This window comes from Cyanistes caeruleus, chromosome 23 (assembly GCF_971803275.1).
Source record: "Cyanistes caeruleus chromosome 23, bCyaCae1.hap1.1, whole genome shotgun sequence".
In the NCBI taxonomy this organism is placed as follows: Eukaryota; Metazoa; Chordata; class Aves; order Passeriformes; family Paridae; genus Cyanistes; species Cyanistes caeruleus.
Genome location: NC_141723.1, coordinates 5858635 through 6102189, shown reverse-complemented (window position 1 = coordinate 6102189; position 243555 = coordinate 5858635). Strand labels below are relative to the sequence as shown.

The 243555-nt window shown below is 56.9% G+C and overlaps 18 protein-coding genes and 2 long non-coding RNA genes across 38 annotated transcripts in view; 7 read left to right on the top strand and 13 right to left on the bottom strand.

Annotated features, from left to right (window-relative positions):
- Positions 1–10371, top strand: part of CEP164 (centrosomal protein 164) — a 30065-nt gene extending 19694 nt beyond the window's left edge. For 6 of the 9 annotated variants that reach the window (XM_086861107.1, XM_086861106.1, XM_086861102.1 and 3 more), the window contains 19 exons: positions 275–409; positions 587–803; positions 1375–1452; positions 1693–1824; positions 2083–2205; positions 2321–2464; positions 2654–2737; positions 3064–3132; positions 3343–3521; positions 4014–4140; positions 4533–4597; positions 4744–4951; positions 5261–5368; positions 6009–6123; positions 6583–6927; positions 7255–7321; positions 7559–7675; positions 8491–8593; positions 9689–10371. In XM_086861107.1, the coding sequence (XP_086717233.1) occupies positions 275–409; positions 587–803; positions 1375–1452; positions 1693–1824; positions 2083–2205; positions 2321–2464; positions 2654–2737; positions 3064–3132; positions 3343–3521; positions 4014–4140; positions 4533–4597; positions 4744–4951; positions 5261–5368; positions 6009–6123; positions 6583–6927; positions 7255–7321; positions 7559–7675; positions 8491–8590 (2413 nt within the window). In that variant the 3' untranslated portion in view covers positions 8591–8593; positions 9689–10371. Of the gene's footprint in view, positions 1–274; positions 410–586; positions 804–1374; positions 1453–1692; positions 1825–2082; positions 2206–2320; positions 2465–2653; positions 2738–3063; positions 3133–3342; positions 3522–4013; positions 4141–4532; positions 4598–4743; positions 4952–5260; positions 5369–6008; positions 6124–6582; positions 6928–7254; positions 7322–7558; positions 7676–8490; positions 8594–8736 lie in introns of all 9 variants that reach the window. The other 3 variants (XM_086861101.1, XM_086861109.1, XM_086861108.1) reach the window with 2 other exon arrangements.
- Positions 10372–10456: 85 nt separating this feature from the next.
- On the top strand, positions 10457–15057 carry LOC147649498 (uncharacterized). 2 transcript variants are annotated; one of them, XM_086861118.1, is made up of 4 exons: positions 10457–11439; positions 11662–11772; positions 12587–12638; positions 13973–15057. In XM_086861118.1, the coding sequence occupies exons 1-4, from the start codon at positions 11386–11388 to the stop codon at positions 14089–14091; spliced, it is 336 nt and encodes a 111-aa protein (XP_086717244.1). In that variant the 5' UTR covers positions 10457–11385; the 3' UTR covers positions 14092–15057. The 2 variants fall into 2 exon arrangements, with proteins under 2 accessions (XP_086717244.1, XP_086717243.1); XM_086861117.1 differs by lacking the exon at positions 10457–11439 and having other exon boundaries at positions 11495–11772.
- Positions 15058–16972: 1915 nt separating this feature from the next.
- On the bottom strand, positions 16973–109458 carry DSCAML1 (DS cell adhesion molecule like 1). Its single transcript, XM_086861499.1, has 33 exons — positions 109330–109458; positions 101079–101396; positions 98649–98795; positions 45452–45598; positions 43948–44226; positions 43023–43298; positions 42234–42530; positions 40086–40358; positions 36773–37051; positions 36444–36563; positions 36141–36317; positions 31624–31823; positions 31239–31335; positions 31014–31142; positions 30455–30622; positions 30221–30291; positions 29113–29353; positions 28055–28201; positions 27820–27975; positions 27156–27295; positions 25879–26032; positions 25596–25713; positions 25343–25506; positions 25075–25173; positions 23274–23462; positions 22903–23190; positions 22661–22816; positions 22513–22543; positions 22053–22171; positions 21777–21929; positions 21390–21584; positions 20684–20995; positions 16973–17852 (listed from the first exon to the last, which is right to left on the bottom strand). Exons 1-33 carry the CDS (start codon positions 109370–109372, stop codon positions 17398–17400), a joined length of 6138 nt encoding a protein of 2045 aa, XP_086717625.1. The 5' UTR covers positions 109373–109458; the 3' UTR covers positions 16973–17397.
- LOC147649497 (uncharacterized) lies at positions 91657–93562 on the top strand. Its single transcript, XR_015278861.1, has 3 exons — positions 91657–91819; positions 92002–92087; positions 92549–93562. It is a non-coding gene; the product is annotated as an uncharacterized LOC147649497 (long non-coding RNA).
- Positions 109459–117175: 7717 nt separating the features above from the next.
- Positions 117176–119421, bottom strand: FXYD2 (FXYD domain containing ion transport regulator 2). Of its 2 annotated transcripts, none has more exons than XM_086861498.1 (6): positions 119315–119421; positions 118457–118495; positions 118265–118339; positions 117667–117703; positions 117508–117538; positions 117176–117366 (listed from the first exon to the last, which is right to left on the bottom strand). In XM_086861498.1, exons 1-5 carry the CDS (start codon positions 119385–119387, stop codon positions 117514–117516), a joined length of 249 nt encoding a protein of 82 aa, XP_086717624.1. In that variant the 5' UTR covers positions 119388–119421; the 3' UTR covers positions 117176–117366; positions 117508–117513. The 2 variants fall into 2 exon arrangements, with proteins under 2 accessions (XP_086717624.1, XP_023797169.1); XM_023941401.2 differs by lacking the exon at positions 119315–119421 and adding an exon at positions 119114–119227.
- Positions 119422–120216: 795 nt separating this feature from the next.
- FXYD6 (FXYD domain containing ion transport regulator 6) lies at positions 120217–130290 on the bottom strand. 2 transcript variants are annotated; one of them, XM_086861496.1, is made up of 8 exons: positions 130175–130290; positions 123348–123410; positions 123118–123159; positions 122942–123016; positions 122777–122813; positions 122526–122575; positions 122370–122413; positions 120217–121930 (listed from the first exon to the last, which is right to left on the bottom strand). In XM_086861496.1, exons 2-7 carry the CDS (start codon positions 123403–123405, stop codon positions 122385–122387), a joined length of 291 nt encoding a protein of 96 aa, XP_086717622.1. In that variant the 5' UTR covers positions 123406–123410; positions 130175–130290; the 3' UTR covers positions 120217–121930; positions 122370–122384. The 2 variants fall into 2 exon arrangements, with proteins under 2 accessions (XP_086717622.1, XP_023797168.2); XM_023941400.2 differs by lacking the exon at positions 130175–130290 and adding an exon at positions 123658–123879.
- A 3991-nt stretch (positions 130291–134281) lies between these two features.
- Positions 134282–146420, bottom strand: TMPRSS13 (transmembrane serine protease 13). Its single transcript, XM_086861072.1, has 13 exons — positions 143555–146420; positions 138951–139125; positions 138607–138708; positions 137873–137995; positions 137665–137794; positions 137357–137449; positions 137229–137272; positions 136817–136976; positions 136561–136733; positions 136125–136223; positions 135763–135905; positions 135527–135679; positions 134282–135422 (listed from the first exon to the last, which is right to left on the bottom strand). Exons 1-13 carry the CDS (start codon positions 143978–143980, stop codon positions 135408–135410), a joined length of 1836 nt encoding a protein of 611 aa, XP_086717198.1. The 5' UTR covers positions 143981–146420; the 3' UTR covers positions 134282–135407.
- Positions 146394–150660, top strand: IL10RA (interleukin 10 receptor subunit alpha). Its single transcript, XM_023946472.2, has 7 exons — positions 146394–146734; positions 147441–147561; positions 147651–147829; positions 148088–148254; positions 148565–148715; positions 148874–148998; positions 149088–150660. The coding sequence occupies exons 1-7, from the start codon at positions 146671–146673 to the stop codon at positions 150027–150029; spliced, it is 1749 nt and encodes a 582-aa protein (XP_023802240.2). The 5' UTR covers positions 146394–146670; the 3' UTR covers positions 150030–150660.
- Positions 150600–154778, bottom strand: SMIM35 (small integral membrane protein 35). The gene is made up of 5 exons (XM_086861073.1): positions 154591–154778; positions 153202–153318; positions 152850–152883; positions 152580–152680; positions 150600–152377 (listed from the first exon to the last, which is right to left on the bottom strand). The coding sequence occupies exons 1-4, from the start codon at positions 154604–154606 to the stop codon at positions 152581–152583; spliced, it is 267 nt and encodes an 88-aa protein (XP_086717199.1). The 5' UTR covers positions 154607–154778; the 3' UTR covers positions 150600–152377; position 152580.
- A 1711-nt stretch (positions 154779–156489) lies between these two features.
- Positions 156490–159575, bottom strand: LOC147649495 (uncharacterized). The gene is made up of 3 exons (XR_015278853.1): positions 159477–159575; positions 159263–159393; positions 156490–156848 (listed from the first exon to the last, which is right to left on the bottom strand). It is a non-coding gene; the product is annotated as an uncharacterized LOC147649495 (long non-coding RNA).
- TMPRSS4 (transmembrane serine protease 4) lies at positions 156928–164037 on the top strand. The gene is made up of 13 exons (XM_086861068.1): positions 156928–157099; positions 160176–160206; positions 160287–160400; positions 160544–160696; positions 160783–160912; positions 161605–161706; positions 161789–161829; positions 162244–162403; positions 162525–162691; positions 162853–162948; positions 163072–163211; positions 163353–163502; positions 163633–164037. The coding sequence occupies exons 1-13, from the start codon at positions 157091–157093 to the stop codon at positions 163642–163644; spliced, it is 1305 nt and encodes a 434-aa protein (XP_086717194.1). The 5' UTR covers positions 156928–157090; the 3' UTR covers positions 163645–164037.
- Positions 164038–164139: 102 nt separating this feature from the next.
- On the bottom strand, positions 164140–171092 carry SCN4B (sodium voltage-gated channel beta subunit 4). 3 transcript variants are annotated; one of them, XM_086861070.1, is made up of 5 exons: positions 170963–171092; positions 167729–167892; positions 166880–167105; positions 166534–166663; positions 164140–166453 (listed from the first exon to the last, which is right to left on the bottom strand). In XM_086861070.1, the coding sequence occupies exons 1-5, from the start codon at positions 171024–171026 to the stop codon at positions 166360–166362; spliced, it is 678 nt and encodes a 225-aa protein (XP_086717196.1). In that variant the 5' UTR covers positions 171027–171092; the 3' UTR covers positions 164140–166359. The 3 variants fall into 3 exon arrangements, with proteins under 3 accessions (XP_086717196.1, XP_086717197.1, XP_086717195.1); XM_086861071.1 differs by lacking the exon at positions 170963–171092 and adding an exon at positions 170485–170597; XM_086861069.1 differs by lacking the exon at positions 170963–171092 and adding an exon at positions 170105–170449.
- Positions 171093–176128: 5036 nt separating this feature from the next.
- On the bottom strand, positions 176129–181531 carry SCN2B (sodium voltage-gated channel beta subunit 2). Of its 2 annotated transcripts, XM_086861492.1 has the most exons (5): positions 181287–181513; positions 179790–179885; positions 178665–178831; positions 178291–178501; positions 176129–178208 (listed from the first exon to the last, which is right to left on the bottom strand). In XM_086861492.1, exons 3-5 carry the CDS (start codon positions 178812–178814, stop codon positions 178009–178011), a joined length of 561 nt encoding a protein of 186 aa, XP_086717618.1. In that variant the 5' UTR covers positions 178815–178831; positions 179790–179885; positions 181287–181513; the 3' UTR covers positions 176129–178008. The 2 variants fall into 2 exon arrangements, with proteins under 2 accessions (XP_086717618.1, XP_086717617.1); XM_086861491.1 differs by lacking the exon at positions 179790–179885 and having other exon boundaries at positions 181287–181531.
- A 1568-nt stretch (positions 181532–183099) lies between these two features.
- JAML (junction adhesion molecule like) lies at positions 183100–189434 on the bottom strand. Of its 3 annotated transcripts, none has more exons than XM_086861489.1 (8): positions 189297–189434; positions 187517–187565; positions 186101–186258; positions 185570–185792; positions 184436–184565; positions 184043–184103; positions 183746–183841; positions 183100–183581 (listed from the first exon to the last, which is right to left on the bottom strand). In XM_086861489.1, exons 2-8 carry the CDS (start codon positions 187557–187559, stop codon positions 183420–183422), a joined length of 873 nt encoding a protein of 290 aa, XP_086717615.1. In that variant the 5' UTR covers positions 187560–187565; positions 189297–189434; the 3' UTR covers positions 183100–183419. The 3 variants fall into 3 exon arrangements, with proteins under 3 accessions (XP_086717615.1, XP_086717616.1, XP_086717614.1); XM_086861490.1 differs by having other exon boundaries at positions 187517–187732; positions 189297–189359; XM_086861488.1 differs by lacking the exons at positions 187517–187565; positions 189297–189434 and having other exon boundaries at positions 186101–186691.
- A 1724-nt stretch (positions 189435–191158) lies between these two features.
- MPZL3 (myelin protein zero like 3) lies at positions 191159–197200 on the bottom strand. The gene is made up of 6 exons (XM_086861495.1): positions 197097–197200; positions 196368–196534; positions 195760–195970; positions 194688–194853; positions 193937–194000; positions 191159–192144 (listed from the first exon to the last, which is right to left on the bottom strand). Exons 1-6 carry the CDS (start codon positions 197167–197169, stop codon positions 192118–192120), a joined length of 708 nt encoding a protein of 235 aa, XP_086717621.1. The 5' UTR covers positions 197170–197200; the 3' UTR covers positions 191159–192117.
- Positions 197201–198099: 899 nt separating this feature from the next.
- Positions 198100–202661, bottom strand: LOC111939295 (myelin protein zero-like protein 2). Its single transcript, XM_023941437.2, has 6 exons — positions 202317–202661; positions 200773–200939; positions 200235–200445; positions 199877–200021; positions 199402–199489; positions 198100–198928 (listed from the first exon to the last, which is right to left on the bottom strand). Exons 1-5 carry the CDS (start codon positions 202369–202371, stop codon positions 199429–199431), a joined length of 639 nt encoding a protein of 212 aa, XP_023797205.1. The 5' UTR covers positions 202372–202661; the 3' UTR covers positions 198100–198928; positions 199402–199428.
- Positions 202662–203001: 340 nt separating this feature from the next.
- On the top strand, positions 203002–207877 carry CD3E (CD3 epsilon subunit of T-cell receptor complex). 3 transcript variants are annotated; one of them, XM_023941414.2, is made up of 8 exons: positions 204606–204666; positions 204763–204859; positions 205862–205882; positions 206152–206166; positions 206292–206492; positions 206776–206928; positions 207275–207321; positions 207608–207877. In XM_023941414.2, exons 1-8 carry the CDS (start codon positions 204634–204636, stop codon positions 207662–207664), a joined length of 624 nt encoding a protein of 207 aa, XP_023797182.1. In that variant the 5' UTR covers positions 204606–204633; the 3' UTR covers positions 207665–207877. The 3 variants fall into 3 exon arrangements, with proteins under 3 accessions (XP_023797181.2, XP_023797182.1, XP_086717620.1); XM_086861494.1 differs by having other exon boundaries at positions 204644–204666; positions 204734–204859; XM_023941413.2 differs by having other exon boundaries at positions 203002–204859.
- Positions 207878–208871: 994 nt separating this feature from the next.
- On the bottom strand, positions 208872–210510 carry LOC111939276 (T-cell surface glycoprotein CD3 gamma chain-like). The gene is made up of 5 exons (XM_023941415.2): positions 210416–210510; positions 209919–210125; positions 209455–209586; positions 209256–209296; positions 208872–209078 (listed from the first exon to the last, which is right to left on the bottom strand). The coding sequence occupies exons 1-5, from the start codon at positions 210486–210488 to the stop codon at positions 209016–209018; spliced, it is 516 nt and encodes a 171-aa protein (XP_023797183.1). The 5' UTR covers positions 210489–210510; the 3' UTR covers positions 208872–209015.
- Positions 210511–210575: 65 nt separating this feature from the next.
- ZW10 (zw10 kinetochore protein) lies at positions 210576–219596 on the top strand. Its single transcript, XM_086861487.1, has 16 exons — positions 210576–211268; positions 211599–211733; positions 212083–212184; positions 212317–212394; positions 212497–212656; positions 212839–212988; positions 213404–213595; positions 213783–213946; positions 214117–214299; positions 214483–214721; positions 215502–215573; positions 216569–216738; positions 217289–217419; positions 217671–217802; positions 217954–218156; positions 218333–219596. Exons 1-16 carry the CDS (start codon positions 211152–211154, stop codon positions 218451–218453), a joined length of 2349 nt encoding a protein of 782 aa, XP_086717613.1. The 5' UTR covers positions 210576–211151; the 3' UTR covers positions 218454–219596.
- A 2078-nt stretch (positions 219597–221674) lies between these two features.
- TMPRSS5 (transmembrane serine protease 5) lies at positions 221675–226302 on the bottom strand. Its single transcript, XM_086860979.1, has 8 exons — positions 226299–226302; positions 224060–224167; positions 223699–223821; positions 223238–223373; positions 222997–223110; positions 222781–222824; positions 222481–222643; positions 221675–221684 (listed from the first exon to the last, which is right to left on the bottom strand). Exons 1-8 carry the CDS (start codon positions 226300–226302, stop codon positions 221675–221677), a joined length of 702 nt encoding a protein of 233 aa, XP_086717105.1.
- Positions 226303–243555: the final 17253 nt, after the last annotated feature.

The following is a 243555-nucleotide window of genomic DNA, read 5'->3' as shown; positions in this document are numbered from 1 at the left end:
CATCCATTTAATGAGAGTTGATCTCACTTACCTGCAAAACAAAAACAAAAACAACCAAAAAGAAGTGTAAGCTATGATGATACAGCAAGTTTTAAACCCACACTGCTCAGGTTTGGTGCTGGGGCTGGCAGCAGCAGGTCCTGCAGCTGTGGGGAGGAAATGCATGTCACCACAGCCAGTGAGATCCCCAGCTGAGCTGAAGCCCTTGGAGAGGGGACTGGGAGATATTTGAGCCTCCTGAACCTATTTTCTTCCTTTTTATTTTCTGTCTCAGCACCCCAGAAGAAGATTTGGCGAAATCTGAGCAGGAAGAGGAAGAGCTGCTTGTCAGAGAGGAAAAAGCCAAGAGACTGGAAAAGCTGCGAGCCCAGATTGCCTCAGAGATGGAGGCAGAGGAGGAGAGGATGAGGTGAGAGGTTCTGCTGCTGTTCCTGGGGATATGAAGTGCTGCTCTGGGGGGAAGGGTCAGGCACATCCCCAGCAGCTGCTCAGAGGGAGCCCCTGAGCCTCCCTGGCCCCAGCAGCTCCGAGCCCCGAGTGTCCAGTGCTGGATCTGATTGCTGTGCTCTTGTTCCAAACCTGCCAGGGCAGAGCAGGAGGCCACGCTGCAGAAGCTGAGGGAAGAGTGGGAATCCCAGCAGCTGGTGGAGAAGGAGAGCCTGGAGAGGAAGCAGCAGCTTGCCTTGGAGGAAATGAAGCTGGCAGTGGAGGAAGCCAGGCAGAAGGAGATGAGCGAGCTGGAACAAGAGAAGGAGCAGTTCCTGAGCGAGCTCAGGGAGAGGTTAGACAGGGAGAAGAGGAAGGTGAGATCTTCATTGCCAGGCAGGGCCAGCCTGGAGCTGTTCCTGCTGGCCTGGCTGGCAGTGCCAAGTGTCGGGGCTGGCTCACACCTGCAGGGCTTCAGTGACAGCTCACTCACAGCACCAAGGGCAGGTGCCAGCTGGGCTGGGCAGGAGAACTCCCCCAGTTGTTGTTACAGTGGTGATTAACCAATGATTATTTCAATGGCCACTCTGCATCTGAAGACAAGATAAGGATCTCTGGGTGTCTGGCCTAAACCAGCCCTGTTATCAGATCAGAACTAAACTGAGCCACTTTATCAGCTCCCAACACCTCTTGGGCTGCTGCCTTAGTCCTGCAGGGACCTGGGGAGCCATGGAATGGGCTCCAGTTTCCAGTCCCTCCATGACAGATCCATCCAGATCCCCTGGGAGGGACAGCACAGAGAGAGCAAAGGCACAAATCACCTTGTAGTGATCCCGTTTGGAAGGGGGGGGTTACTGCTGTGCTTTCTGATGATTTAGAATTTAATTGCACATGCACCTTGTCCCCACAGGCAGAGGTTTCCCAGCAGACTGTTTTGTGTTTCCATAGGCAGCAGAGGAGCTGGAAGAACAGTTTGCCAATGAGCTCCAGCAGCTGAAGTCTGCAGCAGAAGAGAAGCACCACCAGGTGAGGATGGTGTCCTTACAACGTAAATCGTTGGGTTTTATTTTTCCTCATGCTGTCACCAAAGGTGGCCAGGGATGGTGGCATTAATTCTTTTCCCCTCCCTGGCTGTGGTTCTGGTCTGGCTCAGTGTTTGGCCGTGCTCCAGGCGGGGGGTGGTGAGGCTGTGCCGTGCTCTGTCGAGGGCATGGAACGGATCCTGTGGAAAGGCTGACAAGTCTCTGTGGGTGGCTCTCCTGGCAGGTCATTTCCAGCCTGCAAGCCCAGCTGGCAGAGGCACAGAGCAGCCAGGAGGCCCAGCTGCGTGAGGAGCTGCAGAGGGCAGATCAGAAAGTGCAGCAAAAAGCCCTTAAAGTGAAGGAATACGAGCGTGAGGTGAGCGTTGGTTTTGTGCTGAGGGCTCCTCGCTCCCCTCAGGCGTGGGGTGAGCTCTGAGAGCCCACATCCCCTGCCCATGACAGCCCTGCCTTCAGGGCAGGACATCCCTCAGTGTCACCTCCAGGACACAATCCCTGACCCCTGGGTGGGTATCCCTGACCCCACTCTGGGCCCGGGTGGGAGGCTGATTTTAGGGAGGCCACTCCGGTGCAGTGCTGCAGCTCAGGGAAACCTCTTTCCCTGCCACCCCTGCAGCTCAGCGAGCTGATGAGCGACAAACGCCGGGAAGTGGAAAAAGAGCACGAGAGGAGGATGGAGAGGATGAGGGAGGAGCACCGGGAGGCCCTGGCCAGGGTCCAGGAGCAGTACCAGGAGGAGGTACCGGCGGTGGGGCTGGGATGGGCCGGGTTTCCAGTGAGTGCTGAGCGTGTGTGCATTGCTGGGGAGCCCTGTGCCTCTCAGAGGTGTTTCCCTGTGTCCCTGGGCCGGGCAGGAGCGGAAGCAGAGGTCGGAGCTGCTGGAGGGGCTGCGGAGCGAGGCGGCGCGGCTGCGGCAGCTCCACGACGCCGACCTGAAGGGGCTGCAGGCAGAGCTGGAGGGGAGGCTGACTGCCCTGCAGCACAGGCACAGGGAGAAGGTGAGCAGCAGGCTCTGCCTCTGGCCCCTGGGACTCCTGAGGGATGGCCTGGAGGCTCCACAGCTTGTCCCCTGCCACCCTGCACAGCCCAGGGGGACAGACTCGAGTGGCAGATCACGCTTCCCAGTTTGTGTTCCCCTGGTGAGGGAGGAGCTCGTGCCTTTCTCTTTAACTCAGCTCCCTGTGCAGGAAAGGAAGCTTCAGGATTCAGAGAGAGAGCTTGAAATCCGCATGAAAAACATCCAAGCCAGATCGGAGCAGCTCCTCAGCCAGGTGAGCCGGGCCCACGGAGCTCCCCTGATCTGTGCCAGTCCTTTGGCTGCTTCCTCAGGGGGAAGTGTTCAGGAAAGCTCAGCCAGGGCTTCTGCTGCCATCCCACTTACAGCTAAAACTGTGTCACCAGTCAGAGCAGGGCTGAGCATTCCTGGTGCCGGTGAAAGTTCGAGCTCTAGGTTTGGGGGGCAGAGAGTGGCTGTGAGGAGTCATAAAGCAAATCCAAACAACAGTCCTCGTGTATTTTGGTCTTGAGACTCAGGCCTGAGGTGCTGCTCAGCATCAGCAGTGTCCTGGCTCTGACACTGCCCTCTCCCCTGCCACAGGAGGAGTCCCTGCAGAGGAGGAGGCAGCTGCTGCTGGATGAGGACGGACGGATGCAGCTGGAAAGAGAGGTACGGACACCTGGGCTCTGGAGAGGGGCTGAGGGCAGCACCTCGGGACTGGGGCTTTAGGAAAACAAAGAGCTGGGAGGTGGGTTAGTTCTGAGCTCTCAGCCCTGTCCTCCCAGCATTGGTGTGTGGTTGTGTAGCTCTGGGACCCTGTGAGCCCCTTGTTTCACTCCTGGGGAGATGACTGTGAGGGATTTGGTGGTTTTCCTCCAGGAAGCTGCTCTAGCCTCTCAGCTGCGGCTGGAGGAGAGCAGGAAGGAGCATTCCAGCCTCCTGGAGTCCGTCCGGCAGCTGCGCAGGTCCCTGGAGGAGCTGCAGGACCAGAAGGCTGAGCTGGAGGCCCAGGTGGACTTGCTGCAGAGCCGGAGCCAGAGGCTGCAGAAACGCATTGGGTGAGTGTGAGGAGCTCCCTCTGACACCAAAACATCTGCCCTGTGGCCCTGACAAACCTCTGTAACCCAGCCTGGGCCTCTCCCTGACCTCTGAGCTCCGTGGTGGGCCGTGTTCCTTCCCTGAGGTGAACCATGGAGGACACAGAGCTGCTGGGGCTGGTTCCAGATTTATTAACTCAGGGTGTGAATCTGGATTTGCTCCTTCAGCTCTGCATGACAGGTTTGTGTGTGTCCTCCACTCCTGCCTTGGATGAGGTGCTGTGAGAGGGGCACTGAAATGCAGAGAGCTTCTCCTGAGGTGGCTGAGCTGCTGAGGAAGGGTGGGAAGCAGTTTCCCTGCCCAGCCAGGGCTTACACTCGGTGTAACACCACAGCCCCAGCCCTGGTGCTGTTCTGCACACCTGTGGCACTCTCCCTGCTGGAATCTGGAGCCACTCTGGACACCACTGCAGGTTAATCAAGTGCCTCTGCTGTTGCATTTTCCTGTGGCAGAGAGCTGGAGGAAGCAATCAGGAGCAAACAGGAGGCTCTGAAAGAACTGGAGGCAGAAGAAAGTGTGGAATCTCCAAGAAAGAAAGCTGAGCTCCGTGTTGAAGACCTGAGAGAAGCTCCTCAAGCTGTGAGTAAAGCAGCCTGTGAAGGTGTTTGCCTTGTGAGATCTGAGAATGAAACTCCCTTGAAAATCCTGGCATTTGTGTGAAGTCATTTGAGATGCAGAGATGGATTTCTCTTTGCTGGTGTGTTCAGTAGTATTTGCAGATGTCTGTCTATTATTAGTGGGTGGAGAGAGTGTGGGATACTCAAATCAAAAGCAGGGCTCGTTTCAGGATAGAAACATCATTGTTACCTTCAGAAGTCACATCAAGAGCACCCTGGTGCTGTCTTTGGATCTGGGCAGTGCCATGGCGATGTCATTCCAAGCTTTTGCTCCTCACTGGATCTTTAGGGGGCCCTGGGCTTCTGTTTCCCCCATACCTATTTCTCAGTGTTTGCACTGTGTCACCCTCTCAGCACTCGTCCAGAGAGCCCTCCCCAGCCTCTCAGAGCCCCGAGGAGAGCGTCCTGCAGTTCGATCGGTGAGCGTCCACGTGCCAGGAGAGCTTTCCGCTCTGCCTCCCCTGCCTTGGGCTCGCACAGCGGGCAGCGAGCAGCCTTTTTTGGGGTGCTGTGTGGGGTGTGCAGCAGCACAGGGAGCCAGGCCAGCCCTGCCTGTTCCCCGCAGGGTCCGGAGTTACCTCTCTGCCGAGGGGCAGTCCCTGCGCAGCGCCAAGGAGTTCCTGCTGCGCCAGAGCCGCTCCCTGCGCCAGCGGCACTCGGCGCTCCGGGCTGCCAGCCTGCAGTGGCACCAGCAGCTGCACAGGGCCCAGGAGGATGTGCAGGGTCCTGACAGCTCCCAGCTCCTGCAGGGAATGCAGCACAACCTGGAGGAGGTAAGCCTGTGCTCGGCTGTTTCCCCCAGCCCTGCTTTCAGCTCCTGGCTCGTGGTCCTCTTGGTGAGCCCCTGGTTGTGGGGTTGGAAGTGGAACCTCCTTTTCCTTGGGTTGAATCTGCTTTGAGCCACGTGCTCTGCTCACTGTCCCCCTTCCCACACTCCTGAGGGCTTGGGAGCGATTTCACTGCAGCAGCACTCCCCGTGCTGGGCAGGAGGAGGTGATGAAAGTCACGCCAGCTGCTGTGGGGATCATTTCCTGTCATTCCTGTTGAATGTCCCTCCTCAGCATGGCTGTTGGTCTGTGCAGGAGGCTAAGGAGCTGGACAGGATGAAGTCAGCCATGCAGAAAGGACAGGTGCTGCTGAAGAAGAAGGAGGAGAAGCTCAGCCAGCTGGAGTCCTCGCTGCTGGAGGAGGTAAACTCCAGCTGCATGCCCCCTGCCCACAGCTCTTGGCCTCCTCCCCCAGGCAGGGGGCTGTGAGGGGCTCGTGGTGTTCAGCTGGTGTTTGTGGGTTTTGGAGCCACTTTCTGTGAGAGCACCACACTGCTGAGTGTGTGGCTGTAGAGAGCAGCTTGGATTGAACCTGGAGAAAACTGCATGGATTGAACCTGGAGAAAACAAGGGCATTTCACCTTGTGTGAGCTGGGATGGAGCCTGCTCTTCTGGCCAGGGCAAACCCTGGAATCTCTGGCTGTGCCTGGGAGCAGCTGATGCAAGAGAACCAGAGCTTTGATGGTCAAACTCGTGGTCCTGGGCAGAGAACCCAGCCCTGCAAGAGCTGTGAGGATATTCACAGCACAAGCCACGGTGACTCCTGCAGGAAGGGCTGGTTCATGTGGCTGCTGGCTTTGGCCTCTTGCACTTCCAGAGCCAGAGCAGTCTCTGGACATTGAGATTTCGCTGTCAGGGGCTGAGGACAAGTTTGCCTTCACTTGACCTGTGCCTGACTGCAGTCCAGCTCTCTAGACAAGCTGTAGGCAGATTTCCAGTAGCTCTTATGTTGCTGGGATGATACAGCAGGATTTACTGGCATTGTTTTCCTCCTCCTGACCAGCTCTCAGATGAAGATACACTGAAGAGTTCTGCCTGCAAGAAGGTGGTGACTTTTGATCTGAGCACCTCTGAGGACACAAACAGCATGTCCAGTGTGAATCTGGGCCAGTCTAGAGGTAAGTGCCCAACATGTGAGGCTCTGAGCTTGTTCTGCCTTTCCCTCTCATCTCTCTGATTTCCCTGTTCTCATTTGTGCTCAGCTGTGTCCAAGGCAGGTCTGGGACCGCTCTGTGTACCACACCTGATTGTGAAAACTTGCTTCCTGCCTGTAGTGGCAGATAAGAGGGATGGGATCTGTGAGTGAACCTGCCTTTTAAATCTCTGTGGATTATAAAATCTCTGATTTCCCTCAGATCCTGCAGATCTGTACTGCTCTTCTGCAGGAGTCTGGGCTTCCTCTTCCTCACATCCATGGCAGGAAGAGCTGCTGCAATTCCCTCTCTGCTGCTCGTGCTTTTTCTTGGGCTTTGGTTGGCTGTGACTGGAGTTGTGCTGGGGGAAGAAGGGCAGGCAGACAGGAGGCTGCTCGTGTTAGGCCTTGTCTGTGATCCCTTTCTTCCCCTTTCTTCCTTCAGCTGACTTGAGAACGGATTTCTGGCCCGTGCTGCAGCAGGACAAGATCCAGCACCTGAGGGACTCGGTGCAGAGCATCACCAGTGAGCTGAACGGGGTCCTGGGGCTCCTGGACTCCCTGAGCCATCACCAGTCTCCTCTCCTCACCTCCACAGCCCGTGAGGGCGTCCTCCTTCCCACATATCCCTCCTTGGGAGGCCTGAGGGGGGGCAGCTCCCTGGGGAACCCCCCCAGGGTGTCCCCCCTGGACCAGTGGGCCCGGAGCAGCGGGCTCAGCTCCACTTACTCCAGCTCAGGGCAGTCAGTGGACAACATGCTGGCAGAGAAATGGCACAGGTATTTCCCAGGTGAGTCTCCTGGCCTTGTTCCACCCGCTTTGCTGCCTGCAACTTCTGCTTTTGTCTCAGGCTTCCAGGGCTGGCAAGGGTGGGTGCTGCTGCTGGGACGGGTGCCAAGGGGGTGAGGGATGAGAAGCTCACTCCAGAAGTGCAGCATGTGGCTGCTCCTGTCATCCTGCTCTCTAAAACACACCCAGGGAAGCAGCAAAAGAGGAGCAGCCCCCTGCCAGTGGCACGTAGGGATCTCCATCTGCTTCCCCGGAGTCCTGGCAGGGGCAGCCAGCACAGCCAGATCCCTGGGCTCTGTGGGCTCTGTGTTTAATGTCTGTTTTCCAGGTGGGTTCTCGTCACTCAGTGGGAGTCCTGAGCCTCTGGACAGCAAGCTGGGATATGTCCCTGCAGAGTAAGGGCCTTCTTCCTTGAGATGTTTCACTTGGGTCATTTACCACGTAACAAGTAGATAACAATTTGATAATTACTATGAACTACTAATTAAGGAGAAAAGGTAAACTATCAGTGTATATATATTAGAGGAAGTGTTTTTTTCTCCAGCAGCCCATCACTTTCTCATCTCTGGGATAATTTCTTCCCAGACCTCTTTTTTCCCCACTTACCCTCTCTCTCTCTCTCGCTGCTGCAGTGAACAAATCCGGCTCTTCCAGCATTCCAAACTCAGTGAGCCAGAGAAGAGGAATATTGAGGGGATGATTGAGAGCAGCAAGAAATGGCTGAAAGGCTTCAAGAAGGAGTCCAAAGTGTATCTTTTACCTGGGTCTGGTCTTTAATTGCATTCCAGCTTCCTGCAGAAGGAGGAGGGTGGCAGGAGGGGTGTGAAATGAAGAACTGAGCAGCAATTTCGAGGCCTTGGCCTCTATTCCAGTGATTCTGCAGAGGAATGTGGTGTTTAGCAGATGGAGCAGGAGTGATCTGTGTGCTGCTCTCTGAGCTGTACTTGACTGAGGAAGTTCCCCTGGTTGAGTTGTGATGCTCTTTAGCGATGCTGCTCAGCTGTAAAGGAGCAGCTTGAGCTGGGAATGTGAGGATTTAAAAATATGGGCCAAACAGTGCAGAATGGAGGATGGAGTGGGCAAGAAGGGGGATCTGGCATTGCAGGGCTGCTTCTGGTGCCGTGGGTGGAGCCCTTGGCCAGGGGCAGGCTCTGCTGAGCAGCCTGGGAGGAGGTGAGGGCACCTGGAGATGGGTGGGGATGTGGTGGGGCAGGGAGGGCTGGGCTCCCCCAGAGCTCTCTCCAGCTCTGCTTTGAGGAATCTTGTAGCATGGGGCTGGATCCAGAGAGCAAGACCTGTCTGTGCTGTGAGCAGGGGTGCTCCCAGGCTGTGTGGTACCAGCCTTGTGCTGGGGCTCGGTGTAATCAGCAGCAAATCCCCGTGGCCTCTGTGCTGTCCTGAGCATGGTGTGCCTCTGAATTCCCTAATCCCCCTCTGATTCCATGTGACTGGGAGGCAGCAGGCTAATGCAGCCTGTGTGTGCAGGGCTGGCTCAGTACTGGTCCCTGTCCTGCCTGTGCTGGTTCCTGCTGTGGGCCAGGCTTTTCCTTCACCCCCCTGTCAGACCCCTCTCCCCGCGGGCACAGAAGCCCCCAGGCAGCAGCCCCAGCCTGCTCCAACTGAGACTGGATGAAAACAGAGAGATCAAGGTGTACCACTACTGAGAGGTGGGGTTTCTCTCTGCAGGGATGCTGGGGGGGCCTGTGCAGTCTCCCCATGATGGGCTGGGTTTTGGTGATGCCCACCCAGGCACCTCCATCGTGTGTGTGTGTGTGTGCCACGTCCTTGAGACTGGGTGTTTTTGCAACAGAGTGGAGGAAGGAGGAAGAGAGCTTCCCAGGCGGATTCTTCTAATCCTGTAATGTGTCCAAATATACTTTATAGACTGTTTAATCCAGCGGTGACATATCAGGGCTTCAATAAATCAACATTTCCCTCATCAGTATTCCAGCGATGGCGAGGCAGAGCTGTGAATCACGGAGGACTTTGAGTAACTGGTCAAGGGGGAGGATGTGAATCCAGCTGAGGCTCTGCTGGAGGAAATGTGTCAGGAAATGAGCCTGCCCTGATGCCCAGCAAATGCTTGGTGGCAGGTGGGCCACGTCAGGTGGCCTCTGGCACGTGGGAGCAGCGGAACGGCTGCGGAGTCTGGGGATAAAATCAGGGAATGGCACGTTCTGGCTCTTGGGCAGTGTTCTGCTTATTTGGGGTGGGAGCAGTAGGAACTGAGGGAGATCTGGACGAGCCCTCCCCGCTCCTCTTATGCCAGGCTGTGCCTCAGAGCAGCTCTGTGCCCGTCAGGGACAGTGGCAGCGGGAGCAGGGGTGGCAGGGACACGGGCAGGGCCCGGTGCAGGCACGGCTGAGGAGCTCCTGTGGGTGCTGAGTCCTTCTGTGCCCTGGGGAGAGGGACCCAGAGCAGCTGGGAGCTCTTTCCATGCTCCTGCTGCAGCTCCACAGGGATCCTGTGGGAGCAGGGCCGTGGGAGCACCGGGGAGCGGCCGAGGAGCTGGGATGAGCAGCTCCTGGATGAGCAGCTCAGCTGTGACACAGAGGCTCATGGCTTTGCTCACCAGCTGCTGTGGTGTTCCTCTGGAAAAGCCACATCCAGAGGGTGTCCCAGCCTGCTGGGATGCGTGGAACTGGCGGGGGTTTCACTCCACCCAGCGGGGAGGGGGTCAGCCTTTCATGGGAACGCGGTGTTTGGTTGTCTTTGTCAGTATTTCCTCCGAGCTGACTCTAAATATTTTATGCTTTAAAAAGCTGTGGAGCCGCTCGCCCGTTCTGGCTGCCGAGGACACTCTGCACTTCAAGGGAGCCCATCTGTGAGAAACCTTCTTCAAAGCCATTCTCCTGAGACAGCTGCTGGGGGAGCTGGGAAGCTGCTGCCCCGCACCCCCCGTGCTGTGTGAGCCCCTCGGGTGGGCAGTGGCGGGAGGCAGAGCCCCCTGCTCTGCTCCCACGCTGCCATGAGCCTGGCACGTGCAAATAGAAATATATTTTTGATGAGCATAATTTTAAAACTCTTAAGAATGTATGTATTTTATTTTTTTTCTTGATGTTTTCCTAGAACTTTTTTGTAATTACTCAACCAGCCTTATTCCTTCCTAGGGAAGGAGGGATCAACACACGGGTATCCCATCTGCTGTTGGATTGCACAAAACCCTTCCTGTAGGGCTCTTGATTTTGGTGTACTGGGTACTCAGAGGACACATGGCAGTCCTTGCAGTGAGGGGATTTAGAAGGGACCCCACAGTTGAGGTTGCTGTGGCCAAAGCCATATCACTGAGCCCATTCTGTATTTGGGGAGAAGTGTGCATTAGTGGTGCAGGGAAATTCCAGTTTTTTTAACAATAACTTGGTTTGAAACACGCTCCTTTTTCCTGTTAAAACCTGGGATGGCAGCTGTATCTGGTTTTGTATAAATTAAATCAACATGAGCCTGTTTTGTGTGATGGTGATGGTTGTCACTCTGTTTTGTTGTAGCTGGATATCCAGCTGTACTTTCCTCTCACATCTCCCCTTGTCTCAGGGCTCCCTCATGTTTTGTCTTGTCAAGGTCGTTTCTGGCAGTTCCCAAGACCACTTAAGCTCGCTGTGACTTTGTTACCATTATTCTTTTAAGTGTCTGGGCAGGGTAGCAAATGCAGAGGCAGAGAGAAGAAAGCTAAAAACCAAAACGACAAAATGAGAGCAAGGCTTGGCTCTGGCAGCCTGGGATCTGTGAAGAATGCCTCGCTCTGCATTGGCTGCTGATTTCCCATGGCTTTGGGAGCAGCCAGGAGCTGCCCCAGCAGCGTGCTGGGTGCTGTGGGATGGCTGAGTAACGCTCTCACCAGGAATTGGGGAGGGTTGGTGACGTGCTCCTCTCTTCCCATGACTTGTTCCCATCTCCTGGCAGCAGCCTGTGGGAGCTGGGGGGCTGCTGAGGCACGGGGGAGCAGGGTGTGCATCAGCTGCTTGTGCACAAGGAGGCTGGTAGTTTTGTCCTTAAAAAGAAAACAAAGCTCCACCAGGCTTTTTTGCCCCAGTTGCTGCTGTGCCTGAGCTGCACCCGTGTGTCTTTTCCCTCTGGAGCAGGATAAGAGCTGCTGGAGGAGCTGTGGTGGCAGTCAGTGTGTTCAGGGCGGTTCTGAGACACCCCAAATCCCAGCTGGAGTGTGGGACCCTCCTGTGTGCACTGTGCCCCTGCTCCCCACGGAGCAGGTGTGTCAGGCTGGGCTGGGCTGTGCTCCCTGTGCTTGGAGCAGAGGATTTGCCTTTCCTGGAATGCCAGAGCTGCCTCCCCTGGAGAAACTCCGCGATTAGAAGAGCAAAAGGGCAGTGCCAGATTACTTCAGCAAGCTGAGCAGGGGCTGTAAGCTCATTAAGGGGCTTGGCCTCTGCCTGCCCGAGGAGGGACATCTCAGTGCTGGCTGTTGGATCCAGCAGTGCTGCTGCAGAGCCTGCGCACCCCGGCCATGCTGGGCACCCTGATGACAGCGCTGTTCTTCGTGGTGAGGGCGGTCAGACAGGTGAGCCCTGACTGCTGCAGTGCTATCCCACCTGCCTGGGGCTGGGAATGGCTCCTGTGCCCCCTAAAGCACCCTGGGCAGGAGGGCTGGGAGCTCCGCGGGCTCAGGGTTGCCACGAGTGGCAGGGGAGGGTTGTGATTTCTGGTGATGACTGTGGCTGAGCAGCTCTTCCTGTTCCTCTCCTGTTCCTCTTCCCTGCTGAAAAACCTTCCCTGTGTGCAGCTGGGGACCAACCTGTTCCGTGAGGAGCCCCTGCCTTACCTGGTGTACCAGCCCCTGCCCTGGCAGATCCAGTGCGTGTCCCAGAGCCGCCGCACCAGCCGGGACAGCGAGGTGAGGGCTGCTGGCACTGCCATGACAGCCAGGTGAGGGCTGCTGGCACTGCCAGGACAGCCAGGTGAGGGCTGCTGGCACTGCCAGGACAGCTGGCACTGCCAGGACAGCCAGGTGAGGGCTGCTGGCACTGCCAGGACAGCCAGGTGAGGGCTGCTGGCACTGCCAGGACAGCTGGCACTGCCAGGACAGCCAGGTGAGGGCTGCTGGCACTGCCAGGACAGCTGGCACTGCCAGGACAGCCAGGTGAGGGCTGCTGGCACTGCCAGGACAGCTGGCACTGCCAGGACAGCCAGGTGAGGGCTGCTGGCACTGCCAGGACAGCTGACTCCAGGGATGCCAGGGCAGCTGTGAGCCAGGCAGCCTGCAGGTGTAGGCAGTGGGGAAATGTAATGCCAGGAGGGCAGGATATGCTGGAAAGTGTTGGCAAGCTGGAAAACGTTGAATTTGTAGAGAAGCTTATTTTTAGAAATGGAAGAATCCCCTGGATGACCTGGCAGCCCAGGAGCTGCAGGCTCATGGTGTAGGGGCTGTCTCCTTACTGGTCTGAAATGCAGATCCAGTGAGGATAGCCTGTGCCAACATCCATCCATGGACTGGAGCTTCTCACAGCTCTGAGTTTGGATGCAAACCTATTTCCTGCCTCTCCTTGGAGGTTTTTTCATAAATGCAGATTAATTAATCAGTACTCTTTAGGGGAGCAACAGTAAGCATGTTCCAGTTTCTTAAAGGGAATGGAGAATGGAAGGGGACTGTCCCCACTGCCTCTGCCTGGGATAGAACTGACTTTTATTTTATTTCTCTGCCTTTCTAGAGAGGCAGGAACTCCCGGCACAACAGCATCTACTCGCTTTCTGGAGAGAAAGGTGAGTGTGGAACAGGCAGGGAGGCAATAAAAACCCTCAATCAACACAAGTAATGAGTGGAACTCATGGCTGCCACTGTGGATGCAGCAGAAGAGCAGGCATTGCAGTACCTACATCCTTCTCCCTCCACAAATCAGTGACATTATTAAGGGGTATTTGATGATGAGATATTTGTTACTGTGTGTAGCATCAGCCAGTGAAGGTCCCAGTGCTGCAGGGCTGAATAAATAACCCCACACGTGTGTCTGTGCACACCCCTGCTCATCCCAGGAAACCTGCCCCACTGACTCAGGTGGGGTCATGCTGTCCCACAGAACAGCCCCCTTCTCCTTGTTCTGGGAAAACCACCTGGCATTCACCCCCTCTTCTCTTTGCTCTTGTCTCCAAGGCTCTGCAGCGCTCAGCAAAGAGGATTTGAGCCGTTCTATTCTCGTTATCCAAGCGGATAACGGGCAGTGGGGGCTGGGGGTGCCATCCCTCCCCATGGCCCAGCTGCTCTGCCCTGTCTGGGGGCTGGGCTGGGGCTTCCACTGCAAATGGGTGCAGATCTGGGGGTGCCAGGGGCTGAGCCCCTCGGGCATGTGGGGTTGTGCAGAGCTGCTCACCCTGCCAGTGCCTGTCCTCAGCCTCTGCCCTTGGGCAGGATTCACAGCTGGCAGGGCAGAGCAGGGCAGGGCAGGGGGAGCCTTTTATCCTTTTATCTTTTTACCCTGCAGTTTCTTTTCGGCAGTGAAGGGAGATGGGTTCAGGTGGCAGCGGTGAGTTTGTACAGCAGCATCTGGCCCCAGGATTGCTGATGGCTGCTCGGGGGGTGCTTAGCAGTGACACACTGGCTTAGAGGAGCACTGCTGAGTGGCTTTGATGCAGTTCCTGTTGAATTTCACAATACTTCCCTAATGCCACATTAAGCAGGAGTGGGGAGGGCTCCCATTTGTCAGCGTGAGAGCTTTATTGCTGCGCGGGGCCGGGCTTTCTTTCTAATCTTATTTGTGTGTGCGAAAGTAAGTGAGCATCATACGTGGTGATTAAACGTGGGGAAGCTGCGGCCTTCGGGGAGTGGAGCTGTGTAAATAGAGGGCTTAGCACTGCCAGGGAGGCTGGGCTTTGCTTTGCCTCCCGTTCCCTGCTCCTTCTGCCCTGGAGGTGTCCCTGTGAGCCGCTGGAGTTGTGGTTTCATGCTGTGAGCTCTGCAGCAAGGACAGCTGTCCTGTCTGAGGAATGGGGAGGCCACTGACCCCATGGGGGTGATGCCAGAGCCCTGCCCTGCTCCTTGGAGCCTGTTCAGGGCTGCTGGCACTCTCTGTGCTCACTGTGATGCTGTCTTGCCCCTCCAGGTGATGTGACCCCTGATGCCAGCAAGGAGAGCAAGGTCACTGACCCCTCTGAGAGGGCAGCCATCACCATCCAGACCCACTTCAGGAGGTACCAGCAGCAGAAGCAGGAGAAGAAGTAGCCACAGCAGCCCCCTGTGGCCTGCACTGTTCCTCCTGTTGGTCTGTTCTGTCCCCCAGAGACATTTGGGGCTGTGGTGGCTGTGACTGTGCCCCTGATCCGTAGCTCCTGGTGCAGGTGTAGCTTCTCTGCCCTTGTGTTGGTGCTCACAGGGAGTTCTCTGTCCTGCTCAGTCCTTCCCCAGACAGCATCACTTTGTGGGCCAGGTTACAGCTGCTGAGGGGCTGCTGGGGACAGGGCCCAGGCGTGACAGCACTTTTGGGAGCCTTGGCCAGCCCTTGGGTGAGGCTGTGAGCCCCAGCAGCTGTGGGAGGGGGTCCTGTGCAGCAGAGGCTGGCTGTGCAGGCTGGTCACTGCCCAGCCGGGGCTTGTTTCACCCCAGGAACTCTCCCCTGTGCCTCCACCTCCTCCACTCTGCCTCTGGAGCCGGGTGGAAAAGCTGCCTTTGTCCCCTGCTGTGTCCAGAGCAGAGTGACCAGCGCGGTGTCCAGGAGCGGGACATTGCCAAGGGAACGTGCTGCAGGCTGAGGGGAGCAGGAGCTGAGCTGGGAGCTGCTCTTACCTTTTCCTGGGGAGGACTGGCTGGGGTGTCCTGGTTCCAGAGCAGGCACTGGGGCTCTGTGTCCTGAGGCTGAGCCCTGGTGCTGCTGGTGTTGGGCTTGGAGCCCACCCAGCCCCCTGGCCTCTCTTCTGGTGCATTTCTGGGCTTGATGGCCTCTTCTCTGCTCTTGGCATGGCCTGAAGGGGCTGTTCTCCTTCACATCCTGCTGTGGTGAGGGGCAGGGGGCTCCCTGAGGGCAGGGGGGTGTGGGGGCTCACGGGGGAGTGCTGGAAACTTGGGCTGTGTTAAATTCTGCAAGGCCAGGGCTTGTTCCTGCTGGGGAAGGGAAGGGGGGCAATCCTTGCTGGGATGTAGAAGGAAATCTGTACTAGCCAATTCCAATAAAGTTGTGTTAATCTCTGTTAATCTGTTCCTCTTTTTATCTTGCTAATCTTCTTACTCTCATGGCTGAACATGCTTGCCTTTTCTTGCCTCTTCTATTTTTAATTCTATTTCCCCCCTCTATTTCTGTTCTAAGCCTGGGGTTGGTATTTCAGAGGTGCTGCCTGGCTGTGACCCTGGTTTAGTGGCTGGGCACTTGGTTTCCTTTAAAACCTGTATTATGTAATGGTTTATAAATGCTGTATTCTCTGATGCCTCCCACCAGCCTGGCTGGGAAGGGTGCCCCTCTCCATATGGAATGTTCCTTGACAGAGGTTGGCTCTGAGTGGTACCTGAATAATGGCCAAAAATCATAAAACATTGGGACAAGAAATTGTCTTAGCAGCTTGTTTCTCAAGCCCCAGAGGTGAACAGCTGCCAGGCTCTGGCCAAGGCGCTTCCAGCTCTGCAGGATTCCAGGAGTTACCTCAGTTAGGAAGAACCAGATGGCAAAGGAGGATCTGCTGACCAGTGTGCCAGCAGGCTGGGAAGGGCACTGCAGAGCTGCACGGGGAAGCTGCAGTAATATCACTGTATTTGCATGTCATTTTAATTTGGGTACTTCAATTAAAAAGAAAAAAAAAAAAATCAAGGAGAGAGAGAGGTTGAAAAAATGACCTCTGCAGTGCTTGATTGTAGCTGATGAATTAATCCCTGTCAAGAGTGAAAAAAAAAGAAAAGAGAACTGTACAAATCTGTGTGTAGATACTCCAACTGCTTTGAGCTAAAATAGGCAATGTATCTGTTTGTAAGGAAAGGGCTGGAACCAGTTGGTAGCAGGCGTGAATGGGAAAGTAATGAAAACTTGACCTTATAAATTAGAGGGAAAAAAAGGAAAGTGCAGTTAGTTAATTAGACCTCAGATAGCACCAGGAGCTCCTCAGAAATGTGAAGTTCTACTTTGGGTAACTAAACCAAGAGTTAATAATGGCCTGAGCTATATTTTTGCCTTTGGAGCAGGTAAGGAGGGCTGGCAGCCCCAGGGCTCTAAGTGCTCTTGCTTTCACAACCTTGTATGAGAGGGGAAAAGCAGAATCTGCCTTTCTTTTGGTCTGACATTGGTGTGGCTGGTGGTGAAAACTAAGGGGAAAATAAGAACAAAATACGGGGTGAGGCGGTGCTGGGTCTCCCTGTGGTTCTCTGTGCTGTCCCTTGTCCCGGGACACCTGTGCAGTGCTGTGAGCCACGATCACCATGACTCAGGGAGGCAGAGAAGAAGAAGAAGAAGAAGAAGAGGAAGAAGAAGAGGAAGAAGAAGAAGGAGAAGAAGAAGAGGAAGAAGGAGAAGAAGGAGAAGAAGGAGAAGAAGGAGAAGAAGGAGAAGAAGGAGAAGAAGGAGAAGAAGGAGAAGAAGGAGAGCTCTGTGCTGGATTCACCCGGACATGTTCCAGCTGTGGCTGAGGACAGTGGTGCTCCTTCTCCTGCTGCCAGGAGCAGTGACACATCCCAGGGAACAAGACCTTGTCTGGGGGAGTTGCTGTGCCTCGCTGGACGCTGGATCTGATGCTGCAGCCACCCTGTGCTTACCTGAGCTGCCCGAGCTGTGCCGTGCCTCGCGAGGCTTTGGGAAGCCGTTCACCCCTCTGGACGAGCTGGACCAGCTGTTTGGCACCATGGTTTGTCCTTGGAGCTGGACTCGGTACTGCTGTGGCACAGTCTGCTCATGACTGCTCTGTCCTGCTCCGTGGAACCATTCCCAGGACCCTGCTCATGTTCCTGACCCTCCTCCTGCCCCACAGCTCTGCAGGTGGGTACCTGCCTTATTATTCTTTAATATTTAAGCCCTTTTTTCAGTATTTCTGTACCTTGGCTTCCCTGGGCTGTCCCTCTCCATCCTCCTGCCCTTCCTGCCCCAGCCCTGCTCTGCCTAATTCCCTGCTCACTTCACAAACGCCCCGCGTATAAACATAACCTTTATTGCACACAGCGCTGGGTTTTTTTTCATAGAAAAAGGTATTAACACATAAGCATTTGCAAATTGAAGCAACTCCTGCTGTTTTCAGAACAGTAAAATAGCATGCAATGTCTCGGAGACGTTCCTTTTTTTAAAACCACCGACAAGATCAGGGAGAGAAAAAAAAAAAAAAAAAGAAAAAGTCGCTGAGTCTTTCCTTGTGCCCCTTTCAAAATGATGTGAAATATATATATATGTTTACATATATATTATATTTTTAAATCTGTAACATCAAATTCTTTGTGCCCTGGTTTCTTTTTCTGTTCGGAGAAGAAGAAAATAGCTTCATTTATACAAAAGAGTCCGTTATGTACAAGTTTGTTAATTTAATATAAACGGCGTGGGGAAACGAGCAGCATCCGGCGGCGGCCCTACACCAGCGTGTAGGACTTGGAGTAGGCTCCGGCACCCTGTTTTTGAGACCTGCCTACCCCTGACGTGCTCATCTCCAGCAGCGAGTCCCTGGAGCCCCCCACTTTGGAGTGCGTGGGCACCCGCGCCTCGGCGGTGGCAGCGGCCACGGGGGGCTCGGTGGCCACGGGGGGAGCCGGGGCGGCGCTGGCGGCGGGCGCAGCCGTGGGGCCGGCCGGGCCGGGCATGGGGAGAGTCCTCTGAGGTAAGGTGGTTGCGGCGGAGGCTGGGGGAGGCAGCCCCAGTGGCTTGGCGCCGGGTTCCAGCGTCATGTGGCGGGCCTGCGCGTGGTACGCCCGGGCCAGGTTGCGGATGGAGGCTTCCCGCGGTGGCACCACCGGGCACGGCTCGTGCGCGTCGGGCTTGCGGAAAAACGCCTCCGACTTGACGTACAGCGGGAGGTTGCAGTAGTCACCTGCCGAAGGAAGAGCAGGCAGGTAAGGCTCTGCAGGGACCCTCTTGTCCCCCACCCTCTGGACACGTTGGAATTGGGTGATGGAGAACGCGTTGGGCTATGGAGAACCTGTGATGGAGAACCTGTGATGGAGAACTTGTGATGGAGAACTTGTGATGGAGAACCTGTGATGGAGAACCTGTGATGGAGAACCTGTGATTGAGAACCTGTGATGGAGAACTTGTGCTGTGGAGAACCTGTGATGGAGAACTTGTGATGGAGAACCTGTGATTGAGAACCTGTGATGGAGAACTTGTGATGGAGAACTTGTGATGGAGAACCTGTGATGGAGAACCTGTGCTATGGAGAACCTGTGCTAAGGAGGATGCGTTGGGCTACAGAGAACGTGTTGTTCTACTGGGAGAGAATGTGTTGTGCTATAAATAATGTGTCACATCATCATCCCAAAATTGTCCCGCTCCGCACGAGGCACCGCCTGGGATGCGCCAAGCTCCAGCGTTCAAGGCTGAACACGGTGTCCTGTAACGGATCATGATGTAATAGTCTTAATTCTATAAATGTACAGTGATAAATACTGTAACGTGCTGTAACTCTGAATGGAGAGGGTAATACGGAATTGTAACAGTAACAATGTGATGCTGAAGTTGTGATAGATGACAGGCACAGATCCTGTCCCATAAAGGGAAATGTTCCTGGTACTCTGTGTGCCGCCAGCACCCAGGGATGTGGTGTGTCCTACACCCAGCTTTACTCTGCCCAGGTGAGTGGCTGTGCTGCCATAAACAACAGCCTCTGCTGTGTGCTGTTATGGCATCATCCATAGTTAGTGCCCTAATTTAAGGGTTTTATGTCTGTGGATGGGTAAGACCCCGTGTTGTTATATGGGCTGTTATCGGTGTTATAGGGTTTTATTTCTGTACCATTACACTGGTCCCTTTGTGTTCAACAGCATCACCTCCAGCTGCAGGGCCTTAATTTAAGGATTTATATGTCCATAGATGTAAAAGCCTGTTATTAGTTTGCCTTTTATATTTGCAATATATAATACCCCTAGACCTAGAGCGTTACTGCTTTAATTGTAGATATTGTGCACTCTCCTCTCTTCCCAGGATGTGCAGGGAATGTATTGCAGGATCTGTGGTGTTAATATAGGATACAGTACATATATATATATATATATATATGGGATTATATGTATTAATACCTGAATTTAAGGAGTTATGGTTATGTGTATATATGTAAAAAAAAATTATACATTAAAAATATAACTTTGTATTTGAAAATGTATATAAATCTATATAAATACATATAATTTTTATATTAAAATATTAAAAAATCTATATAGATATATACATAAATCTCTATAAATATATAAAAAATTACATATAAGTATACATAAACTTATATATAAATGTAGAAATTTTTATATGGAAATATAGAAATTGCTGTATAAAATATAGACATTTATATATCAATGTATAAGAATCGATATCAAGAATATAAAATTTTATGTATAAATATGTTTATATAAATGTATATATTCTCATAAAATATATAAATTATATAGTTAAATATATAAAAGTTTGTGTATTTTATATATAAATAGAAATATATTTATTTAAACATATTTTATATATAAATGTAAATATATTTATATATATTTAAGGCCCCACATTCTTATATTGTGTCTAACAGGTGTTATATTTGTGTTATTATAGCACTAATGCCTTAAATCCTGTATGCTTTATAATAAGTTCTGTAAATTCTATTTTTTTTAAGATTACAGTGGTGTTATACTGAACACACTCTATGCTACTTAATTATGCCCTAAAAATGTGGTCTAATTTGCAGAGAAAGATGATCCCTTTATATTGTGTGTTTTATAATCAGTAAATAAATTAACCATCAATTCCCACCTATGTATTTTTTAATATCTTCCAGGTATTGTTCTATTTGGAGGTAACAAAACTCATGGGGGGTGGGAGATTTTAGGGGTTCTAGCACTAAGGATGGGGAAGAAAGGAATATCAAGGGAAACTGATGAACACTAAAGCAGGGGGATAAATACTGATAAACACTGAGGAATACTAAAAACAAGGCAGGAAAATACTGAGAACCCCAAAGAACTAAGGGTCCAGGCCAGTGCTGAAAAATGGGTGGGGGGGATAACAAGGAATACTGATGGATATAAAAAAATGATAACAAATACTAAGGAAGGGGAAGGAAGAGTAAAGAATAGTCAGGGATATTAGAAAATGGGAAGGAACAGAAAAGAATATCTGGAGATACTGAAAAAATGGGATGGAACACTAAAGAATGGAAAAGAATACTAAAAATAACAAAAAGAATAATGAAAAATATCAAGGAATGAGGAAAGAACAGTGAGGAATGCTAAGAAGAGTAAAGAGTAGGCAGGGATACTGAAAAATGGTAAAGAATAATTTAAAAAAACATGGGGAAATATCAAGAGATGTGGAAAAAACAGTAAAGAATAATAACCAATAGGAAGGAATACTGAAAAATGGGCAGGAACAGTAAAATACAGATAAATAAATAAAAAACCACTGAGGTGTGGGAAGGAGTACTGAAGAATGGGGAGAAATACCAAGGAAGTGGGGAAAAAAATCCCGAAGATTGGGTGGAATACCAAGGAAAGGATGAAATACCAAGAAATGGAGAACAACATAAAGCAACGGAGAAGAGCATTACAGCACGAGGAGAAATACCGAGAATGCCAAGGAATACAGGACTGGGAAGGCCTCCTAAGGGTTTTGGGAAGCTCTGGGGTGCTGAGGCGGGGCAGGACCCCCACGGAGCCCGTGTGAACCTACTCTTGCTGGCGCGGTGTGGGATGGGCACGGCCACGCCCTTGCCCCGCTCGCTGTCCTGGGGCTTGGGCGGGGAGGCGGTGAAGCGGCAGATGCCGGGCTCGGACGGGGTGCTCATGGAGGTCATGCTGTCGGCGTTGTCCGTGGTGCCCGTGGTCATCTGGTCCGAGGAGCTGTCGGAGATGAAGCACTCGGTGATCTCGAACTTGGCGTGCTGCAGCTGCTCCTCCAGCTTGGCGTGCTCGTAGGCGCGCGCCAGCTCCTCGTAGGTGGACGAGGCGCTCTCCGTGGACACCATGCTGTTCCGCCCCTTGTCTGTGGGGAGAGGATGTGTCACCTATCTGCGAGTTCTCCCTGCCACGGGAATGCCTTTTTCCACCTCATGGGAATTCCCAGGCTGTCCCTGATGGGCTACACCTGGCCACCCTCAAGGCCGGGTTGGATGGGACATGGAGAAACCCGGTCTAGTGGAAGGGTGGAACAAGACGAGCAATGAGGTCCCTTCCAACCCAAACCACTTTGTTTTTAATGATTCTATCTGCCCCCATGGCTGGGCACGGCCCTGGCTGCTCAGAGCCACCAAGTCACAGTTCCACATTCCCACTGATAAATTCTGCAGTCACCTTGAACTCACAGCTTGGGGTCTGTGTGCCCCAAAGCAGCAGACTCCTGCCAGCAGCAGCGCCAGGGCGGCTGGGGCCCTGCATACCTGTGTCCTGTGAGAGGCTGGCGCTGTAGCTGTCACTCTCTGTGACCGTGATGCCGTGCTGGGAGCCCACTGTCCTCCAGTCCGAGGTGAGGGTCCGTGCAGGGGTGGACGCCTGGCACTTGGTGAGTGTCCACTGGCTGGAGTATCGGTTGCGGGTGCTGTGCGCAGACTTCACGCTCTTCCTCGACACGGGGTCTACGGCACCAAGGTGACAAGGTCACGGTGGGTCCCTTCCACTCCCAGCCAGGATGCTGTCCCCTCTCCCTGGAGCACTGCCTACCCCTTCTGCCTTCCCAGCAGCTGCTTTAGGGCACGGCCAGTGCTGGAGGACAGTTTCCCCACACCTGCCCCGTGTACAACCCCCAGCACAGCCAGCCCACCACTCACTGGTGCCGGGGCGGATGTCGGACATGTCGATGAGGGGCCCCGTGTTCTGGATCAGGGCTGGGTGGTGCAGAGAGACACCCGTGCAGAAGCTCTGGGGGTTCACTGCCTGGCTGAACTCCGTGTCAGTCACCGGGATCGTGGCTTTGTCATCCCCTGTGGGAGGGAGCTGGAGCTCAGACCTGTCTCTGGCCAGGCAACTGCTGGCCCACACTCAGCCCATCCATGGGACCCCAGCGCTCTGGGGCAGCAGGGGATGGGAGCTTTGCCTGTGCTTACCCAGCTGCTTGATGCCCTCCTTGTCCTCGATGAGGAGCTGCACCCGTGGGATGTCGATGTGCAGGCGGGGGCCCTGTGGGGGCCCCTTCACCGGCGTGTCAAAGCTGCGGTTATTCTTGCTGTGAGGTGAGAGGGGACGCAGACCCGCCCATTACCGGACAGAGCCCCGGCGGCTCCGGCCTGGCACGGGCTGGGGATTGCCACCAGCCAGCCCACCCAGGGCTCAGCTCTGCCCAGGCAAGCTCCAGTGTGAGTGCTGGGACCCTCGGGCAGGCAGGAGCAGCCAGGAGCTCTGGGCTGCTGTGCTACAGTCACTGCCACAACCTTCACAGGTGTGTGAGAAGGTCTGAAACTGACTGAGGGCTGTACCTGGGCTTAAAAGCAGCCATGACCACCCCCAGGACCACCTATTCCCCTGCCTGCCCACCCAGTCCCAGCCACAGGCAGATGTGAGACTCACCTGATCAGCATTTCTGCCAAACTCTTCGCATCTGTGCAGGAGACACAAAAACCAGGAAGTTTATTTGTAAGGGACCAGTTTGGGGCACAATGGGGCAGTCCAGGAACACAACCTGTGCTGTGTGCTGTGCCTCTGAGCCCCATCTCACCTCGAAGCCTCTTCAGCCGCTTCTCCTTCCTCTTCTTGCGGATGATGAAGAGCAGGGCCACTCCCAGTGTGGCCAGGATCACAGGGCAGGCGATGGTGAAGAGCTTCTTCACGTCATCACCTTCCCCTTGGGCAGACTTGATCGGGGGGATGGTGCCTAGGGCAGAGCACGGGCAGGTGGGCACCTGGAGCACCGGGACCAAACCAGTCTGGTAGCATTTCCCAGCCCTCATCCCCACTCACTGCCATCGTAGTCCAGCGTGGCGAACTGCGTGGTCTCGTTGCCGCAGCCGGCGCTGTTGCAGGCCTTCATGCGCAGCTCGTACCAGGTGGCCTCGCGCAGCTCGGTCAAGAACACCTCGCTGGAGCTGTTGGTGCGCAGGCTCTGCCACACCCAGTTGCCCTTGGGCCGGTACTCCAGCACGATGGCGGTGATGGGGCAGCCCCCGCTGCTCCAGCCCTGCAGGTTCAGCCTGGCGTGCGTGGAGTTGATGTGGGTGAAGAGGTGCTGGTCCTTGCTGAAGGAGGGCTCTGCGGGAGAGGAGCTGTCAGGAGGCTGGGGAGGGGACCCCCGTGTCCCCCGGCGGGGTGGGGACACCACAGGCCAGGCTCACCTCTGCCGTGGGTCTTGGCCTCGATGATCTCGCTGATGCGGCCGGCGCCCACGCTGTTCTTGGCCGCCAGCTTCACCTTGTACCAGGTGCCACACTTGAGGCTCTCCAGCTTGAAGGAGCGCTCGGAGGAGCTGATAAACACGTCCTTCCACTCCTCGCTGTTGTCCACCGAGTACTGGAGCACGAAGCCTGTGGGAGCAAGGAGGGGGTCACCTCTGGGCACATGGGTGAGGGGAAGGGGCTATGGCTGGCACAGAGCCCATGCCCAAGCCCAGCACAGCCTTGCAGTGCCATCACACACCAGTTCCTGCCTCTCATGAGCAGCGGTGGAAACTGCCTGCTCTGCCCACGCCACGGGAGCCACGGACAAGAGGAGCGTGGGCACACCCAGAACCTCCTGAGAGCTCTGCCAGCACCCCTGGTCACACCTCGCCTGCCCCCAGCACCCCCAGGATGGCCCCGCTGCTCATTTCCACCTGGGAGTGCACGCTGTGATTGACTGGTGCGAGGCTATAAAGGGAAAGCCGGAATTAAGCAGCTCCCTTGGGAGGCTGCAGGGAAGTTGCTTCTGTCATTGCACACCGCCTCCTCTCCCGTGATGAAGAGTATTAGGAAGCACACTGTGTCCTAGATGAGCAAACCTGTTACGCTGCTGTCAGCGAGGCGCCTGGAGACGGCTGCTCTGGGCTTCCCGGGAGAGCACAGGGACACAGGGACAGCCCCAAGGGCATCAGGGCATCTGGGGACAGCACATCCCTGCTGCCCTGGCCCTGCCGACCAAACTTTCCTGGTGCACCGATAGTTTGGCTATTTTTGCAGGATGTTTAGCCAATTCTCAAATAAAAATAGTAGGGAAGAGTAGGCTTCCTGCCTTGCTGTGTGCATAATGAGCTGCACAAGGCAGAGCTGGCAGGATGGCCCCGCTGCCAACACCACCCAGGTACCACCAGTACCAGAGGGTTCACGTGAAGGAGCTCTGTGAACACCCAGCTCCAGCCCAGGCAGAGCACTGGGGACACTTCTCACACCTTCCCACCGCCAAGGATTCCCTCTGGGATGTGACACCAGCACCTTCGCAAGGCCATGGTTCCCAGCAGTGCCAACACCAGCCCTGACACACCCACACACCCACCCCGGTGCCTGCCACTGCTTATTTATTTATTTTGTACATACGGTGTGTTTTTAATATTTCTAATCCAATTATAACCAAATTTATCAACAGAGTCCGCTGGAGTGAAAGGCTGCTGGCTGGGGAGATTTGCTTGTAATTACTTTCATGCTTTTAATTAATTGTAAGCGAGGTCTCCTTCCTCGCTCCCTGCTCCCCCCTCCGCACGCAGCTGTTTCAACCTATAATTCATGAGATGAATCAGAGCAGAAAGGAGACTTGGGAAAGCTGGAATGCTCCTGGAGCCCTCCCAAAGCCCCCAGCCTGTCAGGGATGTGGGACAAGTCCTGCTCTGGTGGGCTCAGAGTGGCACCAATGCCAGGATACACAGAGCAGCACTGGGGCTGGCCACCAGCACCTCAGCACCCAGTGATGTGCCCTTCATTAGCTACCCCAGTAACTTGTCCAAAACACCTCACAAATCCCTCATGAGGGCTGGCAGCCCCTGGCAGGAGCTCAGAGGCATCAACCTTACTCTGCAGCATTTCTGAGGCATTTTGGAGAGGGGCAAATTGAGGTGCAGACACAAAGACACGGCACAGTGTGCCTGAAAACGTGTTGCATGAGAATGGAACCAGTCATGGCTCTGGGATGAGCTGCTGGCACCAGCCCCATCGCTCACAGCAGCCCTACCTCGGATGGAGCTGCCCCCATTGTCCCCAGGGATCCAGGCCAGCGTGATGGACGATGCCGAGGTCTTGGAGACGGTCAGGCGGGGCTGGTCTGGGGGCACTGGGGAGGAGGGAAAGCCCATGAGCACCTCACACATGCAGAGTGCCCCTAACTGTGCCCACAAGACGTGGCACCCATCCTGGGCCAGCACCAGCCCCCGGTGCAGGGGGCTGGTCAGTGGGGATGGAGCGTGTCCGTGCAGGGCAGACACGGAGGTGGGACCCCTCACCTTGCACCAGCAGGTTGATGATGATGGTGTCGAAGCCCCAGGTGTTGGTGGCAGTGCAGGTGTAGTAGCCGGAGTCCTCGGCTTTCACCGAGCGCAGCACCAGCGTCCCGTTGGCCTGGATCAGGCGGTGGCCGTCCACTGTCACCGGGATGGCAGAGTCCTCGCTGCCAGGATGAGAGGGGACGCATCAGCCGTGTGTGACACAGCCAGGGCTGGCACCAGCCCCCAGTGCAGCCAGCAGTCACCTCCATACCTGTCCTTGGTCCACTTGATGGCAGGGACCGGCTCCCCGACCGAGTTACACGGCAGCCTCACGTCCTTCATCCACGGCGTGGTGACGGTGCCTCCGAAGGAGATGATCTTGGCGGGGGCTTGGGGGCAAGGAAGAGGTCAGCCTGGGGGCAGGGCCCGTGTGCAGACCCCCGAGGTGGAAGGAGATCCAGGACCCCAGTGCTGCCCCTCCTCTGCCCTGGGGTCACGCAGCCATGGGGCAGGGCACAGCACGGAGGTGTCCCCCGGGCTGGCAGCCCCCCTACCTTTGCCCGCAGGCTCGATGGTCACCTTCTCGCTGATGTTGCCGCGGCCGGCGGAGGTGACGGCGGCCACCCAGAGCAGGTACTGCTGCCCCCGGTTCAGGTGGGCGATGCGGTAGAAGAGCTGGTCCGGGCTGGTCTCGTACTCGCTGGGAGCCTGCGGAGGGGTCCACGGGAGAAGGTGAGGTTTCTGTGAGACCCCCCCAGCCCTCGTGGTGCTCCGTGTTTGTCCCGAGCAGCAGCGGCTCAGCCCCGCTCACATCCCTCAATGCCGGGGAGAGCCGGCTGGTGTCGTGATTCCTCCAGGGAGCCGGGCTGCAGCCCCAGGAACACGCACATCCCTGGGAAAGGATGCTGCCCTGGCACTCTCCGAGCTGCAGCCGGGCCAGCCTGGAGGCAACCCCAGCCGGGCTGGCCCAAACCCTCTGCGGTCACAGCGAGAGGCCAGGGGGTCCCCAAAGCCCTCGTGGGGTCACCGTGTCACCGGCCCCGCGGTGGCCCTGCGGACAGGGCTGGCTGTGTGCAAGCACCGGGGCCAGTCCCCACGGCAGCAGGGACAGTCACCCTGCCCCGAGCAGCAGGGCAAGGCTGCCCCGCACAGCAGAGGGCAGGGATGGGGCTCCAGGCCCCCGAGGCACAGGAGGGGTGTGACCTGTGTATCTGAGTGTGACCAGGCAGGTACCCACGTGCTCACTGCTGGCACACGCGTGCCCTTGCAGGGACATGGATGTCAGTGTACCCCAAAGCAGACACACCTATATGAATATCATATAGTATACATAAATTATTTTTTTTTTTACCCAAATGACAGTTTTGACAAGATGCCAAGAAAACAATATCGGATCCCAGCGGTTTTACCAGTTGCTTTGATGAAAAGATTATGTTGCCCTGGAAACCAGAGGCTCAGATAGTGAAATGAGTTTGAGAAGGAGCTTTTGATAAGCACTAGTCTGCAGACCTCCCATCAACCTCTCCCTCACCAAGGAAGGGGATGGGGCCAGGTTGGATTTCTATTTCATTTTCAGTCAGCTGCTGGCATGTTTCCCCCTCTGGAGCAAGCGCTGAGCAGGGCAGATGCCAGATGATGGGAACAGAGAGATGATGGGACCGTTCCCTGGAGCACAGTGCCCATGGATGCCCTTGGACAATTCCGCAGTGCACCCCAAGAGGTCTTTGCTGCGGCTGCTGCCTGGCATCAGCTCTCCCTCCCGTTCCTGCTTGGCCAGCTCAGCATTCCCTGGCACACTGCGGTGATTCCCAGCCCCATTCCCGTCACGTACCGGCTGTCCCGAGCCGGGGCTGGAGCAGAAGATGGTGTACTTCCGAATGATGCCGTTGGGCTTGGCCGGCGGCAGCCAGGACACCACCACGCTGCTGGCAGAGGATGGCACAGCCTTGATCCCAGCTGGGGGACCTGGAACTGAGGAGGGAGAGCGTGGCAGAGCTGGTGCCAGGAGGTCTCCAAGGTCTCTGCCCAACTGGGAGGTGTGATAGCATCCTGGGGCTGGCATCCCAACCCCATCCTGGGGAGCAGCTGCAGTGGTGGTGTCACACACAGGCAGGGACAGGTCTGCCTGCAGGACACCTCTCCACGGGTGGCTCTGGGCCCCACGCGAGCCAGAGGCAGGAGGGTTAATTGCAACCCAAGCTCTGCTTTAGAAATCATGATTGGCTTTTAATGGCCATCTCCTTAATCTGTCAGCCGTGCCCTGCCCAGCTGGGCCTCCCTCCCAGCATCTGGCACTTCCTAGGACACAGGCCCAGGGATGCTGTGCTAGAGAGCTAATGGCATTAAAGTAGGGCAGGCGGGGTGTAAATATTTAAATATCCGCACTTAAGGAAAAAAAGGGAAAGGGGAATGCCCTGCCCATGGCTGTACACCGGGGGTTTCCCCTGTGCCCCAGCAGCCTCTCCATCCCTTTGGCAGGGGCAGGTGACACTTACTGTCCTCCTTGGTCTGGATGTAGAGCACGCTGCTGCGGACACCGTCACCCGCCTGGGTGTAGGCCAGCACCTGCACGCTGTAGTTGGTGAATTTCTCCATTCCCCGCAGCTCCACCCGCTCCCTCGTGGTCGTGATGTTCTGCATCTCGCCCCACTCTGCAGGAGACAGGGCCTGTCAGCCCCTCCCTGTGCCCCCACATCCCCCCCGTGTCCCCTGCTCCCCACGTGTGCTCACCTCCGTCCATGTAGAGGGACCAGAAGATGACCCGGTAGCCCTTGAGCACCCCGTTGAGGGTGCTGCGCGGGGGCTCCGACCACGAGATCACCGCCACATCCGACGTGATGGAGATGGCCCGCACGTTCTCGGGGGGCTGGCTGGGAACTGGGGAGGGATGAGGAGGGCAATCAGTGGGAGGACAGCGATGCCAGGCTGAAGGAGCCGTGTCCCACACAGCCGCACCCTGACTGCACCCACATGGACCCCGCTGTGCTGCTGGAAGCCCTCAGCCAGTCCTGCCCAGCAGAGCTGTGCCTCCAACATGCAGTTCTCCTTCTCCTGGGCCAGCGAGGTGGCTGAGAACCCTGTGCTGGTGGTGACAGGGAGGATGCTTCCCAGCGAGGGGAGAGTGGGAGAGCTGGCTGGATGCGAGGTAATTAGATCCCATTGCCCCGCAAGAGGTAACTCTAATTTTTATGAGCATTTAAATGATAATACATCACCATAACGATCCTCTTTGAAAATGATTATTGTTTCATATTACTTAGGTGCAAAAATATAAGCACCATGTAATTAGGGACAGAGTATAATAAACTAATACAGATAGTCCGTTTGAACAAAATGAAGGTAATATAATTATGGAAAAGACACTATTGCTAAAACAGGGGCCCTTGAATACCCCGGGAGGAGTGCTAATGCAGCCAGGAAACGATTGCGGTTTGACAGGCTAACGAGAGCCTTAATTAAGTATGAAAAACTGCTGAGCAAACGCGCTGCAAAACTTTTTCCTCATTGTTTTTAAAATGACCGAGACCATCAGCGACCGTGTCCCAGAGGGAATCCTGCCTGGCACTTCAGCAGTGCCAAAATCCACCCTGCACCCTTCAGCTGTGCCACAAACCCAGTGCCACAGGTGTCCTGGCACCCCCGTGCTCCCAGTTCCTTCCCAGGGAGCTGTGAGGGCACACACAGCCACACCCCATGTGTGGGACAAACAGGGATCAGCTGAGGGTCCCCCAGCTGGGACCTGGCCCTGGGGACCAGGGGGCCCGTGTTGGTCACTGGGCCATCCTCACCGTCCTCCAGCGTGGTGGCGTTGATCTCGCTGGACGAGGGCCCCGTGCCCGCGCGGTTGAAGGCCTGCACCACCACCCCGTACTGCGCGAACTTCTTGAGGTTGTCCAGCGTGTAGACCTCGCTGTCCCCCGTGGCCTTCATCTCCACGATGCTGTACTGCCCGTTGCTGCCCGGGCTGTTCTCCCGGTAGCCAATCTGGTAGCCACGGATCACCCCGTTCTGCAGCTCCTTCTTCGGGGCCTGAGGGACAACGAGGGCAGGACAGAGAGGTGTCACAGGGATGGGAGGCTCACAGGGCTCTGTGCCCCAACCACCTCTCCCCAGTGGCTTTTCTCCAGGCTTTCAAGTTGTTTTCCCTCCCCTCTTTTCACTGAATGGAAAAATAGGGATAAAAAAGGTCCAGCGTGTCCTCAGAGCCACCAGAGAGGAAAGTGCTGCTTGGCCACAAGCAGTCCCCAACTGGAGCAGGAGAAATCCAAAGTCTGGCAGCCTGAGTGGCCAGATTGAGATCAATCTTAACAATATTTCTCTGAAGCATTAAGAAATCAATAGGGTTGATTGCAAATTTATGTTACAATGCCAGGGCGATCCATCTTGCTGAAATACTCCTAAAACGAAGTGACTTATCTTTCAAGTGAATCTTACTTTTCATTAATCTGTTTTTCAGTGCTTAAGGGGAGGGGGGAGGAGAAGCTGGAACCCTAAATTTATTGACTTAGCAGTTCATTCCCAAGTTCTAACTTTATAATCAATTTTATTTTTCATTAGGCAGCTTTGGAAAAATAAATCCAATTCTAAGTTTTATTGATCTCCGCTCAACCACTTTGCAACCCAACACCTCAGTTTTTACATATTTATCCTCTCTGCCCCATGGTCCCCCATGGACACCCTATGAGATAATAAGCTTGTTGTAAAACATGATTGATAAGAGCCCCAGGCAATAAGGTGAGCTGCTTTCCCAGCCTCCAGGTTTTCCTTTTTCCTGGGGAATTCTTCCTGATTCTTGTAACACTGGTGACGTGTTGGGTCTCAGGACAAGCTGGGACAGCATTTGGCCAAGCCCTCGTGGCAAAAAAAAAGCCCCCACACCATCCGTGCCTCACTCACCTTCCAGGTGACCTGGATGCTCTGGGACGTGATGGGCTGCAAGGTGACATCCATCGGAGGGCCATCGGGAGCTGCCGAGAGACAAACACAAAACAGCATGTTGAGAAGGCTCAGGAGCCCCTCAGCAGGAAAACCCCTGGCTTTAGGAGAGCTGCACCTCATCCAGCCTCCCCCCAGGCTGCAGCCCCCGTGTTCCCCCTGCCCACCATCCCCACCAGGAGCACAGCGTGGCACCTGCTTCCTCGGTGCTGATGGTGAGCTCCTTGCTGGGCTCGCTGCGCCCGATCTTGTTGAAGGAGTACATGCGGATGCTGTACACGGAGGCGGGGTGCAGGTCCACGATGTTCGCCTGGTTGATGGTCGGGGAGATGTTGCGTGTAGACTGCTTGAAATCCCAGGAATCTGGAAGAGTGGTGGAGCGAGGCAGAAGAGTCAGAGCCTGAATCCCGTCCAGGGCTGGCAGTGCTGAGGGGGCCGTGCCCAGACAGGTGAGGTTCCCCAGGCACCTCCAGCTCTTGCACCCCTGGAGAGGTGCTGCTGTTTCCCCCTCTCGCTGCCGTGCGTTGGGGTTCAACTTTTTGCAAATATTGTCTCTTTTCATATTCCCTTTCAAATGCTCCCATCCAGCAGAAATTACCATATTTCATTAATGCCGCTCTCTCCTTTCTTCATCAAAGGAACTGGGTTGCAGAATATTCCCTTGGAGGCACCGGTGGGGCAGTCCCACACCTGTCTGTGCAGGCCAGCCCCCAGCCCCACTGTGGCTTGGGGAGGGGACATCACTGTCACCTACCTGACTTGTTCTTGTACTCGATATCGAAGCCAGTGATGATGCTGTTGCCGTCGAACCGCTGTGTCCATCGCAAATTCATACTCCGGGCTTTCACCTCACGGATCTCCAGCTCCGGGGGGTCAGGGGGCTCTTGGGAACACGCAGACAGGTTAGGGACACAGGCAGAGAAGGCCCCCAGGAGCAGGGGCTTTACACTGCAGGGCTCAGGCAGGGGGCATGGAGTACCTTGGACAGTGAGCTGGATCAAGCCTCTGTCCTCGCCGTAGGAGTTGATGGCGTGACAGGAGAAGAAGACAGAGTCCCCACGGTCGGCTGGTTTCAGCTGCCAGTGTTCCAGGGAGAGGAGCCAGTTCAGACTGAGCTACTGTCCCCTGCCATCACTGCCTGCTCCCACCACAGAGCCACTCACTGGAGCTGCCATCCCTCCCCTGGCACCCTTAACACCCCACCCCTCTGGGCTCAGCTCTGCCACTCAGGCAGCCCAGTGCAGCGCCAGGCTCTGTGACACCCATGGGGACCACCACACCCTCCCCACACCTTCCCTCCTTCCCTCCAACGCCCAGCGAGACCCCCCGGCAGCCCAGGCAGGTGCAGGACCCCCAGCTCTCACCTTGAGGGTGGAGATGACCTCGTCCCCATTGTCCTTGGTGGTGATGGCGTAGCGCATGTTGCGGTCGGGGTCGATGACGGTGTCCCCCTTCTCCCAGCGGATGATGATGGGCCGCTCGCCCCGCGCCGTGCAGTTCAGCTCCTTGGTCTGGCCCTTGATGGCGATGGTGGTGTTGGGGTGGGAGGTGATCATGGCAGGGACTGTGGGGACACAAAGCATCACTCGTGTGCCGGGGGACGGGCAGAGCCCACCTGTGGCTGCCCGGCCCCACAGAGCCCACGGACCCACCGAGGACACGGCGCATGCGGCTCTCACCAAGAGGCCCCGCAGCCCGAAGCGGAACCGTCTCGCTGCATTATACAGCTCAGGATCATAAAATAATGAAGCAGATAAATTTTATAATGCATAGCATTACACCGGGGTAGACAATAAAACGTGAAAGACAAATAACCAAGTGCACACTATAATGAAGAGAAAGCCTCCAGTCTGAGACGTGCGGGTATGAATTATTGACTAAGGTTTTACACTCCCGAGGATGAGAGGAAGAATGTTTTCCATCACGGATTTGCATAATTCACTCGTATAAACCTGGGCAGAATACAGAGTGTGATTTCCCATCAGCAAGGCTGCCTTTGCATTGCAGATGCCAGAGATGATTTTTTTTTTTTCACAGTCACCCCAATATGCAAACGGGGTCAGTGGGGACACCCTGTGCCGTGGTCACCACCACAGAACACAGAGGTGCTCGAGCAGTGGGTGCAGCGTGGATGGGGAAGCCTGATCCGTGCTGTGAGGGTGCTGTAATGACCCCTGGCCTGGCTCTTCCCTGCTCCAAGAGCCAAGCCCTTTGTGACACCCCAGTGCCATGCAGCGGCTGTGGCAGGCACCACACAGGAGGAACGGGCTGGAGGACCCAGGGCAGGCTGGGTAAGCAGAAAAAAATGTAATGCATAAACAAACAGCAGTGCTGAGTCCTGCAGTAATGTATGATAATGACAATCCGCAAAGGCAACACACACTGTTCTAATGGGACACAAGAGGCTCTAATGAGCTACGACTCCTCGGCTTTCTGTGGCAATGTAATTCAATTAACAGCGAAGGAAACCTTTCCTCCTGAGCTGCTGGAGTGTGTGGGGTGCAGGACAGTGCAGTGCCCAGCCTGGGGCCCATGTGACAATCCTGCCCCAAGGGGAGCACGGCACCCCCGAGCTGGCAGGGGATGGCAAAGAGCAGGGATGTTGTGGCAGTGCAGCCTGGGGCACCAAGGGTTACAAGAAGCAGCCCAAGGTTTCTCCTAACTCTGTCCTGTCCCATCCCCAGCTGCCTGCCTGCGTTCTGACACCTCTGCCTGACAGACAGAGGGACAGAGGCAGGCCTGGGAAGGACTGTCCCAGCCCCAGCATCCCATGTCCCATCGGGGTGAGGACAGAGCACAGGGACAGCTCTTGCACTCGCCCCAAAGCAGGGCTGACTGCACAGCACAGGGGCACAGCACAGCTGGAAGAGGGGCTCAGCACCCAGTCCTGGCACCATGGCAGGCCTTGCCAGGCCCACTGTCCCCTGCTCCTGCCGTGGAAAACCATCAAGGGGCCACCCTGCAACGTGGCAAACAGGGACACGGTGTGTGTGGTCCCTGCACTCACTCAGCACAGCAGCAGAGGGTGTGTGGCTGTGGGGCTGAAGGGGCAGGACAGCCCCACAGGGCTGCAGCAGCCTCGGCTGCCCTGGCCCCTGCCCAGCCAGCAGAGGCCCCGGGAGAGGAGCTCCGTTTCAGGCTCTGCTTCACTGAAATGCACTTATTGATGTTTGATTAAAAGCAGCTCCTTGGATGTAAACATATCAACTTCTCTCAATTGCCAGGGTCCCAGGGGAGCTGCACGTAGTCCAGAGCAGGAAAAGAGCACAACAAACCCCAAGAAAACCCCAAGCAGCTGTGAGGATAGCACAGATTGGGGCACTGGTGCCCAACACCTGCCCTGGAGCAGCTCTGCAGCTTGCGGAGGGACAAGATTGCTTGGGACTGGCTGCAGGGACCTCCAAGGGTGGCTGGGGGCTGCTCCTGACCAGCCTGTGATCCCTTCCTGGGTGCAGGGGCATCAGTAATGTGCCATCAGCCACAACTCAAGCTCTGGGCAGACAGGCTTCCTTCGAGGAGAGCTCACCACCAACGCCTCCTGTGCCCTCCTCTCTGTGCCCACCAGGGCCCAGCCACCCAGCCAGGCTCTCCCTGTGCCCACAGCCTTGTTAACAAGGCCACAACCAGAGGCTGGTCCTGCTGGCTGGGCACAGATAAGCCTGGGAACAAAGGAAGCCGGCAGGCACCGGCACACTGCCGTCCCACGGCTGGCTGGGGCACGAGCCGCTTCGCAGAGCGCCGGTGACAACTGAATGAGAACACTGACAAGGGTGACAAGGGCTGTGCCTGCCTCCCTCGCCCCCCTCTTTCTTGTTTGGAGCTGGCTCTGTGATGTTAATTTGATTGCACCCGTCTCAGCTTCCTTTCTACACTGATTAGCTGAGTTTCACCTGAAGCATGAGATTAATTCAAATTGCATGGAAGCAATCAGTTATGCTCGTGCTGTGTGGCAGCGAACTTCCAAAGAGGGCTGTGCCACGACCACAGACAGAGACCCCTGTACCTGCCCCTGGCTGGACCCCTGGCATGGGGGTGCTGGCACGGAGCAGGAGGAGCCCCCTCCCCAGTGCCCAGGGTGCTGCCGCTCCTGCACAGCTGGCAGGAGCCTCGGGGACGTGACTGTCCCCATCGCACACGCTCCTGACACCCGTGCAGGTGTGCAGCCATGTGCTAAATGGCATTTATCACGCGCTGCTGGGCCCCTCACCTGCGCCCAGCCCGTCCCCTTGGGCACACTCAGACACTCCAGCACTGCGCCCCGCTGCATGCTGCTGAGCTCCTCCAGCAGGAAAGACAGGCTGCCATGGTGTGAGAGCCCAGGGCCACGGCACCCAGGGACAGGGTGGCCTCAGCTCCATGGATGACACTCCCCAGGCAAATGTGGTTCCCCACCCACCATCCCCTGGAAAAAGCAGCATCCAGCTGCTCCTGGCTCTGCCAAGTGCATGGAACTCAGCCACACAGTGTCCAGTGTGACTTGGCTGTCCCAGCTCAGCCCCTTGTTGTGGTGTCAGGGCAGGGGATGTGTGACACCAGCTGGCCGTGGCACTGCCCTCTCCCCTGCTGACCGCCAGCACGCTTTGTTTGGGCTCTGATTAACTCTCATTTAACTCAGTCCGCAGCGGCCTGACTTTCAGGGAAAGCCAGTGCTGATCTCCCTTTAATTGGGCTGACATTTCACTAAACAAACAAAAACCCTGAAATGAAACAAAACAAAGAGCCCATCTAATGCTTAATTGGCTGTGGCGCTTCGTCTACCTATTCATCCAAACCTTTTCAAAGGCAGCGAGGGCTCCGGGAGATGCAAAAGCACTCGCATAATAAGGTTATGTGCTATTCAAGTCAGCAAGCAACCTGTCCTGGGATGCAATTACAGGAGATAGCAGGGACACGGCACCAGTTCGGGCTCCCAGACTTCGCATGCTCACTCGGGATTAATCGCCTCGACTTTGTACCTGCACCTCATTGAAGTGCCTTGTTTGAAGTGGCTGGGTTTGATTCATCAGTTGGAGGGATAAATTAAACAGCTGACAGGGAGGGGAACAGGAACCTGGGAAGGCAGAGGCTGGGTTGGGGAGGGGAGAAGCCCCTGAGAGAAACAGCTGCTGGTGTTGGGGAAGAAAGGGAGGGGAGGCCAGGGCATGGTGGTGAGCAGAAAAGGCTGCATGTCCCCTCTGCCCACAGCATCCTGGGTGGGCAAGCAGGGGCTGGTGGCTCCCACGGCTTCACCAGCAGCCTCCATCCCCTCTGGCACAGCATGCTCACTGCCTCATTTTCCCAGCATGGTCAAGGCAAAGTTTAACCCTTCTGAGGCCAATCCTGACCCCGGGCCTGCCTGGAGACAGCAGGAATGAGGGTGATGGCTCTGGACCCCCTCCACCACCTCCTTTTGGAGGTTTGAATGCTCCCAGCAGCAACGAGCCCAATAACTAACACGGAGCTGGCAATTACACATTCTGCTGATAGCAACGGGAGAGCAATCCAATAACACACACAGTTCAAACACGGTGTCTAACAACACTTCCCAGCCCATCCCTGTCAAAGCAGCCCAGCTATTTCCTTTCCTCCTGGATGATGTAGATTGATTGCCTGGTTTTATTAAAGACAAAGTGTGTTTAATAGCAAAAGGGAAGCGGGTCCCTGGAGGGGAGGAATCAATGCCCTCCCGTGCCCCGCATTGATCGTGGGGATGCTCAGAGCCAAGGCTGGAGCACAGCTGGTGCGGTTGGAACCCTCAGAGCAGAGAAGGAGGCAGCACCAGACCAGGCTCTGCCACAGCCACCGTCAGCTGCCCATCTCTGCTCCCCTGGTCACCACCGTGGCCATGCCAGGAGCAGGTCCCTGCCCCACATAACCCTGCAGCACAGCCCTGGGCACTTACTCTTGACAGTGAGGAACATGGACTTGCTGATGTCTGTGCCCACGCCGTTGCTGGCCTGGCAGAGGTAGTAGCCGATGTCCTCCTCCAGCACGTGGCGGATGAGCAGGGAGCTGTTGGGCAGGATCTGGATGCGGCCCGTCAGGGGGATGGGGTGGTACTGCTGGGGGTTGCCACTTCCTAGGAGGGGACACAGAGACACAGAGTTCAGCTGAGGCAGAGCAGCTCTCATGAGGCTGAGAGCTGGGGTGGCCGTGCCCAAGGGACGCTCCCCAGTCTGCACATGCTGCCGTGACCCATCCCTACCTTTAGCATGCTTCCACATGACTTTCGGAGGGGGGTACCCATCGACAGAGCAGTTCAGCACCCCGGCTTTCCCATAAATGCCATCTTGGTTGTTGGGTTGGACCACAAAACGAGGAGGCACTGAGGAGTTTTGGGAGAAAGGACGGTCACTGCAGGAAAATCCCCATCAGATCCCTACAGCTCCCCACTGCCTGTGGCCACAGGGGTGCCGTGGCTCAGCCTCGCTCCTCACCCTCCCAAATTCCCTCAGCTCCCCGCTGTGCTGCTCTCCCTCCCTTTCCCCCTGGGTCCAGGTGGGATGCAGGTGGTGGGGTCACCCCCAGGCTCACCCCGCACGATGAGCTGCCGCTCCCGGCTGACGGTGGCGGCGTCGTTGCTGGCGATGCAGGTGTAGTTCCCGTTGTGCTTGAGGGAGACACTGGAGATCTGCAGGGAGCTCATGAACTCCTTGCTCTCGATGGTGACCCCAGAGCCAGAGAGGATGACGTGCCCGTCCTTCCTCCAGGTGATGTGGATGGGCATGTCCCCGGAGGAGACCACGCAGGGGATGTAGAGGAGCTGTCCGATGGAGGCTGGCGGGAACTCGAAGGGCTGGATCAGTGGAGGGACTGTGGAGAGGAGAGGCAGAAATGCTGGAGAGCCCGGCCCAGGAAAGCCTTCCTTCAGTGGGAATGGTCTGCAGTGGGGCTTGGGGAAGATATCCCAGCAGGAGAAGCAGCCCAGGAACTAAGACAGGCTTTTGATTCCTGGGAACACGGCCAGGGGTCAGCAGGAGGTGCCAACAAGCGGAGAATAGCAGGAAGACTTCTCCCACCTGGCAGGGCCACCCTGCTGAGAGTGGGATGGAGAAACGCTGACCCTGCACTGGGGAAAGCCCCAGCCACCCCCAGCACGTGCCACCCAAAATTCCACCTCAGCATTTATCCATTCCCAGAAAAGCCATTATTAGATGGATGCTTTTCTTAAAGGCACTGGATTCAGAACCAGCCATTATCTTTCTGATAACTTAATTAGGCAACTGCAGCATCTCTGGCAATGTGGGAGGGGGAAGAAAGCGGAGAGAGGGAGACAATTAGCTTAACAAGGCTCAGCACCTGGTAGATGAGATCCTCATTCTGCAGTCTCCATAATTAAATTAGCAGCCTGCCAATTGTCCCTTTGGCAGTAGGGAGCTGCCCTCTCATGCAGGCACGGGGCAGTTCCCTGGACCCCCACACACCTCCCTGGGCTCCCACCTCCACCCTGTGTCCATCCCATCACTCAGGCCTTGGCACTGCTGCCTGGTCTGGAGCACGGCAAGCAGAGGCTGTCGCTGTACCCAGGTGGGAGCCACTGCCAGGCAGGTACAGGCAGGGCTGGCCTGTCCCTCTGCCGGCAACGTGGCTTGAGCTGCCAGAGCCATGGAGCCAGTGCTGCCTGTTTTCCATAATTAATGAATAATTAATTGGGAATGCACTGCAGTCTATCGCAGAGCGGGGATGGGCTTGTGGATCCGCGCCTCTCCAAACACGCCCCTCCGGCCGACAGCCAAGCTCTCCCTGCTCCAGCTTCCCACAAACGGAGCTCACAACTCCCTTTTCCTTTCCAGATCGCTTCCCACCGCGATTCTCCTCTCTCCAGAGCTTCCAGGCTCTCGCCTGGCCGCAGCCTGGAGCACCCTGCCCATGGTGCCAGGGCAGAGCCCATCCCAGCAGCTCCAATCCAGAGGTGACCCTGCCAGCAGCCTCTGCCTTCCCGTGGGGTGAAGCATCACCCCACAGTGCCCCGGCCCTGCGTGAGCCCCGCGCTCCCCAAAACGCTGCAGCCACCCGAGCAGAGCTGTGTGGGAGCCCCAGCATGGCACCAACCCACATGGGATTAATTAAAACCTTCCAAGATGTCTGCAGGAATAAGGAGCTGTCAGGGCACCTTGGAGGAGGGAGGCTGGATTTTGGATTGTGCTGCTGGGGAAGTGCAGGGAAGAGGCCTCAGCTGCACCCCCCATCAGCAAAGCCCTACAGAGTGGGGAAGGTTTGAAACTGGGATCCTGGAACTCCCTGGCTAGGCAGGAGCAGCTACACCTGGGCAGGAGTATCCCTCAGCACAAGATGGGGATGATCCCTCATGAACAGGGCTGGGGCTGCCTGCACATCCCTGTTCCTGGGGGGAGCAGTGCCAGAGGGAATTGTAAAGCTTTTACTGCTGCGTGGTTGGAAGAACCTGCATAACTCACTGGTGGCATTTCATGTGGTCACCAGGCACTTGGGGCTGTAAAAACTTTATGGTGCTCCACGCCACTCCATGCTCCTTGTGCTACACAGTTATGTTTATTCACTCTCTGACTCTCTTCTAGGCCCCTTGCTATTCTTTTCCAAGAAAACTGTGGCCTTTTACCCAAGGGCCAGAGGAAATGAGGAATTCAGCCAGCAGGACTGGGTGTAAATCTCCAGCAGTGGAATGAAGATGTCTGGCCCGTGCTGCACCATGCTCCAGCCTGCTCACCTACCTCAGCCCATCACTGGCCACTGATCGAGGCAGCAAATCCACACTGGGAAGGGTTCAGCAGCAGCTGCTGCCCAGGATACACAAATCCTCAGCTGAACTTCAGCACCCTGCACCCTCTGAGGGCACCTCCCAGCAAATCCCACAATTTGACTGCTCACAAACACTCTGAGGTGATCTCCCCACATCAGCCCTGCCTGTCCCATTGTCCCAAGACACGATCAACCTCTCTGGCCTCTTCCCAAGCCCAGGGGCTCCACATGGACAGAGATTTATGTGAGGAAAGCAGGGCTGGCCAAGCCCTGCAGACCCCAGGGGCACAAAGACCTCCCTGCATCACCCTCAGACAGGTTATCCACAACCTCCTCTCCCCTCTGGAAGCCTTGGAGAAGGGCATTAGCTAATCAAGTGGTAGCATCTCTAATCAGCTTGATGCGCTCTCTCGCTAACCTGATTCCTAATAAGAAAATGGTGGCTGGGAAGGGAGGGAGGGGGATCAGAGTAAATCCAGTGCACCAATCCCCCGCTGGGTGAGAGGCAGGATGACAATTGGCCGGCTCTGTCCCCAGCGCCGCCGTGTTTGTCTGAATGATTTACTGCAAACACCGAGCTGGCGATGGGTGGAGGCGACCCCACAGCTCCTGAGGACGGGAGATCCGGGAGCACCGCGCGCTCCCAGCGCAATCTCAGCCAGTCACTGGGAGGGAATGCATCCGGCTCAATTCATTAGGACTGATAGCTCCCTCAATGGGGCTGAATAATTGATGGCCTGGAGAAGCTTTTAAGATGTTCTGTGTGCTCGAAAGACCGAAAGTATTATTTTTTTAAAAGCTAGCACACACAGAAAAACATCGGTGAAGGTGATCCAAGCAAAGGTTAGATGTTTTAATACGTTATGTTTACACCATAAATCCTTGCTCCATCACTTGTAAGGGGAAATGGATACGGCGTGGCTCGGGGCAGCTGCCGGCGGCAGGCAGGACCAGGTAGCCAAGCCAGCTCCCGTGGGCCCGGTGACTACAGAGCACAGCCACCACCTGGCCACGCAGCTCCCCATGTGGTGCTCCTCCTCCTCCTCCTCCATCCCACTGCAGGGAGATCCCAAAAGCCACCTGGGTGAGCTCTCCCTGCCATGCAGGGGCAGCGTCCCCACCCTCTCACCTTTGACAGTGACGTGGACGCTCTGGCTGATGGAGAGCTGGGGCTGGATCAGCACGCTGCACAGATACTCCCCTTCATCCATGCCCTTCTGCACATCCATCAGCTTCAGGGTGCCGTTCTCAAAGACCACTTGGCGGTGGTTATCGGGCAGCAGCAGGGAGTCCTTGTACCACTTGATGGAGTAATAGGGGTACCCGATGACCCTGCAGTTGATGAAAGTGTCCCTACCCGCGACCGCTGTTATGTTCTTCATGGCGCGGATGCTCGGGGGACCTACATATTCGGGAGGAAGGGAGAGGCAGGCTAGGTTAATTCCGAAGGGCCTCTTGCTTGCATGCAGATCTGCTGCTACTCCGGAGCGAGCTTCCCAGGCAGAGGAGGTGACCAGGACAGCCGGGAGCCAGCCTGCTTTGGGTGAGGAGGTGGCACGGGCTCCGCTCAGCTCGTGTGGGGACAGCCGCTCTCGGCTGTGACCTCCAGCTACAGCTACTCTCCCTCACCTACCAGCAGGGCCGTGCTCCTGGGGCACAGCCACACTTCAAACAGCAAATCCCACCCCAGCCTGGGGGAGCTGAGCCCGCGCACCGCTGCTGCCCATTGCGGGAGGTCGGGTGGTGTCTGTGTTTCTGCACTGGGCACCAGAGACATGGGAGAGATGGGGAGAGCTCCCCCACCATCACAGCCTCTCTGCCTCTCCCAGGAGGAATCTGCCTGCATTGTGCCAAACATCCTTGGCAAGAGCTTCTATGGGAACCTGACTTCCACTGGCAAAAACATTTCACTTCCCTGAGCCCCACATTTCTGTGCCCCCCACTGCCAACCTGTGTGTCACTGAAAAGCCAGACAGCCACCAGTTTGTGTCTGGCTTTGGAGAGGCCTGAGGACTGGGAAAATGCTGCAGGTGAGCCTTTAAACGAGAGGTTTCATGCATCAATAATTACATTGTTCTCCCAGCCGCTGCATAAAATAGCGAAGTAATCTAAAGATTAACCCTGTCTTGACTCCTCATCCTGAGGGTGTAGCAGGATAACAGATTAACAGGCACTCAGGATCAGCTGATGGACGGTGTTCCTCATTCTAGGACACATTAAGAGAAGGAGCAGGAAGAAAGGAATTAGCATCTCGCTCCGTAACCATGTCTTGGGCCTGTCTGAGGGACATGCTCTGTGCCACTGAAAAAGAAACTTGAATCTTATCTAGTGACAGCCCATCAAGAGCTGAGAGAGGGGAAAGAGGGAGACAAGGGAACATCCTCATTGAAAACGCTGCTCTGGCTTCTCCTGGCTGAGGGATGAACTTCCTCCAAATTCAGCAGTAAACGGCAGCAAAATTCCGACTCTCCTGGGATCCCAGCCAAAAAGCCACTAGATCCATTTCAAACCTGAGACACAGACAAACACAGCCCTTCAGCCCTCATTCTCAGCAGACAAATAAACGCTCCCTTATCTTGTCTCGCTCCCACCTGTAAGCCTGGGAGGTTTAATTGGGGATTATTAATGGGCAGGGGCTTACACCGTACCCCGTGCCTGAGAGCGCTCCTCGGAACACACCGAGCAGCGCGCTGCAGCCGTAATAACACGGTGATTAACGTGGCCATGGCTTTTAGCAGACAAAGAAAATGCAGACATGACAAATCAAAGCTCATTTTCCACGATTTCACGTGCTGCCTCATCATCGTTTGTCACGGAGGTCCTGGTGCCTTGGTGGCTGCCGAGGAGTGGGGCTCCCGTAGGGAATGGGGGCAGCTGGTAGAGCACAGGGGACCTGGGACACTTCTGCGCCTGCCACCTCCTCCTCCATGCATGGGTCCCTCAGGGGGTGCCTGCCCACCCTGTGTAGACCCCAAGGCAGGGTGAACGGACCTCAGTGCTGCCCTGGGACTCCTGCAAAGCCAAGCTCCAGTTCTCCGAGCCCCTGGAACTGCTTTCCACTTTGTTGAACTCCCTGCTTAAAGCATCAGAGGAGCTCAACCCTGCAGGTGTGGGAGGAGCGGGGCAGGGCTCAGGAAACGAGGCTGGGGTAGCCAGGGAGACCCACACGGCCGGGAAGAAGAGGGAGAGGCGAGGAAGAGCGATCCGTCGGGGAACAGAACCAAAACCAAAAAGCCCAGTAAAAGTCCTATTCTGATATTTAAAAGTAGACAGGCACCTCTTACGTTTATTCGCGCTTGGTATTCGGCGCTGCCCACCGAGTTCCGCGCGGTGCACCGGTACACGCCGCCGTCCTTGATCTGCGGGCTGGTGACGTTCATGTGGCTGACGGTGGTGCCATCGGACATGGTGTACTGGTTGGAGCGGTGCCCGCTGTCCCGCGGGATGGGCTCGTCGTCCAGCGCCCAGGTGACGGTGGGTGGCGGGGCCCCCTTGGCGGCACACATCAGGGAGAACTGCTCCCCGGGGTTGACCACCTTCTCGCTGAAGGAGGAGACGATGCGGGGGGTCCCATCTGGGGGGCACCCAGCGGGACGGGGGTCAGGGAGCGGCAGCCGCAGGCAGCAGCAGTCACCCGCCAGCAGGATGGCACTGAGCTCCCACCCCAGGGACAGGAGCCCCGCTGGTGACACACACATGGCTGTGCTGGTGTCCCTCTGGGGCAGGGAGATGCAGACAGGGGACACGGTGGCTGATACAGATGCCAGCTTGAGGAGACACCTCCCTCAGCAGAGGCCATCCCTTCTGCAAACACTCGGTGGGCTGGATCAGGGTGGGCTGCCTGGTGAAAATGGCAAACCCAGGGGCTGGGGATGGCAAGTCAACACTTATTTTGGTCCTTCCCCGTCCATGCCACGCTGCGTCTCTGCACGCAGAGCCCAGGAACAGGCTGGCAGCAGCCTCAGGACCCCCACCCCAGTGGGTGTCCCTGCCCCCCAGCCATGCACAAAGCATCCCCTCAGAGAGGGGCAGAGGAAGAAGCCCCCAGCCCGGGAAGCCGGCTCACCCTCCAGCGTGATGATGGAGAAGTCCTGTGCCGTCTGGGACTTGCGGGTGGCGAAGCACTGGTAGGCCCCGGAGTGGCTCTTCTGGGCGGCCGTGATGAGGAGGGTCTCGTTGCTGATGCCCCGGATGGAGATGTAGTCATCCACCGCCACCAGGTCCGTGTTGCGGTACCAGCGGATGACGTACTCGGGGGAGCCGCTGAGGGCACAAGAGAGGATGACGGTGCTGCCGATGCCTGTTTTGAGCTTCTTTGGTGTGAGGGTCACACGCAGAGGGTCTGTGAGAGAGGGGAGAGGCGTTGGCCGGGCACTGCAGCGGAAAGCAGCTCATCCCCGCTGCGCTCCCTCCGCTCCCCCTGCCCGGCTACGCGTTAAATGTCACCGCACAATCGGGCAGGTGGCACCGCCACCGTCCCCGCTGCTGACAGCCCCTGCTCTTAACGTCAGCCCCAGGCCCCCGGCTGGGGTGCTGTGGGGAGGTGGCAGGATGGCTGGATGACGATGTGGTCCATGTGACAGGGACAGTACTGAGCTGGGGACACAGCAGGCTGGCTGGCACCGTGCTCAGCAGTGCTGCTCCAGGTAAGGCAGCCACAGTGGCTCTGCTACTGCCAGGATCCCGGTGACAGGAGGAACCCCCAGGAAAACAGCACGTGATAAATACTTGGCCTGCCCAGATGGTATTTACTGTTTGGCTAGAGCTTATTTTATGTAAATCGACATAAATTTTATGTAAATCAACAAAGCAAAGCACAGAAGCACCCAACACGTCGGACACGTGCAAGACAGTGGCTTCCAGCGAGCCAAACGCTGTGCCAAAATACAAGGCTGTTGTTTATACAGCTGTACAAACCCCTAAAGCTGTATATTGATAAAAGCTTTACGTGTCAGAAGGCAGCAGGACTAAACCCCCCCACGGGCTCTCACCTATGACGGTGAGGGTCCCCGTGACCTCTGCGGAGCCGAAGGTGTTGGTCACCTCGCAGATGTAGGTGCCGCTGTCCTCCACTCGCAGGTCGCTGATGGTCAGCCCCGTGATGCGCTTGGTCCAGCGGCTGTCGGCGGGGAGCGGCCGCCCGTCCTTGATCCACCGCACGGCCGGGTTGGGGTAGCCCGAGGCGATGCAGGGCAGCTCCACCAGCCGGCCCGCCTTCACCTCCCTGGACTGGAAGCTGTCTAACATCGTGGGGATGGATTCTGCCGGGTCTGGGTTGGGAGAGGAATTGGGCTCACCCGGGGAAGAGGATGAGGCGAGGTGCCTCAGGGACACCGGTAGCACTGCACCCAGTCAGAACCATCCATGAGAGAGGCTCTCCTCGTTCCCCTGAGCCCGTGGCTCTGCCATACAGGAGCGCAGGATGCACCCCATTACCCTTGGGGAGCATGGGGTGCCCTGTCCCACCCGGCCGGCACAGCCCTTGGTAGCCAGGACAACAGGCACGTGGGGAAGTGGGAGGAAAAACACATCCTAAATAGCTGATGGGAGGAATAAACTCAGCACCGGAGGAATTACTCAAGGTGACACCTAATTGGTGCAAAATACACAAATTTTGTGGCACATTTCAAAATTTACAAGCAAAAGGGCCCATCAGGCAGCTGGGAAAGGAGAAAATTAATCACTAAGTCTCAGGCGTGAAATTAAATTCCAGGGGAAAGAAACCTCTTTCATTACTCCCAAGCAGAAGTAAAACGCCGTGACGTGTAAATAATGACAGCGACCAGGAGGGGACCGGGCCAGCTCGAAACGCGCGCATTGGGGATGATACACCCGGCGACACCCACGCACAGCCGGGACGTGTGGCAGGACGGGCACGGCTGGGACCCGCGGGTCCCCGAGAGGCGAGGCTGGGCGAGCCCTGCCTCTCCTGCTGCCCTCCGGGCCGTTAATTCGGGGAGGCGGAGCGGGAGCAGCCGGGGATGGGAGCGGGCGCGCTGCACCGAGCGGCGGCCGCCAGTCGGGAGAACTCCCTCCCTCCCTGCCGAGCCGAGTAATTTGGGCAGTCAGCGGAGCCGGGAGCGCCCCGAGACACCCGGCACTCCGGACTGCACTGCCTCCGCCGCAGTATCGCTTGCATCTTCGTCACATCGCGTCAGGCTGCTCACATCGCGGGCTGTCACATCGCATCGCCGTGCGCCCCGTCGCCTCCCGCTCGGGGTGACGCGCGGCACCGCGCCCGGCTCGGGGGGGCTGCGGGGCACAGCCCGGGCACTGCCAGCCCCCCGGGCACTGCCAGCCCCCCGGGCACCGCCAGCCCCGCACCGGCATGTCCCCTCGCTGCGGGGATCCGAGGTGGCGATGCCATCGCTCCCCGTGCGGGATGGCTGCTGTGGGCAGGCGGGGAAGCGAGCAGGAGAGCGGAGATCGGGCGCGGCTGGGCCCCCTCCCGGGCACGGGACCCCCTCGCCCCCGCTGGCAGCCGCACCGGCTCACCTGAGACGGAGAGGCGGGCGCCGTTGCTCTGCCGCGTCTCCCCGCTGTACTTGTGCTTGGTGATACACCTGTAGGTGGACAAGGCATCTTCCTTCTGCACGTCCGATATGTACAAACCTCCATAAGAAGTAATAAAAAACCTATTTTCTGGAGACACAAAGGGAGGAGAAGAGTGAGGAGCCTCTCCTGGCCCCAGGCTGAGCACCCGGGTCAGGCAGAGCCCCTGCGGAGCTGCGGCAGGGAAAGAGGAACCTTCCTCCATCACATTGGGGTGCAGCTCCGGCTGAAGTTTCGGGCAGGCTGGTGAAGTTGGGTGAGACACAACTCACTGTCTGGTGAGGGAACCTTGTGTGCACAACAGCAGCGCCAGTGTTTGTGGGCAAGGCCTCCCTCCATCACTCACCCTGGCCAAGCACACACACCTGCCCAGGTGTAACGGTGGGTTTGGGGTGTCTTTGTGCACACCTGGACTCCCAGGGCTCGGATTCAGGGTGAGGAGGGTGAGCAGAGCATGTGGCACGGAGCTCCGGCACACGCCGCTCCTCCGCGGTGCCACGCGCTCCATGGCAACGCAGCAATTAAAAGTGAATCCGTCCCGCTGTGTTAATAATTAGCTTAACTTACTTAGAATCATGTGAAAACAAATAAGGGCTTGGGCTGATGTTTGAGCCCCGGGAGGAAGGTGGCAGGAGAGCAGCCAGGGCAGCACAGACCCGGCAGCGCTGCTGGAGCAGCCCCCTCAGGCCAGCAGGTTTTGGAGCCTGGCACAGGGGAAAGGAGTCTTTGGCTGGCTCCTGACCCCTGCAATTCATCATGAATTATAACAGTAATTAACACGAATAGAAAGGCTTGTGTAGTGGCTACATGGAGAGCAGGATAAGCCGAGGCTCTGGAGAGGCTCCCTGCCCACCTGGAAAGCTCTTTGCCCTGCCCCTCCGTGCCAAGCCAGGCTTTCACCCCCAGCTCTGTGAGGCTTTGGGGTTTATTCCAGCGCCAGTCTCAGCTGGGATGGGATGCTCCATCTGCTCGGCTGTGCCGTGCTGCCAGCCAAACCACCCCCTACCAGACCCCAGGACTGCAGAAGGTAATTTAGTGCAGCTGAATGCTCAGAGCGAAAACCTTTAAACCCGGCCTGTAAATCAGCAACATCTGCAAATGGCTCCCTCAAGTCCTGCACAATGCCTGCTAAGCCAGGATATGGCTGATGAGGCCAAGCAACTGATTTTACTTCCAGCACCTTTTGGAAGCACCTGGATATTCTCAATTTAGACAAGAAGAAAGCTCCGTGGTCAAACTCAGGAACGCAGAATAAGCACGAATGGGAGGACAAGAGGAAGATGTTCCCAGAGCACTCTGGCTCCCAAACCCTGGGCAGGACCACAGGCCCAGTTCCCTGCAAGCACTGCAGGTGACAGACCAGAAAGCAGAGATCCTCACCCAGGGAACCAGGGAGTGTCCCTGGAACGAGTGAAGGCAACGGCAGTGTCGAGCTGTGCTGGCATTACCCATTCCAGCTGTGGCTCAGCCAGATGTGCGTGTTTGACTCCAACTGCTCGATACAAGACAGTGAGGGGCCCCAAACAGCAAAGAAACAGCAAATAATTAATCATAATGCCAGTCCACTGTGGTTAGCAGAGGCACAGGCACCTGCCAGACTGGCGCCCTGTGCTGATCCTCCCTGGAAGCAGCAGGAGCACGAGCTGGCAGCCCCATCCCCACATCTCCACAACACCCCTGTGACTCCATCCCTGCTTGGAGGGTTCTGGGCCAAAAGCTCAGCCAACACCTCCATGCTGTGGCACGTCAGCAGCGGTGTGGCAGCACATGGCCCGCTCTGGTGTGCAGCTGGGGCCAGAGGTGCTGCACTGCGGGCTCTGTGCGGCACCGCCAGCCGGATCTGTACGACCCCCGCGGAGGGGCAGGGGGAGCGGTCCCACAGCACTGCAATAACATGCAAATCAAACATTAATTTTTCATCTCCCATCAAACCAGTAAGCGGAGAACATTGGCTGCACTGGAATTTGAGATGGGGGGAGCCGGTTTCCATGGTAACGGGGATGTATTTTGCGAAGTGCTGGCAGCCCCAGCCCACACCCTCACACGCGGCCGTGTCTGGGGATCCACAGGCTTTGCTGCCGTGCTCTGGGCTGGAAACAAAGCCTCGTGCCTGAGATCCAGGCTCCAGCCATAACAACCAGCCCAGGGACAGGAAGGGACAGAAATCCTGCAGGTTTAGGATCCACATCTCCACCGTGGAGTGACAGGAGGCATCTGCCCCTTGCACGGTGTGGAGACACGGTTCCATCACGTGTGAGATCCACCCAAGCTGACAACACAGCTTCCTTTGGTTATTTTCTCTGGGAGGGGACAAGTGGCGCTGTCGAGGAATGTTCTGCTGGTTCAGGGGAGATGCGGGGCTCTAACTGATGTAAGTGGCTTCAAAAGACCTCACCCTTATGGCTTATTATTGGTGAGTTTGCCAGGCAGATTAACGTCGAAGGTCACCAAGTAAAATCAGATCTTTCTGTCTGCCAGGAGGTGGAAGGGCTTTACAGGAAGCAGAGGATTAAGCACATCCGTGGCCAGGCTGGAGCATCGTGCCTCTAATAACTCTTCCAGCTAGACTTGAGCTGCTGCCTTTGGAGATAGCTCACCAAAGCCCTTGGATCAAACACAGCCCACCATGAGCTAAATTCTACCTAAATTCCCAGGCCCCTCACCTGGGGAAAAGAATAAGGGTGAGAGGGGGGCTGTCCTGCGTGGTCTCGCTGAGTACACAGACACACACCCCTCTCCCACATCCAGCTGCCAGTGGTGGCCCTGAAAACCAGCATCATTCCCAGGGGCCTCCCAATTCCAAGAGAAAGATTACAGTCGATGCAGGTTAGCAGCTCCTGCTCCATCCAGTATAGATTTATCAAAACAACGGGGTCAGGGCTTCAGGAGGGAGCACGTTTTATAGTTCATAAGACTAATGAGATAACTTTCCCCTGGTACTGCTGGAGAATCAATAGGTGCCAGCGTTTATGAATTAGCCATACTGGAAGCATGTGCATCCCAAGGCATCCCGGACAAATCCAATAACTGTTCGGAGCTATTTCTGGCCACGTTTAAAGTGACAAACGCCTCCCGGGGGGAAGGCACGGAGGGGGAAGCCCCAAAGAGCAAAGCCTGTAATTTTCCACCGCTGCCACAGCGGCACTTTTCTGCTGTGGCTGCTGTTCCTGGATGCCATTTGCCCGGCATGGAGCTCGCCTGGGGACAAGGAACACCCACAGGAAACCCAGACAGCAGGGACACTCCTGCTCGCCCCATGGCACTGGTCACCGCCCCCGGGACAGCCCGAGCCCTGCTCAGCGGGGCAGGGGACACAGGGCACAGGAGCGGGCTGGCATCCGAGCACCACAGCTGCCTTTTATCTCAGCAGGCTGAGCCCAGCCTGTGCCACAGCAAATGCTCTGGGAGCAGAGGGGGCGCCGAGATTAAAGCTCCCCGCATCCCTCCCTGGCGGAGATGCTAAAGAGGAGCTGTAACTTGAGCCCAATACAAATTTCATAGCACCTGCACAAATCTGACAGATTTATTTACGTGTTTGCCTGCCGTGGGGATCCCAGGGGAGCTGTAGGGCCGTCCCTGCTCCCAGCCCTTCCAAAGGCAGCAGAGCTGTGAGCTCAGCCAGAGGTTCCCACCTGGAGCAGTCACGGGAATTTGTAACGCGTGTGGCTCCAGCTGAGCCAGCAGCTCGGGCTCTGCTTCTCCTCATCCTCCTCTCCTCCTCATCCTCCTCATCCTCCTCCTTTTCCCGACAAAAGGACCGATAGTTTCTGCAGGAGTCAGAGCCGAGGGAGCAGCACAGGAGGGGTGGAAATCGGGGACTCGTGAGATTTCCACCTCCCCTCCCTAATCTCCTTTATAAGCATGGCTCCATCTCCTCCCGTTACAGGATTAACACCCATCTCTCATTCTCCTCCTGCAACAAGATTTTATTTCTAATTACGCTGTAATAAAACTGGGCGCGCTCCCAGGGCTCCTTCCAAATGACTTGTCGACACTCGGTGAGATTGAATCCTGCTCGGCCCGTTTCCGGCACCTCTGCCGGCTGCTCATTAGGCATGCATGAGGGAGAGGGTTTAAGAACAGAATTACATTTAAATGGCTTTTCTGAGAGGGAGATGTGAAACAAGAGAGAGAAGCAAAAAGCAGGTTTACAAGGAGGGTGTCACTGTCACCTCCCTGTCACACTGCTGTCCAGCAGCTCTTGTGCCAGGTCCCCACTCCTGGCGCTCCAGGAATCTCACAAGCCAAAAAATCCAAAAGGAATCACTGGAGGGGGTTCCTGAGCGCCAAATTTTTGCGACAGCACGGCAACCAGGGCCAGGTGTCAGTGAACACTGTCACCCTGCCCTGGGGGTGCCCGGGACACTGTGTGCCGACTGACGGGGTAGCAGAGAGGGAAAACCAGGGATTTTCTTCTCAGGGCTTAGGAAAACTCACACCAGAAGAAACATGGGATGGGCATAACCAGGAGCTGGCACTGCCGGTCCTGCTCCCTGCATCGGGGTGTGAGCAGGCAGCACGTGGCTCCAGTGGAGCACTGGGAACACCGTGTTTTCCAGATGTTTCCCATCCTCACTGCACTCACTGGCAGCGGGCAGTTTCTGCTGCATGGATGCCGCTTCCCAGATCCAGGCTCACGAGCCGGCAAAATTGGGAAAACAGATGTTAGGAAAGATCTCTCTCTATTAGCTCCCTCGGAAGTGAGGTATCCTGCAGGGCTGGCAGGAGTTATTAAATCAAGAGTCATTATTTACCCAAGGGCCAGTCTTGCAAGTCATGTTCCTAGAAGTAAATCCGGAATTATGCTGCCCACGGAAATGGATTCACACGGGTACGAGGGAGAGCACAGTTTGCCTCTCCGGGTTTTAATCCACCTCTGAGTCACCGGAGCGCTTGGCAGTGAAACCCAGCAGTGTTTGGGGACACTTGGGTTTGTTTGCATAAGCGACTTCGGGAGTGACACACTTCCACTGAACCAGAGCACGGAGGAGGAGGAGGAGGAGGAGGAGGAGGAGGAGGAAGAGGAGGAGGAATCCCCTGGGTGGGGGCCACGGGGCCGGGGCTTGCCCGTGGAGCAGCCTCCTGTCACCAGCCACGCTGGCACTGCCAAAGGAGGAGGAATTAATCTCCCGAGGTGGTCCGGAGCCGCCTAATACCAGCAGAAAATTACAGAACAGGATGAAGAGCATTACAAAATGAATAGGAGGGGACTAGAGATTTCCATGGCTAATCCTGTTAACGAGACAATTTCTTATCAAACTCATTATGTGGCGGAAAGCGGGGGGGAAGGGGCTGGGCAGGGAAGCCGGGGAGGGGGAGGGCGATGCCAGGCAAAAGCATTCCCGAGCATCGGGACACGGGGCTGGCAGGGGAGCGCGGCAGCTCCCGAGCCCGGCTCACTACGCCAGCGAGGGGTGTATTTCTATTTCGGAGCAGAGCTGAGTATTACTAGAGTGACATTTACCACAAAATAGTGCCGTCTGCTCCGGCTCTATCACCAGCCCTCTCCCAGCGCTGAGCTACAGCTATACATAAAAACGTATAAACCCCACCAAGAGAACACTCAATTCAAAAAAGGGATTTTTGGAGCGACTTTTTTTTTTTTTTTTGTCTTTTTTTTTTTTTTTTAGCCTCCTGTTACGACGAGTTTCGTTTTCCTGGAGGAGGCAAAACAAAACGCAGGCTGAACATGTGTGTGCCCTAGCACAGGATGGGTGGGCTGGGATGGGGCTCTGCCCACCGGCCCCTCTGTGCTGATTCCCGCATCCCGCTCGGCCACGCACGAGCAGAGCTGAGCAGCCTCGCGTGGGAGAACGCGGCTGTGGCTGAGTGATTCCCAAAAATCCTCACCAGCCCCTCCACCTCCTGCCCCCGAGAATCACAGGGAGGGGGTTTCGCTGCTACTTTGTGCACAGCATTTTTTTTTTTTTAATTTTTTTTTTTTTTATAATTTGCTATTTAAAAAACCGCGGAACTAGTCAGATTTCATGCTAATGAGGAGAAAATCTGGATCGAGGACTGTGCAAAAATTTGCATCTCAAAGAGGAAAACAGGAAGTCGCTAAGAAAGGAAAATCCACGCAGAGGTAGCGGGTATGGCCATAATTAGGCTAATGCTGCCTGTGTTCTGTCAGCTCGTTTCCATCAGCCCCGGGGTGGCAGGGGACAGCAGACCTCCCTGCCACCACACCGTGATTCCCTGCCACGGCTCCCAGCCCCGGAGAGGGATGGTGAGGGGAGCTGGGCACCGGGATGGCAGCACGGGATGGAGGATGGAGCAGGATGGAGGATGGCACGGGATGGAGGATGGCACGGGATGGAGGATGGCACAGGATGGAGGATGGAGCAGGATGGCACAGGATGGCACAGGATGGAGCAGGATGACACAGGATGGCACAGGATGGAGCAGGATGGCACAGGATGGAGGATGGCACAGGATGGCACAGGATGGCGCAGGATGGAGGATGACATGGGATGGAGGATGGCACAGGATGGAGGATGACATAGGATGGAGGATGACATGGGATGGAGGATGGCACAGGATGGAGGATGGCACGGGATGGAGGATGGCACAGGATGGAGGATGGCACGGGATAGAGGATGACATGGGATAGAGGATGGAGCAGGATGGCACAGGATGGAGCAGGATGGAGGATGGCATGGGATGGAGGATGGCACAGGATGGAGGATGGCATGGGATGGAGGATGGCACAGGATGGCACAGGATGGCACAGGATGGCACAGGATGGAGCAGGATGGAGCAGGATGGAGGGTGGAACAGGGAATGTGGTGGCCACACCACACTGGGAAGGACGGCGCACAAAGAAGCACATCTGGAGATTCTCCGAGAGCAGCACCCCTGCCCCACCTGCCCAGCCAAGCCAGGGTGAACCCACCACCACCCCTGCCTGCCTCAGCACGGAATGAGCCGTGGCTGTCCCCATCTTGAGAGGGGCTGATTTGCAGTTTTGCATCAATTTTCCTCTGATTTTTTAATTGGGTTTTGCTGCCGCTGCAGACATTACTGTGCAAACAATTCCGAATGGCTTGAACCAAGATATTTGCTCATAAAAATCCATCACCAGCGCCGAGAATGACAGAAATGGAAAATGCCTAATGAAAACAAAGGGGAAAACAACAGGTACCCTGGTCCTTCGCCATCCATCACCAACCTCGGATTATTGATGGGAGGGGAAAAAAATTCTCCCATCTGCAATCAAATCTTGAGAAATCTTGAAAAGCCAAACACCACATAGGAGGAAATTCTTTGCCCCCACTTCAATCTGCAGGAGTTTCGCCATAATTATAATAAGAGTGAGGCTGCTGGATAACACGAGAATTATTTTCCCCACTTACATTGTCAAATGATCATTTTGCCCTGCAGTGAAATCTCAATAATTATAATGCCGAACCGTGAAAGAACAAAGAAATAAAAAAAAGCAGTGTTTTCTTCCAGGGAGCGGGGGGAGGGGGGAGCCGCCATTGCAGAACTCGAAGTGCATCCTTCCTCTAATTATCTTTTCCAGGGCTGTGCATCCCTCACCCTTTCCCCGTGGCCCGAGCCCCCCATAACTCCCTCAGCTGCAGGGGGTGGTGTGGATGGGAGCAGCCACCCTCCTGCCCAGCGAGGCACAGCTTCCCCAGTGAGGAGTGAAGCGGGGAGCGGGGTTTGGGCTCCATGGCATCGCCCTCCAGCCCCAATCCCAGCCCCCAGCAGCTCCCCACAAGGGCTGCCCACGGGGTGTGGGGCAGCTCGCTGTCCCTTCACACCCATCCCAACACCGACAGCCCCTCGGCAGGGGACAAGCAAGGAGAGAGGAGAGAAAGGGGACAGAAAGCAGAGGGGGGCGTGGGGGGGTAAAGGAGGCGAACAAGAAAAACAAGACGACAGAACGCTTGCTCCACAGCCCTCGGCTAAATTACAAACCAGTTTACTGAGGTGGAAAGCTGCAGTGAGCTGAGGAGGAATATGTGGAAACCATCTGCAGATTTAAAAATAATCTATTTTACGATCACCCTCGAACATATTCTTTTGCAGAAACCAAATAGGATTTGTTGTTGTTGTTTTGTGCAAACTGTTAGGGAAAAATTACTAGAAACATGCAGGGGGTTTTGCCTTCTTGAGTACTGAGAGGCTAAATATGCCCTTCCTTATGTTTAGAATAGTAACAGTCATCTTAAAATTAACTTGGTCTGCATCAGAGCTTAAAACAGTTGCAATTCAGAGCCTGCAAAAGCAGGACAAACCTGCGCTGGGATATCTAGCGCTTTGAGCTGACAGATGTCTTCCTACATACAGTAAATATAGGTCGTCTTTTCCTACCCAGAGAACTGTAGATCTTAATTAACCAGGCCACTAGCAGCATATGTAATGATTTTTTTCAGCTTGCTAAGTAAACCTTCCCGTGATGAGATGGAGGGAAAATCAGAGGCACGTGAGAGGGACCCCCTCTCTGGTCAGCACAGCCCTCGCTCCGCGGCTCCCGCAGTTATTTCACGCTATAAAATCTGCCTAACGAGATGGGAAGGGTGTGAGTGCCACATCCCCTTCCCCATGCACAGCCCCACCGAGCCCAGGCAGCCCTGAGCCCTGAGCCCGGCTCGGCTGGCGGCCAGAGGGGCCGTGGGGCTCCGCAGACTAAACCGCGCTTCGCCTCGTAAGCCACTCCGGGATTAAATTATCTCCGGGCTCAGAGGCAAAATGAGCTAATGAAATTCATGCTGCATTATGATAAAGTCGTGCCGAGCCCTCGTGGAGGGGCAGAGGGCGCTGGGGTGGCTGGGGGCGGGTGGCACTGTCACCCCCGGGCAGTGTCCCCAGTGCCCCACACTGGCCCAGGGGGAAGGCCAGAGCTGGGGGAAGCTTTACCAGTTTTGTTCACCTGAGCGAGGGCACCCAGAGAGCTTCCCACCCTCCCTCCCAGCAGCTCTCACAGGCAGGGCACTCTGAACTGGCTTTTAAAAACACTGGGTTGGAAGGAAAGGACAGCAGAGTCCGAGCCCACATCCACATCCTCACACAGCCCATGTGTCCACAGCCACATCCTCTCACAGCCCGTGTGTCCACATCCACATCCACATCCTCTCACAGCCCGTGTGTCCACATCCACATCCACATCCTCTCACAGCCCGTGTGTTCACATCCACATCCACATCCACATCCTCTCACAGCCCGTGTTTCCACATCCACATCCACATCCACATCCTCACACAGCCCGTGTGTCCACATCCACATCCTCACACAGCCCGTGTGTCCACAGCCACATCCTCACACAGCCCGTGTGTCCACATCCACATCCTCTCACAGCCCGTGTTTCCACATCCTCACACAGCCCGTGTGTCCACAGCCACATCCTCTCACAGCCCATGTTTCCACATCCACATCCTCACACAGCCCGTGTGTCCACATCCACATCCTCTCACAGCCCGTGTTTCCACATCCACATCCTCTCTCAGTCCATGTGTCCACATCCACATCCTCTCTCAGTCCGTGTTTCCACAGCCACGAGTGTGCTTGGCAGGGCAAGGACAGCACACAGAGCGAGGCTGGTACAGGCTCCCCAGGAAAAAGCTACCCAGAGACTGCGGGAGAAGTCGAGGACAGAAGCTCCCTCTGCCACGTGGAAAACCGCAAGAGAGCTGCACATCACTGCCCTGCACCAGCTCTGAAAGAATCCCGCTGAAGCCAAGACCTTGTTTTGATCCGACGAGAGAACCCAAAAGCCTCACAAAAGAAATTCTGTCACCTGAAACTCAGGGGTGAAGTGGAGCGATCCCGCACCGCCGCTCGCTGCCGCGCTCGCAACGCGTCCAGGAGACACGCACGGTGCCTCCCATCCCCTCCTCCCCTCCCTGCTACTCACTGGGGAAAAAAATTCAGCCAACGCCACTCGAACAAAGAGTAGAACTTCCTCCCTGCTCATTAGTGCTGGAAAAGCAACAGAAAAAAAAAATCCCCAGGACATAACCTCCTCTTCAGCTCTGAAGTCTGAGCGGCTTGGAGAGGGTGGCTGGGTTTATTCTTTGCCTTTCACCTCGCTCGGAGTTGGTCTGCAGGCTTTGATTACAGAGGCACAGAGAGGAGAACACGCCGAGGAAAGGAGCCCAAACCCACCCTGAGTTCTGGCTCCCTGTGCGGGCACACAGATTCCACACGGGTGGGCACAGCCCCAGCAGCGCCCGGCAGCTTGGGGCAGCTCAGAGTGACCCTCTCCAGCCTGGGGGACACTCTGATCCTCCCTCCCTGTCTCCTGCTCTCCAGAGGGGTGTCTCCATTAGAAAACCACATCTCCTCGCTCCCCCCGCAGCCAGGAGCGCTCACGGGGGGCGGTGTTAGGAGAGGAGGGAGGCGCGGGCTGGGACAGCACCCCTGTCCTCACCTCCCGTGCTCCCTGAGCACCAGCAAACACGGACTGAGCCACAGCATCCCTCTGGAGAGGGCTGAGAAGGGAGCAAGGTCCCTGCAGCCACAGAAACCACCGGTGTGTCACCAGGAGCCCTTCCCCATTCACCCACGCTCCGGGGTGGGAAAGGTTCGGGGAGCCACTGGGGAGCTGCACACATTCCCGGGGGAAAACAGCCCTGGGGTTCCATCAGAGCCACGGCACAAATCCACTCCAGAGCATCTGCCACGGGCAGGGGCTGCACCGGCAGCTGCAGGAGGGGCAGCCCCTTCCTGCACCACACATGATCCGCTGCAGCTTATCAATAATTATTAAGACAAGGCAAATGTATGTTGACCTAGTTAGACGTCCGAGAAGAAAGCCAGCCCCGGTGGCTTTGTTTAGCAACCTGGCAGTCCTGATGGAGGCACGGCTGGCACGGATCCTTCCCATCAAAATGATTCCCCCCCGGCATCGTGAGAGCACTGGGGCACTCGTGAGTGGCAGTTTAGGCTTCAAAGCCGGCAGGGAAGTACTCTGATAGTTCACAACGCGACCACAAAAATCATTCTGGGCCAGAGGAATTAGTCAGATGCTGTGGGATGCAGTAGAAACCCCTGGATCCAGCTCTGAGCAGCTCCCTGGACACCACAGACCCGGGGAGGAGAGATCCTGTGTCCTCCTGACACTGCACAACATCCCTGGCCCAGGAGCTCGACTTAGGCAAATCCAGCCCTGCAATCAGATGTGATTTCCTAGCAACAAGCAACGAGATGCTGGGGCAGCTCACCAGGAGAGCGGGCTCCAGGTCCTTAAACGAGATGAGATCTTGTCACACCCCGCTGTCACCTGCCTCCCAGGTGTCCAGGGGACAGAGGGGGCTGCCCCAGCCCCCAGCACCGCTCTTGGTCCGCTCAGGCTTACCCTGGGGAAAACGGAGCAGAACACGAGGGCTTGGCACCCTTGGGTATTGCCACCAGCTTGCCCGTTATTTTTGGAGGGGGAATATCCATTTGTCAGCACAGCCATGGACACGGCCCCCGCTGTGACCCACTCAGTTTGGGGTGATCAGGGGGAGCTGGGGCTCCACAGCTGCCCCGTGAAGCAGAAAGTGTGACCTGCATCTCGCTCACCCGTCTCGCAGCTTCGTGTGAGACCCGAGCTCGCTGTGTGCTGCTGCTGCCTCCTCTCTGCTTCCCCGCAGAGCCATTCAGGATGAATTCTCTTCATCTCGTGCAAGCACTGAAGGCTCTCCAGGTGTCCCTGCCAGGTGGGAGCCCGGCTCAGGGCAGGGGAGCGGGGGCAGTGCGGACACTGCCATGGCCAGCCTGGGGGACACCTCCTCAGCTCCTGGCCTCCTGCCCGGGGCTCCCTCCTGCTCTGCACGGTTCAGCGGTGCCTTTACAGCATCGGCCGTGCCAGGACAGCCCGAGGCCTCAGCGGGCAGGGCTGGGCTCAGGGCCGGGCAGCCCAGGGAGCCACCACGGTCCCCTCGGAGGGCAGGCACAGAGCGGAGCGGGGCACACGGAGGTGCAAAGGAACGGCGTGGCACGGGCTGGGGAGCGCCTCCCTGGCTGGCATCCAGCCTCACACGTCCAGCTCGGAAGGTGACAGACCCCCTGGATACAGCCCTTCTGCCCAGGGCAGGCGCCCAGATCTCCCCCATCACCAGCCTGGGAACGCTCAACACTTCTCCCCAGCCCGGGTCCCTCTGTCCCTGCAGCACTGCAGCCAGATCCCGCCTCCAAGTGCCTCTCAAAACTGACGGGATGCAAATTATTCCTCCCTTTCAGCTGCTATTCAAGCCTTGCTGGCCACCGCTCCGAGCAGCTGCTGCCTCGCACGCAGGGAAGGGCGGGCGCAGGGCTGATTTTGGGAGCAAGGAGGGGTGAGCGCAGCATCCATCACAGCCACACAAAGAACATCCTCATCCCCCAGCGCCGAGGAAAGCAGCCCAGCCTGCCCAAGGAGCGCAGCAGAGGGCAGGAGGAGCTTCCACTGCAAAAAGCTGAGCTGTCCCAGGGAGGGTGACACGGGGACAGTGGCACAGGCCAGGCCAGGGATGCTCCTCACTGACAGGCATTAGTGGGTGCACAGGCTAAAGCAGCAGGGCCAGTTCCCAGCCAATTCACACATGTTTTATTCATAAAAACACCGCAAAGTTCACGAGCGTTCACTAATTACTCAACCTGCTCCTCTGTCAGGTGAATAATGAGGGGAAAAATAATCAGCAATTTGTTCAAAACCACATGGAGAAATTCCGAGTGCGTTATGGCAGGGCTGTGCTCTGCATACTGAAACCTGGGGCTGATGTGATGCTGTAAAAAAACCTGGGGCACCCGCCAAAGGGACCCCGGTGTAACCAGTGCTCCCATGCACCCCCAAATCCCACCCTGCCGAGGACATTTCCAGGTGCTCCGGGGCTGTCACAGCCGCACCTCGGAGGAGAAATGTCTGTAAAAAGCATCGAGGAGCTCCTGCCTCCTCGGAGCGCTCGGAAGCCCAGCCAGGCCTTGCTCTCTGCAGCGCTGCTAATTACCACAGCTTTCCAGAAGGCAGGAATAATTAAAGCACCTTCCCTTTCCCTGGAGAACCAGAGCAGGAGCCTTAGTGGATGGCACGGGGAAGAGAAACCATTTCCCAAAGTTCTCTGCTTTCCTCAGGAGCTGAGGCTGAGTGGGGCAGAGCAGCCAGGAGCCTCCTGCGGGGATGCTCCCGTCAGCACCCCCAGAATGGGGGATGGAGCCAGGGAAAAGCAGCCAGCAGCAGAGGGCTGGCTGGGAAACCTCAGGCTTTTAGCTGAAGGAGCACTGAGGAGCCAGCACATCTGTTCCCAAGGAGCCACTTCAGCCAGGGGACTCCTGCCTTGGCACAGCAATTATTTTAAAATAAAATTATCCTCTGAAAAGGCATGATAGAGAATTAGCCCTGGAAGTTCCCACACATCCAAAAATCCCAATGTGCTCTCACCCCGTTGATTTGGTGGGGAGGGGGTGGGTGTAAAGACAGGGCCACCAAGAGGGAGCTCTGTGGCCACTGAGAGGCCTCCTCTGGCCAACCCTGACTTTAGACTTGGGCTGCAGCAAAGTTGCAGTCAAGCATCAGCATCTCCACAGCAGCAAACGGGAGCGTAATCACAGAGAGGTGAGGGGAGGGAGGAAACAAAAAGCAGCAATAAATCACTTCCCTGCTGCTACCCGAGGAGATATAATTAAGTTTATGCTTAGAGTGGCATTGCTGACAGTCGTCCTGGAATGAGATAAACACATGGCATGAGGTTAAGCTGTGTGCTGAGTGGCAGGTGACACGTGTGCTCAGGAATGTCCCTGATTAGGGAGTCCCCAAGCACGGGGAGAGCACCAGGGAATGGCTGAAAAGCTGCACTCTGCAAGGCTCAGGGCACTGGTGCACACCCAGCACGGGCTCTGCAGCCTCTGCTGAGGGCCCACTGCTCCAGGCAGCCTCACCCAGCTGTCCCTGCCCGGGGTGTCCCCCCTTTCCTGGCACCCACTGCCACCCATGGGTGCCCAGCTCGCCAGCCTGAGTCCTGCTTGTGCTTAAGCACAGGCTTAAATTTAAGCACAGGCTTAACTTTAAGCACATGAAATGTCCACTGATCTCCAAAGGATTATTCGTGGGCTCAGCTGCACACACCAGGGGCTCAGCAGGCCAGGTTGGGATGCTCAGTGTCACCTCCCGGGACAAAGGGCAGAGACAAGCCCTGCAAGGGGGGTGTGACCGAAATGACAGCTGAGCATGGGGACAGTCACTGAGGCTGGACACTGAGCTGGTCCAGAGCTCCTTACAAAGGCTGAGAACACTGTGGGCACTGCAGACCATCTCCTGCTCAAACACATCTGCACGTTTTCAGATGCTTTCCTTGGTTCTCCCAAGAAAAATTCCACAAGCCTGTATGAATTTTCACTTACAGAAAAGAGCTTGGTGTGGGTTTTCTGGTAGCACGCAGTGATTGAAGACAATCCCCAAACAGGAGCAAGTTTTTCTAATCTAGCCTTGCAATGTATTCCAAACCTTCTTATTTTAAAGTATCTGTAGAACCCTCATTCTGCCTGTCCCCAGAGGTTTGATGAACACATTTCTGCCGAGAGAGACGCTGCTCCCTGGGTGCTGTCTCAGGTTTTATTACCTGATGTCCCCTGCACGGAGAGAGAGGTCAGGCCTGGCCAGACACAAAGCTTAGCTTTAGCAGCTCTGGCCAAGGAGCAGAGAAGGACACCCCAAATCCAGCTGAGCATCCTTGGGGTGACAAGGAAGCCAGAGCCTCATCCTGCCCTCCAGACACTGCCATGGCCATCAGCATCCCACCTCCAGCCCCTGATCCCAGCCTGGCCAGGAGGAGCCTCCGAAAGCCAGCGCACGGCCCAGCTCAGCTGAGAGCCTCCAGCTGCCATCTGGACGGATCACAGGATTTTTTTCCATGCAAATATGAAAGAGGGGGTGGGGGAAGGCTGAGGAGAAACGAGGCTGCAAAATGAATTCAGCATCAATTATTCTAAAATATGCGTGTTAATATGGGAAGGGCTCCATGGCTGCATCCATCTCCACTTCTGTTCATTTTGAGCAGCAAAATGTGACCCGGGAAGATGACAGCATCTCGCGTCTCACTTACACAAACACGAGCCGGGCAAGGGGGGATATTAAAACAGGAGACAATGCTGCATATTAAAATGCCACAGATGGAGCTTTCTGCAGCCTTTGCAGTCTGCCTCGGAGATTATTGCTGGGCCATATTGTATTAAAAAATGGGGGGTGGGTGTGTTATTTATTTAATTTTTAAACAAATTCCATCTCCTACTCATGCCGGATGGATAAAGTGAGCTCTTGAGCTCCAGCCAGCTTTGCCAGCAAACCCACATGAAAAATGCATTTTCATTAATACAAACTGTTTGCAGTAGGTAAATTAATTCTGGAAATGGTTTTCATACATGGCAAATTATACATTCAGTGAAAACACTGGATGACACTCCACAGCCCTAATAAAGCCCCGAGTTTCCTGTAATGAAGCGGGATTGCCAGGTAAAGGCGGCGAGCTGGAACAATTAAACAAACAAATAAGTCAACAGGCGAGTGAAACCTGGTGGGGTTGGGAGGTTTTCAGGCTGCTGCAGCCCCACAGGTGGAGTTTCCCAGCGAGGAGGACAAGAGGAAGGAGCAGCCTGGGTCCCTTCCCATCACTGATGTGGGGGCTGAGGGCCCCATCAGGGAATTCTGTGGATTCTGAGGGCACAGAGGTGACGAGCACAGCACAGCTGGCCAAGGAGCCATGGAAGGCCCTGCCAACACTCCACCATCTCCCAGATGGGGAACAAGCCTGAAGATCAAGTTTCTCTCCCCTCACAAGTTTCCCTTCTGCTCTCAACCCTTTTCATGTCTCCTTTAACAGTCCCGTTCCTGGGTGCCTGCTGCTGGCGAGGGAAGCGATCTATAATTGATGAAGTGACGCTGTGCCACGGCCTCAGCCCAGCCAGGAGACATCTGTTCTGCACGTAGCCTCGCTCAGGTGCTGTCACGCCGCATTTACCGCAGTGTATCACAGCCCTGCTGCCTGGGCCCTGATACCCTCAGCTCGGGGTGTCAGGGCCTGGAGAGACTGCACTGGAGGTGTTCTCCATCCTCTTTTCAGGCTTCTTCTCACAAATTTCTCTCAGCAGCACCAAAGCTGCTGGGTGCCCCACCGTGCCCACCCTCACTGCGCCCTTCCAGCAGCACCCCTGCACCCTCTCAGGCGAGTTCCTACTCTGCCAACTGCCCCTCTCTCCAAATTCTGACTCTTAAAACCCCGGGCCAGGCGGAGGGCAGGCACAGCACCTTGGAAGTGGAGGAGCTCAGAGTGATTTGAAGAGCAGAACAAATCTCCATCCCTGCATTTGTCACGGGGAACCGAACGCCACGGAAGGAGGGGGCAGCATTTCATAACAGCCTGCCACGTTAGAAAACAAAGAGTGATAAAGAATCTTTTAGTCACCTCTTAATTACATATTCTGGGTGCATTAAGAAAGGAGAAACCTATCTCAGGTCACTGCCTGTCACTGCGACAAAGGCCCGTGATGAGTTCTGTATTCAAAATATTTGCACTAATTATCAGCACAGCTCCCCTTTGAAAGCGCTGGGAGGGAAGGCTGGTGTTTCACCCGAGGGAATCAGCTCGCAGCCTGTGCTGCTTTCACTGCACTACACATAAATATACTCGTGCACGGGTATATTTTTACCAACGTGCCCAGCTATGTATCCATGGAGAAAAACCTATAAATGCCTAATGCTCGTCTTGTGGGGCTGGGGAGAGGGAGCGGCACAAGAGGGGCTCTGTTCCTCTCTCCTGCAGATGCTGGCTCAGCCACCCTGGGCTCTGCTGGCTTTCCAAAGGTGGGGGCAGAGACTCTCACCCCCAGGCGATGGCTCCAGCCACGGCTTGGTCAAATGGAAAACAACCCTCTGCCAATGCAAATGCCCAGGGAAGGAGAGAAACGCGCTGAATGCAAATGGGACTGACCTTTAATTAGTGCATAAGGAGGCACTAGATGGGGAAGAGCCACCAGAACTTCCCTAGGCACCTTCCCTTTCTCAAGCACAGCAGGAATCACTGCGTCCCCACAGCAGAGACTCTGATTTTCCAGGCAGGAGCTCCCACAGAACATTCCCCCCCTCTCTGCCTGCTCTGCCAGTGTCCCAGGAGGGCCAAGAGGAGGGTGAGGGATGGGCAAACAGAGCTCCCAGGTTCCCACCACAGCTGCCTGCAGGATCTCCTTGCAGGAACCTGGGGTCAGCCTCTTCTCCCAGGCACCTACAGACAGGACAAGAGGACACAGCCTCAAGCTGCATTGGGGAGGTTCAGGGAGGACGTCAAGAAAGGGTTGTTAAACATTGGGAGGGGCTGCCCAGGGAGATTTGGAGTCCTCATCCCTGGAGGTGTCCCAGGAATGACTGGATGTGACACTCAGTGCTGTGGGCTGGGTGATAAATTCGGGATTGGTCACAGGTTGGACTCGATCTTGGAGATCTTCTCCAAACAGAACGATTCTGTGATCCTATTGTGAGGCAGGAGAAGGGCCACAGGCAGCCAGCAGGTGCTGCTTGCCCCCACACGGCCCCTGTCACACAGCAGGACACAGCACAGCTCCTGCCTGTGGCTATCGTCCCCATTTGACACAAACTGACCCACACCAAAAGCCGAGTGGAGCAACCCTCGACAGCCCTGGAGCTGCTTGGGGCCAGCAGCGTCCTCGCCCCCACCCCTGGCTCACATCTTGGTGCCATTCTCATGGATTCCCACATTATTTCCCAGTTTGTTGCCATCCAATAACCCCGAGAGCCTCCCCGAGCGCTCGCTCTAACCCGGCCGTACGCTACGGAGCAGCTCCTTCTCCTCAGCCAGCGTTTAATCGGAGTGGACAGCAGCAAAACCACCCAGATATAAATGGGGCAAGGAGAAAATAGCACGCTTCAGGTTCCTCGGGGAAGCATATGGGACCAGGAGACTTATTAATAAATTCTTCTTTGTTCTGTATTGCCTGTGATAAATAGCCACACTCAGCATCAATAACCACAAACATCCTTGGGAAAGAGAGACATGCAGGAACCCATCGTGCTGCTGAGAGCAGAGAATGGATTCAATTTCGGGGCTGAAGGCAAATTTCACAGCCCTAAACAAAATTATCAGAGGGGGCTGCTGTGGCCACACATGCAATAAATGTAAGGTTATGGCTACTGAAGCAACAGAACATCTCCCAAGAGTTGTAATGCCTTAAGTGAGAGGATAAGAAAGAATAGCCCCGTTCAGGAGGGTGCCTTTGGAAAAATAACATTTATGTTTCTGAATCAAAAGTGTTTTTATTAAGGGAACACAACACTTCTGGAATGTTATTGCCCTAGAGATTACTCAAACTCCCACCCCTTTGCTGGCATCCAAAAGTAAATTTCCACGAGATTTTAAACACTGCTGAGACCTCAATAATTTGGGAGTAGGAGGGAAAAGAGAGCAGTAGCAAGAGACATTCCTAATGGTGAAGACATGAAAAACGCAGCTTTATTTTTTGATGATTGCATTAGATTTTTTTTTGATTTTTTTTTATCACAGAGATGAAAAATGAGCAGCTACCACCTCCTAATTCACTGCCTGGGGACTGGATTCCTCTCCGCTGCCATTTGAGGAGAGGCACTGGAAGCAGCACTGAGCAGGAAATGAGTTATACTGGGGAAGAGCCTGTTCCATTTTGGAAAAATAGGGGAAAAATTGTAACTTGGTGTAAAGTGCATGTACTGAGGGCAGAAGAAAGCCCAGGACTGCGCTTAGAATGTAGAATCACAGAGTTTCTAAGGTTGGAAAGTCCATCCAAAACCATCTGGAGCAACCCAGCGGTTCCAAGCCCAGCCCAAACCACGTCCCCAAGTGCCACATCTTTCAAACATTCCCAGAGATTTGTGCCTCCAACGCTGCCCTGGGCAGCTGTGCCAGCACCTGACAACCTTTGTGGTGAGGAGATTTCCCCTAATACCCCATCTAAAGCTATCCTGGCACAACCCGAGGCTCGTTTCCCCTTGTCCCCGAGCGGTGGAAGCGAGGAGGCTCCTCTCGGTCTCTCAGCACCGCGGACAGCGCTCGGCCCGGCCGCGGGGCCCCCGCTCTGCCCTGCCCGCTAAAGCCGGCCTTTTTGCCTTGTTTAATTAATAAACGCGGCTCATTTATTTCCGAGGGGCTCGGGTGCTCGGTGCCCCCCGTTCTCGGCAGGCCGTGGGCTCCGAGCAGGAAGGATGCGGCTCCCCATCTCCTCCTCCCCGCTGGAACCTTTCAGCTGCCGGCTGTGTTCCACCCACGGATCCGGTGACTTCCCCGGGAAGCTCCTCTCCATGAGGAGTAGGCAGTGCCACCCGAGGTGGCCCGGGGGAGCGTACAACCTCCCGGAACACGAGCGGGGATGTGAGGGGAGCAATGCTCCTCACTTGCCCCAAACAGCTTCTCCCCTGAGCTATCACCAGCCTATACACAAAAGGACAAGGAGAAGAGGTTTTAAACCAGAGCAGGGACAATTTAGGGTAGATGCAAGGAGGAGTTTTCTGCAATGAGGATGGTGAGCACAGGTTGCTCAGGCAGAGGCGGCAGCTGCCCCATCCCTGGAAATGTTTAAGGTCAGGTTGGACAGGGCTCTGAGCAGCCTGGCCTAGCTGAAGATGTCTCTGCTCACTGAGGTGGGCTGGACTAAATGGCCTTTAAATGTCTCTTCCAAATGAAACAATTCCATTATTCCAAAAGCCCAGCAACGGCCGCAAGCCCCAGGCCAGCTCTGTACCTGCAGGGACAGGGGACGTCCCCTCCTGTCACTCCACTTTGTGCAGGCACCTGGCATTACCCACCCACCGTGGCCATTTCAGCTCTTTCCCATCAGCATTAAAAGCTCAGCACTGCTGCTAATGCTCCCTTTGGGCAGCACGAGCAAGTTTCAGGCTGTTGTCACAAAAGTGAACACGTCTTGCTGAATTTGAACCCAACTGAAAGGCACAAGTGCTCAAGGAAGCAATTTGCACAGGCAGCCTTGCATCAGGGCACCCCCCTTTTCCTTCTTGTTAATCCTCTGCTCTGTAACCACCTTTTTTTCCCCCCTCATGCTTTCACTTGGAGCACCACGAGTTTGAAAGGATAAAGTACATTAAGAGTTTTAATGCTGAGGAAGATATCAGCCTGACATTTTAATAACACTAATGCTCTGGAATTTGCAGCATTATCACTGTAGTGCATATCTCAACACCAGTCCCTCCACTGTGGTTCACACAAGCTCTACACCACATTAAACAACACCAGGAAAGAAATCAGCCCCTTCCATGGTGCCTGAGACAATGATTTTCCAGCAACACGTGCAGAGACATCCCAGGGATTACAGCCTTCCCTCCCATCAGGCTGTAGAGAACTGCTCCTCACCCTCTGCCTCCCGAAGAGCTGAGCTGTGACAACTAAAGCAGTGATGCAGAGATATAAACACTGCTTCTAACAAGATTTTTTGTCTCAGCACAAAACCAAGCCCTCTCAAACGCCAGCTTCCCAGCCTGCCTCGTGCAGAATCACTCCCAATCCTTTGCTTCTACATCCCACAGTTCAGTTCAGCATCACCCGATTTACTTGGTCCCTTGCCTGTGTCAAGGCTGAAATTCATCCTAAATTCATCCAGTGCGTGCAAACCACGAGGATAGGATGAAGTTTGGATGACGCAGCGAGGGACAGACGAATGGGAGGGACTCTCTTAAAAACAAAGAGGGCCATTCCTGTCCACAGAAACAGGGTGGAAAGAGGCAGACACCAACGAGCCCTGCTGTGAGGGACAGCCACTCCAGTGCCCACCACAGCTGCACAACGGGCCTGGATGGCTGTAGGAAATTTTGGGAGCTCAGGGAAAGGCAGCAGCTGCCCCATCCCTGCATGTCCTGAGTCCCTGAGTCAGCAGCACCCACAGCTTCACCTTCCCCCTGCTCTCAGCCCTTCTGTCCAGCAAGAGAAGCGGCCAAAACTGTAAATCCAGCAGCAGAGACAAACAGAGGGGAAACACTCGGGTTCAGTACTGAAACATCCCCCACCAGCATCTTCTGGTGTCTCTGCTCCAAACACCCGCTCAAGCCCTGGTCCTGCTTCCTCAGAGGAAACCAAATTCTGGCCTTTTCTGACCCACTTTTATGTCTGAGTACAAAAAGCCCTAGACGGGCTACAAGCATCAATCAAATCCAATGTAAAAATGTAGGTGTCTTAAAAAGTTACAAGTCCATAAAAAAATACAACTCAAACGCAGCCAAAGCCCAGGTGTTTTGGGAAGTTCAGACCTAGTGATGGGAGGGCAGAAACTGCTTCCTCTGCTGGCTTTTTGAAACACACACACTGTTCTGCAAAGCCTAATGGCAACAGGCACCAGGGGACTTTTCTGGCTTCCAAAACCCCTCTCCTGTGCATGCAGCCCACACACTGGGACTGGGCTTAATGAGCACGAATTTGAAAGCCGACTTCAACAGAGGCTAAAAACGAGCTTAAGTTTCATGTGCAAAGTCAAATGCAAAAGTAAGTAAGTGACAGGAAGCCCGAAGAGTAAATGAGACTGTTACATCTTGTGTCTAATGAGTGACACCAGGTAACGCTGGCAAATTGCTCACCTAGAGACAGCATCAGTGAATTTGTGATGGATGAACAAGCCTTTTTTTTCCCCTCATCAGCGCACATCACAGTGAATGATGGAGCATGTTTTCCTGATGGTGCTGGAGATTGTCACAATCATTTGCTAAATCCGGTTCTGCCGGTAACACTGTGGCAGGAGAGCAAAGTGATGCTAAGTCAAATCCTCAGCTGGCATGAGCTGGAAAAGCTCCCCAAGGGTCAGCCGAAAGCAGATGAGGGTCTGCCACCCTTGGAGTTCCACAGGCAGCATCCTGAGGATAATCAAGGTGCACGAGACAGGGCGACAGCACAAATGGGAAATGTAAAAACACTGGAGAGGCTCAGAGAGAGAGAGAGAGACGGTTCCGCACGGGAGAGCAATCACATTGTGGCTGATCTGCAGCCAGAACGAGGTGAAAACCACAACGTTCTGTGGGTGCTTCACCCAAAACAGGCCCTGAAAGCTCTGCCATGTCCAGCATTGGCACAGCCCCTGCCTGGTGTGGCAGGGCCAGGCAGCCAGCGCTGCCCATCACATGGGGAAGCCTCACGGCTGAGCTGCGATGCGTAAAAGGATTTACAGATGTAAAGCCACATCTCGATAACGCTTGGAACAAATCCCTGACATTCTTCACACAGCTCTGCACTAACAGGTTAGGCTCTAGCAGAGTGGAAACGGCAGCTCCCCGCTATTTCCACGTCTCCATCCCCGTTAACTGTTTGAAGCCTTCTCCCCTCGGAAGCAAGGTGGAGCTGGCTCGGAGGAGGCAGGACTCTCCGTGCTGACAATTATTCTCCATTCAGGACTAGCCATTTGCATGCAGTTCATTTGTGATGCAGAAAAGCTTGAACCTGTCATTATTGCTTGGCATCAGTACAGTGCTGTGAAAAGACACCGCTCGGAACATGCGCACAGCGCTGCACCCTATTTTCTTTAATCTAGGCTAAAATGACAATGAGGAAAAGCAGGAGGGAGGGAGGGAGGAAGAGGAGAATGGGGAAAGCATCGTTTCCACAAACAGGAGCGCTTCTCTGACAAGCCAGGCATGGGAACTGCAAGCACAGCTCCAAAGGTTTGTCCAGGGATGATCCTGGCCGGGCTGAAAGCGAGGGGCTCCCCCAGTGCCAGGGCATGCAGGTGACATTGGTGTGCTCCCCCCAGCAGGACCATCCCCCAGGAAGGCTCCAGGAGCAACAATTTTGCTGCACAACACCCTCTGGGGCGAGCAGGAGATGCCCAGGGCTCCTCCCTGACACATGCCCAGCACAGCCTCCCCGCTGTCCCCAAGCACAGAGAGATGGGGGTGGCAGTCAAGGCAGGGGAGCAGATGGAAAGCAAAAACCCCTTGAAAGCTCTGCTCCCCATGGCTATTTCCTGTCTCTTCCCAGCAAGCAGGGATCACAAATGCTTCCTCTCCAAGGCCACGCTGCTGCAGTGTGCGGGGAGGGGGCAATGCCCTTCTTTCCCAAGGGGAGGGCTGCCAGCGAGCAGGGATGGAACGGCTGACACCATGGAGAGGCCTGGGGGACAGCGGGGGACACTGCCAGGCAGCTCCAGCCCCGGCCCCTTCATCAGCAAACACTCCAGACCCCCCCACGTATGCTGATATTTGTGGCCATCTGTGTTCCGGACGGTGCCAGCACCCAGCCTCTCAACACCTCCGCCTCTCCTCCATCCAGCACCCGACACCAGGCACAAAAGCACAAAAAATCCCAGCCTTGGCAGACGTGGACCAGCCCTGAATGGTCAAAGATCAGCTCGAGCCCTGCCTGTAGCCAAGGCTTTAACAGCTCTGTCAGAACGTCTGTCAGGAATTGTTCTCGCTCCGCAGCGTCTCCCTGTCATGTCAACATCCAATTGCTTTTGGCTAACAACTCGACCTCCGTGACTGCTTGTGGCGAGACACTCCAGATCCCCACCACAAGAGCTGTGGAGAAGTATTTCCCGGTGCCAGGGCTGGCCTGGAGTCGCCCCTGTCCGTGCTGAGCCCCGTGCTGCCCCTCTGGAGGAGACCTCTCCGCCCCCAGCCCAGCCCAGTCCGCGATGCGCAGGTGATTTAGGAGCCCAGATCCCATTACGATTCATTGCCAGCAGGGAATCCAACTCCCTTGTTACCTTTCAAATGAGCAGAGCTACACATGAATATTAAACACCACTGCGTTCTAGTCCCAGGGAAAAAAAGCCAGTCTTTGAGAATCCCTCATTAAGATGCACTGGACGCCTTGCACAGGGAGCCCGAGAGCCAATTAAGCAGGACTGTAACAACCCGAAAACGGAGCCGTGCCTCGTTGGGTTCCGAGCATTTGGCGGAGCTGGTGCGGGTGCTCTCCCCGTGGGTGCTCCCGGAGCCGCCCCAGTCCATCCCAGAGCACGACACCACTGCCTGAGCCATCGGCCAGCAGCCGCTTCCCACCTCCCTGCCGGGATAAGGCTCTCCCCAAACCTGTCCTCCTTCCCACCAGCTCCTTGCCTCCTCGCTCTACTTTCAGCACCTTCAGCAAAGTTTATTTGCTGACTTTTAAACCCCTTTATTTCCACGCTGGATCGAGGTAACACGATCAGACAAGCCTGATGTGTCTCCTGACTTGGATGGATTCTCTCTTCCTTCTGCTCCTCATCCTCCCTGCCCAACCCCTTCTGCCAGTGCCAGCAGCCTCCACTCAAAATCAATTTCTATATTTCAGATACAAAGGTTGTTTTGCTTGAAAAATGAAGCTGCCCTTCACAGAGGTAATAGAGAGATCAATACTAGTTACATCGAGTTTCCTCCTGAAAACAAGGAAGTGCTGGCATTTTTCTCCTCCTGATCCAGCCAGGTGGGCTGAGCCTGCATCCCAGACCCAGGTGGGTGCTCTGCCAGAAAGCCCTGGCCCCCACAGACCTTGGGAGTGGCTCCTCAAGGTCCCCTCTCCCTGCCAGCGGCAGGAGGGGGTGGCGGGAAATGGAAGAGAAAATTGTGGACATAATTTATAATGCCTCATTAATTTGACAAATGCCGCTTCATGCGTGCTCTCCGTCAGCCCGTCACTGTCCCAGAAGCCACTAGATCAGCAGCTACTTCAGATGGAAAATCTACCTGCAAACCCTGCTGCTTAGAGGACGGATTAATTGCCACTGATCCTCATGTGGCAGCTGGAGCTGTCCTGGATGGTGGCTGCTGCTCCTGCCCCAGGGCTGGGACCCCTGCACGGGGGACAGCGACTCCAGCAAGGGATGCGAAGGGAGATGGGGAAGGCAAGCGTCACAAACAGCTCTCAGAGAAAGCATTTGACCAGCTGTAACAGCTCCTTACCAAGGCTTTTGTATAGAAGCAATCCCATAGGAAATACTTCTTTGCCAAAATGAAGCTTTTGTGGAAACTTCTCATTTCAGTCACGCACTGAATTCAATTTTGTCTCCATCTGAGAGAAAGTTTCCTTTCTTCAAACCTCCCCTGCCCACAGACTGTTTGTTTCTCTACTGGAAAAGCAGTGAGATGGAAAGGGAAAAAGACACTGGGATCAGGTGGACTCTGCCCAATACACACCTTCAGCTTCCCCCTTTCCGGGAGGATTCCATCAGCTCCCACCCGAGCGATGTTTTGGGAGCTGGAGAGACGCAGGGGGCACCCAGGAATGGAACTGGTCAATCCTCCCAAAGCCAGGCAGCTCCAGCTGAAATCCCACTGAGCCAGACTGAGCTTGAGCCCACACGAATGGGCGCCCAGGATTCTAATCCCAGGAGGAAAACAGGAAGAGGAGGCTGGAGAAGATGTATGTGCATAAGGCACCGTTAGCACAACTCCGCTCACTCTGTGTTAAATAACTCTTCCAGGGCATGAGTTAAATGGCAGCACAGAGCAATCAGGGGACAATAAATCCCTGGTTGTAAATTCTGGCACTAGACTGAGATGAAAATCATCATCCCTGGCTGGCCACAACTGGTCCTGGCTCAGGGAGAAGGAGTTTGGGGAGCAGGCCAGGAGGGAGGAAGGTCTGCTCCACTGAGAGCCTCCCAGCCCCACTCACCCTCCCCAGGGGCTGCTGCTCACTTTGTGCCCCACTCAAAGACCCCCAAACATCCCCAGCTGCTCCCTGGGGTGGTTTCAGCACAAACAGGGAGTGGAGTTCTGCTCAGCCCCATAGCAAAGAGACCGAATTCCCTTTCCCCAGAGCTTCTGGGGTGTCCCGCTGGCCTCACATCCCTGCACAAACACCAGCCAAGGAGACAACACATTCCCAAAGGGCTTCCAGCAGAGGGAGGGAGACAAGGTGTCACCGATTTACCTTGCTGGAGCTCAGCTCTGCCTGCTGCAGCCGTTATTTCCTGCAAATATATTGCACTGTGGGATGCCTGCGATATTTTATAAAGTTAATAACTTTTTTTTAATTGGATGAGTTTATAGAATCGTGCGAGCAATTAACAATAATTACGTTTAAGACACTTAAATTCCAGGATGCACCACAAACACTGGAATATTAAGCTATAAAAACTCTCAATTGTACATTCAAATTACATTAAGGGTCTGTTGGAAGGAATACACTCTCAAGTTTCAAGAGCCCCACTCTGTTCTGTTTATACAATGAGCTTACATCAGATGTTGCAGCAGCAGCCCTGTCCCCATCCTCACTCAAAGCTCGGGCACCACGTGGATCCCACATGGAAAACAGCACTCAGCAGCCCTGGTTGCCCTGGATGGCGAGGCCCAGGATCCAGGGAAAGCATCCCCTTGGCTTCCAGCGCAGCCACGGACACCGCAGCACCGGGAGGGGAGTTGGACCAGTGCTTATTTCATTTTAATCACCAGGTGCCAAACTAAATTATTGATGTCGGTTCTCAGTGACAGGTAAGGCATTTTATCACCGCGCCTTTAATAATGCAGGAGCCATGATCCTCGGCGCTAAAATGTCAGGCAATTCTCAGGTTGCCCTCGCCACGCCGATGATGTTTCCCCACCGTGCCCGTCCTCGCTGCCGCCCAGGGCTGGGCACCAGCGCCCATCTGTGCCCCAGCAGCACCCTGGACACGCTGCCCTGGTTGTGGGGCATGGCCCCAGCGGGTCCCAGCTGCTGGGAGAGGCAGCAGGAAGGTGGCCCAGTGAGAGAAGGGATGAGCAGAGCTTGGCCCCTCTGCAAACCCACCCCCGGTGGGGAGGGCACGCGTCCTGCCTGTGCCCCACGCTGCCAAAGGAGCCGTTTCACGCACCCTGGCCACCAAAAGGGACGGGTTTGGAGCCACCAAGGCTTCAGGCTGAGGAACAATAGCTGGCTAATGTCTCCATTTTGAGCCGTGCACACGCAGCTGGCGCCTGCCTCCGGGAGGGAAAGGGCCTCTCCAGAGCCGGCGTGGGGATTCTGTGGGAAGCAGGATGTGCTCAGGGAGGGAACAGCAAAGATCTGGACACGGGCAGCGCTGCAGAGGGAGATGGGCACCACTGGCAGGGGTGGCCCAGGAGAGAGGGGTGGGAGAGCCCACCTGAGACAGGCTCTGATCCAGCTCAGGGGGTGAGGCCTCACAAAGCAGCAGAGCCAGCAGCCAAGCCCAGGTGGCACAAAGCGAGGGGGATGACAGAACCAGCACCAGGGATGAAGGGACACTGCCAGCAGGGCCGGTGCTGGGGGCAGGTAGGTCCTGTGAGGGACAGGGGCTGGCTGAGCAGAGGTGGCCAGCACCCTGCCCTGCCTCCAGACCCTTGCTCACCCAGCACAGGTTTGATCCAGCCCCTCTATTCCAACAGCACAGCCTGACATTTACAGGGGGAAGCTTTATTCCTGCTGTAAATAACCTCTAATAGTGTAGGTCATTACACTAATTACAGAAGATAATTAATTTTCCGATTCTTGTTAGGCCTCTGCATATTCCAAGAAGAGTGCTGTTCATTATTTTCCCGTGCAATTATGACCTCCCTCTCCTTCCCCTGCCAGCCCCGCCTTCAGGATTTCAACACTTTGTCAAGTTGTTTATCATGCAGCCACGGAGCTGTTGTGAAGCTGAGGAGGCGCAGGGGCTCCTCTCTGCCTCCCACCCCACCACAGGGACCACGAGAGCTCTGGGTGTGCTGCAGAACCTCCCCTCTGCCTCAAACAGGCCCTCAGCAACATTCCTTGGCCACGACAGGAGGATCCCAGCAAGATCACACTCCCTTCCTGCAGCTCCAGCCACGTGCTGGATGCAGGAGAGGCCACACACCTCCCAGAGCCTTTGGGAGGGCTCAGTCTCATAGACACCAGGGAAACACTCTTGGAAAAGTCCCCTCCAAGAGCCTGACCTGCTGGTGATGATTAATCTGCAGCAGATTGATGATGGTTGTCCCAGTGCAGCACTCTCAGCCTGGGAGCAGAACATCTGCAGGACCTCACTCCACCACAGGGCTTGGCACAGGGGCAGCCACCACCTCCCACACACAGACAGCACAATAAAAACAACCTGGCACCAGCAGCTCTCACAGCTTCATCATCCTCACCCTGCCCAGGACCGTAAAACATGGCAGTAAAACACAGAGCTGTGGGATCTGCTCCCCAGAGAGCAGAGGAGTGGCAAGGGAAAAGCAGCTTCTCCTTGGCCAAACACCTGCGGAGAGACAGCTCTGGCTGGAGCAGTGTGCCAGATCCTGGCTCTCCAGCCACGCTGTAAATCTGGGTATCAGACGGGTTTTAGTGATAATCAATTGTAATAACTAACATGGATCCCTTGACCAGATAAGTGGAATATTATAAGTCCAGCTGCAATTAGCAGGGGCAGATGGATGGGGGCTGAGGCAGCAGCCTGGGTGTTTTCCCATCCCACCAGCTGCTCAGTGCCCTCGATGCTTTTCCATTCGCCCCCCCATAAATTCACCATCAATGGTTGTGGTAACCTGACACGCACCACCTTGCCAGGGGAGCCAGCAGACAGCTGCCTGCACCTGGCTCAGGTGACATGGGGAACGCTGTCACAGGACACTCTGCAGGTCTGAGGGTGCAGCCCTGCATCGGAGGGGCCTCAGCAGGGCAGCTGATAACACACACACCTGCTGTTAGAGCAGAGAGAATGAATTTTTAAAAGGCACATAAACCCCTGATGCTTCAAGGCATCAGCTGAGCGCTAAGGAGGATTAGCGGGAAATATCTCCCGTGGAAAGCTTATTCCACATGAATTCCACTGAAGGGATCCTTTCAACTCCCCCTGGAGCATCTCTTCCCCTGGCCTGATGCGCCTTGGCACTTGCTGAGCTCCTGGAAGGCGCTGGCGGGAGGATGGCTGCCCGCAAAGGTTGACAGCTGTCTCCGTTACGATGCCGCCTCCTGACTGACACCGATGTGACAGGCAGTGTGACACGGCCCAGACAGGACAGCTATCCATCCCCGGCGGGACAGAGCCCTTCCTGACGGGAAGCTGTCCCTAGGACACGCAGACACCGTGCCTGGCTCCGGGCAGGTGAGATGGGAACGTGTTTTGCTCCCCGGCTGAGCGGCGCAGTGAGGATTTACAGCTCAGCACCCAGCCTGGCTCCATGGGGCTCCACACTTCCCCACCATCTGCTTGGAGAGGGAATAAACCCCTGCCCTGGCCATTCCCTGGCAGCTTTTCCTGCCCAGCACCTCTCGGAGCACTCACCCTGCACCGCTGCACCTACAAGGAAGCATCAGCTGCCCCTCAGAGCCAGAGGAAGGGAAAGGGTTAAGAGGAATGCCATCTCCCCTCTCCTTTGCCTTGGAAGGAGAGGCACTGAGTGCATTAAAATCTGGGTTAAAAATGGCTCTGCTCTACCTATCTTATCTTCTTTGTACTAAAAGCCCTCAAAGAGCGGCAGGTTTTCACGCAGAATTTTCCCGTCTAATCCCCTTTTGTTAGCTCTGATACTGGCATTGCAATACAAACCTCGTCCGGGCGATTTAGGAGGGATTACACGCCCTCAATCCTACAGCATGTGGGAGAAAAATGTTTCCTCAAATCAAATTTTACACAAACCAGTATTTGAAAATAATCAAAGCGCAAATCCCTGCTGTGGGGATTTCTGGAGGGGGGTGGGAGGTGGCAGGAGCTGGAGCCACCAGCACCAAGACTCTGTGCCAGGGCACCCAAAGGTGCAGAGTGACAGGAACTCGGAGCACGCCAAAAAACCAACCCACACTGAGACCCTGGACAGGAGATGTGCAGAGACACGAGCAAAGTCAGGGCTTTGGAGCTGCTCCTCACCCCCTTCCCATGCCAGGTGGGTGGTGAGAGGGCATGGAAATGCAGTGCCACTGCAGCCAGGCGACAACTCTGCCTTCTGCATGGCCAAAAGTGCTCTCCAGAGCTCTGCACACGTGTGTTTGGCTCGGCTTTCCCGATGAAATACTGCTGGTGTTGCTGCTGTAATATATATGTCACAGATGCAACCTCATTTTATTGATCTCTCCTAGCTGCCGGGATATCCATACGGAATTAATACGTCTGTATCACCACAAAAAAAAAAAGAGAAAAAAAAAAAAGGTAAAGCCCATCTGACAGTTTCAATTAAGGAAGCGTGAAAAGCGATTTGCGTAAGAGGCTGGGGCTTGTCGGGGAGAGCGGGGCAGCCCGCGGGCAGCGCGGCTGTACGCTCACATCTGCCTAAGTGAAGTGATTTCCTACAAGAAGTGATGGAGGCCAGACCCGAGTCTCGGCCTGATGAGCCCCTCAGCCCTCCCCGTGCCCGCTGTGCCACTGCTGGCAGAGAGGCCAGCGTCCTGTGCCTGGCTGGGGCACGACACAAGGTGCCACAGCCCCTGGACAGCCTCCGAGGAAGCTGTGTCCGAACTGGGCATCAGAAAACAGGGCAAAAACACTTTTCTGCAGAGCTCATTGCTGTCCTCCTCCCTCCCTGCACCACGCCAGAGCCCTCAGACATCCTGAGCATCCTCAGTCCCTCCTCTGTGCGCTGGGAAAAGCCCAGCAGGGGCACTGGGGAAAGCCCTGCACACTGCCAGGGGATGCCCAGGTGACACAGCTCTGCCTCTCCAGGCAGTTCAGGAAGGGCAGCAGGGAGTGGAGGCCCTGGGATCATGGCACTTGTCAAGCAAAATTATATCCCCACATCCTTCAGCTCCCACCGGGCCCGTGGAGAGCCGTGACATATTCGAGTTTCTGCCACTCACAGGAAAAGTTCCCTCAGTGCTTCCCCTCCTCTCCCCAGCACCTGGGAGCAGAATCAGGGAGGGAAGGAGGGAGGGAGCGCTGCCATCTCTGTGCCCTTTGCATCCAGGTGCCAGCAGCTGTCCCAGGACCTTTTAGGCTTTGCGCTCTGAAGCAGAGTGGAAACCCCAGAGGAGCAGGGGGTTCAGGGCATTCCTGCCATACAAATGCACACACACCACATCAGCTCTTTTCTCTCCCCTTCCCCCTGATTTGGGGCAAAGCTCTTAACTCCACCATAAAATTAAAAGTGGTGTGTCCAGATAAATCAATTAAAACCTTGTTTGCAACACCTACAGCTCAAGTCCCCCTGATCCAGGGTCTGGCCAGCTGTCGGAACATTTGGCTTCTTCTCAGCAGGACACACAACAACACACGAGTGCTTAAAAGCACTCATCTAGCAGAGGAGTAAAGCCCCTTCCTAATCCACTCCCCCGCTGAACGTGGGGCTGCTGGGTGGCCCCCAGAAGAGGGGAGGACAGCCTGCTGCCCCCGGGAGGAGGAGGAGGAGCAGCAGGAGCTGTGGGGAGCCCCTCTCGTCCAGCAGGGTTTCCTTTGAAACCTGTGGTTCCCCCGGCTGCCCTGAGCATCCTCCAGCCAGCTCCTGCCCAGCAGCACTTTGATGCTGCTCAGGGCACCACGAAGTGCTGAACGGGTCAGCCCAGGCACCAGGGGCAGAGAACCAGCCCTGGCCAGCCCCTGGAAGCCAGGCTGGCACTGCAGGCTGCTGGCATGAACCCCCTGTGGAACCCGGGGCTGTTCAGCACTGCTGCCAGACCAGGAGAAATAAAGATGCAGGTGAATTAGAAATCAGACTTCAGGTGGAGCTTGCTGGCTCTCCTCAGGCACAGCAAATGAAGACCCCATCTCCAGTTTCCCTGGTCTCCTGCAAACCAGCTGCTGCTCACACTCGGAGCACTCAGGTGCCTTTGGCTTCCACATCCCCAACAGGACACACACAGCACCCCTGCAGGGCATCCTCTCCCTCATTAATGCTCTTGAGGTGTGTTCAAGCAGAACAAAAAGCCCCAGAATCACTCGGTGCCTGGTGTGGCCCCTGCCCGTGCCAGCCTGGAGGTGCCAACACCAGCCCTGCTCCTGGGCACGGTGAGAGTGGGGGCCTCAAAACACCAGGGTTTGGGAATCAGCCTGAAAGCTTCAACTTCTGCAAATGCCATGGGCTCACAAGCTCCAGACCTGCTGCCTCCGCTCCTTCCTTAAATCCATGATTAAAGCACAGCTTTGCAGCTTTAACACTTCCAGAGAGTAAAGCCGATATTCCCTGAATCCATGGCCATTCCAGGCACGCCTCCCCTGGGAGCCCAGCTGCTCCAGCCTTCACAGGGTGCTCCCCAGCATCACCAGTGGTTTCACACCTCTGCACAGTACACCCACAAGGATTCCCTCAGTTTCATCTCCTTCCCTTCCCTCAAGTCCCCCCTGTGAAGCTTCCTGTGTTGGACTCCAGGGATAAAAAAATAATGGGGAGAGAAAAAGGTAAAACACAAGCTCAGAAAATCCCACAACAAAACAAAACAAAAAGCCCTCACAACAAACTACGTCCCTCCTGGCAAAACCCAGAGCGCCGCTTACACAACATCTTTACTCGCTCCATTATTTATAGGGCAACTGAAACATTTATTCCTACACAGAACTAGCCAGTGTGCTGGGGAAGGGAACAGTGGAAATCTCCTGGAAGAGGTAATTCCATGGAAATCCTCCTGGAAGAGGTAACTCCACGGCGAATCAATAAGCAGGGCAGCAAAATTGCTATTAATTATGCTTTGCTGGGAACTCTGTCCCACAGAGAAGAAATGTTGGCTGCATAAAATAAACCCCATCCTGAGCACTGGCAAGAAATTAGTTTCAAAGTCGAAGCCATCAGGTTCCAGATCCCAAACCAGCCAGTCCCAGACCCTCAACACTTGTAGGGCCATGGCTTGGACTTGGTTCATAGGGACAGGAGGTCCCAAAATTTTCCCCATTAAACCCAACCTTTTCTAAAGACATTGATCCTGACCCACCCCCATCCCAAAAACCAGGAAAAGCTGCCAGTGGCTCTTGGCAAAGCCTGGTGGCACTGCCATGCTCTTGTCAGTACAAACAGCTGCACCCCCTGCCCCACAAACATCTTTTTGTGGGCACGGATTTCAGGGCAGGATGAAGTAATTACTGATGGGTTATGGGCAGGCTGGGGCCTGACTGTCTCAGAGTAAGGCTAATCAATAGCAGGTCATCAATAGGGCAATCAGTCACCTCTGCTGTGAACTGTGCCCCAAGGAGGCCCAAATCCCATTACTCGTGTCTTGGGTCAGGCCCCAGTGCTGGTTCCCAGAGGTGTGGCCGGATGAGGGGCAGTGTCATCTGCTGTTCTGGCACAGCAGCCTCGTGCCAGAGCTCGCAGCTGGGCCTGCCCTGCCTGCGAGGAGCAGAACTAAATTAAATTAATACAGGCCAGGGGCCAGCTCAGTGAGGGCTCGGGGAGGGTGCTGAGAATAAGGGATGTGGGCAGTGAGAGAGGACAGCTCTCTCCTGAAGGACACGGGGCTGTGCCAGGGTCAGAGCCACGTGCCCTGGAGTGACAGTCCCTGCTGCACTACCAGGACAAGGACAAAGGTTTCCCTGGGCCCAGGAGCTGCACCATCAGCATCCTCAGCAGCCTCCTCCTTTCCGGGTGCCAGCGATGGCCGGCGTCCCAGGACCAGCAGGACACGCCGTGCTGGAGGTCTCCCCTGCTTTAATAGGATCTGTCGTCTGGCAATCTAATTTGATCGAGGAAAACTAATGAGAACAGGCCCTGGTCTGCAGCACGGATTAGCCCAATCAGCCCAGAGTGGCTACTTTATTGTTCAGCTCCCTGGCACCAGCTGTGCCTGTGTGCAGTCAGCCCTAAGAGCCATCAGGCTGCATCCGACCCAGCTGCCCCCGCAGCCTCCGGCCCCAAAGCTCCGGGGCAGGGGGTGCTCGGCTGCAGGGCCTGGACACCCACGTGTGAATCGGGCACAAGGACAAGCCCAGGTCCCACTGGTGAGGGAGCATCTCCACTGACACGGCTTTCATTAGCTTTAAGGGATGTCCCTGGGTTAAAACCAAATCCCATTACTTAGGAGAACAGCGTGTCTGGTGCTGGCTGCCTGCGTTGTGAGCGCCCAGAAGTATTGATGGGGCAACGTGTCCCATGCCAAAGCTCACCTGTCCCCTCCAGACCCCACTGCTGGGTCCCCAGGGCTCAGAGAGGTGGAGCAGACCCACACAGAGCATCACAGAGTCACCCAGAATGGTTTGGACATTAAATATCACTCGATTCCACTCCCTGCCATGGGCAGGAACACCTTCCACAATCCCAGATTGCTCCAAGCCCTGTCCAACCTGGCCTGGAACGATTCCCAAGATGAGGCCACAGCTTCTCTGGGCAACCTCTGCCAGTGTGTGGAGAACAGGAGAGGGAAGAAAAGTGTGGAAAACACCCAGACTGTGGCAGTTCTGAGACTCCTCATCTGGGCACCTCTCTGGCATCATGAGCACAGGTCCTGGGAGGGTCCCTGCTCAGGCTGGCACTCAGGGAGACAGAGAGGAGCTGCACAGGGTGGGAAAATACCTGTACCAGCAGCGGCTGTCTCCTTCTGCCTGCACACATTTGCTCACCAGAGCAGACACAGCAGATGCTCAGACGTTCAGCCCTACACGTTCAATCCCACGCACTCCGGTGGCACCAGCAGCCGTGTGATGGCCAGAGGTTGTGGCACCTGTTTGTGGCCACCATCCAACGGGTGCCACACTCCGGGGTCTGGAGCAGGAGCCCCAGCCCCCTTTCACACACACACACACGGGCAGAGCAGGAGGCAGCGCTGCTGGAAACGACGCTGGCACGGTGGGCAGGACCTGGAGATGTCTCAGCAGGTGTGACAACACAGGGCACCTGGCACGGCCACCTCCAGCAGCACCCGGGGCTGGGGTGAGTCTCAGGGCAAGGGCCAGACGTGCTGCCAGCTCAGCTCTCCAGCCCCAGCTCAGTCCTCTCCCCACACACAGGATGCAGACCCAGCAAAGGGGTGGGAGGGTTTAATGGACAGGGAGAACTCCAAGCACACAGTGCTGGCAGGGAAGTGTGAAGCTTCAGGAATTACAGCCCTGAGCCACCTGGGATGCGCGTATTGACTTAGACCCGAGCCTTTAATAAGGCAGCTAACAGCATTGCTTTTACATTCATCCCTCTTACAAGCTGAACATGGCCAGGACAAGTTCATGTTCCAGCTACAGCACTCGCCGGGCTCAACCGAGGGATTACCCAGCCTTGTAGCTACAGCTCGCTCCTCTCCCCTTTCTTCCCTCTCTCTGTTCTGCCTCGGTGTCAGGTCAAACAGCTCTTCCCTCTCCATGTTTTGCTGTGTGCTCTGCCTGCAGATCACACACCTGCCCCAGCTCAGATGCTCCTGCCCTCTCCTTTCGGAGCTGCCGAGGAGCGGGGTGCACATCACCGCTCTTTTCAAGTCCTTTTAAAGGATTCACCTAAACATTCCTCTTACTGACAGATGGGCCAGGAAGGCTCCCCAAAAATTCTGCACCTGCGCTCTGGAGCCACTGGCGCTGCCTGCCAGCACAGCTCAGCAGATTAATGTCACTGCCGTGCCACACAAATGTCTGCTGATGGAAAAGTGATGGCAAAGGGCAGGAGGAGACTTTGCACGGACATTAACAGAGGCTGGAGTACATTAATATTATCGACGGGCTGTCAGCGAGGCTAAAGAGGCTGTGCCAGCCCCGAGCAGGGGATGGAGGCACGGCAGCAGTGTGGGGACACAGGACAGCGGTGTGGGGACACAACAGTGATGTGGGGACACCACAGCGGTGTGGGGACACAGGACAGCAGTGTGGGGACACAGGACAGTGGTGTGGGGACACAGGACAGTGATGTGGGGACACAGGACAGTGGTGTGGGGACACCACAGCGGTGTGGGGACACAGGACAGTGATGTGGGGACACAGGACAGCGGTGTGGGGACACAACAGTGATGTGGGGACACAACAGTGATGTGGGGACACAGGACAGTGGTGTGGGGACACAGGACAGCGGTGTGGGGACACAGGACAGCGGTGTGGGGACACAACAATGGTGTGGGGACACAGGACAGCGGTGTGGGGACACAGGACAGCGGTGTGGGGACACCACAGCGGTGTGGGGACACCACAGCGGTGTGGGGACACAGGACAGCGAGTGCACTGGCTGTGGCTGGGGACTGTGGGGTGCTGGGCAGGAGGGGAGCAGTGGCAGCACACAAAGACGGTGGCCTTGGGAGCTGGGCTGCGGGGACACACGGCAGAGGGGCCGGAGGAGAGGGAGGCAGCCTGTGAGTGCCGTGACCCGTGAAGGAGCGGCCCAGGGAAGGCCCCTCGGCCACCCACATGCTCGCTGTCAGCTCCACGCAGGCCGCGGCCCTGATGCCTTCGCCTCCCCCTCGCCAGGCTGCCCGCCGGGGATGGAGGGCGATGCTCGGGCACGGTGGCACACTCTGGGGAGCACCTCCCCGTGCCCACCGGCCTGGGGACACATGGGGGACACCACATCCCCGTCCCACTCCGTCCCCGGCAGCCCCGGCTTCAGGCGACGGCTCGGTGCCAGCGGCAGAGCGCGGTCCTACGGCAGCGCTGAAATACGGCACTGGGAAGTCCCCTACTGCTCCCTGTGTAGCATTTTATCTTAATAACATTTTATCTTGGATGACAAGCCTGTATAATGTGGTTTAAAAGCCACGGCTACGCTGACACCAGAACAGGGGGAAGGAAAAAAGCTCTTTTCTCCCGTCTAATACATTTGCTGAGGTCACAACTTGCCAACCTCTCGCTGTATCTCGCTCGCCAAGCTGGGAGCTGCTTTGTAGAGCGGCAGGAGCTCAGCCCTGCTCCTCCCTCCCGCTCAGGGTTCCAGCTGTAAAGGCTCTGGCTTTCTTTGCACTTTTGGCTGGGGGAGGACTTTTCCCCCCCTGCTCTGTGCAGTGAGTGCTGGAGCCTTTGAAGGGGGAGCTGTGAGGCTTTGCTGCGGCCCCAGGCTGGCGGGAGGCTGAGTCCCACCAGTGACCTGCCTGTTCCAGGGGGGCAGGTGGAGCCACCTGCACCAGCAGCACAGCTTTTGCACGGCCCAGACTGCCTCCAACATCACACTGACCATCCCCGGGCCACCATGTGGACCGCCACCCCTGCAGAACCCAGCCCTGCAGCACCCAAATTCCCCGGGCACGGTGTCCCTGCTGCGGCAGGCACCGCAGCGATGCTGCACAGCATCGTTAGCGAGACAGCTATTCTGGTCTAATTGCCAGTGGTTCACAGCAAACATGGCAGTCTGTGCTCGGAACAGAGCCGTGGAATCACGCTAAAGACAAAGGATGCCCAAAAGAAAGAGTGAAAATTGACATTAAACCGGAGAGGGGACAGCAGCACACAGCTAGGTTGAACTTGGGGAGGGAGAAGACACTGACCCAGCAAAGAGGGTTAAGCTCTTCTTGTGAGAGCTAATTTAAGGTCAGGTAAATCCTGCTGACAGATTATTTTTCACCTAAAACGTTCAGATCGGTGGTGCAGCCCTTGCAGCACAATAGGACCTGGAGAGCAGCTGGAGGAGCTGCTGGAAGCGCCCTGGCTCAGGCTGGGGGACAGGACAGCCCTGTCCCTGCCCAGGACCATGAGCAGAGCCCTGCCCGATGCTGGGATCCCCCTCACACCAACAGCAGCCAGAGCAGCCCAGCAGCCTCAACACCCAGGCAAATCCCAGTGGTGGAGCCCCAGGAGGGACGGGAGTCCCCCCCCAGCCCAGGCTGTCACTCTGTCACCTCTGCTTTGCTGTGACAGACAGACAAGCCCCAGCTCACAGGACCATCAATTATTCACACACACTATTTCTGAATATTGATGTTAAAAGCAAATTCCCGGCTTGCCCCTCGCCTGCACCTCCAAAGGGATTTCCACACCACGAGGACCCAGGTTCCTGAGGAGCCACCAGGGGAGGGACACATGGAGGGACCAATGCCACCAGCACTGCTCTGGGGTCTCAGGGTGGGATAAGAAACCCCCAGGGCTGGGGAACATCCCATCCCTCTCCTGAGGGATTCAGCCCAGCTGAAGGAGCAGGGAGGAAGGCTCAGGGAATGAAAGGATGTGTCTGCCAGAGACAAAAGGAGCTTGCTCTCCCCCTCACTCATTCACAAGAAAATATTTGTAAACAAATGCTTCCTGCTTGTGTTTATCCAACTTTGAGAGATTTCAAATGGAAGCCTGCTCCCCATACCGTATCATTACCCTTCATTATTGCAATTTTCCAGGCTTTAGGTGGCTGGAGAGGGAAAACACAGGATAATGCACAGCTCAGAAAGCTGCAGGAAGTTAAACTGGGAGAGAAGCAATCCCAAGCAAGCCTGTGACACCAGGCCATGGACACGTGGTGGGCACTGACCATGCAGACCCTGCATCCAGGGCAGGCGAGCGATTGTGGCCCTTTGTGCCAAGAAAGAACAGAAAAGCCACGGACACCTTGACTGGCCCAAAACACGGGGATGCTCCAGCTGGATGCTTCTCCAGGCTGGAGCACCTCACCCAAGCCATGCCAGCCCATCCTTACACAAAAAATCCCTCCTCCCTCGGCCTAAAGGTGCTCTGGTGATGTTCTGAGTGCCCATTTATCATCAGTATGTGCTGGAACAACCAAAGCACCGCTGACAAATGCCGAGAGGAAAGGAGAACCCTTGAAACAGGGAAGGGCTCCAGAAAGAAATCTCATTTGTAGATCATTGCCTTGATATCTCAGCATTTTTTACTTCACAATTCTGTTTTATATAGCCCTGTTTATTGCACTGATATCTCATCCTGCAGATTCATCTCGGATCATCGTTAAGGTTCCTCCCCAGCTTGCAGAGATGCCTCTGCTTATCGTAAAACTCTATGTTGAAATTTCTGATTAATTAAAAGCTGTAAATTGCAAAGCCAGATGCGATAACTCACATCTTCACCCTTCAAAAAAAAACAACAAAAACCCCCAAAAAACCAAAACCAGGAAAATGAGGAAAGTGTGAAAGTCTCTTGGTTTATAGCGTGGCTGTCCCCTGAGACGGGGTCAGCCCAAAGCCACGTCCTGACCTCCTCCCTGTGACCGTGGCAGGGTGCCCAGAGACACCTGGCAGAGAGGCGATGCCAGAGGGGCCCCAGGCAGGAGGGGAGCCCCAAAGCCACCCGAAATTCCATCTGAGCGAGCTCCGCTTGCAGCCCGGGCCATGCCAGCCCAGCCCCACCACCCACGCAGCTGCGGAGAGGGGACAGACGCCATCCCCCCAGGGCTGGGGACGCTGCTCCCTGTGCCTAAGGACACTCATGCAGCCGTGACCACCATCTGCTCGCTGGCAGCACGGGCCAGCTCGGCTCCAGCGCCACGGCATCGCCCCGGGCACAGGCACCGCGGTCAGCCCTGCTCCCAACACCCTCCCTAAAACCACCTTTGACACCCCTGAAACCACCCTGAGAGGAGGAAGAGGAGTTGTTTCCTCCTGTTCCCCCCATTTCCAGCTGCCCCCAGCTCTGCTGCAGGTTGGTTTGACTGCTCCTCTCGCTGCCCTCATCCCTCCCCTCCTGGGCACTCCAGGAGCAGGGCAGGCAGCAGCACCCCTCCCTCGCCGAGCTCCCACCCTCTGCAGATCTCTTAATGCATTTCTTGGCCAAGGGTGAGGAGATTAAACACTCCGTGGAAGGCGAGCTGACACAAGCTGACAGACCTGAATCTTCTGCACATGCATAAGTGCCAGTCCTCATCACAAGGATGCTCATTTGCCAGCCTCGTACCTATCACTTGGGCTGGGAGTCAATCTAAATAAAGCAAATTCACTTGTTCTGAGGGGGAGAGGGAGTCGCTGGGCTGTCATAAGGTTGAACTCAGCTGGCATCACTCTAAAGTGGAAGGTGCTGGAGGAGCAGAAAGCAGAGGGTTTCCAGCCTCTCAGGAGCGAGGGGAAGGGAGTTTTGCTTTGCTGGAAAGCAGCTGAGCCAGGAGAAACCATCAGCCCCAGGCCCAGGCTGCGAGGAGCTGGGCTGTGGAGTCACAAAATCCCAGGATCACGGAGGTTGGAAAAGCGCTCTGAGATCATGGGGTCCAACCTGTGACCTGTCCCCACCTGGTCACCCACTGAGTGCCACATCCAGTCCTTCCTCGGACACCTCCAGGGAGGGGCACTCCAAACCTCCCTGGACAGCCTTATCCATGTGCCAGAGGTGAGACCAGAGCAAAGCCTGGCACGTGGCTGACTTCTCCTGCTCACCTGAGCCAGGACAGCAAATTTCACCTTATTCCACTCTGACACCCAGCCCAGCTTCCCCCAGAGACTCAGAGACTGCTTTGGGTTAGAAAGGACCTTAAAAATCATCCAGTTCCACCCCCTTCCACCAGAGCAGGTTGCTTCAAGCCCCATCCAACACTTCCTGGGAAAGAGGATCCACAACTTCTATCCCTCTCCTTCCCTCCTACCCTCCAGTGCTTGGTTGCAAGGATTAAGACTCATTTCCAATGAAGTTTTCATTATTTTCTGCTCTCCTTCTTTATTCCCCAACTCATTTGCATTACAAAAAAATTAAACAAAAGCTGCTTTTTTGAATCTCCACTCATTACTCCCATTACATTTGTTAACATCATTATCTTCAGCTGAAGATGGCAACTATTATCAAATGTTGCAGAGCTGCTGCAGACCTCTTGCTATATTACTCTGGAAAATTGCTTTAATGCTTATGCTTTTAGTGGTTTGAAAAAACCAGCTATAGCATTAGAAGCCATAAAGAAGATAAAAAAGTGCATCATTCGATAATACGTGCGTTTTTCCCTCTTTACACTGAAATATAAATACATGGAGGTAATGCAAGATGCAAAAGCTCTCCCTCCTCTTCAGTGATCCAGCACGGATCCTCTGATCTGACCCTCATTCTCTCTCTCCCCAACACTTTCCTTCAGGAAAAGTTATTACGATGAAAGTTGGGATCATAAGGAAACAACTCTAAAGACAGAATAGTTTGATTTTTCCAGATTTTGGCAAAATGTTCCTGAAAAAGGAGAAATGCCCAGGGCCTGGGTGCTGAATCCCTGGATTTAGCAGGGAAGGAAAGCCCCAAGGGACAGAGCTGCAGGGCAGGCTGGGGTGGCCCTGGCAGAGGGATGGGGGTGAGGAGGGGTCTAATGACAGGAATATTGTCTCAGGGTCCTTCTGCCTCCCATTTCCAACTGGACAGCACCACGGACAGCCCTGGGAGCACTGGGAGCATCCTCGCTCAGCCTGGCTCAGCTCGCTGGGAGGGCGTTTGAAGCAAGAAAAGAGGATCAGAGGAGAACGAGCTGAACACGAGCGTGTGGAAACTGCAGAGGCAAGACTTGGCAGGGCAGAACGGAACTGGGGCTGGGGCTTCCAAATCTCCCCTCCAAGGAAATGATGAGTCCCCAGGGTCACCAGGAAAAGAAATCAGACAGAAGAAATCCTTCCCTGTGAGGATGGGGAGGCCCTGGCACAGGGTGCCCAGAGCAGCTGGGGCTGGGAGTGTCCGGGGCCAGGTTGGATGGGCTTGGAGCACCCTGGGATGGTGGAAGGTGTCCCTGTGGCCTGTGCTGGCCCTCACCCAGGCCATTCCAGCTCTGAGGATGGGACAGCACAGCTCAGGAGCTGGGACCATGCATAAACCCCACTCCAGCACAGCCAGGGCTGATTTATGGCAGCTGCAGGAGAGGTCAGAGCTCGATAGGCTTTCATCGATCAGTTAATTAAACCCAGGCAAAACAAACATAATGAACGCAAAAATTTACAGCCCCTGCCATGGGTTCAGGTGCAGCTGGAGCTCAGCCCACCCATCTCCTCTCCTAACAAGCCAGGGCAGGCTGGGCTTTTGAGGGAGACCAGGACCCCGCTCTGGAAGGGGCAGGATGTGCTGCACTGTTACCTGGAACACAAATAATCCTCCTAAATAAGAGCAAACTGCCCAAAGTGAGGCAGCACGGAGGTGCTAAACCCTGGCAGGAAGGAGCCCAGAGTGTGTCTGTGGGCACAGGCCCAGGCACGCTGGGAGGGTGGCACATGAAGTGTGACACCACGGTGACCTCTTTAACCACGTGCAGAACTCACAGCCCCTGCTGCAGGCCCACGCTTGGTCACCCAGCCCACCAGACCCACACAAAGAGATTGAAATTATCACTTTGTTTTCCATCAGGCTTTTGGTGTCGATTTAAGCTGCCCAAACAAATAATTACGGTCTTATCTCCATCACGCAGCAGCATTAGCCACAATTCATCATTTTTAGCTTGTTTGGGGCATTGTGTATATTTGGATAAATAAAGAAGGAACTCAGCCATTCCCATTTCATAGGACCTGGCATTGCAAGATGTGCATTGGGTTAAACATGCTCTTGAACAGAACCCCAATCTCCAAAGAACTCTGCAGCAAAGAGAAACAAGCCTGTGTTTTTAACAGCTTTGGGAAATGAGACCAGCAGATCTGCAGAGATGAGGTGCACAAACGATGCTCAGTGGGGGCACACAGGGGTGTGGTCCTTCCCTTCCCCAGCCTCAGGCAGGAGATCCCCTGCCGGATTTCCAGCTGTGGTCATGCAGCTGCAAACTGCAGCCAGAGCCCAGAGCACTGGAAGAGCCAAAACCCAGCTCACCCGCAGAGCCAGGCCGGAGTCAACTATAACTCACAGGCAGTTCCCAGATAAGACACGACAGGTTATGCCAGAGCTCTGCCAAGAAAGATCACGGAGATGATTATGAAGTTAATTCTTGACACCGGCGGGCGCGTGTTGTCCATCCAGCGTGCGCAGCAGCCACGGCTCCTGTTCAAACACCGGGACGTGCCAGCATGTCGGATCGATTATACAACAGCGAGCGCAGGGAGCAGCGCTGAGCACATGGAAATGGTCCAAGGTGCAGAGAGAGTTCACCTGGGGAAGGCAGCAATCGCCTCCCTGGAAGGAGCTGTGTGGCTTGAACTGTGCCTGGCAGTGGGAAAACCCACCCAGACACCCACAGCAGGGCACCTGATCGCCAGCCCTCACCCAGGAGGTGCTTCCCAAGCCCTGCTGCTTGTGAGCGCTCGTGCTGTGGCACAGCTTTGCTCCTGGGATCCGCACGAGTGTGAAACAAGCTGTAGAAACACCGGCGCCGCTCGGGAGGCGGCTGTGAAACCACAGCGCCAAAGGCGGCTGCGGTGCCAGGCTCGGCACCCCAAGCTCCACACACAGCACACGGAGTCCCAGGGACATGGAATCCCACACCAGGGGCACCTGCAGCCTGCCCCCAGCTCCTGCTGCCCCCAGCACCCTGCTCCTCCCCGCTGCAAAGGAGAGCTGGCTTGCGGGGAGCAGCGGCTCCAAGCCATCGCTCGGGGGCTGAAGCAGGGTCTGGTGAATGCAAAGCTGTGACCAGCACGGAGTTTTCATCTCAGCCACCACCAGAACTCCCCAGAGATGGGGAAACATAGACCTGTCCTTCCCCTTGCTCCCCAGGGATGGGGAAACACATCCCATCCTTCCCCTTGACCAGCACAGGGATGATCTCCGTGCCTGTACCACCATCTGCTTCCCCAGCCCCATGACAGCATTTACAGCCCTGCACAGTGCCAAGCTCTGAGCACCAGGCTGGCTTGGGCAAGAGAAACCACTTCTCCTCAAGCTGAGACTGCCTGTGAAGGGTACCCCTCACTAGGGATGCCTGGCACGGAGGGAAGAGCGGGCACGGGGAGGATGGGGAGGGGCGACAGCACTCAAGCAAAGAGGACCCAGCTGGTTGTGACATGCTCAGCCACAAAAAATTATAGTTTTAAAGCTGCTTTCAGTGGAAAGACCCAGAACAGGCAATGGAGGCTCTGGAAAGGAATATTAAACACTGCAGAAATAAAAGGTATTGCTCAAGAGAAAACATAACAAGGCTGAAACCCAGCGTGGTGCAGCCTTCAGATGAAATGGAGATGAGCTGCGAATGAATTGCTCCCTCTTAAGGGAATTTCTGGCTTTTTAAGGAGGGAGGGCACCCCCGTCCTTCCCGAAGGGTGAGGGTGGGGTGGGGTGCCAGAGGTGCTCTCCAGGGCCTGTGGAAGCTCCCTGCCTCATCCTGCCAGGGAACACAGCTCCCACTGGGCCCTGCCATCCTCACCATCACTGGGAGGGCCAGCTGGGCACCATCCCACCCTGGGGAGGGTCTGCATGCAAAAACAGAGCCCAGGGCTCAGGGCACGGCCTGGAGCCTCTGCAGCACAGCCTGGGGAGGGTGGGCACAGCCCCAAGGCTGCCAGAACTCCAGGGGCGCTTGGACAACGCTCCCAGGCACAGGGTGGGATTGTTGGGGTGTCTGTGCAGGGCCAGGACTTTGATGGTCCTTGTGGGTCCCTTCCAAATCAGAATATTCCACAATTCTGTGATCCCCTGCAGATCCCCCAGGGCTGCACGGGTCCTGCCATAGCCCAGCCTCTCCACATGCCCCATTTCCTGGTGACATGTCACACGAGAATCTCAGTTTCCAGTTAAAAATAACACCAGTTTCTAACCCTCGAAGGTGCAGAAAAACGTGACCTCTAAAAATCCCGAAACTGAAAGGCAAAGCAAATGAGTCCCAAATTTGTCTACGCTATAAACGTCAATTTCTTTTTGAAAGAAATGAATGTTTTTGATGAATGTTTTCTTGAATGCCTGCTTTTGGCAGTGCTGCCATCTGTGAAAAATCTCTGCCACGCTCGCTATTAAGATTTCATTTCCAAGAAGAGCTCATAGCTGCTTTAATAAATGGTTAAAAGATTGTCAGGGGTCCAAAGGGCCAGCAGCTTGTTTACCACAAGTGGCTTCTGTCACCAAGCAAAGCACCTTTGACTGATAAGCTTAGAGCCCGCCAGATCACATGCAGCTTCCTCCCAGCCCTCAACGAGCAGCACTTTGAGAAGCACTTTAGCAATGTCGGGCACTTAGGAACCTAATCCCTATCGACTCTGAATGAGATTTACAGTCCTGAATGGGCAGCTCTGCTCCTGGGTCACGCTGAGCCTTATCCAGGCTTCACTCCACGTCCCCCAGCCATGGAGCGGCCTTTTAGCACCACTCATTGCCAACAAGCACAAACCCTCACCCTGCTGAGCCCCTGGGGTAGCACCAAAATCCTTCAGAAGGGGCTGAGGACACATCCAGCAGTCCCACCCCACCAGGCTGGCACCAGGGGGGCCCTGCAGGCTCCAGACCCCGAGCAGCCCACCCCTCTTTAGGGCTGCAGACCCCACGGCCGAGGGCAGGGACCCCAGGAGCCTCCCCTGAGCCTGTCAGCACATTGTGAAATGGAGTCCTGAAACGGCTGGTGTATTTGTAGATCCTCTGCGTGACTGAATCAAGAGGAACAATAAGATCTTTTTCCAGATTCGGCAAACATCAGTGTAATAAAAAAAATTAATTATATGCTTGAACACATGCACCAGAGCAATGCCCTGTATTTTCTCCTAATTGTTCTCCAAGCCTTGCAGAGCCACATTTAAATAAAAATGAAGCAGTTATTTAAACCGCAATTAAAGATGGAGCAATTTATTTTTAAACTTGAACTATCGTCAGCAGAGCAGGAGGGGAGGGAGGGGGGCTGCACTGGGACCCCTGGTGTCACACAGGGCAGATTCCACTGCCCACTGGAACCACGCTGCTCCAAGAAGGAACAAGGCAGAGACTTCCAACAGCCCCACAAAGGGGTGCTGGCTGCTCCCTCCCCATCCCACAGGCCATCCCTGACCTCACAACCCCGGTGCTGTCACACGAAGGGCGAGGATTTGGGTTGTACCCCCTGGGAAGGCTTAGCCCAGGCTCCACAGCCAGGAGCAGCTCCTCCCCACCATGGCTGCGGTGTTTTGGGAGGCAGCTGCACCACCAGGTTCCTTCCAACCAGGTTTTATCCAGCCAGGTGCCCATCACCACAACCCTGGGTTCTGCACCCAAAACCCAGCCCTGGGTGCCACGTGTGCCATGTGTGCCATGTGTGCCACGTGTGCCATGTGTGCCATGCCTGGAGCAGGGAGCATCCTCGACAGCAAGAGGTGGCTGGGAGGGAGCTGGGGAGGGAGGGAGGGAGGAAGAGCAGCAACCACAACAAAAACCCACCCTCTCTTTTCATAAGACAGCAGAATTTATCAGCCTGCAGCCCTTCACATCTGTCTCCTCATACAAAATGAAAGAGGCTTTGAAAAACAGAGGAGATGAAATAAAGCCGTCTGTGTGAGGAAGCTGGCATCTCTGCCACTGTCACTGTCACCATGGCAGGAATAATGACCGTGATTGTTTCTGCATCTGGGGATGTGCACGGCTGCACGGGGAGGAGGGGGAGGAAGACGCACACCCACACCACCCCCAGCCCTGTCCACGAGCCCCCAGCCTGCTTTGGGATGAGCTGGCCCGGCACACCACGAGATGTGGTGACTTCAGCTCGGCTGCAGCTCCTCTCCCTCGCAGGCCCCGGGGGCAGGCGGCTCAGGCTCACACAAACATGCGGTTTGGGAAGAGGTTTGACCTGTACAGCTCTCACATCACTTGGCTTTGCTGTAGCAATTACTGCCCGGGCAGGCTGCACTCCCGGGGGAGACCTGGGGCAGCAGGGCAGGAGCCAGCAGCGGCTTCTCTCTCGTGGATGACATTTAAATAGAGGTATAAAAGGACAAAGATTGGGGCTGGGTGGAGAGCCTGCACGTGCCAGCAAACCCATTTCTCAGAGCTGGCTCTGGCATTTTATTGGGATGATTCTCAGGGCTGTCCTGTGCAGAGCAATGAGCTGGATCTCAGTGAATCCCTTCCAGCTCAGGATGTTCTGTGTTTCTGTTCTCTTCTAGGATTTCCAAGCGGATTTTGGAGCATCCCAAGCCCAGCAGCCTGCAGAACACTCCAGGAAGAGGGGTCACTCCCAAGAACCCCTCAGGTGAGGTGGCCCATGGCTGATCATGGGTTGCACCCCCATGCAGAGCCCCCCAGCCCAGCAGCCACATTGTCCTGCCCAGTGCATGCAGTGCTGAGCCCAGCCTCAGCCTGAGCTGCTCCAGTGCCTTACAGAAACTCCCATCCCAGAGGATTTCAGCTCTCCACCAGCAGGCAAGTCTTTAAAATGCACAAAAGCATTAGAATTTGGCAAGTGCCCTGTGACCAGGGAAACAAGAGCACGGTCCTTGTGATTCTGCAAGGACCTGGATGCTCCAGGCTGGGTTCCGGGGGCAGGCAGGAGGGTCCTGGGTTCAGCAGGGTGCACAAGGCCCGTGGGACTCCAGGGAAGCCCAGACAGCTCTAAGGTACATCAGCCCCATGGTCCTGCTCACATCACTCCCCTTCTCCCCATGCCACTAGTGGGGTGCTCAAGGAGAATTCCCTCTTGTCTTCCTGTGACAGGAACAGTGAATCCCAGCAGGCAGAGTCACCCTGGGACTCAGGAGAGCCAGCAGACCCTTCCTCCATGTGTCCCTCCAGCTGATCTCCTCCTCCTCCTCCTCTCTGCACTCCAGGAAGAGATTCACAGCCCACCTGCCTCCCGTGGGATCTCCAGACCCTCAGGCATCCATCCCATCCCCAACTCGCCGTTCCTCCCTTCCCTGGGGGCTGGAGGAGCACTAAAGGCACAGGGCACAGGAATCCTGCAAGTGTCAGCATGGACGGGGCTTGGAGCCACCTGGGAGAGTGGAAGGTGTCCCTGGCCATGGCAGGGGTGGGAGGAGATGGTCTGAGGTCACTTCTAGCCCAAACCATCCCATGACTCTGCGATCCCTTTCTCTGCTCTCAGCCAAATCTCCCCTTTCCTGCAGACGCTGCCACAGCGCAGCGAAAGCTGCCAACAGCTTGGGACAGCTCAGTGTCCCCAAATCCCCAGCTGGGCCCTGCTGCAGGGCTGGGGAGGCTCGGAGCCAGCGGATCAGGGCTCCAGGAGGTGACACCTCGGCGCTGGCAGCGCCCGGCTGCTCGCAGGCTGCTGTTTACTTGTTGTGGTCCCTGCGTGTGCCGTGTGTGCATGCGTGTGGAGATTGTCTCCAACGTGACTCTGCATTATCAGGGCTATAATGAGTCCTTGTTAAAGTGGATTTGATGGAATAATTATATTCCAAAAAAACCTGCGGGAAAGCGCTCTCCCCTCTTAAAGGGCAGGATCATCAAACGTTCTCGCCACATTATTTGCAGTCACACCTTCTGCTGCATCTGCTCCTTTTAAAATCTCTAACTCCAATCTGATCTGAATATATAAATCTGAATTATCACAGCAAAAGGAGATGTGCTCACACCTTTTTTTATCTGTTGCCATGGCGATTAGATAAAATTCACGCCAAGTCTCTGGGGAAGGATGAAATGATTTCAGACAGAATCTCACCCCACTTGGTGAGAATAACGCCTGGAGCTACTTCCCTCTGTAACAGGTCTGGGCACATGTCGCAGCCAGAGAGGGTGGCAAGGGGTGGGGGAGAAGCCAGGACACCTTTGGAGATCTGGAGGCCGACAGGGGAAAAGGTTTTGCTGTCCCCGCAGCCAGGGAAGGACAGGACGCCGCTCGCTCCCATCACATCAGGCGGCTCCGCGCTGCGGCTCTGCCCGGCCCGGCCACAGGCGACAAAAGCCGAGTGAAAAGGCCGAGCCTTGTGGCCAGCGGTCCCTCCGGAGTGCCAGAGCGGGGATTTCTCCCTGCACACACCGATGGGAGCAGGGCAGGCGGGGGCAGCCGGCTCCCTCCTCTCTCCGCTGCCAGCCCGCAGGTGACAGCGGGGACACGGCAGCGGGGTGGCCTCGGGCCAGGCAAGCTCCAGCTCACGGCTCCTGCCATAAACCAGCCGGGGCCACACCACATTCGGGCCGAACCCACCCAAAACACCAACCTTCAGCAAGCCCTCTCTGCCCCAAACCCCCCCGCCATGCCAAACACACAAACAAGGGCAGCCTCTGGCCTCGCCGTGTTTATTCTGTCCCAGCTTTTCCCCAGGAACGGGAGCCTGATGTTCCCCAGAATGAGCCCATTGACACAAGGACAATGCCAATTATCTGGGTCCTGGCTCTTCTGCCCCCTGCATCATTCCCAACTGTGCCCCTCGGCAGGCAGCACCCGCCCAGGGGGAAATGCTGTGCCCAGAAACCCCAGAAACCCAGAAACCCAGAAACCCCAGAAACCCAGAAACCCCAGAAACCCCAGAAACCCCAAAACCCAGAAACCCCAGAAACCCCAGAAACCCCAAAACCCAGAAACCCTGAAACCCAGAAATCCATAAACCCCAGAAATCCAGAAACCCCAGAAACCCCAGAAATCCAGAAACCCCAGAAATCCAGAAACCCCAGAAATCCAGAAACCCCAGAAACCCCAGAAATCCAGCCTCCTGCCTGGTCCCTGTGCCCACCACGTCCCGGGATGGATTACAGTGGGATTTGAGTGCAGTTCCACTTCTGCAGTTTCAGAGGGAAAAAGCGCAGCAGTGGCGAGGTGCAGCAGAGGACAGCGAACATTTCTGGGGGATCGAGGGGAAGCTGCTGCCCTTTCATTGCCCACACCACTAAAGAGCTGCTGAGAGGAGTTTAAGGACCCCAGAACCAGCCCTGAGGACATCTGATGATGGGACAGAGAAGTCCAGGCAGGTCAAGTGAAGCTCCCAGCTGCAGCACCACAAACAGATTAACTCAGGCAGAGATATTTTGGAAACTCCTGAAAGGCTCAGCCCACAACACAAACACCTCTAAAACTTCACAGAACTCATTTTTTTTTTATTTTTTTTTTTTTTCAGCTCCTTCCTTCTGGCAAGCTTTACGTTTTGCTTTCCAGAAAAAAGGCTTTGTGGATAACCAGTGACTAAGTACATCCTCATCTGCAGAGCCCTCAGAGGATTTGTATTAGGCTGGTGACAAAGGCAGCACCCTTAGAAACGCTGGTACCTTGACAAGTGCTCCATTTAGATTTTTTCCAACACAGCCTATCAAGCACACAACACTGAAGCAGCAAATAACAGCTCAGCTCTGGGTTTTCCAGGCTGGTAAGGCTCACTGCCTCCAAATCCCACTGCCCTCGCCAGCCCCAGGGCTGCTTTTCCCACTGCCACAGCCTGGGCAGGCGACATGTGTGCCCAGCAAGGCACAGCTGGACACAGTGACATCCCTGAGGCAGCTGGGGGACGCTCTGGGTGCGGGTCCACGGGCACCTGTGTGCTCAGAGAGTCGCAAAAGCCAAGCAGTGCCCAGATGAACACCTTGCAACAGCTGAGGAGGGGCTGAAATCGCTCAAACCTCACTTTGTGGTGTCAGGAGTAGCTCCCCGTGTTGTTTTTGCAAACTGCAGCTGGACAGGCACCCCAGGAGTGCTCACACACCTGCACACTGCCACCACCACAGGAAATAATAATGAAATAATGGAAGAAAAGCTGTTTACAACATCAAGTTCTTAAAGCATGTTCCAGCAGGATTTTCTCACTCCATGGAAAAGGGGTGAAGGATGTGTAAAACTCTCTGCTGGGCTGCTGTGCTCCCAGCCAGCACCTCAAACACACACCATGATGCACCAGGAGCAGCTGAGTTTGAGGTGTGATTGTCCCCCCAGGCCCGCTCCTGTCACAGCTGTGTCTGTGGCAAGGCTGGAGCACGAGGCAAGATTGATTCTGATGTGAGCACCAGCAAGGCAAATGGGTTTTTGAAAACCCTGTAATTTCTCGGCAACCCTTGACTTCTCTAAACACACGGCAGCACAGTCAGGTGGGCACTAAACAAAAATGAGCTGCACTAATGATGATTTACGTGCGGGATAACCTGCCATAAAGAGTTTATCTTTGATTTTGGGGTAGGTTACGGTGTTGCCAAGTTAACCAAACAGCACAACTCATCACCCAAGCCCTGGTGAGGGAGGCAGCAGCTCCAGCTGGGCTCTTGCCAGCGTGGCACCACCAAGATTCTGCACCCACCAAAAGAGCAACAAGGTTTGGCTGGAAAAATGTGAGAGGTTGAGAGCCCTGTAATCCAAATTAATTAAAAAAAAGATGATTCAGTCATAGAATTAAAGAACAATTTGTCTTGGAAGAGACCTTAAAGTCCATCTTGTTCCTCCCCCTGCCATGGGCAGGGACACCTTCCACTGTCCCAGGGTACTCCATGCCCTGTCCAAGCTGGCCTTGGACCCTGCCAGGGTTGGGGTAGCCACAGCTGCTCTGGACAACCTGTACCAGAGAAGAATTTCTTCCTAAAACCTGAGAAAGCTCACAAAAGGTTCCCCCCAGCCACGGATGGAGGCAGAGGTTGAGTCCACAAGAGCAGCCCCAGGGGAAACACTCGCTGCCCCTATTTCTCAGCTGCAGGTTTGGTTGGGGGAAAGACATTTACTATGACAACAGTCACTTAAAAAGAGCTTTGTGCCACCAAGAAGCTGGATGGAGATTTTCCCTGCTCTGCACGTCAGGACTGTTCCTCCCCTGCCGCACCTCGAGCTGCTGGGAAGATGCCCAGCCTTCCACAGGGAGCACTAGAGCAAAGTTTTGGGGAAAGCAGCATGTTTGGCGTGCTGGAGCCAGCAGAGAAGGGCACTGTGAGCACAGCTCAGGTGCTGCAGTCCTGGCACAGCCCTGCCCTCCTGCACGGCCGTGTCACAGCGGGCAGCGCTGTGAGCAGCAGGGACCTCAGCACCACACCCCAGCCCTCCTCACCTCCACCCCCTTCCCTCCCCTCATCCTCCTCACTCAGAATCAGGGCAGATGCAGGGGTTCAGCAGAGGTCAGGAAAAAACATATTTTTGGTAACAGCAAAGCCAATTTTAGCTCTAACACACCAGCAACAACAACAAAAAAAAAGCTTCAGGCAGATACTATATTTGTAATCCAACGGCAAAACATGTTTGCTTGTGTTGACTCTGCACTGTAACACAATTTATATGTTCTGTCTTTAGGGTAATTATTGCTTTAGAATGTTAAAATCGTTCCACCCTAATTAAATCATCATATTAAAAAATCCACTGCCACAGCAAACTTGGGAACAAGTCTGGTTAAGATCACGCGAGTGCACGGATGCTCAGTTGGCAATCCCGCTGCTGAGCCCGCTGGCCACACGGGCGCCACGCTCCAGAATCCCAGACCAAAGGATTCCCAAACCACGGAGGAAACAACAGCCCAGGCTGTCCTGCTGATGGACCTCCAGCCCCTCTCATCAAAGGCAGCAGCCCACAGCGGGCAGAGCATCACCTGCATTGCCCAAAATGCATCAGGAGCAGCAGGTGAGCAGCTCAGTGCCCCAGGGATGGGCACCAGGATCTCCTCACTCCCTCCCAGCGCACAGAACCCCAGCTCGTGTTCCCACATCCACAGAAAGGCTGGCAAGGGCACGGTGCCAGCCTGTCCCCTCCAAAGGGTGCCTGCCCAGGTACCACCAGCAGGCACCTGCAGGCACATGGGCTGTGCTGCCTCAGCGCCCTGGCCTCACTCAGGGGGCACAGCCCACCAGCAAGAGCCACCACAGCCCCCAGGAGAACAGGCCACCCCCTTCCAGGTGAAGCACTTTGCTCCTCCAGCTCCTCCTGCCAGCCCCAGCCCCGCTGGCTCCGCTCCCCGTGGCAGCGCTGAGACGCGGAGGAGCACCGGGACTTTCTGACCTGTGAGCAAATATCAAGCGCAGAGCACTCACTTTGGGCAAAATCCTTTAATTCCCTCTGGATCCCCCAGGGAAGCAGTTATTGATTGCTTTGCTAGCAGCTCGCACACGCTGCGCCGGGCAGCCAGCGCTGCCATCGATAGCGGCTCCGCGGAGGAGCCACGGGGTCACCCCGGAACACGGGGACACGGAGCTGGCCCCAGGCTGTGCCCAGAACCTGCCACAGCCAGGCAGGAACACCTGCCAAAAAATCACAGGGAAATACCTGGGGGAAAACTCCTGGGCCTGCAGAGTCCCTGTGCAGAGGTGAGCGATGCTGTCCCTGGCACAGCCCCTTCCCCACGTGTGGGGGGCAGCTCTGAGTGGGATTTGGACCAGGCTACGAGGCAGGGACATGGGACAGGCAGGCCAGGCAGGTTCCATCACAGGCAAAAGGGAGATGATGGCATTTTTACCAAGTTCCTTTCCCCATGGTCAAATCAGTTATGAAAATTCACAGGGAAAGGCGGAATTTCGACTGGAGCATCATCCTGACAAGACAAACACCAGCCCCAGGAGTCAGGCACGGGTGGCACAGGCAGGTGCTGTCCCTGTTGCCCAAGCACCAGTGCCAGGTACCCAGTGCATCCTGCAGAAACCAGGACAAGGCACGAGTGCTGCCAAAATGACACAGAGCATCCCTCACCCTAGGGACACATGGCCAGAGCAGCCAGGAGACCTGGACACCACACTTCTGCTCACACCAGCAGCGCTCTCCAGCCTGGAGCTGCAAAATCACCAATAAAAGCCTTTGCTGAGCAGCACAGGCACTGAGAACAAGCCCAAACCAGACCCTCCACGACAGCAAATGTCACACATGGCAAAGCAGGTCAGATTTCCAAGAGAACAGGTGCACATCTCTTACCTGGGATGATAGAAACGGTGTCTTTCTCCCAGGATACAACGCTAACGTATTCCTGCACTGAAGAGGGGATGAGGCACTTGAAAACAGCCACGTTTCCACGCATCGACCTTTGGTCCTCCACCCGAACGGTGTACGGTTCCCTGAAAACTGTGGAGGAAAGCAGATGGTTGGTAGCATGACAGTGCTGGAGGAAAACACACTTCCTTTTGCTAGAATCCCACGTTTCCCAAACAAACCAGCCCACCCAGCCACACGCTGCTTCCTTCCCAAACACCTTCCCGGGAAAAGGAAGGGATTCTCCGCAGGGGAACGCGGTGCCAGGCTTGGGACAGAGGGACATCTGGCCCAGGTGCTGCTGCTGGGACCTGCCCTGGTCCCCAGCGCCACCTGAGCTTGCCAGACTCAGTGTGGGGACCAAGGATATTTTGTAGCTGTAATGTGCATTTCACCTCTGGATGCTGAAAACACATCCTGGGAGAGACAGCCCGTGGGGCAGAGCCTGGGACCCTCCTAAAGCCACTGCAGGGATATTTAAGGGAAGGAGATGACAAATTTCCCAGCTGTGCCACACGTTCCCAGCGTGTGCCTATTTCCCAGGGAGATGCACATCCCTCTGACAGCTCCGTGCTGCTCCCTGGACCAGCAGCAATGCTCCAGGAGCACCCGCTGGGTGAGCTGGACCCACCTCAGCCTCTCCAGCAGGACAAAGAGATGTCACCAGCTCCAGCAACACACAGACCACAAACTCCTGAAATTTAAGCTCTTTTTTTACTGTGACAATAACTGTGCCCTGTAGGACATGGGCACGATTGACACCACAACAAATGCACGTTCACTCTGTCATCTGACGGCTGGCCAGAGCAGGAGCAGCTCAACAAAGCCCTCAGCAGCCTCAAAAGGAAGGTGTTTCCCTGAGTGGGAAGTCGCTGTGGGCATTGTGTCCCACACCTGGCACAGCTGAGCCAGCAGTGGGAGCGTGGCAGCATTTCCAGCCTGGCTCCCTGCTCAGAGATGTGCCACGAGGGCACGGCGAGAAGCCGCCGCGGAAAGGGGCTGTGGAGCCAAAGCAGATTAACCAGCAAAAGCTTCCTTAATCACCTGGAGCTGAGGTTTATTCACAGGCTTTAAAGGCCAGCAGGGACCACGAGGAGCATCCTGGATGTTCCCTGCCACCATGAGCACCGCAGCTGGGAGCAGACCCTGGGCACAGCCCCACTGTGTCCCTGACCTGTGCCAGCCCCACAGCCAGGGCTCCAGGCTTTTCCTGCCTGCAGGAATAACCCCCAGGAGGGGAACACCCAACCACACCCAGCCCACTCAAACCTCTCCCCTGGCTGGAGAAATCTGCTCCATGTGGTCGCCTACAGCTTTCCCAAGACTCCAGAGGTTTTTTTTTTCCCCTCATATTTTCAGTTTCTGCTGCATTTTATTTAATTGCTTGCTTTCTCCAGCTGTAACTGGCTCTCTGTGCTGCACTGCCATTGGGAAGCACTGGAGAGTGACTGGGATGTGGGATGGCCAGGAGGGAGCAGCAGCTGGGGAACGTTCCACAACCATTTCCACTGCCAGAAATCCAGGGCAGCTCCAGGAGCTGGAGACATCCTGGAGACCTCACTGGATCCACATCTCCTGCTAACAGAGAGGGGCTGAGCTCCCAGCCCAACAGCAGGGACAGTTCAGTCCTGGATGGAGAGGGGATGAGGGCCAGGATTCCCTCTCTGGGATCCCAGCAGAGCCAACCCCGCCGTGCCCACATGAGGAGAGCAGCAGCTCCACATTTACTGCACCCCATCTGCTCCTCCACCATGCTGTGGTTTATAGGTAACCTGAGAGTGCTGGTAAATAATTCACTCTGCAGAAGGGGGTTAATACCAATTTACTCCACAGTACAAGGCATTAAAATAAAAAACCCTGTAGTCACTTCTGTCACGTTCCCTCTGCTAGCCCCACTTTTAATAGGTTACATAATGAAGCCATTCCTGGGCTATTAGCCCTCCTCAGCCTGGTCAATAATTTACTATAATGGCTTTTGGAATCAGCTCTTTGCCATATTCCTCCTTTTTATTTATTTTTCCTTTTTTTTTTTTTATTTTTTTTATTCTTAATAAGCCTTGGCAAGCTGAGGCTGGGTGCTGCAGTGGAAACTGGACTGTGGGACACTGAGGGGGACCCCAGCATGGCCAGATGTGGCCCAGCCCCTCCCACAGCTGCGAAAAGCCTCTGTAAGTGCTTGGGTGAGACCATCCCGGTTCAAGGGGAGAGGAACTCTCCTGCCAGCCGGCCGCAGCCACACCGTGTTCTCCAGACACCCGACGCTCTGCCCTGCTCCATCCTGCTGCAAGAACCCGACGCAGCAGCCCTGGTTCTGCACGGGACGGGCAGAGCAGGGGGAAACCAGCCCCTGGTGCAAAGCCCACAGGGAGCTCCTACCTGCTTTAACACGGATATTTGGGCTCCTGATTTTGCCAGCCGAGTTCTCTGCGGTGCAGAAGTAGTCGTTGTCGTGGATAAAGCTATTGAAGGCTGATGGCGAGAAGGGGTAGAGCTGCAAAGTCCCATTGGCATGGACATGCCGGATGTGGGGCACATCGTAGATGTCGTCACCTGTGGCCAGGTACCACCGAAGGACGGCGCTGGGTGACCCTGCTGCCGGGCAGGGGATCACCACCCCCACTGTGCTGGAGAAGGTGACCTGCTGCAGGGAGTCGTTCACAAAGTAGAGGCTGGTTCCAACATCTTCAGCGTGTGCTGTGGACAAAGCAGAGGCCACAGTGGCGGGGGGGTCACTGCAGGGATCACCTGGTGGCACCCAGACCCCCCGAGCCCTGCGTGCGGCGGAGCAGGGGAACGCAGGAGCGTCCCTGCACGCCTGGAAGCACACAGGCCACCTTCACAGGCCAGCGCTCCTGCTGCCAGCATGGATCAGGCATCACAGGCACCTCGGTGGCCAGCCGGGGGCTGTGCAGGCCCATGGACACCCCAGGCAGCCCCCGAGCCTTCCCCAGGGTGCCTGGCTGGCCCCGAGCACCCAGAGCCCCGGGGACACAAGCACCAGCACTGTTCCTCCTGCCAGACTCGACATTCCGTGAGCTCCCAGCCCGGAGCAGCCCCAGCCAGCAGCCCCGAGACCCCCAGCACAGCAGTGCCAGCACACCCAGTGCACATCACTGCCAGGCAGGGCAGACACCTCCCCTGCCACCCTGCCACCGCCTCTGAACCAGGAGAGGGGCTGGAAAAACGGGATCAGAGCTGCTCCTCTCTTCCAGAGCCACAGGGAGGGAAGCCCAGGCCCACCCTGCCCTCAGCCTGAGCTGCTCCCGGGCATCCCTGCACCATCCACACGGGCCTGAGGTGGGTTCTGGCCACAGTCCAGGCAGAGCTTGTGGCCACCTGCACATCCAGGAGCAGCTCTCACCACTGGAGAACAGAACTTCCCTTCTTGGGAAGTAGGGAATGGACCTCCGCACCCAACTCCTGCGGTCCCTCCTTCCCGCTCTCCAGGACCACCCCTTCCCAACCCAAGCCAGCAAAATTGGCTATAAATAAGGATGAGGAGGGCCCCAGTCACTTAGATCCGCTTTCTTTTTTTAGCTGCACTCTTTCCAAGTGGGCGGAAGGACAGGGATCTGGGAAGGGCCCTCGGCGGGTGTATTAATAGCTGCGGCTGAGCGCACGCCCGTGCTGCCGCAGAGCCAATAAGCAGATCAGCACCGTGCCGCCGGTTCACAACGAGCCACGGGGGACCCTCCCTGACCTCGATTCCTTAACTTGGGGAGGAGGGGACGGCAGCAGGGGGGAGAAGGAAAGCCTCATCCGCACGCCTCGGCTCCGGAGGCGGCCGCTTGCCCTGGGAAGAGCCGGTTGAGTGGCCATGGTTGCTCCATCTCCAAGCCAAGCTTCTCCAGCCAAGTGTCTGTCCTGCCTCGGAGCTGGGCCACCAACCCAATCCTCAGCTGGCTCAGGATGGGACACCCTGAGACACCTCAGCCCTTCTGGGAGCAGAGTCCTCTCCATCCTTCTCCCAGCTGGATTACAACCTCGTGCCTCTTCCAGCATCTTACTCTTGCTCCCTGTGAGCGCCGCTGGGAATCATCCCCAAAAATGACCGGGTTTCCTCCTGTGCCCGCTGGGAGCCCTCTGTGCCACAGAAGGGATGAGCTGACAGCGAGGTCCAGCTGTGCCACCACACAAGACAACCAATTTAGAGGTCACGAAATCATCTCCTTGTCTCCCTACTCTCCAACTCCCTGTGTCCACACACAGGTGGAAGGAGACAAAGCCATTTATTTTTCCTTCCCTGGCTGACAAGCACCAAAGACGGACGGACAGAGGAGCAAAGCTCCAGCCGAGCCTCTGCGGAGCCACGGGGCCACCGCTCGGCCCTGCAGATGTCATTTTGTGACATCTCCAGGCTGGTTTGTCGTCGTGAATCAGCATTTCCCTTCATCCCAGCAGCGCGGTGCTTCTCCCAAATACATGAAAGGGGAAAAAAACGCACATTTGCAGGCAGAGGAAGGGAAACAAAGCCTGCACGAGCAGCACAGAGCTATTTGTGGCTAAGCCTGAGCTGAGCAGAAGATGGCTGGAGCCAGGGCACAGCAAAAACCACCTTCAGCCTGGCTTTGGACCAAGGACACCCGGCTGTGCCCCGTGCTCCATCCAGGATCTCTCCCCAGATCCCACATTACAGCTTGGGAAAGCTCCTGGAGCACCCAGAGCCGAGGAAACATCTTCATCCTTGGCAGCACCAGGAGGGTTCAGAGCTGGACGGGTGAGGGGCTGGGGCGAGGAGTGGAAAAATACCTCATAAACAGGGAAATTCAGATTACCCATAAAGCTTTTTCAGGTCAAAGGGGGAAAGGGATTTTTAATAGAAAATGGAGGTTATGGGATTGGCAATAGTTATGTGACAGACGTATAGAGTTAAATCCCCATAATCTCCTTTACCATTTAGCATTGAGCACCATCCTAATTCCATGTTTCATAAAACTGTCTCCAAATCACTGGGAGAGATTAAAAATTTAGAAATAGCACAGCAATATTTTTAAACCAGAAATCACTGCTCACATCTGGTCAGATGTGCTGACCCTAACCTACATATCGAGGGCATTAATTCACATGAACCTGAAGAGAGGAGGCTGGGGGAGCTGAGATGGAAGAGTTTCTGCTGGGAATGCAGCCTGGAGCCCAGCCTGGCTCCAGCTGGGAGCTGCACCGAGCCCAGCACAGGGCTGGACACTGGGGCTGCCTCTGAAAGGCAGGTGCTTCAAGTTATCAGAGCTCAATCTTCCTAAATTGTGGTAAATTACAACCTAGAGGTATTGAAATATTAATATCTCTATTCGAGCTGGGAGAAGCAAGTCATTTTGCTATCATCCCTGTGGAATATTTACAAGCCTCGGTGGCTGGACTTCCCAAACTCCAGCACCTCCAGTGACACAGCAAAGCACTGGGCTGTTCTGCAAGCAGCTGCTTGCTCCAGAGAGGGGCCACAAGCTGTCCCCAGGATGTGTCACCCTCTCTGGGAGAGGTGCAGGTGTGTGTCCTGCCCAGCAGCACAAAACCCCCCAGGGAAGAGCCCATCCTTTTCGAAGGAGCAGATTTAGCAGCAGTCTCAGACAAGGACCGGCTTCGTGCCAGCCAGGGCTTTTCCTCCTGAGATAAGAGGCTTTTCCTGCTCTCCGTGCACATCCATCACCTGTGCTGGCAGCACACAGCCAGCCCCGAGCCCACCCAAAGCCAGTCCCTCAGAGCTGAGCACGGTCCTTCAGCTGGGTGGAAACAGAGCCGGGAAAATGCTGAAGAATTGGTGTTTGAAGGGGGCTGGTGCCATGCCCTGGGCAGGCACCGGACTGGAGCTCACATCTCCCCACTGGCAGCAGCTTTTCTGAGACCCTCTCCCTGATGCTGGTGGTCTGACCTGCCCACCCCAGCGCTCCTCCAAGGCTGGTGAGGAGCCACCAGGGCTCTCCCCAGGGAAATCCTCATCCCTGGGGCTCCAAAGGGGCTGGAGGGGCTGCCAGGGTTTCCCCAGCCCCCGGCTGAGGCTGCGGGGATGCTGAGGAGAGCAGCCGGCTAATGGCCACCTCGCAGCTCATTTATTATCCTCAGTAAGGGTGTTTGACACCTGCCCTGCTCAAGGAGAAAGGGAACCCAAGCCTGGCACGCACCAGGCTGGGAATCACAGGTAGGTGGCAAGTCCTGGTCCTTCCTCCGTGCTGGAGAGAGGACAGTAACTCCATCACACGCTGCCTGCACGTTCGGAACAGCCTCCCTGGATCGAGCTTCCCCCAAATCCTCATCCCAGGACACCCCCAGCAGCCTCTGCTAACCAAGGGAGTGACCCTGGGGCTGGTGGAGCGAGATGTGGTGCTTCCAAGCACCCTGGAAGGGATGAGGAGGGCAGCAGCCGAGGCTGGTCCCTTCCAAGGGGAGCTCAGAGGTGCCTGGGAGAGCAGCACATCCTCCCGGGATGTCACCTCCCCACCCAAAGGGTTAAAGCCATGATTCCCTCACTCTGTGCCCTTCAGGAACCCGCATCAGGGGGGTGGAAGTTGTGTCAGGAAATGCCAGGCAGGGCCTGGGGCGCTCAGCTGGTGCCCAGCACGATGGCAGGGATCTGCCAGAGCATCTTCCCTGCCCTGGCACTGCGATGTGGCTGCCACACGAGTCCCACCCTCCCTGGCAGCACAGCCCCTCTGGCTCGGGCACCACGGTCCTTCCAGGCCCGACAAAGCAAAGAGGGAGCAAAGGAGAACCCGCCTCTGGTCCTCTGTGGGTGAGGGCATGGCTCAAACATGCTCCAAGCGCCTGCTCCTTAATGCATCTGCATGGAAATTAGGGCCTGAACCACCTCCAGCGATTACGACAGCACCCAGGCTGAGGCTGTAACCCTTGCCTGGGAAAAAAAAAGCTCTCCCGGCTGGATTCCTGCTTGCTGAACCTCCCGTGGCATCTCCTGACAGGTACCAGCCCCACCACACCATCCACACAGGGGATAACCCAGAGCTGGACATCCCCCAGCCCTGCCCCACCTCCCGAGCCCCCCATCCTGGGGACCCTCAGCTCTGGGGGTGAGCAACGAGCCCAGGGACCACAGGTGAGGGCCTCTCCCTCCCCTTCCAGAGCCCAGCTCCGTGCCTTGGCCACGATGAACACAACGCCTGAGGTCCCAAGGGGACATCTGGTGACATTTCCCAGCCAGAGTGACAGCACCGTGTCACCAGGGAGGTCAAACGAGAGGGCACGAGGGGTGGGCAAGGGGACACACCAGAGGCCACGCATGCCTGGCCCCAGGCTCCCTCCCCAATGGCCAGGCCATGCTCCCAAAGCATCACAACCCACTGGGCGGCTTTGCCAGGTGGAGACCAGGGTTCCCAGCATGCAGCCGACGGCAGAACACATCTGGGCCAGCTCTGCCAGCTCCTCACCTCCTCCCCGTCCCCTCCCAGCCGTGCTCGCTCCCCTCGCAGGGCCAGGAGCCGCCGCAGCCCTTCCAGGCGCAGCTGGGAGCAGGCAGGAACGCCAGCCTGGAAATGGAATTCTTGAATGTTTGGTGGAGCTCTGCTGGCGGATGATGGCGGCGACACGCAGCCTGCGTGCGCTGGGGGATATTTCTGCGGGATCCACGAGCGGGGAAAGGGTGACTCCCAAACCCAGGATTATGTAAAGACGAAGCGCTGGCTATAAGGAGATTTCAGAGGCAAGGAACGCTCTGCACCCAGAGCTGCCACCGCACGTCCTCCCCGAACAGCAGCACCGCGACGGCTGCAGCGATGGAGCGCCGTCCTCCTTCGTGCCCACCATGGAAGTGGCACCCATTCCCGTGCTGCCTGCCTGCCTGCCAGGTGCCTCCGTGGCTCAGCCTCGCACGCTGCCATGTCACAATTCCTGCCACAAACACACTTCCAGCTTTATTCTTGCCCACGGCTCGCCAGCTGCTCCAGAGAAGGACGGAGGGCTGCTCATCCATCCCCTCCCAGCACGGGGCTGAGATCCCAGCACCCCAACACCGAGGTGCTGGAGCCGCCCCAAGCCGTGCCCCAAGCTCCCAGGCAGCCCCCAGCTCCAGGAAGGGCTGTTCCACAGCACATCCCTGGCACTCGCCCCTTGTGCAAGGCACAGCCTCTTCCTGCAGAGGACAAACACCAGGAACATCAGGCTTGCCTTTCTCCACTCCCCATCCCAAGGCAGGAGCAGCCCAAAGGCCATGCCAGGCGCAGGTAAAGGCTCCGGGCGAGCCGCCATGGTGCCTCCTGGTGCTGGGAAATTTTGGCAGGATAAACAAGCGCCGGGCACGGCGAGGAGCTGAGCACTGCAGGCTTCTCCTCCGTGCATTTAATGAGGTTTCCATGTTTCATTTCAGAGACAAACGAGCGCTGTGCCACACTGGGGGGCCGAGATGGGAGAGATTAGAAACCGCGAGCTGCACCGTTCGCTGCGCCCAACGCGGGAACATCATGTAAATATAATGCCAATATAAATCAGGCGGCAGAGCCATCCAGAGCATCACGCAGGGAGACGCTTCCCTGGCTCCCAGCCTCCCAGTTGTGACCAGTCCGTTCCTCAGCGCACCGCTCGCCTCCCCTCTGCCTGGCTGCTCTCCCTCGCACTGCCAGACCATCTTGCTGCTCAACTCTCAGCTTGCCAACCACCTATTTCTGTTTATTTTATCAACAGGGGCAGAAATAAGCAGCTACAGCCCATCAAGGGAATTCTAAACTTCAGGGGTCCCTTGGATCAAATGTTTATCTGCTTTCGGTTTCTACTTGAGCTCTTGTTCTACAGCAGGAGCACGTTAAAAGGATGTGCTTCGATGCCCAGAAATATTAACTATCTGAAAGGTTTATCATGCATTAAGCAATTCATTTTTTTTTTATCCTATTATTCTAATGAAACTTCCATTGTATTGCTGTCCTCTCTCTGGAACCGCTTCACGTTAACACTTTGCATCACCAGGACTGTTCGATGCTGAAGATCTCTCTTTTTTTTTTTTTTCTTTTTTTTTTTTTAAGAAATAAAATGTAAAACGAGGCCACGAGGAGTTCTGCTAATGGAGGCTTTTAATTTGCTCTTCTCCGAAGAGATAGCTCTGTGGGAAGAGATCCCTTTTCCAAGAAGCTGGGGTTGAGAAGATGCAAAAAGCAATAACCCAGTGCAGCTCTTTATTATTTTGACTATTGGGGGTCGAAAGGAATCATGGCATCCTCGATGGTTATTTGTTTCCAGGTTTGTTTTTTTCCTTTTAGCACAGGAAAAAATGCAAATGTAAGCAAAGCAGACGCTGGCACGTTCAGCTCAGCAGATCTGAAGCACAATAGCGATTTTGGGTAAAGCTCCCAAAAGCAGCTTCACCCCAGCTCGAATAAAGCAGCAATTCCATAATTAATAATTGATGGAATAATTGATCATCACCACACAACTGGCCAGAGTGCCCTATTAAAGCTCAGTAAATATTTTTCATTGGATTAACGTTCAGCTAACGGGGTAATGTAATGGGCAGCAAGAGAGGTCTCATGCAAGGAAGCAGCTCCGTCCCCTTTCTTTCACTTTCCTCATTTCCTAAAATTTCCCCCTTGCTGTTCTCAAATGTCAGAGACGATAATTAGGGCAAATGTCATTTGCCATCCTCCGAGTAGACAATTTTCCAAGAGGTGGGCGCTTCCAGCATTGCATCCGCAGGTCGGGTCGTGGGCAAAGAGGTAATTTATTACAGAAACATAATTAAAAATTCCCGCAGATCCGGAAATGGGCAATTCCTTTATGTAACACGGATCGATTGTTGTAACAAACGCAGTGGGATTTAAGTGCCCGTGCTCCACGCAGCTCCTGCCTCTCTTTAATTGCATCTAGAGCAGAGACTCGGTTAGAGTATCACCTCGCTGGATGTGGGCAGCATCCACTTAATGCCCAACTTTAAATTAATCTGTAATCTTCCAGCGTGTGTCTCCTTGACACGCTCGTTCCATGATTCTCCCCATCCCCCCCCCACATGTATGATTTATCTATAATCTGATTGATGTCAAGCCGTTGGGTTACACTTCACACAGCATTCCTAGGGGGAAGGATGCGAATTTTAAGGCATCGCTGGGTTTCGCCTGCTGACGGGATCAGACCGAGAAGCGCTCGGGGGACGCGGAGCGCTCGGTCCCGGCGCGGCCCCGCCGGAGGATGCTGCGCCCGTCGGTGCGGGGTCCCGGCCGCTGCTGCCACCGCCGCCCCGGGGGCTCCGCGGCGGAGCCGCTCCGGGATGCGCCGGCAGCCACCGGCCCCGCTCCGCGCAGCGAGCCCCGCGCTCCGCCGCGCCGTCCGGGGAGAGCGCTCCGGGAGAGCGCACCGACAATCCCGGGCACTCGGGAGGGCGCAGCGAGAGCGCGGCACCCCGGGGAGGGAGCACCGAGAGCCCCGGGACCCCGCGGAGGTTGCGCTGAGCGCCCGGGGACCCCGGGAAAGGCGTATCGAGATCCCAACGGGGCTCACCGAGACCCCCGGGACCCCGGGGAGGGCGCACCGAGAGCCCAGGAAGGCGCACCGAGAGCTCCGGGACCCCGCGCAGGGCGCACCGAGAGATGTAGGACCGAGAAACGGAGCACCGAGGGCCCCGGGGAGGGCGCAGCCCGTGCCGCCCGCCCGGTCCCGCTGCCGGGGACCCCCGCCGCCCCCCGGCCCGGTCCGCACGTACCTTTCGGCAAAGAGTACAGCAGGAGAAAAGTTACCAGCCACATGCCATACAGAGCAGCTCTGGCCCCGGGCTGCGGCGCAATTGCGGAGGTGCGGTGCCCCGGCGTGCCGCGCTCCTGCCGCCGCTGCCAGCCCGGCTGAGGTGCCCAGCTCCGCTCCCGCTCCGCCCCGCTCCGCTCCCGCCCGTGGGCCGGGCTCCCGCCCGCGCCCGCCCCCCCCGCGCCGCCCAGGGCTGGGGGCGGCCGCGGCCCCCGCCGGCCGAGCCCCTTCCTCCTCCTCCTCCTCCTCCTCCTCGGCGTGCGCAAGGGCTGGAGGAGCCCCTGGCCCTCGCCGGCCGCTCCCGAGCCGCGCTCGCCCCCGGGTCATCGGCCCCGGTGCGGCCGGAGCGCCCCCGGTCCCCAAAGCGGCACCGCCGAGCCTTGCCCCGGTGAGCCCTGTCCTGGGCGCTGCGGGTGCAGCAGCACGGCCGGGCCGCCCGGGACTCGCGGCTGGCGCTCCTCCTGCTCCCCGGGCCTCCCGCACGCTCGTCCAGCATCCGGGGGACAAAAATAATACCGTGGTTGGGGTTGGAAGAGACCTTACAGACCGCAGGGACACCTTTCATTGCACCGGGCTGCTCCAAGCCTTGTCCAGCCTGGCTTTGGACACTTCTGAGGATGGGAGATCAGGGTTTCTGCAGCCCGTGCTGCTGCCATGAGAGGGGACACAAGCAAGACAGGGCCAGCAGATTCATTACACATTCATCCCTCCAGCCAGCAAATAACAAACAAATACCAGCTAATGCTTTACTTTGGGGTGTATTTATCCACGGCTTAGCTCAAGCCGAGGCTTGTACTCCCCAAGACTTAGTCGCACCAAAGCCAATTTGTCTGGACCGTTAGAGCATTCAGAGTGTCTTTTCTTGAAGTGATTATAGCAGGTTTTTTTTGCTTTCCAAAACAGCCTTTACAAGCCCAATTTGTTGGAAAATAAACAGAAAGAAAGATTAAAGCATTCAAATTTCAAACAAAACAACCAGCAGGAAAAACATTACGTTTGGATTTTCCAAAAAGCGCTGTTTAGATTTAATTGAAAACGCAACTCTCGTCACGGAAATTGGGGAAACAACAGCCCCTTGGCCATTTCCAGCCCTCGTGGATTCACTGCAAGCCTTCCCACCTAGGAGTCCCCTGAAGAGCTCCCCGAGGGGGTACCCGTGGGAGGGAGGTTCCCATTTCAGCGGGGGGACACGGCCAAAGCACACGGAGAAGCTGCGAGGGCGCAGAGTGCTCCACGCCCACCCTGTGTCCCCTCCCTGCTCCGGGCCACACACACAATGTCATTTTAGCGAGGCCACTGCCACCCAACCCCTCAGTGCCAGCAGCAGAAACGGGCGAACACTGTGCCCGTGCCGGGCGGGTCGGACACACCACAGCCTCCCCTCCTCCTCCTCCTCCTCCTCCTCCTCCCTAAGGATGTGCTTCCTCTTCCTCGGTGCTGCCGAGCTCGGTAGCGCCGTCACCACCCCCTCCCCAGTCGGTTCCCAGGCCACCTCAGCGGCTCGTGGGTGTCACAGCCGTCCCAGGCGGGCATGTGCCAGCCCCACGCTGGCAGCCCCGGCCGCGCCACCAGCGTCCCGAGGGGCGGCCAGGCAGCAGCTGTGCCCACACATCCCCCCAGGAACCGAGGGGCATTTCAATCGCCACCTACATCGCCGTGCAGATGTTCGCCGATGCTTCGCAGGGAAATTGGTATGCAGGCCCATACCCAGGCAAGCAGCAAAGCCCGGGCTCTGGGGAGCCCCAGCCACATGCCAGGCATCTGCCCCCTTCCCTCCCCGGCAGCTGCTGCAGGATGGCAGCACAGCCCAGCCCAGCCTGCTCACAGCGAGCTGCCAGCCCCGGAACCTGCTACAGCACTTCGCAAAGCGGCACACAACCCATGGCACTCAGGTGGGACTGGTGCCCTCCTACACTTGGCAGTGAATGGAGCGGGTGCGTGGGCTGGCAGGGCACTCGCTGGCACCGCACCCACGGGGCCCCACGGATCTCTGTGACAGGCATGTGAGCAGGGGGAGTAAATACTACTCAGCCGTTCATTTTTAGCTCACTCTTAGCTGTTCAGCAGCTCTCGTGAGTTTCCTCACCATCCCCAGCTCAGGGAATGAACCCAGCACACTGACCTCCGCCACCAAGGGCCCCTTCCTCCGGGACAGGAGCTGCTGGCGAGGCAGAAGCAGCGCCAGAGTCAAAACTTAAGGCTGGCAGGGCGATTGCTCAGGCCAGGTCGCACTCGGGGAGCCCTGGCGGGTCCTTGATCCGCCTGTGCCGGTCTCTCCGGCCGCGTTTCTCCTCGGCCGAGCGCTCAGCCCAGGCCCTCTGCCAGCTCACTGAGCCCGGGCACACGTGCGGGGCTGGCAGCGCCGGGCAGGCAGCCAGAGCTCCGGGAGCAGGAGCTCCTGCCAGCCCACACCTGGGGCTCAGCTCCTGCCCAGCAGCCAGCCACCGTCTGGGGGACACGAGCATCCCCAGGGCTGCCGCTTTGGATGCGCGCAGGAAGAGGAAGCGTTTGTGTGTCAGCTTTGGGCGCGTTCCGCACGGAGAGCCGGTGTCCTGCCACCCACCAGAACCGCGGCGTGTGCTTCACGGGGCTGTGCTGAGGAAAGGCACGAAATCTCCACACTCATTCTTTGGGCGACGCTGAGCTCTGGGAGCACAGGCGGCTCGCAGGAAGCCAGGCCAGCGGAGACTGGCGAGTAGAGCCCGTCTCACACTCCCGTAGCCACTGCGCTGCTCCCCGGTGGCCAGCAGCCTGCCAGAGCCAGCAGCCAGCCCAGCTGCACGGTTCAAAGGTGAAGCTCACACTGAGGAATTAATTCCCCGGCCCAAACTCGGCACAAGACACGGGAGAAATTCTAGCAACACATGCCCACGCACAGCTCTGAGCCCCGACAGGCTTCGGGAGGAGGGACCCCCTGCGCTTCACCGCAGCAGAAATGGCACAAGGGAGGGGTCTTGCTGCCTCTCCTGAGGGCACGGGGCATCCCACAGCCCTTTGAAAACAGCCCCCACTTCAATCTCCCCCTTCCCTGGCATTTGTTGTGCCTCTGGGCAGAATTACACTCAGCTCCAGGCTACCCCAGAGCTCCGGGGATTCCGTGAGCGTCCCGCGCTCACACACCCCGTTAGCCGGTGGGGTATTTCTTCCACCGATGCTCCAAAACCGCACTGTCCAGGCAGGCGCACAGAGCAGGGTCCGCACAGCATCCCGCAGTCCCGGCTCCGCATCCCGCATCCCTCCGGCCAGGGCACGCCTCACCTCCCGCCGGGCCCCAGCCCCGTGGCCTCGGCCGCCCTCGCAGACAAATCCCCGGAGGAAGCGGTCATTAAAACAACAGGGCTACTTATCTGCCGCCAGCCGATTGCCGCAAAGCACTTCCCACGCGTCGCCAACTTACCCTGGCAGCACCTCTCCGAGCCGGGCCAGCCCGCTGTGACCCTCTCCGGACACCCTGGGCCTCCCACGGGGACAAGGACAGGAGCTGCGTCCTGCAGAGCCAGCGCTGCCAGCCCAGCCCAGCACCGCGGGGGTAATTGCAGGATGGCTTCCAGTTAATTGTTGGATACACCTGGCTGGAAAAGTGCTGGGCGTGCACCGTAGGATTCCTTCCGGAAAAACCTGTCCCTGCCCCTCCTCCCCGGTTGTCCCCAACCCCAAGGCTGGCCCTGAGTGGGTGCTGAGGACCCCACCTCGCCTGTGGCTGCAGCCTCCCACTGCCTCAGTTTCCCCAGTGGCACAGGAGTGGTGGGAGGATAAAACGCCCTGGAGGTGGCGAGGGGCTTGTGCCTCAGTAAAGGGCTGCAAAGCCCTGGACAAACATGTGCCAGCAGGTCAGTGTACCCAAAAATGCCATCCTACTCCAGCCCTTTGGGTCGTGCACTACAGGAACAGCTGCGTTTCCAGAAGGGATCCCTGGCACTTACGCCTGTGGACAGCCAGTGACACGAAAAGGGGGAACAGTTTGAAATCTCCAGCCCAAACCATCCTGTGGTTCTGTTCTCTGCGGAGGGCTCCGCGTCCCCCGTGCCCACAGCCCGAATCCCTCGGCGGGCAGGCGGGATGGGATGCTCGGCTTCCCAAGGAAAAGCCTCTTTCCCGGCAAGAAGCTGGGATTTGGTTCCCTCTAGTGTCCGGTGCTGAGCGGGGACCGGGGGACCGAGGACAGGGACGAGGGGACTTCGCCGAGTGGAGGAGAGCGGGGTCCCTGTCCTCGCCAGCTGCAGGGGCTCTGCACAGTTTTACCAAGCTCCAGGGGCTAAACAGGCTGCCCAGGACAGCGATGGAGGGATTTAAAGCAGGGATTTAGAAGACAGATGTGTACAGATGTGACCGCCGGGGACGTGGTTTAGTGCTGGCCTTGGCAGGGTTGGTTAATGGACTTGGATGGTCTTAGAGGTGTTTTCCAACCTCTGTGGTTCCAAGGAACGGTCCTGAGACACATGGGCTGGGTTCGTGGGGACCCTCCTTTGCTTCCAGCCACATCCCGCTGTGAATCCCACTGTAAATCCCACCGGGAGGAGCCAGCCCGTCCATCCCTGGGCTGTGCTCCCACAGCATCGCTGCAGTCACTCCCCAATCGCCTCCCCTCTGGGGCACGTGCAACATGGAAAAGGGGGCTGGAATGTCATTTCCTGGGGCTGGAGGAGAATTCCAGCCCGGGGAGCGCTGCTGTTCTTGCAGAGGTGCTGCCTTTTCAGGAGCAGAGCAGAGGGAGGCCGAGGCACATGGCTGGCTCCCGGCCAGCCCGGCCCATCTCTCCTCTCTCCAGTGCTCCTCTCTGGCTCCCTGAGTCACCATTTGCTGCTCTCCTCTTTAAACTAATGAGGAGACATTTTGCATTCGTGTTTCCTCATGGGCGAAATGCGTCCCTGGCACCACGGAGCAGTGCTGGCAGCTCCTCCCTGGCTGCTGCTGCTGCTGCTCCCGTTCTGGCCCTGCTGCCTCATCTCCTCACCTTCAGTCAGGGATGAAGCACAGGCACAGGCCAAGCCACAGCTTCTCCCTCCTACCTGCCCATCCAGAGATCAGCGAAGCAAACAGGGAATAACCAGCGCCAAGGGGAAGGGTCTGTTTGGATCTGGAAGCCTTCCCAGAGGAAAAGGCCCCTCCAGTTGTCCACTGTATTATTTACCCAATCTCCTTTGTGCCACAGAAAAGATTTACTTTGAGAAGATTAATGGCTCAAGGGGCTGTGAGAGAAATCCTCCGTGATTGCCTGCTTCAGGGGAGAAGGCAAACACCTCCCTGCCACAGGCACGGAGCACAGGGAGCACAAGGAAAGGGCTGAGGGGCTGGGCTTGTCTTTGATGTGGACAATGACTCACCCTGGGGAGAGCAGGACCCTGTCATCGGGCAGTGGCAGGAGGAAGGAGACACGGTGACCTTCTCCTGGGGTGCCCCCAGCCTCTCTCTCCCAAAGCTCCAGGGCTCGACATCCAAAACAAATGACTGCGGAGGCTTGGAGAGCTGCTGGCAGCCCCTCTAGCCCAGCTCAGAGGCCACATTTCCCGTGCATCCTGTCCTTGGTTTGTGCCTGTCCCCTGCTCCTGGCTCCATCCTGGAGGAGCACTGGGCTGGGCTGCTCCCAGCTGAGCTCCGATCAGCCCCTGCCCTCCAAATGTCCCAGCAAGGGTTTGGGTGCTGGGGCGTGCCCTGCCAGCGCCCCCCGTCAGTCCGGGCTGGGCTGTGGGGCTGTGTGCAGGTGCGGGCACACGGGGGTGTCCCCAAGCCGTGCAGAATAATGCCATTAATGCCATCTGGTGCCGAGACGGAGATGCCGCATGAGAGCCAGACACGGCTTTTCCCTCCCCGTAATCCCAGAGCCACCGGGGCTCCGTCTGCGGGGCTCACGGGGAGTGAAGGGCACGGCTGCAGCCCTGGAACGCTCGGCAGAGGGAAGGAGGGGAGCCCTGGGGCTCAGGGCTGTGAGACCTTGCTGAGGACGGGCTCGTTTCACACCCCGCTGCCTTCCTGCCTGCTGGGACCTTCAGCTCCTGCTTCTGGGGGCCACAGCCCCAGCGCACTCAGCGAGGTGTGGGCAGGGCACTTCTGCTGTGGCCAAACCCTTCTGTGCTGCTAAACAGGCACTCCTCATGGAGTCTCAGGATCATTTAGTTTGAAAAACACCTCTAAGACTATTGAGTTTAACCATTAACCATTTTCTCCCTCGGTCGAAGGACTCCTGTCCCTGCTTGAGCTGTGCAGAGCTACAACGGGTCTTTCTTTATTAGTGGGTCACTGTCAAGTCAAAATTATATTCCTAAATAATCTCCTTACTGTGTTAAATAAGCACCTCAGATTAGACAAATTGCACGGATTTTGCCTAATAACCTTCCCACAGCTAATCCTATTTTTCTGTCAATGTCTGACCTCGGTCGAAGCCCAAACGGACGCAGGGAGTTGGTTTCTCCATCCCGGTTGTGCTGGGATGGTCGGGGTCACTGAAGGCAGCCCCTTGCACACCTGAACAACCACAGCAGCTTCAGGTGAGGGGAAGAAACCCCCTGAGCTGGGGTTTCTCATCCAAACCATTCCCTGGTCAAGTAACCCCCAGACTGATGAGACTGGAGTGAGCTCCTCACTGCATCCCTCCCTGAACCCCTCCTCCTCTGCTTGTTTGGGGTGCCCCGAGGCTCCCTGTGGCCCCGGGCCGGCAGGGGAAGGGGCCAGGATGCTGGGGCAGGGTGGGGGGCAGCGGTGGACAGGACAGGCAGCCCTGTGCCCTGCCGTCACTAGGTGTCTGTGTCGGGCCGGCTCTCGGCACTCAGAGCGAACCTCCCTCCTCACCCACCGCCCAATCGCGGCAGAGTTTTGATTTTTTTTTTTATTTTTATTTTCTTTTTCTTTTTTTTTTTTTTTTTTTTTTAAAAAAAGAGGCGTTTCTGGCTGAATCCGAAGCTGAGAGAGGCCGAGAGCTCACCCAGAGCTCCGTGCTTCATCCCAGCGCCGTTCCTGCCCGAGCAGGACGCCCGGATCGCGCTCCCTGGTGCTGTGCTGGGCTGACCTTGGCTGGACACCAGTTGCCCACTGAGCTGCTGCTCCCCAGCTGGGCAGGGAAGGATTAAAAGGAAGGAAAATCCCCCAAACGCGTGGGTCAAGATAAAGGCAGTTTATAAAGTGAAAGCAGAGGGAGCGTGAGCACAAGAAAAGGAAGAAACCCAGAAAGCTGAAATTCTGCGCTTGCCATCCGCAGGCGCTGCCCAGCCCCTTCCCGGCAAGTCAGGTTTGCTCTGCAAGGCAAAAGTTGTAACTCACCAACACCCCCCTTTTCTCCTCCTTTCCCTTTTCTTCTGTACCCGAGCAGGTGGCACCTGGTCTGGAATGTCCCTTTGGTCAGTTTGGGGCTGTCCTGGCCGTGTCCCCTGCCAGGATCCTGCCCACCCCGGAGTGCTGCTGAGGGGATGGTGAAGGGACAGCGCTGCTGCTGTGGGAGCTGCAGGAGCCAGCACTGGAGTGTTCCCAACACCTTCCCAGCTGCCAGCACACAGTCCAGCACCGCCAGGGCTGCGAGGCAGAGAATTAACCCCATCCCAGCCAGACACGAGCGCACAAAGAGCCCCACAGTGCTGCCAGCGGCTGCCTGGGCATCCCAAGGGAAAGGCAAATGCCGCAGGATTCAGGACCTGCAGCTGGGAGAAGAAACATCCGGAGCAAACGCAAGGCGGAGGCGGCTGCCTGCTCCGTGCCCCGGGCTGCGGAGGAGCCAGAGGGAACCTTTCCTGGGTCTGGGGTGGAAAGTGCCTGCAGGGCAGAAAAGTGACTGGCGCCGGGCCAGGAGAGTGGGCGATTCAAAGGCCTCGGGCACACAGTTTAACCTCGCGGAGCTTGAACTTTATTAGCCAAGGAAATCTTGATGTGTCTGAGAGAGGGGGAAGCACGAGGGTAATTTGCGTTGTGGCCTTGCGGGGTAATGGATCCACTGGAGCGGGCTGAGGGGTGGCCACTGGCCAGGACTCCTGGGCTTCGGCTGAAGCTCTGCTTCCACGGTGGCATTGCAGCTCTGGGAGCGGAGAGACGGAGGGTGACACGGGCGGCGTGTGCCAGCCCCTCTCCTCCCGGGACAGACCCCCCAGAAGTACTTCCCCGAAGCACGAGGGCCCCAAAGCAGCAGAGAGCCTGGCAGCCGGCTGCAGCCGCCTACCTGCGCCTACAGCTCTTCCTCGCTCCCTTGTCTGTGGAGCAAAAAGCAAAGGGAGAGGTGGCCATTAGGCTGGGCAGCGTGGCCGAGAGGGGAGGAACATGGGCCGGGCGCTGGTCCTGTCAGCTGGCAGGACTGGAACAGGCACCGTGCAATACCCACCTCCTCTTCTTCCTCCCTCCGCAGTGGAACCGCTGGCCTGGGGGCGAGAGGAGCGACTGAGGCTGAGCCTCCCCCCACCCCATCGCACCCACCCCTGCACCGCCCAGCCACAGGTTCCTGCTCAAGCTGCCCCGTGGTTGCAAACGCTGTCGGTTTCCATGGTTTTCTCCCGAAAATTAGTGGGCACCATCCTTGCAGCAGCTGTGACCGCGGCCACCCTGCATGAAGCGGTGCCGGTACAGAGCCAGGCAGGGTCACAGGGCGCACTTAGCATCGGCTCGGTCTGGGAGCTGCCGAGGTTCGAGCGCTCTGGGAACGCTGGTTCCTCTCTCTGGAAACGTCAGAGTTTTCTCTGCTATTTTTAATGAGTGACCTTCCCTCCGAAGCCCTGGCGCTGGCAGGGAAACACTAAATATTTACGTGGTCTCCCTCCCAACTCGCCCTGTGCTGGGAGCGTGCCTGGATGGAAAGTTCCCAGGCAGCGCCGGGGGCAGGCTGTGCCCACCCCTGCTGCTGTGGGGGCAGCGGTGGTGACCCCCAGCCCCCTCCCGGCCAGAGGAGGAGCGCGGAGCAGAGCCCAGGGGTATCAGGCACTTACTGAGGATGATGAGGAGCCCGATCACAAAAGCCACGACGGCGAAGATCAGCCCCCCGTTGCGGATGGTGTCATAGTCTGGGGAGGAGGAGGAGAGGCGGGAGGTGTCAGCCCAGCCCGAGCGTGGGGCTGAGCCCGTGGCGGGGTGGCAGGGGCTGCCCTGTGTCCCCCGGCCTGCCCGGGACACACACTCACCGTAGCTGAACCTGTCCTGGCCCTGCTCGGCCACTTGCTCTGAAAAGAGGAGAAACTCCAGTGAGAGCCACGTCCTCACAATGCGGAGGCGGGAGGGAGCAGGGTCCGGGATGGATGCGAGTGAGAGTGATGGGACTTCCTTGGCACGCAGCTGAGCCAGGAAACTCCTGCGTCTCACCCCAAATCCACGGGATGCAGCTGCAGGCTGCATTTGCAGGATGCTCGGGAGCCTTGGAGCTGCAGGGGAAGCTGCAGGCAGGGAGGGACCCAGCTCCACCGCCCTCGGGAAGTGCTGCTGCCCGCAGGACTCCAGCAAGGGCTCTGTCCCCTCGGTGCACAGGGCTGAACAACCCCTCCGGCTCACACCTCGCACCGGCTGCACCCCAAAACGTCCCCACCATGTCAGCGAGCTGTCACCGTGCCACCGCTGCAGCCTTACCTGAGTGCACAGCCCTCTGCTGGGAGCAGCTTGGGAGGAGAAATAGCCCCAAGAAGCCAAAGACCAGCTGGCACCGCTGTGCCACAGGACTGTGGAGCTCTGGGGATCCATCCCCACCTCTGCCCACCCAAAATCCTCATCGAGAGCTTCCCCCGCGGTGGGAGGGACCAGCGCTGCTCCTCGAATGGAGATGTCCCCGTGGAGGCGTCTGTCCTTACCGTCACCCATGGCCTCGGCGTGTCGTCCTGCGGGTGCCTCGCTCTGCGAGTGGGCACCCACGGGAAAGCGCATTAATTGGGAGACAAACCTCATTAAACATTAATGGCCTCGGTGTAATGTTTATCGCAGTCACGAGGGGAGGCACAGGGCTCCCGCCCGCCTTTGGGAAAGAGGGAGGGGAGGGAAGGGGCAGCACCCACCGTTCCAGCCGGTGGGGAGGGCTGGGCACCCCGAGCTGCGTGTCCTTGTCGCAGCCCTTCCTCCCCTTCCCATTGTCAGCCCTACTGGGCTTCACCTCCTGCGGCGGCGGCGAGCCGAGGGCTGGGCTCAAATACAGGCTGGGACCGCCTTTTGCTGGAGAGGAGCGGGCAGCGCGCCCCGTCCTCCCAGCCTGGCACCGAGGGTGTCCCCTCGGCCGGGTCAGCACCTCCGTGCCAGGGCCGAACCCTGGCGGGGCCCGGCGGCAGCCGGAGATATCCCCGGCGCATCCCTGCCGGCAGCGGGCACCGGGATGCTGTGCCCCTCCCCGGGCGGTGCCAGCCCCGGGCCCGGCGGGGCCAGCTGCCAGGAGGGCAGTGCGATCCAGTTTGCTCTAATCTCGCCATCAGCGAGCGGCAGTCACGAGCACAAGCCGATTAACGCCGGGCTGGCCGGGGCGGGGGAGCGCCGGGCCCCAGGGCCGCTCCCCCGGGCGGGGCTGCGGAGCGCAGACCCCCGGCCCCGGTGCCGCGGGGTGCAGCCAAGCCCAGGACGGTGCTGCGGGGGCCCGGCGCTGCTGTCGCTGCTGTCGCTGCTGTCACTCACTGCTGTCACGGCGCCCTGGCAGCGCTCAGCATCGCCGGAGCGGCGCGCCAGCAGAGCCCGACACAGCGGCTCCCAAAGAGCCGAGGGACAAAAGTGTCCGCGCTCCCTTCCCACGGGCTCCGGCTCTTGCTGAGCTGCAGAAGGGAGCACAGGGGGCTCGGCCGGCACAAAGCCCGGCTGCGCTGCCCAGGGCGCTGCCCCCGCCGCCCTGGCCCCAGCCGGGCCACAATGGGACGGCGTGGGAAGCTGCCGGGCTGCCCTGGGAACGCCACGGCCCTCGAGACAACGCAGGCAGGCACCGATAGAAACGATATTTTATTCCTTTCCCCTTAGGTCACAGCACAGAGCACACCAGCCCTCCAGCACAGCAGCACACTCGCCTATTTAAAAGGAGACACAATAGCTCAGTTTATTTTACAACAGTCAGGGTTTGGCCATTTTACACACCACAGGGAGCTCTTTGTTTTGTGGTAACACCGACGGCACACTGGGGACAGCACGGGCACTCCGACAGGACACACACCGTGACACTCAGGGGCCGGCCCGGGGGTCTGCTCTGCCCGGGGCTCTCTGCAGCAGCCAGGACCGAGGGAAGGGACACAACACCAGATTCACGGTCCCTCTGCCTGGCAGAGATGGGACAGAGCTTCCCGGTGCCACCAAGCGATGCCAAACATGCAGGGACACAGCCCACGCTGAGGCAGGGCCACCACAGTGGGATGGACACAGCAGAAACTCCTCTCAAAACCATCCTGGAGGACAAGACCCCCTTCCCGGTGTGGGGATGGCACCCGAGGTGTTTCAGTGAAGCTCTGGGGACCCCCCACTGCTGCCCCCACCCAAGCGGGCCATCTCTAGCCCCAGCCAAGGTTTTGTCTGCCCATGGACTTGGGGAAGAGCCAAAAATCACAGGTTTGCCTCTGACCCATGAGGGGACACAGGGTGATGATGGCCTCTGGGCTCAGCACATTGTCACACTGCGAGCTCAGGTGTGCAAAAGCCCCGACAATCACTCAGTGCCACTCGCTGCTGCTCCTCGGGGAGAGGGGACAGCTGGCACTGGGGGTGACACGGAACCACCACGGGACAACACACAGCAGTGACAGGGGTGGCACAGGGAGCGACAAGGCGTCAGGAGGGGCAGGGAGCGCCAGGAGGAGACGCTGCTGCCCCTTCCCTGCCGGAGACAAGCACGGACAGGATCTCTGTTTCTCTTTAGCCCTCAGACTGTGTCCCCCACCCAGCTCTGGCTGGCGGGCAGGAGCTGGTTTGTGCTGGTTACTGAGGTCACGGCTGTGCTGCTGCCCTCATCCACAGTGTCACCATGCTGGGGACCTCACGGGCTTCTCTGCCACCACCACAGCCTTGCCTCACACAGCGTCCCACAGGTTTAACCAGGGACAGAAACGGGGACTGCCAAGCAGGAGAGGCAGGAGAGCTCCCTTCAGCCTTGAATCCAGCACCCCAGTGACCCCAGCGAGGAGGGCTGAGCCATGGGATGTCCCTGCCTGACTCGCTCCCCACCGTGGCTGTTTTCAGGCTGGGGTCATGAGGGGGTTATTGCTGAAATGGGGACGGATGGTCCTGAAATGACTGGGCAGGTCCCCAGGGCACTGCAGGTCCCCAAGCCGTGGATCCCTGCCCCACAGCCCACACTCCCTGTTCCCAGGCTTGGAGGGCAGCCCAAAGGGCAGCAGCCTGCCAGTCCTACAGAGCCCAAACCACACGCACAGCACGAGAAAGGTGAAGAGAAAGTCACGATTACAACATCAGCAACAACTAGCCCTAGAGGTAATGATCATCTCACAGCAACATTACACACCACGGGAGGTAGAGAGGACGGTGAGCGGAGTTTAGTCGGGTTAGGAAACAGAGAACCGGTGCTGGAGCACAGAGGGGGACGCAGACACGGCAGCTCCGCGTCTCCTGAGAGGGACCTGCTGCTGGGCTTTCGGTTTCCTCGCAGGCCGCGGCCATCTGCGCTCCGAGCATCTGTCCTCGGGTCTCTGGCTCTGCGTGGGGAGCAGGGCAGTGGGTCAGGCTTTCCCCACGCAGGGGATGTACCCCAGCAGCACAAACTGCCAGCACGAGCTCCAAAGCAGCCCAGGAGGCTGGGGAGCTCAGAGGGGGACACCCCCAGGGCTTCACACCCAGCTTTCTGAACACCCTAAAACCAAAACCCTCGGGAAGGAAGAGAAGAAGGAAGTGCAACACAAGGGAAAATCCAGACAGATGCTTCCTTTTCCTGCTGGGCTGCCTGTGGACACTCAGGACCTCACCAGCACTGAGTTTCCTTGCTGTGGACCCCACCAGTGCTTGCCCCCACCCCATCCCAGGGATGCAGAGCTGGCCAGTCCCTCTGGTCTGCTCAGAGCCCCGCAGCCACCCCCACACACAGCCCCAGCTGTCCCCCCATGCTGATGCCCCCACCCAGCCTGGCCTGGGACTCACAGCATTGGCTCCTGCTCAGTTCTCTGCTTTCTGTGCCGCTGTTGCTGCAAAGGGAAGAGCGGAGGGGTTTGTGGTGCCAGCCCTGCACTGTCACTGTCACTGTGAGGGGCAGTGACACAGGGCAGGGGCACAGGGACTGCAGCAGGGTGACCTTACCGTTCGAGCTGATCAGGTTCTCTGCCTGAGCCTCCTCGTCCCCTGGAGCCCTGCAAGGAGAGGAGCACGGTGAGGGCAGCTGTGCCCCATCCCGGGGGTGGGAAGGCTGGGAAGGTGCACTGGGAGCAGGCAGAGCTGCTCCCCCAGTTTTGGGCACCCCAAAGGGACACCCAGAGAGTGCAGCAGTGCCAGAGGGAGCCAGGGAGGATCAGAGCAGAGGGGCTGTTCCCCACCAGGCCACCCTCACTCACCTGGGCTTCTGCTTGAAACTGCACCTGCACCTCCTGCCTGCAAAGGGAGAGAAACTGTGAGCGTGGCCAGAAGGGGATGAGACCTTTCCCAGTGCCCTCCCAGCACAGGAACAGCCCCTGCTGTCCCAGCCTGACAGCCCAGCACCCACCACATCCCCAACTTACTGAGGATGAGGAGAATGCCCACGGTGAACAGGACCACGGCAAACACCAGCCCGCCGATCCTCAGGCTCTGGTAATCTGGGAGGGGAGACACAGGGCTCATTGCTGCTGGGGCCAGGGGAGGGGGCGGCTCTTTCGCTGCCCACGGCACACCCACACCCACACCCATGCTCACTCACCATAGTTGAAGGGATCCTCCTCCTCCTTCTCCGGGGTGGCCACTGGAAATGAGCAGACAAGGGGTGAGTGAGCCCCTGGCTGAGCCCTGGCAGCTCCCCACAAACTCTGGGGCTCTGGGCTCTCATGGCTGCTGCCCCACGCCCCACTGCAGCCCCCTTGGGTCCGTCTGGAGGCTGGAGGAGATCCCCAGGCTATCCTGAGGTGGGTGTGGGAAGCACCGGGCACCTACCGTCTGCCACGGCCGCTGGCACCAGCAGGGAGCACAGGAAGATGAGCACTGCCTCCATGGCCGCTGTGAGAGAGGGGAAAAGAGGGTGTCAGCACCCGGATGCCTCAGGGAGGGCACTGGGACAAGGCCAGAGGACACAGGAGAGCTCCAGATGACCCATGGCTGGCTGTGTGGGCAGGCAGGGCCAGCACATGATACGGGAGAAGGAGCCAGGCTGCTCCTAGGAAACACCCAGGGTACCTGGTGCCATCACTGCGCCCAGCCCAGCAGTTCAAAGGCAGGAAGGGAAGGGTTTCAGCACCAGACATACTTTTATTGTGGGGTTCTGTGATGTATTTTTGACCATCTCCACTTGGCATAAACCTCAGTGCAGTATCGAGTTTGCTCTGCAGGCAGTGAGGCCAACACCTCAACCCTGGGCATCCCTGGCAGCGCTGTCCAAAGGCTCCTGGAGCTCTGGCAGCCTCATGCCCATTCCCTGGGGAGCCTGGGCAGTGCCAGCACCCTCTGGGGGAAGAACCTTTTCCTAATATTCAACCTAAACCTCCACAGAGACAAAAAAAAAAAAAAAAATGAGGCTGGATTTACAGTTACCCTAGTTTGCTCTAACACTCAAGCCTAAATCCCACTGTCTTTGGGAAAAGTTGGCATAACTTAACCTGTTTGCTGAATATTTCCAGCCTCCTAAACTGGGACAGACTCCATTCGCACTTGGGATTATTTTTTTAATGTGGTGCGTTTCAATTAAAAACTTTCTCAAGAAGATTTAAGAGACACCACGGAAGAAGAGGCAAGAAGAACAATTTTAGTTTGCTCTTTCTACATCTGTTCTTAAAACTTCATTGGTTTTGAGCATCCCAGGGCTCCTCTCAGCAGGGCACGGCACGACACCAGGCCATCAGCCCCCGGCCGGCTCCTGATGATGATTTGTCCCAATTAGCATCGCAATTACACTCTTGCAATGAGGCCAGCAGCCCTGGTGGGACGTGAGCTCAAAGACACTCTTGCCCTCCGGGGTCCCTGCAGCATCAAGGAGAGACCAGAAATAATCTCAGTGTCCCCTCCCAGCGGAGCCTGTCCCTGTCCCTTCCCTGGGAACACCTCAGACCTTTCTCCCGGGTGTGAGGACGCTGTGGCCGGGCTGTGACGCTCCCTGCCAGCTGGGGCAGGGGGAATGTCCCAGCTGCATTTGGGATGGGCACCTTCGCTGCTGGCACCGAGCTGGCAGCGCTGCTCTGCCAAGGGAGGGCATTGCTACCCACAACCTGCCACCAGCATCCCTTCTCCAGCTCCCAGGGGACACCAGGGGACACCAGGGGACACCAGGGGACACCAGGGGACACCAGGGGACAGGGGAGAGCCGCTCCCTGTGTGGGGCTCTGCTGCTGCTGCTGGCAGCGGTGCCAGCCCGTGCCCCGTGTGTGGCCATACATGGTTGGGAGCGCGGAGAGGGCTCGCTGCTGCCAGCGGGGTTATCGGGAGCCCCGAGAGCGCCGAGTGCCACGGAGCTGCTGCAGCTGCTGCTCTGGATTAGTGCCGATAAGGAAGGGGCCCTCGACACAGCAGGAATTCAGCTCGCTGGCGGATGCAGAGCTCGCCGTGCTGCTCTTCAGCCCCTCCAGAGCCTGACCTGATTCCGAGGCACCGTCCATCGCAGCCCAGCCCCGCTGCCAGCCACGGGGGAGGCAGCTCAGCTCCCTGGGACACCAAGGTCCTCCCCAGACCCTGCCACGGCCCCTTCTCCCAGTTTGTGCTCCACGCTCCCAGTTTGTGCTCCACGCTCCCAGTTTGTGCTCCACGCTCCCAGTTTGTGCTCCACGCTCCCAGTTTGTGCTCCACGCTCCCAGTTTGTGCAGGCATGCAGCAGGCTCAGCAATGCCCACCATTGCTGGCTCCAGCAGCGCTTGGCTCTGTGGCCTCTCCCAGTGCTGCCCTTGGGGCCAGCCCCCATTTCACCCACAGAGGAGGCAGCCCTGGGCCCACCACCATTCCCAGAAGCCGCCTTGTTCACCACAACAAGCCCAGGATAACTCCCACCCCTCCCTCCCCTTCCACGGTTTGCCATTCCGAAGGCGATGTGTTTACCCGAACACTGGGGGGTTTCATCCCCCTCTGCTGCAGCTGCTGGGCCATTGTGAGCACCGGAGTGTGCCCAGACAAACCCCCTCGTTTGCTGAGATGCAGATTTCGGGGTAATTACCAGGCCTTAGAAGCACACACAAAGAACCCACAGCTGGTGACACAGTCACTTCGAGCTGCACACGTCCTTTCTCTCGCGTTCTTTATCTCTTCACCACGAGGCTGCAAAATCTGTCATTTTACCCCTGCGAGGGCTCAGCGTGTGCCCAAGGGCTGTGACCCAGCTCACGCTCTCGTGCCGTGATCAACATTAATTGGCTTCCGTATTTCTCAAACAAATCATTCATCAGATTTTTACTGCTTTGCTGCTGTTTTCTTGTTACTGGATCATTCCCTGAAGAACACAATCAGGGAATTTTGCATCATTCCCTGCCCTGAGCCCCTCCACGTGGCGCTGGGCCCTGCCCAGCCACACACACACACCCTCCAACCCTTTGCTCAGCGTTTGGCTTCTCGCACGTAGCGCGGCAGAGTTCACTGCTGGGCCGAGCCAAGCACGCAGCACACATATGTTCTTTGTTTTTCTATCTCAGTTCCTAGAATTCACACACTTCCGCGCGCTCAAACTTATCTCCGCACGGGTGAGCCGCCAGGATTGGCACTGTCCCTGCTCCGAAGGCAAACACGGCGCTCTGCAGTGCAAACGAGCCCAGCTCTCCTCCAAGGAAGCATATGCCTTGCAAAGAGCCACAGGTTTTTTTGGGTTGCTCCAAGCTGGCCCACCCACTTCTTCCTGAAGCTGAAATAAAGTGAGAAGAGCGAGCACTGGCGAGGGTTTGCCGTTCTCCCCGTGCTGAACCCAGCTGTGCCTTGGCACAGGAGAGGAGAGGAAATCCAGCAGCTGCCACGTCCCACAGCCCAAATCTCTGCCTATTTTCTCCCCACTGGTGACACAAAGTTTGGGGTCACCCCCCTGGACACCACAGGCAGTGGCAGTGCCTGTGACTTGCACCAAAACACGGGGGTTTCCTGTTAAAACTGCGAGATCCGGCAAAGCACGGAGAGAGGCGGAGCGGCACAGGAGCCGAGCAGCAGCGTCCAGAACTCCCCTTCCCTCTCATCCCAGCTCAACCTGCTGCCTTGTGATGGAACCCAGGTATCCTCCCAACATCCCTACCTCCAGAGAAGAGCCGGGGGTAGGAGGAGGCAGCAGGAATTTGTGAGAGGCTGAGGTGGAGGAAGCAGCGACACAGAGTGAGGAAGTAGATGGAGTTTGCTGTTTTCTGGGAGGATGTGGATGGGAGTGGGTTGGGGGATTAACCCAGAGCTACCAGAGCCATCCAGGGCTGCACCTGCCCCATGGTGAGGGGGTTCACCCTGCCCAGCGCAGCCAGCAGCAAGGCAGGGTGACAGCAGCAGGGTGACAGCAGCAGGGTGACAGTGGCAGGGTGACAGTGGCAGGGTGACAGTGGCAGGGTGACAGCGGCAGGGTGCCAGCGGCAGGGTGACAGCGGCAGGGTGTCAGTGGCAGGGTGACAGCGGCAGGGTGACAGCAGCATGGTGTCAGTGGCAGGGTGACAGTGGCAGGGTGACAGCGGCAGGGTGACATTGGCAGGGTGACAGTGGCAGGGTGACAGTGGCAGGGTGACATTGGCAGGGTGTCAGTGGCAGGGTGACAGTGGCAGGGTGACAGTGGCAGGGTGACAGCGGCAGGGTGACAGCGGCAGGGTGACAGCAGCAGGGTGACAGCGGCAGGGTGACAGCGGCAGGGTGTCAGTGGCAGGGTGACAGCAGCAGGGTGACAGCGGCAGGGTGTCAGTGGCAGGGTGTCAGTGGCAGGGTGACAGCAGCAGGGTGACAGCGGCAGGGTGACAGCGGCAGGGTGACAGTGGCAGGGCCATGCTGGCACAGGAGCTGGAAGCCACCCGCACCCACGCGAGCCGGCCGGATGATTCACAGCCCCGGCACCGCCCTGCCACGAGCACAGCCAACACTCCCTCCATGCAGAGCACAGCCACAGCTCCTCCTCAGCCTCTTCCTCCTGGATAATCCCTCCTCGCCCATTTCCACGCCACTGGCTTGCTGTGTGTGCGTGCACGGAGCCCAGGCGAGGGAGAGGAGGGGGCAAAGCCGGGCAGACAGACCCAGTCTCTCCTGCCTGGCTCAGCTCTCTGCAGCACAGCAAATCCTGCCAGAGCAAGGCAGGTGAATTCGTTTTGCTGTTGGATCTCCAAGTCCCCTTTTCCTTTTCATTGTTTTGCATAGATCTGCCCTGTCAAGTCTCAGCCATCACGGAGCAATTCCAGGCAGCCTCCGCCTTCCGTCAGGAGTCCTCAGGGCATCTCCCGAAGATCAGACCTAGTTAAAATCTCTGCTTTCTGTGCAAAGCCCCCCAGACCGTGACAGCAGCGCTCCGTTGCCCTGGGCGTTTAGGAGCGTGCATGTGTGAATGGACATTTCCAGCTCTGCATAGATGGGCTCTTCTGCCATTTCACGTCAGCATCAATCTGGCTATTAATGTGCCTGTTGTTGTGCCTCGTGCTTCTAAATGAGAGAGGAGAGGAGATTTCCAGCCCTCGCCATGCTGGTATGGATGGCCCTTCCCAAATCCGGTGCTGATTCAGAGGCTGACTGGATGGGAGACACAAACCTGGCTTTACTACAGCCTCATTGTCTCTTTTGCTGGTTTGGGGTGTCTCTGAGCACACCATCTCTCACCTGTACTCCAGAATTCCACTTGCCTGCTGCAGGGCTTCTTCCAGCCTGAAGGAACTGACCCTGAACCGCATGAGGAGCCTCAGCCAAGACTGCCCAGCCATGTGTGGCTCAGCACAGTCCCCAACCCCCTGATGGCACCCCAAAGAGGCAGCGAGGCCAATCCATCACTGGAGCAAACCTCCAGTGCAAACCCTGCTGGGCTGAAGGCTGCCTGGCCAGGGAACCCAGCCTGGGTTCCAGTGGGCAGTAATCATCACCACCACCTCCCACAGGAGTCTGCTGCTCCTGATCCCTCCTTATTTGATTAACAGATAACCAGGGGCTGTAAACCTCACCGTGCACCTGCCTGGACCGTCCCATCCTCCCTCCACACCCTCGTTCGGCCACACACTGGCTGAATGAGGCCAGGCTCTGCAGGGGCATCAGCCACCAGAATCCCACAGGTGAGAGAAAGGAGAGGTTCACTGAAGGATCCTGGTGGTGAGAGTACCCCAGATCATCAGAACACCCTGCCAGAGCAGCATGGAGGAAGCTGTTTGAGGCTCCTGAGTGTGGTGGGTACCACAGCACTGCACGCTCCGCAGCACATCAGAGCAGACATTTTCTCCCTTCTCTCCTCTGCTGTCACCATCAGCCACGACCATGAGGCAGACAGCAGTGCCCAGCAACACGGCTTTTGTCTCCACTAACACTGCCCCAGGCACAGAGTGATGGGCAGGTGGTCCCTGGGTGGGACAGGACAGGACAGGACAGGACAGGACATCTCTATGCTGCCAGTGCCAGCCATGCCTTCTCCATGCTCAGGGACACAACAGCTGCAGAGCTCAGCAGCCTCTTTACAAACACACAAACAGCCTGAAAGGCAAACACAGGGGAACAGCTGGCCACAGAGCTGCTGGTTTGCTGTGCCAGGGAGTGCCCTCCATACCTGGCAAAGCCGTGGCTCCCCCACCATGCTTTACCTGAATGGGTACGTTGAGACAAAGCAGATAAAATTTCCAGGTGAGCGTGAGCCAGGAGGCTGATCCACACCTGCGGGCACAGGATATCCTCCAGCAGGTCCCAAACACGCTCTAACAGGTGGCCTGGCTTGGCAGCCATGGCACTTCATGCTGGCAGCTCTCCACTCCGCCTTGCAACCATGGTCCAGTTGTGCATGAGCAGAGATTCTCCGGGTTTGTCTTTGTTTCAAACTGGGAGCAAAACCACCCAGCGGGACTGAAAATCCCAACGGGACCCAGCAGCATCTTGGAGCGCTGCGGGCTTGCCAAAATGGGTGCTCCATTCTAATCCACACACGGCTTTCCCCGAGAGGCTGCTCCTTCACGCTGCTTATTCACATCCACACAAACCACCTGTCACTTTCCCTCCCACAGAAATATCCCTGCGAGATCCAAGTTCCACCACATGGACTCCAAAATCCGTTTCTTTGGAAGCATTAATTACACACCCCGAGAGACACGCTCTTCCCTTCCTCCGTACGCCTTCCCGGGATGAGGCGCTCGGCTGTTTACGCACGGTGTTACTACAATATTGAACAGCAGGAGCCAGAGCGCTGCCAAGGGCTGCGAGAGAGGGATCCCCCGGCTCCCCGGGATGCCCCCGCTCCCGGGATCCCCCCGCTCCGCACAGCCCTGCCAGCCTGCGGAGCCCCGGCCGTGCTCGGGGTCTCCCCGCGGTGGTCTCGGGTGGGGCCCGCGGGGCATCCTCCCCAGCACGGGGGGCTGGTAACCAGGCAACGCTGGGATGAGGGAGAGCGCGGTACCCGCCGTTGCCATGGCAGCCGCCGGGGCCGGGATGCGGGCGGGTCGGGGCGAGGGGCGATGCCCCGGGGCAGCGGGGCGGGGTCCGGGCCGCCTCCCCAGCGGGAGCGGGCTGGGGCTCGGTACCGCACCCCGGTACCGGGGCACGGAGCCCCGAGCGGGCACCCCGAGCCGCGCGCTGCCGGGAGGAGCCCGAGCCCCCCGAGCCCCCCGATCCCTCCCTTCCTCCCCAGCGGGCCCCCGAGACCCCTCTGCGGCCGGACCCACCTGAGCTGGGCGGGCGGAGCCGGGCTGGCCCCGCGGCTCCGGGGGTGCCGGGGAGCGGAGCGCAGCGCGGAGCGGGGCTGCCGCACAAAGGGGAGCGGGCGGGCGGGGCGGGGGCGGCGCCTGCGGGGCGGGGGGCGCGGGCAGCGGCGGGGGCGCGGCCAGCACGGCCCGGCCCCCGGCGGCTCCCAGATCCCCCCAGAGGAAGGCACGGGGATACTCAGGGGGATGGAGCCCCTCTGCTCCGGACTCCGCTGAGGGTGTCCAGCCTGGAGAAGAGAAGCTCCAGGGAGAGCTCAGAGCCCCTTGCAGCGCCTAAAGGGGCTCCAAGAGACCTGGAGACGGACTTTGGACAAGGGACGGATTGGAGACACAAGAGGGAATGGCTTCCACTGCCAGAGGGCAGGGTTGGATGGGATGTGGGGGAGAAATTCTTCCCTGTGTGGGCAGCGAGGCTCTGGCACAGGGTGCCCAGAGAAACTGTGGCTGCCCCATCCCTGGAAGTGTCCAAGGCCAAGTCGGATGGGGCTTGGAGCAAGCTGGGATAGTGGAAGGTGTGTCAGAGATTCGGAACGATGGCCCTGAAGATCCCTTCCAACCCAAACCATTGAGGTGTGGAGGGGAAACGCTCCCCTGGCTGTGACACATCCCTCCCCCACAGCCTGGACTCTGCCCTGAGCTGTGCTCTGGTGTGGGGGGAACGAGGAACAGACCGGGAGCTCCTCTGGGGCCAGCAGAAAACACACACAGATAAGCTGGCAAACAGAAGCCCTGCTGTCCTGCTGTTCCTGAGGGCTGGGAAAGGGACTGGCAGGCTGGCAGGCCAGGTGGGCCAGCTCACGGGGCATCAGTCACATCGCTCAGCGACTCTCAGGGTCCACCCAGGGCAGGGTGGGCAGCAGGGCCACTTCCAGCCTGGCCTGGCTCAGTTTCAGGCACAGCCAGGACCTGGTCCCTGCATTGCCTGCCCTGAATCCACCAGCATTTGGCAGCTGCAGGAAGCCAGACCCTTTGGGGGTTACCCAGAGCAGGTCAGGAACCACGACACGCTTCAGCCAGCCAGGACAAAACGCTGTGTGACAGAAGGGCTGGACAAAAAGCCCTGTGGAAAGCTCTGGAAGGGCTGTCACAGAGCTTTGTGGCAAGCCCCATTTCGCTCCCATCAGACAGCCAGGCGTGTTGGGAGGAGCAGGATGGGCAGATCCTTGTTCAGCTCAGGATGTCGGATGGGAACAGGGTGCTGGGGGCACTGCCAGGCAGTAGCTGAGAGCCAGGGGCACCACTCCATCCTGGGACTGGCAAACCTCTGCCTGCCTGCCTCCTGCTGCTGCCCTGGAAAGCCATTTCTTCTTGGAAAAACACCTCAGCAATGCTGTCACCACCGAGCTGGCTCATCCCCTGTTAACTCCAATGCATCTGAGATAGAAATCAGGCAGTGACGGCACCGTTCCACAGCCATCTCCCCGCTTCCAGTAAAACATAAAAAGAAAATAAACCAGCACTGGCATTTCAAGGCAATTATTCAAAGGGTCAAGAGATACAGACCAACACTGAGGAGCTGGAAAACATCAAGTCCCTCTAATGCATAAGGATAACAGGATAAGGCTGTCAGTTACCCTGCAGGGAGGGAGGCAGGGATCAAGCCTTTATAATCAAGTTTTGGGTTCCTCTGACCTTATCTGCTGCTGGGCTGTCATTGTCCACAGCACACAGTAAAACATTCAGGTGTGACCATGCCCTGGGGGCTGCAGTGAGCACGGCAGGGCTCTGCAGAGCCCTAAGCACAGATGCCCCATGCAGCAGCATCCAGGACACAGCTGGATGTGGCTGGATGTGCTCTGTGCTCTCCTTCCCTTGGTTCTTTATCTACAAATTCCCAAGGAGCTGCCCAAAGTGAGTAGAATCAAAAAAATCAGCAGCAAATATATATTTTTTTCCCTGTGCAAACTCAGGTAGAATAGAGCCCCCAGTGAGAATGTGGGAAGGGAAGAGGAAAAGCAGCTCCAGCAGGTGCTCATGGTAAACATCTGCTCCCCAGAGCTGTGCTGCTGGAGAGGCTGTACTGAGCTCCAGCTTCTCTTGTGGAGAAACTGGGCCAAAAGTAATGCAGAGGCCGGGCAGGATCTGTGCTAGCAAAGGGGCTGGGCTGCTCTCCTCAGCTATCTGAGAGAGAACAGGAGCTTTGCCTGTAATGCCAAGCTTGGAAATTGACTGTTCAGTGGCAACGCAGCCCTTGGCCCCATCAGGGAGAGCGGAGCAGTGACAAAAGCTGTGTGTAGCCATAAGGCTGTGTTTACCCCAATAACATCATTTTCCATCAGGTCCAAGTCATTCCCTGTGCCCTGGATCCCTGCAGGAGTGGGGATGGAGCCGAGGCTCCTGCACTGCCCCGTCAAGCACAGCTCCAGCTGGAGTCCAGCGACTCCGTGCCAAGCAATGATGTTACTGATGACCATGGAAAGGAACCAATCCCCAACTGGAGGAAAAGCATTTTTGCAGAGAAACATCATCGCTGAAACCTTATAAACAAATCTGTTTTGACACAGCAGAACAAAGAGCTATAAAAGGAGAGATCGAGAAAACCACCGCTAATGGGCGGTAATTCACGTGGTGCCTGCCAGGCTGTATTTTTGTAATTTGTATCCCCCTGGGATGCTGGCCTACGATTTCCAGAGCACAGAGGAACTTGGGAACAGCCCAGCCAGATGTGCTCAGCACCCCTTGTCTGGGAAGATGCTCTGGAGCAGGACATTGAGCAAGCAAAGGGTTTTACAAGAGCCACAGGTGATGGCCTGGGCTGTCCCAGGAGCTCCTTGGGGCTGGGCTGGCACCCACCAGACTCTGCTCTCCCTGGAGTGGAGGCAAAGCAGTGTCCAGGACGTCTGTTTTGTCTGCATGGTGTTTGGGAAGAGCACGACAGCCGTGGCCAGGCTTCACGGGAAAATAATCACTCCTAATCTGCTTAGAAAACTTCATCCCGTGGGAAAACACAGCATACCTGCCTGTGGGCCTGGGGGGAGACACTGCTGGCTGGCAGGTTTAGAAGAAATAAATTAAATCTGTATTAGGGACTAAAAGCATTTCTCTGCTGGGAGAGACTTTCAGAGGAGCAATAACCCCTGAGGAGGAGAAACCCACAGCAGAGGAGAAGGTCCCACACATGCTGAAATGTTACCATGACTGGTCCCAGGAACACAGCTCCAGCAAGATCAGCTCCTGCTGGCTTCCAAATTTTGGGTTATTCCTTCTTAAAAGATTAATTTCTCCAGAAATAAACCACTTGTGAGCTGCTGCTTCACTCTGACTTATCCACAGAAACCCCCAGATCGCCTCTGGACAAACCTAAGCTGGGTCTGTGATTTAATGGAATTCCCACTTTAACCAGACCAAAACAAAACAAAACAGGGAAGTCAGGGCCTGTTTCTAACTCAAGCTGCTGCTTCTGTTTGTGGAAATCGTGTTGCACACTCGGGGCAGTCACTGCAGCACCTCAGCCTCAGTGTGTGTGGGGCAGAGCCCCCCACCCCTCCTGGAATTCAGCAGGGTGCCCGAGGCCCTTGTCACACGTCCTGAAGTGGGAGCAGTCCCCTGGGCCCTGCACACTCCGTCCTTCACGGGCAGCTCCTGTGTCCGTGGGAGGTTTCTGGGCTGCAGCTCTGAAAAGGGATTTGAGGTCAGGCTGACTTGGTGCTGCCCGAAGGGCACCGACTCCCTCCCTTTGTTTGGGTCCAGCTCCGGGGCAGCCATGCAGCGCTGCTCCAATGCAGGAGAAGTGCAGCACAGCCAGGAGCTCACCCAGCCCTTCCCGGCAGGTGCAGCCCCAGCCCCAGGGACAGGCAGGTGCTTTCTGCACACCCAGAACCGGAGCTGACACGCTCTCCCAAAATCCCAACACAAACCACAACCTTTTCTAGGGGAAGTGGCCAGTGCTGGGAACCCAGGGGACGTTCCCAGCACCTGAGCAACCTAAAACATCGTTTTTCTCCCAGCCAGGAGCAGTGACGGGCAGGAAGGGCCACTCCATCACAAGCCCCGCACGCCCGCTCCCCAGGGATCCTCGGCACATCGCTGCTTCCTTTCCAGCCCATCCCAAAGAGCCATCTCCACCTGGGGCACTACCAAAACATTTATTACAAGAGTGCGGGGTGGCCAGGCTCCAAAGGACGCCCCTGCAGCTGACCACAGGGCTGGGGAGGGGAGCAGGCAGCCTCTGCTCGCCCTGGGGATCTCCCTGTGCGCCCCAGCACCCACCAGGAGACGCAGGCACTTGTTTCCTCGAGGGAAATGTGCTGGGGAGTGGGCAGGGAGCAGAGGCTGGCTGTGCCATCCCTGCTCGGGCAGGGCAGGGAGATCCTCACATTGGGAGGGTGATTTGATTGCTCCGAACCACCCTCCAGAGTGACCTTTGGCTGCCGCTGGCTCCTGCCACAGCTCCCGCAGCCACCCCAGGGCACAGAGCTGCCCCACTCGGCTGCCAAACCCTCCCTGGAGCGGGCTCAGCCCAGAGCCACGGCACGGGAAAATAAACAGGCGGCATTTCTCTGGCACAGCTCGTAAAAGGCACTTCCTAAATCCCTCCGCAAACACGAGAGCGGAGCCCGGCGCTCCTGGAGGGTGCAACAATATCCGCACCCCGGGGCTCCTGGAGGATGGAGTATCCGCACCCTGGGGCTCCTGGAGGGTGGAATATCCGCACCCCGGGGCTCCTGGAGGATGGAGTATCCGCACCCCGGGGCTCCTGGAGGATGGAATATCCGCACCCCGGGGCTCCCCGTGGCCGCAGTGTAGCCCAGGAGTGTGACACAGCTGGCACACCCTGCACCCCAAGGTGGCACAGACCTGGCAAAAGGAGAGAGTTCTGTCTCTCTCTCTGTGCTCTGCCGGCAGCCCCTCGGCCCCGCCAGGAAGCACTCGCACAGCCTGTCCGGACAGGTCTATTTACAGCAGGAGAGCCACAGACACGGGGCAAGGAGGTGTCCCCCAGCCAGCACGGCCAGCCGCTGGCACGGGCTGTGTCCCCCCGGTGTCACCACCGTGTCACCCCCGGCGCCAGGCGAGGGCAGGGTCACTTTGCAGGTGCTGTTTGCAGAGTTCGGGGCAGCCACAGGTCCCTGGCTGCACGGACAGCCCAGAGAGGGGTGGGGGATTGGCTGTGCCATCGTGGCCTGGCAGCAGCCCGGGGCAGCGGGCCGTGGCAGCCGGAGAGGCACAGCCCAGGCGAGTGTCCATGCCGCTCTTAGTCGTTCTCGCTCTGCAAGGGACAGAGAGGAGCGCAGGGTGAGGCACCAGGGGCTGGGCTGGGGGTACAGCCCCTCTCCAGGGCCACCCTGCCCAGGCACAGCCCTGCCACCTCACCTCCATTTTGCTGTAGATCCAGCTGAGGAGCTTTGTCACACGTGTGTACACTCCGGGCTTGTTCTTCTGGCCACATCCTGTCCCCCAGCTCGTCACCCCGGCCACATACCAGCGGCCATCGTCCTCGCAGACCAGGGGCCCTCCGCTGTCACCCTGGCTCGGAGGAGCAGAGCAGTGAGGAGGGGAGGCAGGGGACGCCCCTCTGCGGGTACCCAAAATCGGGCAGCGCCGCTCACCTGGCAGGCGTCCTTCCCTCCCTGCAGGTAGCCGGCGCACATCATGCGGGGGGTCAGGTAGCCCTCGTACACCTTGTCGCTGTTGCAGATCTTGTAGTCGATCAGCTTCACCTCGGCCTCCCGCAGCTTCGGGGACGTGTTATCTGCAAGGCAGGAAAAGCTGTGGGGCAGGGGAGGTCTCGGCATCCCCCGGCGCCCCCCGGGCCCTCCGCAGCGAGGGAGGAAGCGGCTGTTTCTCACAGGTCTCATTCCTGCCGAGCCTCGCGGCTGGGAGGGCGATCCCCAGAGTTATCCCTGCGGGAAAGCCCTCGGGGGCCACAGCAGGGCTGTGCTGGAGGGCAGGAGCCGCAGTCCTCCCTCACCTTCATTCTCCCTGGTCTTGCCGAAGCCGGTGATGAAGCAGGACCGGCCGGTCTGGAAGCGCTGGCCGTACATGGGCAGGCAGGCGGGGCGCACCTGGGCTGCAGGAGACGGGACGGGAGCCGGGCAAGGAGCGAGGGAGGAGTCACCGGGAGAGAAATGTCACAGGGAGGGGGCGCAGGAAAGGCTTTCCTCTCTGCACACCCCAGCACAATCTCCCCCGCCCCGTGTGGGGCTGGTGGCACAGCTGAGCCCACGGCTGCGAGTGCCAGACCCTTCCTGGCCAAGGGACGAGCAATGTGGCCACAGCAGAGTTGGATGCTCCAGCCGGCAGCAGCCCCACGCACCCCATGGTTCCCGAGCTGCCTCTCGGTCCTGTCCATCTCCCTGTGCCCCAAACGCCACCCAGCCAAGGCCAGCTGAGCTGAGACACCTCACCTGAGAGTGTCAGTGGCCTGGAGAGCTTCATGAGGGCGATGTCGTAGTCGTCATGGTCGTCGCTGTAGTTGGAGTTGATGATGACCTGGGACACTGGGATGCCATCCATGGGCTGCTTCAGGTCTGACACCCCTCCGTACACCTTCCAGTCATCCAGGATCTTCATGCTGTTCCTGGCAGGGTGAGATGGGGCAGGAGGGAGTGAGAGCCGGGGTGTGGGGCCGGGCTGGGTGCCCGGGCTGGCAGCAGCACTCACATGAAGAAGCAGTGGGCGGCCGTGAGCACCCACTGAGCGTCGATGATGGTGCCGCCGCAGATGTGGATGGGCCCGTACTGCACGCTGACCTGCCAGGGCCATTTGTTCACAGAGGTCTCCTTCCCACCGATGATCCGGCCAGAAATCCTCTGCCCACAGGCTGGAGGGGAGAGCAGAGCTGGGGGAAAGGCTCGGGGGGAAGGGGAGCACAGAGGGGGACACACACAGCGTCCCCACCACCCACAGGTACCACGCTTATTGCAGGGAATGCAAAGCTGGTACTTTTCTATCACCCAGAAAATTTGCTGGAAGATGTCCCATTTACCCAACCCCACACTGAGAAGGGGGAAAAGTGCTCCCAAGCCTCTGGAAAGGGGGCCCACCCTCGGCTGTGTCCTGGCCAGCTCCTTACTTGTGCATCGCAGGGAGACGTACTTTCCCGTGAGACACTGGGAGCTGCAGGAGAGAGGAGGGAGACCCAGGCTCAGCCCCATTCCTGTGGCACCGGGGCAGGGACGGGGCATGAGGTGACCCTGGTACCTGTTGAGGCTCTGCTGGATGGTCTCTCGCTCATCAGTCACCGTGAGGCTCTTGCCAGAGACACGCAGGGGGATGTACTCGGTCTGTGACGCACTGGGAGGGGAGAGGACAGGCAGTGAGGGTCCCCCCATCCAGGCACTGACCCCTTGGTCCCTGCATTGTGCCCAGAGCAGAGCTGGACATGCCACCTTCCAGCGGGAAAACGCAACACTGGGGGAAACAACACAGCACAGCCCTGCACTCAGCTAGGGCAGGGGTCTGGCAGGGCCCCAGGACCCGAGCAGCACAACCCATCCTCCAGGAATTACTTCTGAAACCCCAGCTGCCGGCAGGTTTTCCTGGAGAAGGACTCGTCCCAGTCGCTGCTGCACACCGGCAGCCACTGGCTCTCTGTGCTGGAGTAGACGTGGAGCAAAGACTCCTCGGATGAGAAGCGCACTGTGGGATGGAGCAGGAGGGTCAGGGGTGCTCCCGGGGCTCCCCTCATTCCCACCCTCCCAGCTCCCAGTGCCTCACCACAGCCCAGCTCGTCGCTCCTCTGGGAGCAGTCGACGACGCCGTCGCAGCGCACGGCGCTGTCCCTGCAGCTCTCTGCTGGTTCCTTGTACACGATGCCCGTCTGTGAGCGCCAGAACATGACTGGAAGCAGAAGAACACCACGCTGAGGCCAGGGCTGGGTGAAGGGCTGTGACCCACCTGGGTGGGTGTCTGGAGGTGTGCCAGGCACAGGAGCGTTCCCAGTCACCGGGTGTGAGTGTGAGGTGTGTTTGAGGCAAGAGTGAGGAGCTGCTGGACAGAGGACTGGCCACTCTGACACCCCCCTGTGCTGCCCAGATGCTGCAAACCCCTCTTCCTTCACCCACAGAAAATGCACTCAGCCTGTGGGTGCTTCAAGCCCACCGGCTGCAGAGTGGCAGCTGGATGTCACCAGGATTAAAGGGATTCCATCAGACCATGATTTGTCTTGGGGAGGGCAGCTGGGGGTGCTGCTGGGTTCCCTGCTGCCCACCAGAGCAAGCCCCAAATGCTGCCACCAGCCCAGGCAGCAGATCTCCTTTTCTCCTTTCCCCAGCTGCTGTCTCTCCAGCAGATGTCAGGAACACTCAGGGAATGGGAAGAGCACATTCCTGTCTCTCGGCCAGGAGTTTCCCCTCTGGCACTTCCCAGTGTGGGTATCCCCAGGCTCTGCTGACCCCCCCTCTCCTCTTAGGTCCCCTCCAGGAGCCACACCAGGCTGGGACCCCACTCACACAGCAGGATGAGGGCGACGAGCAGCACGATGAGGACGGAGACGCAGAAGATGAGCGCAAGCCGCCGCTGGCTCATGCAGGGAGATCTAAACATGGAGGATCCTGGCAGCAGGGCAGAGGCAGGGTCAGGGAGCAGCTGCCTCCTCGGGGCTCCCAGACCCTGCTGCCCACCTCTGAGCTGTGGGTGAGCAAGGCCATGCACACCCCAGCCTGCCCTGTGGTCACTGTCCTGTCCCTTACCCCCACACCCCTCGCACCCCCGTGGCTGTCTGTGACATCCCTGCCTCCCTCCATCCCTCCCCATGCTGAGAGGGACCAGGGATCACCCTGGGCCCCGTCCTTACGTGTGCTCTCACAGGCTGAGCAGGGGCTCGGGGCCGGGCCGGACTCGGGGCTGTAGGGTTTGAAGCTGATGCCCAGGACGTTCTCTCGAGGCTGCGGAGGTCGGGTACCGAAGATGCTGCTGACCTTGGAGACATGGAGGAGGCTGGGGGCGACACTGCTGGGCGAGGCAGTGCTCTGTGGGCAGAGGGGACTGTCACCAGCAGTGACTGCTGCCCACCAGGGTCCCCCAGCTGCCACCCTGCCAGCTGTGAAGGTGAAAGCAACACAGAGATGGAGCTGAGCCCCCCTGGCATCACAACGAGCCTGTTCCCCACAGAACCATGGAGAGTCACCACCCCAGTGCCTCTCTCTGTACCAGAACCTGAGCCATATCCCACCCAGGATGGCAAAAATACTCATTGTCACTGGGTTTTCCCCTCCAGGTGCCTGAACTTCCCAAAGCCATCACTGTGAACCGAGCAATCAGCCGGGTATTTGGCATCGTGACAGTCACGCTGTGGCCCAGTTCCACGGGGCCAGTGCCCCAATTTATGCATCTATCCTTAATTAGCCATTTGAAAAATACAGTGCAATTTCCAGCTGTCATTTAGTAATACTTAATAATCAGTGTTTTCCAAGCCCTGAAACGTCCTGCACCCTGGAATGCTGCTCTGCAGTTGTGTCACTCCTCATCCATGAATTCACAGAAGAATATGTATCTGTTTCCTCTCCTCAAAATACGCTCTTCCAAATGCTCCTTTGGTGACAGAAGCCAGAGCCTCTCATTTTCCTCCAGAGAGGAACAAATCCCAAAATAAATGCTGCTTCCTCTACTTTTTGTCGGATGGATGGGGCTTGGAGCAACCTGGTCCAGCAGAAGGTGTCCCTGCCCGTGGAAGGGGGCTGGAACTGGGTGAGCTTTCAGTCCCTTCCCATCCAAATCATTCTGGGATTCTGTCACAGCACTTCTGCAGGGGAGCTCCGGGGGGAGTGGAGCCACCACCCTGCAGGGACCACTTACCACCCAGAGATGGGCTCTGACACATCTCTCTGCGAGCCTGTCTCTGATTTTTGGCCCCGCACTGCCGGAGATCGCCTTTCCCCATGGCCATAACCCATCCCTTTCCCCGCCCAAGCCAGCGAGGAGCGCTCGGGCTGGAGCGCAGCTCTGGAGGAGGGAGACCCGCACAGGAGCTGCAGCTGGCGTTTCTCTGCCCTGGTGTTTCCTGCCGGGAAGCAGGAGCCCTAATGAGCAGGTGGCTGAGGCTGGGGCTTTGGGAAGGCGGCTGTGCCCTGCTGGCACAGGGTGACTTCCTGCCCATCACGGCTGAGTCACGGTCCCGGCGTGGCCGCGCGTCCCGCACACGGCCCGAGGGGCGCACCTGCCCTGCCCTGCCCTGCCCTGCCCTGCCCTGCCCGGGCCTGCCGAGCTCACCCCGGCACAGACACAGCCCCCCGGGCTCCGGGAGCCTTCCCGGCCAGCCTTCCCGGCCAGCAGCGGCACAAACCTCCCTAACCTCCCCTAACTCCCTCCTCCCACCCCGCGGGAGTGCCACGGGCACCGCCAATGTCCCCCGGCCATGGGGAGCCTCCTCGGGCTCGTGTGGAGCTCCCCGGGCTCCTGTGCACGGGGAGGAGCGGAGAGAGGCACTTTGTGCTCCGCTGCATGGCCCCGCTGTCACCCCTTCCCTGCCGGACTGCAGGAACGTGCTCCAGCTTTCCCTACAGCCGGATTTCCCAGCCTTGCCTTCTCCCAGAGGTGCTGGGGAGCCCGGGAGGGTCCCTCAGTTTTCTCCTCGGGGCTGGGAGGGCTGGAGGATGCCCTGCAGTGCCCTCCCCTAATGAGCTGAGCGGTCCCAACACTGATGGGATTTCAGTTCTCACATCGTGGGGCTCCCCTGGGTACCCTCAGTGCCCGCTGTTGGTGACAGCCAGAGCTGTGGCAGGTCCTGAGCAGAGCAGTGGGGATGCCAGGAACCCTTCCTGGGCAAAGAACTTCCCCTGCTTACGTAGAAATGAAGGTTTTGTAAATACCCTTTTCCCCTGGCATTTGTGTGCTATCTCCACACATCTGATGTGTCACATCTCACCCTGCAGCAGCTGTAACCCTTTGCTTATCAGACCAGCAGAACTACAATCCTGCACAGGAGAAACCTCTGCATCACACACAGGAACCACAGCCAGCTTCCCCAGGGAGCCAGCAATGCTGGGTGCAGCAGCACTCCCACCTCCAGTGTGCAAATATATCAAATTAACACCAAAACGTGCCATAGGTCAGACTGCTCCTCAGCAGGAAGCACATGCCCTTTCTTACACACAGGTGAACTTTCAGCTAATTTCCTTAAAAGTCTAAGTAATCCTGGGGGCCTGGCAGAGAAGCATCTTGCCGTGGGCAAGCAGTGTAGGGCCACTGCAGCAGAGAAAAGAGTGGTGGTTTTGCAGAGATGTTTCTGTTGAGAGGAGTGCATGACCCCGGTGAACGAGCGATGGCTCCTGCCCACAAAACCTTTACTCATCCTTTGCTGGCTTTTGAGTAAAAGTCAGAGTCAGAGCCGTGCCCGGATCACACGTGCTGCTGCGGTTTGAGCCCTTTCCCCGATGGCCTCTCTGCAAATGCTGCACCAGCCACGAGAGAGATGCGTGCCAGAGGCGGCTGTGGGGAGAGGGGCACAGCCAACCCCCGTCTGGGGCACCCATGGCTTCCACAGGACACCCAGGAGGGACACTGGGGACACTCAGGGACTCCTGGCCAGCTCTGCTCACCTTGCAGGCAGTGGATACAACAGCCACGAGCCCTTTGCTAAACCTGTCAGGAGTGCAAGCAGCACCTCACTCCCTGTCCCTGCTCCAAGGCTCGGAGCAGAGCTGGGCCAGGCACCCAAACCAAGGACAGCAGCACCGAGGTGCCCATCCCCTCTGCACCGTGAGCTGGCACATGCACTGACCTGCAGTTCCACACCCTGGTGTGGAGGGGAGGCCCCCAAACCCACGGCAGCAGAGGACAATCACCGGGGGAAAGGTAACCCAGGCTGGGCTGGAGGCTGAGCTTGCAGGGAAACCAGCCAGCAGTCACCCGCAGTTTCGGAGTGGGAGGGAAAGCGGAAGCCAGGGAACACCTGGGTGTTGCAACCAGACCCAGGGCCCAGCCACATCTTGGGGGAGCAGAAGGACACAGGAACTCCCAAAAATCCAGAGCATCAGGAGGAGAGAGAGCGAGGCAGCCTGGATTAAAGTGGCTGGAAGGAGCTGCCTCAGATCCTCCTCCCCAGCTGAGCTCGGCACGGCTCCAGCTGCTCACAGCCCTGTGTCCAGCCTGGGAACTCCTTCACCTGCTTGTGAAGTGCCGATTGTCCGTGTGGGGCAGCTCAGCCAGCACACAATGGAGACATTGTCCTCGCCAGGGACAAAGATGTCCTCAGCCTGTGAGAGCCCCTGGTCCCTCTGGGTGACAATGTCCTGCTCAAGTGCCACTGCTGAGTGCGGCCTACCAGGAGGGGACAGAGCCCAGCACCAGAGCGGGGACAGGACACTGCCAAGACCCTGATACCCACAGCAAAGTGAAATCCCAAAGCCAGCCAGCGTCACTGCAAGTGCAGCTGCCCAACTGTCGATGGAGCCAGCCCGATGTGGCCAGGGACAGGTCATCCTGTGCCACTGTGAGCAGCATTTGGCCACAGACCCAAAATGTTCCAGGGCTGTGTAACCACTGCTCACCTCACTCCACAGAGGGGCAAACAGAGGCCTGGAAAGACAAAGAGACGCTGCTGCCATTGCAGAGCCCTGGGTGGCTCCTGGCACTCCTGATGGCCCCTTTAACCCAAGTGACAGTGCCAAGGTGGCCCGGTGGGGTTGTCCAGTATTGGCCAATTGCCTCTGCGTGTGGCCATCCCAGTTCCTGCCCCACTATCACCAAGATGCAGTGATGCCACCCTGCTTTGGGGCTGCCCAGAGCTGGGACCACTCTGCATCTCCCCAGAGCCAGCTGACATCCAGCAGGAGCCCACGGCTCTGCCTCCCCCGAGCCCCATCCACGCCGGCACCGCCGCCTTCGTTCCGGATGGCGCTGGCACGGCCGGCGCTGCTCGGCTCGGTAATTACTCGCTGCCTCGCCCGGTGCCCGGCTGGGATGGATGTTTTCCTCATGACAGGATGCTCAGCAAAGCCCCACATCCAGGGCTGAGCAGGTCCCAGTCAGCCCAGCCCAAAAAGGGCGCAGGAAAACTGCCCGGAGAGCAGGCGAGGGGAGCAGCAGGGCCGTGCCCACCAGTGAAGAGCTGTTGGAAAGTGCCGGAGGGCTCGGGAATGTGCCAAGCAGCACCAGATCCCTCTGCCAGCACCAGCTGGTCCCCTCTGTTCGCAGCTCCGGCGTGGCAAAGCACCCGGGAGCCTCGACACCTCTGCCAGCACCGGGCAGCAGCAGGGATGCTGCTGGCTGCCCTCCCTCCAGGGAGGTGCCGGAGGCAGCAGCTCCTCAGGCAGCTCCTCAGGCAGCTCCCCCGGCTGCTGCTCCCCCGGCTCCTGCTCCCCCGGCTGCTGCTCAGGAACAGCCGGGGAGCCGAGGGAGAGCCCGGTGCCTCCACCAAAGCCCGAGGGGAGCGGGTCCATCGGAGCCGCCCGCACTTACCGGGGAGGTTTTGCCGTCCATGGGCCGGGGTCGGGGCTGGGCTGGGCTCAGAGCCGCGGCACGGCCATGCCAGCAGCGCGGTGCCGAGCAGGGGCCGGGCCAGGAGGTGTTTGGCGAGAGGGTTCGTACGTCAGTGCCAGCGCCAGGAGCAAACCTGTCGGACCTGCCGCCCGGCTCCGGCGCCGCCGGTTTCCCAACCGCTCCAGGCGCACCTGCAAAACACCTGCCCTGTGCCGGCCCGGGGATGCGGGGCAGGGCCAGCCGAGCGCCCAGAATCTGCAGGGTGAGACTTGGCCCCAGGGAACAGCAGCATCTCGGGGTTCCCCGCTGCCCACCCGAACCCCCCTTCCTCCCCTCTATGCCCACCACCCACTCACCCACAGCTCTCCTGCCCAGCCAAGCACACAGGAGGGGATGGACAGACATGCCCAGCCCCAGGAGAACCTCTCTGGTGTGACCCAGAAGTCAAGAGTTCCCTGTTACAAAGGAAATGAAATGCCATTTTCCTCTAGTTTCTTTAGAGGCCTTTTAATTCCTTTGCTAATGGAATGATGCTTCTTCCAGGAGCCTCCTGCCTCCCCTGCAGGCAAAACCTGGGGGATGCTGTGCTTAACCAAGAACTCGGCTAGAAACAAGTGAAAATACCTGGATTAAAGGAGAAAGGCCTAGCTTCATTCTGTGCTTTCTGATAGCCAGAGCCATGACCCTCAGTGCCACACATTTCTCCTGGCATTATTCATAGTGTAAGTCCCTTATTCATCCAGCTCCCCACCCACACCTGCTCATCAGAAGGGCAGGAGACAAGCAGGGACATCCAAGCTTGGAGGAGCGCTGCTGCAAAGCTCCTTCCTTTTGAGGCTGGAAAGCCTGGGCTGGATCCCTCTGACCCCTCCTGCTCTCAGGATCCCAGCTCACAGAGGGGCTCTGAGCCAGCCCTCGCTCCACAGCGCACTCCTCGGTAGTTGTCACAGGCAGGAATGTTTTTTGGGGTTTTTCTGTTTGCTTTCTGTGCCTCTGCAGGCTCTGCAGGGGTGGCCAAGCCCTGAGCTGCACCCCTGAGCCAGGCATGCCCTCCTCAGCTGCTGCATCTTCTTCAGAAAGGGATGCTCAGGAAACAGCTCCAGGAATTGTTCATGGCTACACCTACAGAGAGCAGGTTCCAGAGAACAGGGTGTGTGGCTTGAACCCTGCAGCCTGATGGTAAATGTCAGCATGAACACAGCTCCCGGGTGAAATCCTCACCTTTCCTGCTGGTAACGCTGCTGTGAGCCCTCCCTGCACCCTCCTGCCCTCCCAGCCATTAAACAGGAGCTAAAACACACAACCAGAGCCGGCTCCACCAGCCCAGGAGAGCTGCTCTGACCTCCAGGCACGAGGGAATTGGGATGAGGATCACTCTGCTCCGCTCTGTCCTGCGGCAGGGCTGTGCAGAGCCAGCCCTCGGGCCCCATCCCTGCCCTGCTCGGTGCAGCATCACCTGTCTGACCCTGCTGTCACCCTGGGAAAGCTTCCTGGGGGACAGCAGGGAGGGAAATGCACAGGCCCAGGCGCTCCTGGGCTGGGTTTCTCTGTGGTGTGTTCACAGGGAGGCGTTTCAGGGTCAGACACGTCACCCCCAGCTCACACTGTCCCCTCACCAGCCTCTCGTGTGGCACCTGGCAGTGCCCTCCCTGCAGAGCTCAGCTTCCAGCCCGAGTCCCACTCGCCATCCAAACATTCTGCAGAACTCTTGTTCCCCCCCAGCCTCTTTCATTTTCTTCTAAATTGCCAACCATTTCTCCCAAGGCTCTGAACCGCCTCACCCACAGGGCCAGCCCCTTTCCACAGAAAGCTTTTCTGCAGAACTTCCACTTCCCTGCCTTTTGGTCCCGTTGCTTTTAATTGTCATTGCCTTACACAAAACACAATCTGTGGCTTTTTGTGGGACTGGCTGTGCTTCATCTCAGGACTCCTCAGCTCTGATGTGACTCAGGGGCCAAGAGCAGAGTGGCAGGACATCAGCTGCTCTGCCCTGGATGGGAATGAACCCAGGGCAGGGAGGGGATCTGCTGCTGGTACTCCAGCCAGACTGCAAGTTTGTGAAAGCCCTTGCCCTTTGTCAGAAAGGATAAGTCAATGAAAACAGGAGAAATCTCCCACTTCAGGCCTTTAAGATGGTTCTTCAAAGAGGAGCCTGCAGCTTTGTGCCCACCTATATGCTCTCTGAGTCTGTCCAGAGCACTTTTGGTTTCCCTTCTTTTTATCTGCGTCCTTTCCACTAATTCCCCAGTGGGAAATTCCTCTTTTTGTGGAAGATCACTCTTCATCACATGAGGGCCCCAGGAAAGCCCTCAAGCAGGCTCTGAGGCAAAGCAGAGCACTCACACACAGCGTGCTGGGTGATGAATCAGGTGCCAGCATCACCAGACAGGCAGGACATCACTGCGGGGCCAGACCCCACAGCCATGGGGTCACAGACACACCCGGGGGGCTACCAGAGCCCTGGGGACAGTGGCAGCCCCTGTGTGATGCTGGATTTCCAATGTCACCCCTGTGTGAGGGTGTTTGCAGGACACAGGACAGCCCAGAGCTTGTCACTCAGCCCCAGAAATGGAGAAAGGGGCACTGCAGGCTGAGGCAGGAGGCTGAGCCCAAAGGAAGGGAAAGCCAGAACCCCCCTGGGACTCCAGGGCTGGTTAGAACGTGGCTGGATTCAGCTGCTGGCAGGACAGGACACGGTGCTGTGCTCAGGAAAACCCCTGGGACAGGTCACCCTCGGTGCTATCACTCACCTGTGCCTTGTTTTTTACATCTCCTTTCACAGCAAAGCAGCAAAGGCAGAAACATCACTCTTGTACTCGTAATTGCCTTTCTCAGCACGGCCCCGCTTTGCTCAGAAAAGCCCCCAGAATTCTTCCTTGTAAACTCTGTCGGAAAAGCCCAGCCCAGGCTGAGGCTTTGGCTGGGGGTGAGTGGGTGGACAGCGAAGAGAAGTGGAAGTGGCTGCTCAGTGCCTTTGGTGGTGCAGCTCGAACGCCTCCGAGACGTCACTGAGCCAGCCCCTGGGGGAAAACCGAGCGCCCGGCTCCTGCCGGGGCACAGCCCGGCCCTGCTGCCACGGAGGATGCTGAGGGGCCATGCTCCCCTCTGCCACCGCCCTGGCGCTGTGCCTGGCGCTGCTCCTGCCCTGCCCGACCCACGGTGAGTCTCTCGGGACGCTTTTCACCTCCCTGCTGGCTGGGGCTGAGCCCCGCGGCTCCGGGTGGGCTCCTTGGGATGCGGTGAGATTGGAGCCGCAGCCTGGACACCTTCGCTGGTGTCTCTGGAGCAGGGCACGGCCGGGGCTCCCTGCTCGGTGCTCGCCTTTCGCTGCTGGTTGGGAGCCCAAAGGCTCCAGCCCCGCTTGTCCCCAGCGGTGTGAGGACAAGGGGACACCGGGGACACAGCGCTGGGCTGGCTGCTTGCCGGACGGCAGCAGCTGCCCGGGAAGCCTGCAAGGGAAAGGTGGCAGATGTTATCAGCGGGGCTTTTCTGCCAGGTGACAACACCGAGATCAGGCAGGAGGTGTGAAAAAGTCTGGTTTCACCCAGGCAGCAGATGAGCAAAACAGGAAAGCTGAGTCCAAACAGGGGATGAGGCAGGGGATGAGGGATGCAAATACGGCTCCCTTTTGGGGCAGGAAAGCACCAAGCAGCCCCAGCTGAGCTGTCCCCAAAGAAAGAGGAAGGAAAACAGGGGGCTGAGCAAATCCTGGAAGTTGGGAAGAGAAATCTGGGCACAGGCTTGCACGTTTCGGGTGGTCAGCGCTGTTAGGTCACCCGTCACGGGTGATGCTGTGGCCTGAGGCTGCCGTGGGGCTGGAGAGCCAGGGCTGTGCTCCCCCCTGAGCTCCCCGTGTGCCCCACAGGTGAGGAGCTGGAGAAGCCCCGGGCCGTGCGCTTTGCTGCGGAGGTGGCGTGGCACCTGCTGAGCTGGGAGCCGGGGCACGGCTGCCCCAGCAATGCCAGCTACGACGTGGAGTACAAAGTGTGAGTAACAGCGAGGGCAACGCGAGGGCCCTGCCCTGCCCGGGGTCTGATTCCAGCTCTCTGCTCACCCCTGGTGCTTCTCCCCACAGCTATGGCTCAGTTGTCCCCTGGACAGCCATCCCAGAGTGTGGGAAGAGCTCGGAGCACTCCTGTGACCTCACCTACTACACCCTGGACCAGGAGCAGCGCTACTTCGCACGGGTCAGGGCCGTGTCCGGGAACCTCACGTCCCCCTGGAAGAGGAGCAGCGCCTTCTCCCCACGGGAAGGTGGGTTGGGCTGTGCCTCCACCCTGTGCTGGAGTTGCTGGGGATGGTCAGGATGCCAAACTGCCTGCAAAGAGCTGTGGGATGAGTGAGAGCAGGGATATTTCCCTCCGCACCTCCCTGGAGAGCCGGTGGGCTGTGCAGGACGATGGGACAACCCGAGGATGGTGGGGCAGTCACGGCTCAGTCTGGTGCTGCACAGGCTGAGAGCTGTGAACAGGAAACAGCCCTGACCTGCTGTTGTGACCGATTTGCTTCCAGCTGGCCTGCGCCTGGCGAGCCAGAGCCTCTCCGTGGTGGGCAACTCCATCCAGGTGCGGCTGCAGCTGCTCCTGCACCGCGGGAACATCACCGTGGAGTACACAGACTTCCAGAAGAAAATGACCCAGTACCACGTGTACGTCAGGAGGACACGGGACAACCACACGGTGAGAGGAGCTGCTGTTCCCGTGCTGTCCCCGTCTGTCCCACACGGTGCTGCTCGAAAACCAGATTGTTCAGGCATGGTCTTCTGTAGGAGTAAATGCTGACCTTTCTCACAGCCACAGCAGCACAGAGAGGTTTCTTTGTGTGTTTTATGGAGGAGGTTTCCAGCTCTTGTGGGCATTTTGGATCTAGCTGCTGTCATCATTATCGTATCACACCCTGGGGACTTTCCCCCGGGGAGGGCAGAGGAGGAGGAGGGAGGGAAGCAGGAGCTGGGGGCTCTCAGGTGCCAGCCTGTGTTGTTTGTTGCAGTTCACAGTGGTGAAGAGCAGCCCAGAGTTCACCCTGGGGGAGCTGCTGTGGCTCACAGAGTACTGCCTGAGCGTGGAGCCCGGCATGGCCAACAGGCCCGTCCCCACCACGCGCACCGACGAGCAGTGCGTCACCACCGGCCACAGGGACAGTAAGTGGGACCCAGGCGAGGGGGGAATCATGGCATGCCGACCCTCCCCAGCCTCCTGGCCCTGGGGGTGTGGGGATCCACACCAGGGCATCCTCTCGCTGCTGTGTGCACTGAGGGCTCCCCTCTCCCCCCTCACCTGGTCACGTCCTCTCTTGCAGGGAGCGCAGAGCTTCTCCCGGGCATCCTCAGCTCCTTCTTCCTCACCCTGTTTTTGCTGGGCCTCCTGGGGGCTCTGCTGGCGTGTACCTATGTAAGGAAACCCGTGAGGACACCGTCAGTCCTGGTAAGGGACCCTGTGGGGCCAGAGCAAGGGTGCAGGCAGGGATGGCAGGCATGAAGCACAGCTCACTCCCCTCCTTCTCTCCCTCCCAGAAGTCCTTCATGAAGCAGAGCTCGCTCTGGGTGGAGCAGGAGCCCCCATCCTTGGGCAGCCTGGATGCAGACCCCACGCAGCAGCTCTTCCTGTGCCAGAAGGAGCCCCGGCTGGACAGCAGCCCCGACAGCAGCACCAGCACAGCCCAGCTGCCCCTGGAGCAGGGCTGGAAGCTCCCAGCATGGCCCAAGGACCAGATGGGGCCCACGGGGAGCAGAGACAGCAGCGGCACCAGCACCGACAGCGGCATCTGCCTGCACATCCCCTCCTCCTCCTCCTCCTCCTCCTCCTCCTCCTCCTCCTCCTCCTCCCTGAGCTGCTCCGCAGGCCCCGAGCCCCAGGGCTACAGACAGCAGCTGCCCAAGGCTGAGGACAGCGGGGTGGGCTTGGAGAGCCCCTGCCCTGCTCCTGGCTGCTCCTCTGGCAGCGGGAATGCCAGCCCAGGGGAGCCCGGGCTCTGCCAGGAAGATGTGGAGTTCCGGGGGTACCTGCAGCAGTCCAAGGGCAGCGGGGAGCCAGAGCAGGCCCCGGGCAAGGGAGTGCCCCTCTCAGGCTGTGCAGGGTCCGTGCAGGGCCCGGGCAGCACCGACACCGTGCTGGACATGGAGTGCTCCGAGCTGGCTGTGTCCAAAGGGTACCTGAAGCAGCCCTCGCCCGAGCGTCCCCTCACACAGGACCTCGCTCCATGGGGAGCCCCTGAATGGGATTTCTCCAGCCAGGTGGGGCCCCAAGCCCCCACTCTGCTGAACTGGGCAGCTCCAGGTGATCCACTGACCTCCAAAGCCAGTCCTGATCTGAAAACTCCCTTCAACCTGAACATCTTCAACAACACTGCCTTCCTGGGGACAGCTGCTGTGTCCAGCCTCAGCTCCAGCTGGATCACACTGCCCATCACGCCCCTGAGCTGGCTCAGCAGGGACAGCAAGGACAGCTGTCTGTGACCCGTCCCCTGGGGACCACAGCCCTGCTCTCTGACCCAACTACCTCGTCTGCCACTGGATAAGCTACTCCCGACCCCTGAATGTTCACAGTGCCAGGCCCAGCATGGCCCAGGAGCACCAGCTCAGCCACTGGTGGGGCTGCTTTGGCCCCAGTCCTGCTGTGGGCACCCCCAGTGGTCCCTCCAGCCAGTCCAGCTAACGGGAGACAGGGATCCACACCAGGCACCTCTGCCTTGTCTGCCCAGCATGGTCTCAGGGCCATCCTCAGGGCCTGGGGCAGTCCTGTGCTTTCACTTCCCCCTTTCCTGGGCCAGCTGGGCTCCTCCTGCTGATGCCCACACTTGTGATGCCCTCCCAACCTTTCACAACACAGAGGCCGAAAGCAGACGTCAGCCTGACATCAGCACCCTGCAGCACGGGGCTGCTGCCCTGCCTGACCCCACAGGGGTGGACCAAGAGACTTTCCTGACCCTGCAGAGACCCTTCAGCATCCAGCCCCTGTGGGACAGCCCCAGCACAGGATATGGGATGCACCTACGAGCCCAGCGTGGCAGTCCTACCACACTATGGTCTGTCTACAGACATTATTTATTGCATTTCATTTGTAAATACAGAAAAAAACGTGCTGTTATTTATTTGGTCCATTTGTTCATCCTCTCCTAAGGCCAAGCTGAGCTCTCTGTTTCTGGATTTGGACATTCCCCATCAGCAAGAGGCAATTTGCCTGACGTGGTGAAGAGCATTTCCATGTCACAGCTGGGAAAAGGGAGAACCAAGCCAGCTCTCCAAGAGCTCCTCACACACCTGAGTCCCTGGGGGGTTTTCCCAGGGGGATTTGTGGGAACAATCACCAGAGGAGCAGCAGGGAAAAGGGGCTGGGCCGATCACAGTGATTCCACAGGGATGCACATCCCATGGGACATCACCAGGGAAGGACAGGAGCAGAACAAGTCAAACCCAGGGGTGGAGGAAAGACAGCAGTCAGGGCTCTGCTCAGCAACGTGGTGTTCTGTCATGGGCTGGGCTCGATGATCTCAGAGATCTTTTCCAAACAAACTGATTCTGTGATGCTGTGAACAGTTGTCATCAGAATGGAAACAGGATGAGACCGAACAGCTCAGCCTGGGTCACCTGGGTCACAGGGAAGTTTTTCCAAAAGGCACCTCATTTCTGGGAACCTTCATGGTGGGAAGTAAAACTGCTGGCAAAAACCCTTCTTGGGGAATGTGGTTTTCAGGTGAAGGGTTTTTGGTTTTGTTTTCAGTTTTTCCAGTGCAGGCAGGAGGAGGGGGCTGATCCTTGCTGTTTCCTTCTTTTCCATCTCCCGTGGCACTGCTCACGTTTGAGATCCATCCCTGCATCCCACAGGGATGTGGAGGGCACTGGGAGCCTCCTCCTGCCCCTCCACTGGCCCCATCTCTTCTGCCTCTGTGTATTTTGGGGGTTAGAGCTTTTTGCTTTCTTTTTCATTTTTTTCAACTTCCTCTGGAAAACGGAGTCGTCAAAAACACGGCTTTTTTTTGTTGTTCTTTGAAAGGCCGCTGACGTCAGGCCCCATGGCTGGATCCTGCGTCATGCAGGGCTCTGCTGGATCCTGCTCACCACGGAGGGCTCCCAGGCCCCAGGAGGGGGCATTTCCCCCTCTCCATGAGCAGTCAGAGATCTCCTTTCAGCCAGGAGAAAGCCACAGACCACGGGGTTTAGCTCTGATAGCCGAGAGCACAGATGGTCCCTCTGACTCGCTGGAAATCCCACTCTATCCTCACTGGTTTCCCTACAACCACGTGGCTCTCTTGAGTTTTTCTTTGTTCTTCTTCTGACAGAAACTTGCAAAGAGATGGTCCCAAGGCCCCCCCGTGCCTCGCCAGCCCCCGCTGGCCAAGCAGGGCCCCTCTCCCTGGCCACAGGCCCCCCTCTGCACCCCTGGCTGCAGAGAGCCACTGAGAACTGCAGATGGAGGAGATGCCCAGGGAATTCATGGAGTTTCTTTCTCTGGAGACATTCCAAACCCACCTGGCTGCGTTCCTGTGTCACCTGCTCCAGGTGACCTTGGGTAGGGTTAGCCCAGATGGTCTGCAGAGGTCCCAGCAATTCTGTCATTCTGGGAAGCTTTTTTAGCAACAGAAACTGCACCGTTGCCATTTCAGTTGAAATCCACCCAATTCAGGAGACGTTTCTTGCAGAAGTGAAAATGCAGGAATCCTCCCCAGCCGGTTTTGGTTGCTTTTTCTGTTGGTGCCAGGCTGTGAGTGAGAGAGGCAGCGAGAGGAAGCGCTGCAAGGACTTCTCCCCATCCCTCTGTCCCTGGCCACATGTCCCATCCCAGGGAAGGAAACACAAACCAAAGCCTGTGAGGGGAGAAACCAAAACCAGAGCTCAGGGAAAGCCTCTGAAGCCCCAGAGCCACAGGCAGGACTTTTGCTGGAAAAACCCTGGGACTGTCCTGAGGAAAGCCGTGATGCCCAGGGGCTACAGAGGCTTTGGGGCACAGCACGGGGGGGCAGAGGGGGACAAGGGGATGTCCTGGCTGCTCACCAGCCCAGCTCTCACCTCATGGACCCTGGTTGTGGAAGGGCTCATAGCCAGAGGTTCCCAGTGAGCCACTGATGCTGAATGGTGGCACCAGCTCCAGTGCCACCGACCCCAGCCCGCTGCAGGGAAAGCAGAGAGGTCACCAAACTGCCCGTCCCCCTCCAGCCCCTGCCAGCTCCCTGCCAACAGCAGAACTGGGGGGATTTGGGACTGGGGAGCAGGGGGTGACACCTTGGCACTGCACAAAGGGAGCCCTCCTGCCCCTGGTCCCCCCATGGCATCACTCACCGTGAGTGGTAGAGGTTGAAGACAAAGTCAGGCCCTGGGGTGGTGGAGGAAGAGGAGAGTGGTGTCAGAGCCATGTGTTGCCATGAACCCACCTTTGCTTTTCAGTGAGTCTGCGTGGCAGGGTGGGGACAGGCAGGACAGGCAGCAGGACATCACCAGGACATCAGTGTGCATCCTCCTCCTCACCTCAGGGGGTTCCCAGCTTGGCCTAGAGCCCCCCCAGCCCCATCTCCCACGTTCCCCACACCCCAGTCCGTGCTCTGAGCCCCTCTCCCCCTGTCCCCTGTCCCCTGTCCCTGTCCCCTGTCCCCTGTCCCCTGTCCCCTGTCCCCTGTCCCCTGCCCGTACTCACGGCGCCGGGAGTGGCCCCTCCGGTACCACCGGATGCAGCTGTAGCCAAAACTCGCCAGGATCATCAGGGCCAGCCCGATGCCCAGGACAACCCCGATCACCTTGACGGGCTCTTGTCCTGGAAAGCAGAGGGAGGAGGGGCTCTGCAGACAGACCCGTCCGGGAGGTTTGGGGTCCTGGGTGTCCCCTGCAGGGGACAGGACACCTGGGAGCTGGGGTACAGCTCTCCAGTGCTGTCCCCACGGCAGGCAGGGCTGCCAGGGCTGGGCACGGAGATCCTTGCGGCCCCCAAAGCCCCATGACGGAGAGCACCGCTGTCCCCAGGTGAGCTGGCAGGTGGGACGGTCACTGGGAAGGGGGGTGGCCACCCTGACCGTGCTCTACCCTAATTCCTGGTCCCGCTCACGCCCTCGTGGGGTGATGCTCCTTTCCTGGTGGCGCTAGAGCCATTTCTGGGCTGGCAGTTCCCTCTAGAGGATGCTTTTGTCAGGACGAGCAGCTCGAGGGACACGGGGACACGGACGGGGCAGTGCGGGACCTCTGCGGGCTCGGCACCGCTCCATCCCTCCCCTCCGTGCCGCAGAGGCAAAACCCAGCCCCGCTGGATGTTCCCGGGATGGTCAGGACACCGAGGAGCCCCGGTTCGTGTGCTGGGAGCTGTGCCAGGGGGGCTCTGGGCACTGCCCCGCAGCACGGCCAGCGCCGGCCACAGGGACCGGATTCAGTGCGGCACCGGCAGCGAGGAGACAGCGGAAAGGGATGACCTCAGAGCAGCTAAATTTAGGCAGATGCCAGCGGAGTGAGAACATTTCCCCCGTGGTCTCAGTGTTTACACCGTGAGCAAGGTCCCAGGGCGTCCTGCAGCTCTCGCCCCAGCTGGGATGCGCCAACAGCCGCCGAGCATCGCAGAGGAGCGGGACCAGCCCTGCCTCCCCCTCCCTTCCACCCGGCCCTCCCGGCACGGCTCAGCGTTCCTGCGGGGCCAGGGGCGAGCTGCAGCCCCGGGACCCCCGGTGTGGGCGAGCTCGGGGAGCTGCAGCAGCCGTGAGTCACGGCAGGAGCTGCGGGGCAGGAGGAGCAGCCTCCCTGAATCAGCCGGCTGCCGAAACTGCCCCGTCCCCACGCCCGCTGCCCGTGGGAGGGTGACGGCGTGGTGCCCAGGCCCTGCCCCGTGCCGTGTGTGGGAGGCATCCCTGCCCTGGCTCCCTCGGGAGCAGCATCCCCGCGGCATCCCAGGGGATGGCTCTGAGCAGCGCTGCTCACAGAGCCGCAGCAGCGGCGAGCCCCAGCCCCAGCTGGCGGGGCAGAGGGCAGCAAGGTCACCAAAGCGCTGCCCATGCCGTGAACATCCCACCTCTGCCCCTCGAGGGGGGAAAAAGCCACCACTCACCTGTCCGGGGGTCCATGTGCCGCTGTTGTGCCGCGGGAGCTGCTCCCGGTTATCCCGGGCTGGAGGCTGCTGCTGCAGAGCCCTGTCTGTGCTGGAGCCTGGCACGTCCTGCCTGTCCCCTCGTCTCCTGGTGACACAGCTGCCTCGCTGCAGCGAGGCTGGGCACCAGTCCTGGCCCACTGGTCCGACTGGTTGGAGGGAAAAGCGGAGGAGCTGCGGCAGACACGACAGACGGCACACGGCCGTGCCCAGCCCGCCTGCGTGGGCAGCTCTGCCCTCCCGCTGCTGGAAGAGGCTGATCTGGGAGTCCCGGGAGCCCGAGGGGCAGGGACACTCGGGACACGGGTGTGTGCAGCTCTGGCAAGGTGCCCGAGTGGCCGTGTCCTCCCATTGCCACCTCCTGGCAAAGACCAGCAGCCAGGAATGTGGCGCAGGCCTGGGGACTCAGGCAGGACCCCAGAGGACAGGGAAGGACAGGGGTGGCCGTCCCCAGTTGCCCCCAGTCAGATGTCCCAGAAGGATGCACTTACAGCTCTGTTTGATCTCCAAGCCCCAAACCAGAGCGTCCCTTGGGACTCAACTGTTTGTAGAGAGGGGGAAATCCACCTCCTGTGGCTGCAGGGAAAAGTGACAAACAGGTATAACCCTAAACAGCTGGAAACCGGGCATCCGGGGCAAAACTCCTCCCTGCTTTGCCAGGCACAGCCTCCGACCCTGCCGTGCCCCACATCAGTGGCAGTGGGCGGCCAGGGAAGGAGCCAAGCCCTGAGCAGCCCTGCCCAGGACCAGCAGCTCGGAGCCAAGAGCAGGGGCGATGCCGGGGGCCTGCGGGGCTGCAGAGCCAGCAGAACACAGAGGGGACAATGGGAATTGCAGTTCCCCAGTGCCTGGGACCGCTCCTTGCCGGGCAGTGCAGGGGACAAGGATGTCCGTGTGGCTCAGGGATGCTGGTGCTCACTCAGAGCCCTGGCTCAGCCCGGCCTGACCTGTGCCTGACCCCAGTGGAGGCAGATGCTGGGAAACCTGTGTCACGCCAGGCTCTGCGAGCAGGGAAGGGTGACTGGCTGCAAACGCAGCTGCACTCCAGGAAGCAAAGCCCCGGAGGCTCGGGGCTGTGACACAACATCTGCAGACCTGAGCTGCTTCCTCAGAGCCTTCGGATCCTCAGAGGAGGAAGAGCTGCTCCTGTCGTGCAGCACATCCTTCCACGGCAGCAGGGCTGGCTCTGGCATGCTCTGGGGAGGCTGCCAGGACATGCCAGGTGCACCAGGGACCCAAGCTCTGCCCAGCTCCCCCTGCTGCAGCCCAAAACATCGTTCAAGCCGAAATCTGCCACAGTAGCACAGGCAGCCTCTGGCTGGACCCTACATCCCACATTCTGTGAGCATCACATGGAGCACGAGGGCTGAGGACACAGCCAGACGAGGTCCCCACACCCCCAGGGGGGCTGGATCCTCAGTGTGAGTGTGGGGAGGGTGCCCCTTACCTGCAGAGCCACAGGTGGATCCCTGGCCAGGCTGTGGGAGCGGGCAGGATCCCTGCTGGCAGGGGTGAGCTGCCACAAGGATGGCACAGCTCCCTGAGGAGTTGCAGGCCGTGGGTGCTCCGCAGTCTGGCAGCAGCAGGACCGTTGGGAAAGCTGGATTGCCACAGGAGAAGGGGGTAATTAGCTGCTCGGCACATCCTGCACACCCAGCACCTCCAGCACGAGTGTGCAGAGGGCAGCCAGCAGTGTCCCCGACCCCAGCCCGCTCCCTGGGCCATCCTCACCCCGCTGGGGCACTGGCTCCTGCACACCTCAACCTTCCTCCCATCCTGCCAGACTAAGGCAAACCACTCCCTCCGGGAGGGATCGATTATTCCTGGATAATCACAGATCCATCAGCCTCAGCCATCCCCGAGATGACCCCGTGGTCCCCCCCTTGCAGCCTGGGGTATTCTTCCACGGGCATCCACTTGCCTTCCCTTTAACTTGGGCAGCACTGCCCGCCGTGACCCGGGGCTGCCGGGGACACACAGACCGAGTGACCCGAGAGCTCCAACTCTCCTTTCCTCCTCCACCTACCCCAACCCCGCTGTGACAGCCCAGCGCAACGCGGAAGAGCCGGACAGAGAGCGGGATGGCAGTGGATCCTCTTATCATCAGGAGGAGCAGGAATAATTAGTCCGTTCACCTCTGATAAGCTGTTTGGTGACAGCAGCCCCAGGTGAGTCACCTCCAGTGGCAGATGCTCGGGAGATTACCGCAGGTGGTGGTGCTGCTGATAGACCGGTGTTGTATTACAATACAAACCATAATTCCTGTTTCACAACTCCCCTGTGGGTTTTAAGGAGGGCTGGGGCGGTCCTGCCCCAGAGTGAGCACGGCGTGGGCACAGGCACAGGGCTGCGGGAGCATCGCCGGCCGGCTCCAGGGCACCGGGGCTGCCGCAGCCTCCCCGCGGCCCGCACCGCCACATTTGCCGGCTTTCCGCAGGAGGGAGAAGCACTCCGGAGCCGGATGGACATGGTGAGTCACCGGGCATCCCCCCCGGGATGGGCACCCGGCCCCCGCACCCCCCGTGCCCGGCCGCACTCCCAGCCCGGAGCGGTTCTGAGCGGATGGGGCAGCCCAGGCCCAAGGAAGGGTTTTCCCCTGCTCCTCACACCCCTCCGTGGCTGGATACAGCACTCGAGTACCCCTGTAAGCCCTTGCTCCCGCAGTTCTGGGGCTGCCTTTCCCTCTCCCAGCCCCGGAGCACACAAGCAAGGCGGTGTCCCCCATGCCAGGGGGGAACAGAACCTTCTGAAGGGTTTTATCCCACTCCTGGGCACCGCCTGGGTGAGAGCCAGGCCCTCCCAGCCCCAGCACAGCTCCCTCAGGGGACACACCTGCAGCACCCTGCGCAAGAAGAGCCACGGCCACCAAACCCCAGCCTGGCATGCGGTCCCTCCCTGGGAGGGAGACACTTCCCCAGGAGGGCAGACATGTATGACCAAGCTCGCCGGGCACTGCAAAACCTCCAGCAGCAGCACACCGGGACATCAACCCCTCCAGGGTGGGGAACTCACTCCCTGCAATGTCTACACACACCCACGAGTTAAATCCCCGCAGCCAAGGAGTCACCTCGGAACCTGATCACCCTGCGAAGCTTGGTTTGGTGAAGGAACGTCCCCCCTGCTCCTGAGGGAGGGACAAAGCCCAGCTCAGCACACCTGCAGCCCCCCAGCACGGATTCCACGTTGGAAGGGGTGGAGAGCCCAGAACTCCACGGCTCTTGGGCTGGCACTCAGCTGGAGCCTGGAATGGCCAGGTGGTCACTTAATGTGGTGACATGAAGTGCTCGGAGGAGAACACAGCAAGGGAGCTCAATTAGTTCCGGTAGCATTGAGTTCTGCAGGAAATGATGTGCCTCCACTCCACACAGGAGCAGGCACGGCCCTGCCTTGCTTTGGATTTAACCAGTGCAGCTCTTGCTCGTAGTGTGGGTTTGAGAGGAGCCATGGAGAGGCATCTCCAAGCTCTGAATCCCTCGGAAACAGAAGAGGTCCATGGACTGAAGAAAATGAAAAAAAAAAACCAAACCAAAGACCCAATAATCTCATCTCACCTGCATCCACACCAGACCTGGCGTCTTGGAAAGGAGCCCAGCAGCGGATGACGTGATGGGGACATGTATGGGCAGCGTGGGGACAGAGGGGCGGCCGTGCTGCTGCAGTGGGACCTGCAGGATCCATCAGCAGCCGGGACCGTTCCCGCAGGGAACCGTTAGGATCCCATTATCCAGGTGGTGCCCGGCCCAGGCCCATGGTGACACAAGAGGTCAGCATGAGGAAGGACTGGCCCCACGTGCCCTGGGCTGCCTGTGCTGGCAGATGTTGGTGCAGCGTTACAAAATTCCCTCCGGGAGTTCTTCCCTTCTCCGCAGCAAGCAGCTCAGGAAGGGCAGCCGAGGTGGGAGATGAAGAACCCAGGTTCCCCTTCCCATCCTGCTCCCAGCAGCTCCCAGCAGCTCCCTGCCACCAGGAAACAGGCTCTGCACCCCAGGAGCTGAGCAGAGCCCGTCCAGGGCTGGGGAATTTGGCACAAGCTGCCCTCACTCGGGTGCCAGCTGAGCCTGGCTGTGGGAGAAAGGCTGCTGGCATTTCCACAGAACCAGACACCAACATGCTGGGACACAGCCACATGGCACCAGGCAGGGTCAGTCCTCCCCTGCACAGGTCACTTCTTGTTCCCAAAACCAGCAGCTCCAGCCATGCTGCAGGGACAGGACAAAGGAGGCAACACTTCCTGGTTCACGAAGCCAACCTGCCTCTTGAGCTAACCCAGGGAATAATGGCTTGGCACTTGCTGTCAAACCCTGCTGGAGGAGCGTGTGTGCATGGCTAAACTTGCCCTGGCAACCCGTGCAGGGAGGGCTCGGCTCTCCTCTGACCATGGCACAGCCCCCTTCAGCTGTGCCACATCCCCAGCGCCCCCACATCGCTCCGACGAGTCCATCCTCTGAGCCCTGGGATGGCACAGGGGCCTCTGCTCTCGTTTGACCAACACCATCATCTGCAGACCTGTTCAGCTCTAGGAGCAAAGGCTTCCACAGCCCAAACCCTCCTGGATCGTGCACCTGGATCTGTGGGTTTATCACAGCGGCTTTAAACCTTCCTTACCTCTGTTCATGCAAAAATCTTGTCTTACCTGTGCTGGCAGAGTCCAGAAGCAGCAAAAGAGAAGAGCTCACTGGGGCTGGCAGGGCATGGAAGGGGCCAGGCTCAGTGGAGCAGGAGCACTTTTCCAAACTGCTGCTCCATGGCACGGCACAGCCAGGGCTGGAAAACACGGGACAGACACCGACAGTGCCCAGAACCCTCCCGAAGGGGCTTTAACCCACCCGAGCACGGGCTCACAGCACCTGCCCTCCCTTCGCCGGGGCTTTCTCCTACAAGGATTGGTTACAGGAGGATAATTTTGAGGAGCTCAAGTGGATCGATGCCTGAGTCATCCCCGCTCCAGCCCTGGCTGTGTTTACCCCGTGTCTTAGCAGCGGCACAGCCCTCCCTCCCTCCCCGCCCTGGGAGTGCTGGTTCCCCTGGCTCGGGCTGGTTCCTCCGGTGCACTGGGAGCACTGGGGCTGTGCCACCCCGCTCCTCATCCTCCTCAACACACAGCCCCCGTCGTGACATGCCCGTGTGCCACAGCCCCGCAGGCGTGTGTATTTTGACTCAGGGTTTCTCTGCACATCGGAAAGAGCTTCTTTCGCAACATCTGTGACTTTTGAAGCCTTTGGTGTGTTAATGACAGTAACTCTATACCATGGAGAGCCGGTTACTGGAATTGCACAGGTGGTGTCTATGGGAACAAGGCAGCAGGTGACCCTGGGTGACCGCAGAGCCGGGCGTTGTCACGACAGGACGTGCCACCCCCATTCCCAGCAGCTCTAAAGCCACCTCAGGTGAAGGCTGGGCTGTTTCCCTGCTCATCCCTGCTGCCCTCCCTGGGCTGTGAGCTCACCACGGGGCCAGCCACCCTCACTAGAGCTGACCCTCCCACCTTCCTGCTGCTTTTTGCCTGCACTTTCAGCTCATAACTGGTTTTCCTCTCTGGTTTGCAGGACTCAGCCTCGGAGCGGCTCAACGGCAGAGGTAACGCCAGTGGGAGCTGGGAGAGATGAGCGGTGCCAGGCTGAGCTGGCCATGCAGGGCCACACTCCCCTGTGTTGCAGGTCCCTACACGAGACCCAAATCCTCCAGGGACGCACAGTCCTTCAAGCGGGTTGGGATCCTTGTCCTGGCCGTGGTGCTCACCCTCGCCTGCCTGGTCGCCATTGGATTCCTGGGTACAGCTCCTGATTTCTCTTCCCCATCCTTCCCCATGGCCATGGCTCAGCAAACACAGACCCAGCTCCTTGCTGATCCCCCATGCCGTCCCTGAGCCTGCCCAGGAGCTGGAGCTCTGCGCTGAGCCCCCCTCTCCCTCTAGTGAAGATTTACCTGGACCACCACTACCTGTTCTGCAAGCAGCCCCTGAGGCTGGTGCCGCTGAAGCAAGTGTGTGACGGGCAGCTGGACTGTCTGCAGGGCGAGGACGAGGCCAACTGTCCCCAGTGGGTCCCCGAGGGGCCACCGGCCGGGGGTGAGAGCAGGACACCCTGCCAGAGCTCCGGGGGCTGGGCTGCTGCAGCCACCCCGCATCAAAACTGACTTTGTGTCTGCCTCCAGCCCGCGTTTCCAAAGACAGATCCGTCCTGCAGGTGCTCAACAGCCACACTGGAGCCTGGTCCTGTGTGTGCCATGACCACTTCACCCCGGCGCTGGCCAGAGCTGCCTGCGAGCAGATGGGATACAGCAGGTACCCGGCTGCTTCCCCCTGCTTCACCTTCCCTCTTCCTTAAAAGCTCTTCTGGAGTGGGGCTCTGCTTCTCTCTGGAGCACTCAGAGCTCTGCACTAATGGTTTCAGTCCATCCCCAGCACTCAGAGCACTCTGTGAGTCCCCAGGAGCTGGCTCGGAGTCCTGGCAGCATCCCATGAGAGCAGAGTGCTGTGTCCTGCTGTGTCCTGCTCGGGCACCCTGCCTGCTCCTGCTCTGCCTCCATCCCCCCACTGCAGCCCTGCCCTCCCCAGAGCAGCCCAGGCTCTCAGTGACAGCACAGCTCACCTGGGAGGGAGGCTCAGGGCCCTGCATTTCCCCTTGAAGATGGGTTCTGGTGTTTGAGTCGCTGTAGGGGCCCAGACTGAATCAAACCTGGCATTCTCCAGGCCCAAAAAGTCAGAGATTGAGGCTTTGAACACAGGTGCCAAATGTCACAACAGCAAGGACCCCCTGAGTTCTCCCAGAGCCAGCTGCTCACTCTGTCTAGCAGGGAACATGCTCCCCTCCTTCAGCTGCTCCTGCCCCTGTTCCTGTGGCCTGGCCCTCCAGGGTTGTGACATCCCCACCTTGGCATCCCTGTTCCAATGAAGCCCCTTTTCCTGTGGGATCCAGCCTCCCAAGGTGCCTGTTCTCCCCCACACCTGATGCCCTGTCCCCCTGTGTTTTCCAGCCCCCCAACTTTCCAGGGTGTGGAGGTGAGTGTGGGGCAGCCTCTGCCTCCCCGTGAGGTCGTGCTGAGCAATGGGAGCCTCCATGTGCTTGAGCCAGGCAGGTGAGTGGGGACTGGACCCCGAGACAGAGCCTGTGGTGCCTGGCAGAGGAGCCAAATCCAACTCTTCTCCTTCCTCTTGCAGGAAATGCCTCTCGGGGCTGGTTGTGTCGCTCTTTTGTTCCAGTAAGTACCATGATGGTGGCAGGTCCTTGTGGGCACTGGGGCCTCATCCTGCTCCAGGTCCTCACTCCTGGCACGGACCCGTGGGAGTGTGGCTCCATCCCAAGCCCATTCCACAGTGTTTGCATGAGGAAAGATGGATTTAATTACTGCTAACCTCGTTAAGCCAGCACAAACCTCCCAGAAATGAAACGCCTAAGGGAGGTTTACCCTGCTGCCAGCATGGCTTTACTTTTACCTGCGAATTACCCTGATTAAACCAAATCCTGGGGGCCTGGAGCAGGCAGGGGATGGCTGGACCTCTTCCAGCAAGCCTGGGGATGAGGGGTGACAGCAGCCTGGCCACACTGCTGTCCCTGGGAGCCTCCGTTTGCTGTCCCTCCCATCCCTGCAAGGTATCCCCTCTGCTGTCCCCAGACTGCGGGCAGAGCGTGAGGACCCCGCGGGTGCTGGGGGGCAGCCCGGCTGCCATCGAGGCGTGGCCCTGGCAGGTCAGTTTGCAGTACAGGAAGGAGCACATCTGCGGGGGCAGCATCATCGGGCCCGGCTGGGTGCTGACGGCCGCGCACTGCTTCAAGTGAGTGGGAGCCTCTCTGCCAGCCACCCGCTGGTTAAAGCTCCTGGAATGAGCAGTTTGCATGGGGCTCCGTGCCTGTCCCCACGGGGGGACAAGTGGTGACAGCGTTATCTGTGTGCAGGAACAACCCCATCATCCAGAGCTGGCGGGTGAAGGCCGGCTCCGACCTCCTGTCGGGCACTGCCACCATCGCCGTGGAGAAGGTGTTCCTGGCGGAGGTGACACCTGCGTCCCCCAAGGACAATGACATCGCCCTGGTGAAGCTGCGCTCCCCCGTGCATGACTCAGGTGAGCCTGGCAGGAGTCACAGGTGTCCCCTGATGGCGCTGAGGTGGCCGTGCCCAGCGTGGCAGCGTTCCGTGGGCGCCGAGTGTTGGAGCAGGGAGTGGGGTGCCCAGCTGGTGGCTGTCCCCAGCCTGTCTGGGCCCCCCCTCACATGTCCTTTCCAGACAGCACCAAGCCCATCTGCCTGCCCTACTTTGATGAGGAGCTGGTGCCGGGCACACCCCTGTGGGTGATCGGCTGGGGCTACACAGAGGAGCACGGTGAGTGGCACAGCGTGGGGTGACGGGGACCACGCACAGCCCCCAGCACTGCTGCCAGGATCAGAGGGGCCAGAGGACTCCCTCCTCACCCCGGGTCCCTCTGAGAGGCCGTGTGTCACCCAGGGAAGCTGTCGGAGCGCCTGCAGCAGGCTGAGGTGGAACTCATCGATGAGCAGAGCTGCAACCTGGCCGCCTACCACGGCGATGTCACCGACAGGATGCTGTGTGCCGGCCTGCCCCAGGGCGGTGTGGACACCTGCCAGGTGGGGCCTGGGCTGGGCACAGGGCTGGCTGGGTCTGTAGCCATCCCTGACACGGCTCCTCTGAGGGAAGAGCTGTTTTGGGAACGGCTGCTGCAGGCACCGTCACTCTGCGGGGCCATCCTGAGGCTCTGTCCTTCCCAGGGGGACAGCGGCGGGCCCCTCCTGTACTCGGGGGGACACTGGCAGGTCGTGGGCATCGTCAGCTGGGGCCAGGGCTGCGGGACCCCCAGCACACCCGGCGTCTACACCAGCGTCCGTGCCTACCTCGACTGGATCTACGCCGTGCGCAGGGTCAGTGCCCAAGGGGGACAGGCAGCTCCCTTCTGCTGAGCTGCCTCCCTAAGGACACAGCTGCATTCCTCTTGCTTCTGGCTGCCCTTTCAAAGCTCTCAATTCCTTCTGTGCCTCTCTGTCCTTACAGTCGGAGCTCTGAGACCTGCCGGAACAGGTCGCTCCTCGCCCTGAGCCTCCCTTCCCATCCCTCTGCCCTTGCTCTGGCAGCAGCAGGGCCATGGACCCCCAGCCACGGAAGGTGAGCAGAGGCTCCCAAACCCTCTCTGGCAGCTGTGATTCAGGGCTCCAGAGCCCAGCCAAGCAGGCAGAGGGTGACTTGGAGTGACGGCCACTGATCCCGTGAAGGAATCTCAGCGGCTCAAACTCCCTTCCGGAGAAAGATTAATTTATTGCCCTGTGCTGACCCCGCTGTGGCAGGATGGCTCCTGGGGGGCCAAGCTGCTGTCAGCTCACTCCTGCTGTACTGGGAGAAATGATGTTTGTGCTCTCAAGCGTCCCCCATTCCCATTAAAGGAAAGGATTTGTTTTTTCACACAGCCTCCCGAGCCTTTCTCCTGCTCCCTCACGGGGTTATCTTTACCCAGTCCCCCCCAGACCTAAACAGACACCCACAACAACCCCAAACCACGGCGAGTTTCTCTAGTAAACGTAAACTTTATTTCATTCAAGGCAAAGCTAACTAAACCTCTACAGTGCAAAGATGTGCTGTAAGTCGTCACACAGCCCGGCGCACACACACCCTGTGCTTACACGCGGGTTCCTCCCACGCAGCTTTACATTTGCTTGGACACACACGTGTCTGTGGCAGCACACTCCCCCGGGGGACCTCTCCCCAAAACACCCCGGAAAGCCTCTGCAGCCCCCCCAAAGCCCCGGGGGCAGCAGGGACCCCGCTGGTGCTGGCACAAGCCCCCGAGGCAGCCCGCTCCCCCGGAGCACCCGTGTGCACATGGAGTTACGTTCCTAAAACTGCTTATGTGGACTTTTCCCATCAAGCCAAAGGAGTAATCCATGCATAGTGCAGCATTGCATATCCGGCGGGAAGTGGAGCTGCGTCCACTCGCCGGCTAAAAAAGGCCAACAGGTTAGGACAGCTAAAAATAGTTCTTTAAAAAACTCCCTTCCTCGCCTCGCTGTCCTCCCCCGCGGGAGGGCTCCTCCAAGGACGGGCCGGGGGTCTCTCGGGGTGACTGGGAGGTCTCACCCTCCTCCCGGGCTCTCACAGGTGGCGGTGGCGTGTCACAACACCTGGCACCGGCGTGCCTTCCACCCCGGGACTGTGGCAGAGCCGTGCAGGGCACCTCACACCTCCTGAGAGGCAGCTCGGCCTCACCGGCCCCAGCTCACAGGTGGGGACACCAAAGCACGCAGAGGTCAAATGATTGGCCTCAGAGAAAAGATCAGGATCCTGTCTCCCACTTGTCTGTCCTATCAACAGCCAAGGGAACCTGCCTGGGGCCAGGTGCCAGTACCTGTCCCCTGTCCCGAGCACACGGCCCTGCTCCAATGGGTGCCCCGAGCCCAGCTGGGGGTGACCAGCCCACTGTGCACCAGCATCTCCAGATAAAGTAGCACCCAGCCTTTCCTTGTTCACCTTGGCCTCCAAATCCTCGCCTACCTCCCACTCCAGCACCTCTGCCAGGGCACAAGTCCCCACAGCAAGTCATGGCTCAGCTGTGAATCCCAATTTACTGTGGGGACAGGGGAGCTGCCTGTCCTGCAGCTTCGCTGTCAGACCCCCACAAATTTCAGAAACAGGGAACAAATCACAATTTAAAGGAATTGTTGCTCGTAGACACTTTGTGTCTCACATCCTTGTGAGTCCACTCACAAAGACCCCCTGGCTTTCTGCAGCTCCCCTCATCCCAGAACATTTCACCATAGCCAAGGAAACCTCACCCCCACCCCGTGAGGTAGAGCAGTATTATTATTCCCATTTTACAGATGGGGAAACTGAGGCATGGAGAGGCAGAGCAACTTGCCCAGGGTTGCCCAGCGGGCACAGCCCTGGCCCGGCTCCCCTCGCCAGGGCTCGGCTGTGCTCCCTCCCTGCGTGGCCATGGAAGCCACGGCGAAAGGGAAACGCAATTGGCTGCTTTCCCCCTGGAATCTCGTACAAAAACATCCGCGTAGCGAGTTCAGCCTTGGCACCAGCATCAAAAGCATCGCTGCTGCGAGTGCCGAGCTCCGGAGAGAGGGGAGGGGGCAGCACAAAGCCAGGGAGCGCTCCCGGGATGGCTGCAGGGGAGAAGCGCCCCTGCTCCCAGGGATGCGCGGGGACAAAGCCAGGGTGAAATGTGGCATCTCACCCCATCCCTGGCCAGCAGTGACCCTGGGCCAGCCCCCCCAGCCCTGCTGGGGACCGAGACACAGCCAGGGGCCTGTCACTGATTTGGTTCTCCAGTGTGCTTATCACAACCCTGCTTCCTCCCGTCCTCCTGCGCCACTCCATCTGCACGGCCAGCTCTGAGCATCCCTGCCCCGCTCCAGAAACCTCCTGGATGCAGCAGGCAGCTCCCAGCCACCTCAGCTCAGCACCCAGCGTGCCACCCCCCGCCCCACCGGGCCCCCCGGTGCCCACAGCCGGCCCCTGCCCTGCCTGCCCGGCACCGCGCTCAGGGCGCAGCCGGCGGCTCCCTCCGCCCCGGCAGCCTCCCAGCCCGAGTCCGCCACAAGCTCCCAGTCCCCGCGGCAGCCGCAGCCTTCTCCGAGAAGCAGTGCAGGTTGCAGGCACGTGTGTAATAGAAACATGTCTCAAGCGCTGGCAGTTCGGGAAGAAAACAAAAGGGGAAGGCTGGTCCCGTGCCCGGGCTCCCGCGGCGGAGCGGGGCGGGCGCGGGCGCCGCTGCTTCGCTCATGCCTTTGGTGGTGCTTTTTGTTCCGCCTTGGAGCCGGCCAGGCCGTTCTCGGTGTTGTCGTTCCCTGACGAGCTGACCAGACACTCCTTCCTGCACAGGGAGAGCGCACGGGCAGCTGACAGCCCCCCGACCCCGCTCACCCCCAACCCACCGCAGCACCCCGCACTCACTTCCCGTCCTGCGTCTTCTTGATGATGAACAGGACCACCCTCTTGATGAGCATGAAGAGGATGAGGAGGCCGATGAGCCCCCCCACCACGCCCACGATGATGAGTGTCACAGTGTTGTCTGTCTCCACCACTGCGGGAGAGAGGGTGCTGAGTGGGGCTCGGGAGGGGAGCAGGGAGATCCCAGCTGCACATCCCGCCCCAAAAACCCAGAACCTCCTCCACCCCGGGCTTCCAGGGATGTCAGCCACCTCCACGCACCAGCACAAGAGTGAACCAAGGAGCCTGTCATGGTGTGTGGGCATTTCCCCCGGGCCAGTGCCACCCCAGTGCCCCGGCCAGCACTCACTCTTATGGACCACGGTGAGGATGATGGTGGCGTTGTGCTGGGCGTTCCTCTCCCTGGGGTTCTTGACGTGGCAGGTGTACTTGCCAGCATCGCTGAACTCCACGTTGTTCAGCACGATGGAGATGTTGTTGTCCTTCTTGGTGGTGGAGCCGACAAACTCCACCCGTGGGTTGTGCCAGATGAGGGTGGGCTCCGTGGCTTTGTTCTTTATCTTGCCGTGGTAAATCTGCAGAGGCAGGGGGGGCAGGATCAGCTGGGTGAGGGAAAGGCTCACGTTCTCCTGAAGGTGCCCAGGCTCAGCTCTGCACACACAGGCACCCCCAACAAATGGCCCACTACACCCCATTCAGGCCATGGAGATGAACATCCTGCTGGGATGCAGCAGATCCGACCTGTCCTGAAAGGATGGAACAGACCATGCAAAAAATGAGAGATCCCCAGAGAAAGTGAACTCCTCCCCAGCCCTCCTGCTGGGGAACTGGGGAGCCAAATATTCCCAGCAGGAAGTAAATCTATATAGAACCTTTCATATTTCAGAGCAAGCAAAGGAGGAGGAAATGAACCATATTTTGCCCTAAGCGCAGATTTGCACCTGAACAGCAAATTTATGAAAACAAATGAGCCTGTGGGCAGCAGCAAATCTAAAACAGCTTTGTGCCAAAAGTACGATGTTCTAGGGTGTTTGAGTCACCCCATTTGCACAGCTCCCCCAGAGCTGGTGACACTTGGAGAGAAGGGCATCCTGCACCGGGAGAAAGGGAACTGCGAGAGCTGCAGTGCTGAGCTGCCCTGGGGAAGCACAACAGGACCTGCCAGGAAAGCAGAGGCAGAGCCCAGAGAGCCACCCACCAGCTCTGTCGAGTTGAAATACCATGTGAAGACCAGGTCCTGGAAGCCTATGCAGGTGGTGAAGGTACAGGGCAGCAGGATATTGGAGTTATTCAGAGCCATCACCGTGCTGGTCTTCCCCACCGACACCTCCAAGGCGAAGGCGATGGCAAAGATGTGCAAACCTGGCAGGGAGAGGGGAGCAGAGAGTGAGGCCAAGGCTTTGTCACCCCTCGTCCCCTTTACCAGGCTGCAAATGCTCCTGTCCCCAGCCCTAGAACGGCTCGGTGACAGAGGGGACCCGATCCTGCAGGAACCGGGGCTGGGTCACCCACAGAGACAGCGTGTGTTCAAAGGGAGCCAGAATATCCCCACGAACAAAGCGTGCAAATGAGAGCCCTGATTTGCATGTTATCCACAGGCCTCCAGCTAGACCTTAAAAGGGGAGAAGAAAGCCAAGGCGAAGCAGAGCTCTGTTCTTCAGGCGGGAGCTGGAGCAGTAATTAGCGTGGCTGTCCTGGCCGCCTGCCACCCGCTTGACCTCCCACAGCCCCACCAGGCCCTCGGGAGCAGCCCCTCACGCCCAGCAGCGAGAGCCCCGGCTCCCTCTGGAGCTGCCAGATGACCTTCAAACTGCAGGACGAGCTCTCCCGCTCCTCGCCTCTCCGAGAGCAGGGCGAGAGGAGCAGTAGGAGCCCAGGGGCAGCTGAGTGCTCCAGGGGTGCAGGGACTGGCACTGCGCTGGGCTGGGCCACCACAGGTCCTTTCTGGGAGCACAGGGATGCTCTGGTCCTGGCCAGAGGAGCAGCCCCGCTCCCCATCCCCATCCCACCACGGCCCTGTCCCGTTTGTGTGTGATGTGGCACGGCTGAGATGTGACATGGCCCAGCAAAGCACCATCCTCCCCTTTCCCAGACCTCAGCCACCCCTGCAGAGCTTTCCCTGGGCACCAAATCCACAAATTCCCACAGCTACAAGCCGATCCCCAGCTGCCCCAACACCTTAACTCTGACACACTGCCCAGTCCGGGGTTCGCCTCTCTCTGCAGCTGCCTCAGCTGCTGATTTATTCTCCCACACAAGCCGGTGCTAACAACTCCCCAGGCACGTCGCAGCCGGAGCCAAGCCTGAGAGCCCTGCATCCTGGGCTCCGGGCCCTGCTGCAGTGCTGCATTGCAAGCACTGCAGGCGAGGAGTTATTTAACTTTACACAGAAGCACTCCTCATTTTGCTGGAGAGGCCGGAGCTAACGTCAGGGAGTGATTCCTGGCAGATGGAATCTCCTGCACCTGTCAGGCTCCTAGAGCAGCCCTGGGGGTGCTACAGAGGGGACTTCACAGGCAGAAGTGTCCCAGGGGACAGGAGCTGTCCCTCTGGAGCAGGAGTTGGCAGAGGGATGCCTGGCTCTGCAGGTAAGTCTGAGCCTGCAGCGTGCTGCAAGCGGACACTCACTCACAGGAAAGATGATTCCTTGCAGCTTGTAACACTTTAAAACCTGTCTGCCACCCTTAGAATGTAATCTGAATTGAGTGTGTGGGGTAAATCGAGGCTGACCTTCTTCCTGTCATCCTGTGCTCTCAGGAAGTCAAAATTGATATGTCACCACTAAATAAAGCACCGAGGAAAACACGCTGGGGGAGCGCTGACTGAACCTGCCGCACATCAGCTCCCAGCGCTGCTTTCCCACACCCTCCCAAAGCTGCTTTGCACCACCGGCCCCCCAACCTTCAGGGCCACTCCCCTGGGGGCTCCAGGCTCCCTCCCATGCCTGCAGGCACCAGCCTTTCCCCAGAGACAGGAAAGCAGGGAGCAGCCACCCCTGCTGCCGGAGCCTTGGCTGCCTGCGCTCTGCCCTTGCAGAGGGAGAGCCCCCAGAGTGAGGGGCTCGCTGGGCACTGTGCTCACCCCGGACTGCCATCTGTGGCAAAGCTGCTCCAGAAAAACTTTCACTGCCCACAGAAGTCAGCGTGACATCCCGGCGCAGGCAGCAAGCCATGCCTGGCAGGCTGGCCGGGCTCCTCTCCAGCGGGGCTCAAAGAGAGGAGCTCCGTGGCCAGCCCGAAGGCAGCTGCGGCGATCTCTGGGGCAGGACACACGGCCCTCACCTCTGCTGTGGAAGGGGCTGTGCCGTGCTGCAGCCAGGAGCCCGCTGCCACTCCCTGCGGAGCACGGCATCCCCGAAACCTCCACGGAGGCACAGAGAGACCCGCCCTGCATCTCCTGCCCAGCGCCCTCTCCAGCTCCCAGCCCACCTGAGCGACTTGTGGGACCAGGTTCCCACCTCCACAGCCTGGACCCCAGACCCCCGAGTGGTCTCAAGCATCTCCGAGTCTCTCCTACCACCCCACTGCCAGCTCAGGTGCTGGCACCCAAACCTCGCAGGGGGTCAGGTACTTACATGCTTTTTTTGAGTCTCCAGCATCCTTTAACTTAAGAACTTTGCCCTCTAAAACGCGTCCCACGGGAGCGCCCCAGCAGCAAGCGCTGCACAGCCAGCCCGCGGTCCCGGGCTGACGCCAGGATGACCCACGGGAGCAGGAGGAGTGCGGCGGGTGCGTGAGGCTGATGCAGGGGGCTGGAGCCTGCCCCAGGTGTGCAGTGGGGAGGGAGCGGCTGCCAGCCCCTCCCTGCAGCCTGTGCCGGGGGATCTCGGGCATCCCCGGGCACGGGGCTGGGCATCATGCTCCAAGCGGCGGCCCTGCAGCGCGGGTCGGTCCCCGCGCCAGGGACAAGCACATGCGAACGGTGGTTGTACCGAATGAACTGTAAGACAATGACCTGTCGGCGGGCGTGCTGGCGCTGAAGCAGTGCACGGCCTCCCCGCGGCCATCCCCCGGTCCCGGGCAGGCAGGCAGCGCGGTCCCCGCTGGCCGGGCAGCGCAGGAGCGGGGCAAAGCGGGGTGCAGCCGCAGTGCTCGCAGGAGAAGCGCTGGCCACGGGAGCGCCGGTGCGGGCAGGGCAGGGGCTGGAGCCGGGACTTCGGAGCTGGGGCTCGGCTGCGAAGTCACCTTGGCCAAGTGACTTATCCCCGGCGCTCCGGACCGTCCGTCTGCAGAGCGGAGAGCGGCGTTAGCGCCCGCGGGCGGCATCCCCGGGCGCGGCGGGCGGGGTGCGGGGGCTGGGCGCGGAGCGGGGACCCCCGCCTCGGGCTGCCGCGGCTCCCCGGGGCAGGGTCCCCGCCGGGGAGCCGGGGTGGGGGGGACACAGGACGCGGGCGGTACCCGGAGGGGTCCCCGCAGCCCCCCGCGCCCCTTACCCAGGAGCGCGGCCAGCAGGCGCGGCGCGGCGCGGCGGCGAGCGGCGGGCGAGCCCGGGGCCATGGCTGCGGTGCGGGGCGGTGCGGAGCGGAGCGGTCCCTGCTGCCCGCAGCGCCCGGCTCTGGCCGCCCCCGCGGAGGGCGAGCGGCGCCGGGCGGGGCCGCGCCGGGCGGGGCTGTGCTGAGCCCTCCTCCGCTCTCCTTCTCTCTCCTCCGAGCTCCTCCGAGCTCCTCCGCATCCCCCGCGCATCCCTCTGCGCTCCCGCCCCGCGCATCCGCCCGCCCGGGGCATCGGGGAGCGCTCCCTGGAGCAGGGCGGTGATGGCTCCCCTGCGCTCGGCACTGATGAAACCGCATCCCGAACCCTGGGTGCAGTTTTGGACCCCTCGAAAGAAGGACATTGAGGTGCTGGAGTGTGTCCAGAGGAGGGGCTGGAGAACCGGTCGGATGAGAAGAGGTCGAGGGAGCTGAGGGGGGTTTAAACTGGAGAAAAGGAGGCTCGAGGGGACCTTCTCGCTCTCGTCAACTCCCTGACAGGAGGGTGGAGCCAGGTGGGGGTCGGGCTTTTCTCCCAGGTAACAAATGACAGGACAAAATGAAAAGGCCTAAAGCTGTGCCAGGGGAGGTTTAGGTTGGATATCAGGGAAGATTTCTTCACTGAAAGGATTGTCCAGCCCTGGCACAGGCTGCCCAGGGCAGCGGTGGAGTCACCAAACCTGGAAGAGTTCAAAAACATATGGCTGTGGCACTTGGGGACATGGTTTAGTGATGGGTTAATAGCTGGACTTGATCTTAGAGGTTTTTTCCAACCTCACTGATTCTGTGGTGGCCTGGAAACACCGGGCTGGTGTTGTCCTGGGCCACCTTGGGTAGAGGCCAAAGCGCCACTCAGGCCGGTGGCTCCCCAGGACAACAAATCAGGACGAGGCTGGGTCTCAGCTCTCATTCGGGGCACCTCAGCACTGTGACACCAGGTGTCCCTGCCCTCCATCCCCAAGGCAGAAGCAGACACGGGTGGGACGCAAAGCCAGACCCCGATGGCTGCAGAGGGACCCGCCCGGCGCCAAAACGAACACTCTGAGAACTCATTTTTCTCACCGTGATCCTTTTCCGGGATAATTGGCTGCACAAAAGTTCTCTTCTCAGCAACCTTTTCCTTGCCTCGCATCCATTAGGGCCGCCCTCGGCACACCGCATCCCGAAGGCGGCGGTGGGGGCTCGCCTAATGGAAGCCCCCGGGGCGTGGTGTGGGCAGGCAGAGCTTCACCTCTGCCCAGCTCCATTAGACACGAGCCCCGTGCGGAGAGCAGCGCTTGCGGGAGGTGACGCATCCCAAAACAGCCATGGTGGGAAGGGGAGGAGGTGCTGCCGCACTCCTGGAGCAGGAACGGCGCTGGCTTTTTCTCTGGGCTGCAGCGATGCGGGGCACACGTCCTGGAAAAGCTCACCCCAGGGACCAGGCATGGTTTCCCCGAGTTGGATTGACTGGTTTTTGGGTGTGAGAGCAGCTGACCTGCAGGGACGTCTAAGGTGCCACAGCCTGTCACCTTCAGGGCACCCCATCCCCATCCAGCCCCCTTCGCAGCTCTCCCGGCTGAAGCAGCAGAGAGGAGGGAAAGCAGGAGGCTTTGCAGGGCACGGGGACATCCCGGGGGAGCCTGAGAGGATGCCAGCAGTGCCTGTGGGTTGAGGCGTTAGGGCTGCAGAGCTGGCAAGAGAGGCAGGAAAAATACAGGCTGAGCGGGCAGGGCAGCGCTGGCAGCCGGCGCTGCGGGAGCGGCGTGCACGGCTCTGCTGATGCAGCAGAAGGTGCCTTGGCGGGCGGCTGGGATGGATTCAGGGAGGGGATGGATTCAGGGAGCTGATGGATACAGCGAGGTGATGGATACAGCGAGGGGAGCAGAGCCGCAGGCGCTGTGTGGAGACGGGAGGAGGAGTGCAGCGTTTGCTGGAGCATCACTAATTGTGTGAGGACAGGCAGAGATCCGAGGGGGTGCAGGGACGCCTGTCACCCCTGCAGGGGTGCCTGGTGGCTCCTGGGGCCAGAGGCACAGGTGCAGGTGACTTTGAGCGTCCAGCACACAGGACCCGCACGGTGCAGACCTGGAACAGCAGCACCCCTCCCCTGGTGCAGGGGGAGGTGTGGAGGAGCCCCTCCCGGGATGCTCAGGGGCCTGCCAAGTTTGCTTGCATTTGGGATGCAAGTTGGGATGCATTTGGCTAAACTGCCGCTGAGAGTCTTGCCAGCAGAGCCCTAAATCCTTCCGGAGGCAGGAAGGCTGGGAAACCTGGCTACGACAGAGCTCCTGTGGGCACCGGCACAAACGGGGTGCACTCGGGCACCCAGCTTACTCCGTGCTGGCGTGGCCCTGCAGCCACATGTCCCTCTGAGCATCCCGCAGAGGTGATGGCCTGGCGCCCTGGCCGCTGCCCTGCCCGCCGGGGCCGCTGTGCCCGCTCAGCCCCGGGGCTGGGAGCGGGACTCTGCCTGTCACCAGCGCCTGATGGAGCTGTCACACTTGGCAGCTCCAGCCGGTCTCCTCGGCCGACTGATCCCGTGGGACATCTGCCACTGCCGCGGGCCTGGACAGGGCTCGGCTGTCCCCTGGCCCGGCCGCTGGCCGGGGAAGGGCACTGGCAGCAGCTGGCCCTGGGATTTCGGCAGGACTCAGACGTCCGGCGTGGGACCCGGGATTCCTGCGGCTCAGCGGAAACTTGTTCTGCTGAGCCCAGCGCCAGGCTGCTGAGTCTGCTTTCAGGGAACGCGAGCACCCCGTGCTCGGACGCTGTCACCTCCCTGGGGGACAGGAAGGAGGGCTCAAATGAATCTAAAGCACTACAGGGGCGCTGCCAGCTGGCTCACAGCCCGCCCGGGGGGCTGCCTGTGTGCCCTCAGTCCCTCTCACCTTGCACTGGCGGAGCTGAGAGGGTTAAAATGCCAGGCTGCTGCTCTCCGAGGAGGGCTCCTGCCTCCCTCCACGTGGGTGCCGACCAGGTAGGGCTGAGCAGAGGAGCTGGGCTGCAGCTCCCAGCTGAACGCAGCAGGCGCAGCGCTGGCCCCGGCTGCTCTGGAGCATCCTGCCAGGGGCTGCCCCAGGGGGACAGTCCCAGCCGCCTCCCAAACCTGCCCGAGCCAGACGATGCTGCGCTCCCGGAGCAGACAGAGCTCTCCTGCCGATGGAGGGGGAGGAGGAGGTGGCAACGCTGGAACAGAGCTTCCCATCAGCACCTTTTATTTACTGCAAGGTCCTCTGGCTGTGACCTTTAAAGGACAAGGTGGCCCGGCATCCCGGCAGCTGGCAGTGGGCAGGAGGCACCGCAGGGATCAGGCTCTGCAGGACTGTCCTGGCTGGGACGGACTCGCCGGGCTGAAGCTGAGCGAGAGGTCCCGGGCACAGACTGCGGGTGAGTACCCGGCTGCTTTTGTCATTCCAGCTCTCGGCTGCCTGCGGCTCTCCCTCGGAGCGGTGCTTTCCCCTCTCCCTGCTCTGCCGCTGCCTGCTCGCCCCCGCCCTCCGGAGCGCACAGGTTCCTCACCCCCTTCCAGCAGGCAGGGGAAGAGCGGCCGTGTCCCCCGGCAGCCACTGCAGAGCATCTGCAAGAATCGCTGAGGCAACCCTGCTGTATCCCAGGAGAAAGTTTGATCCTGACCCGGCACAGCCCGAGGCCACCTCCACCGAACCCACCTTATTCTGTCCTTCCAGAGCTGCCCTTCACACCCCTCACTGCCCCAGGCTCTTCCCTTCCCCGGCGCTCCCCTTTTCCTCCTGCCCGGGAGCAGGGCAGCATTGCAGGGACTCTGTCTCTCCCCGAGACACCCCAGCAGTTCCCTGTGACTCTGCACAGGATCAGCCAGAGGTCCCTGCCAGCTCCCATCCCCTCTCTTGCTCTTTAACACCTGTAATCCCACCCGACCCAAGGAAATTTCAGTGTTCTGTACAAGGACTGTCCGTGGTTCTGGAGAATCCGTGAAGCCCCAGTGCTGGGGGCTTGCTGTCACTGTCCTCAGTCCCCTGCAGTGAGAACTCACCCTTGTTGTGTCCCACGGGGCACTCTGTGATCCTCTGCTCTCCTCAAGGGTTCTGCCAGCAACATTCTAACAAGCAGCCTGCAAGTGCCAAGGGGTCCCCCATCCCCTCTGCCTACGGCTGCATTTGAGCCCCAGAGGCCGGGTGAGGATAACCCCACGTCTCCTCCGGGGAGCTGCTCCTCCCTGCACGGCAAAGTTGTTCCCTGCCACGGGCCAGGGATCGATTGGCTGCACCCAGAGCTGCAGCACTGTGTCAGCAGGACGCTGGAGGTGATTTGGGTGCCCTTCCTCAGGGAGGGAGAGGTGCCGTGGGAAGCTGGAAGTTTTCCGCAGCGCTGACCCCACTCTGAGGTGTCCAGGGCGCGGTGTCCAGCAGGGACAGGGACACCGGGAGAGCTCATCCCACTGGCACTGCTGCTGGGAACAGCGGTGGGCTGAGCAGCGTAGGGGGCTGGGAGGGGGCAAGGCAGGGCTGGAAGGTGGGAAGAGGTGGTGGCAGTGTCCTGGGGCAGTGTGTGGCCAGACCTTGCTAGAGTGAGGAATTGAGATGTGCCGGCGCTTGGCGGCCCGCAGTGAAGGGCAGCAGGGAGAGGCACGGTGGAGCACGGCTGTCAGAGCTTCCCTCGTGTCTCCACGGTGGGTGAACTGATGGATGTGCCTATTAACTGTGCCCCAGTTGTGTCGTGCTGCTCGGGAGCATCCCCACGGCGCTGCTGGACTGGGAGAACAGCCGGGTACGGGTGTCCATCACCCGGCGCGTGCCCTGGGCTCTGCTGGAGCCTGCTGAGCCTTACCTGCCATGAGCAGCCATCAATCCCGGCTCTCTGAGAAGCACAGGTGGAGAAGCTGACAGGGTCCTGGAGGCTCCACAGTGGGTGTGGAGCACCCCTGAAATCTCCCTGTGGGAAGGCCGGGGCAGCACCGGCCACGCTCGCACCCCCAGCGCTGCCCTGGCTCTGTGGCAGCTCCCAGGGACAGAGCTGTGGACACGCAGGGTGCCCCGGGCTCCCCCAGCACACAAAGCACCTCAGCAGGACCAAGCTCCGCTCCGGAGCAGGCTCATCCCCCCCAGGCAGAGCAGATGAGGGGCCTGTCCCGCCCCTCCAGGCTGCGGCACAAAAGCATCGAGGGCAAAGTCGGTGTTTTGTTGTTCTTTTGTTTGTTTGACTGTACAAAGAGCAATAAAAACATCCCACACTCGGCAGAGCGCTTGGCAAGAGAAGCCCAGGGGAAGGCGCACACCCAAGGCCACAGCACGACCCACAGCAGCCCCTCCTGTGTGTACAGATCTGTATTTGTCGGCTCGCTGCTGTGCACAGCTATGTACAGACAGATGCATTGGCAAGTTGCAATCCACGGGTAGTGCACGAAAAGAAATGAAAGGCAGATGCAAGACTGGTCATGTGCAACACTCAGAGGCCTCTGTGCCCCCGAGGTGCTGGCTCAGTCCCACCAGGAGCCGGGGACAGCCCGGCTCTGGCAAAAGGTGGTGCGGGAGCCCTGCGGCACCGGGCACCGCTGGCACTGTGCGGGGTGTGGGGACAGCCCGGCCCTCCCCGGGCAGCAGGGCCCAGGGGAAGGGAGCCACGTGTGGGACACGGCACATTCCTGCTGCGGATGGGAGGGGAGCGGTGTGGAGCCCAGCAGGGTCGAGTGGCACGGACAGGGCGTGTGGGGCCGGGGTGGAAAGCGATGGGGCAGAGCAGGGAGGGCACAGCTGTCCCGCCATCCCTGGGGCCCGATGGCATTGCTGGCATGGCACCTACACAGGGACGTGCAAAGGTGTCCCTTCTCTGCACAGGGACACTGCAGAGGTGTCCCTTCTCCCCTGGCAGTGCTGCTGTGACGGGACCTCCATCACCTGGCCCTGGGCAGTGTCCCCCGAGGCTCTGTGCACTGTCCCCCTCCTGGCAGGCATGGGAGAAGAAAAGCTCAATGCCGGTGCCACGGGGGACACTGCCCTGGGTCATTGCCTGCCTGAACCCAGCTCAGCTGCCAGGTGAGGCAGGTGGCACACGGGGCTGGGCACGCTGGCAGTGCATTGCCATGGCAGTTACAGTGTGCAGTGCCCTGCAGGGAGCCCGGAGGAGGCAGTCTCAGCATCACAGGGCTGCTCCAGGGTGGCTGAGCTGTCCTAACTCTGGGCCTGCTGTTGTGCCCAGTCCTTCCCAGCAAGTGCCCAAAAGCTCCTTCTCCTTTCAGCAGCTCCTTGTCCCCAGCAACCTCACCCCAGCACTCCCCACCATCTCTCAGGACATTTTCCATCACAATCACCCTCCCCAAGAGGGAAACGAGCACAAAAAAGTCAGCCCAGCACCTTGGGCTGAGATGCTCAGACCCAAAACCAGCCCAAGAAGCAGAAGGCTCCATCCCTTGCGCACCAAGAGCTGTCAGTGGTTCCAAAGCACCGCAAAGCTCCAAGACACTGAGTGGGTGCATGACCCTGGCCACTGACTTCTGAGCAGCCTGGGACAGTCCCTGAGGAGCACGAGCTTGCAAGGAGGAGACTGGCAGCTACTGGGATCCCTCGGGATGGGAACACCAGTGCCAGTAGCCCAGGCACAGCAGGAGCACCTTGGGATGACCCCAAGGGCAGACTGCTGTCCCCTGCTTGCATTTTCTACTGGGACAGTGAGCAGACAATGGGGCAGGGGTCTGCCCAGAGCCCTTTTCCCATCCTGGCACCTCCTACTCCAGTCCCTCTGTGCGTGGGGACCGTACAGGTCCCCCCTCACCTGCCCCAGCCTGTCCCCAGCACCTCCTCACAGCTCTCTGGCACTCAGAGCAGGGAACAGACTGGTCCCAGCTCAGCCTCAGGGGCTTCAGCCCCCCCTCCCCAGCCCTGCCCAGCACAGCCAGGCTCCGGGGACCTTCTCTCTGCGCCCTGCTCCAGGCTGGGTTGGGTGTTTGGATGGAAGGAGGGATGCTCTGGGGAGACAGAAATCCTTGCTCTGGGAAGCACATCAAGAGGGTCACGCTGTACAGGGGAGCGGAGGGAGGGGCGGGCAGGGGGGCATTACTTGGTGCCCTCGTCCGGGTTGCCTTCGCCGTCCGTCTTCCCTTCCTCCTCTGTCTTCTGGTCGTCCGTGTTGAGCCTCTGCTGCTTTTTCCGGCGCACGCATTTCACCACCATCAGCACCAGGATCACCACGGCCAGGAAGCCGCCCACGGAGGCGCCCACGATCACGGCCACTGTCGAGTCGTGCTTCGGGAGCTCTGGGGACACAGGGCAGGGGCTCAGGGCTCTGGGAGCAAGCCCCGCAGCCGTGGGTGCCCCGCGGCACAGGGGAACACTGACCTTTGGTGAGCACCTTCAGGCTGATCTTGCCGTGGCCCCGGTGCCGGTCCGGGGGGTTCAGCACGTAGCAGTTGTAGGTGCCCTCGTCCTCCAGCTGCACGTTTTTGAGGGTGAAGGACACGTCGTACTTGGCGGGGTTGCCGGTGAACTCCACGCGGTTCCCGAAGCGGTCCAGCTGCTTGTTCATGATCTTGGTGCGGAACTGCAGGAACTGGGCAGCCACAAGGACAGAAGCTGAGGCAGCGTTCGGCACCCCAGGGCAATCATTTCCCAGCCAGGCACCCCCTCCCTGCACATGCTGCCCTGTAAGAAACCCCGAGCAACACCCTCTGAGCTGGTGCCAGGACCCCCAGCAGATCCCCAGTGAGACTCACCAGCTCCTCCGAGCAGTTACTGCACTCCTGGTACGTCCAGTTGAGGGAAAACTGCTTGTTCTCCACCTTGTAGCAGGAGTTGAAGGTGCAGGAGAGCTTCACAGAGGAGCCATTCAAGGCATTGATGATGGCAGGGGCCATGACCTCCATGCCCAGTCTTGGGGGTGCTGCGATGAATTTGGGGGGTGTCACAGGCAGCCATCCTGGCAGCTGAGCCCACGTCCCCGTGCTGCCCTGCCTGCACAGAGCTCTCCCTGGGGCCTAGCATCGCCTTCCAGGCACATCCACACACTCTGCATCCAGCCAGGACCGGAATGTCCCTGCCCAGCAGGAACAGCCCCAGCCCTGGCACCGTCCCTTGGCTGGACAGGAAGAGCACCGTCCCTGCTCTGCCAGGGCTGGTGACCCTCCTGTGGCATCCCTGCTGCCGAACGCTGCTGCCTGCAGGCCAGCCCTGCTCCCGGCTGTCCCCCGAGGCTGTGCTGCTGCTGCGGGATCGATGGCGCTGTGCGAGGCTGCAGCGTCAGCACGCGGGGCCCGGCGCCACAGCCACACGCAAATTTATGGCTGAGCTCATCACATCTCATTCCCAGCAGGACACGGCTACGGCAGCAGCGAGGGCTGGGATCTGCCAGGCCCGGCCCCAGGGGCTCCGGGGGGAATGCAGATGCTTTCCCCTGCCAGCAGTGCCCACGCAAGGATTCTCCAGCTGGGAATGACCAGAGCAAGATCCTGGTCGCTGCTGGGGAAACAAGGCCAGTCCCTGATCCCTGGCCTTGCTGATACAGAGGGGCATTACCTGGTGCAGCTATCAGGGCAGGAATCACCTGGGGAGTGGGCAGGGATGGGGTGTGTGTGCCCTGCTCCCTCCTCCACTCCTTCCCTGCAGCTCCCCACAGCAGCACCCAAACCCAGCGCCTGCATCCAGCACCTGTCCCCAGGCTGGGCAAGGGGAGCAGGCTCCTGTGCAGCCAGGCTTGCTGCAAACACGAGGCCGAGCCCTGACAAGCACAGGGACGTGGGGACAGAGAGCCCTGGGAGGGACAGAGTGTCCTGGGGGGGCCGTGACACCCTACAGGGCAGGCACAGTGACACTGCCACCAGGTGCTTTTATGATCACCTCACCTCTCCCCTTGGGCTGCTGCTCTTTGCTCTCAAACCTTCTTCCCGAGGCCAAGCTGGGTGCATGTCAGGGCTGCTCCGCTGGCCGCTGCGCTCCGCCTGCAAGCAGGGCAGGAAAGGGGCCAGGCTCTGCAGCCAGGGACGAGAGCCCTTCCCAAGCTGCAGCTACAGCCGTGCTGAGCCCCAGCTCCCACTGCCAGGTGTGAACCAGCAGCACTTTGAAGCTCCCTGGGGGCAGAGCAGTGCCCTCGGCTATGGCCAAGCCCTGGGGACGGCTCCTTGCTTTGCTGGCAGCCGTGGGGAACAACCTCCATCCTTCCCCAGTGCAGGGAGGGCTCAGGGACACAGGGGTGGGCACAGCTGGTGCTTGGGGACGAGTCACAGCACCCAAGGAAGAGGTGTCCTGATCCAGTGCCACAGCCTTGCTGCCCAGCGGCAGCCACCACCGTTGATGCCTCCAAGAAAACCTTGCAGGGATGGGAGAGAAGAGCCAGGAGCCGGCAAGAATGGTTGGTGGGGATCCCTGCATGGAATCTGAATGCCCCTCACACGATGCCCAGTGAGCCTGCAGGTGGGTGAGTGGCCTTGTCCCCTGTCCTTGGGGCTCCCCAGGGCTCTGCAGAGGGATGAGGTGCCACCAGCAGCAAACCTGGGACACCACGGCCTGGCAGGACCTGGGAGCACCCATGTGTGTGGGTCCAAACTTTGCCACTGGCCGGGCACTCAGCCCTGGGGGACAACAGAGGTGGGGGAATAAAGCCCCCAAACCCCAGGGCCCGTCCAGGCCGCGTCCTGCGGCGCTGCGCAGGCTCCCGATCGCTCCGTCACGCTGCACCCAGGCTGGGGGGGGTACGGTTACAGCAGCCTCTACAGCAGCCCTGACTAGGTTTTGTACCCTCCTTTCCCAGGCTCTCTCCTCGGGGAAAAGCAGCCCATCAGGAGCTCCAGGACAGCACTTCAAAGGAGCGCTGCGCTCCCGGCCGCGATCCATGCGGAGCTGCTGACACAGCGCGGCTGCTGCGGGGCCGGGCAGCGCGCACGGACCGCGACCCCCAGCCCGGGGACAGCCACAGGGACAGCCACAGCACCCCTGCCAGCACCCGCAGGACTGCCACAAGCCAGCACAGCCCGCCTGCCGGCACCCCAAAGGACAGGCACAAGGCAGCACAGCCCGCCTGCCCTGCCCGCAGCTTGGCAGCCCGGTGCCCACGGCAGCCCGCTCCTCCGCCCGCCGTGCAAAGGGCTCTGCGCTCCGCAGGCAGCCAGCAGGATGCGGGCCGATTTTAGCAGGAGAGGCAGTGGCACCGTGCCCCCCACCCCGCACGAAAGCAGGTCACCCTGGCTGGTGGCTCTCGGCAGGGCACACGCCAGACCACCTCCGTCCCCATCCCTGCGGCACGGCGCTTCCCGGGGCCGCCACGGGGACACGGCGGGTCCTGCCCGGGGACACGGGTGTCTCCCCACCTGGGCACATGCAAGGGGGCTCAAGCCGACACTTACCCAGCGAGAGGAGCAAGGTGAGGCCAGTGAGGAACAAGGTGGGCTGCGGGAGCCAGGCTTCCGGGCTCATTTTGACGGACTTTTGTGTGTGGAGAGGACGTGGTGTTGGTGTGGATTGTGGAGGTGGTGGAGGTGCTTTTTCGAACGCCCGGGTTATTTGCAGGTGACATAGAACATTAGAGCCGCTTTCTCCCCACAGCCCAATATGGCTGGAGCGGTGCTGGGGCGAAAAAAAGCAGTAAATGCTGTGGTTGGTGGATTGCAGCCGCCGGAGTGGGAGGGCGGAAAAATTTTCCCCTGAACTGCAGGCGACAGCTCCTGGCACTGCCGGCTCCTTGCTCTGTGGCACACGGTGGGCTCCTGCGGCCCCCAGACCCCCGGGGGCAGTGGGGACATGCAGCTGTGTCCCCTGTGCAGGCTGGGGCCAGCCCTGCTCGCACCATCCGCGGCGGCTGTTCCCGTTCTGGAGAGCCCAGAGGGGCCCGGGAGGGTTGGAAATGCCCTCGCAGAGGCGGGCAGAGAGCAGAGGGGCTGCTCCAGGCTGGGAACAGCAGAGGGGCCCGAGCAGCCCAGCCGGGATGCCCCAGGTAGGCTGCAGCAGGTGGAGGTGCTCCTGGTTACCTGCCCGCTCCTGGACAGCTCCATCACTGCCCAGGGCTGCCAAACTGCTGGAGGCTCCTTCCCCTTCTCCAGCAGCATCTTCTCCCAGGATAACAGCTCTCCTCACCCAGCTCTGGGATGGGGAGGCTCTGCCCAGCAGTAACAGGGCTGGAGAAAGTCTTCGGTCCCCTTTGCACCATCGGTCAAGGAAGCCTTTGTGCCCTGGGCTCCAAACCTGGATTCCAGCTGCAGGGATGGGTGCAGGGAAGACAAGGCGTGATCTCCTGGAGAGCAGAGAGGCAGCGACAGAGCTGCTCAGGCCCCGGGACACGCGGTGCTGGCGTTTGCTGGGACAGCATCACTGGGGAGAGAGGCGGGCGATGCCCCAGAGCCGGGGCACACCTTGGTTCCCGTGCAGCAGAGCCCGGGGGGGACAGGAGGGATGCAGAGGGGCTCTGCTGCCTCGCCAGGGTCAGGAGGGAGGCAGGACAGCCGGGAGAGAAAGCACGGGAGCGTCCCAGCAGCTCTGCTCTGCAAACACTGCACGCTCAGCACTTTCCCACCCGTCCTGGGCAGGCAAAGCCCGCTCTGCTCTGCTGCTACGGCTGCCACGACCCCACAGAGGCCCTGTCCAGCCCCCAAATGCAGCTCCGGGGGCTGGTTCCTCCTAAATGCCGTCCCGCGGCTGCCTGCGGGAAAAGAGAGCAGGGTGTCAACGAGAACCAAGGAGCGCAGCGCGGCGCTGCAGTGTGCCGGCAGCGGTGGGAGGTGGAGGGTCCCGGCTCCCTCCGCACCTGGAGGTGTCAAACATCTATAGATAGAGCCCGGCACCAGAGATAGCGCCCAGCAGCCAGAGATAGAGCGGGAGCAGCGCCAGCGCCCGCCCAGACGCTGTCCCGGGGGCCCGGGAGGGGTGGCTGGGCTCCCCCCGGCCAGCGCTGCCCATCACCCCGCTGCTCTCCCATGGCCGAGGGACACACGTGGGGGACCCCACGGCCCGCAGGCTTTGTCCTGCTTCCCTCAGTCCCCATCCTGCTCCCAAGGGAACCCTGTTTTGTCCCGTTTGGCTTTGCTCCCACCTGGAGCTGGCAGGCGCCCCGTGAGAGGCTGAACGCGGGTTCAGGGGCTCCCAGGCCCCGGGCCAGGCAGATTTTGGCACACTTGGACATCACATGCTTAGGCAGGAGGTAAAACGAAGACAGGATCAGGGAAGACTGATGGAAGACTCCCTGAGTTTTATTATCTACAGAAAAATAACGCGTCAGCTCCCGCTGCATCTCCCCCCTTGGAGATCCTCATCCTGGGCCAGGACCAAAGCTGGAGCCTGAGGCTGCGCCCACTCTCTCCAGAGTCCAGGGGGCAAGAGCCGGAGGGACAGGTGTCCCCTGGTCCCCTGCAGACAGCTGGGGTGGGCTGTGCCCCAGCAGTGCCCTGGCACAGGGCACACAGTGACATGTCACCGGTTCTCAGTCCTCGGAGGGACAAAGGTGTTTCGGACACACCTGGACAAGGGGCTGCCATCCCTCAGCACAGCTATTTCTGCTGCTCTGGAGGCCAGGGGAGTGCCTCCCCTGACCTGCTGGGGGGCTCCTGGCTCTGCCCTTCTCCCTGTGTCCCCTCTGCCATCCATTCCGTCGGGATCGCCCTCTTGGCCAGCTCCACGTAGACTCCGTTGTCGCGGCCGTGAGAAGGGTGCTGCAGGAGCAAGGGGCAGGCTGTGAGCCCCAGCAGGGGTACCAGGGTGTGTTTGGGTGGCACAGGACCCTGGTCTGGCACAGGGAGTGAGTCCCTGGATGCTGTGACCCTGGTGAGGGGGGCAGCGGTGTGGGGGCCCCGCCACGCCTGCTGCAGCTCCTCACCATGGTTATGTAGGTGTCCTCAGCTCTCCTCTTCTTCTTTGCTTCCTGCTCAGCCTTGGGCAGCTCAGCTCCGGGGATTGAGGAGTAAATCGCTTCCTGCCGGGGCGGAGCAGGGTGTTTGGAACCGAGCAGCCCCCAAACACACAGGGGCTGCCTGACCCCAGTCACAGGGCAAGCAACAGAGCCACGGCTGCAGCTGGCCAGGATCCCTCGTGCCTGGGCAGTGCGGGATCCCCTCCCTTGGCAGCCCTGAGCCCACACACCCGACCCAGGGACCCCTCCAGCCTCAGCTCTCACCTCTGCTTTGTTCTTGCTGCTGCTGTTCCCCATCCTCTCCAGGGCTGTGATGGTTGCAAACCTTGAGGGAAGGCAGCAGCAGTGTCACCTCCATAGGAGCTTCACCTGCTCCTCCTGTCCCACCCTCCCTCTCCCGGGACACTGACATCCCTTTGCACATGCCTGGGCCAGGCTGCCCCTGCTGCTGGCACATCCCGGGGGGTTTGGGAGCCCAGGGGACGCCGGCCGGGCCAGGGTGACACTAGATGGCGGCAGGAGGCTGCACCCCACACCTGGGGAGCTGAACCCTCACACCTGAGAGCACCTGGGCAAAGCCTGGCCAGGGAGAGCAGCGCAGGAGGGCTGCAGGGAGGTGCTTCCTCACCCCCGCAAACCCAGAGGCAGCGCTGGTACCTCTTCCTCACGCAGAGCCCGGCCAGGAACGCCACAACCACGGCCACGCAGCCACAGCCCACCACGGCCGGCCAGAACCCGGAGTCTCTCGGGGGCTGTGCGGCATCCTCGGTAGCCGCTGCTTCTCGTCCTGCCGGGGAGACAGCGAGGGATGGCACCGAGGGGAGCCGCGGAGCCGCGGGAGGAGCGGGAGGAGCGGGAGGATGCGGGAGGATGCAGGAGGATGCGGGAGGATGCGGGAGGAGCGGGAGGATGCGGGAGGAGCGGGAGGATGCGGGAGGATGCGGGAGGAGCGGGAGGATGCGGGAGGAGCAGGAGGATGCGGGAGGAGCGGGAGGAGCGGGAGGATGCGGGAGGATGCGGGAGGGGAGGGAGGATGCGGGAGGATGCGGGAGGAGCAGGAGGATGCGGGAGGAGCGGGAGGAGCGGGAGGATGCGGGAGGATGCGGGAGGGGAGGGAGGATGCGGGAGGAGAGGGAGGATGCAGGAGGATGCGGGAGGATGCGGGAGGAGCGGGAGGATGCGGGAGGATGCGGGAGGATGCAGGAGGATGCGGGAAGATGCGGGAGGAGCGGGAGGAGCGGGAGGATGCGGGAGGAGCGGGAGGATGCGGGAGGAGCGGGAGGATGCAGGAGGATGCGGGAGGATGCGGGAGGATGCAGGAGGATGCGGGAGGAGCGGGAGGATGCGGGAGGAGCGGGAGGATGCGGGAGGATGCGGGAGGATGCAGGAGGATGCGGGAGGATGCGGGAGGATGCGGGAGGATGCAGGAGGATGCAGAAGGATGCGGGAGGAGCGGGAGGATGCGGGAGGATGCAGGAGGATGCGGGAGGATGCGGGAGGATGCGGGAGGAGCGGGAGGATGCGGGAGGATGCGGGAGGATGCAGGAGGATGCAGGAGGATGCGGGAGGATGCGGGAGGATGCAGGAGGATGCGGGAGGATGCGGGAGGATGCGGGAGGAGCGGGAGGATGCGGGAGGAGCGGGAGGATGCAGGAGGATGCGGGAGGATGCGGGAGGATGCGGGAGGATGCGGGAAGATGCGGGAGGAGCGGGAGGATGCAGGAGGATGCGGGAGGATGCAGGAGGATGCGGGAGGATGCGGGAGGAGCGGGGAGCAGCGGCGGGGCGCACCTCTCGGGGCCGGGCTGACGAGCAGCACCGTCCGGCTCTTGAAGACGCTGCTGTTCTGCAGCAGCCGCAGCTCGCACTCGTAGGTGCCGCTGTCGTGGACGCTCAGGTCCTGCAGCAGGATGGAGCCGTCCCAGCGGGAGATGTTCCCCCGCCACTGCACCCGCTTCTTGAAGCGGCCCGCGGGGACGGCGTGGTTGCTGTAGTAAAAAAACACCGTCTCCTCCTGCCAGGGCGCAGACGGCGGCGGGTGAAGGGTGTCAGGTGCTTGTCCCTTCTCAGGAGCTCTCAGCTCTCTCCCTGTCCCGCGGTGTTCTCCTCGCACGGAGCCCAGCGCTCCCCGGGACGCAGCACCCGGAGCGGCCGTGCCGAGGGGTCCTGCCCCACACCGGGACCCTTCTGCCACTCACGGAAACTTCCTCTCCTCGTGGCCTGGCGGATGGGCTTCCCCACAGCCTCCCCACGGCTTCCTCACCCTCCTTCCCCTGCCACCGACAGCGTGTCCCCTCCCTTGCCACCCCTGTCGCGACCCACCTGAGCGCCGGCTCCTGCCTTGTGCAGCCAGTCCACTTTGTGCAGGGTCCATCCCCTGCTCTCGGGGTCTAGGAAGAGGCACGGCAGCAGCACAGAGTCTCCGGCCCTAGCTCGGAGCTGAGGCTCCATGAACACCCCTGCAGCCCCGCTGCAGCGCTCTGCCGGGGACAAGGACAGCACGATGAGCCCAGGGAGGACGGCCAGGTGCAGCCTGCCTGTCCCCATCGCTATCTCCTCTCCGGGGAAGCCTGGGGCTCGCAGCCCTGACCGGTGCAGAGGCCGAGCCCGTGCCTGACCCCTGCTCGTGGCGTGCCAGGGATGTGGGGCAGCACATCCTCCCCACCGAGGGCTGCTGCCGTGTGATCCAGCCGAAGGGGAGTTGGAAGCACAACCCCTGCCCTCCACGCCTCGGAGCCAAAGCCTGCAGCTCCTGCAGGGCTGTGCCTGTGACTCACTGGCTGGGAGAACCTGTGCCGCTCTCATCTGTACCAGGCCAGGGGCAATTTACAGGAATTTCAGTTCCTCCCTCACTGCCCATTTGGCTTCCTTCCCCTTTGCTCACAGGCTCCAGACCTGGGCTTGTACTTGTCTGGCCACATAACCACAGCTTGGGGTTTCTAGAGAAGCTGGACAGTGGGAAAAAAAGCAAACCAGGAGAACATCAAAGAGCACGGGGCTGACAACCAGCACAAAGCGGCTGCCGGCTCGCTGGGATGCAGAGGAAGGGGATTAAAGGATCTGAACTAAATCTGAACTAAAAGATTCTCTGAAACGAGTGGGGCAGAAAATGTCACTGGAGTTCCTCAATCTGCCCTGCCTCAGCCTGCAGTGGCACTGCAAGGGGAGGCTGAGGCTCTGGCTGCTCTTTGCTGAGCTGATTCAGCGGGGAGCTGCTCAGACAGGTATGCTCATCCTCATGGCCGAGCCACTCTGCTCAGCCTGTCCACAGCCACCTAGGGCTGGGCCCTGGCCAAGCACCAAGTGCTCATCTGAAACCCTGTAAACAATGAATGCAAAGTGCTGCAGCTTCCCAAACAAGTTCTGTTGGTCTTGACCAGCCAAGGAGCTGGAAATGACAAATATTTGCCAGCAGAGAAGACCAAGGAAGCTGCCTGCCTCGAGCAGAGCCAAAATCAATACCTTGGAAACCTCTCCCTGTATTTAGAGTTGGTGAAGCAGTTCTGCTTCTCTCGAAGCCTTGGAGCCTCAACAGAGGACACATCCATGGGTGCCAGTGCAGTTTGCAGCCTGTGTATAGGGGGGGTTTGCAGGAAGGGGGGATGCAGCACACACAGGGCCAGAGGAGGGACTGGCACCCCAGAGAGGAGCAGCTTCTCACCACGGGAGCAGAGACCCTGGTGGCTCTTAGAGCAAAGGCAGAGGGGAAAGCAGAGGGGAATAAAACTGAGAGCTTACCCAGCCATGTCAGCAGCAGGGTCAGGCTCAGCAGCACCTTCATCTCCCTCTGAAAAGAACAGCAGAGGTGACAGTGCTCCGGTGTCCCCTGGGGCAGGACACCAAGGACTGGCAGCCAGCTCAAGGTCAGAGGAAGACTCTGAGGCTGGGAGGCTGAAAGTCAGCACAGCACAGAGGGCAGAGACCAGGGCTCTGGTTTGTGAGACCACACTGAGCCTGGAAAGGAAGAGGAACGTGGGGGAGAGAGCTCAGCCTAAACCCCTTCGTGTTTTCCCCTAAGTCACGAAGCTTTCCGGTGGTTTGGGGGTCGAGCCTCTGACATCTGAGACAAGATGTTTGCAGGTTGACTCTGCCCCCAGAGCAATCAGATGGTTTTAATATGACAGAATCAGAGAAGTTTGGTCCTAAAACACAGAGCCCCTACCCCAGACCTAAATCCTTGCCCCTGGGTGCTGCACATGGTGAGAAATTCTGTCGGAGCAGCACCATATCTGGTCTCTGGATTCAGCTTGACCTGCTCCACATCTCTGAGAATAAAGCTGACATCTCCCTTCTGTGCATCGTAGATTTATCCTGCAGCCCAGGGAAGGGCTGGCTGTCACCACCAGGAATGTGCCAGCCAGTGTCCAAAGGAAGGCAAGAGCCTCCCTGCTGCCCTGTCCCTGTTCCATTCATTTAAGGGTAAATAGTTACTGAGAGCAGCTCTCCCGTCTGGAGAACCCTCATGTGAAGCTGGAATTGAGGCTGCCATTACCAGCACATATTTTCCAACACCTCAGAAATGAAATAGAAATAGAAAGACAAGAGCTGAATCATCTCTGGCATTTTTTGGTGGCTTCTCTCTTTTTGTTCCGTTGTGCAAGTGATAGGCTCTCCAGCTCAGCCTCAGGCAGGGATTCCAGGCCCAGAATCAGCTGCTGGGGACCCTTGGATCACTTCTAGGCTGAGAAAATCACTACAGCTTTGTACCTTCATCACCCTGCCCTTTCCACAAGCATATCCTGAGAAGTGGCAGCAAACCTTCTGGGATTCTCTCCCATCTGCCTCTCAAAGCCCAGGACCCCTCTGGGGCTGGGTTTTTGTGTGGTTTGCTGTGCTCTGTGCAGCTCTGCCGTGACATACTTGGCTGCACAGCCTGCACTGGTGCACAACCGACCTACAAACACAGCTCCTGCTCAGCCCCAGGGCCCTCAGCTCAGGGCAGCATAGCTCAGGGCAGCAGGCACAGCATCCTGCTTTCCCAGAGACACTGCCAAAACCTGCAGAGCTGCACCCTCCCAGCAGCACCCCTGTGCAGCAGCCAAAGCAGCAGCCAGCTCAAAACCCTGTCCTGTTTGGAAAAGCCCAGTCCTGTGAAAAGCTGAGATTTCTATACCCAGAACCTCCAAGAGCTGAGCTGGGGCTCTGGGCCCTATTTGGCACCAAGTCCTTGCTGGGTTTATTGCCCTGGTTTGGAGGAGGATTTCTGCTCCTGCCCAGGAACACATTTTTGCAGGATCTCCCCCTGTGACACACAGCAGTGAGAGGGTGCTGGGAGGCACCAGCTGGAGCCAGCACCCACTCACCAGGCTGCTCTGTGTGTGCCGGTGCTGACACATCCAAATCACCTTTCCCAAGCACACTGGGGGAAAAGGGGCACAGACACCACGTGGCCTTCACCCTTCCCTGCTTTTGCACGTGGCATCTGAGTCGACAGCACTTCTGCTCCCCTGGTCCTCTTCTCAGGAAAAACAAATGAAAAAAACACCCAGAAATAAGTATTACAGCAAAAAATACTCACCTAGGATGGCCTGGAGAGGTCAGCTTGTCTTGCACGAAGGGCTCTTCAGCGACTGGGTCAGAGTACGTGAATCAGTTGCTAAATCATCTTGAGGTTGCATATGCAAGATCTTCCTTGGCAGCCTTTGGTTCCTTCTCTAAGGTTGAGTCTAGTGGTCACTTTCACACGCAAGAAAAAGCAGAACAACAAATCAGGATGTGCAACAGAGAGGGGAAACCAACTGCAATTGCATCTGTCTGAAGCAGGGGCGATGGGGCAGCTTCAGGAGGCACCTGACAGGATGAGCTGGGGCTCAGTCCCTGTGAGGGACTGCCCTGACCACTCACGATGACCAGTCCAGGACACTGAGGTTCCTGGCTCACACCCTGTGCTCCCTCCTGCTTTGTTTTTGGGGATCAGAGCTGCTTAGAGAGCTGTCACTGCTGCACCTTGGTCTTGTCCCAGCGAGGCAGCAGCAGCACTGGGTGACGTGGCTGTGCCTCCCTCCTGCTGCTGCCAGGGCCCCTGAACCTGCCTGGTGCAGCATGGGCAGCTGCCTCCTTCTGAAACACACGCCAGCTGCTGATTTTCCTCTGGTGCAACCCCCCTTGCCACTTTGAACACCCATTTTCATCCTTCCTCTTTCCTCGAAACACCAGAGCAGCTCCTGTTCTGCATCCCAGTACCCCACTGCTCTCCATCCCAGTACCCCACTGCTCTCCATCCCAGTACCCCACTGCTCTCCATCCCAGTATCCCACTGCTCTCCATCCCAGTATCACTCTGCTCTCCATCCCAGTACCCCTCTGCTCTCCATCCCAGTATCCCACTGCTCTCCATCCCAGTATCACTCTGCTCTCCATCCCAGTACCCCTCTGCTCTCCATCCCAGTACCCCACTGCTCTCCATCCCAGTATCACTCTGCTCTCCATCCCAGTATCACTCTGCTCTCCATCCCAATATCACACTGCTCTCCATCCCAGTACCCCTCTGCTCTCCATCCCAGTACCCCTCTGCTCTCCATCCCAGTACCCCTCTGCTCTCCATCCCAGTACCCCTCTGCTCTCCATCCCAATATCACTCTGCTCTCCATCCCAGTACCCCACTGCTCTCCATCCCAGTATCACTCTGCTCTCCATCCCAGTATCCCACTCCTCTCCATCCCAGTATCCCACTGCTCTCCATCCCAGTATCACTCTGCTCTCCATCCCAGTATCCCACTGCTCTCCATCCCAGTATCCCACTGCTCTCCATCCCAGTATCCCACTGCTCTCCATCCCAGTATCACTCTGCTCTCCATCCCAGGAGCCATGGCTTCGAGGGCACACCAAGAAGTTTCCATAGCAGAGAAAGCTCAGCGCCATTCACAGCTCCAAGGCTGCAGCTCACCAGGAATATTTTCCCAGGATCCAGCACGCCCATGGCCAAGGAGCCAGAGCTGAAATCCACATTTTGCAGCACAAAGAGAGCCTTTGGCTGCCCAGGGGAGTCGTGTGGGGTGTGAGTGCTGGGAGTGGAACAGCAAAGCCACTTCCCCCAGGCTGCATGATCCCAGCACCAGCCTTTCCCAGGAAAGTTTTGGCTGACAGATGTTGTGTCACCAGGGAGCACAAACATTTTAAATATTGCTTTATAGTAGACAGGAGAAAGATGCATTTATCTGGAAGCCCAGATCTAGAGCTGACCTACTTAGTGAGAGCTTCACCACACCTGGAAGCTGCAGCCAGCAGAGATGCTGAAGGGGGACCGTAGCTGTTCCCTTTTGGGTTAAATCTGCTCCCTAAAAACTTCTACCCATCATCACACGACAATTTTCACACCTCAGGAAGGCAGTTTTATGAGTTCAGCTGTATTTAACCAAATAAAGAGACACACAGCCCAGAATGGAATAATGCAATTTATTAGTAATTGCACAGTAAAATCAACAGTAAACCTGGAGCACATCTGTTAAAGGAGAATATTTGACTGATACAGAAAGAAAACAAAAAGCTTTTTAGGGATTGAGTGAATGAATTCCATTGCTCTCTGCCATTCATTGTTGGATAAGGCTGGTGAAAGAGGAAATGCCCTCCATCGAGGGGAAGTAATGCTGCACAATTAACCATTTCCCTAAAATGGGTCCTAGAAGAAGGGAGGAAGAAAACAACTACTGCAAACAGAACATTCCTTTGGGCAGTGCTTGAGTCCGTGGCTGAGGTAGATGGGGTTGTGTGTCCCCAGAAACAGAGTCCCCATTTGCATTTCTGATTTAAAAAAAGGAAAAAAAATCGTTTTCTATGAATTGTGCTTCACTTCTCCAAGAAGGAGAGGCACCCAGTGATGCAACTGAATAAAATAACACTTCAAAAGCAGTAGGTTCTCTTCACTCCAAGACAGAGGATGCCAGATATCACTTCATCAAACTGGTGTGAGCCAGTAAGTTCCCAAAAACCTGAGGATGAACCTTGTCAGTGCCCAGAGAGCTGGAGAAGCCTTCACTTCAAAAAGCTGGATTTGCAGGGCTCAGGAAAAGAGGGATGTCACCAAAAAAATCAAACCAGTAAACCAAACCAATTTGTAGGAAAACCAAGGCACATTGGCACTGTAGGCACTGGGGCTTCTGTAGGCCCTGCACACCTCAGGGCAAGAAATTTTCCTTTCCCCAATAAATTAGAAAGATTTTTAGAAAATCATTATTTTGTGCTTAAATAGGAGTGAATTATTCCATCAGCATTATTCTTCCAATCCACCGAGAACAGAGCACGCCTATCAATCTGAACTGGTTATCCAGCAGCCTCTGGAAGGATCTAACCATGATTTTCAGTGCTGGCATTTTAGTCTTTTTCCACAGCTGCAGTCTTCCATCAGTAAGGATCTTCCTCATCTGTGTCCTAAGCAGGGAACATGGGGAGAAACTGAGATTATGTGTGAAAAAAAGAATCAAGTCATGAGTTCAGCCAAGTGCTGAGCATGGGTTGGGTTCTGGCAAGAGCCTAAATGCTTCCCTAAAATGCTGCTGTGCTTGAACAAGCCAGGGGACTTGCAAAAACACTGGTATAAATATAAATATACACATAAATAAAAGCGCTAAATCTGTTTGACTTCTCCCAGACACAATCACCACGCCGTAACCCACACGTGAAATGCATTTTAAGAGAAGCAGCAGCTCAAGATGAACCAGAAAGTGCAGCACTACCCTGCAGAGCCAGCAGTGAGCAGCACAAATTACTGTTTGCCAGGCTGACAAGCACCCACTTTCAGAAGGCCGTGCTTGCTGTAACCACAGCTCTCGTTTGGTGGTGTCCCCACAAGCAGCTCTGCAGCTCCGAGCTGGGAGCTCACCCAAACTCCTCAGCTCTGCAAGCAAAATCTCACTGATGCTCCAGACATCTCCAGTCTGAAGAGATTTTTCCATTGGCTTTGCAATTTTAATTGTTTGGTCACGTATGAAGCATGAGAAAGCGCATTAGAGAAACCTCAAAAATGCAGAATCGTTAGAGGGCAGCAGATAAATATTTCAACATCAGACAGCAAAGGATCAAACCTGACAAAACACTCTACATGAAAGCAGCAGGATTTTATCATTCCAGTTTGACTCCTCCCAAAGGATGAGAGGACATTTTTCAATTTTTGAGCTCTCCCATGTCCTGGCAGCGTTTCCTCACCAAACTGGAGCTCCATCCTTCCCTGTCTCTCCTCCTGGCACCTCCCAGATTCCCGGAACAGCCCTTCCACCTCCCGAGGCAACTCTGCCTTTGGCAGGAGGCATTTCCTGCTTCCTGCACCTCTCCAAAACCTCCTTCCCAACCCTGCAGCTCTGTGCCTGCCTCATCTCATGCAGAACTGTAAATATTTTATGTACAACTTACGTAATTGCCTGTTTTTCATCCTGTATCTAATAGAAACCATCAGCACGCGCCTGTCTGAAGGCTTGGGCATTTAGGGCATTTTAAATCACTGGCATTAGGAAGATTGCAACACATATTTAAATCCTCCTTAACTCACGTCCTGACTGCGTACATGAGAGGCAAAGGTGCCCCTGAGGTAAATCTGCTCTGTAGGACACTGGGAAAGAAGGAAAGCCCTCTGGAATTGGAATTACTCTGGAATGCCCATCCCAGCACACAGGACTCACACAGAGCAAGGGCAAAACCAGCCAGGAGCTGGAGCACGAGGCACCCGATGAACAGGAGCTGCTGCTGGGGTGGGAAGGGAAGCAGCAGAATTAGAGGGCAGCCACCACTTCAGAGAGCACAACAAACAAAAAGCAGAAACAAACAAACAAACCGCGAGGGTTTAGCAATGCCCTGTCGGAATGAGGTGAAAGGAGGAAGATCTTCACCACCTCTGCAAAAACACAGAGGGCCCAGGGGTCACGGCCTGCCTTCCCCAGCACTGCCAACCCCAAACTTCCCCTAAAGAAACCCCACAGCAGCTGGCACTTCAGCCCTGATTTGTCAGCTTAAAATGACAGCTCTGATTCCAATCAAGTCAAATCAAAAATCAGTTTGATGCATCCCCTGACAGCTTCCCCACCAGCAGCCCTCACTCCCTACAGCTGGGAAGCTCTGAGGAGCCTTTGGGGCACACTTTGGACACCCAGAGGTGTCAGGACACTCTACCTGCTGTTCTTAGCACCTTCTTTGAGCACCCAAACTGTGTCAAACTCCAACTTGCACTTACCACACAGTTCAGGCACCACTCCTTGATTTTTCCCCCGCAGCAGCCTGTGTCTGTGTGCTCAGGCCTGCAGGAAAAGCACGGGATCAGGTTGGACTTTTCCCCCCAGACATTCCAGTACCTCCTCTGGACTGTGAATTCTGGTCATTCCACAAGGAACTGGAGGTTTTTCAGCACAGCCAGAAGATCTGAAAGCTTCTCGATGCCTCATTTTGAAGGTGGCACTTAAGTGCCACAAAGATTAAAACAAAAGTTGCTTTTTGACTGGCAAATCTCACCTCACCCATCGAAACATTCAGACTGCAATAAAAAAAAAATCATTCTGCAGGGAATTGAACAGAAGAGAGTTCAGTCTCTGAGGCTCCTTCAGTACCTGGCATCTCTGCTCAGGCCACCACATTATTGGGTTTATTTTGCTGTTATGGGGCCTTCACCCCAAAATGCAGCACACAAAGCTCACACACTCAAAACACGCTGCTGACTCAGGCTCCAACAAACCTCAGACAGAAGTGAAATGTGTCTGACCCTGAACTGCTTCAGTTCCCTGGCATTCCTCACGCGAAGGACAGAGAAAAGGGGATGTGCAGCACTCGGTTTGTGCTCCAGCACGGAGATTTCCCCAAGCCTGCTGGCTGAGCAGCAGACACCAGTGACCAAACTGCAGTTGGTTTGTGCTGAAGGCCAGGGGGGAAATCATCCCTCGTGCCAGGGCCAACACCCCAAAGTGGAAATACAGGCTCCAGCCAGGACTTACTCATCAGACACTTCAATGGAGGATTTCTTGTAGCCACATTTTCCTTTCTCCTTCAGCACCCGGAATTTCCTCCCCATCCTCACCAGCAGCAGAATGACCACGAGGGCAGAAGGGAGGAACACCAGGATGGACAGCAGAGCTGCTGAGGTCAGCTGGAAGGCCAGGCCTGAAACCCAGTGAGACAGCTTGGCTGAGCCCCTGGGACAAACACTGAGCCAGGGCACAGCTTGGTGGCTCTTCCATTTGGAACACAGGGCTGGCAGACTGGAAACAGCCTGTCCCCACATCTGTGGGGCTCCTGTCATCTGCTCCACCAAACCTGTGCTCCCCAAACCTGTGGGGCTCCTGGAACCAAACCTGTGCTCCCCAAACCTGTGGGGCTCCTGTCCCCAAACCTGTGCTCCCCAAACCTGTGGGGCTCCTGGAACCAAACCTGTGGTCCCCAAATCTTTGGGGCTCCTGTCCCCACACCTGTGCTCCCCAAACCTGTGGGGCTCCTGTCCCCACACCTGTGCTCCCCAAACCTGTGGGGCTCCTGTCCCCAAACCTGTGGTCCCCAAACCTGTGGGGCTCCTGTCCCCACACCTGCAGGGCTCTGCTGTCCCCAGAGCCAGCCCAGGCAGGCTCAGGTGGAGGGAGCTGCAGAGGAAGGCAGGGCACGACACAGTTCTATCAGCACGGCTGAGCTGGGAATTTGGGGCAGGGCTGGCACGCAGGGCAGATGAGGAAATTATTACTGACAATCAGCTCTTGTGATGTGGAGATTATTTTTAGGCCAGCGTTTCCTCAATGTTTAACTTGTTCTGCCGCAATTTGCGGAGGCTGAAACTTGTGAACAAAGAGACACTTTTGATTCCTGCCATCACCACAGCTCCCCCTGTCCCTTCCTGCCCCAAATCAATTCACGAGTTCTCAAAGCACTGAGCTCAGAGAGCAGGGCTGAGGTAACCTCTGCTGAAACTCCAGCGTGGGAAGTCCAGGGAGCCTTTCCCATGTGACTCTCAGAATTCCAGGATCCCACAAAGCAGCTCTGTCGCATGGGTGAGGCCAAATTCTGGGCAGGGAGCCTTACCCCTCTCTGTAACCAGCAGCAGCGTCTGGGGAATGTTGTGATAAACGTCTGGAGGGTTCTTCACGCTGCAGATGAAAGTGCCGTTGTCACTGAGCTCTGGGCTTTGGATAGCGATGGAAGCATCACCATTAGCAACATTCCCAACCCAGGAGATCCTGTCTTTGAACTTCCCCGCGGTTGTGGGGTGTGGGACGGACTGATAATGAAAAATCTGCAAGGAGAGAAAGGCAATAATTGTGGCAGTAAAACACTCACCCAAGAAAGCAGAGTGAACTGGGTTCTGCATTGCAGAAATAAATAATGACACATTAAGAAGTCAGGGTGAATATTTCCTATTTAAGGGAAACAAAGCTACCAGCTGAATCTTTAAAGTCATTCCGTGCACTGCACAATGCAGCACTTATGACAAGCCCCCACATTTATCTACTTCATCATCATTATTATGCTATTTTGTGTTTCCCTAGAATACCTTTTCACCCAGAGAACACCAAAGGAATTTTTCCAGGGGAAAGAAGGCAACAACGAGACTCCCAAAGCGCAAAGCGAGGCAGCAGGCAAGCGAAGCAAACAGAAAATTCGGATTTTCAGCATGGCCCTGTTCCACCTACTGGCTCCATGTGGCCCCCAGAGAGGGGGCGGTAGGTCCAGTCCACCAGCAGGCTCTCCGTGATGGGGGAGCTGGATTTGAAGGAGCATTTCAGCAGCACTTGCTCTCCCACGAAAGCTCGGACTTTAGGACTGGTTTTAATTTCCAGGGAAAGAGCATTGCAGACACCTGATGGAACGGGCACAAAAGGCAGGGATTCATTTCTTGTTACCTGCGAGGTGTGGAATTGTCCCCAGAATACCGACACGCGTGCAGGAATTCAAAGACTGAAGCACAGCAGTGAGTCCCTCCCCAACACTGAAATTCGCAGGAAAGCAGAAAACTTCCCTGAGGGATTTTCCGTGGGACTGGAACCGGCTCCAAATCAGGCACCTGGGCAGTACCAGCGCAGGATTTTAGATGTGGAGACAAAGAGCTGAGAAATGGGCTCAGCTGGGGCTCCGAGGGCTTGCGAAACACCGGCTTTAGGTACTTCAGAGCAATTCTGCCCTGTGTTTGTGGCCTGAATTTCGCACGCACCGGGCCAAAAGCACTGAGCGCTCCCAGCTCTCGTTCCCAGCGGCTCCCTCGGTCCCGGGAGGACATCTGTCCGAGCCTCCCACCTCCCCCGGAGCATGCAGCACCACGGGACCGCCCTTCCCGAGCCTCCCGCTGCCCCGGGACCATCCAGGGATCCGTGCCGCCGCATCCCGAGCGCTCCCGGCCCGTCCGGCCCGGAGCCCCCCGTTACCGAGCAGCAGCAGAGCCCCCCGCGGGAGGAAGAGGAGGAGGAGGCGGCCGCGGGCCGCCCCTGGGAGCCGCATCCCGGCCGGGCTCAGCCCCGGAACATGGCGCTCACCTGGCGCAGGTGAGGGCGGGGCAGCCCCGAAATGGCCGCGGCGCCTGGCTGGGCACATCTGGGCACATCTGGGCACATCTGGGCACATCTGAGCACATCTGGGCACATCTGGGCGCCCCTGCTGGCTCCGGGACGAGCGGCCGTCCCCAAATTCTCGAGGGGCTCCCGTCACCGCCAGCCCACTCGCTGCACTTCCCCCTTTTTTCTTTTATTTATTTATTTTTTTTATTTATTTTTTTTTTTTTTTTTTAAATGGGTGCTTCCGCAAAAGGAGGAATGTGTCAGGATTATACCGAGCCAGGATGTTCCTCTCTGTGAGATCTTTGTAGATTTTCAAGCTCAATCAGCAAAAAAGACCTAATCAAAGAGAACAGACAGCAGCTGCATCCCTTAGCCAAGGACACCCTGACAAGTTTTAGGCATGTAATAAATCAAGATGTTGATGTGTGTCTGAGTGTACATTGCTAGCTGGGAAAAACAGCCAAGGTTTAAATATCCTAGAGCTGAACTATCTCAGTTATAATACCAAAATTCACACCTACAGGTCAGAAAGACTCTGGCCAGGTGTTGAGCCTGCCCCAGAGCAGGGGCAGAATTGGCTGGGGTGACACAACTTGTATGGGAATTAATAACCCAGAGAGGGGCTGCACTTGTAAAGTTACTAACCCTGAATTCTGTGTATAAATAATGGTGGTAAGAGTCCAGTGGGATGTGCTGGATTCGTGGGACACTGCCAAGCACCCAGGCTTGGGCTCTTCTGAAACCAATAATCAACATCTCCCTGAAGTATTTAATTATTGGTTTGTTGCACGCCAGGTAATGAATCAGATTTTGGGGATGAACAATCTGCTCATCTCAGGTGTCAGATCACAGCCCCCTGCCACACCAGCACAGCTCTCAGCAAGGTGCCTTTATTTACAACACAGGTGAGTGAAAATGAAAACAGCCAGGGAACAGTCAGGGAATATATAACACATTATAAAGCCATAAAAACACTCTACAAACAAACAGGCCAAGGCTTTGATTTGGGGATGGGTACATACTGTAACAGGATGGGTTTGGGGTTGGTTAGACACTGTTAGAGATCCGTGGGTTCCAGTTTTGGGGTACAGAGGGGAGCACTGGGATAGTGACAGTGGGAATGGGAATGGGGAGAGCTGCTGAACCCAGACAGAAAACTCTCCTCAACCCCCAAACCCTCCCAAAGCTGCAAGAGATGGATGTGCAAACCAGCCTAGCTGGTGAATGTTACCCCTAATAACAAACAGCACACCTTGCCCAGCTCTAACACTGTCCATCTAATGTAGAAAAGGATTCCAAGGGTGTTTGTTGTACCAGCTGAGACCTCACTGCTCAGTCTTCCTTCTCAGGGAGGATTCTCAGGGAATAAAACCAGGGCAACACAAAGGCACGTTGTGGTTTCTAAGGTGCAGGAGTGCATCTGCTCAAACACCTCCCAGCCCTCGGTTCAGTCAGTCTTGGCACTTTCATCTTCCAGAGAAGCCGTGCTCACATTCCGCAGGTGAGAAGATGAAGGAAAGTTCTTTGTTCATGGGGCAAGATCCTCCTGCTGTGCTTCACTGGAGGGAATTTACAACTCATGTAAAGTCACCCTCTTTCCGTGCAAGACTTTCAGGTTGAGCAGAGGCAGCGTGGGGCGTCTGTAATCCAGCTTTGTTCTAACACCCCAAATTACAAGCTTTCACCAACTGCTTTGGAAGCACCTGAGAAGAAAGATTGTAAGAAAAACAAACATCCATTACTCAGGGTTATTGTCAAAAACCAAAATAATAGAGGCAACTGCTGACCTCAGAAACTGTGGGTAAAATTTATGCTGACACGCTTAAGCAAAGACAGGGAATATGGAAACAGTGTCAGTCTTCCTGCTGTAATTTTAAAACAATAAAGGTTAAAGTAATCAAAAAGCAGATTCAAATCTGACAAAAGGGAAGTAATTCATCCCTCTTCATCTACAAAGCAGGAATGCCATGGAAAGCAGCAACAATGGCTTTCCTACAAATGCTCCTTAACACCAGGGTGGAAAAATCTCTTGTACATTTAAGAGGCTGTGATTGTTCAGGGATTGTTCAGATCTCTCTGAAGGATCCTCAGCAGCAAAGTGTGGCTGTGGCCTCAGACTGTTCATGGCAGGGAAATACCCGAGGGAATCTCTCTTGGAGAAGGTTTGGATGGGTACCTGCATTGTGCACACCAGGGAAGGCCTTTAATCTTCCAGTGGAATGGGCTCTTTTTCCTCCCCCATCTTCAGGCTCTCCTTTTCTTTACTGTTATAAAAATGGGTAAAGAAAAAAGAGAAAAGAAGCCCAAATCAGTGTCACTCTGCGCAGCAGGATGTCCTGAGTCACACACAGCACAGCCGAGGTGAGATGCTGAGTGTGCCAGCCGTGTGGTGACCACAGCTCAGGGGACAGGGTGGCCAGCTGCCCACCACCACAGCATCTGCGTCCTCTGAGCGAGGAGCCACTGAGAAGGGCAAGAGCCAAACGAGGACTCCAGAGCTTGTCCATCCTGGGGCTCTGTTCTGCCTGCACACAGCCAATTACCGCTAATTGGCTTGGCAGTTTTGCATTGCAGATGCTCAGAGCAGGGTCCGAGCCAATGGTTCTTGTCAAGCCCTCCCAGGAGCCTCGCCCTCCCTGCCCCGTCCTCACCGCTCCGTGTCTGCCACCTCCAGCCTCTTGTCTCGCGCTTTCCTGCGACGCTGCCGACAGATGATCACAGCTGTCACCACGATGATCATCAGGACAGAGGCAGATCCGATGGCCACGGCCAGGAAATGGATTTCTGAGAAACTCACTGCACGGGGAGAGACAGAGGAATGGAGCAGAGGGACACACAGGAGGGAGGAGGCTGGGATCCCGTATCTGTGAATAAAACCTGTCCTCGGGCTCCTCTTTTTCCCTCATGCCTTCTACTGACAGCCCCTTTTGTCCCATAATTTTCCCAGATGTGCAAGAGGGTCACTCTGGTTAAATCCACACAGCTCTGGGGGGTTTCTTGGCCTCTCACCTTTCTGCACAACCCGGAGTCGCACCTCCCCGATGGTGCCATAGACATCTGGCCAGTTTGTCACCTGGCAGGTGAAGGTCCCGTTGTCACTGGGCTGCAGGTTCCAGATGATGATGGAAACATCGTTCCGCTCGATGTTCCCATCCCAGGTGACTCGCTCTTTAAACCTTCCCGAGGGGGGCTTGTAGGGCTCCTTCAGGTAGTAAAACACCTATAAAAATCACAGAAACATCAAATGGCCTGGGCTGGAAGGCACCTGGAACATTCCTGAAGTCCTGTCAGGTTCAGGATGTCACCTAAGACAGGGCTCGGCTGCGGTGTCAGCAGATCCAGCTTCGGAAAGCCACAAACATTTTAACCCTGATCACCCAAAACTAAACACGAGCGTGTTTTTTAGGCAGGGATTATAAACAAAACGTGGATTAATCACTGCGAGTGACGAAGATCCAAAGGCACTGGTGGGTTTTGGGTGTGTCTGTACCCAGTCACTGCTGGGGGCTGGGGCAGCCCTGGAACGGAGCACGGGGATCTCACTCACCGGCTCATGAGCGCTCAGGTCCTCGGGCTGGAAGTTCCAGCTCACGGAGAGCTGCTGGCTCACAGGGCTGCTGCTGGAAAAAGTGCATTTCAGCCGCTGGTTGGTCCCGTTCACGGCCACCACCTCCTTGGCGGTGTGAACCTCCACGGCTGCCGCCAGCCACAGCGCTGCGGGGCAAACACAGGGGGGAAATCACTGCCCTTATCAGCCTGAGCTCCCGGGAGCATTACTGAGCTGGCAAGGGATAACCTGAGTGTCCCAGGCACATTCCAGTGGGCTGCTACTGCAGATTTATACAGAAAAACCCTTCCAAACGGGACTGAAACCCACCCAGAAATTGCTGTTTCCCATGCTGGAACTTCCCTTTAAACACCTTCTACTCAACCTCGTGTGCACTATGATGAAACTGCTCTCACTGAAATATCCAGAGCCAGTTTTAGAGGCTTCATAGCCCAGCTGGGCAGCTACAGGTAAATTTAGGTTGAAGAATTGCAGAGGAAATCCTCAAAGTAAATGTGGATTTGTTTTTCCAAGAAACATCCCCACAACCACCATGGCTGCTGCATTAAAAATAACTGAGCATTGCTCACTCGATGCTCCCCTGGAAGAGGCACAACCAGCAGGAGGGAGAGCAAGGAAATGAGAGGAGGAAAGTGAAAAATAAGAAAAATTAATGGTTTTCTGGTGAAGGAAATCGAAAATATCCATATCCTGTCACAGGAAGTTAACTCAGGCCAGTGTGATTCACGAAAAAAAAAAAAAAAAAAGAAAGCTTATCTAGGGTTGTAAAATATAACTTCATAATAAAGACGTATTTGTAAATAATTTATGACTAAATACTTCCTTCCACATAATTCATTATCTCAAAGGGAAAAATACTTGGAATGCCAAAACATGGAAGGTATTCACACGTGGAAAACCTCACCGGCAGGGACCACGTGGCTCAAACACGGATTCGCTGCCAAATCTTTTCATTTTAAACTCCTTGAAAAGAACTAAGCGAGAAATAAGAGTAAAATACTTTTTTTCTTTTTTTTTTTTTTCTTTTTTTTTTTTTTTTTTCCCAAGGCAGATTACATCCGTGTGCTGATGCATTTGGGAAAGGAGGATGTGTTATTCTTAAAATCCAGGTGTTTTGATATAAACCACCGAAAATTCAAGTGGGTTTTTCGTGCCTGGAACCTTTGCCGTGTGAAGGATCTGAAGCCGGGGCAATCCTGGACAATCCCAGACTGTTTAGGAACAAAGGTAGCAAGGAAATTAAAAAAAAAAAAAAAAAAGGCTGGGAGTAAAGTTCAGATTCCTGGCAGGAGAGAAAAAGGAAAGGTTGAAACCCGAGCAGAGGAGGAGATCAGAGGAGGAGATGGATGTTCTTCCGCTCCAATACACCAAAACCTGTTGGGGAAGAAACTCAAGCGCTTCGTGCCACTTCCAGCGAGCCCCGCACGGAAAGAAGCGCAGCAAGCACGGGGGGAAATCCTCTGCCCTAGGGCCAGGATCAGGATCAGGGGGTCAGGAGAAGGAGAGGGGACAGGGTTCCTTACCTCGGAGCTGCGCCCCAAGGATGAGCGCAGCGCCCAGCCAGGTGCGGCCGCGCATCGGGGACACCAGGCCGGGGCTGCAAGGACAAATCCGCCCCGGCTTCTCCGGGACCGGCTAAAGGATGAGTTTCTCAAAGTCTTCCCAGCACGACGGGAATGATTCCTTGCCCCCAGCTCTGCCGGCGAGGGAAGGGGAGCGCTCGCCCTGCGCTCCTTGCCAAGGTGCGCCCAGCCCCGCTCACCTCTGCCGTAAATCAGCGAGATTCCCAAGGGAAGGTTAATTTCTTCTCCCTCCCATATTCCCCTGTTCTTTTGTGTTGCAATCATTCCTCCTCCCAGCCGCCACCCGAAACCACTCCCCTCTTGTGGGAGGTAAAAGAACATTTGCCTGGAGGTGTTCATAGGTGGCTCGAAGGAATGAGAGCCATTCTCTCGACACAAAAACCTGCAAATGATCCGAAAAAGAGCAGCCCAAAGCTGACCGGCGGTGGCCGCAGAGCGGACACTCATCCAGAGGATGGGAACGTCCCACCAAACACAGACACCTACCCCACAATGACTGGAACGTTCCTCGGTTGCAGCCGAGGATTGGGAGCCTGGAGCTTGGGAAGTTTTTGGGAGAATCAAGCGGAAAATGGGGAAACACCACCGTGCTCCACAAGGGAAATTCCGTGGGACACTCAATAATCGGCACCTGGAAGTTGGGAGAGTGCGAGACCCATGGGTGCCTGTGTGATGGCAGAATGAGGATGCTGGCATTCGAGGGCCATAAATCCCTGCCCGTGGCAGTGTTTGTGTTCGGTTCATGATCCCGTCCCAAGAAGTCACCCCAGCTTACCGGTCCCACTTGCGGCTGGTGCCGATTTCCTTCGCGGGGGTGCAAGGGGAGGGTGTCCGAGCCCCAGTTTCTTTGGGGAGCTCTCTTCAGCCGTTTGGAGATGGAAAAACAGCACTGAGGCTGCCAGCTGCCTGGATTGTCCCCAGAACAGGACACGGAATCCTGTGTGTGCTGCCACATCCCTGCTAGCAGCTCCGGGACACCAAGGATCTCCATTTCCCTGGGAGTGATTTGGGCCCGTGTTAGCCCTTCATCACCTCATCTCCCCAGATTTCCTCTCACTTACTATTCCAACATATTTTGTTCCCTTGCCACAGTGAATATTTGTCACTCTGGGGCTTTGTTAAGGTTGTGTTTAAAATTTATCAGCCAATTTGCTGTAACTTCCTAATCCTGTTTCTGCCCAGGGCTGGGAGCAGCCCCTGTTCCCACCTTTGCCTGCAGACTTTTGCTAACCTTCATCTTCTTTCAAAACAAGTGGACTCCCAGCTTTTAAGAGAAGAACACGTCCCTGGCACCTCACCAGCAACCCAAACTCCGTGACGTTCCACTTGGAAACACAAATAAGGAAAAGAAAGCCCTGACGGCCAAAGAGAGCACCCCAATAAAAAACGGGGCACAGCATCATTCCCTCTGTGTCCATGGCGAGGGCAGCAGAGCCTGGGGTGCCCTGGCCCGGTGCCACCGGGGGTCAGTCCTGCCCCAAACCCGGCTGGGAGGGACCGGCCCCGGCGTGCGGCGCTGGCCGGGCCAGGAGCCCCCTCTAGCGGGGCCAGGCCACTTCCAGGGGAGCGCCCGAAGCTCCCAAAAATGCTGCTGGGATATCTCCGGAGAGCCCGTGGAGAGGGGCTGAGCGCAGGGGATGCGCAGAGAGCGATGGCCCCGGTTCTGCGCCCGTGCAGCGGCTCTGGGTGCTGAGCTCTGGGTGCTGCTCCTGTGTTCCCACCTGCAAGGGACCTGCAGGGAACATGGAGAGGGGCTCTTTGTCAGCAGCTCTGGAATAGAACAAGGGGGAATGGGTTCAGCCTGCCAGAGGGCAGGGATGGATGGGATACTGGGACGGAATTGCTCCTGGGAGGGTGGGGAGCCCTGGCACAGGTGCCCAGAGCCTCTGTGGCTGACCCTGGATCCCTGGCAGTGCCCAAGGCCAGGCTGGATGGGGCTTGGAGCAGCCCGGGACACTGGAAGGTGTCCATGGCAGGGATGGGATGTGTTTTGTAGTCCCTTCCCACCCAACCCATCCCTGATTCCACATGAAGTCGTTTGCCGCATTTGGAACCTCTCAGACTCTCACTTTGAGAAGTTGTTGGGAAGGTCCTGATGGCAAATCTGATTCCAGCTCGTTTCTCTCTCCTGCTGCTCCCAGGGCAGCTCCAGGAGCTGTCCCGGGCCCTGCAGAGCACAGCAGCCTCCCCTGGCTGGTGGTGACGTCCCATGAAGACATTTTGAACCTCCGCACTTCCTGACCTGGGCTTATTTCGCATGTCTGGGTCTGCCTTGGCTGCTCTGGAAAGAGTGAGTCCCCCAGCCCCACTCGGGTCCACAGCAATTCTGGGAAAAACAATCCAGAGCCTCTTTCTAGGAAAGCCACCGTGTTCTTTCCTGCCACAGCCACGCTGGTCTGATGTGGTGGAGAGGAGCAGCAGGAGGAACACGAGGATGAGGCTGGAGCAGTCCCTGCCCCTCCTGGGGCTGCTGCTGTGTGCAGGTGAGTCCCCAAACCTCAGGCGAACTGTCAAGGTTCCAGACTCTTAATTTTGGTTTTATCCTTTATCTGAGCACTTCTCTTAAAGCGTTTTGCGATCCCGGGTAAATAAGGTGAGGCTTGGTGGGCTCTCAGGGTGTGCTGGCAGCTCCCACCCGAGCTTTGGGATGCCCCGCTGGTTTAGGATGAAGAGCAGAGCACCCAAAAAGGCTCTAAAGGAGCCAGTAATGAGGAGAGATAAGCGTGCGAGGTAATCCACTCAGAGTTGTTACAATAAAACTACAACTGCTCTGCCAAAGTGCTGCAAATAACCATCTTAGTGAAGGTAGAAAATGTGGTTTATCGGTGGCCAGTTCTTTTGTCAGATTTAAATTCATCTGTGTAAAATAAAAATCATCGGGTCACCTTCTCTCCAGCCAAGTCGGCTGTCTGGGGAATTCAAACCTGCAATCATTAACTTGTGTTACTTTTTGTAAGAAGACAAATGTCTTTAAAGGAAGTCGCAGATCTGATTCACATCTCCTAAAAACTCTTTCTTTAATACTCCAGCTCCAGAGCTTTCCACGGAGCAAGCTGTTTCTTACAAGGCAGAAAATCCACACAGATAAACTGTTTAACAGCATTAAATCAACATCAGGATCCCACTCTGCAGCGAGTTCTCTTGCAGAGGACAGAGGTTTTTACCAGGGTTTTCCAGCAGTGCTTGCTCCATGACAATAAAGCAGAATTTCGGGTTTTACCTCTTGCAATAACAACCCTTTTTCCGAGCTGGGTCGGAAAATGATTCAGGTTTCCATTCTGCGTTAAACTGTGTTAAAAATGGCCTCCAAGTTCAGAACAACATCCTGTCTCACCAACAGAATATTTCTGATGCCTTCAGCACAAATGTGGGACTAGAAAGATCTCTTTCAAGCAGCTGAGTTCAGAAAGGATGTCCTGGCAGTAGGAAAGGTGTGTGATATCTGAAACTCAATTACTTAATATTTCTTATTCATTTCTTTGCAGTTGGCACCACAGCTCAACAGGGTAAGTGTATTTTTCCACCATCCTTAACTATTTATCATGTTAAAAACCCCAAATATGCCTCAAAAGTGAGGACTAAGAGTCAAACAGAAAGATCTGAATTTTGTAAATATTTCAGGATAGAAATATTCACTGTTCATTTACTGGCAGTAATCTTATTGATTGGAGAAATTGGTCCCTAATTATCAGCAGTGTTGGGCATTTCCAACAAGACCAAGCAGTGAGGCAGTGGTGGGATGATTTTTTAACACTCTTTATTTTCTGTTTTGCAGATGAAGAACTGGAGGGTAAGTGAATTTTACTGTGTTCTGTAGTATTTAGTGGGATGCAAAGACTGTAGATGACTGAAAAAACAGTAGAAATATTTGAGTTTTGCCTTTGGTTTCCTTTCTCATTGGTGTTTTTTCCCAAGAGGAGTTCCTGGTGGAGATTTCTGGCACCACGGTGACAATCACGTGTCCCTTTGAGGACGAGGGCATCCGGTGGGACCTGTCTGGGAGAACAGAGGACACCACGGAGAGGAAGTTTGTTATAAAGGACCATGACAGCACTCCTGCCAACCTGAGCTGCTCCTCGGGTAATAAGAAGCGCCAGCTGTACCTGAATGCCAGAGGTGAGCGCAGAGCCCTGACCCCGCACATGCCAGTGGCAGATTTTGGGAGCTGACACTTGTTTGGCAGTGCTGGGGTGGATGAAGGTGGTGCTGCCAGGGCCATTCCCTCTGTGTGGGCAGTGAAAGAGTTCCAGAGCCATTTTTTGGCAGAAGGAATCTCCCTTTTCCTCTCAGTTTGCCCTTTTCCCCTTCCTGGCTGCCTGTAGCCCTGTGCCAGCGCTCAGGTGAGCGGGACCTGGGCTCTCCCTGGCTCTGAGCATCTCCCCACCCTCATTCCCTGCAGTGTGTGCCAACTGTGAGGAGCTGGACGCCCTGACCGTGGCAGGGATCATCACTGCAGACCTCCTCACCACCCTGGGGGTGCTGATCCTGGTCTATTACTTCAGCAAAGGCAGGAAGGGACGAGCCAGCTCTGGTGGGGACAGTCGGCCACGAGGTGAGAGCCATTCCAGACATCCCTGCTCCCTGTGCCATCCTCAGGGCACCCAGAAACCCACCTCCCCATGGCGTGACGGGCATCCTCTGCTCCCCACGAGCTCCCAGTCAGTGTTCCTGCTTCCCCTGTGTGCTCTCCAGGCTGGAGATGTGCAGGGATGGGAGTGGATGCTGTGCCAAAGCCATTTCCCAGGCCCTCGTGCTGGAGCCAACCCTCCAGCTCCTGGCAGCAGCTGGGAATAAATCCATGGGAGTTGCTCCATGGTGTGCCTGGCCCTGGGATCAGCCTGGAGGTCCCTCGTGGCAGGAATCCCCAAGGATTCACCCTCTCTGTGTCTCTGTTTCAGGCCAGAAGATGCAGCGTCCTCCCCCTGTCCCAAACCCGGACTATGAGGTAAGGACTGTCCCTGAGCTTTCCATCCCTGCTGGCTGGGGAGGGATAGCCAGGGCTGGGGCTGATAGCCAGCTCATTTATCCTTGAAGAAACATCCAGCCAAGCTCCAAGATTTCCTGGCAGTGGGGGAAAAAGGGTGGTGAGGGTGCAGACCCTGCTCCTGGTGCTGCCACAGGGATTTATCTGGGAGCAGAACTGCAGCTCCCTGTGCACTGCCCCTGCTCTCTTCTGCTTTTCTCCACGTTCTGTGAGGATTGCTGAACCGAGATCTCTGCTGTTCCCACAGCCCATCCGGAAAGGCCAGCGGGAGCTGTATGCAGGCCTGGGGCCCAGAGGCATCTGAAATTCCTGGGGATGACAGGCTGGAAGCCAGCAGCACTGGGACCAAACGCTTCTGCCCAGCTTGTTCCCAGCTCTCTGCAGCTCTGCTGAAGCTCTGGCATTTTGGGATAAGCCAGGTGGCCACCGGACAGGGATGTGTTTGGGTTTGCCATCAGGGAACAGAAATGAGCACACTGGCAAGAGATTTCCGTCTCATTAAATGACTGCAGGCTCACTGGTGGCTCCTGGTCTCCTTTTCCCCTCACACTTCTTCCTGCTCCTGTTCAATTTCTGCCCTGAGTGCCTCCACTTGTTTCTGGTGGTTCCCTGGGCTGTGAGCAGATCCTTCTCAGGGGGATTTGCCTCTGAGCTCGTCCTGCTCTCCCCTTCACAGCCTGACCTCCATTTGCCAAAGCGGCAGAGGCAGGCAGTGAAACCCCCAAAGGGCCCAGCAGCACTGGCACAGGCGGAGCAGGGCCCGTGGGTTGTTTTGATGCCTGTTTCAGGTCGAGCCAGCCCCGTTTCTGCCCCTGAGCAGAGGAAGCAGCAGCGAGCAGGGGCTGGGGGTGGTGAAGGAGGGGAGGTGAAGCCCAGCAGCGCCAGGATGCGGTTTTGAGGCACAGCTGGGCTCGTTTGCCACAACAGGCCCTGCACCCTGAGCAGGGAGATGGTGAGAGACACACAGCACAGCACCAACCCCCAGCAGCTCCAAAACCACCCAGGGCCACGTTCTCACCTTCTGCAAGCCAGAGCTGCTGCACAGACGCCTGCTCAGCCCACCAGCAGGCTCTGGGTGTACAGGGCCTAAATTTTGCTTCCAAAACCCCCTAAATTTTGTTACACCCAGTGTTTCTACCATCATTTTTGGGTTACATCAACGTACAAGTCTGCCCCAGTGTTCACCCCAGCCAGTGCCATCCCACACATTCCTTGTCTCAGCAGGATCAGCACCCCTGCAGTGGAAACAGCTCTGCCCCTGTGCTTACCTGCACCAGGGGAATGTTTCTTTGTCCTTCCAAGGCTGAGGTGATGCTGGCTGGCCCTGTCTGGGGTCTGTGTCCTGTTTTGGGGGCTCAGACCACATGAGCTGTGTCTACATGGGGCTGGGGAGTGGAGACCTGGCCTTGCCAGGGACCAAATCCCATCCCATGTGCACCTTCCAAGACACCAGATCCCTTCCCATGGGTGCGTTCCCCAGGACCTGGACACAACAGATGGAGCAGAGAGGCTGTGGGGCAGGCTCATCTTTAATGGCAGGAATGTAGAAGTGCAAGGAATGAGCACAGGGCTGCAAGCAGCCCATCCTGGAGGGACCTCCAAGCAAAACCAGCTCGTTGATGAAGGCAGTCTCAGAGGCTCAGAGTTTTCCCACTTCACTTGCGGGCACGGGTGGGAGCCAGCCGGCTGTACTGCTCATCCTCCCGCTCTCTGAGGGGCTGGGGGGAGGAAAAAAAGGGCAGATGAGCCAAAACTGTACCTGCTCAGCCCTGGGAGGGCGAGCTGGATCAGCCTTTGGCAAGATTCTCTCCACACTGAGATGCTGAAGGTGTCCCCACACACACACAGGGGTGCTGAAGGTGTCCCCACACACACAGGGGTGTCCCCACACTCACCTGGTAGAGCTCATTGGCGATCAGGTTCTGTCTGTCTGAAGCTGAAGGAAGAAAGAAGGTCAAGGTCAGGGATCAGGGGTGACACGGGCAGTGTGGGGAACATTTACACACAAACCCAAGAGCTGGCTGCAGCCCCTGGGTGCCACACACAGCTCCCAGAGGTGCCAGGCCCAGCACTCAGGTCTCTCCCACCCCTCACCTCGTGACGTGTGTCCCCTGTCGTGGCCAGTGATGCAGTACACGGCCACTGCCAGGAACAGCGTGGCCACGACGTCTGCGATGACGATGCCTGAGATGGTGGGAGCGTCCACCTCGATGCAGTTCTGGCACACTGGAAGCCCAAAAAGACGTGGACATTGAGGGCAGGGGCACACCCAGAGCGCTCAGCCAGCTCTGCCAGTCCAACAGAGAGCAGCTGGCTTTGCTGTGTGACCCAGGGCACTGGCACAAGCTGCCACGTGCCCCCATGCCCAGTGCAGGGCCACAGAAGCAAGTCAGGGCACTAAATAAGGCTGCAGAGCTGTCATAGTGACACCACACGCAGAGGAACCTGCAGCAAACCGGTGGAGACACTCCCAGATGAGGGGAAATTCCCTCAAGACTCGGCTTGGGTGAAAACCCCGAGCAGTTCTGGCTCTGGAAAAGCAGATGTGCAACACTTACTGCGATAGTGCACCTGGAGGCTTTTCCTTTGGCCCCCCGTTTCACACACGTAGAGACCTCTGGGGTCATCATAAACCGCGCTCAGGTCCAGCTGTGCTTCGTGCCCGACAGTGCTCCCATCTTTCCACCAGGTGATGTTTTTGTTGCCTTGGCCTCGCACACATTCCAGGAACACCTTCCCGCTGAATTCCTTCACGTATATCTGCCCTGTGGAAGGAGAAGAGAGCAGAGAGCCTCACCCCTGAGTTACTGACAGCAGTGCAGAGCTCAGAGCTCCTTCACGGGGATGAAGCATCACATCAGGCTGTCCCAAAAAAACTGGGCAAAGCAGGCTCCCCCCATCCTTTGTTGCACTGGTTCCTTTTTCCCCATCGACATCCCAAACCTTTCCTGCTGGGAAACCTCACCCAGCCTTGGGGCTCCATCCCAGCACCCTCCCAGCACATCCAGGGACCAGGGCGAGCGTCCGGCCGCTGACCCCACACCTGCGGACTCACCTTGGACCCCCCAGCTGGCCACGGCCAGCCCGGCCAGCAGTGCCCAGGCACTCAGGACCTTTCCCCTCGTCATGGCACGGCGGTGCTGGCTCTGTCCCCGCTCGCAGGACGTGGGGAGAGCCGCTCACCACGCGGCACCGCCCGCCCGGGGCTGCGGCAGCCGCCGGATGCCGGGGGCTGATCCTCCCTCCCCGGCAGCCGGGGATGGATGGGGGGGCTCTGCGCCTGCCTGCTCACCCCAGCACAGCCCGACAGCCGTGGGAGGACAGGGAGGATGTGGTGGGCTGAGGTTCGGGTCCTCCAGCAGCCAGAGACCCTCTGCAGCCAGGGGCTTCCAGCAGCCACGGACCCGCAAGCGACAAGGACCGCCAGGTCCCTGCACAGCCACAGAACACAGCAGCATCCGCAGGTGTCCCGGCACCCATGGAGCCCCCCCGGCACCCATGGAGCCCCCCCGGCATCCAGAGACCCTTGCAGCAGCTAGGGAGCTCCCAGAATTTCCATGTCCCCCTGCAGTCACTTGTCCCACATAGCCACGGCCCCGGCACCCATTGGTGTCCTCTGCTAGCCATAAACCTTCAGCACCCACTGCTGCTGGGTCCCCGTGTCCCCAAACCCGCGGTCCCCGATTCAGCCCCAGTTCCGGCTGTCCCCCCGCAGCCTCGAACCCGGGTCCCCCGCTCTTGCTCCGCGCAGCGGTCCCGTGTCCCTCGCGGCCGCCGTAGGGCGCGCAGCGATGGCGGCGCGGGAGGGTTCGCTGGTGGCGGCCGTGCTGGCGCGCTCGGGCCGGCTCGACAAGGAGCATCTGGGAGCCCGCGTGGGGCGCCTCTCTCGCCGCGTCGAGGAGCTCAAGGCAAGGGACGGCAGCGGCGGAGGGACGGGGAACGGAGGGGGCGCGGGGAGAGACGCGGGGCCGGCGCTGCGGCGGAGCCGGTCAGGACTGGGTGCCCAGCCCTGGGTCAGCTCGAGTGTCCAGCCCTGCTTTGGACCGGGTGTGCAGCCCAGATCAGCTGGATCAGGGTGCCCAGCCCTGGTTCAGCCCCAGGAATCCAGCCCAGGTCAGCTGGATCAGGGTGCCCAGCCCTGGTTCTGCCCCAGGAGCCCAGCCCTGCTCCATCCCGGCTGCCCCGGCCCTGTCCCTCTGCCCCCGGGGTGACGCTGTCCTGCTGCTCGCTGTCCTCAGGGAGAGGTGTGCACCATGATCAACAAGAAGTACAGCGAGTTCCTGCCCAGCATGCAGAGCGCAGAGGACCTGGTGGCACAGGTGGAGGGGCTGGCCAACAACATCGACATGCTCAAGGCGGGCATCGAGAACGAGGTGACTCCCAGGGGACATTCCGCTCCATTTCATCCCAAATCCGGAGTGATTCTGTGACTAAGATCCCTGGGTGCTATCAGCCCTAAAGAATGCCTTGTGGTGGCACCAGGGTGTACATTAAGAGCTGCCACTAAGGGATTGTCACTCATGTGGGTTGAAAAATGTGTCACACTGTCCTTCAGAGAGAGGGACCAGCCTTGGCTGTGGCAGGGGGTGTAACACAGGAATAAAAAGGATGGAGTTTTTTTCTTTGTTACCAAATTATTCTACGAACAGAAATAAATGATAAATGAAATTTAAGAAGAGCTAACAAATGCGGTCAATGAACTGAAAAATGTTGTTATTTTAGGTTCAGCGAGATCTAAACGTTGCTGTTGCAGAGTTCACAGAGCTGAAGCAGCAGCTGGAGAGGGACACGTTGGTCCTGAGCATCCTGAAAAAGCTGCAGGAGGTGAGGAGGGGGAGCAAAAGCATCCTGCTCCTCAGTGTGAGACATTATTCTGTTTTGGATGAATGCCTGTGGCTGACAGGTTTGGATGAGGGCAGAGCTGCAGTGACCCCTGTGTGTGTTTGGCCTTTGCAGATTGATTCTTCTATCAAGGAGTGCAGCTCTGCCCTGCTGGAGGAGCAGTACGTGGCAGCAGCTCAGCAGCTGGAGAAGGTACCAGTGAGCCCTTGGCAGTGGTGGTGGATGCACTGAGTGAGTTCCAGAGGATGCTTTGGCTCAGGGATTACCTGAGCTGTGTTTGCTCTCCCCCACCAGGCACGGAGCAGCCTCAGGAGCCTGGAGTCCCGCAGGGGCTTTGAGCTGAAGATCCTGAAGGCCCTGGGCACAGAGCTCACGGTGCAGACACAGAACTTGATCTACCATCTCAGGCAGGAGTGGCAGAAGCTCATTGTGTGGAAGCTTCCCCCTTCCAAAGGTGCTCACAGGGCTTTTTTTTTCACCCTTTCTGCCCTACTGAAGTGCCTGTTTTAACCTGCAGGGTGGGACGTGCAGTAAAACTGTTGGGCTGAGGGGGTTGAGCGAGCTCCTGCTCTGGAGAGGGGTAGATCTTTGCTTCTGTGTGACTCTGTGACAGCCCTGGGTGTGGTTTGTGTGCAGGAAGCAGCAGCCTGGAGGCCGTGGTGCTGTCGGAGCTGCACTTGCACACGCTGCTGCCTCAGGACGAGGACGCTGCTGTGCCACCCGTGGCTGCTGTGCTGCAGGCCTTGGCTGTCCTGGGGGAGCTGCACTCCAGGCTCAAAGATTTTGGTAAGACAGACTCCAGAAACAGCCCCAGTAGCTCAGGGGGATAGTTCAGGCTTTTTTAACATGGATAGTGAGATCCACTTCACTCCAGCAGGACAGTGGAAAACTTCTTCCTCTCCTGGCTGGTGTTTCACAGTGAGGTGAATGCTGTAGCTCTTTTTAATAGGAAAATATTTATCCCATTATCCACCTGGAATTATTTCTCCTTTCCTGACAATTCAGGGTTTATTTTGATCTATGACTGTGTGGTTTCATAGCCTGATGCTTGAAGAGTTTTACCTCATCAGTAATTCCCTGGTAGAGCTGATGAAGGGATTATTCCTTCCACTTCTTGAGTCTCCAAATCCAGAATAGTCAGGGCTGCACCTCCCTAGAGCAATCTGCTATTGGAAAACCTCTGTTTTTCCCTTTTCCTCAGGCCAGTTGTTGCTGCAGTACATCCTGAAGCCGCTGATCTCACACCCATCTCTGGAGCCAGTCCCAGAGGAGCAGCCAGATGTGTTCATCCTGAGGTTCAGGTCCCAGGAGCTTGTCTTGAACGAGTCCTCTCCTATGGAGGTGTTTGACAAGATCAAACTGGTTTTTGAAGTTCTGCACAAACACCTGCTAAGTAGGTAGTTCCTCTCTTTGGGAATTAGTTGTGAGCAGTACATTGTTCGTTTAATGAGAATTTTGATTGTTAACCAGCATTATGTGCATTATGTGCAAGGAAAATGGAGGGAAGGCTTTTGAACTCATGGAGAGTCTGGCCCAGGAAGCAGCTGTATTAAAATCCATTTTTCTTCTCTGGGATGCAGATGTGCCTCTGGAGCAGCCTGGGGAAGGCAGAAAGGAAGGCAGAGTCACCCTGGCAGAGCTGCTGGGGGAGCTCATCTGGGAGGAGCTCTCAGACTGCCTCATCCACAACTGCCTGGTGGACTCCATCCCAACCAACAGCAGCAAACTGGAGCAGTACAAAGAGGTGGGTCCCAAAACCCTCCTCAGGTTTGAGCACAGAGCCCAGTGGGATGGCACTCCAGTGGTTAATGCCCTCCAAAACCTCGTTCATCCTTTGCTTTTGGCTTTTATACCAAATTTTATTTTGTTCCCTGACTTCAGGGGACTGTGCTAACAAGCATCTGCTCTCCTCAGGTGATTGAATCCACAGAGGAATTTGAGAAAGCCCTGAAGAAGATGCAGTTTTTGAAGGAAGACACGACTGCCTTGCTGAAATACGCCTGCAATGTCGATTCCCACTTTGCCAACAAGAAGTGCCAGGATGTGATCATGGCAGCCAGGAACCTGATGACCTCAGAAATACACAACACTGTGAAGGTGACTGGGGATGCCTCACACAGTTTTTCCATCTGGAAAACAGTCTCTAAATATTTTTTAATAGTGCTGCAGTATTGTGTTTAACTTGAGTCTTCAATCTCTGCCATTCAGTGCTTTTTAATCTTGGCAGATTCTCCTTTCTGAGCTGTAAATTTTTTTACCCCCTCTCTTGTTTTCCCTCAGATCACACCTGATTCCAGCCTAGCCCTCCCAGAGCTCCCTGATCCTGGCTCAGGAGACCACCTAAAAATGCAGAGACCCTCCAGTCTCCTGCAGAGTGGGACAGTGAATCTGGGGAGTGAGAGCAGGCTGAGCCCGTTCACCCTGTGCCTGCCCACCTGCCGCATCAGCTCCTCGGTGCAGCAGCTGGTGGAGCTGGCCTATCACACCCTGCTGGAGGCCACAGCCAGCACGGATCTCTGGTAGGAATTATTTGGCATTATCATTAGTTATCATTATTTATCAAATCAATATTGATTTATTTATTTATAACTTGTGTGTCAGCCTCTAGCAACACCAAACATCTGGTAATAGATTTAAAGAACTTTAAAGGATAGAAAAGGCCAAAAAATTAGACTGAGTTGTTAGTCTTGTTTTGGCTGGAGGATGTATCCTTGGGTTTGGGCAGGAGACTGACACTGCTGCAGGCTGGTCCTTCAGGTTCAGCAGCCCTTGGAGTTCAGGTTTTTAGAAAAGTCAGTTGTTTAGAAAAATCAAAGCCATCTCCTTTTCCCAAAACCAAGTGCTGGCCTCACTGTGAGCAGAGTTCTTGCTGACTTTGTGCCAGTGAAAGCAGGGAGCTCCAGCCCTGCAGTTGGCAGGGCTCTTGGGGAAAAACAAACAGAATCCACACAATCTTAACTTCAACAAGCACAGACCACAGCCCTGAAGCAGGAGAGTTGCCCAGGTAACAGCTGCCCTCAAGGGGCAGAGAGAGGGCTGAGTGTTCCTGCACACCTGGAGGGGCAGGGACAGTGTCCCCTTTGTTCTGGGCTTTCACGTGTCTCCCTTCCACACCGAACCTCAAGGTCACCACAGCCTTTGTGAGTTTTCCAGAGTGTTGACAGTGCTGTTATTGATCCTGACAATTCCCTCTTTGTGCCAGTGCTTCTGCTCAAAAAACCTTGTTGTGGGGCAGGTTGAGGGTCAGCTGTGAACAGGACATTAATGCCAGGCTGACATGAGCCCTCCTTCCGTTGTAGCTGTGTGCAGCTCTTCGACTGTGTCAGGAACATCTTCCAGCTCTTCTACGAGGTGGTGCCCACGTACCACAGGTGAGTGTGTCCATACTGGCTGTTCTGAGGGGCAATACTCCTGTTGCAACAGTCCCAGCTGTCCACTACAAGTGGGACTCCAGCAGCAAAAATCAACTGTTCAATCTCTCATTAAACCATACCTGTGCAAAGCAGGTGCTTGAGAGTTTCTGTGTTGTCAGTCTTCTCATCAAGGGTCTGGGTGAAGTTCTCACACAGCTGTGTTTGTTTCCAGCCATGTAGCTTTGACCTCAGATCTGATGCACAGGTTTTTCATGATGTTTTTCCTGTGAAAAAAAAGAACAGCAATGAAGATGGAACGTTCACAAGCCTGACAGAGAACTTCTCTCCCTTTTCCTCACTGTGACTTTGCTCTAATAAATTTACTCCTGTTTGAAAGTCCATGGCTGGAAACAGTGTGGGATAATATGGATGCTGAAAGAAAGCAGGGAGTACAGAGCCTGTGTGAAACCAAGTCACATAACTTTCTCAGACTGGCCTGAGGAAGTGTGGCCTGAGGAATTTTAAGGAGGAATCCAAGCAGTCTTTGAAGAAGGACAACCTCTGCAGGTGCTGTTTGGATCCCTGTTGTTTTCTTGCAAGAAATAGTCAAGGGGTGTAGTTTTTAATTGCCCAGTAGTAGTGGTGTGTTGGTTTAATGACCAATGAGAGTTTTACCTCTCAGACCTTCTCGGAGCTGTCTGTAAAAGAAGATGTGGAATAATAAAACTTGCTCTCTTGTGACACTCGGACAGAGAGCCTGTGTTGTACTGCTTCACGTTCCTAATATAGTGCAACAGGGTAACACAGGGTTCAAATGGCATTTCAGACTCTTTTCCTGCCAGTTCCTGTGAGGATGTGAGAGGTCAAATGTTTTTACTCTGATGTCAGCCAGGCCTTGCCAGCACCATCTGCTGACAGACCGTGCGTTTCTCTAGGATAGACACGACCACTTTTTTTAACAGAACCAGCTCTAAATAAACCTATTTCTTCCTTTTCCCTTCTTGCTGGGCCAGGGAGAACCTGCAGAAGCTGCCCCAGCTGGCTGCCATCCACCACAACAACTGCATGTACATCGCCCACCACCTGCTCACCCTGGGCCACCAGTTCCGCTTCCGCAGCACCAGCGTGCTCAGCAACGGGGCTGCCACCTTCGTGGACCTGGTGCCTGGCATAAGGAGGCTGGGTAACTCCCCACCTTCCCCTCTTGAAATGTGTTTGTGGATCATGTGGGAATTCACCCTGGCAGTTGCTGCTGAATGGTTTTGTGGAGGTTTGGCTGCTCACTCAGTGCCAGCAGTGGACTGGTGTTTTTTGGACAAGAGGCAAAAACATTTTCTGAATTAGGAAGTTTTGGCTCTTTGAAACCTGTATCTTCTTAGTCCCAAGAACAGTTCAGTTTCCAGCAAGATGTAGCACTGTGTTTTGGGATCTGCTGCTCTGTCTTTTTCATTAGTTATTCTACAGAAATAAATTCAGAGATAAGTTTGTGTGAGCTAGCAGGAGTCGTCCACAATTCATTCTCCTACTCTGCTTTTTTCCCAGCAGTGTTGTAGCAACGCAAGCTGCACAAGAGCTCACTGGTTAAACTGGCTCTGGGAGACTGTTTGGAGACTGGAAACTTGATTAAAAATAAAACATTGTAGCAAGTTCATTATTCAGCACTTAGAGTCATAAATAGGCAGAGCAGATTTCATAATTGCTTAATTGCTTCTCTGCTTGTTTTGCTCCTAAAGGGATAGAGTGTTTTCTGGCCCAGATGCGAGTGCAGAAGGGAGAAATCCTGGAGAGGCTCTCGAGTGCCAGGAATTTTTCCAACATGGATGATGAGGAGAATTACTGTGCAGCAAATAAAGCCATAAAGCAGGTAAGGAAGGCAGAGAAAGAACATCCCAGTGCCTGCAGGTATCCTGGGGAGGGTGCAGTGTGTCATCTCAGCCCTGACACCTGTGGAACTGCTAAAACATCTATTTTCTGACGTGATGGTTTGTGTTTTTTTGTCCTGGGCTGTGTCTTTAGCAGGATTGCTCCATTGTTTCTGCCCATTTGTACTCACCTGACCCCCTGGTGCCTTTCCCAGGGTTCTGTCTGGTGTCACACTCAGCTGTTGCCTTGCAGGTGCTGCACCAGCTGAGGAGGCTGGGCATGGTGTGGCAGGATGTGCTCCCTGTGAACGTGTACTGCAAGGCCATGGGGGCCTTACTGAACACAGCCCTGGCAGAGATTGTCACCAGGATTGCTGCCCTGGAGGTAACAGCCATGGGGGATGCTGGGGACAGCATTTGTCACCTCCAGAAACTCTTCTCATAATCTCAATTTTTCATTTGACTCTGCACTCTGAAAATAAACCTCACTTCTCTCTGTTGATTTTTTCTCTCTGTTGTTGTTTTCCCCCTTCCAGGATATCTCTGCAGAGGATGCAGACAGGCTGTACTCACTCTGCAGGATCATGGTGGAGGAGGGACCCCAAGTTTTCACCCCTCTGCTTGAAGAAGACAAAAATAAGAAGTACCAAGAGGAAGTTCCAGTCTATGTGCAGAAGTGGATGACATTCAAGGAGCTGATGATCATCCTGCAGGCCAACCTCCAAGAAATTGTGGATCAGTAGGTGTTCTCCTCTCCAGCTGCTTCTCCAGACCTGTGCCAGGGAGCTGGAGCTCAGAGGAAGGGCAGGAGCTAACAGGGGTCAGGATCAGCTCCTGGCACAGGTCCTTGGAGGCTTGTTTGGGGTGCCATTTCTGGGCAGCTTGGTGACAAAGCTCTCCCTGTCTCCCATGCAGGTGGGCAGATGGCAAGGGGCCTCTGGCAGAGGAGTTTTCAGCAGCTGAGGTGAAGAGTCTGATCCGAGCCTTGTTCCAGAACACAGAGAGGAGAGCAGCAGCCCTGGCCAAGATCAAGTGACTCCAGTTTACACCTGCCTCTTGTGACACAGCAAGAGCAAACTGACACTTGCAAACTTTTTTTTTTAATTTCACCTTTCTTGTACTGGTCTGAAAAACTTTGGGACTGGGGAGGTGCTTCCTGGAGCTTGGCTGGGGGGAAGGAGCATTTCCTGGCTCGGTGTTTGTGTAACCTCATCTCAGGCTGGGCGTTTGCAGTGCTCAGCTGGGACTCTTCTATGCAGTTCTACATCAGGGGACCTGCAGCCCCTCCGTGACCTCTTCTGTCCCTCAAACCATACGTGGAGCCCACAGACTTGGAGAGCTTTTGATATCCCTCCAAGAAGTGCCAGACTTTCCCACCTCAGCTTCCCCTGAGGAGCAGACCTCAAGGGAGAGACACTTTAGAGAGGGATGTGGGGGAAGGAGATCCTGTGCTGAATGAACCATTGATCAGGTCACAGGATTTCTCACAAGTATGAAAATTCTCTTATTTTTCATAGAAAATATCTTCAAACTGATTTAGAACTTTCCATTGTCACTTTCCCAGCTGTAGAAGGCAGTTCAGCTCCTTCCTTTAGGTTTCTCTTGGGTGTGACCTGTGTAACTCTGGTGTCTTTCTGCTGTTGTGTTTTCTGTCCTTCAGGGATGATGAGAGAAATGTAAACCAAAATAAAAAGGGAATGAAAGGTGCACTCACAGCATGAAGTCACAAAAGGCTATGTTTGACACTTGGGTTATTGTACATTTATTTTAACTGAAAAACTCAGTGAGAGCATTCACTGAACTTAGCCCAGAGACCAAGGTGCTGCACACATGGAGCAAAGTCCTTCCTACCCTGTAGTGCTTAGAAGAGTTTCAGTCACAGAGTTTAATGTTTTATTCTGTTGTCTCCTTGTCATTGGCACTTTTGTCCCACTCCTGTTCCCATTTCCAGGCATTTCTGCAGGGGCTGAGGCTCTCATGTCACTGCAGTCCTTGCAGAACCCCTCTGTTTTTGTTTTTCCCCCTCTGTTCCCAGAACACTGACATCTCATGGGATCCCCTGCCCCTTCAAACACAGTCATCCAAAAAACACCTATTTTGAAAAACACTTCTCTCCTGTTAATTGTTCACAGAATTGTAATTTGCTATTTTCTTTAATAAACTATTTATACTGAGCACATCTGGGAGTCTGTTTGGGTTACAGAGAGTCGGGAGGAGCCGGTCCTGGGCTGTTCTTCACTTGTGGGAAGGGCAGTGTTGCTGTGTGGAGTCTGTCCTTGCCTCATTTCTAGTGGATCTAATAAAATCAGTAAAAAAGGAAACGAAAAAAGCCATCAATACCAGAAGAGAGGCTGCCCTAAAGGGATCCTGGGATTTGTCTGTGCACAGAGCTGGGCTTACCTGGGTGACCTGGTGGATCCAGGGCAGCAGCTGAGCCACGTTGGTGTAGACCCCGGGGTGGTTGGGCTCAGCACAGCCCCGGCCCCAGCTGACAATTCCCACCAGGCGCCACATGGACCCATCCCAGCACACCAGCGGGCCCCCGCTGTCCCCCTGCGCGGCAGATCCGGCAATCCCAGCCTGCTTCGGCTCCCTGGGCTCCTCCAGTGCCACCCCCTGCCCGGTGCCACCCCCGAGCCCCGTCCAGCCTGGCCCTGAGCTCTCCGGGGAGCGCGCGAAGCTCAGGGCAGCCCGTGTCCCCCAGGGTGTCCCGGGGTGGCTGCAGGCACCCCCAGGTGTCCCCCCCTGCTCCCAGCCCTACCTGGCAGGCGTCCACACGGCCCTGCAGGTGTCCTGCACAGAGCATCCTGGCCGTCAGCTCACCCCTGTACCCGCAGGAGCTGTTGCACCTCCGGGTGCCGATCAGGGGCACCAGGGCCTCCTTCAGCGTCCCGGCCACCTGTGCTGGGGACAGGGACAGGGACAGGGACAGGGACAGGGACAGGGACAGGGACAGGGACAGAGACAGGGACAGGGACAGGGACAGGAGCAGGGACAGAGACAGGGACAGGGACAGGGACAGGGACAGGAGCAGGGACAGGGACAGGGACAGGGACAGGGACAGGGACAGGGACAGGGACAGGAGCAGGGACAGGGACAGGGACAGGGACAGGGACAGCGGAGGGAGCGGGAGGGGACAGCGGGGGAAGGTGAGTGCATGAAGGGATGTAGCCGGGCCCCCCGGAGCAGGGCTGGGATGAAGGCAGGGTGAACATTCGGGACGGACAGCCCGGGCAGGGCAGGGCAGGGCAGGGCAGGGCAGGGCAGGGCAGGGCAGGGCAGGGCAGGGGAGGCTCGGGGACAGCTCACCTTGGCCAGGGGAGGTGTCGCCCCAGCCCGACACCCAGCACTGCGTGCCCGGCAGCAGGTCCTGCGGGGACGGCGGCAGGCACACGGCTCGGATGGCACCTGCGGGGACAGGGACAGCTCGGAGGGGACAGCTCCGGCAGGGAGCTCAGCCCGGATGGGTGATGCTGTGGGGCTGCAGCTCCCCGGAGCTCTGGGCACGCTGTACCCCCCGTGCCAGCCGCTGTGCCCGGGACAGGCTGGACGGGGTTTGGAGGTGTCCCTGCCACGCTGGGGTGGCACCGGGTGAGCTTTAAGGCCCCTTCCAACCCAAACCGTGCTGGGATTCTGCTTCTGCCACAGCTGCCCTGGAGCGGCTCAGAGGAGCCTGGGGTTGGGCATTTTCCCTGTGGGATAGGACAGAAAACTCCACGGGAGGGGACGGGACAGAACCGGGCAGAACCGGGCAGAACCGGGCCAGAACCGGGCAGAACCGGGCAGAACCGGGCAGAACCGGGACAGCACCGGGACAGCACCGGGCAGAACCGGGCAGAACCGGGCAGAACCGGGCAGAACCGGGCAGAACCGGGACAGAACCGGGCAGAACCGGGACAGCACCGGGCAGTACCGGGCAGAACCGGGACAGAACCGGGACAGCACCGGGCAGAACCGGGACAGCACCGGGCAGAACCGGGCAGAACCGGGCAGAACCGGGACAGCACCGGGCAGAACCGGGCAGAACCGGGACAGAACCGGGACAGCACCGGGCAGAACCGGGACAGCACCGGGCAGAACCGGGCAGAACCGGGCAGCACCGGGCAGAACCGGGCAGAACCGGGACAGCACCGGGACTCTGACCTGAGAAATTGAGGGGCACTCGGAGCCTCATCAGGGCCATGTCGTAGTCGAGGCTGCTCTCGTTGTAGAGCGGGTGCAGAAAGATGTCCCGGACGGGCACCCCCGCCTCGGGCTTCAGCCAGCCCTGGGTGACAATGCCCGCAAAAACCTGCCAGGCTGGGGCTGGCAGCTGCCTGCAACCGAGCGGGATGGACTGCTGGGGGCACGGCAACCAGCACCGAGTGTGGGCTAGCAGCGGGCACAGGGAACAGGGATGGGCACAGGGAACAGGGATGGGCATAGGGATGGGCACAGGGAGCCCAGGGATGGGCACAGGGAACCCAGGGATGGGCACAGGGAGCCCAGGGATGGGCACAGGGAGCCCAGGGATGGGCACAGGGATGGGCACAGGGAACCCAGGGATGGGCACAGGGAACAGGGATGGGCACAGGGAACCCAGGGATGGGCACAGGGATGGGCACAGGGAACAGGGATGGGCACAGGGAGCCCAGGGATGGGCACAGGGAACAGAGATGGGCACAGGGAGCCCAGGGATGGGCACAGGGAACCCAGGGATGGGCACAGGGAGCCCAGGGATGGGCACAGGGAACAGAGATGGGCACAGGGAACAGGGATGGGCACAGGGAGCCCAGGGATGGGCACAGGGAACAGGGATGGGCACAGGGAGCCCAGGGATGCACACAGGGAGCCCAGGGATGGGCACAGGGAACAGGGATGGGCACAGGGAACAGGGAATGGGCACAGGGAGCCCAGGGATGGGCACAGGGAGCCCAGGGATGGGCAAAGGGAACAGGGATGGGCACAGGGAACAGGGATGGGCACAGGGAGCCCAGGGATGGGCACAGGGAGCAGGGATGGGCACAGGGAGCCCAGGGATGGGCACAGGGAGCCCGGGGATGGGCACAGGGAGCCCGAGGTACCTGTGCACACAGTGAGCTGCTGTGAGGATCCACTCGGGGGCCAGCACGGAGCCCCCACAGCGGTGCTGGGAGCCCTGGCACACACTGACCTGCCAGGGCCAGCGCCCAGGGGACACGTCTGTGCCCCCCACCACCCTCAGGGCCCCCGCCTGCAGCCCACACTCTGCAAGGAACAGGGGGGAGAGGCTCCAGTGCAGCCCTTCCTGCTGGAGGGCGAGGGGAGCAGGGGAAGAGGGAGGAAAGAAGCCTCTGCATCCAGGCAGAGATCCTGGGGACTCGGGAGAGGAGGGAATCACTCACCTGAGCACTGCAGAGCCACAATTCGACCGGACTGGCAGCTGCTCCTGTGTGGGAGCAGGGCTCTGGTCAGAATAAACTTCAGCCAAGATCCCTGGGGAGCTCCAGGGCGGCTGCAGCCGTTCCCAAGGGAGGTTTGCTGTGCAGCACCCGCACATCTCTGTGCCTGAGCCTGAGAAAAGGCTCAGCAAACCCTGCTCGCCCCGGAGCTGCCCTTACCTGACCTGCCACGTGTCCTCCAGGCTGCCTTCCTGCCCGGGTGTCACCTGCAGGAACTGCTGCCCAGCACCCACCGGGACATCGGCCAGCTTCACCCCCTTCTGCTGGCTGCTCCTGCAGTTTCCCCAGGGAATGGTGAGGCCTGGCTCTGCTGCCCTGACAAACCTGACAAACCCCCAGCCCTCAGGCAGTTTGTGCCACCACCACCCCCCAGAAAGGGCAGCAGCTGTGCCGTGCCCACCTGAGGTACCCGAGCTGCCGGCAGAGCCGGGTGCCCAGGGAGGGATGCCAGGGCCCGTGGCACACCAGGAGCCAGCCAGGATGTGCTTCCAGCCGTGCTTCCAGCAAGGAATTCACTCTGCTGATCCTGAAAGACACTAAAGCCAAGCTGTGTAGGGTCGTGCACAGCCTGAGAAGGAAAAAACCCACCCTAAACACCAGGAGAAAAACCACTTGAGGAATTAGAAATTCTAAATGAGCCCAGTGAGAGGGGTCACAGACAAAGGAGTCGTGAAGGAGTTGCCTTTGCTGTGGGATCCCTCTGTGCAATAAAGCTGCGGTGCTGAGGGGCTCAGCAGGACTAAAGAGAAAAGCAAAAGTGTAAAATGCAGCTGATACTGATTTCTAAAGAGTCTCTTTTCTGCCCTTGCCACGCCTGATTCCCCTCTCCCCACCGCTGTGACATCAATCAAAGGTGCAAACCTGTGCTGGGAGCCCCCCGGACCACGGGCTCTTCCTCCTCACCATCATCACACACTGGGATGGCATCCAAATCCTGCTCCTGGGGGGGACCCTGCCCTGCCTGGGGCTCCTGCACGTGCTTCACTTCAGGAGACAGAGAAGGTGCCAAGGGTGGGCTGACACAGCCCGGCAGCACCCAAAGGTGCCCCAAGCTGGGGACAGTCCTGCCCACTGCAAGAGGCGAGTGAGCCTCTCCAGGAGCACAGCTGTGCCCCACCCCAAGGCAGGGCTGAGCAGGGAGCCCCCATCCCTCCCAGCCCGCTGCTGGCACCCCAGACTGGCTCTGAGAGCGGCAGCAGGGCTGTCCTGGGGGGACACTGACCGAGCAGCCACGTCCCAGCCGCCGTCCCTGCCAGCAGCCCAGCCACCCCCAGCAGCAGGAGCAGCCTCCTGATGGTGCAGAGAGACCCAGGGGACACCTGAGCAGGACCTGCAAGGGAGGCAGAGAGGTTCAGCGTGGCTGCTGTGGCTCTCCCAGCTCTCCCAAGCCCCTGCTGGAGCCCCTGGCAGGCCGTGCACTGATTTCCAGGGCTCACCTGCTCCTTCCCTTCAGAGGGGCTGGGCTAAGCCATGGATCCTGCCAGAGCTCAGCACCCAGAGCCCACCCTGCTCCCGAGGGCCACGAGCGGCTCACCCACCGTGCCCTGGGCAGGGCTGTGTCCCCGCTGCTCCCCTCCTGGGCTGGGCCATCCTGGGGCTGTGCGTGGCATCCTCGGCGTGCTGCAGGCTCTGGGGACACTGCTGGGCACAGGAGCAGAGCCCAGAGCAGCTCAGGGCCAGGGCTGGCTGTTTGGGAAGGGAATGAGCTGCAGGATCCCCACTCACCATGGCAGGAGGAGCAGAGCCAGCTCAGGTCCCCAGCAGCCAGCTCAGGTTCCTGTGCATGCGCTGAAGGCGCTCCCTGTCCCCAAACCCCCCTTCTCCTGCTGCCAGGGCCCTGCAGGGCTGGGGCTGGTGGCTCAGCTCCCCCTCCGTGCCCCAGGTGTCCCAAGGGACGCTGCTGTCCCTCCCTGGGGCTGCCAGAGCAGCAGCTGTGGGGCTGCCTCTGCCCCCAGAGCATCTCCCACCTGCTGCCCCCCTTGCCCCTCCCGTTCCCTGCCACATGAGAAGCCCCAGGAGCTGCTGAGGGGGCTGCAGCTCCAGCCAGCCCCGACAGCAGCAGGCTCCAATTCCTTTAGGGATCAAAACTTCCTAAAGTAGGGGAAAAAAATCAGCAAAAAGCCTGGAGCAGCTTTTTACCATCCCCGCATCTCCAGCTGAGCTGGGACAGGTGAAGGACAGCTGAGAACTGTCCCACATCACTCAGGGAATCCTCCCCACCTCCCCAGGAGCTGGATTTTGCCTCCCTGGAGCACTCAGGGAACAGCAGAGGTCTGGCAGCCGCTCTCAGCTGGCCCCTGATTCTCCAGGTAATTTCTTGTTGCTGAAAGAGGATTTTCAAAGCCGTGGCTGGGCTGTGGTGGGGCAGGAGATGATTTTTCAGAGCTCTGGTGGAACAGAAATCCCTTGGGCTGCTGCATCATCCTCCTCTGCCCCAGTCCCCAAAACCAAGAGCAGCTGAACAGACTGGAAGAGCTGTCCCAAGGAATAAAAGCTTTTTTTTGTTACGTCTCCATCCCTGACAGACACAGCTGGTGGCTCGGTGCTCCGAGCACCAATGAATTTTTAATGTTAAACTCCCATGAATGTTTCATGACCTGTCCTGCAGGTTCAGGGTGGGGGTTTGTGCTCTCTCTGAGCAACACCAGGTGTGTTGTGGCACAAACCCACCCTGTGCTGGGCGGCTGCCCTGAAAACGGGGGGTTTGAGGTCGGTTTGGGTTTTTTTTCTCCAAGCCCCCTGTCCCAGTTAGAGTTTAGGCCAGAAAGGCTGGAAATATCCCCCAAATCACACCTGGGCTCAGCGACTGACCCTTTCCTGAGCCTGCGCTGCTCCCTGTGGCTCTGGAGCATCCTGGGGAGGACTGTAGATGGTGCTGGAGCATCAGTGGGAAGGGAGGGAAGAGCCCAGGCCCGGAACCCAGCCCGAGCATCCTCTGGCAGCTCCTCTGGGCACCGAGGAGGGGAGGGACTCACCAGGCTGCTCCTCCCAGCCCGGAGCCGCTGCTGGACCGGTTCAGGTCGTCTCCCCTCCCAGAATCTGCCAGAAACTCAGAGATAATTTGCTGGGTAATGGTTATGGAGTCGAGAAGGCAATTTCAGGAAAACTGTGTTCTCCCTGGCAGGAATTGGATGGAGGCAGTGCCGCAGCCTGCTACAGTGATTTGTTTAAAAGGCTGGCACCGAGTGAAGCAGAGACAATTTCGAGGCGATTCCCTGCAGGGATGGTGCCAACCTCCCCAGAATGGGCACACCGCTCCTCTCCTGCCTCAGAGGAGCCGGGGGAAATGTCCTGACCCCACTGGTGCCGTGATTGTGATGGGGACACCTCAGTGCTCGCCCTGAGCAGGGCATTGCCACCTTCCCCCATCACAGGAGAGAGGCAGGGATTTGATGCCCCTCTGTTCGTGTTTCTGTTCAGAGTGTGGACAGCCAGGAGAGGGCTGGGCCCTGGATTCTCACCCATCACCCAGTAAATAGAGAATTAAAGGATGTCAGGGATGAAATGTTTTCATTCTCTGTATCATGTTCCAGCACAAAGATATCCCCAGGGAGATGAGTCAAAGAAGAAGAATAATCGTTAAGGAGAAATTAATTTTAGGCTCTTTTTCCTCCCATTTCCAAACACTTTATTTGTCACTTGTCAGCTGAACCTTTGCCCTTGCAAGTTGCCGAGGACCCAAACCCCAGAAAGGGGAAAGGAAAAGGTTTTTCAGGGGGCGGGATGGCATTTCTGCTGTGCTGTTCCCTCCCTCCCTGCGCTGAAATCAGAAGTTTTGTGTGCAGGGGAGCCGTCCCGGGCTGCAGCCGGCAGCTGGGAGCAGTTTGCCAGCCCCGGGCTGTGGCCACTCGCCCTCCCTGGTAGCCCAACTGATGTCCCAGGTCCCTGCAGCACCAGCTGCGCTGGAGCTGGGCTCTGTGCCCCTCCAGAGGCAGGAATCCCCAGCCTGGAGCGGTTTCGCTGGCACGGAGGGTGAATCCACCCTCGCTGAGAGGGCTGGGCAGGAACCCAGGCGTGTGACGGTGCTGAAGGTGCCACCCCTGCAGGGAACATTCCAGCTCAGCAAATCCAGCAGCCGGGAGTCCCTGCAGAGCCCCGAGCCGGCACACAGAGCTCCCAGCCCGGGCACGGCCCGGGGGATGCTCCAGGGGCCGCATCTCCAGCAGATGCTCTCCCTCGAGCCCTGAACCCCCGCCCTGCTTCTCCCAGGAGCTCATCCCAGCAGTGAAACAGTGCTGGGCTGGATTTTGTCACTCCCTGCTCCTGGAGGGGGCACTGAAATCCACGCAGGCTTTTCCCAGCCCGGCGCTCGCCCTTGGAGACGCTTCCAGCGCTTCCCTGGGGACACAGCCCCGGCAGGGCTGTGCCTCTGCGAGCTGTCCAGCCCAGCTGAAATCACTGTCCTGCCACAAGTTACCCACCTGCAGAGACCTCGGGGCGCTCTTCAGAGGCTGCCAAAGAGCCGATGAAATGAACTCTGTGCGCTCCGGGGCTCCCTTAAAGCCTCAGCATTCCCAGGAGATCTGTCCTTGTTCAGCTCAGCAAGGAGAAGAACCCAGCACAATATTCCTGCCAGGCTTTGAGATATTCGAGTGAGAGTTTACTCAGCCCAGCCTCCTCTTTCGGGACAGAAATAAAGGTTTCCCCAGCCAGCAGCAGCGTTTTTCCTGCTCTCAGCTCCTGTTTGCATCCTCCTGGCTCCCGACTTTCCTCCTCTCCACCACACAGAGCAAAGTCTTGGCCAGCGCTGCTCACCAAAAGCATCTGCCTCCGAGCTCCCTCACACAGCCTCATTATGGATCCTAATTAAATAATTACACATTTTCATTCTCTGTAATTACAGCCACTACTTATGTAAATAAATACACCGCCTGCAATTACAAAGTTATGAAAATGGAAATATGGATTGGGTTAAAGAGAAAAGCGCTTCAGAGAGCCCTGCCCGGGCAGCGCTCCCTCATCCCTCCTCCAGCACCAGGAACCCCCTTCCCACCTGCAGTTCTCTGCATTTCTCCAGGCTACAAAGAGAAACATCTTTAATGAGAGAGAAATAACTCCCCTGGGGCTGGTGGTTACTGCAGCAATGCTGCAAGGCGCGACATTTAGGGGAGTGAAGGTTCAAAGTATCCTTTCCTTCAGCTTTCCTAATTATTTCCTCCATATTTCTCATTTATTTCCTCCCGTAAATTCACACAGGGGAGTTCCTCAGCACTTTAAAACAGCGGCCTCAACATCTCCCTGAAGGATCACCTAAAGCTCAAAAAAATAAAATAATATTTCACTTTTTCTGTTTCATTTCTGCAGCAGTTTGGGAATCGCAGCTTTCCTGGGGGCACAGAGCTCCCCGCAGCTCGGGAATGCTCAGCTTTGCAAAGCAGCCCGGACCGAGTGGAAAAGGGGAAAAAATAAATGGGATTTCATTTAGGAAGTGCCTGAATGGGGGAACGAGCACCCTGAGCCCTCGGGACCTGCCCGATTGTGCCACCCCCTGTGGCCCAGCAGAGTTTTTGTGGGGTGCTAAGAAGATGCTTGACTTAACAGAGTTGCCATCTGTGACTGAAAAAGAATTTTAATATTATTTTTAAAAATTTTATTTATATTATAAAAAGATATTTTATAAAAAAATATATATAAAATATATATTATAACAATAATACATATATGTATAATATATATTAATACATATATATTATTATATATTATATAATATATGATATATATGATATATATTATATCATATATATAATATATTATATATAACATATTATATATATTATATATTGTATATTATATATTATATATATTAATAGAGTAATACATAATATATTATTTATATGTGGCCGCCACGTATTTTAGGAGGTCCCGGCAACCCAAATACATTTTATTTTATTTTATTTTATTTTATTTTATTTTATTTTATTTTATTTTATTTTATTTTATTTTATTTTATATTTTATTTTATTTTATTTTATATTTTATTTTATTTTATTTTATTTTATATTTTATTTTATATTTTATTTTATTTTATTTTATTTTATATTTTATTTTATATTTTATTTTATTTTTTATTTTTTATTTTATTTTATTTTATTTTATTTTATTTTATTTTATTTTATTTTATTTTATTTTATTTTATTTTATTTTATTTTATTTTATTTTATATTTTATTTTATTTTATTTTATTTTATTTTATTTTATTTTATTTTATTTTATTTTATTTTATTTTATTTTTGGGGGGATTTTGCAGCATCTGGAGCTCGGCAGGGCTCAGGGCAGTGCCCCAGCCCCAGGCTCAGCCCCGTTTAAAGCCGATGGAGCGGCGGGCACAGAACGGGATGGGTTTGGATGCTGTGAAGCCCCCCCAGCACAGCCCCCTCCCCACATCAGCGATATCGCAGTAAATAAATCACCAATTAAATAAATCACCAATTAAATAAATCACCCCCGGGACAAAGCCCCTGTGCCGGAGCCCAGGGCTCGGCTCAGCCCAGCGCGGTCAGGAGATGCTTTGCACGTGGAAAAAACATCATTTTCCGCAGGGAATTGGGTGCTTTTCTCCCGTGCGAGGTGATGAGTCAGCCCCAGGTTTGCAGGCAGGGGAGGGAAAAACACTTTTATCTTAAACATCGCTCCTCATCTGCCTTGGGGATCGGGGACAGCAGCTGCTGCTCCGGGGATGCCACCCTCTGGGAAAAAAACCAAATAAAATATAACATATAAAATATAAAATATAAAATATAAAATATAAAATATAAAATATGAAATATAACATATAACATATAAAATATAAAATATAAAATCTAAAATATGAAATATAAAATATGAAATATAAATATAAATAATAAATTATAAAGTATATAAAATATAAAATATAAAATATAAAATGTATACTGTAAAATATAAAATATAAAATATAAAATGTAAAATGTAAGATGTAAAATGTAAAATGCAAAATGTAAAATGTAAAATGTAAAATGTAAAATATCAGTTATAAAATAGAAAATAGAAAAAGTAGAAAATAGAAAATAATAGAAAATAGAAAGTAGAAAATAGAAAGAAGAAACTAAAACAAATAAAAATAAAATAATATAAAATAAAAATAAAGAATAAAATAAAATAAAATAAAATAAAATAAAATAAAATAAAATAAAATAAAATAAAATAAAATAAAATAAAATAAAATAAAATAAAATAAAATAAAATAAAATAACATTTCCTCGAGGCCAGAAGCCGCAGCTCACAGGGTTTTCTGCACCAAAGGGGTGCGGGAAGCCCCATTCCCCCGCCCCAGTGACACCGGTGCTGCCTCCCCACCCGCAGCGCTTTGCTGCTCTCCACTTTTCCCTTTAAAAATCAAATTTGATCTGTCCTGGGCAGGGTGGAGAGGCTCTAGTGCTGATTCACCCCCTCCACCCTGCAAAGAAAGCAGAATTCTGCCCTTCCTGCAGCAAGATGATGTTTTTAACCCACCGGGGCCGTGTCCTTTGGGAACCTCCTCAGGAACCACCTCTGCAGGGGATTTGTGTCCCAAAAAACCCCAACTCCCATCCCAGGGAAGCAGAGCCCAGCCCTGAGCCCCCAGAGCTGCCTGCCAGCTTCCCTCATCTCAGAGGTGATGATCTAATGAGTCATTAAAGACAAACAAGGAATAGGAGAAAGCATTTGACTTAGCACTTCTTCTTCCCAAAAAATCCTGTAACTGCAGAATTTTAAGCAGAGCGAGCCAGAGCAATTTTAATAATATTAAGCTAAAATTGACAGCGAAAAGGGTGAATACAAAAGAGTAACAAAAACCCAAATATATATAAACCATAAGGCTTCGTGAAAAGAATATGATTAAGCTTTCAAAGTTATACATTGAAAATTTAGGCAGAGCGAGGGATTTTTCTTCCCCCCCCCAGTGTGGGAACAGAGCAGAGGCTGCAAGAATCCATCCAAAGGGACTTGGAGCTCTCTGCTTTGCAGGTCCAGCTCTCTGTGCCCCTGTGGGACATCACAACTGGCACCTTCTTCTGCCAGAAAAACCAGGAATTGCTGGCCAGCAGTGAAAGCAGAGCCCAGCTCTGTGTGCCTTGGCTGCTCTCCCTCAGCCTCAGGTAGAAACCGCAGATTTACAATAAAAATAAATGTGCGCTTTTACTGTACAAATTAACCTGAAGGTCCCCGCGGGAGTTTCCTGCCTTAATTTTCATTGTTGAGGCCGTAAAAGTGAGAGGCAGGCTGCCACCCAGGGCTGAAACTCGGTGAATTCAGTGAGTTCTGTGAATTCTGGAGCAGCAGCAGAGAGGATGCTGCAGGGCAGGGCTGGAGCAGCAGCTCCCCAAAGAACCCTGGGGATGGAATTTTGCTCCCCAAAGGACCCTGGGGATGGAATTTTGCTCCCCAGAGCACCCTGGGGATGGAATTTTGCTCCCCAAAGGACCCTGGGGATGGAATTTTGCTCCCCAGAGCACCCTGGGGATGGAATTTTGCTCCCCAAAGAACCCTGGGGATGGAATTTTGCTCCCCAGAGCACCCTGGGGATGGAATTTTGCTCCCCAAAGAATCCTGGGGATGGAATTTTGCTCCCCAAAGGACCCTGGGGATGGAATTTTGCTCCCCAGAGCACCCTGGGGATGGAATTTTGCTCCCCAAAGGACCCTGGGGATGGAATTTTGCTCCCCAAAGGACCCTGGGGATGGAATTTTGCTCCTCACCAGGCTCAGCACCCTCTTTGCCAAGATCAGGCCGCATCTCCAGAGCATCGCTGCACCAAAAAGAGCCTTTTTTGCTCTGATTTAGGACAAATCGCAGCGTTTGAAGGGGAGGGAGCCATCCTGTGAAATGGCTCTATTGATCCCAGCAGGTCATTACTGGTTAATGATGGCATTCTGATAATTGCTCCTTCCTTCTCCAGAGGTGAGGTCTGCACTGTCGGATAAATTGTCACCTCCTGTTTGAAATCTTAACAGGTTTGCAGCTATTTGTTTGTTATTTTAAAGGATGGTGGAGGGATTAAAAGAGCAGAGTGAGGCTGTGCTGTTCCTGTCCCTCCTCCTTAAAAGTGCCACCTGTCCCTTCTCTACCATGGGGACACTTCGGGGTGACACTGCCCTGAGAGACAGCAGGACTCAGGGTGCCTAGAGAGCAACTGGGATTTGGCAAATAAATGGTGAATAATTAAGGATATGACTCCTACAGCGCTGATTTTTCACTGTCACATAAACAACAGCAACAACGACAATAATAACAGGCCAATATTGCCAGATACCAGGGGGATTAAACATCAAATTAATACTTAGCAAGGTTAGGATTAAGCAGAAATAGCAGCTTTATGATTAGAGTCTGAAACTGCCGCTGATAATGACTGATTATGCTCCTGCAGAGGAAGAATTACAAGTACTTAAGGACAAATAACCCTCCCGAAGTTGCTGGCAGCCTAAAGCTGAGAAGCACAGACATAAATCGTCTGTGTAATGGGGCTGGAGCTTTGTGGACAGAGCAGGGAGGTGAGGGAGGATGTGAGTGGTTTCCAAGAGATAAAACACTTGCTTGTCTCCATGTCACTGCTACCAAAGCGCCGGGGAGGAGTTAAACTGAGCAAAAAAGGATAAAAAAAAAAATCTTCTCAAGTCCTCTCTGCGTGGGATTTGGAGCCCTTGTGGCAGAGCCCTTGTTTATGTGAAATGATTCGATCTGGAGCTTGGCAGCGTCTGTCTGCAGGTTCCAGCCCATTAGGTTGGTGTTTCTGGAGCTCCTCTGGGTTTCCATGGGTTTGTTTTCTCCCAGCCTGGACACGGCAAGCAGGCAGAGGCAGCAAATCTGTCCCGATGGGTAAAGCTGGAAATGGGGAGAGAGACAATCCTGGGGAGAACCCCGAGCCACTCCTGAAAGAGCCTTTCAGAGGAAAAACACCCTGATCAGAGCTGGAAATGGGAAGGGACAGAGTTATGGGGTGGGAGCAGTGACAAGTGAGGAGGGTGAGTGGGAACTGCTGTGACAGAGGCACCAACTCCCCTCTACTTGCAGGATGTGCTATCCCATACCCAAATATGTTATCCCATCCCAAATGCTCTATCCCATCCCAAATGTTCTATCCCATCCCAAATGCTCTATCCCATCCCAAATGCTCTATCCCATCCCAAATGCTCTATCCCATCCCAAATGTTCTATCCCATACCAAATGTTCTATCCCATCCCAAATGTTCTATCCCATCCCAAATGTTCTATCCCATCCCAAATGTTCTATCCCATCCCAAATGTTCTATCCCATCCCAAATGTGCCTGCTGAAAGCACCCCTGGCATGTGGAAATCCCATCCCAGTGACTCAGACTACTCACAACCAAGCAAATAAACCTGGGGTCCCAACTGAGCCGTTTCTTTGTGCAGTTCTGAAATCCACAGTGCTGCTAATGCAGCAAATGTGACTTTGCCTGAGTTAGGCTCTCCCAAAGGCACATTCCTGCAGCAGGAACAGTGATGGGGAGTGCTTTCAGCAAACCTCCCTCACTGGAGATATTCCAGAGCCATCTGGACACGATCCTGTGCTCTGGGATGAGCAGGGAGGTGGGACCAGGTGGTTCCTTCCAGCCTGACCCTTCCTGGGATCCTTTCAGCTGGGATAACAAATCTGCTCCACTTATAAACAGAATTTGCTGGGCCATTATCAGAGAAAACTAAAACCCTGTTGTACATGGATCTGTGTGTTTGCAGGAGAACCTGAGGGGGAAATATCACAAGGATTTAAGCAATTGAAAAAGAAATTTGCAGCTCTGGGATCTTCCAGCCTTGCTGCAGGAGCGTGCAGGCACGTTTCATTTCCTGATTTACTGCACCCAGGACAGTCTGGCCAGCGAGTTTGGCTCGTCTGGCTCCAGCTGGCTGCTGCCCCTTGGAGAACTTCCCTGGGACCTGTCCCTGTCCCCACCCTCCTGCAGAGCCATTCCTGACCCCTGACCCTTCCCACTCCTCCCAGAGCTGCTTTTCCCTCTGCTGCTCCTGCCTGTGACAGACGGGCTCTGCCTGCTCCAAAATCATCCTGACCCTGACACAAACCCAGCCTGGGGCTCTGATTCACGGCCCACACGAGGCCTCCAGGAGCACCTCTCCCACTTAGCTGATCCAATGGAAAGAGAAGAAATTAAGTCTTCAATTAATCTTCCCCTCTCCTCCCCGAGCTGGCCTGTGGTGCTGAACTGATCCACAGCAATTTTCCAGGAGCCAGCAGGGAGAGGGAAGCAAGCTGGGAGAAGAGGCAGCTCAGATGTTTTGCCTGAACATCAACAAGAAGCCAAAGAGAAAAAAGTCCAAGTTGTGACTAAACAGTTTTTTTAAAAAGTTGGTTTTTCACTGGCTGTCACATTAATAGCTCTTAGGAGTTATTTTATAAGGATCAACACCTCTGACATTCATCTGTGACCTCAAAATTAATGTTGGTCCTAAAGCTTGGCCAGCTCAAGCCCTGGTGAAGGGGAAGGAAGGTCAGTGGTGCCTCAAAGAACACCGAGATGGGGCAGAAAGTTTGGCCAAAAACCCACACATTGCCAGTGTGGGTGTGAAAATGGTGCTGAGCCCCCTCACCTGAACCCACAGATCAGCTTCTGCACCTCTGGGTGGTTTCCCAGCTCAGGGCACTGTGCAGGATTTGGGCAGGGACACATCAAGGGGTTGTTCTCACAGAATCACTCAGGGACAGTCCGTTTGCATCGCTGCTTGGCCACCAAGGGCAATGAAAAAGAAGTTATAGGAAATCTGGACTGGGCTGCTGTCAGAGGGGTTAATGAGGTTCCAGAGCTGCAGATGGCTTCAGCAGGCCTGCTTTTCCATGGGGATGGAGTGGTGCTGCCAGTGCCACGGGAATGAGGTGAGTGGAATTAATCTGAGCCCACAGGGCTCAGTGTCTCCCCGTACGGGTTCGATTTCTTTGATCTTTGTCGAGAGCGAGATCAATTTTATTAAATACAATGCAGAGCAAAAGCCCTTTTTCTCATTTACTGCAGCTGTGTCCAACCAGGCTGTGTGAAAACAACTCCCTGATCCCTTGAAAGTGCTCTGCTGGAACTTTGCTTTCTGTATTTGTACCAGTTTGGGCTGGATTAGCCAGAAACCCACGAATGACAGTTTTCCTTCCCCACTCCTGGATTACCCTGGATAATCTGAATATTTGCAAGCTGAGAAATAAAATGACCAAGACAAGCATCCCTCCAGAAGCCTGAGAGCTGAGCTCTGCTGTTTGGTTACTCTGCAGATGTAAAGGGTCTTTTCTTTATTTAAACCTCTGTGTGCCAAGCAAGAGGAAGGACAGTCCTTGTGCTTTGAGCTGGAAATGAAACGAAGGCTCCCAGAAGAGCTCCCAGCAATTCCTCCCCTCCCAAGAGCCAGCATCCCCATGCAGCTGGGTGAAGAGTTCTCCCTCCTGCCTACACAGCCAGGTAAACGTGGGCTGGCAATTAAAGTCCGGATTTCAAACTCTAAACGAGTTTGCCTTTGATTGCCGTGCGTCAGTCGCAGAGCAAATCATGTTTATTCATGACTCTGCCTCCCAACCCGGCTCAGGGGGGAGCTGATGCTCCCTCCACATCCAGAGGAGCTCCTAATTCCTGGTCAGCAGCCCGAGATTCCTTTGGACAGCTGAAAGCAGCCAGTGTGACACAGCAGAGATTCCAGGCCAGGCTGGATGGAGCAGCCTGGGCCAGTGGGAGGTTCCTTGCCCATGGCAAGAGGTGGAATTGAGTGGATTTCAGGTCCTTCCATCCCAAACAGTTCTCTGATTCCATATTTCACACAACACCTTCTTTGTGCCCCTTATCACCAGGATGGGAAAGGACACAGCCTCTCCTTTATCCTCCACCAAAAGGGGAATGTTTCCAAAAGTGGCCGGCGAGAGGTGTTTACAAAGCCCAGCTCAGCAGAGCTGGACATTTGCTCTTGATTATAAACATGTGGTGGAACAGAAACCTGCACAACTGAATAACCCTGAGCTCTCTCACCCAGCCAATTTCCTCTCACAGGCTGCTGAAACAACTGCTTGTGGAAATTGCTCAGGGCAGCCGTGGGAAATCAGACCCTGGACTGATCACACTTTTGTCTTTCATTCATATTTATATATTTGGCTTCATTTCCTCAGCTGTTTTTCCATGTATGTGTTTGTACCAAGGCCTGGACACCCAATTAAGTCATTTTCCACACCAAATCTCCTGGGGGTGGGCAGAGCCTTGCCTTGCACTGATATTTTTTGCTCTGCTGCTCTTTGTATGAGGGGATGCACATCTAGACAGGATGGAGCACTGGGAGAGATCCATGGATTTCTCAAATATTCCTTTAGAGACTGGTGTAAAACAAAAAACAAAACCAGTTTGTGTGAAGGTCTGTGACAAGACCTGAGCTGCCACAGACTGAGCTGTGCCTCTCTCACTGCTTTGGGAATATTGGAAATGGAACATTCTCTGGTGGCTGAAAATCTTCTCCATCTCAAGAGCTCTCCTCAGGTGCAATAACACCCTGCAAGCTTTGCTAGGAGTTTTCAGAGATCCCTTCTTTCATACAAATCTGAATTGTCAGAACATTCCTGAGCCTTGGAAGTCAATTGTGGCTCCCAGGTTTCATTCTGGTCTTGGTGCAGCCTCAGAATCTGCCCCTTGGGAGGGGGCGAAGAAGCACCTGGGGAGATTTTTCCCCTGCCCAAACCTTAGTCCTGGTTCTCATTTTGTGAAATATTCAGTATTTTGTGTGTAGGACTGATGCAGTCCTTTACACCTGTACATCACTCTCAAGCAATGCCCAGCAGAAAATCCAGATTCTGCTTCATTTAATTGCTGTTTTGGAGAGCCAGAGGAACAAAAGATGCTCGGATTTTCTTTTTTTTTGTTGCAGGCTTGAATCCCAATCCTTATTCTCCCAAGATCCACAGAGCCCATAATAAGGAGATATCACCCTTTATTCTCAAAAAAATGAGGAAGAGATTTATCACAGGTTTCTGAGCTGTCTGGCAACACCTGGAGAGATTTTGGGAAGTTTTATTGTGTTGTGACACAGAGAACCCTGATCCTGGGCTGGGAGCATCATGAGAGCACAAGCCAAGGTGAAGCAGTGGACTGAGACTCGACCTGGGCAGTCCCAGAAAAGTCCTCTAAAAACCTCCCATGCCTTATTTTAATAACACACAAAAAAGTTATAATTTCTGTCATTTGAATTTCAAATCCAACAGAAAGATCTACCTGATGCTTCTATTTTAAAATGCAATTCTTTCTTCTCTTTTCTTTTCAACTCCTTTGCAGAACCAAACATCATGTTTCATCTCCAAGCACTGAGATTAAAAAAAGCCAAAACAATTAGTGGGGAGCTGATGAAGGTGACAGGGTCATAATTAGTGCTGTTCCTCTCCAGCATGTGTTTATCATGCTAACAGAACAAGTCACTCACAGTGCTGGAGTCATGAGCTGCAGGAGCACACATGCCTTGTGCAGCTCTCACACTGCTGGGGCTGCTCTGCAGGGGGAAAAAAAAAAGCACAAATTTAATGTTTTAAAGAGAGTTAGGTAAATAAACAGGAATGGATTGGATGCTGCTGGTGGCTGAGTTAAACTGACATTGCACAGCTTCAAAAAATTATGAGGCAATTCCAGCTCCTCTCTCCCAGCCTGGTGTTTGCTCAGAGCAGAGGATGCTCCAGGTTCTCCCTCGGTGCAGGAGCAGAGACTCGAGGCAGGAGATGGTGCTGGGGCATTCCAGAGCTGCTCAGATCCCAGCTGGGAACAGGCAGATCCTGCTGGGTCCACTGGAGACAGAGCCCTGTTTGTTCCTGTCACCTGCCTCCCCACGGACCGGCCGCACTGGGAGCGCTCTGTGGAAATCATATTGGGATGGGGATCAATACTGGAATCGATGGGGCTGTCTGACAGCCAGGATGGGCTCAGGGGGACAGGACAGACGAAAGCAGGGCTGCTGGTTTGGTTAATGCAGTGGAAAGGTCAGGCAGCAGAAGAGGTGATGGAAACACCCTGGATACACCCTGCAAACGGATCCCAAATTCCAGCAGCCAGACAGGAGCCGTGCCAAGTCCCACAGCATTGCCACCAGCTCCTAAAGACAGAGCTTTCTTGTCTATTGGTTCAATAAACAGCAGCCTGTTATCATATTTATTTGCTGATTGAATCTGAATTACAAGCGAGCTGCGAGCTGCAGAATGGCTCTGTGGAATTAGCAGCTCAATCCCGCTCTTTTTTTAATAAGGATTCTGATTGCAGCGCTGATACATCCTGCAGGCTCCGCGGGTAAGCCTGAAATGAATTCAAAATAAAAGGGAAAAAACGAGAGTGGAGATAATCTCCCAGTGTCAGTTTGCCTTTTAAACCCCATTTACCAACTCCTGACACAGCCCTTTGCTGGCAGTGGAGGAATTAGTGGGCTGGAACGCTCCTGAGATGTTTTTTTCCCCGGAATAAGCTGGGTTTTAATGTTTTGGCAAAACTTAGGGAACAGGCAGGTCTGGGGGCTGTGGGAGCCCCAAAGTCAGCTGTAGTCCCTGGGGCAGAGCCTGCTCATCAGGCATTCAGCGCTGACCTTTCCTGCTTTTATTGGAGAGGGCTGCGCGGCTCCTGCGGGAGCTCATGGCAGCAGGTGAGCTCTGGGCAAACACAGGTGAGGCTCCTCCTGAACTTTGCACAGATTCCCAGAGGAGCTGCTGGTGCCAGGGATGAGCATCCCGGCCCTGTAACCCCTTCGGGGATGCCCTGGCGAGAAGAAAACGCTGTAAATCCAACCCTATCCCGTTTTCCCACTGGTTATTGGGAGGAGATTTCCACTGGAAAAGGTCCTTCAGACACAGATCCACAATAAGCAGCTTTTCTCTCAAGGATGAAACAGTCAGGGGGAAAAAAAGGCACAATTTGTGGAATTTGCTTCGAATTTCCCACCCTCAGAGCATCCCCAGATCCCGAGCACAAACTTTTCCCAGCACAACAAAATGCCTCGTGGATAAAAAGCCATCCCAGTTCCAAGGAGAGGAGCTAACAATAGAAAACAGAGTGCCAAGTTCACCTTCCTGCGTGTGACAATTCAAAGATGTAATTTCCATGACAGTTTTTTCTTCCTAATTAGAAGCATAATTAAAAATTACACTGAAAAAAGAAAAAAAAAGCAGCAATTTGTGCTTTCCCCCCCACCCATTTAAGGTAACAAAATCCTTTGAGGGTCGGTCTAAAAAAAAGGACTGAGTCCTTTGGAAACAGAGCGAGCTGAACACCTGGAAATTCAATTCTGACTGTGTCCACTCCGATCTGGGTCGGAAAACAGTGGATTGGCATTAGCTCTGTGTCAAGCCCTGCCCTTGTTTGCCTTTTGTGTCTTCTCCCCCCATTTATTGCCCAGAATTACCCAGGTCACAGAGATATTTCCTCTCAGAGCACAGCCCTCATTAGACACTCCAGAACTCAACGGTGAGGGCACAAAAGTGCAGGGAACGAGGCAATTTCTGCTGCTCTTGGGTAATTTTGGAGCACCAGGATGCTGAACCTGGTTGGGTTGGTGTCAGTGGTAAACACAGGGAGGTTATGGGCAGAAACACATGCAGGGCATCTGGAATGGAGCTGAAATAAAAATCTGCACTGCAGATAAACATCTGAAACCGAGGAATTAGAATTTTCAAACCTAGCCTTCCTTCTCTCCATCCTGCATAAAATCATTAAGATGAAACACCCCTGATGAGCTACTTTAGAATTTTTATTGATTTCTGCCTCGTGTGTGATGGTTTTACCAACAAACATGTGAACCAAGGATGGAAAACTCAGGCTTCAGGCAAAAAAAATCAAGAGCTCATGAATGTTCACCCTTTGACGGGAGCAGCCCCATTTCTGTGATGACAGGCAGAGCTTCAGAACGCTCAGCTAATTACACGCTGCTGGTAATTATTGGTATAAAACGGACGTTAAAGGCAGATGAAAAGGGCTGGTGTCATTTTTAAGGCACAGAGTTACAGAGCTCAGAAATGTCAAGTCAAAATTTCAGCTTGAAACACAATTCCAAGCCTTTTTTTACATGTGTGGTTTTTTAATCTGATGATGAGCTGGAGGAGCCCTGCACTCAGAGAAATCACATTTCCAGAGGAAAGCTCTCAGGTTCTATGGATCCTGTTCCTTCTTCACAAGGGCACATCCAAACCCCACCTCTGGCACCAGAACTCTGTTTTAAGGGAGGGTTTTTTGGGGTGATTTGATTTAAAAGGGGAAAGCATCCTGTTGTGTGGAGTTATCAGCTCTGCTTGGAGCAACCTGGGCCAGTGGAAGGTGTCCCTGCACACGGGAAATCAGAATGAGATGATTTTTAAGGTCCTCCCCAGCCAAAACCATTTTGATATTCCAGGTTTTTCTGAAATCCTGCCTCTCCCAGCTCCTGCTCAGCCACACAGGCGGGTCAGGGCTGCCTCTGCCTTCAGCAGGCTGACAGCAGCGCAGAAAGAACTCTCTATATTAATGTAAATTACACTTAATTAGTAAAAGACAGTAAACTTTTGCTATAGGCAAAGAGATACAAGACGGGATGCAACGTGAGCCATAAAATCCGAGGGCTCCCACCACACACACCAGGGCCATCTGCTGAGAGCAAGCCCTGCTCTAAAGACTCCCATGCCTTGATTATGCAAATCAGGCCGATTATTCCATCCTCAAGACTTGGGCAAGATAATTACCCAGCAATAAATCACCACAACTCATGCGGCTGCGAACGAATTTGAAGCTTTATCGCCATAATTGCAATTGGATGGTGGTTATTAACTGAGCAGGAGAGAGGACATCAGGCCCCAGAGATCCCTCCCTGCTGCTTGGGAGTGAAATTGGGATGGTTTGGCTTTGCTCAGCCTGCCGGGAGGCTGAGGAGGGGGGATCATTTTCGGGAACATGACTCGGCTTCTCTAGAAATACAATTTTCACCTGCCTGCTAGGCTGCTTTCTGGCTGGTTCAGACTCTGGCAAGGACTGAAGCAAAGAAGGGAGGGAATAGCAAGTCCTGAGCCTGATCTTGGTCAGATTATCAGCATTTGAGAGGAAAAACTCAGTCTGTCACCTAAACCTGGCTTGGTGGTGACTCTTACCTGGCTGGAGCTCTCCAGGTTCCTGAGCACGAGAAAGCAAACTCAGATAAAATCTTAAAATTAAGCAAAGCACAGCTCCTACCAAGAGCCCCACAGAACAGAGGGAAAATCCCCAAGGCCCGTTTGATCATAAAAGTTAAGAACTGCCATTTTTGGCTGCGTTTTCTTTGGAAAAAGCCACATTCCAGGTGAGAAGGAGCCTGGAATTCCCTCCAGCTGTGCTGCAGCAGGAGCTCCTCACTCCCTGTGCCACCAGTGCTTGTGGTTCTCCAACAAATGAGATGATGTTTCCTCCGAGGTTAATTTAATTTATGTTCAAACATAATCAATTCTATGGATTTAGGACAGATATTTGTTGCACGTTTAGGTGATAAAGGATGAGATCAATTACAAACACGTTTACAAAGGAGGGAAATGCCTGATGGTTTGGGAAATTTAGAGATATTGAAAGTATTTGACGTCTATATTAACTCAAAGCCCTAAATGGGCTGGGCTTGTTTACATTGCTGCAGTCTTATTACAGGGTGAATTTTACCAGCTGTCTTGCTGAGCAGTCATTTAGCCTTAAACTATAGTTAAAACTGTCATGGTTTTAAGCAAATTATATTGCGTAAAGTAATTATTTCCCGAACTGCAAAGAGGATCCAGGTAGCTCGTGAATCTCATTTCTGAAAAAGACACAGGAAAGCGCCCTCCATGGAAGAGCCGTGGATTGGGGAAGGGTTTTGTGCCCCAGGAAAGGCAGAGTCAGCTGGATTTGGTGAGCTGAGCACATCTGGGTACAGAGCAGGCAGAAGGGAACCCATTCCTGCTAAAGCAGCCTGCTTGACCATTGATCCCAAAATACCCAGCAGAGCTCCTTTCCTTCCCAAAGTGTTCCTGCAGCAATAAGCATTAATCCTGGTGATTAACACAGGCTTTTGGCTGGCTGTGTCGGGGAGAGAAAGTGCTAAAGAGGCGTTTTGGGGGAAATAAACTGCAGCAATTAAGGGTTGGGTAGGGTAAGGAGGAATATCCTTCATGTTTGATCTGGCAGCAGCATGCAGAGCTCTCAGAGAAGCCCAAAAACGCCCTTTGCAGCCCAAATTCATGGTGTGAAACAGGCAAATTCCCTCAGAGAAGCCCAAAAACGCCCTTTGCAGCCCATATTCATGGTGTGAAACAGGCAAATTCCCTCAGAGAAGCCCAGAAATTCCCTTTACAACCCATATTCAGGATGTGCACCAGACAAATTCCCTCAGAGAAGCCCAGAAATTCCCTTTACAACCCATATTCATGGTGTGCACCAGACAAATTCCCTCAGAGAAGCCCAGAAATTCCCTTTACAACCCATATTCATGGTGTGAAACAGGCAAATTCCCTCAGAGAAGCCCAAAAACACCCTTTGCAGCCCAAATTCATGGTGTGAAACAGGCAAATTCCCTCAGAGAAGCCCAAAAACACCCTTTGCAGCCCAAATTCATGGTGTGAAACAGGCAAATTCCCTCAGAGAAACCCAGAAATTCCCTTTACAACCCATATTCAGGATGTGCACCAGACAAATTCCCTCAGAGAAGCCCAGAAATTCCCTTTACAACCCATATTTATGGTGTGAAACAGGCAAATTCCCTCAGAGAAGCCCAAAAACGCCCTTTGCAGCCCAAATTCATGGTGTGAAACAGGCAAATTCCCTCAGAGAAGCCCAGAAATTCCCTTTACAACCCAAATTCATGGTGTGAAACAGGCAAATTCCCTCAGAGAAGCCCAAAAACGCCCTTTGCAGCCCAAATTCCCTGCAGCAGGCAGCTCCCAGCGGGATTTGCCGAAGGGCCCGAAAGCTCCGGAGTGATGAATTATTATTTGCTGTCGTCTGCTCAGAGCTTTGTCTCACAGCCTCCCAGCAGCAGCCTGTGGCCCGTGGGTGGCTGTCCCTGGGGTTTTCACTAATCCCCAGCAAGTGCAGCTCTGCTTTCTCACGGAGAAGCCGCCTTTCCCTGGCTCTGAGCCTCCCCAGCTCCCGAAATTCCCACTCCCAGCCGGGTGTTTGGCTTCCCTCACGCTCTGGAGGATGTGTGTGTGTGTGTGTGTGTGAAGGGCCCATCTGTTCCCCTCCTCTCTGCTCTTTTCCATCTCATGGCAAAAGGGAGAATTCCAGCCCAGGATAGGCCCCTCCTGAGGCTGGGGCTGGAATTTGGGGTTTGTGCTGCCCAAAAAGCCAGTAATTAAATTCCCATCATCACACTGTCGTCTGTCCACTGTGTGGCCACTGCAGCAGCCCAGAATGATGTCAATAAGGGATTTTGAATGCTGTTAAAATGCCTTTTTTTCCCCCCCAGAAAGGCAGGCAGGTTATTTAATGCAGATCCTTCTGAAGTCCCAGCATGAGAGAGGCACAAAATTCCCAGAGGGTTCTGGGTCCTAGAAAGGGCAGGATTCAGCTGTGGCTTGGGTGTTTGGCTGTGAGATGTGACAAGAGTGGCTTTGATCATCTATCAAAGCCTTGTCAGCCTCCCCCTGGGCCTCGGGGAGGAAAAATTGCAGCTGGAGCATTGATCAGCAGCAGAGATCTGTCAGCACCAGCCTCAAAAACAAACAGAAAACTGATCTTACCTGCACAAGGTGTCACTGCCACCTCCCTCTGGGACCGGGCAGAGGGGCAGGACAAACTCTGCAG

Bases quoted from the DNA above. Each gene is read 5' to 3' on its own strand.
- FXYD6 (XM_023941400.2), bottom strand. From the start codon at position 123,706: ATGCCAAGTGGAGATGGTCAAAAATACATCACAGAACCCCACAATAAA. The intron at 123,017-123,117 runs GTGAGTGAGCAT...CTCCCCTCCCAG, and splicing joins GGAGGATCCCTTCAACTATG to ATTACCAGAGCCTGAGGATC. The intron at 122,576-122,776 runs GTGAGTGAGGGT...CTCTCCTTGCAG, and splicing joins AGTTTCAAGCAGAAGCCCAG to GGCTCCAGGGGACGAGGAGG.
- DSCAML1 (XM_086861499.1), bottom strand. From the start codon at position 109,372: ATGTGGCTGGTAACTTTTCTCCTGCTGTACTCTTTGCCGAAAG. The intron at 45,599-98,648 runs GTAAGAGATGTG...TTGTGTCTCCAG, and splicing joins CACCGTTTCTATCATCCCAG to AAAATAGGTTTTTTATTACT. The intron at 25,714-25,878 runs GTAGGGGGGCTG...CTTGCCCCCAAG, and splicing joins CATCGAGCCTGCGGGCAAAG to CCCCCGCCAAGATCATCTCC.
- SCN4B (XM_086861069.1), bottom strand. From the start codon at position 170,363: ATGCCCGAGATCCCCCGGCACAGGCTGCAGGGAGGGGCTGGCAGCCGC. The intron at 167,893-170,104 runs GTAAGTACCTGA...TCTCCCTGCCAG, and splicing joins TGGAGACTCAAAAAAAGCAT to GTTTGCACATCTTTGCCATC. The intron at 166,664-166,879 runs GTGAGTGCTGGC...TCTCTCCCGCAG, and splicing joins CCTCACCGTGGTCCATAAGA to TGGTGGAGACAGACAACACT.
- SMIM35 (XM_086861073.1), bottom strand. The intron at 152,884-153,201 runs GTGAGTACGGGC...CCACCACCCCAG, and splicing joins GAGGGGCCACTCCCGGCGCC to GGCCTGACTTTGTCTTCAAC. The intron at 152,681-152,849 runs GTGAGTGATGCC...CTTTCCCTGCAG, and splicing joins TTCAACCTCTACCACTCACG to CGGGCTGGGGTCGGTGGCAC.
- TMPRSS4 (XM_086861068.1), top strand. The intron at 161,830-162,243 runs GTAAGTACCATG...TGCTGTCCCCAG, and splicing joins TGTGTCGCTCTTTTGTTCCA to ACTGCGGGCAGAGCGTGAGG. The intron at 163,212-163,352 runs GTGGGGCCTGGG...TGTCCTTCCCAG, and splicing joins GCGGTGTGGACACCTGCCAG to GGGGACAGCGGCGGGCCCCT.
- TMPRSS5 (XM_086860979.1), bottom strand. The intron at 223,374-223,698 runs GTTTGCACCTTT...GCTTGGCTTTAG, and splicing joins CCGGGGGGCTCCCAGCACAG to TGTCTTTCAGGATCAGCAGA. The intron at 223,111-223,237 runs GTGGGCACGGCA...GGGAAACTGCAG, and splicing joins CGGCAGCTCGGGTACCTCAG to GAGCAGCCAGCAGAAGGGGG.
- SCN2B (XM_086861491.1), bottom strand. From the start codon at position 181,356: ATGAGCCCGGAAGCCTGGCTCCCGCAGCCCACCTTGTTCCTCACTGGC. The intron at 178,502-178,664 runs GTGAGTCTCACT...GTGGCTGCCCAG, and splicing joins GTAACTGCTCGGAGGAGCTG to TTCCTGCAGTTCCGCACCAA. The intron at 178,209-178,290 runs GTCAGTGTTCCC...CTGTGTCCCCAG, and splicing joins CCTGAAGGTGCTCACCAAAG to AGCTCCCGAAGCACGACTCG.
- LOC111939295 (XM_023941437.2), bottom strand. From the start codon at position 202,371: ATGCGCGGCCGCACCTGGCTGGGCGCTGCGCTCATCCTTGGGGCGCAG. The intron at 200,446-200,772 runs GTGAGTGAGATC...TGATTTTTATAG, and splicing joins ACCTGAGCGCTCATGAGCCG to GTGTTTTACTACCTGAAGGA. The intron at 200,022-200,234 runs GTGAGAGGCCAA...CTCCCCGTGCAG, and splicing joins ACTCCGGGTTGTGCAGAAAG to TGAGTTTCTCAGAAATCCAT.
- ZW10 (XM_086861487.1), top strand. From the start codon at position 211,152: ATGGCGGCGCGGGAGGGTTCGCTGGTGGCGGCCGTGCTGGCGCGCTCG. The intron at 212,395-212,496 runs GTACCAGTGAGC...CTCCCCCACCAG, and splicing joins CAGCTCAGCAGCTGGAGAAG to GCACGGAGCAGCCTCAGGAG. The intron at 214,300-214,482 runs GTGACTGGGGAT...GTTTTCCCTCAG, and splicing joins AAATACACAACACTGTGAAG to ATCACACCTGATTCCAGCCT.
- TMPRSS13 (XM_086861072.1), bottom strand. From the start codon at position 143,980: ATGTCTGTCCATCCCCTCCTGTGTGCTTGGCTGGGCAGGAGAGCTGTG. The intron at 137,996-138,606 runs GTGAGTGGGGTC...TTCTGCTTCCAG, and splicing joins CGTCGCCCTCATCCTGCTGT to TCATGTTCTGGCGCTCACAG. The intron at 137,795-137,872 runs GTGAGGCACTGG...TCCATCCCACAG, and splicing joins GAGCGACGAGCTGGGCTGTG to TGCGCTTCTCATCCGAGGAG.
- IL10RA (XM_023946472.2), top strand. From the start codon at position 146,671: ATGCTCCCCTCTGCCACCGCCCTGGCGCTGTGCCTGGCGCTGCTCCTG. The intron at 147,830-148,087 runs GTGGGTTGGGCT...ATTTGCTTCCAG, and splicing joins CGCCTTCTCCCCACGGGAAG to CTGGCCTGCGCCTGGCGAGC. The intron at 148,255-148,564 runs GTGAGAGGAGCT...TGTTTGTTGCAG, and splicing joins GGACACGGGACAACCACACG to TTCACAGTGGTGAAGAGCAG.
- LOC147649498 (XM_086861117.1), top strand. From the start codon at position 11,587: ATGACTGTGGCTGAGCAGCTCTTCCTGTTCCTCTCCTGTTCCTCTTCC. The intron at 11,773-12,586 runs GTGAGGGCTGCT...CTGCCTTTCTAG, and splicing joins GCACCAGCCGGGACAGCGAG to AGAGGCAGGAACTCCCGGCA. The intron at 12,639-13,972 runs GTGAGTGTGGAA...TTGCCCCTCCAG, and splicing joins CTCGCTTTCTGGAGAGAAAG to GTGATGTGACCCCTGATGCC.
- MPZL3 (XM_086861495.1), bottom strand. From the start codon at position 197,169: ATGCGGCTCCCAGGGGCGGCCCGCGGCCGCCTCCTCCTCCTCTTCCTC. The intron at 196,535-197,096 runs GTAACGGGGGGC...CCGTTCCATCAG, and splicing joins GGGGGCTCTGCTGCTGCTCG to GTGTCTGCAATGCTCTTTCC. The intron at 192,145-193,936 runs GTAAGTGCAAGT...TTCCCTGCTTAG, and splicing joins AGTGGTGCCTGAACTGTGTG to GACACAGATGAGGAAGATCC.
- CD3E (XM_023941413.2), top strand. From the start codon at position 204,634: ATGTCTGGGTCTGCCTTGGCTGCTCTGGAAAGAGTGAGTCCCCCAGCC. The intron at 204,860-205,861 runs GTGAGTCCCCAA...ATTTCTTTGCAG, and splicing joins GGGGCTGCTGCTGTGTGCAG to TTGGCACCACAGCTCAACAG. The intron at 207,322-207,607 runs GTAAGGACTGTC...CTGTTCCCACAG, and splicing joins TCCCAAACCCGGACTATGAG to CCCATCCGGAAAGGCCAGCG.
- FXYD2 (XM_023941401.2), bottom strand. From the start codon at position 119,207: ATGAGGTTTGTCTCCCAATTAATGCGCTTTCCCGTGGGTGCCCACTCG. The intron at 117,704-118,264 runs GTAAGTGCCTGA...TCTCGCCCCCAG, and splicing joins CGGGCTCCTCATCATCCTCA to GCCAGCGGTTCCACTGCGGA. The intron at 117,539-117,666 runs GTGGGTATTGCA...TTTGCTCCACAG, and splicing joins GGAGGGAGGAAGAAGAGGAG to ACAAGGGAGCGAGGAAGAGC.
- JAML (XM_086861488.1), bottom strand. From the start codon at position 186,583: ATGAGAGCGGCACAGGTTCTCCCAGCCAGTGAGTCACAGGCACAGCCC. The intron at 183,842-184,042 runs GTGAGAGCTGAG...CCGCCCCGGCAG, and splicing joins GCAGCAAGAACAAAGCAGAG to GAAGCGATTTACTCCTCAAT. The intron at 183,582-183,745 runs GTGAGGAGCTGC...TTGCTCCTGCAG, and splicing joins AGGACACCTACATAACCATG to CACCCTTCTCACGGCCGCGA.
- LOC111939276 (XM_023941415.2), bottom strand. From the start codon at position 210,488: ATGACGAGGGGAAAGGTCCTGAGTGCCTGGGCACTGCTGGCCGGGCTG. The intron at 209,587-209,918 runs GTAAGTGTTGCA...TTGGGCTTCCAG, and splicing joins CCTCCAGGTGCACTATCGCA to TGTGCCAGAACTGCATCGAG. The intron at 209,297-209,454 runs GTGAGGGGTGGG...TTCTTCCTTCAG, and splicing joins CAGGGGACACACGTCACGAG to CTTCAGACAGACAGAACCTG.